Source organism: Mya arenaria, chromosome 13 (assembly GCF_026914265.1).
Source record: "Mya arenaria isolate MELC-2E11 chromosome 13, ASM2691426v1".
NCBI classification, from domain to species: domain Eukaryota; kingdom Metazoa; phylum Mollusca; class Bivalvia; order Myida; family Myidae; genus Mya; species Mya arenaria.
This window is the reverse complement of record NC_069134.1, coordinates 44,338,158-44,600,428: the sequence shown is the minus strand read 5'-3', so window position 1 is coordinate 44,600,428 and position 262,271 is coordinate 44,338,158. Positions and strand designations below refer to the sequence as shown.

The 262,271-nt window shown below is 36.5% G+C and overlaps 9 protein-coding genes and 1 pseudogene across 16 annotated transcripts; 5 read left to right on the top strand and 5 right to left on the bottom strand.

The window, feature by feature from the left end:
• Positions 1–857: 857 nt before the first annotated feature.
• On the bottom strand, positions 858–41,623 carry LOC128213326 (mediator of RNA polymerase II transcription subunit 23-like). 2 transcript variants are annotated; one of them, XM_052918931.1, is made up of 14 exons: positions 41,480–41,623; positions 31,549–31,668; positions 27,275–27,399; positions 26,565–26,676; positions 26,042–26,134; positions 25,625–25,729; positions 24,826–24,895; positions 24,426–24,538; positions 21,834–21,929; positions 12,589–12,789; positions 9,224–9,319; positions 7,368–7,600; positions 5,271–5,344; positions 858–5,035 (listed from the first exon to the last, which is right to left on the bottom strand). In XM_052918931.1, exons 1-14 carry the CDS (start codon positions 41,537–41,539, stop codon positions 2,415–2,417), a joined length of 4,119 nt encoding a protein of 1,372 aa, XP_052774891.1. In that variant the 5' UTR covers positions 41,540–41,623; the 3' UTR covers positions 858–2,414. The 2 variants fall into 2 exon arrangements, with proteins under 2 accessions (XP_052774891.1, XP_052774892.1); XM_052918932.1 differs by lacking the exon at positions 9,224–9,319.
• A 9,228-nt stretch (positions 41,624–50,851) lies between these two features.
• Positions 50,852–52,198, top strand: LOC128215294 (uncharacterized). Its single transcript, XM_052921997.1, has one exon. The coding sequence runs from the start codon at positions 50,852–50,854 to the stop codon at positions 52,196–52,198; it is 1,347 nt and encodes a 448-aa protein (XP_052777957.1).
• A 32,513-nt stretch (positions 52,199–84,711) lies between these two features.
• Positions 84,712–86,525, bottom strand: LOC128215293 (glucose dehydrogenase [FAD, quinone]-like; annotated as a pseudogene).
• Positions 86,526–101,908: 15,383 nt separating this feature from the next.
• On the top strand, positions 101,909–103,151 carry LOC128212850 (uncharacterized). Its single transcript, XM_052918194.1, has one exon. It carries the CDS (start codon positions 101,971–101,973, stop codon positions 102,934–102,936), a length of 966 nt encoding a protein of 321 aa, XP_052774154.1. The 5' UTR covers positions 101,909–101,970; the 3' UTR covers positions 102,937–103,151.
• Positions 103,152–117,617: 14,466 nt separating this feature from the next.
• On the bottom strand, positions 117,618–119,938 carry LOC128212964 (glucose dehydrogenase [FAD, quinone]-like). The gene has a single exon (XM_052918379.1). The coding sequence runs from the start codon at positions 119,859–119,861 to the stop codon at positions 118,068–118,070; it is 1,794 nt and encodes a 597-aa protein (XP_052774339.1). The 5' UTR covers positions 119,862–119,938; the 3' UTR covers positions 117,618–118,067.
• Positions 119,939–138,809: 18,871 nt separating this feature from the next.
• LOC128213924 (beta-1,3-galactosyltransferase 5-like) lies at positions 138,810–163,497 on the top strand. The gene is made up of 3 exons (XM_052920039.1): positions 138,810–138,885; positions 152,726–154,029; positions 158,160–163,497. The coding sequence occupies exon 2, from the start codon at positions 152,799–152,801 to the stop codon at positions 153,987–153,989; it is 1,191 nt and encodes a 396-aa protein (XP_052775999.1). The 5' UTR covers positions 138,810–138,885; positions 152,726–152,798; the 3' UTR covers positions 153,990–154,029; positions 158,160–163,497.
• A 4,010-nt stretch (positions 163,498–167,507) lies between these two features.
• Positions 167,508–208,492, bottom strand: LOC128214786 (dual specificity testis-specific protein kinase 2-like). 2 transcript variants are annotated; one of them, XM_052921428.1, is made up of 11 exons: positions 208,240–208,492; positions 207,829–208,031; positions 204,804–204,925; positions 202,351–202,399; positions 191,020–191,169; positions 182,068–182,150; positions 180,554–180,635; positions 176,459–176,542; positions 175,602–175,688; positions 173,610–173,727; positions 167,508–173,319 (listed from the first exon to the last, which is right to left on the bottom strand). In XM_052921428.1, the coding sequence occupies exons 2-11, from the start codon at positions 207,946–207,948 to the stop codon at positions 172,271–172,273; spliced, it is 1,944 nt and encodes a 647-aa protein (XP_052777388.1). In that variant the 5' UTR covers positions 207,949–208,031; positions 208,240–208,492; the 3' UTR covers positions 167,508–172,270. The 2 variants fall into 2 exon arrangements, with proteins under 2 accessions (XP_052777388.1, XP_052777387.1); XM_052921427.1 differs by having other exon boundaries at positions 207,829–208,492.
• Positions 208,493–208,532: 40 nt separating this feature from the next.
• LOC128214787 (FGGY carbohydrate kinase domain-containing protein-like) lies at positions 208,533–229,119 on the top strand. 6 transcript variants are annotated; one of them, XM_052921430.1, is made up of 16 exons: positions 208,533–208,581; positions 209,224–209,416; positions 209,705–209,822; positions 210,242–210,393; positions 214,094–214,182; positions 215,524–215,639; positions 216,782–216,910; positions 217,267–217,358; positions 217,695–217,802; positions 219,409–219,470; positions 220,210–220,366; positions 220,535–220,609; positions 222,375–222,495; positions 223,096–223,190; positions 225,099–225,160; positions 226,463–229,119. In XM_052921430.1, the coding sequence occupies exons 2-16, from the start codon at positions 209,234–209,236 to the stop codon at positions 226,551–226,553; spliced, it is 1,650 nt and encodes a 549-aa protein (XP_052777390.1). In that variant the 5' UTR covers positions 208,533–208,581; positions 209,224–209,233; the 3' UTR covers positions 226,554–229,119. The 6 variants fall into 6 exon arrangements, 5 of the variants coding, with proteins under 5 accessions (XP_052777390.1, XP_052777389.1, XP_052777391.1 ...); XM_052921429.1 differs by having other exon boundaries at positions 208,538–208,799; XR_008257973.1 differs by lacking the exon at positions 226,463–229,119 and having other exon boundaries at positions 208,538–208,799; positions 222,375–222,525; positions 225,099–225,140.
• A 497-nt stretch (positions 229,120–229,616) lies between these two features.
• On the top strand, positions 229,617–240,190 carry LOC128215292 (uncharacterized). Its single transcript, XM_052921996.1, has 3 exons — positions 229,617–229,639; positions 230,458–230,749; positions 239,444–240,190. The coding sequence occupies exons 1-3, from the start codon at positions 229,617–229,619 to the stop codon at positions 240,188–240,190; spliced, it is 1,062 nt and encodes a 353-aa protein (XP_052777956.1).
• Positions 240,191–240,504: 314 nt separating this feature from the next.
• On the bottom strand, positions 240,505–252,168 carry LOC128215291 (sushi, von Willebrand factor type A, EGF and pentraxin domain-containing protein 1-like). Its single transcript, XM_052921995.1, has 18 exons — positions 252,155–252,168; positions 251,513–251,538; positions 250,975–251,178; positions 250,476–250,670; positions 249,704–250,234; positions 249,242–249,403; positions 249,007–249,111; positions 248,634–248,765; positions 248,163–248,336; positions 247,564–247,645; positions 247,069–247,220; positions 246,742–246,912; positions 246,010–246,090; positions 242,591–242,707; positions 241,939–242,229; positions 241,566–241,756; positions 240,731–240,886; positions 240,505–240,516 (listed from the first exon to the last, which is right to left on the bottom strand). The coding sequence occupies exons 1-18, from the start codon at positions 252,166–252,168 to the stop codon at positions 240,505–240,507; spliced, it is 2,796 nt and encodes a 931-aa protein (XP_052777955.1).
• Positions 252,169–262,271: the final 10,103 nt, after the last annotated feature.

The window sequence follows — 262,271 nt, the reverse complement described above, 5'->3', positions numbered from 1 at the left end:
TAGTATGAAATATACTCAGAGGGAGAAGGCTCTCTAGAAATGTAGACCTATATGCTTGCATTACATCTTAGTATGAAATATACTCAGAGGGAGAAGGCTCTCTAGAAATGTAGACCTATATGATGCTTGCATTACGTCATAGTATGAAATATGCACAGAGGGAGTAGGCTCTCTAGAAATGTAGACCTATATGATGCTTGCATTACGTCATAGTATGAAATATACACACAGGGAGAAGGCTCTATAGAAGTGTAGACCTATATGCTTGCATTACGTCATAGTATGAAATATACACAGAGGGAGAAGGCTCTCTAGAAGTGTAGACCTATATGATGCTTGCATTATGTCATAGTATGAAATATACACAGAGGGAGAAGGCTCTCTAGAAGTGTAGACCTATATGATGCTTGCATTATGTCATAGTATGATGCAATACGGGGTCTACCGTCTGTGCCGTGTAGGTTCTTTGTTCATATTTTGGTATCAATTCCATTGGTGAAATATACTTACAATGGCATTTGTTTGAAAAAGGTTTTATGACATTTTGATTTATATTTCCAAATTAGGTCTGACGCTAAAGCTAGAATGAATAGTGAGAAAGCATTAACTCAAATTATCTTGGCAATTATATTTCCTGTTCATCATTTCTGTCCAGATATGTCCCTTATTGCCCGAAACGGACGAGTGTTGTCATCAAGGTTAGGCAGATATTGTGATTTTCTACAACTTTAACAAGTCGTGTTATCAAGGTTTATTGTTGATCATGTGACCCATAGACTAAACTTAAACTTTAAAGTATTTGGCGTAAGTCATAAATAAATCACTTTCATCAAGTTAAACAGAACATGACTTTAATCTTCATTGAAAATTGGATTTATTTTTGTCAATTCTCAAGACAGACTTGATTTACTTTATACACTTTTAAACATAAATGTTGAACACAATATTATAAGATTGCTGTATCAATGCGAACAAAAATGAACTTATAAATGAAAAATTCCAAATTCCATCCATGATAAATGACACTGAATGAATGAAAATGCTGATTCCAAATGGCATTTAAATATAAGGACATGAATGGTAAACTTATTAATCTATTTACACGGATTCACAAATGAATAAAATCTGAGATGATCGATTTGAAAAACAACAGTTTGAAATGTGTGTGTTGCATTGATAATCTCGACTACCACAAAAACTACATACACAGAAGCTAGATGATTCAATAACGAGAGGCCCAAAAGGGCCTATGCTCTACTGCCTGGGTTTGTGTGGTCAACATCACTGTTTTCGAAAAGAACCAACCCCTTTTGGGTATCTGAATACTCAAAACTGAAGACTGTATCATGTTCGCAAGCATTTATTACACAATAGCATTTTTTTATACTATCAAGGCCCATAATCTAGGCATGCATGGGCAGATCTAGCTGGTTTTCGAAAGCTGAGCTCTAATACATAACCAAAGTTTCATCAAGATACAATCAAAACTGAAGACTGTAGCGTGTTAACGAGGAATTGTTTACTGACATACTGATTTTTTTTACTATCAAGGCCCATAATCTAGGCATGCATGGGCGGATCTGGCTGGTTTTCAAAAGGAACCGAGCTCTTATTATGGATATGTAAATACTATACAAGTTTCATCGAGATACAATCAAAACTGAAGGCTGTATCGTGTTAACGAGCAACTGTTTACAGGATTTTTATACTATCAAGGCCCATAATCTAGGCATGCATGGGCGGATCTGGTTTTCGAAAAGGAACCGAGCTCTAATGAATATGTAGATACTGTACAGGTTTCATCAAGATACAATCAAAACTGAAGGCTGTATCGTGTTAACATGAATTGTTTACAGACACATGGACGCAGATACTATGTACACATTACCATCGCATAAGCTCTTCTGGCTGTTGGCCAGTAGAGCTAAAAAATGCACCATCAATAAAGCATTATAAACAAAACTAGCCACAAACATGCCATTTTATATTTACAATTTGAACATGCCTTACATGCCCTTCTCTTAGTTTTATTTTTTAGATAAATATCCAGAAATATAAGCTATAATATAGTTGAGAGAAACTTATTTACATGCTTGAATTCTTTGTTTGATGAAACTGTAGGTCTTGCTTAGTATTTCTGCCTGTTATCCTTGCCTGAATTTGCCACTCTCTCCAAGCGTTAACAAAGGACATGCTAGATATATTTCTACATGTACCCCTTAGTAAACATATAAAATCAATCGACTCATGCCCCAGTGTCAAACAGCAAAGTAATTTTGTTTATTATCCCCGCTGGGATTGAACAGCTCTTCGTGTTTAATGTGTCTCATTAATGGTCGTGCAAGATTTAAGCCTAAATTTTAAAAAGCAACTTGGCACGTAAAGTCCATTTGTACATAGAGTACAATCCAGCTTCAATCTGCAAAGTACTTCTGCTTATTATCCCCTCCAGGATTTAAAGGCTCTCTTGGAGTGTTGACTGGTGTCTCATCAATTGCCGTATGAGATATAAACCTCAATCTCAGCTGCAGTGCAGGCCTCAGGGTTCGGATGACCTTATCTACATCATTCTTAACCCCATCTCCCACAAACATGTACTTGATGTGGTACAAAAAGTCTGTGATAATATCCATGTGGTGCAGGTGTTCACAGGACTTATCAATGCTGGCAAGAATCTCGTACATCTCTACAGTCAGATCCAACAAGCAGCGTGTCCTCTCGAAGTTGAACCTTGACAAGAAAGGTCCGATCAGGTAGAGCAAGAATAGGAACTGCTCCTCGGCTTGGACGCATGGTTTAACTTTCTCCTTGACAAATTGTGGAAGCACGCTGAGCTGCCCTATTCCAGCATGGTGCCATACGGAGTGAGCCACAGCTACAAGATAGCTACATGTGTTCTCCACAAACATGCTTTGACATGACATAAAGTCAAACATCTCAAAAAAGCTGCCTCCCATGTTCATTAACATGGGGCTCTTGATCATTTCTAAGATTTTCTCGTTGAGGACATTCCAGTATGTCTCTGGCAGGGCGGTCAAAACAAGCCCAACAGCATTGATCCAGCCAAGGAGTTTGTCCCTGGGAAGCTGAGTAGAGCTTTTTAAGACAACATCGAGAACTGCTGAGCCAACAGCTTGACTTGACACTGGGAGGGCCATAAGTTCCACGCAGGTAGCATGTAAAGCATGAGCGGCCGGGTTTGGAAATTCATTGAACCTCCAATCACAATTGGGGAATGGAGATTTCCCATCAATTGTCTCAACGAGTCGACCAATCAGGCGAATGTAGTAATCCTGTTCTGGAATCCAATTGGTTGAATCTGCTGACAGCTGGAGGTACTTCTGGTAATCCTCTGTAAGGAACCAATGGTCTGCATGGATGTCTCTGTGTGCAAGTACAATTGTGTTGACTAGTCTTCTCTTCAATGGTGCCCTACCAGCCAGCTTGGAGTCGTAGTAGTGTAGAGTATTGTACAGGTAGGTGATCGGACGGTCATGGAACTTGTACAGACCTCCAACATTATCCAGTATACTCTCCAGGAATTTCTGAACAGCTAGCATCTCGATGAGCCGGTGAATTAGGATATCCAACACAGGAATGAACCTCAGGCAGATGTTTCCGAAATACACTGGCAGGTACTGATGTTGAATTGGGCTGTTCAAGTCTTGGATTCCTTCATAAAAGAACTTCTCTGGGTACATCTTGTGGAAGTTCATGTGTTTCTCATGCCAGTTGCTCTGCAGCCAATGGTCCGGCGTGTTATTCTGCAGGAAGTCCGAAACACGGTTCTTGAAGTCGGTTGACCTGACAAGAATCTGATAGATGATGTAGAAAGCCAGTCTGGCCTCATTATTCTCCAGATTTCTTAAGGCAAGACACAAAACTAACCGATCAATTGTGAGAATATTGTTCTTCCAGATCATGTCGTTGATGGCCTCAATATAGCGCTGGAAGTAGTTCTGGTTTCCCGCAAGGCAGAACTCAAATACTATGAAGTCGCAGAATGTTCGCAAGTGGGCTGACAGAGCTCTGGGTCCAATCCTCTCAAGGACTCTGTAGGCAATTGGTTGAATCCTATTGTCCTCAATCAAGCTCTTCCAAATGATACAGAGGAACAATGGCGGTGTCCCCTGCATGCTGAAGTGTGCAATGATGTCATTTTCGTTTGCCATGGTGCGCCATTTCTTGTATTCTGTGTCTACATTTCGTTTCAGGCTGTTCTTGTCTTCCCTGGGAATAGCTGTAGTCTTGAAAAAGTCATTTAGGCAGGCAGGGAAACATGCTGTAGTGTGAGAGGGCCAAGAATGGGGCGTGCTCTGAATGATGGCTGAGAGAATGTCTTTACACCATGTGGAAGAAAAAGACTCTGACCCAGTAACATGCATGGCTCGAGCTAGGGTGAGCACCAATACTCTGTTAAGTTCTTCAGAATCCTGAGACAGGAAACCAGTCGCCTTAGGCTCGCTAAAGATTCTGGAAAGTTGTGGCTGCACCTCCGCGCTGCCAAGACCGGTAATGAGGCGGAGTGCAGTGCTCTCCACGCAGAGGTGGAGCTGATTCTGGTTGGTCATTGGCATACTGGAGAGAGTGTGAAGGTGGCCGAGTAGCTGCACCCGATAGTGTGGTTGAATGTGGTGAAGCCGATAACTAAACATCTCTAGCAGTGTGTGCAGGATGCCCCACGCTTGACTTGTAAACACAGTTGGTAGCAGCTGACTAATGAATCCTTTGATGCCCAGTGATTCTATCTCCATATACACCAACAGACGACTGTATGTCTCTACAAGAGCTGGAGCCAATGCTGTCGTGGACTTATTATTCTTTGCATGCCTGATGACCCGTGAGACAATGCTGTGAATGAGAGACATCTTAGCATGCACTGTGAGGGAGTCTAGCAGGTTCATAGAAAGGGGCTGGGTAGGGGCCGCTGCTACGAGATTGCCGGGCAGGAAACATGTGTTCTTGCTGTTGTTCCCACAGATACTCTCCACCAGAATGCTCATAGGAAGGTTGAACAGCTGTGGGTTGGTGCTGTCTGAAATCAGATTTTGGATGTTTCTTTAAATTTAATTTGCTTCCTGAGCTACAGTTTGATACCAGACAGACATTTCATAAACAAGGGGGGAGGATCTGTTTTGAATTAAGTACACACTAGCATGATTAAACTACTTGGCTCAAAATGTTATCTGTTCTGTTGGTTGTCTTGATTATTTTCTATGAATCTAGTCCAAGACCATTTTTCCTTATATTCTTACTTAATATCAACTTACATGCATTGCACAACAAGGGGATTCTGTAGTCATTATTGGGTAGACTTCTGTTGGCAAGATTCTGCTTCAGGTTTCTGCAATGTTGAAGTATAAAACATCACAAAATAGAAAACAAATTGTGTTCATAAAACTTGGTGTTATGAATAGTTAAAACTTTTAACATCGGTATTATAAATCCTACTTTGACTCGATATTTCATCAATGTCCCTTTAACCGTTGAACGTTCTATAAGTTAAATGCATTTGCAGTATCATATTTGTTGAAACAACAATTCACTGTCAAAAACACAAATGGAACACATCATGATTTTCCCCAGTCAATCATGGACTATAATTTGACATGTATTCGAGCTAGGGACTTGCTACACGTAATAATACATATCATCATTGGTAGCATATATTATACACGGTAAGACTCCTATCGCTCGAGGACTCCGGGGACCGAGCCAAAACCTCGAGGGAACCGATGTTTCGAACAACCCAAATTTCAATTTTCAAGTCTGTTATAAAATACTTATCTTTCAGTGTATTTTAAGTCAAACCCAGTTTACTAAGACACCGATTAAGTGTTGCGTTGTGGAAATCGCTCATATGTTCAAAGGCTGTCGTATACTAAATGTAAAACGGTAAAAGAAATATCAATAAATGGATAAATAGAAATGTTTATTTTTACAAAATTGCCATATTGCAAAGCAAAGTGACAAGAAGGAATTTTTTTCCAGAGATTCTGATGTTGGATCAATATGGTAGTGTTTATTCATATTTTTATTACTCATTTATATTTCTCACAATTAACTTCTCGTCATTAACTTCTCATAATTATCTTCTCAAATAATCTTAAAGCAACTACTATCGGTCATGCGTTAACAGTGATTAACTTTTTTTCACACTTTATCAAATTGCCTTTCAACTGTCATTGCAATTTTTACAACATGCAAATATTTTAACACCTAGCAATTAATTGTTTATTTTGGAACACACTTTCGGGAAAAAGTGTGAAATTATGACCTCAAGGGAGCCATAAGGTTTTGTGCATGATTTGTGTACTTGGGACCTACTATATTGCTTGACTGCTCGACATATTTACGTTTTGATGCAGCGTAGGTATATTTTATATGAAAATAGAAGGAAAAATGTTCGGGACCAAGCTTCGACCTCGAGGGACCACCGGTTCTCAAACGACCGCTTGTTCGACCGACCGCAGTTTTACTGTATGTGCTAAGATTAATATTATTATATCTGAGGTGTTTTTGAATAACAAACAAGTGCCCAGCGCAAAGACCAGCGTAATTCTATATAAAACGAGATGTTTGTCAAACATTGTGCTTCCTGAGCATGTTGTCAGGAATATTTGGACAATTAAATAAAATATGCATGGACTGAAATGGCAGCTGATTTGTACTTTCGCAGTGGTTGCCTAAGATGGTTGTCACCTCAGACAAGCTTTTTGAATTCAAGGTCACTGTGAATAAAAATGAATTGGTAACATCTACTGACCACATTCACAACCTTCGCGTTTGAGGGCCATGGGTGCAGGCAATGTTAAAGTTCTCACTTGGACAAGTTTTTTGCATTCACAGTCAGTGACCATGACCTTTGGATCCGAAAATCAAAATAGAGCATCTACTGCTCAGGCCCAGCATCCAAGTCAAGTATGAGGACCTAAGCTCCAGGCATTGTTAAGTTATCACTCAGACAAGCTTATTGTGTTCAATTTTGCTGAAACCTTGACCTTAAAATCTATAGGGTTAACCCACTGGTGACGCCCTACCTTCAACTCAGGTTTGAGGACCACTGGTCCAGGCATTCTTAAGTTATCAAACGGACAAGTTTTTATGTGTTCAAGGTCACTGTGACCTCTACTTTTGACCCGATGACGTCAAAATTAATAAGTGTTATCTTCTTTACGTGCCCAAACTCCAATCAAGTTTGAAGACCACAGATCAAGATATTATCGAGTTATCACTCCAACAAGCTTTTCTCATTCAAGGTAATTGTGACCTTGACCTTTAACCTGATGACCTCAAATTTAAAAGGGGTCATCTATTGGGAGTTACTTTTTTGGGGGGCTAAGTCATGCCAATGTAAATTGCCATACTCAAGATGTTGTCCAAGTTGTCCAAGGGCCTCCTGGTGTTCCCGGAGTGCATGTGGTATTGGCCGCTGCAGCTGCACATTGTCTGATGTTGCCTTCATATTCAGGTGGATCCAGATACATGTGGCTGCCACAGTGTGTGTGGAACTCGCTGTGGATATGTCAGGCACTGCGATTGAGCTGTTGTCTGGGTAGAGCAAGTCATACAGTTTAAGGACTGGCAGGAAGTCGCTCAGCTAGAAAATAATCAAAATTTGCAGGATTATAATTTTATTGAAGAAGATCATCAAATCTATAAAAAAGCTGTTTGGTGACTGAATGTGCACTGTAGATAAAAACAGAAATTTGTTATTTATGCTGGATATATCTATAAAGCCTTGCAGGTTTCTAACATTATAATGGAATGTGAATTAGATCTATACAACTTGGTATTGTTACGTATGTGATCAGCACAAAAGCTTCTCACTTTGAGGTTAAGGTCACATCTTCTAAGGGCACTGGACAGGGGCATCATTTTCATTAAAATACACCAGCATGTTTTAAATAAATACTCATTTATCAAAAACCTAATGTGGGTTAAACAATGTCACAATTTAGCAAAATAACATTCATCATCCTTGAAATAACATTCATAGTCCTTGAAATAACATTCATAGTCCTTGAAATGTCCTTGAAATAACATTCATAGTCCTTGAAATAACAAAGCCCTTGGAACATTCTGTTTTTAAATATATAATTTTTGGTTCAAAGGTGAATCAAACTCGCACCTTTAACTCTCTGTGTGACAAATATCTTATTGAGGCGTGCACTTAAGTCGGCAACCATCAATTTTGTCAGGCATCAGCTTGGGAAAGATGTTACATTAAGGACACATTAAAAATAGACCTCAAACTCCAATTCCAAAAAACAACATTTTTGTTAAAGGTATTTAAGTAAGGTTCTCTCTTTTTAACATCAATGTTTGAAGATGCAAAACACTTATTTTTTCACCAAGGGTATTCAATTGAAAAACAAGAGTTCAAACATCTGCAAGCACCAACAATCTAACATACTGTTACCCCTTTTATTCATGCACTAATCCCTTGCGATAGTATTTTAAATTTAAGACTAAAATAATGATTTTACAAACTTTATCCACACAAAGTAAACAGTTAATTCTATTTTCAGAATTAAAGACTTACCATAAAAGACGCCTTAAACTGGTTTGATTAAAAACTCTTGTCAATTTGTTTGATTATATTGCGATATCATAAGTTATTTTGTACCTTTTAATTTCTGTTTAAAATATTGCATGATCGCAACATAAAATATGAAAACCGGAACAAAATCCACATTTTAAACAGTGATTTTTTATTCAAAATAATACATTAGTCTAGCAAGCATGCGCTAATCTACTTCTGGAATAAAATGCTTTTGTGAAGAAAGTCATACATATATATATTTCTTAAAACAGCTTTAAAGGTATGCCATAAAAGAAATACTATGTTAATTGGTTGATCCGTGGGATTTTTCCCTTCATGTTGCTTGCGTAGAGATACATCACACTCGACCTTTGGTCTCATGCCATGTGATCTTTACATTAGCAACTCGATGTGATACAACATAAAACAATACTTGACTCACTTAGCATTCCATATGTAGGCACATATATATCTTATTGTAAGCTCTGCACAGATTAGTGTTGAGGTAACTTAAAACATCTTAGCAAATTAAAAAGAACAAAATCTGCACATATTAAATATAAGGGTCATACACAAGATCTAATCATTGCATGGATTAAGTTTTTTACAGCACAAATGCAATCCTGATAGATAAATTTGGTGGAATAAAACACCAGTTCAAAGGGACAATTTTTTTACCGGGTTTTTCTGTATGCTGCCTGAGATGAACTGAAGCAGCACCCACATCAAGTGATCTCTCGTCTCCCGAATCTTGGACAACTTCTTGTCCTTCAACTATTATAAAGAATTTGCATGTAAGGATGTTATATATTATCTGTAAACAAATTCCCAATATCCATCAATTGTGAGACTTCCATCATCACTTTACTGATAACTTAATCACAGAACTAAAAAAGAAAAGATTCCATTTTCTCCCACTTCAGATAAGTAGATCCAATAATTTAACCATGCTAGAAATTCTTATCTTGCCCACAGGCAAAGCTAAAACAAGTACCCATATTGAACTCCTTTTTAATGGTCATCACATTGTAATTACCTCCCTTGTTGAAGACTGTCGTCTGTATCATCATGGAAATCTTGTCTTGTGGCAATATTTAGAATGCTATTTAATTATTTCTTGCTTCAAATGTCACCATAAAACAGTTTTCACGCACCTTTCAAGAAATAATGCTTCACTCTCCTCAGAACTATTTGAAGACCGATTTGACTATTAACATAATCTGAATCACTGCGCGTATATCCATGACAACCATGAATTATCACATATCCATACGCATCTATTTTGACTACGCACAAAAGAGTTCCGGCAAAAAATACATTTTTACTTAATTTTGTTCAACTGAGGTGGGAGAAAAAGCATCTACCATAGCCACTCGTGTAAGATAGGTTCAATCCCAACCCTCGCGCAGTGCGTCTTGTGGAAACTGGGTAAACCTCGTTTCCGCAAAACACCCTCCGCTATCAATAAAAAATTAAGGTCCATTTTTCATAACTGAATTAAGTATGAGAGAAATATTTAACAGTTTAACCAAATAGATTGACCATAAAAGAACAAACTAGTTTGTACTTGGTAAATTGGTACTTGGCTACTTTTAGCAACTAAATATGTGCAATGAGGGTACTTTTGGTCACATGATTTCCCTTTAACCTATTTATAGAATAGGCCATTGTAAAATCTTGACCTATCACATTTGATTCGAGTACCCCTAGATGCTGCTTGGAAACAGAAATGGTTAGATGTCAAGTTGTGGAGTTAAGGAGAGAAATGTGAAAGAAAAAGCAGGTGCAAAACAGCCTTTACTGATCAAATGAGTGTAGGTGCAATTCTTTTGGCACTACATTCAACACAAGATTTATATTATGGCTGGTGCACATGCCATGATGACTAGTATTCCGATTCTGAATCTGGAATTCACACAAGTTTATTCAGACAATTTGAGTCTTTGTAATGGGAGATAACTCTTGTACAACAAAATTAAACATCAAAAATTGCAGGTGCACAATTTCTCATGATGACCAATATTCCAAGTTTCAAGTGTGAAGTTGCAATTTTTTTGGAAGGACATGCAACACAACATTTTTTAGACCATTTTTACTAAGCCATAGTTTGCCAGTGTGAAATTTGACAAAAATTTCAGGTGCTGTCCAACATACCTATAAAGCCTTATTAGTGAAGGAATTTGATAAAGGGTCACCAAAGAAACAATTCTTTGAAATTATTTTAAAATATGGTCAGTAAAACAGAAATACATTTGGTTTGGGTTACCTGACCCTACCTATAAAACAGGCGTGACCAAAGTTAGTTGTTACATTTGAGCGCCATGTTGTCAGGAATATTTGGACAATTGAATGAAATGTGCATGGACTGAAATGACAGCTGATTTGTCATTGACATTGGATGCCTTTGAGGCAGTGTTAAGATTCTGACCATTCAAAGCGTGAGGACAGTAGGTACAGTTTTTAATCTTGTTCAGATGATGACTGATATTTGCAGATAAACATGTATCCTCTAAGCAACAGGGAATAAGTAAATATGACGTAAACTTCATTACCTATATGAGTTGTGACCTTGACCTTTGACCCTATGAACTCAAAATCCATAGGCGTCATCAACTGGTCACCCCCAACCTAAATGTAAAGTATTATCCAGGAATTGTCGAGTTTGCATTCAAGGTCACTGTGACCTTGACGGTCAATTTTAAAGTACAGTAAAATCCCTTTATGCGACCGCTCTGTTTTTACGACCAACCTGCTAATAAGACCGATTTATTTCAGACCCGAATTTTTTCCTCTATTATTCAATGGTTGTAGACCCCTAAGAAACAGGCACCTCATTATTCAGTAATACATCCACTTAATCCAGTCCCTTTTAAATAATGACATGCTAAATTGATCCATTAATGCAACTGTAGGCAATTCTTTGACAGGTTTACATGTTCACACCTCGATTGACACGCAGTTTAGAAGTTTACAACACGTGTCCCAGGATAAATAACGACCACTTTACAACAACAAGCTGTTTATGATAGAGGTCAATGTTACAGTGAAAAACATGTAAATGTTTGATAATTGATGGGTTCTTGATTGATTTAATGCTTTTGATTGGATTTTCGGTGAGCCTTACTGTGAAAAGATGAAGTTGATAAACAGTCTGTGAAGGTTAAATCTACTAGAAAACCGACCATCCTGACTAGTTTTTTTTAAGTAAAAGTGGACAGACTATTCTGTATATGCAACTGATACAAACATAGACTGTACTTTTAAAGCTGCACTCTAGCAGATTGAATGTTTTGACAATTTTTTTTTTTTGTGTGTTGGAACGAACCAATTTTTGTGCAAATCCATGAGAACCAGTTATATAAAAGTGCTGACAAAAAAACGAGATCGCAGATTTTTATATTAAGATTCAAAAAATTATATTTTATGCATGTTTCTTAAACCGTTTAAGCCATAAAATATCAATTTTCGAACGGATATATGAAAATCTACGATCTGACTTTTAGTCAGCAATCTTATATCACTGGTTTGCAGATATTTACGCCAAAATTTGCTCTTTCCCAGACAAAAAATAAAAAAGTTGTAAAAATGGTATGTCTGTGAGAGTGCAGCTTTAAGAGCTTCATGTAAATTAAAACTGTGTTGTTTTAATACATGGGATTTTTAGAATTTTTTTTGATGTAATGAATAAATGACATAACTGTTCATTTATTTTCTCGGCTTGATTTGTATTTCCTATTACCCCATATTACCAATACCGAGTATTGCATGTACACGTACGTAGTATGAATACAAGGAATTCAACCACTTGACTGTTCACAAAACTAATCGGCACAAACTCAGTAATAAGACCACCCTGCTATTAAGACCATTTTCTCAAAGTCCCACAGGTGGTCTGAATAAAGGGGTTTTACTGTATGTGTGCAAACCTGACAACACCAAGGCTATCACAATACCTCACCTTTTTCTTTGAAAATCAGTTGAGCTAATAAAAAGAGAAACATATATCCTACATCTTTAAACCTACTTCCCTGGAAGAACCTTACCTTCTCATACAAGGAGACAACCATATGAGGGAAGGAAGCAAACTGGAAGAGTACGAAGTATATGAGCTGGCTGGAGAGGTGCTGCCATAGGAGGTGTGCAAGGGTGGGGTCCATACCCCCCTCTCCGGAGTCAGCATGCTCCATTGCCGACACAACCAGGTTCACCAGCTGTTCTTCCAGTACCTCACACCGCTGCTTTACCTGCAAATTGTGTTTATATGTGGATTTTTTCAGAACATAAATGAAAACATAGTCTTATACTTATTGTATATTCACCTAGTCCTTGGTATAGAAAAAACTTGACTTTCATACTGTATAACCCGCAAGGGATTATGACGTCATTCTTTTTTCAATATTGAGCTCGAATTGGATTAGTGTAATGTCATTTTACCAGTGAATGCGATATACAAATATCAGCATGATGTCGGTTTTATTTCTTAGAGAACAAATACTCGAATTGCAGAAGATACTGCTTAAATCTAATTGTAACAAGACCAGTCACAGACAGCTATATCCCCCGCCTCATGGGGCATTTTTTGTAACGAAAGCCAATCAATGGTAAGGGTAGTTTCTCAGGAACATAAGAAATGCGTAAAATTAAGAAAGGGCAATAACTCATTCAAATACGGTCAAATTGCCAAAGCCTGACAATATGCGCTGCATCACTTTATAGTCATCAACGTAAGTGGAGTTGCAAAGAAACCAAAAATGGTCAAATCAGGAAAGCCCCACAATATGCACTGCTTCACTTTATGATCATCAATCTGTGAAAGTTTGGTAGAAATCGCATGAAAAATGTAAGAGCAGTTGCGAAGAAACCAATTTTAAATGTAAAATAAGCAAAGGGCAATAACTCTTTCAAAAATAGTCAAATCAGGAAAGCCCGACAATATGCGCTGCTTCACTTTATGATCATCAATCTGTGAAAGTTTGGTAGAAATCGCATGAAAAACGTAAGAGCAGTTGCGAAGCAACCAATATTAAATGTAAAATAAGCAAAGGGCAATAACTCTTATAGAAATAGTCGAATCAGGAAAGCCCAACAATATGCGCTGCTTCACTTTTTGATAATCAATCTGTGAAAGTTTGGTAGAAATCGCATGAAAAACGTAAGAGGAGTTGTGAAGAAACCAATTTTAAATGCAAAATAAGCAAAGGGCAATAACTCTTTCAAAAATGGTCAAATCAGGAAAGCCCGACAATATGCGCTGCTTCACTTTAAGATCATCAATCTGTGAAAGTTTGGTAGAAATCACATGAAAAACGTAAAAGCAGTTACAAAGAAACCAATTTTAAAGGTAAAATAAGCAAAGGGCAATTACTCTTTCAAAAATAGTTGAATCGGAAGAGCTCTACAATATGCACTGCTTCACTTTATGATAATCAATCTGTGAAAGTTTGGTAGAAATCGCATGAAAAACGTAAGAGCAGTTGCGAAGAAACAAATTTTAAATGTAAAATAAGCAAAGGGCAATAACTCTTTTAAAAATGGTCAAATCAGGAAAGCCCAACAATATGCGCTGCTTCACTTTATGATCATCAATCTGTGAAAGTTTGGTAGACATCGCATGAAAAACATAAGAGCAGTTGCGAAGAAACCAATTTTAAATGTAAAATAAGCAAAGGGCAATAACTCTTTCAAAAATGGTCAAATCAGGAAAGCCCGACAATATGCGCTGCTTCACTTTATGATCATCAATCTGTGAAAGTTTGGTAGAAACCGCATGAAAAACGTAAGAGGAGTTGTGAAGAAACCAATTTTAAATGTAAAATAAGCAAAGGGCAATAACTCTTTCAAAAATAGTCGAATCAGGAAAGCCCGGCAATATGCTCTGCTTCACTTTATGATAATCAATCTGTGAAAGTTTGGTAGAAATCGCATGAAAAACGTAAGAGGAGTTGCGAAGAAACCAATTTTATATGTAAAATAAGCAAAGGGCAATAACTCTTTCAAAAATGGTCAAATCAGGAAAGCCTGACAATATGCGCTGCTTCACTTTATGATCATCAATCTGTGAAAGTTTGGTAGAAATCGCATGAAAAACATAAGAGGAGTTGTGAAGAAACCAATTTTAAATGCAAAATAAGCAAAGGGCAATAACTCTTTCAAAAATGGTCAAATCAGGAAAGCCCGACAATATGCGCTGCTTCACTTTAAGATCATCAATCTGTGAAAGTTTGGTAGAAATCACATGAAAAACGTAAAAGCAGTTACAAAGAAACCAATTTTAAAGGTAAAATAAGCAAAGGGCAATTACTCTTTCAAAAATAGTTGAATCGGAAGAGCTCTACAATATGCGCTGCTTCACTTTATGATAATCAATCTGTGAAAGTTTGGTAGAAATCGCATGAAAAACGTAAGAGCAGTTGCGAAGAAACAAATTTTAAATGTAAAATAAGCAAAGGGCAATAACTCTTTTAAAAATGGTCAAATCAGGAAAGCCCGACAATATGCGCTGCTTCACTTTAAGATCATCAATCTGTGAAAGTTTGATAGAAATCACATGAAAAACGTAAAAGCAGTTACAAAGAAACCAATTTTAAAGGTAAAATAAGCAAAGGGCAATTACTCTTTCAAAAATAGTCGAATCGGAAGAGCTCTACAATATGCGCTGCTTCACTTTATGATAATCAATCTGTGAAAGTTTGGTAGAAATCGCATGAAAAACGTAAGAGCAGTTGCGAAGAAACAAATTTTAAATGTAAAATAAGCAAAGGGCAATAACTCTTTTAAAAATGCTCAAAGCAGGAAAGCCCGACAATATGCGCTGCTTCACTTTATGATCATCAATCTGTGAAAGTTTGGTAGACATCGCATGAAAAACATAAGAGCAGTTGCGAAGAAACCAATTTTAAATGTAAAATAAGCAAAGGGCAATAACTCTTTCAAAAATGGTCAAATCAGGAAAGCCCGACAATATGCGCTGCTTCACTTTATGATCATCAATCTGTGAAAGTTTGGTAGAAACCGCATGAAAAACGTAAGAGGAGTTGTGAAGAAACCAATTTTAAATGTAAAATAAGCAAAGGGCAATAACTCTTTCAAAAATAGTCGAATCAGGAAAGCCCGGCAATATGCTCTGCTTCACTTTATGATAATCAATCTGTGAAAGTTTGGTAGAAATCGCATGAAAAACGTAAGAGGAGTTGCGAAGAAACCAATTTTATATGTAAAATAAGCAAAGGGCAATAACTCTTTCAAAAATGGTCAAATCAGGAAAGCCTGACAATATGCGCTGCTTCACTTTATGATCATCAATCTGTGAAAGTTTGGTAGAAATCGCATGAAAAACATAAGAGGAGTTGTGAAGAAACCAATTTTAAATGCAAAATAAGCAAAGGGCAATAACTCTTTCAAAAATGGTCAAATCAGGAAAGCCCGACAATATGCGCTGCTTCACTTTAAGATCATCAATCTGTGAAAGTTTGGTAGAAATCACATGAAAAACGTAAAAGCAGTTACAAAGAAACCAATTTTAAAGGTAAAATAAGCAAAGGGCAATTACTCTTTCAAAAATAGTTGAATCGGAAGAGCTCTACAATATGCGCTGCTTCACTTTATGATAATCAATCTGTGAAAGTTTGGTAGAAATCGCATGAAAAACGTAAGAGCAGTTGCGAAGAAACAAATTTTAAATGTAAAATAAGCAAAGGGCAATAACTCTTTTAAAAATGGTCAAATCAGGAAAGCCCGACAATATGCGCTGCTTCACTTTAAGATCATCAATCTGTGAAAGTTTGGTAGAAATCACATGAAAAACGTAAAAGCAGTTACAAAGAAACCAATTTTAAAGGTAAAATAAGCAAAGGGCAATTACTCTTTCAAAAATAGTCGAATCGAAAGCTCTACAATATGCGCTGCTTCACTTTATGATAATCAATCTGTGAAAGTTTGGTAGAAATCGCATGAAAAACGTAAGAGCAGTTGCGAAGAAACAAATTTTAAATGTAAAATAAGCAAAGGGCAATAACTCTTTTAAAAATGCTCAAAGCAGGAAAGCCCGACAATATGCGCTGCTTCACTTTATGATCATCAATCTGTGAAAGTTTGGTAGACATCGCATGAAAAACATAAGAGCAGTTGCGAAGAAACCAATTTTACATGTAAAATAAGCAAAGGGCAATAACTCTTTCAAAAATGGTCAAATCAGGAAAGCCCGACAATATGCGCTGCTTCACTTTATGATCATCAATCTGTGAAAGTTTGAGAGAAACCGCATGAAAAACGTAAGAGGAGTTGTGAAGAAACCAATTTTAAATGTAAAATAAGCAAAGGGCAATAACTCTTTCAAAAATGGTCAAATCAGGAAAGCCCGGCAATATGCTCTGCTTCACTTTATGATAATTAATCTGTGAAAGTTTGGTAGAAATCGCATGAAAAACGTAAGAGGAGTTGCGAAGAAACCAATTTTATATGTAAAATAAGCAAAGGGCAATAACTCTTTCAAAAATGGTCAAATCAGGAAAGCCTGACACTATGCGCTGCTTCACTTTATGATCATCAATCTGTGAAAGTTTGGTAGAAATCGCATGAAAAACATAAGAGGAGTTGTGAAGAAACCAATTTTAAATGCAAAATAAGCGAAGGGCAATAACTCTTTCAAAAATGGTTGAATCAGGAAAGCCCGACAATATGCGCTGCTTCACTTTATGATAATCAATCTGTGAAAGTTTGGTAGAAATCACATGAAAAACGTAAAAGCAGTTACAAAGAAACCAATTTTAAAGGTAAAATAAGCAAAGGGCAATTACTCTTTCAAAAATAGTTGAATCGGAAGAGCTCTACAATATGCGCTGCTTCACTTTATGATAATCAATCTGTGAAAGTTTGGTAGAAATCGCATGAAAAACGTAAGAGCAGTTGCGAAGAAACAAATTTTAAATGTAAAATAAGCAAAGGGCAATAACTCTTTTAAAAATGGTCAAATCAGGAAAGCCCGACAATATGCGCTGCTTCACTTTAAGATCATCAATCTGTGAAAGTTTGGTAGAAATCACATGAAAAACGTAAAAGCAGTTACAAAGAAACCAATTTTAAAGGTAAAATAAGCAAAGGGCAATTACTCTTTCAAAAATAGTCGAATCGGAAGAGCTCTACAATATGCGCTGCTTCACTTTATGATAATCAATCTGTGAAAGTTTGGTAGAAATCGCATGAAAAACGTAAGAGCAGTTGCGAAGAAACAAATTTTAAATGTAAAATAAGCAAAGGGCAATAACTCTTTTAAAAATGCTCAAAGCAGGAAAGCCCGACAATATGCGCTGCTTCACTTTATGATCATCAATCTGTGAAAGTTTGGTAGACATCGCATGAAAAACATAAGAGCAGTTGCGAAGAAACCAATTTTAAATGTAAAATAAGCAAAGGGCAATAACTCTTTCAAAAATGGTCAAATCAGGAAAGCCCGACAATATGCGCTGCTTCACTTTATGATCATCAATCTGTGAAAGTTTGGTAGAAACCGCATGAAAAACGTAAGAGGAGTTGTGAAGAAACCAATTTTAAATGTAAAATAAGCAAAGGGCAATAACTCTTTCAAAAATAGTCGAATCAGGAAAGCCCGGCAATATGCTCTGCTTCACTTTATGATAATCAATCTGTGAAAGTTTGGTAGAAATCGCATGAAAAATGTAAGAGCAGTTGCGAAGAAACCAATTTTATATGTAAAATAAGCAAAGGGCAATAACTCTTTCAAAAATGGTCAAATCAGGAAAGCCTGACAATATGCGCTGCTTCACTTTATGATCATCAATCTGTGAAAGTTTGGTAGAAATCGCATGAAAAACATAAGAGGAGTTGTGAAGAAACCAATTTTAAATGCAAAATAAGCAAAGGGCAATAACTCTTTCAAAAATGGTCAAATCAGAAAAGCCCGACAATATGCGCTGCTTCACTTTAAGATCATCAATCTGTGAAAGTTTGGTAGAAATCACATGAAAAACGTAAAAGCAGTTACAAAGAAACCAATTTAAAAGGTAAAATAAGCAAAGGGCAATTACTCTTTCAAAAACAGTTGAATCGGAAGAGCTCTACAATATGCGCTGCTTCACTTTATGATAATCAATCTGTGAAAGTTTGGTAGAAATCGCATTAAATACATAAGAGCAGTTGCGAAGAAACAAATTTTAAATGTAAAATAAGCAAAGGGCAATAACTCTTTTAAAAATGGTCAAATCAGGAAAGCCCGACAATATGCGCTGCTTCACTTTAAGATCATCAATCTGTGAAAGTTTGGTAGAAATCACATGAAAAACGTAAAAGCAGTTACAAAGAAACCAATTTTAAAGGTAAAATAAGCAAAGGGCAATTACTCTTTCAAAAATAGTCGAATCGGAAGAGCTCTACAATATGCGCTGCTTCACTTTATGATAATCAATCTGTGAAAGTTTGGTAGAAATCGCATGAAAAACGTAAGAGCAGTTGCGAAGAAACAAATTTTAACTGTAAAATAAGCAAAGGGCAATAACTCTTTTAAAAATGGTCAAAGCAGGAAAGCCCGACAATATGCCCTGCTTCACTTTATGATCATCAATCTGTGAAAGTTTGGTAGACATCGCATGAAAAACATAAGAGCAGTTGCGAAGAAACCAATTTTAAATGTAAAATAAGCAAAGGGCGATAACTCTTTCAAAAATGGTCAAATCAGGAAAGCCCGACAATATGCGCTGCTTCACTTTATGATCATCAATCTGTGAAAGTTTGGTAGAAACCGCATGAAAAACATAAGAGGAGTTGTGAAGAAACCAATTTTAAATGTAAAATAAGCAAAGGGCAATAACTCTTTCAAAAATAGTCGAATCTGGAAAGCCCGGCAATATGCTCTGCTTCACTTTATGATAATCAATCTGTGAAAGTTTGGTAGAAATCGCATGAAAAACGTAAGAGGAGTTGCGAAGAAACCAATTTTATATGTAAAATAAGCAAAGGGCAATAACTCTTTCAAAAATGGTCAAATCAGGAAAGCCTGACAATATGCGCTGCTTCACTTTATGATCATCAATCTGTGAAAGTTTGGTAGAAATCGCATGAAAAACGTAAGAGGAGTAAGTTGCGAAGAAACCAATTTTAAATGTAAAACAAGAGATGTTTGTCAAACATTATGCCCCCCCTGAGCGCCATGTTGTCAGGAGTAAATGGACAATTGAATGAAATATGCATGGACCGAAATGACAGCTGATTTGTTGCTGTTTTAAGATTATGACCATTAAAGTGTGAGGATAAAGTGTGTTATGACCGTCATGACCTTTGACTCTATGAACTCAAAATCCAGAGTCATCAGCTGGTCACCAGAAACCTAAATGTCAAGTTTGAGGGCCATGGGTGCAGGCATTGTCAAGTTATCACAAGACAAGTTTTTTTTCGTTCAAGGTCACTGTGACCTTGACCTTTGACCTGATGACCCCTTAAATCATAAGGGGTCACCTACAAGTCAGATGCAACTCCAAGTCAAGTTTGAAGGCCATGGGTTCAGGCATTGTTGAGTTATCACTCGGACAACCTTTTACCATTCCAGGTCACTGTGACCTTGACCTTTGGCCAGATGACCCCCAAAAACCATAGGGGTCATCTCCTGGTCAGGCCAATTCTCCAAGTCAAATTTGAGGGCCATGGGTGCAGGCATTGCTGAGTTATCAATCGGACAACCTTTTACCATTCAAGGTCACTGTGACCTTGACCTTTGGCCCAATGACCCCCAAAAACAATAGGGGTCATCTACTGGTCAGGCCCAACCTCCAAGTCAAGTTTGAGGGCCATGGGTGCAGGCATTGTTGAGTTATCACATGAACAACCTTTTACCATTAAAGGTCACTGTGACCTTGACCTTTGACCCATTGAGCCCAAAAAACAATAGGGGTCAGCTACTGGTCAGGCCCAACCTCCAAGTCAAGTTTGAGGGCCATGGGTGCAGGCATTGTCACGTTATTACTCGGACAACCTTTTACCATTCAAGGTCACTGTGACCTTTACCTTGGCCTGATGACCCCCAAAAACAATAGGGGTCAACTACTGGTCAGGCCCAACCTCCAAGTCAAGTTTGAGGGCCATGGGTGCAGGCATTGTCACGTTATCACTCGGACAACCTTTTACCATTCAAGGTCACTGTGACCTTGACCTTTGGCCTGATGACCTCTAAAAACAATAGGGGTCAACTACTTGTCAGGCCCAACCTCCATGTCAAGTTTGAGGGCCATGGGTGCAGGCATTGTCACGTTATCACTCGGACAACCTTTTACCATTCAAGGTCACTGTGACCGTGACCTTTGGCCTGATGACCCCCAAAAACAATAGGGGTCAGCTACTGGTCAGGCCCAACCTCCATGTCAAGTTTGAGGGCCATGGGTGCAGGCATTGTTGAGTTATCACTCGGACAAGCTTTAAAATTATTTTACCATTAAAGGTCACTGTGACCTTGACCTTTGACCCGATGACCCTCAAAATCAATAGGGGTCATCTACTGGTCAGCCCCAACCTTCATGTGAAGTTTGATGACCATACGTCCAGGGATTGTTGAGTTATCACTCGGACAAGCTTTGGTCTACCGACGGACGGACGGACGGACGGACCGACCGACCGACCGACCGACCGACTGACATATCGACATGCCTGTGCAAAGCAATATACCCCTCTTCTTCGAAGGGGGGCATAATAAGCACACACACACACACACACACACACACACACACACACGGAATCGCGCCTACCATTACTATATCCCCTCGCCTTTTCAAGTCGGGGGATAATTAACAATTATTAAACATGTAAATATAACTATTGATCACATTTCTTTCTGTTTATGCTGTATGAATACAGAAGGCCAAGCGTGCAAATAACAAAGATGCACTTGCTCCCTTCATGGAATTTGCCTTTGTGCCCTACTGTGTTCATACAGCATAAACATAAGAAAAAATATTTGACCAATCCTTAACCTAAATTCAAGATGTCGACTAAAAGAAGACAGAAGGATCAATTAAATTGCTACATAAGCTTAGAAGGCATCTATCTATAGTAATTCACATGCAAATGAGACTACTTCTCACTAGTTTATCAAACTCTCCATCCGGTTTGAAGATGTTCAACAAAACGAGCTGTAACATGATTTATCTCATTATCATTTTGTTTCACAGATCACTGATGGTAAATGCAATCTTGTTACATAACAGTGAGACTATTGCATGTTAAGTTGAGAAAGATAATGAATTGAGTGTAACTGCTATCCAGATAGACTTAACCTTGGCCCGCATACCTGTTTGTTGAGGCCAAGCATTGTCCCGACCATGTCCCGGGAGTATGGCTGCTCCAGCACGTAACGCAACAGACCACTTTGAGGCTCCTGTATCTCCTGCAAAGACACATTAATGGACATGAGTACATGTAATTGATATCATTCTGCTTCTTCGGGATTAGTTTTAGACAAAAGCTTTTTTTTTAAAAAGCTTCTTCAAATTCAGTCAACATTTGTCATATCATTTAAGACTCTCCTGAGTGCTGCAATACCAAATAGACATATCTACTTCCCTGAAATTGATGTCCTTGACCTTTTTACCACGCTGTAAGGCCTGAAATGACTGTCCTGGACCTGTTTACCTCACTTTAAGGCCTTAAATAACTGCCCTTGACCCATTTACCTTGCTGTAAGGCCTTAAATAACTGCCCTTGACCCATTTACCTTACAATAAGGCCTGAAATAACTGTCCTAGACCTGTTGACCTCACTTTAAAGCCTTAAATATAAGTCCTTAACCCGTTTACCTTGCTGTAAGGCCTTCAATAAAAGCCCTAGACCCGTTTACTTTGCTGTAAGGCCTTAAATGGATGTCCTAGATGCGTTTTACTCGCTGTAAGGCCTTAAATGGATGTCCAACATCTGTTTTACTCACTGTAAGGCCTTAAATGGATGTCCTAGACCCAATTTTACTGGCTGTAAGGCCTTAAATTGATGTCCTAGACCCGTTTAACTCACTTTCAGGCCTTAAATGGATGTCCTAGACCCGTTTCACCTCCCTGTAAGGCCTTAAATGGATGTCCTAGACCCGTTTTACTCACTGTAAGGCCTTAAATGGATGTCCTAAACTTGTTTACGTTGCTGTAAGGCCTTAAATATTTGTCTGCAGTAGACCTGTTTACCTTGCTCTAAGGCCTGAAATAACAGTCCTAGACCCGTTTACCTCACTTTAAAGCCTTCAATATAAGCCCTTGACCTGTTAACCCTGCTGTAAGGCCTCAAATATAAGCCCTAGACCCGTTTACCTTGCTGTTAGGCCTTAAATGGATGTCCTAGACCCAATTTTACTCACTGTAAGGCCTTAAATGGATGTCCTAGACCCGTTTTAGTCGCTGTAAGGCCTAAAATGGATGTCCTTGACCCGCTTTATTCGCTGTTAGGCCTTAAATGGATGTCCTAGACTGTTTTACTCGCTGTAAGGCTTTAAATGGATGTCCTAGACCCGTTTACCTTGCTGTAAGGCCTGAAATATAAGCCAGAGACCCGTTTACCTTGCTGTAAGGCCTTAAATGACTTCCCTAGTCCAGTTTACCTTGCTGTAAGGCCTTTTTAATGGATGTCCTAGACCTGTTTACCTTGCTGTAAGGCCTGAAATAACTGTCCTAAACCTGTTTACCTCACTTTAAATATAAGCCCTTGACCTGTTTACCTTACTGTAAGGCATCAAATATAAGCCCTGGACCCTGGCTCTAGTCCAGTTTACCTTGCTGTGAGGCATTTAATGGATGTCCTTGACCCGTTAACCTCGCTGTAAGGCCTTAAATGACTTCCCTAGTCCAGTTTACCTTGCTGTGAGGCATTTAATGGATGTCCTAGACCCGTTAACCTCGCTGTAAGGCCTTAAATGACTTTCCTATACTTGTTTACTACGCTGTAAGGCCTTAAATATTTGAATGCCCTAGACCCGTTTACCTTGCTGTAAGGCCTGAAATGACTTCCCTAGACCCGTTTTCCTTGCTGTAAGGGCTTAAATGACTGCCCTAGACTTGTTTACCTTGCTGTAAGGCGTTAAATGACTGCCCTAGTCTTGTTCACCTTGCTGTTAGGGCTTAAATGACTGTCCTATACTTGTTTACTACGGTGTAAGGCCTTAAATATTTGAATGCCCTAGACCCGTTTACCTTGCTGTAAGGCCTGAAATGACTTCCCTAGACCCGTTTTCCTTGCTGAAAGGGCTTAAATGGCTGCCCTAGACTTGTTTACCTTGCTGTTAGGGCTTAAATGTATGTTAGAACCGTTTGCTTTATTGTAAGGCTTTAAATGACTGCCCTAGACCCATTTGCCTTCTGTAAGGGCTTAAATGACTGTCCTAGACCTGTTTGCCTTCTGTAAGGGCTTAAATGACTGTCCTAGACCCATTTGCCTTCTGTAAGGGCTTAAATGACTGTCCTAGACCTGTTTGCCTTCTGTAAGGGCAACATGGCAACACAAGAACCAGTTTATTCTTTTCCTACTGTAACTTGTAATTTTATTTCATCATTTTCATATTTTCAAAAAATGTAGAATTCAGTTTGGCAATGGACGTATGACTTCACTTTTCCATTGTTCACTGCCATTGAATCTTGTTTTACTTCACTTCTTCATCAAGATGCCTTAATTAATTAAATACGCCCAAAGTGAATAATACAGAAAGAAACTTGCTACATAGTTTTAAAACTCTAAACAACATGTCCTTTCGTCAGTCTTAACACCATTTTAACCTCGAATTTTCAACTAAGAAATGAATCAAAACATGCGTACTGGAGAGTATAATATATGGCCGCGCGGTGCCATATCCTGATAATAAACCTGTTAGTAAATAATGTCACTTCGGTCATTATCTTGACCCGTTTACCTTGCTGTAAGGCAGTGGTCCACTGAGGGAGAAGCGAAGATCTTTGGAGTTGAGTCTCCATACATTGTTAGTGGCCACGGAGTGACCAACAACTGGTAGCAAGTGGGAGCGACCTACACACACAAAAAATTATCAAACAAAAAATCAATATGAGTTATTAATAAGCTTATGAGGTAATAAGACTTGTAATTAATTCCAAATTCCTTCAAATGTTTTAATTTCATTGTGAAAAGATCATGTTTCATGTAGATATAAAGGGTTTCTGGTTAATTCTTGGATCTATAGTTATGAACAGGTGCCAAGAATTTCAAAATATCTCTATCAATTGCTTCAAAACAAACCAGCTAATGACAGCAAACCAATGACAGAATCGATATACAAAACATCAAAAAATCCATACCTGATATGGTCACCATCTGAGCAACGGGTTTGAAACTGTGCACAAAGTCTGACAAAAGCTTTCCCATTTTCTGCAACACAAATCTTATCCAGTAACTTAGAATAATTGTAAAAAATGCAAACTGAATGTTTTTCTGGCAGCACCTTTTAATCACATTTTTTGTTTTACAAAATAAAGGACTCGCTTCAATGATACTAAAAATTCTAATGTTTTGAATGGCAAAATCAAATTTTCTATAATTATTATTTATGTCACATGCCAATGATTCAATGACTACCGTTAAGTAACGTTCAGCAAGACAACTTTTATGACAAACACAAATGTGCCAGTCATTGTGCCATTCTAGTCAAAGTGGGCGTTAACTCGTCACAGGGAAAAATTAATGCGGGCTAGAGGTACATATATATATGAAATACTGATGTATGCATCCTAATTTATACAAAAGCTTCATAAAAATAGCTAAAGCTAAAAAATCAGAACCAAGAATTCAAAACCAAGAATTCAGCGAATGATATAATAATCAAAGGGCAATAACTCGGTGTCAAAACTTAGAAGTAATTGCAACATGCAAACAGACATCTCATCAACATAAGTAACATAACTGATGGAAACTGTGTGAGTCAAATAGGACAAAAAAAGTGGTTGGACTAACAGTCCCTTACAACAATACATACCATCTCAAGATGGACAAATAAATTGGGCACATAAGATCATTTCAAAGTACAAATCGTTTCAACGTTCAAATAAACACATCATCACACTACAAATAATATCCAAACTCTATGAATGTAATTCTTACCCAATGAGGCCAGTTATTGACATCCACGCTAATTTTGGTGATTTCATTCACTGCCAGGTAGCTGGGCAACAGGCATGCATTACGGTCCAGGATGTAGGACACAACCTGCAGAGACATGTTATCATTTGATAAATGCGGATCTCCTGACCTGAATACTAGTGGAGCTACAAAGGGGTGTGTGTGTGGTTTAGTGTACATCAACCATAACCGCTTCACTTTCACAAACAGCTTGAACAGAGACAGAAGCGAGACATTGAATTTAGCAAGAAGTAATTGCTGTGTGCTCATTTAGTTTCATATGGCCTTCATTGTTTATACTATATATTTATTGTTTATACTTTTGAAGATAAACATAAGTGAAATTGCTTAATGTTGATATTTGTGATTCTGTTTCAATCGGAATAAAACAATACATACGGATGTGACGGCCTCTACTTGTGGCAAACTGCTGGCGTTGAGAGAGTCTATACTCTGCTTCTGCAGGATCATACGCAGCAGATCTCGACAACCCTAAAGCAAACGAAGATAGAGTTTGAGAATTAACTGTGAATTGTGCGCTGTTCAAGGTAATATATTGATAGATGACATGTATTCAATTGACATTACACTAAGAAAAGATGGTTAATATCTTAGGTTATTATAAAGTTTGTCTGTAAAACAAAATATTTTGTCATATTCCGAATTCAAAAACCTCAATTTCTTTCAAGATTCTTTATCCTTTCCTTTGTTTAACAGTGACTAATGTTCAAATAATGGTGCCCAACTGGTCAGCATCAAGTTTGTTGTCTAGTAGTTATGACATATTATCAGATTTTTAAAATCAACGATTATAAAATAAAATAAACCTTACCATTCATATTTAAGAAACACATTATAATCGTTTTTCATATTTCCTCCCAAACCTTTTAACTCAATGGTATATCATTCTAGAAAATGTCACCTTATAATCGACTCCTCCCACAATTTTCCTGATGAGTTTGAATGTGCGGATGAAGGATTTTCTGTTGTTGTGCGTCATCTTGTCATGGTCCAGCAGGGTCTCACAGATCAACCTTCAAGAGTAAAACATTTAACTATCATGGTATATTGTTTTAAGATAATTTATGAATGCATCATATTATTTGACATTTTGGTGTACCCATTTGGAAAGATATATCTGAACTTGTACATGTGGTCATGTCACTTTCTGTGACTTTTTTTATTAAAGGTATTGCAGGTAACAACCTGAAAAAATAAAACTTTATGACGAGGATTGTGACAATTTTCAGTGAATGAGAATAAAGTTTATTCCTATACAGGCGAATTATATACTAGATTGTTTATGACAATCATTGAAACTAGACTTTTTGTTCAACAAGCCTGAATTCATACATCTGACTTGGCTTGAAAATTTATAACCAGCCCTGCATTATAAATAATCAGATTCTGAGTAAGCCAAGCTATTACTTGACCAGTTTTTTGGCTAGTAATAATTTTGACAACTGTTATTATTCGAGGTACAAAGGGATCAAAAAGTTGTCATGAAGAACAAACAAAAAATGGCATGCAATTCTGCTGCATAGATTCATATGTTAAAGTCAGAAAAATTATCATAGCAAACATTTATAATATGCAGTAAATGACATTTGAGATATTGAACAGCATTTTTACTTTGGTTGGAGGACAGTTTTCTCAGCCATTGCTTCGAGAAGTCCCGCCAGCAAGTCCACCCTGTCCACATTACGGCTGTCAAAGTAACTGTTGGCGTACACCTTCAGGCCCGACACATGGTTTTCCTGTAGCGGGAAATAGTCTGGTTTAGTTCAGCCAGCCTTCTTGTTTAAGCAGAATATACCAATTAACAAATCAAACCAAGGAGGAATCTTATAAATATTACATGTACATGCAATAAATGCTTAAATGTATACAGTTTTCTGCAATGTCATAGACAGAGAAGCATAAATGTTCCTGTTTGATGCAAACACAAGCCTTTTCTTATTTTAATAATTAACAAACAATGGAGCTGCAACATATATTTTATCTAGCATTGATTTTGTTCAGTAACAATTTACACGAGAACCACTATTCTACAATGTGCAGACAAAGCACTTACAAGAATACACATTATTATAAACAACAGCTCATGCCATAAAATGTTTAAGGTTTTTTTATGGCTCTTGACAGCTTGCAATCATATGTATAAGACAAAAAAAGATTGTGGCATACATCACTCAACATGAGGGGATACAGTGAAACCATTGTTCAACAAACAAACTTGAATTATAAGGTTTACCATATATTTCCTCCATGTTTGACTCTGAGGCTTTATAACATGTCTTCAAGTAATTGTTTATACAAGCCATAAAAGACCTGTTAACTATCTATAAACTTACTATAGATGATGATTCTACCAAAAGGTTTCTGTAAGTCACATATAATAGTGCAAGGTTGCCATTCCTCATCCACTTTCCTCTGATAATCAAGATGCTACTCACCATTTATCACAGCCAGAGTTATTGGTCTTGCTACAAATTTTCACTAACAAATGTACTCACTACTGAGTTGGTTTAAAATAAATATAGTGAAAGGGTTTGAAGTTATGGGTTAGGTTGACCTCTGAGCCCAAAATCAAGATCATGACATTACTCATTACTGACAATACTATTGAATGTGACAAAACTACCTTAAAAATCAGTAGAATTAATGTATGACAATCCTTCCAAATACAGACAAGCTAAAACTATCATTAGACAAGGAAACAGTTGTCCAAGCTTTTGTGTCATCTTATCAACAGGCGTACAACAAAAGAATTTCAGTTTAATATTGAGTGAGAGTCACAATTTAAATTGAAGGTTTTACTTGCTAAAACATACACACTTTGTCTAAACTGTCCAATAAATCTTTAGCCACTCAGATGTATTAATTTGAAAAAGCGATCTACAATACGGGTAAGTGCGTTGGTAAGATGCCCCCTTTGATCTTAAGTCTACAGTTCAGTCCAAGGCTCTTTGAAAGACCAAATTTTGGTCACCCAGGTTATTTTTAGTTCTGTAGCATAATTATATCAAAAATACCTGGAAAGATAACAAGAGGCCCATGAGGGACTTTGCTCTGCTGACATGACTCAAAAGCATGTATGTATGGGTAATAGGCAACATACTTCATGATAGTTCACTTTGAACATTTTTGTGTTTGGGCTATCTGAAAATGTTGCATGTTCAATTTGTGAGGACAGAAAATGTAGGAAGCAGACTAGATGGGTGACCTTTTTTAATATGTGCCAGTGACAGTAGTTCATATCCAGGATATGAACATACTAGTAACAGCACACATTCAAAGTGAACCATGTTTTAAAGGGACTTGCTAATGTTTTTGGACCAAAAATTAGTTTTCCTGGTAATGCATCTGAAAACTCTTATTGTATCATTAGTTTTCCCGGTAATGCATCTGAAAACTCTTATTGTATCATTCTTTTACTTTTTGATACCAAAATTACTGGAAAAATACAAGTTTAGTATAAAATATATTTTGGTATGAGCGGTATATACTCATATATTTGGTATGAGCGAAACTGTAGTCAAGAATTTTTTTGAAAACCGATACCTTATCCAATAGGCCACAAGGACTTTTACAACAATCGATGGATATTTTTACTGTTCAAGAATACAATGATAACACCATGCAATAATGTCAATCAATCAATCACGCAACAACCAATCACTAAATCCCATTAGTAAAGGAATTCAAAACTGTGGACTTCAAAGATGATATTTGAGCAAATATCAATATTTGCTGAAGGGTTTCAGCTGTAAGTATCTGACTTTCATCACTCCTAATGAATTGCATCACTTTATTTTGTAACACAATTTTGGTTGTAAAAAATGCATTTTACAAACCATGAGCGAGTCCTTTTAAAGGGCAAAGGGAGACAAACACTACAATAATATATGTAACAATTAGTGTCTCCCTTACAGTTTACTTTGATAAGGCTACACAATTTCAAGGGTCAACATCCACTCACACATTAGCAGACATTGGAGACACTGAGGGTGGGGCCTATTTTGAACCCAAGGGCATAATTTGAACAATCTTGGTAGAGGACCATTAGACAATTCTACACACCAAATATCTAAGCCTGATATTTTTTCTCAAAACCGTACATATGGTCCAAATTTCATTGCTGTGGCTTCAAAAATAAGAAAGTAGGTAAACAGGTCACCTGTATATATGTCAGTATTAATATTTGTTAGCAAAACTGTACATAAGGTAAAAATTTCAAAGTCATGGCTTCGAAAAAGAAAAGTAGGTCAAAAGGTCACAATCAAGGTCATTCAAGCACAACATGATATTTGTTTTCAAAACTGTTCACATGGTCCAAATTATATTGCTGCAGCTTCAAAAATAATACTGTAGGTCAAAAGGTGACAGTCAAGGTCATCCAAGCACAACATTGACATTCTATTTTAAAACTATACACATGGTCAAAATTTGATTGCGTAGCTTCAAAAAAAGAAGAAAGTATGTCAAAAGGTAACCTGTCAATGTCAATATTGATATTTGTTTGCAAAACTGTACACATGGTCCAAATTTCAGTGCAGTAGCTTCGAAAATACAATAGAAGGTTAAAAGGTTGGGATCAAGGTCTATCAAGCACATTGATATTTGTTTTCAAAACTGTTATTTAATGCCAAAGTTAATTGCTGTAGCTTAAAAAAATAAGAAAGTAGGTCAAAAAGGTTACAACCATGGTCATCAAAGTAAAAACCATGATAAAAAAAAAATCAAAAACATACACATGATCCTAATTTCATTGCTGTGGCTTCAAAAAAAGGATGTCTTCAGTCAAAAGGTCACAGTCAAGGTCATACGATGACAATATTGATACTTGCTTGCAAATATGTACAGATGGTCTTAATGCTTTTGCTGTAGCTTAAAAAATCAGGAAGTTGGTCAGAAGGACACAGCCAATGTCATCAGCGAACAACATTGATATTTATTTTCAAAACTGTTATTAAGGGCCAACATTCATTGCTGTAGCTTTAAAAATAAAAAAGTATGGCAAAAGGTCACAACCAAGGTCATTAAAGCACAACATTGATGTTTGTTTTCAAAACTGTGCACATGATCCTTACTGCAGTGCTGTGGCTTCAAAATAAGAAAGTAGGTTAAAAGTCACACTCATGGTCATCCGATGACAACATTGATACAAATATGTATATGTAACAGACTGCACAAATTGCTATGTGCACCTGTCGGGGTTCGAACCCACGACCTCTCGCTCTGCAGGCGGACACTCTACCGCGTTGCTATCAAAGCTAGCTCTTTAGCAAGACAGTATAAGTGCCGCTATATACATCGTATACCCGGTTACACTTTCCCCCTCCATTGTGAAATTCTTTGACCCCAGGAGTATAATTTCGACAATCTTGGTAGAGGGATATCATATGATGCTAAATGTACATAGCAAATATCAAGGGTATAAGCTTTGCGGTTTGAAACAAGAAGATTTTCCTAAAACCAGTTTACTCTCTGTAATTCTAGCCTTGGCTTTGCTTGGTTTTAGGAAGGAACTGAGCTCCATGGATATATCTAACTTCTGAAAATTGTATTAAGATATAAACAAAACTGAAGACACAAGCAATTATTGTTTACAGACCCACAGACAAGGTACACCGTGACATTGCATAAGCTCTTCTGGCTTTATGTTCGAAAATAATAATCATAAAATGCAAAAACACCTGTTTTAACAAATAGTTTCAACACAATCCAACTAGCTCTTGCAGCCATATTTTTTCACAGTCGTGTGTGTTAATTTTTATGAGATATAACGTCATGACATTGACTATGAATGATGTCCAGCCAGTATATAAAAAGCCATTATACTTATCATAATGATGTCCTATCACAATCACGACTAAGTCATGGGTACCTTTCTATGACCGTACCTGTGGGATGTTGGCCCAGAGTTTGGTCATGATGTCAGCATTGTGGTCCTGTTTCCACTGCAGGGACTGTGGTGTGTGCATAATGTAGCCAGCAAATCCCTCCTCCACTGCCTCACCTTGCTTGGTAAATATGTCAGAAACTTTGTAGAATGTTATTTCTTTTTATGTCTTTTAAAATGAACAGAAGAAATTGTTGAAATTTAAAAAAAACACATTTATAACCGTAACTAGAGAACTACAGCTTACAATTGTATTGTTTCTTAATAGTTTACAGTTATTACCGGTATTTCGTACCTTATTAATTTCATACCGTCTTGATTTTGGTCATTTCAAACCCTTTCGATAGTCATTTTGAACCCAACCAAAAGACATTTCGGACCGACAGGTTTTCACGATGTCTGTACTGGTACACAAATTTAGTGAAAAAATATTGTACAAAGTTATAATTCCATAAAGCGTTGTTTTTTACAGTTTGCAATTAGTCGCAATTAAAGTATGGCTAATAAGTACATCAATCTGTTCATTATTTTGTTTTCAACTGTTGTGATATTTTATTGACTCTCCATTACTATATAATATGTGTCAATAATTCAACAAAATTTATTACAGTGGCAATTTAAATATATTGCCAAAAAATATAAAGAAAATCAAATCTACATAACTGTACATTACAGTGTACCAGTATACATTTCACTCATTTAACTCTGTGTGATATTATCATATGATATACCTTGTTTATCCATGTATTGGAATGAGTGAAATAAAAAGGATATAGAGTTAAAATAAAGAGTCCTAAAGGTATGGCACAGGCACCTTTAAGTGACGGTACTTGAGCAATAAACAATAGCAGCCTCTTGTAAAATCGTAACAGACACAACAGAAGTCAAGTGACAGCGTCGGCATAATTCAAAGTGTTAATTGTTTATTATAGTATAGTTATTAGTTTCTGATGATAGAATTCATTACTTACATTTTTTACTCTTAGATAAAAGGATTTCGCAATTTTTTTTATTTATTTACTAGTGATCAAATTATAGAATATTCATTGTCATTTCCTATTGATTGTAAATATATAAACATATATGATTGAATATATAAAATGAGAATAAGGTCACTTCTTGTATTTCTTGAATAAACTTGTACGGTACTTGACTTGAAGATTGTGGTTGATTTTAAGTTCACTTGAATTGAATTGTCATATTTTATCCATAAAAACTCCTTCATTTTGTGAATAATTTATATAGAAAGTAATGGGAAAAAATAACCTTATTTTTGTATTTTAACAAAAGAATTTATGTTTGCCAAAGTAACCTTATTTTAATATTAAGTCATTCTGGTTTTGTATATTTTCATTGTTTGATTAATATATATTGGTTCAGTTTGAAAATCCAAACAGTTTTGACAGTTTTTTAACAATATCGTTGAGAGTTTTGGTTGAAGTAACTTCTAACTTGGCATGAAATGTGTTTGGTTCAAACCTCAGCATTTGCCAAAGTACTCACAAAGTAATTTGACTTATGGTCGAAAACCCTTCATTTTATACACAATAAATCACTGTTCACCGGACGGCATTGGAGTATGTAAATCCTGATTGCCTTTAAAATCAATTTTTTAATCGAAAAATATTTTTCTTTTCCATAACTGTTGTGAAGTGAATCGGAATCGACTCAATCAAAATCAACTTAGAAACTGAGTTGCATCCTATGCTTCAAAATCTAATAATATTCCTTCCCAAGGCAATGCTAACTAATAGAAATATAATGAGCAACTAGAGATTGCTTTTTTGAAAAAGCGCATGTCTCCCCCATTGTGTGGTCGTAGGTAAGAAATAATCAATGATGGATCCCAAAATCAATAGGGGCCATCAACTAGTCATGACTAACTGGCATACCAAGTATGAAGTTCCTGGGTGTAAACGTTCTTGAGTTATTGAGCAGAAACCGGTTCTTCACCTCAAGGTCAGTGACCTTGACCTTTGACCAACTGATTGCAAAATCAACTAGACATCATGACCAACCTCACTTCAAAGTTTGGTGAACCTAGATCAAAGCATTCTCCTGATATTGCACGGAAATATTTTTTTACATTAGAGGTCACAGCGACGTTGACCTTTGACCTTGTGACCCCCCAAAATATAGGAGTTTTCTAAACCTCATGATCAACCTCCCTACCAAGTTTGGTGAACCTAGGTCAAACCATTCTCAAGATATTGAGCGGAAATGTTTTTTACATTGGGGGTCGCCGCGACCTTGACCTTTGACCTAGTGACCCCAAAAACAATAGGGATCTTCTACACCTCATGACCAACCTCCCTACCAAGTTTGGTGAACCTAGGTCAAACCGTTCTCAAGATTTTGAGCAGAAATGTTTTTTATATTGGGGGTCGCCGCGACCTTGACCTTTGACCTAGTGACCCCAAAAACAATAGGGATCCTCTACATCTCACGACCAACCTCCCTACCAAGTTTGGTGAACCTAGGTCAAACCATTCTCAAGATATTGAGCGGAAATGTTTTTTACATTGGGGGTCGCCGCGACCTTGACCTTTGACCTAGTGATCCCAAAAACAATAGGGATCCTCTACACCTCACGACCAACCTCCCTACCAAGTTTGGTGAACCTAGGTCAAACCATTCTCAAGATATTGAGCGGAAATGTTTTTTACATTGGGGGTCGCCGCGACCTTGACCTTTGACCTAGTGACCCCAAAAACAATAGGGATCTTCTACACCTCATGACCAACCTCCCTACCAAGTTTGGTGAACCTAGGTCAAACCATTGTCAAGATATTGAGCGGAAATGTTTTTTACATTGGGGGTCGCCGCGACCTTGACCTTTGACCTAGTGACCCCAAAAACAATAGGGATCTTCTACACCTCATGACCAACCTCCCTACCAAGTTTGGTGATCCTAGGTCATGCGGTTTTCCAGTTATCGATCGGAAACGAAGTGTGACGTACGGACGGACTGACGGACTACCGGACTACCGGACTGACGGACAGGGCAAAAACAATATGTCTCCCCCAGAGAGGGGGAGACATAATTACATGATAATTAACCAAAACACAATTTGAAACCAGATTTGTGTCAGATAACACAAATATATATATGAAGTTTGCATAAGAGGGGACAAAGATTACAATGTAATAGTTTTGTTAGTGGGTCTACATGTATAACAGTAACAGATATTATTTGTAACAAAAGACGGGTCTCAAAAATGTGCATGCGGTCTGTGACATCATTCCCCCGCGTGCTACATATTTTAATACATTTAAGCTGCTTGGGACTTTGACAGGGATTTTTAGGATGATACCATACATGCCATATTCCCCAGTGGGGGGAAAATCCCCCCGAATTTCCAATCATCTCCCTATGCACAGAAGGGGACAAATATCCCCGGAAATTAAAAAAAATATATGTTTTTTTTCATTTACGCAGATTTTACCTAAGGGCTAAATTTAACCAGAATGTTTACAGTAATAATGCCCTTGACCTGCCCTGTAGTTTAATTGGATTATCGAGTGATGGTGTGTATAAACAACAATCAGCAAGACACATGTGTTGCATTGTTTTGATTGGTACAAACAGAAATTGCATTACAAGTGTCAAGTTGACTGGTCAGATGAAAGGTGGATTTTCATTGGTTAAACTATATTTTTGTTCCAATCAGAGAGCATGTAACATAATTAAGATTTCTTCACATTGTGTTAAAAATATATGTAAAAAAAAAGGATTAAAAATTTAATGGTGACAGTAAATCATTATTCGATACAGAATGATATTAATATAATAGACAATGCTGTTCATTGTGTTTCAATGCTTCACCTATACATGTATGTTTACATACATGACATTGACCTTCATCGCCAATATCGGAAAATGACACAAGTGAGACTGAAAGTAAACAACTCAGAGAAAATGACTCGTATATGTATAATAATGTATTTTATGTTTTGATCAGAAATCAGAAGTTACAAAGTGACTAGGGTACAAAATGACTACATGTAGATACTACATGTAGATCCTGTTCTGACAAACTGTATTACAGTGTTGAAGTCATTTGTAAAATAAAATAAATTATTAAATTCAACTACTATAACATTGACTTCAAATATGATCATCTTCGCTTGCTATTTGCTAAATAAACCCCTAATTAATCATGTTTATTAATATTAGCTTGTTGTCCTTTGTTTCCGCTGTTGTACTGAGACTGACGGGTCCGACTATTCCTAAAGCAAAGTATATGATATTTTCCCCAATTTTCAGAAAAAATACCCAAGGTAAAAAATGTATTTTTTATGAAAGTCTTTTTACCTGTACTGGTTCATTCAACATCCTTATAAATACATGATTTAAGTTTTGGGTGATAATTGAATTCAGTAACTGTAAAATTTCCCAAATTGAGCATTTTTCGCAACAAAATTTTTTCCCAGAAGGGTCTTTTTTCCAAAATGGGCAGAAAAAGGGATGTCTTCAATATCGTACCATTCTTGGAGACAACGTACCACATATGCACTTGTGGAGTTGGCTTGCACATTTATATTAGTCACACGACCATAAGAGCTGTTCTAGGCCTTTTGTCACCCTCCTGTACGTGTCTTGGCTAATGCCAGTTCCACATACTCATGCTGCCAACCCAAGCAAGACTCGCATTCAAGAGCATGCTGACGTTGACACACTTCTTTATTACACTTAATACATTTATTGTTGTCCATGTTTGACTGAATGATCAAGTCAAGTCAGTGAGAATATATACGCAGCACGGCTTGTGTTTACTACATTCCACGAACCAGTGTGAGCAGCTCATGCCACATTCCAAATAATTAATCACAGTAATTACATCCCTTAATTGTACAATTAAAATTGATTAACAGATATGTGAATAACAGTCGGCAATTATTTTATTTGCTAATAGTGTGAAGATAATATGTTTTCTTTAAATTTATATCAAACAAGAAATTTACATTATAATGTTTATTTTGTTTCAATAAATGAACCATTAAAACAATTACCAACTTACAAAAATTGTTCAGAACTTGAATCAGCATCCTATATTTTGTATTTATATCTACTGTTGTATGGTTTAATACATTTCCAGATACACATTCCAGGGTTCGAATTTAGACTCGCATACTCGCAAAATGCGAGCGACATTTGCAAATTGCGAGTGACTTTTATTCAAGCTCGCAAAATTCTGCGAGTGGCTTTTTCTAGACCACAAAATGTTACACTGAAAGTAGAATAAACATGAACTTAACTCCGCAACGTAGTCGAATGTAAACAGCCTTTAAGTGGCACGTTTACACTACCAGTATAAGTAGAAGAAGTACGGAGTCACGCTCTAGTAAGTTTTCAAAAATAAAACAAATACGGAAAAGGCCGAGTTTTATCTCGAATCTTTCCGGGATGCTCCGAGGCATGCATATTTCAAAGCGAATACAAATGACGTAATCACCTAGCTCAACCATTGGCTGAATTTGGCGCTTTCGTGCACTATATGTAAACCCCATCAACCTTTGAATATGTTTCCGCCCAACTGTCAAAGCGAATAGACTTCATCGATCGATATATTTCATGGTCTAAAGCATCCTTGCTACATTTACTGTTGCTTTTATTTATTTTGAATTTATAATGTTATTGTTTTTAATACTTAAATACGACTTAATGAAATCTGTAGCTTGCTTGCCGAATGGGTATTAACCCCATGGGGAAGGTGAATATACAATTTTAGTGAACAATGTCAAATTATTAGACAGCTTTGTTATCAAAAAGCGGCCAGCATCTGATGAGTCTTTCCGAAACCCCCAAAATGAATAAGCCATCAACAAGTTCCAGCAGTCAAGTGACTCGAGATTTATACGTTTTAATATTCATTATATGTCTAAGGTGTAAATTTCTAATTAAATTAGGCAATATCATAAGGGAATAAAGCAAATAATAAAATTGCAAGTTGATTTTTCATTTTGCGAGTTGCCTCAAAAAGCACTCGCAAAATTATGCGAGTGCTCCTCAAAGTTAAATTCAAACCCTGCATTCACCATATATTTCATGTTCTCTTAATTGTCTATACATTTCTTAACACAACAATTATTAAAAACTTATATAACTAAACAATATATATATATCCGGTACGATCTCTCCAGCTGAATGGTACGAAGTCTCCTGGTACGATATTTGTCTCCGTAATTCCAGAAAAAGCCTCGGAGTTATAAGGAACCAACAAAATACAACACACATATCAGGGTATGACTAAAATACGAAAATAAGGTTATTTTTTATGAAAAAGTAAGATTTTGATAAAAATCTGGTAAATTTTGGTGAAAATAACATTTTTGACAAAAATATAGTTTTTTGATAAAATATAGATATACTGGGCAGTTGCCTAATTCCGGATCAATTTTGAAGTTTTCTTAAAATATTGTCATAATTACTGAACATAAGTGCATGAAATATTAATAGAGAAATGTTGGATACTATATCAACCAAAATGGAAAAAGAATAAAAGAAAAAAACAATTAATTATAATATAATATTCAGTACGAAATAAGGGCATAAACGACGTCCAAAAAACCTGCATTCAGTGCCTAAATATTCGGATTTTTTTCAAAGAACAAAGTAAACATTATTAAGTCAATACAAAATATTTAAATGCTACTTAAATGAACATCAAGTATTAAATGTTTAACCTGTATATAAATTTTATACTTCTCTAAAGTATTTGTATGTGTATTTTCCGCGTATCCGAACTACTTATTTGTCCAAATTTGCATAATTTTGAAAGTACGAATCTGCTTCATTTTTGCTTCATTTTCATATCAAATGCTGCACAACACAAAACAATGACATCGTCAATTTATTTACTTTTCATGTAATTGGCATTGTATTTCGTGATTGACGATAAGTCATAAACATCGTATAGTAAGTCTAGTGTTTAAAGATAACCCTGTCGAACCTCAATATAAAAGCTCGCGCTGTGTGACGTCATCCCCCACGTGACTTAATATTGACATTTAGGAAAGCAAAAGTTTAGAGGTATTTATTTTGGGGTTATACTCGAATAGCTGCACTTTTGTGTTGTTTCTGTTGCTATGGAGGTCAGTTGCGTAGACTGTGATCATTCTATTTTGATCACGGTCGCCGAAACGCGTTTTAAACGATTTCTGAATATTTAGGCAAATCCGGAATTAGGCAACTGCCCAGTATATTTATTTTTTTTTTGGGGGGGGGGGGGGATAGGTTTTGGTAAAACTCTGAAAATAGGGTATGTTTTGGTGAAAATAATATTTTGGAAAAAAATGTAGTTAGTTTTTGGATAAAATAAAGTTATTTTCGCGGAAATAAGTTTTGGTAAAAATCTGAAAATAGGGTTAGTTTTGGCGAAAATAACTTTTTTGACAAATATGTATTTAGTTTATGGGGGAAAATAAGGTATTTTCGCGAAAATTAGAATTTGGTAAAAATCTGGAAAGTTTTGGCGAAAATATCATTTTTTTGGAAAATTATGTACACAGTTTGGGCTAAAATAATGTTATTTTCGCGAAAATAAGATTTTGATAAAAATCTGGTAAGTTTTGGCGAAAATCCCATTTTTGACAAAAATGTAGTTAGTTTTGGGATAAAATAAAATTGTTTTCGTGATTTGGTTAAGATCTGGTAAGTTTTGGCCAAAATTACATTTTAGGCTCAGCCTGTCATATGCACAATGTCGGCATCCCCTTTAATATTTATGCAAAAAGCTACAGAAACAAGCTCAGTAGCAAAAAGTTTAAACATAAACCCGGTTTAGTGGAACGCCAAAGACATAGAACACAAAATCACAAACAAGAAACACAGAACAGCACAAAACTCTACAAACAGCACAGTAAATACTTACTATATATATATATATATATATATATATATATATAATATGGTTTTAAAGATAACATGAATTAGCAAAATCGATGACAAACAAGTGTGTGTAACCGCTTTGATGTTGCACATTTCGGAAGGAGGTGTGATCAACATTTCAGAAACATGTCAAAATACTATCTAATAATCATTGTTCAATTTTCTTAAAAACACAATTGTTTCGAAACCCTAATGCACCAGTCATATGTGTTATGTATGACCAAATAAAAGTTTTTTTTAATATTTTGGAATAAAAATTGTCATTTACGGCAACAGAAGAAGGTATTTTTCCCATTTTTTAAAAATCTTATTTTCGTGAAAAGAACTTTATATTATTCAAAAACTAACCACCTAATTGTCAAAAATGTTATTTTCACCAAAACTAACCTTACTTTCAGATTTTTATCAAAATCTGATTTTCGCAAAAATAACTTTATTTTAGTTAAAACCACAGGGGCAGGTTGCATTGTTTTGACACACCACGCCCCCGTCCGTTTTTTTCTGTTAAATTTCGGTGAAATTTGCGGGTAGTTGGTTCGTGGAGTAACATGTTTTAGGAAATTCGGGTTTGAAATTGCATTTGTTTTCGTTAAAACTGTATATTTTCTTAAAGATTGACACTAACTCTACAAGGAAAGTCCAAAAATGTTGAGTTTGGTTAAGATTTGATAAAGTTATGGCCTCTTAAACAGGGTCATGTCGGCAAATACATGGAAATTCAGGGTCAAGTCATCACCCTTTACAAAGATAATAAAATAAAAAAATTAAAAAAATATTTTTTTTGCCAATTTTCACAAGTTAGTTACCACCACATCATATTCTTACTAAAATTTGATAAAAAATATTGATAAAAAAAAACGGACGGGGGCGTGGTGTGTCAAAACAACGCAACCTGCCCCTGTGGTTAAAACTAAGGCCAAAAAAAATAATAGATGTGTTTCTGGTGGCATGGTAAAAAAAAAAGAGGGTCGGTAGGTAGGGATTTTTTTTTTTTTTTTTTTTTTAATCTTTTATCGGATCATAACTATCAGCGAGTAGTATCTTTTCAACTGCTATATAGGGTTAATGTTTGAATTATCAATTTTGTCATGTTTTGCCATATTGAAGCACAGATTTTATTTTGTTTGCAGTTCATGTATTTGTTGTATGTTGTGTTTATGTACTATTTTGATATTGAATAATCATCAAAGACTCGAGACACTTTTAGTTTTTTTTCTTACCGAAACTTGTGCGTCGATTTTCCCTTTTTCTTGACCATGGATTTCTTCAAAAATATTTCGGATAGTAGCATTTGTTGGGACTTTTTTGATTTGTTTTGATCCCGGCTTGTGTTCGCAAGCCGCAAGCTCTATAGCGATCAAAAAAGATGAGATATTATTGTTATCATCCGTTAACGCCGCCATTTTGACGCTAAGCTAAAGTATCGGCGAATAGTTTGTGTCGTCGCCGTCTAACATTTACGAATTTTAATATCGTTGTCGTCTTAATTATCATTTGAACCCGAGAACATCGTCGGCGTGGGTCGAAGGGTCATAAAAAAATTACGGTCGGCGGTAAAAAAATACGGTCGGTCGGGCCACCAGAAACACATCTATTTTTTTTTTTTTTGGCCTAAATACATTATTGTCAAAAAGAGTTATTTTCGCCAAAACTAACCCTATTTTCATATTTATATCAGAATCTTATTTTCGCGAAAATAACTTTATTTTTGCCCAAAACTTACTATATTTTTGTCAAAAATGTTATTTTCGCCAAAACTAACCCTATTTTCATATTTCTTTCAAAATCTTATTTTCACGAAAATAACTTTTTTTTGCCCCAAACTTACTGTATTTGGGTAAAAAAATGTTATTTTCGCCTAAACTAACTCTAATTTCATATTTCTTTCAAAATCTTATTTTCGCGAAAATAACTTTATTTTCATCAAAAATAACCCTATTTTCGTATTTTAGTCAAAAAAGCTACTTAGGTTACTTTCGTATTTTAGTCATACCGCACATATCACACGTTTTTTCCAACATCTTAAATACAAAAGTTTTACCAAGACATCTGACAGAGAGTTTGATACTTGGGCGGCAACTTTCTCATCGATTTCTGCCATATCTTTTCATATGTGGGTTTAAAACACATACAGAAACTATTTGGGACAGTTTAATTCATAGACGCTGCCATTTTCTATTTTACAGAAGACTGTACCGAATAGTGCTCAGTTTGAGCAAAACGGCCTTGTTAAAAGGTCACAAGAGCACCGCTTTCACGGTTGTTTGCGCTACTGACGTATAAACCTTAACTGACTTTTTAATTTATAGATCTTTACTGGAAAGAACTTTGTTTGAGATGATTATTGTAAAACACGTCGTATAGGTTCGTTTCCTGTATTGAAGTAATACAGTATAATGTAGAGCCTATATGACGTCACTTAACGGAGAGTTGTTTAATTACTTTTTGAAAATAATACAAAAATCAAGATATAAACATATTCTGTGACCGGTAAACAAAAAAGTTGAATTAGAAAACATCTAATGAAGAAAACGAGTATTTTGGTGAAATTTGTGTGAAAATCAACGGATTAAAAGTGAAATAAACCGTTTCCGTGTGGACTGAATCAGCTGATTTGAACATCCGGCGATATGTCAAAAAAGTTATGTCGACACATAGGTTTGAAACAAGGTGGATACTGATCTGAAGTTTCTTTTTGAAGACTTTGAAAGGTAAAAAACTTTATTTTATCCAATTTAAAGCATTTTAAACCCATATAATAGATATGGAAAATGGCTGGAAAAGAAAGACATATAAGAAGATAAACAATACTTATAATATCTGTCATGTGTTTTCGTTCCGGATCGAAAAATCCGACCCGAGGGCACCTGCGTTGCCAGGTAACGAGGCTTGCCGAGTTACCGGCTACGCAGCGTGCCCGAGGGTCGGATTTTTCGATCCAGCACGGACACACATGATGGATATTTTTTCTAGCATACCTTGAATAACACTTTTTTTGTGAAAAATGCATAGAAAAGCGCAGTTTTGTAAATTTCACCAAAAAGCACGTGCGATGATGTTAGCTGACGTCATGACGCGCATTAATATTTATTCACTGCATACGTCAAGAAGTTCCTTTAGTATCACGTCTTTTAAGGGTTATTTTGTTTTGTTTTGAAGGTGTGTTTTTGTAAAGTTAATAGTTATGGAACTCATCTATTAATATCTCATAATTATGGTTACATTAAATGTAAAATAAAAGAAATGAAAAGTATTACGTCACAGCGCGTGACTCATCTGGCATGGGGGGATGCCAGATGGAGTTTTACAGCACGGCTGAATTCACCGGAAATGCCTATCCGGTGTGCTAGAAACAAGAATCAACGTCGCCTCCTTAATAACCTATTTCTGTGAATAGTGAAACGTTCCAAAAAACAACTTGCTGCGCTTGTAGAAGCCAAGAGCCTCCTGACCAGATCAAAAGATATCCTGCAAAACCTTGGATCCAGTGTGATCTGTCAACTATCCGGAATAAAGATGTCAGTGGTCCTTTGGACAATTTTAACACTACTAGTAGTGATTCAATTTAGAAATATAAAATTGAATGAGATCCATTTTAACCACATCTTTGATGCTAGAATATTTTCCAGCGTCTCTAATGAATACAGAGAAAGCCCATCAAACTCCTACAACGTCGAGATATCCTCGGACAGTTTCACTGAACTTACTGTATCAAGTGCAGTATCACCTGCAATATACTACCCGTAAAAAGGTTCTCAAACCCCGGATCATTCTCCGTTTGCTACTACTATTATCAGGAGATATACATGCCAACCCAGGTCCGGTCCGTAACCCCTGCACAGAATGTTATCGTCCAATTGCCTGCAACCATCGTGCTGTAAAATGTGTTGCTTGCTATCAGCGGTGGCACATACAGTGTCACAGAATCTCACCTTCCGAGTTTGTTGAACTATCCACCAGTGGAGATCCTTGAATATGCCACGAGTGTTCTAATCCATATAAATTTAATGATTCATTCTTTGATGATATTACCTCCAGTGACCTTGATAGTTTTACTTCTAATCAACCAGACTACAATAATACTGAACAACATGATTCTAGTCATACTTCATCTGAAGATTTTATTGATTATTCCAAATTTGATGCTTTTAAACAGAAAGGTCTACATTTTGTACATTTTAATACAAGGTCTTTACTACCAAAATTATCAGAACTGAGACATTTCGCCACTACATGCAGAGTAGGTGTTATTGCAATCACAGAAACATGGCTTGATGAATCCGTTACAGACAACGAGGTAGCCATTCAGGGATACAACATTTCACGCAGGGACCGTAACAGGAATGGAGGAGGAGTGTGTTTATATATTAGGGAAGATGTTGCTTTCACATTGAGAACTGACTTACAAGTTGATAATGTAGAAGCTGTATGGGCTGAACTGTTTTTATATAAAACTAAACCTATTTTAGTATCATCTTGTTATAAACCTCCAAACCAGTTAGATTTTACTGAACATTTTGAAAATATTTTATCATGTATACGTGCTGATAGCGAATGGTATATTTTAAGTGATTTTAATATATGTATGAAAGATAAAAAATCTGCTCTCTACAAGAAATATGAACAATTATTAAATATTTTTGATTTCAAACAGTTAATAACAGTTCCTACTAGAGTCACAGATTTATCCTCAACTTTGATTGATCATATTTTATGTAGTCACAGTGACAAGATCTCTCAGTCTGGTACATTACCACTAAACTTAAGTGATCATTTACCAATTTTTTGCACAAGAAAAACTACCATGGTTAAGCCTAACAAACACAATACTATTAATGTAAGGTGTACCAAAAACTACAATGTTGATGATAACATCGGTAAATTGAAACTTTGTGATTGGTCTGAAATGTTTAAGATGGAATCTGTACAATCGTCTTGGATTTTTTTTAAAGATACATTTTTATCAGTTTTCAATAACATTGCTCCTATTAAAGAAGTACGTTTAAAACAAAGAAGTGAGCCTTGGATTGATTCTGATATATTGGACCTTATAAAGAAAAGGGATTTTTATAAGCATAAGTTTAGGAAAACAGGCAATACAGAATTTTACAAGCTCTTTTGCTCATTTAGAAATAAAGTTCAAAAGGCTGTTAAGAAAGCCAAATCTGAGTATATATGCAACAAACTAAAGAGGAAAATAAACACAATCCAAAAAGTCTGTGGTCTCAATTAAAGGATCTAGGATACAGTTATAGTAGTAAATCGTCACCTAATGTAGTTCTTAACATAGGTGACAAACTGTGTTTTGACGCTAAAACAATAGCAACTCATTTTAATCATTTTTTTTTCTAAGGTCGCATCAGTTCTAGTGGAGAAACTGCCTGTTGCATCAAATTTGTTCAGTGTTTAACTAGTGTTTTTCAAAACTTCTACAAGCAGGGAAACCCTGAGTCAAAATCCTTTAAACTACATACTGTTTCAGAGCAATTTGTCCTGAATGAATTATCTAAACTAAATTGTTCAAAAAGCACTGGGCTTGATGATATTTCTGCTAGATTTCTAAAGGATACAGCTCCTTTTATTAAGATACATATCACATTTTTAATAAATAGTTTTATTGTTAATGAAAGCGTGCCAAATGACTTAAAGAGTGCCAAGGTCAAACCGCTTTTTAAGAAAAATAGTAGGCAGAAGTTTCAAATTATAGACCTGTTAGCATTTTATCAATTGTGTCCAAAATTCTTGAGCGAGCTACACTCAGCTGGAATCCTTCTTAGTGAAAATGGTTTGTTGTATGAATATGAAAGCGGGTTCCGTGGTAACTACTCTACCGACTCCTGCCTAATACACCTTACAGATTATATACGTAGACAATCTTCCAAAGATTTATTTACTGGCATGATCATGTTGGATCTGCAAAAAAGCTTTCGACACAGTAGAACATGATATTTTATGCCGAAAGCTACAGGTCTTGGGTGTGGAGTCGGTGGAGTGGTTTCGCTCATACCTAACCGACAGAAAACAGTCTGTTCATGTTAACAATACCAGATCAGATTTTGATCAAGTTGTTTGTTGTGTACCTCAAGGAAGTATATTAGGTCCTCTGCTGTTTTTAAGCTACATTAATGATATGAATACTAGCATCAGTTCTAAATGCAAACTTATACTTTATGCTGATGACAGCGCTATCTTAGTTTCTCATAAAGACCCTGATATTATTAGACAAGTTCTTGGTTAAGAATTGCAAAACTGCAGCATGTGGTTATAACTGATAACAAATTATCCCTTCATCTAGGAAAGACCGAATGCATTCTTTTTGGCTCCAAACGTAAACTTGGCAAAATAGGGGATCCATTTTTTATATAGACAACGTGAATTTTTAAACAAATCTCTTAGGAAAACTCTTTGCAATGCATTAGTTCAATGTCATCTTGACTATGTTTCATCACTTTGGTACTGTGGCCTTACCAGGAAGTCTAAAAATAGACTCCAGGTGGCACAAAATAAAATTGTTCGTTTTATTAATAATTTTCATTGTAGAACCACGCTTTCAATGGCAAGTTTTGCTGATCTTGGTTTTTTAAATGTCGAACAAAGATGTAGACAACTTAGGCTAAATCATGTACACAAACTATTTTATGACAAATGTCCAAGTTATATGAAGGATAATTTTGCCAAATGTAACGAAGGTCACTCATATGGCAGTAGATCCAACTTAAAATGTTATGTCCCACATAGAGGTGGTTTTACAGCAGCTTCCTTTTATTATAATGGTATACGGGATTTGAACATGATTCCAAATAACATCAAAGACACAGAATCAAAGTATGTTTTTAAGAAATTAGTCAAAACTCACCTCTTAAAGGAGATGGAGAAGTCTGAAAAGTCTGTCTTTTTGTATTCATAATTTTTATGTATTAGATAAATATAAGTGCGCTTTTTAAGAATACGCACAATATTTACATAGTTGCTTTGGTAATTTTTCAATATTCCTATAAACTATTTGTAGAATTGTGTGGTATATTATACAATTATGTGATACTAATAGTAGTTTATTTGTGATGAATGTCATATATTAATTTAATTCATCTGAGTATATGATATAATATTATATAATACTGTTCACTAAATCATTTAATGCCAACTTTAATACATTAGACATGAACCCCGTAGGAAATAAGCTTTTGTACTTGTGCAAATCTTTACGGGTTATCCTGTGCAATGTCATTTATTATGTTAAACTTTATTTGGTAAAACTTTATTTGGTAATAAATTAGATAGCTTTATCATTAACACCAGAAGTAATTCTTGTTTTAGTAGATCTAGTATTATGTATTTCATGTTAAACTTTCTGTGATATAACTTATTAGAACTCTAAATATCATGCAAATACAATATGCGATATATCTTATATTGGTGTAAAATGTACTGTTATTGACATAATGAACGAATAAAACTTCTACTACTACTACATACAATAAATGCATCGCGTTACGTTATATCGCGCCAAAAATTCCCAACATTCTCCCGGCCACAAATGGTTTTAAGGTATATTCCCATAAAGTCTATTTAACGTCCACTACTTCCAGCGGGTATATTTTCACTATAGGCCGAGTGGTTGCCCCCTTCGATGTGCGTATTTGTGCGGGCCTCGTCAATCCGTCAATACCAAGTTCGTCTACAACTGCAAGGTCACACTGCAACCTCGGTTTGAAATCGTCTTGGACAATCACAATGTCCCTTCTGCGGATCGTCTGGTGGTGGGTACCACTCTTCGTCTGGTATTCCCTTAACGATGTTAAGTATTCGATCGTGTTTCCATCGGCATCAGTAGTGGTCAAGTAGATGAGCGTGTCGTTTCGATCGACTTGTGACGTCATCCCGGTCACAATTAACCACTGTGTTGTTAACCTCTGTGTTGGCAAACGGTAAACTGGTCAATCTTCGTCCGTGCAATAAATTGAAAGGAGTGAGCGGTTCCGGGTCATCTCTAAATTAAGACACGTACGTAAGCGGCCGGTCGTTCATAATTGCCTCCACTTCTGTTACGACAGTCTGAAGCATTTGAAGATCAATAGATGCTCTGCCAAGGATTGTTCTTATCGATGTCTTGCCAACACCAATGCGTCTCCCCCACCATTCTCCATACCAATGTGCTCGTTTTGGAATGAACTGCCACTGTGTCCCATGCTGTGCAATTGCTGTTTGTAGACACTGAGATGAGCAAAGTCGCCGTATCTGATTGGCGGCAGTTTGATAGGTTGTGGCATTGTCTGATATCATCATTCTTGGCAAGGATCTTCCGCTCACGAATCGTCTAAATGCCAGAAGAAAATAAGTATATATCATGTGTTTCCGGTACGGATAGAATAATCCGACCCGAGGGCACGCGCGTAAGCCGGTAACGAGGACCAAAAAGTCGCCTTCCGACGTAGCATATATGACCTAATTTATCACGAGGTATACACACACTACCTGTACAAAATTACCCTTAGACGTGCTTTAGAACATATATACATGAATTTTAAAAAAATCGCCTTTTATTCGTTATTCTAATGTGCCATAGATCTTCAAGTTTTGGGATGAACCTAGGTTCTAAAAATGTAGAGAATGAACCAGCAAGCATTTTCGTAAATGAGCCAATTTAACTCCAAAATTGGCTGTCTGCATTCGGAAAACAATAGCAATACTGTTATTGACCAAAAAAAAGCATCGGGTGGGGTTTGTACGCAAGAGAACGGTATTATATAGTTGTTTTGAAGCAACAAAATGCATTGAGTGAGTCGGGAAGCCTAGTAAGAACGTGCATTGTTTTCACGAGATATTTTAATACAGACATTATTTTGATCTAAAACAAGCGTCTTCGTAAACGAGCAATTGCTCTTCATTCGATGCACAAGGTCGTTTCTAAAAATTATCGTTGAAACATATAGAGAACAGTGGTAATACTCACCGAATCAAGGACGTTTTCCACTCAAAACAATGAACCGGGAAGCATGGACGCACCTGACATTACTGCCCTTGTAACAGATATGCGAAACACGGATGCGAAAAGCGTGTTCATGGAATACCGGCCTTACAACACCGTTTATTCCCGAGTGATTTCAGGGCTTTGATATAATAAATTGCTTTGCAAACCCCGTTTTGCTTTGTGCCAATTTCCTACGCAACGATGATGGAAGTGAAGTTACGGGATAAAATGTGATATGCTGATATGAAATTGCGAACTCAATTTCAGATTAAGAAATGTCTGACGTACATTCCTGTTATTATTTTCCGTTGACAATTATATTTTAAGCATTTGAAGGGTTGCATTCAGCTGCATGAGTACTTTTAAATTTAATAGGCAGCCATTTGTTTTGTTTTTCTTAAAATCAAATCAATCTTCATGTTCTGATTTTTTTCTCTAAATGATTCTCCTATGCAATATTTTCTGTTTAATCCGGGACCAATAATCCTACTCCAAGGTTTACTTAAAAGCATTAACATACCTTCTTTATAACTTTTTTCTAGCAGTTTCACGGAGTAGATGACGTCTGTGAACTCGACAATATGCCAAAAAGATCGAGCCCTCTCCATCCTTGCCATGTGGAAGCCGAAAAATAGTAGATTCTGGACAGTACTGTTGTTTTGTCTATTAATGGCATACACACGACACACATATTCGACCCTGTATCGTCTACGGGAACTCTGTCCCGGACTCTTGGGTATTTTCGGATACCGGTTGCAGCCCTACAATACAGTACATTGTTTAACAACAAACAATCACAGAAGTGTACATACACACAAAAACAAACACATACACATACAAATAATACATTCAAAAAATAAAACAAAACATATAATAATACAAAGAAGACAATGTAGAGGGCAGTAATAAAACGTTCAGAAAACCTTTTATTATTATGTTACTATATTTTTTATAGCATATGTATAAATAAACATAAACAGAAACCGTATTTAACTTTAGTATTGTTTAAATTATTTCTAATTTTAATCGCACAATTTATATAACAAGAAAGGTTGTTTAATACATTCCTATTTTTACTTTGTAACAGCTCTATAAGCTTAAACATACTTGGATTCTGCCAGTATTAACGACTAATGTGTCTTTTTCTTATGTTTTTATATATATCATACTTGAACATGAAGTGAAACTCATCTTCAATGCCTTGCTATCACAAATTACACATATTCAATCATGTCTCTCTTCTCGGTTTCTCCCGCTGCTTAAGCAATTGAGCAAAACAGTCAGGATTTAAAGTGGATGGATTTTCCCATACATTCCCGAAACCGTGTCTGTAGAGTAGGTCTTTGGCGACCAGTTATCTAAATGTCTAATATTGTTGTCAGCAACTAATTCGTCATAAAGTTCCTTAATTATACAGCTGTTAGTATTGACTTTAAACCAATATTTCACCATTCGAGTCTGTCTTATAATATGTAATGGACAGTTCGAGGGACACCTCAAACAATAACACAAGGGGCCTTCACACATCTTTCTCTCATTCACTCCAACTCTCTTCTTCCTCTTCCAATCTCTAACTCATTTTTTGCCTAATATCGATTGTCTGTCTGATCGTGCAATTCACTTTGGAGTTATGGCCCTTGATGTTTAAGAAATTACAATATCTTTGTGGGAAATTTTATGTTGAATGGAGAAAGTTTATATTGAAGTTCATAAAATAAAATGATGAAGCATATTACCCAATACGTAATAAATCACACTAGTCACACACGTAATTGATAACGTTTTTAACATATTTCATTTAAATTGGTTCAATCAAATCGCGATTTTAAAAAATAAAATTAAAAAAAAATACTCCTGTTTTAATATAAATAAAAAAAATGCTAATGTTGAAATACTTTTTGTTCATACATATACGTTAAGATGACTTTTCATGTCAACAAAATGAACAAACAATCGAATCCTATAAGCTTTCACTAGAACTCGGCTTGAACATATGTTTGTTCAAGGAATAATTCAGTTATTGTGAAGCAGCTGTCTGGATGTTTATTGCTCTATTGATATTTCGTTCCGGAAGATAAGCCTAAGATCCGCATACCGGTTCATGCCAGATATGATATGTTTTGCTGACTGAGATAAAAATAATATACGCATATATATAATAGTATCATACTTTTAGTTAGCGTTCTTCACTTACCTGTGTTGTTAGGACGATAAGCCACTGTGGTGTTAAACATTCTTTTAATTCATTATACTGTGTCAAATGCATGGCGTTTAAGTTTAATTGGATACTGACAGTTAAACTCCGTTTACAATCATATTAAAATGGCAATCGAAGTGTTTGGTTTTCGACTGAATAAAACAATTGTGACATGTATTGCCTGCCTGATCATTTTTATGATACTTATGATCTCGAATCTTTCAAATGACGAGCTAAATGTCGACATGAATGAAAGTGAAACGAACCATTTACAGATCCAAGATGGCCTAAGGAGATCCAGCAAACTCAATGCCGAGAACAAAACCGTTTTGGATGCTCCAATGAATACTAAGGTTTCTTTCCTGGACAAAGCTATACGAGGTAACAAACTTACTCAGGCGTACAATAAACTAATTATTCACAGGGCATCTCTAACAACAAGTGATAAATCATCGACACGACCGCCATCTACCTCCAGTTGGCCGCCTTCTCACTCCTCGTTGACATATTCATCTGACCCTGGTATAGAAATTGCTGTTCCAAAAAGAATATTCAGTAAACTCATTTTGCAGAGTATCGATGACAAGTTGAGTGATCGTGTTGAGTCACACATGGAAAAGCGAAATGACTTTACTGACCTAAGTGGTGAAGAAGATGAAAGCAGACATTCGGCCAACTCATTTAGTAGTTCAAGTCCAGAGAGAGTCACTTTGACCTCCAGAGTTGCTGATTTAAAGAATATACATATCGGGAAAGAAATCGAAACAAATGTAAATCTAAATCCAGATACAATCTCTTTATATAACTGGCAAAGAGAGCCATTACCACAGAGGATTTTTGAATGTGTTCGGATGCAAACAATATCATCGTCTATCCGCATTTGCATCCATCCTATTTCCAAAGACCCAGAAGTTTCGAGTTATCTGAAATTTCGTGGAACCTGGGAGTTTGAGGCAGTAAGAGACATGCAGCTTGCACTCGTTGATGTGCCTGGAAGTGGGCTTATTGACGTTGGTGCGGGGATAGGAACATTCAGCCTCACAGCTGCCAGTTTAAACCGTTCCGTTTTAGCCGTGGAACCCTTTTTGTCACACATACAAGTGTTCCATAGATCAGTTATTCTGAACCACTTTGAGAACAATATACAACTCATCAAGAATGTAGTTTCTGACAACCAGGAAGAGGTTATTGTTCAACCAAAGGAAAGCAATATCAACACACTCAATATAACTCAACGCAGCCAACACACCTTTGAAACAACGGAATCAAAACTTTTTACAAAATCTATCACTCTTGATGACTTGGCAGATATTTGTCCATTTAAAACTGCGGTGTTGAAATTAGATATTCCAGGATTCAACAAAAGAGCTCTCGAACATTCTGACAAACTGTTCAACAACATTCATATAACGCATGTCTTATTGCACTGGAACACGTCAGACTATAGTCTATGTCATTTCTACTTAGACTTTTTCAAAAACAAAGGTTTCGAGCCCTACAGAGAGTTGGTTGGTAGTCAGAAGCTGGATACAAACTGGCCAGATGGTGTCATCATTTGGAAAAAAATGTTTTCTGAGCAAAAGATAGGATGAGATCATTGTGGAGTTGCAAATTGCCATATGCTGTCAATTTGAAAAAGAATGTTTCATGAGTAAAGTATGCAATAATATTGTGTTATAGATTATCATTTGAAGATACAGTAAAGGTCAGAAACTTGACGTATGTTCAAGTAACACAATGCCATCATTAAGAAACATGTCAACATATACATGCACATAAGATATGAGAAGCCACATGCTAATATAATATGGACGATAAGTTAGTTCCTTATTCCTTATTCCTTTTTCAAATAAGGAATAGGGAACTGGTTCCTTATTCCTTATTCAAAATAAATAATTGTAGATATGCATAAAATCACTTCTTTGTAATATTTTCATCGCAATTAAACAACTTTGTGAATAAAATAATGCACGATAATAGAAAAAATCGAATAAGGAATAAGGAACTAGTTCCCTATTCCTTATTCAAACTCGAATAAGGAATAAAAACTTTTTAAGTAATACATTTTTTACACTATGCAGAAGTGGTCTACATAAAAAGTTTACAGAAATGCATTGTCTATTCATGAAGGTTTCAGTGCTTCAAGTGCTTTAAAAACGTTCCAAAAACCGAGTAAGTAACAGAATTGACGAAAAAACCTCAATTTCAAAGTGCTTAATTTGCTATTTTTGTTGAAGAAATATCAAAAATTAATCTTTTTAAACAACTTGAATAAATGCATTTACTTATTTAAAGGGATGGAGAGTTTCAATTTCTTTATAACGCACACTAAGTCGAATAAGGAATAAGGAACTGGTTCCCTATTCCTTATTCAAACTCGAATAAGGAACAGAAACGGTGAATTTTCAACTTTTTAATTAAGACATATTTTGATCAAATAACTATGCAGAAGTGGACTACATTAAAAGTTTACAGAAATGCATTGTCTATTCAAGAGAGTTTTAGTACTTAAAGTGCTTTAAAAACGTACCAAACTCCGAATAAGGAACAGAAATCTGGAAAACTTAAAAAAAATTAACTTACTCGTTTTATCACTTTTCGACAAAATAACTATGCAAAAGTTGTCTATATAAAAAGTTTAAAGAAATACATTGTCTATTCAAGAGAGTTTTAGTGCTTAAAGGGCTTTAAAAACGCTCCAAAATCCGAATAAGGAACAAAATTTACGAAAAATACTGAATTTCAAAGTGCTTCATATATGCTATTTTTTCACGAAATATCAATTGCACATTGATCTTATCAAATAGTTTGAATAAATACGTTGTCTTATTGAGCAGGATGGAGTGTTCCAAGTACTTTATAACGCACACTAAGTCGAATAAGGAATAAGGAACTAGTTCCCTATTCCTTATTCAAACTCGAATAAGGAACAGAAACGGTGAATTTTCAACTTTTTAATAAAGACATATTTTGATCAGATAACTATGCAGAAGTGGACTACATAAAAAGTTTACAGAAATGCATTGTCTATTCAAGAGAGTTTTAGTACTTAAAGTGCTTTAAAAACGTACCAAACTCCGAATAAGGAACAGAAATCTGGAAATCTTCAAAATGTTAACTTACTCGTTTTATCATTTTTCGACAATATAACTGTACAGAAGTGGTCTATATAAAAAGATTACAGAAATGCATTGTCTATTCAAGAGAGTTTTAGTGCTTAAAGTGCTTTAAAAAACGTACCAAACTCCGAATAAGGAACAGAAATCTGGAAAACTTCAAAAAATTAACTTACTCGTTTAACACTTTTCGACAAAATAACTATGCAAAAGTTGTCTATATAAAAAGTTTAAAGAAATGCATTGTCTATTCAAGAGAGTTTTTGTGCTTAAAGTGCTTTAAAAACGCTCCAAAATCCGAATAAGGAACAACATTTTCGAAAAAATACTGAATTTCAAAGTGCTTCATATATGCTTTTTTTTCACGAAATATCAATTGCACATTGATCTTATCAAATAGTTTGAATAAATGCGTTGTCTTATTGAGCAGGATGGAGTGTTCCAAGTACTTTATAACGCACACTAAGTCGAATAAGAAATAAGGAACTAGTTCCCTATTCCTTATTCAAACTCGAATAAGGAACAGAAATGGTGAATTTTGAAGTAAGACATATTTTGATCAGATAACTATGCAGAAGTGGTCTGCATAAAAAGTTTACAGAAATACATTGTCTATTCAAGAGAGTTTTAGTACTTATAGTGCTTTAAAAACGTACTAAACTCCGAATAAGGAACAGAAATCTGGAAAACTTCAAAATGTTAACTTACTCGTTTTATCATTTTTCGACAATATAACTGTACAGAAGTGGTCTATATAAAAAGATTACAGAAATGCATTGTCTATTCAAGAGAGTTTTAGTGCTTAAAGTGCTTTAAAAACGTACCAAACTCCGAATAAGGAACAGAAATCTTGAAAACGTCAAAAAATTAACTTACTCGTTTTATCACTTTCCGACAAAATAACTATGCAGAAGTTGTTTATATAAAAAGTTTAAAGAAATGCATTGTCTATTCAAGAGAGTTTTAGTGCTTAAAGTGCTTTAAAAACGTACCAAACTCCGAATAAGGAACAGAAATCTGGAAATCTTCAAAATGTTAACTTACTCGTTTTATCATTTTTCGACAATATAACTGTACAGAAGTGGTCTATATAAAAAGTTTAAAGAAATGCATTGTCTATTCAAGAGAGTTTTAGTGCTTAAAGCGCTTTAAAAACGCTCCAAAATCCGAATAAGGAACAAAATTTACGAAAAAATACTGAATTTCAAAGTGCTTCATATATGCTATTTTTTCACGAAATATCAATTGCACATTGATCTTATCAAATAGTTTGAATAAATGCGTTGTCTTATTGAGCAGGATGGAGTGTTCCAAGTACTTTATAACGCACACTAAGTCGAATAAGGAATAAGGAACTAGTTCCCTATTCCTTATTCAAACTCGAATAAGGAACAGAAACGGTGAATTTTCAACTTTTGAAGTAAGACATATTTTGATCAAATAACTATGCAGAAGTGGTCTACATAAAAAGTTTACAGAAATGCATTGTCTCTTTAAGATAGTTTTAGTACTTAAAGTGCTTTAAAAACGTACCAAACTCCGAATAAGGAACAGAAATCTGGAAATCTTCAAAATGTTAACTTACTCGTTTTATCATTTTTCGACAATATAACTGTACAGAAGTGGTCTATATAAAAAGATTACAGAAATGCATTGTCTCTTTAAGATAGTTTTAGTACTTAAAGTGCTTTAAAAACGTACCAAACTCCGAATAAGGAACAGAAATCTGGAAAACTTCAAAATGTTAACTTACTCGTTTTATCACTTTTCGACAAAATAACTGTGCAGAAATGGTCTATATAAAAAGTTTACAGAAATGCATTGTCTATTCAAGAGAGTTTTAGTGCTTAAAGTGCTTTAAAAACGCTCCAAACTCCGAATAAGGAACAGAATTTACGAAAAAATACTGAATTTCAAAGTGCTTCATATGCTATTTCTTTGACGAAATATCAATTGCACATTGATCTTATCAAATAGTTTGAATAAATGCGTTGTCTTATTGAGCAGGATGGAGTGTTCCAAGTACTTTATAACGCACACTAAGTCGAATAAGGAATAAGGAACTAGTTCCCTATTCCTTATTCAAACTCGAATAAGAAACAGAAACGGTAACTTTTCAACTTTTTAATTAAGACATATTTTGATCAAATAACTATGCAGAAGTGGTCTACATAAAAAGTTTACAGAAATGCATTGTCTCTTTAAGAAAGTTTCAGTACTTTAAGTGCTTTAAAAACGTACCAAACAACGAATAAGGAACAGAAATCTGGAAAACTTCAAAATGTTAACTTACTCGTTTTATCACTTTTCGACAAAATAACTGTGCAGAAGTGGTCTATATAAAAAGTTTAATGGAATGTATTGTCAATTTTAGAGAGTTTTAGTGCTTAAAGTGCTTTAAAAACGCTCCAAATTCCGAATAAGGAACATTTATCGATTAACCGATCAATATCTTTGTAAGCCTTTGGGAAATCATCACGAAATTAGGTCAGAATTGTGACATCATCCGATTCTGGAACCTAGTTAGTAGATAATTTCAATAGATATAACCAGGAACAGGGATCATTGGTTTGCAGATACCTACCCAAAAATTTGCTCTTTCCAAGACAAAAAATAAAAAGTTGTAAAAACGGTAAGTCTGTGAGAGTGCAGCTTTAATATACCAAATTACAAAGGTTATTTGGGACAATAACCTTCCATTAAATTATCTTCATAACCCGTATATTCCTTTAGGAAAGTGGCGTTTTACCTTAAACTATAGAAAGCTTGCTTCTGGCCTGAAGCCTCGGTTTCGTCTCAGCTCTCCAGACGTCCCTGTTCCTGGTTATCTCTGTTGAAATTCTCTACTAACTAGGTACCAGAATCGGATGATGTCACAATTCTGACCTTAATTCGTGATGATTTCCCAAAAGCTTACAAAGATATTGATCGGTTAATCGATAAATGTTTCTTATTCGGAATTTGGAGCGTTTTTAAAGCACTTTAAGCATTAAATTTCTCTAAAATATACAATACATTCCATTAAACTTTTTATATAGACCACCTCTGCACAGTTATTCTGTCGAAAAGTGATGAAACGAGTAAGTTAACATTTTGAAGTTTTCCAGATTTCTGTTCCTTATTCGGAGTTTGGTACGTTTTTAAAGCACTTTAAGTACTAAAACTCTCTTGAATACACAATGCATTTCTGTAAACTTTTTATGTAGACAACTTCTGCATAGTTATTTGATCAAAATATATCTTAATTAAAAAGTTGAAAATTCACCGTTTCTGTTCCTTATTCGAGTTTGAATAAGGAATAGGGAACTAGTTTCTTATTCCTTATTCGACTTAGTGTGCGTTATAAAGTACTTGGAACACTCCATCCTGCTCAATAAGACAACGCATTTATTCAAACTATTTGAGAAGATCAATGTGCAATTGATATTTCGTGAAAAAATAGCATATATGAAGCACTTTGAAATTCAGTATATTTTCGTAAATTTTGTTCCTTATTCGGATTTTGGAGCGTTTTTAAAGCACCTTAAGCACTAAAACTCTCTTGAATAGACAATGTATTTCTTTAAACTTTTTAGATAGACAACTTCTGCATAGTTATTTTGTCAAAAAGTGATAAAACGAGTAAGTTAATTTTTTGAAGTTTTCCAGATTTCTGTTCCTTATTCGGAGTTTGGTACGTTTTTAAAGCACTTTAAGTACTAAAACTGTCTTGAATAGACAATGCATTTCTTTAAACTTTTTATATAGACAATGATAAAACGAGTAAGTTAACATTTTGAAGTTTTCCAGATTTCTGTTCCTTATTCGGAGTTTGGTACGTTTTTAAAGCACTTTAAGTACTAAAACTCTCTTGAATAGACAATGCATTTCTGTAAACCTTTTATGTAGTCCACTTCTGCATAGTTATTTGATCAAAATATGTCTTTATTAAAATGTTGAAAATTCACCGTTTCTGTTCCTTATACCAGTTTGAATAAGGAATAGGGAACTAGTTCCTTATTCCTTATTCGACTTAGTGTGCGTTATAAAGTACTTGGAACACTCCATCCTACTCAATAAGACAACACATTTATTCAAACTATTTGAGAAGATCAATGTGCAATTGATATTTCGTGAAAAAATAGCATATATGAAGCACTTTGAAATTCAGTATTTTTTCGTAAATGTTGTTCCTTATTCGGATTTTGGAGCGTTTTTAAAGCACTTTAAGCACTAAAACTCTCTTGAATAGACAATGCATTTCTTTTAACTTTTTATATAGCAACTTTTGCATAGTTATTTTGTCGAAAAGTGATAAAACGAGTAAGTTAATTTTTTGAAGTTTTCCAGATTTCTGTTCCTTATTCGGAGTTTGGTACGTTTTTTTAAAGCACTTTAAGTACTAAAACTCTCTTGAATAGACAATGCATTTCTGTAAACTTTTTATGTAGTCCACTTCTGCATAGTTATTTGATCAAAATATGTCTTTATTAAAAAGTTCCTTATTCCTTATTCGACTTAGTGTGCGTTATAAAGAAATTGAAACTCTCCATCCCTTTAAATAAGTAAATGCATTTATTCAAGTTGTTTAAAAAGATTAATTTTTGATATTTCTTCAAAAAATTAGCAAATTAAGCACTTTGAAATTGAGTTTTTTTCGTAAATTATGTTACTTATTCGGTTTTTGGAACGTTTTTAAAGCATTTGAAGCACTGAAACCTTCTTGAATAGACATTGCATTTCTGCAAACTTTTTATGTAGACCACTTCTGCATAGTTATTGGAAAAAAATGTATTACTTAAAAAGTTTGTATTCCTTATTCGAGTTTGAATAAGGAATAGGGAACTAGTTCCTTATTCCTTATTCGATTTTTTTCTATTATCGTGTATTATTTTATTCACAAAGTTGTTTAATTGTGATGAAAATATCACAAAGAAGTGATTTTATGCATATCTACAATTATTTATTTTGAAGAAGGAATAAGGAACCAGTTCCCTATTCCTTATTCGAAAAAGGAATAAGGAATAAGGAACTAACTTATCGTCCATTTATATAATGTATAATGCCACGAATTGCAAATGCACCATTGATGTTATACTACAACTTTTGTAGCGCAAGAGGTCATGTTGGCCCTAAATAGTTTTAAAACTGTTTTAATATTTTCAATTTTTCAAAAATCAGTTTTCTATATATTCGAATAGGGATTACAGGCCAGCCAACTCTTTGTGCCTGAAAACTGTTCGTTCGTTTCAGCAATTTTGATAACAGATCAACTAATGAGTAGTGTATTATTATTTTCAATTGGCTATTGGTTTTGGATTTTGAGATCCCTTTATTTTTACTGAAGTGAATCAATTGTTAAGGTTTTTTGAATTCTTAAACACAGTTGAGGAGGAAATTATGTTCCGTTACTGTTTACATTTCCATTGTCATAGCAACCAGAGTCCAGCATGGACTAACATTGTTTTAGAAATTTGGTACAGGTACACGTTAGGAGTATCTTTAATTTAGTTTTCGTTTCTCAGAACTCATTGACCAAAATCCTTAATCTCAAGGTCACGGCTTTCACGATAATCCGTGCAAGTGGAAATCTGTATACAATCATAGTATGTCAGAAAAAAACAACGACTGCAAATCAGATTCATTACTGATATATATATATATATATATATATATATATATATATATATATATATATATATATATATATATATATATATATATATATATATATATATATATATATTTATATATATCGTTCGATTACGCTCTAGTATGGTTAAGAATTTTCTACGATGATAGAGCATTCAATGCGAATAAAGCCATTACAGAACTGTTACGATTACAACGCCGATTTCACACCGTGCCCACTTATCATACAGGCGCTAATCGTGACGAACAGTACATGGCCCAAATCTTGTTTTGTGCGAATGCTGACCATTGCACTGCGGTAGCAAATAATCATCAATCGTATTATCGTGCTGTTCATTCATACCGAACAGTCACAATCGACCACGAATGTGACTTGTCCAAGATTACACAAGGAATTCCTAGAATGCATATGCAAAGCCCACCAAATATCCAGCCCAAGTTACGACTAAACTAAACGTTCAAACACTCGAAGCACATCACGACAGTTCTGAACAGTTCATAAGTACCCTATATACTATAATATGAAACATTATTTCATACAACAGTATAGGGTACTTTTGAATATTGTCAAATCTCATTTTATGTTTAAGGCAATGTATGATATTGATGATATACATGTTTAAGTATGTGTAAAATATAAGTTTGGCTAGTTGAACTGATTTATTATGATTTTAATGATCCTTTGTCATCAAGCCACTGTGGGTAAACCTGCTTAAAACAAATTGATTAGTATTCCATTATGTTGATGCAACATTCATTAAACAAAATGTTCAAATATGAATTAATTTATAATCATTAATGTCAAGTGCTGTTTTTTCTGATTTTACCTGTTTCTTTTAAAATATTCTAACATAATCGCTGCAATACCACAGCAAACGTTAAGTGCAATGTAAAGGCTATGCCTGCTCCGACGAAAAAATAAAAGGTTGTTTTTAAATTTTAAATTTATTATTTTCCCTCTTCCTACGACAGTTGTGGATACTGGTGGTTCGTAAAACATAGAATAAAAAATAAAGGCCTCATTGGATCGTAAACAATCGTCTTCGATCGTCGTGCATTACCATGAACAGTACCGCACTTTTTACTGACTTGCGTAATGGCTCGTAAGGCATATCTTTGTGCATCCGTGAAGACCAATTTGCAGTATTTATTCGTTGATGTTCGAATTGTCGTAGTAGAATAATCGTAAATAATTATGTGAAATCAGGTTCATAAACAACTTCTAAGTACTCCAATAAGATAAAAATGCCACTGTGTTTCCAGATGTATTGGGGCCATTGCCATCACAGTGGGATATAGCTTAAGAAATTTCCTAGTAGTTAGAAGTACTTAGTTCGTACGTCTAACACGACTCTACGACAGCATTAGGAATTTTTTTCACGGATAGAAGATTCAGTGCGTCGAAGCGAAATGTTCCCGATTTATTAAATGTTGTTGCGATGCCGTGCTAGTAACCAGGACCTTTTTGGCGTCTGAGTTCGCCTCTAAGCTCTCGTAGCATCGATGGATGCATGGCCCTACTCCGATCTATAAGTCCTACGCAAGACTTATTAAGATGCTTGCATCGTCACGTACGTACCAACGATTTGCCACGTTTAACTAGTAATGTTACTACGAGACACAGCGCTATAATGGTCCAAAACGTGAGCATTGTACAAAATCGTGGCAATGACGGCAATCCAATGTCACGACTTTTGTCACGATATTGTCGCCAAATCATACAAACACAGCTCGCCTAAATAAGGATCGAAAACTATGCTTGCGATATCAGAATCGAAGCTAATTGGATCAATACACAAACCAGTAGGGCAAAACAAATCATAAGGGCCAACTTTAAAACAAACAAGTCTGAGATATAATTCTTAAATGATGTTGCATATTTCTTGAACTCCAAAAACATGATAATTTTGTTTTATATATTTAATGCACCTAAATTGATTGTTTTTGTTTCAAGACGCTTACCCTATATTATAATGGTACTGCTACGGGTCGCCATGTGTTAAATGTATTGACACTGACTACCCTGTTCTACGCACATCACGAAGCGTGGTTGTTGGCAATGAAACGGGCCACCCTTTTCTACTCATTCCACACAGCATGGATGGTGTTAGTGACGCGGAGCACCCTTTCCTAGCCCAATTATTATAGAGTGATTGAGGGTTTTGACATGGGTCACCTCTTTTTTGACACTTGCCATCCAATGTTGATGATTTTGAGTGTGAGGATATTGACATTGGCCACCCAGTGTTGAGGGTATTGACACGGGTCATCCTATGCTTCTAGGGTATTGACACGGATCACCCAGTGTTGAGGGTATTGACACGGGTCATCCTATGCTTCTAGGGTATTGACACGGGTCACCCAGTGTTGAGGGTATTGACACGGGTCACCCAGTGTTGAGGGTATTGACACGGGTCACCAAGTGTTGAGGGTATTGACACGGGCCATCCGATGCTTAGGGTATTGACACGGATCACCCAGTGTTGAGGGTATTGACACGGATCACCCAGTGTTGAGGGTATTGACACGGGACATCCAGTGTTGAGGGTATTGACACGGGTCACCCAGTGTTGAGGGTATTGACACGGATCACCCAGTGTTGAGGGTATTGACACGGGTCACCCAGTGTTGAGGGTATTGACACGGGACACCCAGTGTTGAGGGAATTGACACGGGACACCCAGTGTTGAGGGTATTGACACGGGACACCCAGTGTTGAGGGTATTGACACGGGTCACCCAGTGTTGAGGGTATTGACACGGGTCACCCAGTGTTGAGGGTATTGACACGGGACACCTATTGTTGAGGGTATTGACACGGGACATCCAGTGTTGAGGGTATTGACACGGGACACCCAGTGTTGAGGGTATTGACACGGGTCACCCAGTGTTGAGGGTATTGACACGGGTCATCCTATGCTTAGAGTATTGACACGGATCACCCAGTGTTGAGGGTATTGACACGGGACATCCAGTGTTGAGGGTATTGACACGGGTCACCCAGTGTTGAGGGTATTGACACGGGTCACCCAGTGTTGAGGGTATTGACACGGATCACCCAGTGTTGAGGGTATTGACACGGATCACCCAGTGTTGAGGGTATTGACACGGATCACCCAGTGTTGAGGGTATTGACACGGGACATCCAGTGTTGAGGGTATTGACACGGGACACCCAGTGTTGAGGGTATTGACACGGGTCACCCAGTGTTGAGGGTATTGACACGGGACATCCAGTGTTGAGGGTATTGACACGGGTCACCCAGTGTTGAGGGTATTGACACGGGCCATCCTATAATTACGGTATTGACACGGATCACCCAGTGTTGAGGGTATTGACACGGGTCACCCAGTGTTGAGGGTATTGACACGGGACACCCAGTGTTGAGGGTATTGACACGGGTCACCCAGTGTTGAGGGTATTGACACGGGACATCCAGTGTTGAGGGTATTGACACGGGTCACCCAGTGTTGAGGGTTTTGACACGGGCCATCCTATAATTACGGTATTGACACGGATCACCCAGTGTTAAGGGTATTGACAAGGGTCATCCTATGCTTCTAGGGTATTGACACGGATCACCCAGTGTTGAGGATATTGACACGGGTCACCCAGTGTTGAGGGTATTGACACGGGACACCCAGTGTTGAGGATATTGACACGGATCACCCAGTGTTGAGGGTATTGACAAGGGACACCCAGTGTTGAGGGTATTGACACGGGACACCCAGTGTTGAGGATATTGACAAGGGACACCCAGTGTTGAGGGTATTGACACGGATCACCAAGTGTTGAGGGTATTGGCACGGATCACCCAGTGTTGAGGGTATTGACACGGGACACCCAGTGTTGAGGATATTGACACGGATCACCAAGTGTTGAGGGTATTGGCACGGATCACCCAGTGTTGAGGATATTGACAAGGGACACCCAGTGTTGAGGATATTGACACGGATCACCCAGTGTTGAGGGTATTGGCACGGATCACCCAGTGTTGAGGGTATTGACACGGGTCACCCAGTGTTGAGGGTATTGACACGGGACACCCAGTGTTGAGGATATTGACACGGATCACCCAGTGTTGAGGATATTGACAAGGGACACCCAGTGTTGAGGGTATTGACACGGGACACCCAGTGTTGAGGATATTGACAAGGGACACCCAGTGTTGAGGATATTGACACGGGACACCCAGTGTTGAGGATATTGACAAGGGACACCCAGTGTTGAGGATATTGACACGGATCACCCAGTGTTGAGGATATTGACAAGGGACACCCAGTGTTGAGGATATTGACACGGATCACCCAGTGTTGAGGGTATTGGCAATGATCACCCAGTGTTGAGGGTTTTGACACGGATCACCCAGTGTTGAGGGTATTGGCACGGATCACCAAGTGTTGAGGATATTGACACGGGACACCCAGTGTTGAGGATATTGACACGGGACACCCAGTGTTGAGGGTATTGGCACGGATCACCCAGTGTTGAGGGTATTGACACGGGACACCCAGTGTTGAGGGTATTGACACGGGACACCCAGTGTTGAGGGTATTGACACGGGACATCCAGTGTTGAGGGTATTGACACGGGTCACCCAGTGTTGAGGGTATTGACACGGGACACCCAGTGTTGAGGATATTGACAAGGATCACCCAGTGTTGAGGGTATTGACACGGATCACCAAGTGTTGAGGATATTGACACGGATCACCCAGTGTTGAGGGTATTGACACGGATCACCAAGTGTTGAGGGTATTGACACGGATCACCAAGTGTTGAGGATATTGACACGGATCACCCAGTGTTGAGGGTATTGACACGGATCACCCAGTACTGAGGGTATTGACACGGATCACCAAGTGTTGAGGATATTGACACGGATCACCAAGTGTTGAGGGTATTGACACGGATCACCCAGTACTGAGGGTATTGACACGGATCACCAAGTGTTGAGGGTATTGACACGGATCACCAAGTGTTGAGGATATTGACACGGATCACCCAGTGTTGAGGGTATTGACACGGGACACCCAGTGTTGAGGATATTGACACGGGACACCCAGTGTTGAGGGTATTGACACGGATCACCCAGTGTTGAGGGTTTTGACACGGGCCATCCAGTGTTGAGGATATTGACACGGATCACCCAGTGTTGAGGATATTGACACGGATCACCCAGTGTTGAGGATATTGACACGGATCACCCAGTGTTGAGGGTATTGGCACGGATCACCCAGTGTTGAGGGTTTTGACACGGGCCACCCAGTGTTGAGGGTATTGACACGGATCACCCAGTGTTGAGGATATTGACACGGGACACCCAGTGTTGAGGATATTGACACGGAACACCCAGTGTTGAGGGTATTGACACGGATCACCAAGTGTTGAGGGTATTGACACGGATCACCCAGTGTTGAGGGTATTGACACGGACCACCCAGTGTTGAGGGTATTGACACTGGACACCCAGTGTTGAGGATATTGACACGGATCACCCAGTGTTGAGGATATTGACACGGATCACCCAGTGTTGAGGATATTGACACGGATCACCCAGTGTTGAGGATATTGACACGGATCACCCAGGTTGAGGGTATTGACACGGGACACCCAGTGTTGAGGATATTGACACGGACCACCCAGTGTTGAGGGTATTGACACGGATCACCCAGTGTTGAGGGTATTGACACGGATCACCCAGTGTTGAGGGTATTGACACGGATCACCCAGTGTTGAGGATATTGACACGCATCACCCAGTGTTGAGGGTATTGACACGGATCACCCAGTGTTGAGGGTATTGACACGGATCACCCAGTGTTGAGGGTATTGACACTGGACACCCAGTGTTGAGGATATTGACACGGATCACCCAGTGTTGAGGATATTGACACGGATCACCCAGTGTTGAGGATATTGACACGGATCACCCAGTGTTGAGGATATTGACACGGATCACCCAGGTTGAGGGTATTGACACGGGACACCCAGTGTTGAGGATATTGACACTGATCACCCAGTGTTAAGGATATTGACACGGATCACCCAGTGTTGAGGGTATTGACACGGGACACCCAGTGTTGATGATATTGACACGGGACACCCAGTGTTGAGGATATTGACACGGATCACCCAGTGTTGAGGGTATTGACACGGATCACCCAGTGTTGAGGATATTGACACGGATCACCCAGTGTTGAGGATATTGACACTGATCACCCAGTGTTGAGGATATTGACACGGATCACCCAGTGTTGAGGATATTGAAACGGATCACCAAGTGTTGAGGATATTGACACGGACCACCCAGTGTTGAGGATATTGACACTGATCACCCAGTGTTGAGGGTATTGACACGGACCACCCAGTGTTGAGGATATTGACACGGATCACCCAGTGTTGAGGATATTGACACGGATCACCCAGTGTTGAGGATATTGACACGGGTCACCCAGTGTTGAGGGTATTGACACGGATCACCCAGTGTTGAGGATATTGACACGGATCACCCAGTGTTGAGGATATTGACACGGACCACCCAGTGTTGAGGGTATTGACACTGATCACCCAGTGTTGAGGATATTGACACGGGTCACCCAGTGTTGAGGATATTGACACGGATCACCCAGTGTTGAGGATATTGACACGGATCACCCAGTGTTGAGGATATTGACACGGATCACCCAGTGTTGAGGGTATTGACACGGGACACCCAGTGTTGAGGGTATTGACACGGATCACCCAGTGTTGAGGATATTGACACGGATCACCCAGTGTTGAGGGTATTGACACGGATCACCCAGTGTTGAGGATATTGACACGGATCACCCAGTGTTGAGGATATTGACACGGATCACCCAGTGTTGAGGATATTGACACGGATCACCCAGTGTTGAGGGTATTGACACGGATCACCCAGTGTTGAGGGTATTGACACGGATCACCCAGTGTTGAGGGTATTGACACGGATCACCTAGTGTTGAGGGTATTGACACGGATCACCCAGTGTTGAGGATATTGACACGGATCACCCAGTGTTGAGGGTATTGACACGGATCACCCAGTGTTGAGGGTATTGACACGGATCACCCAGTGTTGAGGGTATTGACACGGATCACCCAGTGTTGAGGATATTGACACGGATCACCCAGTGTTGAGGGTATTGACACGGATCACCCAGTGTTGAGGGTATTGACACGGGTCACCCAGTGTTGAGGGTATTGACACGGATCACCCAGTGTTGAGGGTATTGACACGGGTCATCCAGTGTTGAGGGTATTGACACGGATCACCCAGTGTTGAGGGTATTGACACGGATCACCCAGTGTTGAGGGTATTGACACGGATCACCCAGTGTTGAGGGTATTGACACGGGACACCCAGTGTTGAGGGTATTGACACGGACGGGCCATCCGATGCTTAGGATATTGACACAGCCCACTGTGTGTTGAGGGTGTTGATGCGGGCCAATCTTTTCTACGCAAAGATCGCAGTCCTGGTCAGGAATGGAATTGTTTATATACATATATGAATATAAATATACATGTTTATACTTTTAAACGGAATATGAAGGTATCCAAGACGTTTTTCCAAGGCGTATCGCAATATTTCGTTTAAAAATAAATACTAAGGACTTGTGAATAATTTATTCAATATTTCTTTTTATCAGTATTTCTCTTCACCATTCTTTTCATAATTGTCAAATGGATTTTAAAGGTAATAATGATAATAACTTGTCTTTGACTAACTTGGACTGTGTATGCCTTTGCAAAAGACCAAACAATATAATTATCAAGTGGTACATCGTTTGACTGTCAGCAGGAGAAATAAATATATGTGTAACTTTCATTTTTCTCAGACAAGGAAACTGTTTTTGATATATTTTCACTATGAAACACTCTTTTAACTCAACTTGTCAGACATAATTTTATTCAAAACCTTGAAAGTTGGATTAATGACTTTTCAATTTTACAAACTTCTGTTAATTTTAATATCTAACCTTATTTGAATTGCGTTAATATTCCAAAATATAAAACTGCACTTAGTAAAGTAAGTATGTACACACATAAATTGAACATAGTAGCAGTGGGCACATGGAATAGAGCTCATTTGAATGAAAGACTGTGTCCTATCTGTAATGTACTTGAAGACGAGTTCCATTTTGTTTTTCAATGGCAGATGTATGTTAAGATAAGAAATAGTTATAAACCAAGGTATTATCTTCAATGGCCTTCTATGGTAAACACGTTAGAACCTTTATAGTCAGAACATAAACGCATACTACATTACGATTTATCTTTGTGTATAAAGTTTTTGAATTAAGAAAAATAAATGGTCATCTGTAAATTATTGTGTGTTTTTTTAACCTGTCATACTTACAAAATTTACATTTTTCATAGCTATTGTATGAGATACAATTAGTTTCATTTGAATATTTATATTTGCATAAATTAACTTAATCAGATTGTAATTTGATATTGTAAATGAATGAACAATCCAATAGTATATTGATTCACACATGTGTATTAACACCATTATATACGTTTACATGCTTAAGACATTTTATAAGAAATGCAGTTCTTATACCTTGAAATACGAACTCTTGAAGAGACACAGTGAACTACAAATTGTAAAATTGCAAAGTTAATTTATTGTTCATAGCTATATTTTGTTTTAGTAAAACTAGTCTTTTTTATGGCATACAAAGGTGTAAAGACAGTACTTTGTTGTAATAATAAGTGATGCTATCTAACTATTCAATACGGATTGAAAATCCATAAGTATTTTTTTACATACGCTCATGAAACTGCACAGTGACAGGCATATTGGTCAGAATGGGATGTTGTGCACCAGAGATTTTTTTATTAATTCTTAGTCCTAAATAGTTATGGCCTTTGAACTAATGAAATATTTACTGAAAAATAGTGTTGTTTTGCCAAAGCAGTGCGTCTACACTTATAAAACTTTTGTCAGCACGGGGAATTGGGCATCTGCAATTTTAAGATTTACACATGTTTAAACACACTTCTACAACCTTAATACTGCTGAAACGCTTGTTACTGTATGTTAACTGTAAAATATATATATTAATGTTAAAAAAGTAATGTTTTATATCTACAGTGACCCAAAACAGGCACAAGAAGTCAAAGTTTAGCGTAATTACACATTTTCTACGGTTTAGAGTATTTGTATCGACAAAGTTCTTCTAAAACATCAGAAAAGATCATGTAACGTTTCAACTGACAGGCTTTGTGCTATTTTGGAATGAAACGGATAGAACGTATCCTATGGGTGTTCTTCAATTGTTTGCACACATTGGATCGAAATTATCATTGTAACACCCTACTACGCAACAAATTAAACGTTTGAATGACAGTATAATCATTATCTAAGTGTTCACCAAAAGGACATGTGTAAAATTTGTAAATTTTATAATTTTCTACAAAGTCAAGGGACATAACTCTTGTTCGTCTGAATGAAATGGCAAACAAATTGAAAGTTTAACGCAACCCATGCTAACCAACATTTTTTTATTTCATTTTTTATTTTTTTATTTTTGAGGTCTCGAGGACCCCTTTTATTTGCCCCGGGCCATCCCCATGGGCCCTTACAACATTCAAAAACAGTAATATTCAAAGTGCATGCAATTATCAAGTTATAGTTTTGACAAAAATGTTTAGATATATAGAATAGCAGTACTATATATTGCATATGTTTAATAAATCTGAGTTTGAAATGTTTTTACCTTCGAAAGCAAAAGTGGTAAAAGCATAGTATAGCAGGTACAATGCACTTCAAAAGTGCCCTTTTAATGATTGAGATCAATATAAAAAATTACATTGTACTCGTATGATTTTGTTTTTCTTATAACAAATAAGGTACTATTTTACTCTCGAAAGCAAAATGAGTAAAATAAGGCAACGGATGTTTATCAACAAATTATAAATAAATAACAGCTAAAGCTTAATAGTAAAGCTGGTAAACACTTATACAAGTTTACACATGACAACAGTCCTTAAGGTGTCTGACTAAGTGTCATACATTCTGGAAAAAAAGAGCCAAAAGGAGACATCAAATAATAAAGTACTCTTTAACTAGTTCTACTGACCGGTTATTGTCAGACCATTTTAATTGGTCTATAGTAGATATTTTAATGTCCAGTAACATCAGCTTAATATCTGTGTATTTCTGTTCATAGTTTATGCAGTTTCTACTTTTCCACAAACGCCACTTTGTTTCTAACAGTATAATGTTTATTATTTTGCATTTTGTTGGAAAAATAAAGAGTCCAAGCAAGGCTGTTGATAGTTGTTATTTCTATTTGTAATGTGTTTAAGGCTATATTTTTGACAATCGGAATTATTTCCTGCCAAAAGTTTTGCGCGTGTTTACATTTCCAGAATAGATGAGTTAAATTTTTCTTGTTCACTGTTGCAGATTTTACATAGTCCGTCTGAATAATTCATTTTGCTAAGTTTTTGCTGCGTGAAAATCGTTTGGGGTAATATTTTGAATTGCAACTGTTTTGCTTTTAATGACGCTTTTGATTTGTATAGACAACTCCAAATTTTGGTCCACGGGAGGGACATATTTAAGATATTATCCCATTTTCGTTCACTTCCTAACTTTGAAGTTTTACTATTAAACAGTTGGTGGATGTCCTTTGATTTTAAATCGTAGTAGTCTATAGCTTTGCCTGTTTTTCGGCGTAGTTGGATGTTGTCAGATATTTTTATTTGTATGTTTGTAGTATGTTTAGCTTTATCGGCCTGTAAACATTTTGTAACTGCCGTTTTAATTGCGGTCCATTCTGATATCCAGTTTCGTTTGTATTTTAATTGCGTGTATAAATCTTTATCATCTAGAAAAAATTCCTGTTCAGTACTCCAGATATGTTCGAGATTTATTAATTTACTCTTTGTGAAGGATGAGAAAAATAACAGATTATTGCAAAAGGTTATTTAATGATTTCCGAACATCCGTGTATTCATGTTTGAGTCATTATTTGTCAATAAGTGGATAAAATCACACCAGTCAGTAATAGCCTTTATATAGAAGGGATTATTTCCGAGTGACAATCTCATGTTTTTTAATGACGAGCATTTACATAAAAAATAGTTTTCTTCGTATCTGTCATCTTCTGATTGCAGATAAAATTTGCGTATTGTGTTCCAGTTTTGTGGTTCAGATTAAATTAATCTGTAAATAGATTTAACATTTAATGCCTTGCAAATTACGGTTATACTTGGCATGTTCAAGCCGCCTTGATCGCGTTGTAATTGACAAGTAGTTTTGTTTATTAACGGTTGTTTATTTTCCCCTATAAAATCCGAAATAATTTTATCGATCATTTGCGAATACTTGTCCGATATACCGTTTATTTCGATTTCATAAAGAAGCTGAGATATAACAAACGTTTTTACTATCAATACTTTCCCTTGCAGCGTTAAGTTGCGTGATTTCCAAATGTTATTACAATATTTTATTTTAGCGATGAAAGAATCATAAATAAGATCGTGGTTAATGTAATATCCATGGTGAATTCCAAGGGTTTTAACGTTGTTTTTTGTCCACGATATGTCCTTAAACTTCGGTGATTTTTTTTAATCTACCTATAAGCAGACCGGTTGTTTTCGATTTATTTAGTTTAGATCCGGATGCCTTTTCATAGTCCGACGAAATTTTGAAATATATGCGGAAGAGATTTTTCATTTCTGCAAAAAAGTTGAGTATCATCTACAAATTGGCTGATTCGCGCTTCTCTGTTATCCGTATTGCGGGAGGGAAGTTTTATACCCTCAATATTGTTATCCTGGCGGATTGCAGTTGCCATGGCTTCCGCTTGGAGGATATAGATCAGGGGGGCGATCGGGCACCCCTGCTTAATAGAACGAGACAGACTGAAAAACTCAGAAATGAAACCGTTGGTTTTTATTGCAGCTTTGGAGCCGTATAGCATCATTTTGATGTATGACCTAAAATTTTCGCCCAAATTGATTTTTTCCAGGCATTTTTCCACCCATAACCACACAACCCGGTCGAAGGCTTTGGTTTTATCGAGAAAGATTATAATGCCTTCTTCATTAGATTCTTCGACGTATTTTATTACATCTTGTATAAATCTGTTCGCCTCACTAATATACCTGCCTTTTACATAACTTTTCTGATCGGTGTGAATAAGTTTTGGAAGCATCGTTAATTCGAAGTTCCATGAATATACATGTAGATGCGATAGATTTTGGATCGACATGCGACACGGAATAGTTTTGTAGCGTAACCCCCTGACCACAAATCGTATATATACTCTAGTTATATCTTTCTTGGTGTAGTATGACACTTTAACACATCTTTTATCCTTAAATAAGGTTATGATAAGAATCCGACATTGCTTAATTTGACCAAACACGAAAGCAGAATCCATAAAACTAATGTTTATTAATTAGCAAGCGTCAATCAGGTTTACAAAGTATAACTGTTTCAATCGTGTTGTATGCCATGAGAACCGTTTTCTCCCACCTCAGATAAGTAGATCCAATAATTTAACCATGCTAGATATTCTTATCTTGCCCACGGGCGAAGATAAAATGCCCGTATGGAACTCCTTTTACCACATTGTAATTACCTCCCTTGTTGAAGACTGTCGTCAGTAGCATCAAGGAAATCTTGTCTTATGGTAATATTTAGAACGCTAATTAATTATTTCTCGCTTTAAATGTCACCATAAAACAGTTTTCAGGCACCATTCAAGAAATAATGCTTCATTCTCCTTAGAACTATTTAAAAAGACCGACTTGACTATTAACATTAACTGGATCACTGCGCGTATATCCATGACAACCACGTGCTATCGCATATCCATACGCAATTATTTTCACTAAGCAAAAGAGTTCCAGCAAAAAATACATTTTTACTTAATTTTGTTTAACTGAGGTGGGAGAAAAAAGCATCTACCATATCCGCTCGTATAAAATAGGTTCATCCCGACCCTCGCGCAGGGTGTTTTGCGGAAACTTGGTAAACCTCGTTTCCGCATAACACCCTACGCTCGGGTCGGAATGAACCTATCTTACTTGCTCGGCCATGGAAGATACTTATAATCTTTTATATCAAAATTAACATTCAGCTTTGACATGTAAGTGTACTGGGTGATTTTAGAGTTTTGGGTGCACTGTTTTTTGCGTTTCGAGACGAACGTCTGACATCATAAATACTTCTACTAAACTAGCAAAGTGTTCAGACAGCTTATATCTATATGAAAACATACCCGTATACTGATTATAGGGCCCCAAAATACACAAAATAAACATTAAAAGTTAACCAAATGTGCGTGTATCGTGGCCATTTGTCAGTGTGGTCTTATGGTGTGGGGGAAAAACAGAGAACCTGTAGAAAGCCCACTTGTTGGCCGACCATCAACCAAACTCATATGCGCACAGGCCGGGAATCGAACCCGGGTCGCCTTGGTGAGAAGCCAATTCGCTTACTGGCCACTGCGCTAACCGGACAACCTAATGTATTATGCTGCATTTAATTTGCATTAAACACATTTGCATATTTGGTCCACGTCTGTAAAATATGGTATGTATTTTCATCGTATAGTGTATAAGCTTCTTTATAGAAACCAAGTGATTCTCCTGAAAGCCTTGACACATGCTATATTTCCTTGTTCAATAGGTATAGGATTGGACATTGCCCATTTGTCAATAAGTCCATGTTCCGAAAAGGTTAAAGTCATGCTATAGCAGTAGCAGTAGCAGTAGCAGTAGCAGTAGTAAACAATTTTCTACAAGAAATATCTAATATTCCTTGTCTGTTATGGATCCAAGTGCCATTTAGTATTTGTTTAACAAAGGGAATAAATGATGTTTACACTTCCTACAACTTGAAAAATCCAAACTTTTCTCGTTTGTGTACTTTTGAGGATCATTCAATCTCATAAATTTTATACAAATACTTTTTCATCGTAAATATTGTCTTTAAGACTTGTCATGCAATTGGAGTTTGGGCTTCTTAAACATAAATAAAAAATATGTACGTAAGGCTATTGGCAGTGCTATGTGTCCATCTCCGTTTCACATGGAAAAGTACACATTGCGCGGACTTAATGCGGTGTTTAATCTTGTGGTAAATGAATCACTTATTAGTGCCTTTAAAGGGACTAGACACCAGATGATACCATTGCAAGAAAAAAAGAAAATTGTTAAAAACTTACATAAAATTGATATCGTTATGTAAGCATTGAACCTTACTTTCTGATGCATCACATCGCTTACGACACATGCATCTTTCGCAGTTTTTGTGCAATTTTTCAATTCGAAATATACTACGGTTGTTTACCACGTTAATCCGAGAAAGTTTGACCTTTTCCATAACTCGGTTACTTCCCCTGATTTCTAAGGGAGGCTACTCCATTTGCTTGAAAGTTTGAAAGTTTTATTAGACAAGGCTCATTTCGAGCATCTGACAAAACAATGCAATACAATAAACAATATAATATGCTACTTTTGGGGAATACATTATTGCAAGATGACCGACGGAGACAATGATAGCACTGGGGTGTGTATGAATAACAATGATTTGACACCGTTTAAGTTCGTTGAGTTGAAAAGATACCTTGCGAACAAGAATGAATTTATCCGGTCTTAAATGAGATTTGATTCAGAGAATAAAAGGGACATACAGACTTTCTATCACCGACAAACGCGTGCTGGAGGAGAGAGATTGGGAAGAAAGAGAGAGAGAGGAGCGACCGAACTTTTTATTCTCCCATGTGGCAAGGATATTCCACCGCCATATCAGAAATAGTGAAAGTATTTCATTTGATATTTTCCTATTATCTTAATTTAAGATCTCGCGTCCTTATCAAACGTCAGGGAGAAACATACGCACCAAATTCATCGACGGCATTTTTGAAATGATGTAAAGTTGTGTTTACACACTTTGCCGTGATTTCTGGAAAAAAACTACAATAAACTGTCATATTACATTCTTTTAAGGCATAATTTTATATCAAAAGTAAAAATTGTTTGTAAGGCGTCAAATGATTTCACCTTGTGAACACTTGAAGTATATATTTTGCTTGATATAAAGAATTCGATGGGGGTTTTTTTGCACGCAATTATAATGAAAAAAGAAAGAAAATAGATTTACGCTTTTTTACAGGGGATGGGGGTATGTTCTCATAATTGCGTATTGAAAATTTGCATAAACATTTCATACATTCATACAACACTGGTTCCCATTTATGACATAATATGACTTTAAAAATAACCGTTGACGACAAAACTACTAAAAGAACAAAAACTATGTTCAACATTGCAGTTCGTCAAGCATTAAGTTAATATTAATTAAATAATTGTTTTGATCCAGATTGTCCTTATTTTGACGAGGTTGTTGGTGGTGTTGTTAAAGGAAATATGAACCGTGATAAACACAAGAAACGCATCGGGTGCAATAGCGGATGAATGTTTGTTGATGGAGCTTCTGAAAGTATTTGCTGGAATGTACACTGGTCAAGCAAACCTTCTTGTATAAGTATGAGGACTTTTCATCGGTTAAACTGCTTAAACATGTGCTAAAAGCAAAATATTCTTCTAAATGGTAATATAATTTCAAGTCTACTACTGAACAAACACAGACCAAAACTACTCATCTTCAGTCTAGTTTAAACGTCAATCGGGCTCAGTAGTTAAATTTTGCATTGATTTCTATATTTTGGATAAGTGTGAAGCTGAACGGCGGAAAACATATTTTCATACTGTTGTGGTCTGTGTCTGATTTGTTGCTAAACAAGAATGATGAAATGCAGCTCAACGTTCAGCATGCATCCGTAGCTGTATATCAATGAATTAGTAATGTAATATTGTCGTGATGAACCTTTATGATTTTAGTTTCTACCAATTTATGTAAGCTCGCTCGTAAAGGCAGCTTTTCGCTGAAACGGACGGAACATGCCAAAATTAGGTTCCTGAGGAGGAATCGGTTCTTCTATATTGTATATACTAGGTGGGGTAAAATTTTGACTGAAATGCGGATTCCTATACTCCTACGCTGAACTCACCCTTATTTCTCCAGGTAACCATGGATACTTTGTAGACTTGGAAAGAGATCGTCTCCTACAAAACATGGTCACCTTTTCTGACACTTCCATGCCATTGATATTCGTTATACTTTGTACAGACAATTAGTTTGCATATGCAGGTGTTCAGATAATAAAATATTTAATATTGTGCATGTGTTTAAATAGTAAGCAACTTATGATAATCAAACCTGTTCGCTAGAAATAAATTATTATAGTTGTGAAATGTTAGGAATTACATAATAGAATAATATGACAACAATGACATTATTAAACGGTTTTATATTTTAAAGAAGCTGTTGCATTTAGAAATACACTGTTACAAATATCAGTTGAAAGATAAAAGTTTAATTCGACATCCACTCGTATATGTTTAACCATTTACATGTACATCTTGTATATTCACATTGACATGACGTAGGGAACAAAAAAGCTTGGACAAATGTTTTATTTATTTAATGTCTACGTCGCCACACATTCCAAAGTAAAAAAAAAACAACGCCAAATAATCTTATTATATTTATTTATCTGTGTACACACAAATGATACGTTTTTTCGTTTTTTGTTTTGATTTTTAAATCAAATGAGATAAACGTGATAATTCATTGAATTTGTTTGTTTGTTTTGCATCAACCTACATTGTGCGCCTTGAAACGAAACATTATTTCGACATTAATTTGTTATGTGTGAATTATACAGACAATCCAATCAACAATATTGTGTGACTTCTTGATAATATATCAATGTATCAGTAAACAAGTCACTTAGCAGTGGATGGAGTTTTTGCATACAAACAGGGTCATTGTATTGTAGGTACCATGAGCTAAACTTTCAAACGGGTCAAATAACTTTTTTTCCAATTATGAATAACTTATTTCCATATCAACGCGGGTGCCTGCAACGGTTTAAGTGAGGACTTTGGATCTGAGCTAAAAGATGGCGACTAAACGTTAAAAAAACAGGATTTTTGGAACCTGTGTTCGCCTAGTAAGTATTAACAAGAAGCCCAAAAGGGCCTATGCTCTGCTGGCATGGCTCTTGTGGTCATTTTCAATCCAGAGCATGTACGTTTGAGTAATAGGCAACAAATGTATAGTTCACTTTTAGTGTTTGGGTTGGCTGAAAACACTGCACGTTCAACATCTGAGGAGACAGGAAGTGTTGTAAGCAGATTAGTTGCATGAACTATTTTGATATGTGCCAAGTAAAGGTAATCTGAGGGTAAAAAATATCTGCTTTCAAAACTGTACTCATCGTCAAAATTTCATTTCTGTAGCTTTAAAAATAAAAAGTCGGTCAAAGTCAAGGACATACGAGGACAACATTAATGCAAAACTGTTCACATGGTCAAAATCTCATTACTGTAGCTTTAAAAATTAATAAGTAAGTCAAAAGGGGTGGGGCCAGCTTTTGCCCAAGGGACATTATTTCAAATGTTTTCAATTGCATCATATGATGCACCACAACAAATATCAAAGGTATGGGCCTTGTGGTTTGAAACAAGAAGATTTTAAAAATATTTCTTAAATAAGTCTCTAGAAAAATTGTGACACCCAGGGCAGTGCCAGTTTTGACCCAAGGGGCATAATTTGAACAACCATGGCAGTGGACCACTAAATAAAGCCTTGTTCAAAATAGCAAGGATTTGCATAGTGGTTTCAGACAAAAAGGTTTTTAACATTTCCCAATTAATTTCAGTAATGACCCCAGGGGCATAATTTGAACAAGCAATTGTGACTTTACATGTAAATTTGGCTAAAAATAGACTTCGCTCATGTAGACTTGGCTAAAAATAGACTTAGCTTAAAATAGCATTTTTATACTTTCAAGACCCATAGTCCAGGCATGCATGGGCAGATCCGGCTGGTTTTCAAAAGGAACCGAGTTCTAATGGATATCTAAATACTGTACAAGTTTCATCAAGATACAATCAAAACTGAAGACTGTATCATGTTCACAAGCAATTGTTTACAGACGAACTGATTTTTGAATACTTTAAAGGCCCATAATCTAGGCATGCATGGTCGGATCTGGCTGGTTTTCGATGGATATCTAAATACTGTACTAGTTTTATCGAGATACAATCAAAACTGAAGACTGTATCGTGTTCACAAGCTGGTGTTTACACAATAGCATTTTTTTTATACTATCAAGGGCCATACTCTAGGCATGCATGGGCGGATCTGGCTGGTTTTCGATGGATATCTAAATACTGTACTAGTTTTATCGAGATACAATCAAAACTGAAGACTGTATCCTGTTCACAAGCTGGTGTTTACACAATAGCATTTTTTTATACTATCAAGGGCCATACTCTAGGCATGCATGGGCGGATCTGGCTGGTTTTCGAAAGGAACCGAGCTCTAATGGATATCTAGATATTGTACAAGTTTCATCGAGATACAATCAAAAGGGAGGCTGTAGCGTGTTCGCAATCAATTGTTGACACAATAACATTTTTTTATACTATCAAGGGCCATACTCTAGGCATGCATGGGCGGATCTGGCTGGTTTTCGAAAGAAGCCGAGCTCTAATGGATATCTAGATATTGTACAAGTTTCATCGAGATACAATCAAAAGGGAGGCTGTAGCGTGTTCGCAATCAATTGTTGACACAATAACATTTTTTTTATACTATCAAGGGCCATAATCTAGGCATACATGGGCGGATCTGGCTGGTTTTCGAAAGGAACCGAGCTCTAATGGATATCTAGATACTGTACAAGTTTCATCGAGATACAATAAAAACTGAAGACTGTATCGTGTTCACAAGCAATTGTTTACAGACGCACGGACGCACGGATGCACATACTACGTACACATTACCATCGCATAAGCTCTTCTGGCCAGTAGAGCTAAAAATTATACATATCTAAAACATCATGACGCGCATTCGGCTCTTCAATCTCAATATTTCTCTCTGGTTTTCATTCGTGTTTGTTTTATTGCTTATCCGTGAATATAAGTGAATCTGCGTGACTTGTTTGTTTATATGTTATAACGAAGATGTCTGGGTTGAACAACCGCGGATGGCCTCTGTACTATCGCAACCTCAATTTATGATAACTACTAATATGTCTATAAAGTCAGTCGTTTAAATGATGTTGCAAAACCATGTTACGGTTATTAGCGGCAAGATATGATATATACATCTAGAATGTATCGTATTATAAATCACACAAACTTTGAGTTTTTATGTTATAAACAACGACCTAAAACATGAACCTTAACGTAATATGTGTGTTATCCTGTATTGAAGTTGTTCACCTGGGATGAACTTCGAGTTATCTAGATCATTGGGATGTGAACCGTAACCTGAAGTCTGGTTCTTACCATTGTGTAAGTGCATTAAGTGTTCAAAAAAATTAAACGGTTTTATCCTTTAATTGCTTATCCATCAATATTGCTGAATCTGCTCTATTGTTTGTGTGTATGTTATCACGAAGATGTCCGGGATGAACAATGTCACTGCATGGCCCTCCGGGTTATTATCTGACTTCAGGAACGGACTAAACTAACGAACACTAAAATTATATCACTATGTGTCATGTTCCAACATACTCGGCACGAACCGAACGTTTCATGGACACCATTCAATAAATAATTTATCAAAATTCAGATTAAAAACAATTTAAACGTTTACATACAAATATTCAATCGGATTGAAACGAAAGCATAGTCAAAATACATTTTGTACACGTTTTGCAGAAGAATGCATGAGAAGGTTTGACAATTTTAATAACATGTATATAAAAATATATTGTTTATGAAAACTTGTTTAAAAATGCAGAATAATATCTTAACATTTATGCATAAACACGATGATTTTTGCAAAAAAAAGAAATGAGAAAGAATGGACGAAGGAGTATGGATGAAAACGGAGATAGAGAGAGTGAGAATACATGTACGATTAATGATAGTTGGGAACATATACCATTTGGTGGTCAGGCCAAGGAATATAGCATGAACAAAAGCGCTTCGAGTCTTGTTCACAGTTTTGAAGATTTTGGAGTTGCTCTCGTTGTTTACGGTGGGATCACCATTGGGAATGAAATCAATGTTAATTTCTGTGATTCCAGACATATCACAAATAATTGTTTGTTGAATATCCGTGTACAAGGGACAATGCAGGAAGAAGTGAGAGCTGCTACAAACTTTATCACATTCACAAAGAGCAGAATTTATCATGTTTTTTTTTGCAAAACAGGTGATAGTTTGGGGACTACAACTCGTACGCAATCGAATGTGAAATATCTGCAAACGACAGCTACCGTCGTAATAGTTTGAAGGGCATGCTGAAGATTGACTAGAAAGAGATCGCTTGGAAGAAGCAATAGAAGGGATATCCCGCACATTCTGAGAAAGTTCATTTCATGTACGTAGGGCAGCGTGTTAGCTGGACGACTGTCAGAGGACAAGTAAAACAGGGTGCTGCTGCTGGAAGCAGGAGGCTTTTACGATGAAAATCCTGTTTCCACGTTCCATTACGCTGGCTAGATATCGAACAAACGGAACATGACTGGACATATTACACACCGCCACAGAAAAACTCATGTCTCGGCATGATAGAGAACAGGGCGTTTTGGTCCATGGTCGTGTACTAGGAAGTTCGACTGTGTTCAACGCCATGCAATATACAAGAGGAAGCCGTTACGAGTATGAACAGGAGGCAGCGAATGGAACTGGAGGCTGGAACTTCAATGGTGTATGAGCTTCTAACGTCACTATACCGTCACAGCCGCGGGCCATTGACTGTTTACTCAGACCGTTTTACAGAATTGACCGATTTGTACATGAAGGCTGGTCAAAAACTAGGCTATGCCATTACCGATTACAACGGGGCTAGCCAAAGGGGGCTTTCATAGAATACATTTTACAGGTAATAATAGTAATAATAATAATAACAACTTTATTTAACGAAGGTTACATACTAAGTGTACAATCATTACAGACATACTACTTATTTCCAGCATGGCATTCACACAAAAAGTATTACAAAAACACATATACTAACTTACATATTAAGCAACATACAAAACATACAATCACACTAACACTATCATACATTTCTCATGTAATTCAACATAATTATACATGTATTCAACATTTCTTCAACAAACACAACTCAGTTTAATATGATGATCATAAATTACAATAATTTCATCCTGTAAATAATGTAGATATATTCAGTAATACTACATTCAATCAATATATTTTCAACATTTACACATTTGGTAGTATCCTTTACAAGTTGTTGCAAGAATGTCATATACGTACATTAACACAATTCATGTAAACAATGAACTATTTATTATAATGTGAATTAATTAAAGTGTCAAGATTTATTTTTCATAAGTGATAATATTATTCTGCCAATAGAAAGGGTGTTCGGGACAGTACTGGGTTAACTGTCCTTGGACGATCAGGCAAAAGATTAAATCTCGATATTTCATTACATTCGTTTGTAACGAAGATCGACATTCAAAATAAAAAAGGAGGTGGTGTTTATTTCATTCATAATGGCCGAAAGCAATATGATCGAGCGAGAAAAGAAATTATTTTATCAGGCGGTGCAATCAAATCACCGCATATTTTAATGCTGACGGGGGTTGGTCCAAAGGAGCAACTAAGCAAACATTTTATGTCGGCCCGATATGGAAACAATACTTATGTGAAAATCTACAGAAACACTTCATCGGCCCGACATCGGCATTTACATCGGGCCGATGCCGGATGTGCAACACGGCTCAACATCGGGCCGATGTCGGCATATTGGCGACGTTTAGCCAGCATAATGCCGAGACTTGTCAGCTGACTTGTCATGCTCAATGACATCAGAACATGAAAACAAGGTTTTACATCGGTTGGTCTTCGGAGAGAAAAATAATAATGTAAAGAAAACCTAACCCAACAGGCATATTATATACTCACAAAGTCCTGCATAAGAAAAGAAGCTATTTGATCTCACAAATTTTTTATTATCATTGCTTTAAATATTCAAACAATAGGGCTATCACAGAATGTGGATACTACCCCTGAACAGTATGTATTATCAAAATGTACAAGTTATAATACACATACATGCCATAATATATACACATTGTCACTGCATAAACAAACAAACAAAATAAGAAATAAGAATTATTTCATTGAACAATACTTATCTTAAGCTCCTGCATTAAACATTAAGGGTTCAACATAAGATTGTTTATTATTAAAATTATTATTATTTCATCCCGGTGTTCCAGGGATGCACTCAGCCACCTGAGCCTGTCATTTCCCTCCTTATTTCACTTCCACCATCTCTGTATGATGCTGTCCTCATCCAGTCCGCACATTTCTCTCGTACCTCTCGAACGAAAAACGACGGAATTTCACGACAGCCTCTGGAATAAGTGCATACATGTGCTATTAACACAGAGGTAGAGATAAGGTTTTTTTCAGGATATGAGTATGTACAAAAATGCCTTTACAAGGAATTGGCTATTTTAAATTCTAAATTGTTTTTTTTTTTTGGCGCCGCACTGAAGTCCGCGCCTATTATGGAATGGGAATTTATTTTAGTTAGTGGTGGGAGCGTTTTTTAATTTGATTGACAGTTGGGTTTTATTGTTATTTTATTAGGTTAAAAATGCAAATAGATGGCGATTGCATGGGTGTTGAAAATGCTATTTATGGTTGAATAGATTGTCTTTAATTTATCTTCAAAACATTATTTAGGAAGAAAGACAAATAAGTTTAATTACTGTTCCCGATTCGTTTACGTTTTCCGATTGGTTACCTGTAATCATGTGCCGGAAATGTAAAATGTGTGGACCGGTAATTATGGGAATGTGAATAATTATGTTTTATTTTGTTTTGTTATATGTTTACTGCATTGATAAACCATAAGGTAAGCTGTTTTCTTTAGTTTAATCGATATCGGAAAAAATGTTCACCTAACTTTATTTGTTAATGTGTTGAAAGTGACATTAGTAAAATTTCATTACGATTGCCCCCGAGCTGTTTTATTTTTAGAACACTACACAGTGCGCACAATATAGATTTCCTGTTATATATATTGTTACTATTTATGTTTGCAACTTTCAGACGAAATGATAATGTTTATTAAAGTACTTTAATTGTTATTAATTGTTAAATTGTTATTTCATATGACCCCTTCATGATGAATCCCCAATATAGAGAGGAAACTTATTCCTCCCCCCCCCCCCTGTCCGGGGCAATGATGGTAAAGCACAACGTGAGGAAGTGCAGTGCACGATAACTATAGCTGTATTTCAACTAATTACAAATTTTTGCCCTTTGCCGCTTTTTTTACCAGGGCGTTTCTTTAAAACTACTTACGTTATTGCAATAAAACTTGTATATGGATAGGTGGCAATGACAAAAAGTACAGTGCACAAGCACCCTAATTCTGGCATGTTCATTAATGTACCACCCCAATGAAATCATAAAGAGCCTTAATACCTTTCCCTGCGTGTCATGCAAAAAAACAAAACAGTTTGAAATTAAAAATCGAAGGGGTATAGCGGCTGAAAGGGGTTAATATGCTGTCCGTTATCCATCGACCTGACCGAAAAGACTCGAATACATCCAGGTAACTTTTCTAATCATGTTTTTAAAACATACCAAACAGTATATCAACATGTTCTTTTGCACAAAGTCTATATCAGGATTTGATATGTGTGAAATGTGGTCGAAATAAGCATAGGACTTAGACGTAAAACATTATGTTGCATGACCAGTCAGGCTACTTAAATGTGCTATGGCTAAAACTAAAAAAAATCATTGCATGCTGTTGATTACGCAAATATTGATTATTTTCAAAATAAATTTCCATCTACATGTATATCTAATCCTTTGTACAATATTAAAGCTGACGAGTCAACAACAAGAACCGCAATACATAGTACCACACACTAGCAATACATAGTACCACACACTAGCAATACATAGTACCACACACTAGCAATACATAGTACCACACACTAGCAATACATAGTACCACACACTAGCAATACATAGTACCGCACACTAGCAATACATAGTACCACACACTAGCAATACATAGTACCACACACTAGCAATACATAGTACCACACACTAGCAATACATAGTACCACACACTAGCAATACATAGTACCACACACTAGCAATACATAGTACCACACACTAGCAATACATAGTACCACACACTAGCAATACATAGTACCACACACTAGCAATACATAGTACCACACACTAGCAATACATAGTACAACACACTAGCAATACATAGTACCACACACTAGCAATACATAGTACCACACACTAGCAATACATAGTACCACACACTAGCAATACATAGTACCACACACTAGCAATACATAGTACCACACACTACCACACACTATTCGATACATAGTACCACACACTATTCGATACATAGTACCACACACTACCACACACTATTCGATACATAGTACCACACACTATTCGATACATAGTACCACACACTATTCGATACATAGTACCACACACTATTCGATAATTGTATTCGTGTTTAAAATTATATTTTATTGGATGGCAGTATTTGCCGTACATATGATTCCGTAAATCAATAGTCAGCTTCATTGATATCAATCAGAGGAGGCTTGGCCAGTACACAAAATCAGATATTAGCGAGGAACGAGAAAGGATTAGTAGTATGCATTTCCAAAATAAACTGATAAAACCATTGAATTTGGTAATTTCATCCTACTAGCCTTAAGTCATCACTAAATGTTAATTGTACAGGCGTGGACCCAAAATGCAACGTTTTAACACGAAACTGAAACAAATTCACATAGTTATAATCAATTATTTATTTGCAAAAAGACATGTCGTAAAAGTTTCACTAATATTTGAATGTAAGTTATTACTTATTCGCCCTCGTCTTTTTTCTCAATAACCTACGTAACTATTGTTACGTAGGTTATTGAGAAAAAAGACGAGGGCGAATCGCTATAGTTGTATAGATTCAAATATGAGTTTTATTACACTTATGTTAGACGTACTGTTAAACTGTACTTTTGAGTGTCAGTCATGAATCAAGCAAAACGGATAATTGTATTATTGATCACAAAAAAGGCGACACTTTACTGACATTCATTCTAAATAAAAGTAAAATACTGTTGCACAAATGATTAAATGGAGAATGTCATATTATAGGTATATATGGAAACTCGAATTCAACTAATGGCCGAAAGATTTTCATACAAAAACATACATGCAATCGATACTTTGACAAAAAACAACAACATTAGTTTACTGTCCTTCCTTTTAGTCTTTTTTCAAACTGCTTCACTGTGTTTCTTCCCCGAATCATATCCGCAGCCCTTTCTGCAACCATGATCGTAGGAGCATTGAGATTTCCGGACATCACATTGGGGAAAATCGAGGCATCGACGACTCGAAGGTTTCGTATCCCGATAACTTTCAGTGTAGGATCAACTACAGAGTGGGGCTGGTTTGCAGAGCCCATTCTGCACGTCCTGCAGTGATGGTACTCAGTAAGCGCCAAGTGTCGGACTACGCATTCCCAGTAAGCATCCGTCCTAAACTCATACTTGGAGCAAATGGAGAGTTTCATACGATTAACGTCTGCGCCCAAGCGCTTCATTGCTGGTGTTTCTAACATTTTCTCCCATATACGGATACCTCCTATGACTGTAGCCATATCACGATCGTCGGTGAAGTATTTTGGGTCAATGACCGGATAGTCAAAAGGGTCAGCGCTTTTAAGTGTTATCTGACCTCTACTGTAAGGTCTTGCAGTACAAATGTCCGTAGTAAATCCATGTTGCTCTGAATCTTGGGATAAGTACTCTTTGGCTATCTCTTCTTTTATATTGAACACATTGTCTCGAAAAAGGAGTGAGAAGAAAATGATTTGAATATCTGGGTAAGTGTACCCGTGTTTCTTTTTGTCGAGATGTAAAAAATGCTGAAGTTTCTAAACCAGCAGTTGCTAGAAGTCCTTGTCCGAATAGCGCATGTTTAAGTTTAGTCCAAGTGCTTTCAACAAGTGGTGGTGTTATGGACATTGGTTAATTGATGTTGGAAAAGAGAAAGATCATTTGATGATCTTGAAGATTTTGTCCAACAGGTAAGTCTGCAATTGCAGGTATTTTTAAACTTCGAAGATGGTCTTTCGGCCCAATGCCTGAAAGCATTAAAATCTTTGGAGAGTTCACAGCCCCTGCTGAGAGAATGATTTCCTTTCTGGCTTTCACAGACCTTTTCCGGTTATCACTGATAAAGAATACACCCTCTGCTCGTTTATTTTGGATGTATATCTTTGTTACAAAACTATGTAAAGATACATCAAGTTACTTAAGTGTTTCTTCCCGATGTATTCTAATCCTGTACTACTTCTAACACCATTTCTTATGAATTTTTGAACGGTACTGAAGCCATACTGGTTACGCCCATTGTAGTCAGTTATTTCGTATCCCATTGTTCGCCAACTTTTAAAATCAACTTGTTAAGGTCGGTTACGTGACCATATGAAACACCAATGGGTCCACCAGTGCTATGATACTTCGAGGTCTTCAATTCTTCAATCAATATATCCTCTGATTTAAGAAAGTACGGAAGCACATCATTATAGCTCCATCCGGTACACCCTGCTGCCGCCCATTCGTCGTAATCAAACGGGTTTCCGCGAGTTTATTGCATACCGTTTAGCACGCTTGTTCCACCCAGCACTTTTCCTCTAGGCCAATAGCTCCGCTCCTCTTTCAATCCAAGACTAGATGACGTCTGTGGCTCCATATAAAACTCCCAGTCGTAGGTTGTGTTTAATACGGTAGGCCATAACAAGGGTATGTGAAAACGATCACTTTCATCGTAATGGCCACCTGCCTCTAGGAGAAGGACAGTCTTCTCAGAATCTTCGGCAAGTCTCGTGGCCACCACAGAGCCGGCTGACCCAGCACCGATAACGACGTAGTCATATTCAGCATCAGGATGTCCACTGATCACATTTCTTCTACTGCCATTATTCCTTTTATAAAATGCATAATAAATGGTTACAGACACAACTGCTAATATAAAGCTTTGTACTAACATCATATTTTCAATATCAATATGCCAAATATGAAACCGTGTTTTTATAGCCTTATATGATTTAATGTTCTGCACCATTTATCTTCGCCGGAGTGTGGGTATTCGTTTAACTTCAGCGATAGCGATTAACAACTGAGGTAAATCCTTAGACCTAGATGAAGTTATTGGCGCCGCACTGAAGTGCGCGCCTATTATGGAATGGAAATTTATTTTAGTTGGTGGTAGGAGCGGTTTTTAAGTTGATTGACAGTTGGGTTTTACTGTTATGTTATTATGATTAAAAAATGCAAATGGGTGGTGATTGCATGGGTGTTAAAAATGCTATTTATGTTTGAATAGATTGTCTTCAATTTATCTTCAAAACATTATATCAGAAGAACGACAAATAAGTTTAATAACTGTTCCCGATTCCAGGGATGATAACAGAGCCAAGTTGCCAATCCTGAAAATGTCTGCGTGGGGTTCAGGGGGCCGCTCAAGGCCACCGATGGGTCCAGGGCAAAGCCCTGGTGGGGGGACAAGGGGGGGCGAAGCCCCCCGAAGCTTTCCGTATTTCAGGGATTCTAATACCCTTTTTTGCCTTAGAATAGTGTTCAAGGAGTACATCTTTCGGTTTGGTAGATAAAATTATGTTCAACACGAGACATCCACAATCAGAACAATTATCAGGAATCTTAGCAGTGAAGTTTAACACAGTTGTCTTTAAACAAAGTTAAATTTACTCTTTTTTTACCTGAAGTCACAGGCATTAGACATGTACCTGACATTTTGGTTCAGTTGTTCACTTCCCATAAAACTCAACTGGCTATTATCAAATGCCTGTGTATGAACAGTCTACACTGTGGGATGTTTGATTTATAATAATGAACAACATATCAATTATCATGCTTGCAAATGTTTATTGTAAAAGTGTTATTTATTCAATTTTTATGTATCATAAGAGTATTTATTCCATTTTCTGCACATTTGATGAGAATTTAATGTTATTAATTATGATATATATTATTACAAGTAATATCCAAACGGGACTTAAATGCTTTGGCAGCGTAGCCGCTGTGGACATGGTGGACTTTGACGTATTCTGGTCCCCAAGCCAGATTTTTTCCCCTCATGGTGTTACATGAGTCCAGTAGCACACAAACTAGATTGTCCCACAGCAGTTCAAGTCTCTCAAACAGCCTTTCAAATTCTATGAAAATTGATTCAGAATCAGCCCTTATGATTTTTAAGGAGGCCAAATGTCTCAACACTATTTCTTTCCATATGCCAGAAAAATAGCTGCAACAGTTTTCTCATTGTTTGTGTTTGTTGACTTGTCTTAGTTGAAACAAAACCGAGATCCATTAACTCCTCCACATGTTCATCATTGAAATGGCTAGCCACTCCGTAAGTCATCTTGTATGATGCTGTACACCTTTGAATTTTAATTCGCTGAGAGCTTTTGTATCTTTGGCAAGTGTCTTAAATAAGACACACTACTGTGGTGCCAGGGAGCATGTTCAGCCATAAATCCAAGTATCATGACCTCTCGATTGAATTGTCAGTCATTGACAGGAACAACTGGATGCACTGGCTGAGGTGTCTATTCATCCCTGACTTTTGTAACCATACAGGTAAACATACCTGGAAATACAAATTACAACAATAGAATTTAAATCTCACTCAAACTGGGTCCTCAAGAAGTTTTGTTGAACTGTCTCAAATAGAAAATAAAATGACTGCCTCTGCGTAATATATATTACTACTACAAAATATTTATTCATTTTTTTTAAATTTGAACCAAACCAATTTTCATTTGAACCTCCCATTACGGTCAACAATGCTTCAAACATTATGAGAATAATAAAGAAACGGTTTACAGCGTAAACTTCAATCGGCCAAATAAAATTTGTAAAATAAAAACCGATTATTATGACACAATCCGAATCAGGATGTCCGAAATAATGCTACATGCGCAAAATTCATTCTCAGTTTGATCAATTTCTATTAAATTAAAAAGAAACGTTTCGGGAATTTCTCTTAAAAATAAATAGCAAATATACCCTTAAAATCGACGAATCGATGTTTTTAGAAGTTGGTGGTGGTCGTTTTTTTTTCCAATTTTCCAATACCCGTTTATTCGTCTTCGTCGTCTGTCATATCCGGATACGACCATCCGGATACTGTCTTCTAGTCCCATCGGTAATTTCCGTAATCACCGGATGCTATCTTAACCAATCATATAGCTCGATTGCCAAGGCGTAATTAGGTTCGTTAATTTCCGGCTTTACACTTCCGGAAAACTTACCTTTCGTACCCATATTGTTCGAACTGAGCATTAATCGCTCCCTGTAGCCCTCCCCCCTATAAAAAAACTCAACAGATTTACATTAATCTCAAAATCGATCCGTGAGGCCTTAAATCCGGAATTCCGGATTAATCCGGAATTTTATCATCCCTGCGATTCGTTTACGTTTTCTGGTTGGTTACATGTAATATCATGTGCCGGAAATGTAAACATTCGGAGGAGTTCCGAATGAAATGTAAAATGTGTTGACCGGTAATTATGTGAATGGAAAGAATTATATTTTATGTTGTTTTGTTATGTTTACTGCATTGATAAACCATGAGGTAAGCTGTTTTCTTTAATATAATCGTTATTGGAATTAAATGTTCACCTAACTTTATTTGTTAATGTGTTGAAGGTGACATTAGTAAAATTTTACTACGATTGCCCCCGAGTTGTTTTATTTTTATAACACTACAAATATCCGGATGTTGCTATTTTAAGAACCAGAAGGTATTTCCTCGCTATTCATAGGTTGGAATTTCGGTTGCAGGTCAAAACGGCCCCATGTTAAAACGTCCCACGGTCAAAACGTCCCCATTTTGGTCAAAACGTCCCCACCAAAAGTCAAAACGTCCCCATTAGCTGGTCAAAACGTCCCCACCAGAATTATTGTTTTATATATATATATGTTAAAATAAAACTAATAAATGAATTATGTTTTATATTTCAGCAAAACATGTGATCGGGATATAGTAGTCGATTTTCAAGGGCGACACAACAGGCCATTATCATGGGCGACACACCAGGCTCTGTTCTTTTTTTGTATTATATATGAAATAAACGATTTATTTACTTTGTTTGTTTTTTCTTTTAATTTCTTTGATGTACCTTAATAAAATAAGTAATAAATAATATGTACCTGATTGATAATTATGTATCATTCAATGAAAGTAGCCGATCTGTTTGATGTACGTAATTGGATTAAATTAAAGAAGTGTGAATTATCACGTGATTTATCATTGAAATTATAAAGGATAAAATATGAATTGTATCTTGTAAATGTGTTGTATATCTGGACATTATATAGTTATTTGTGTTTGACAATGTCTCATTTCCCGTGCATCGCATGTGGGAACAACGTGCGACGTAATCAGGATTTTTCATATGCACGTTTAAAGGCGCTTTACAACCGATAATCTGATAGCTAACTACAAGCAATATGTTTGGTTAATACCAAATTATATTAAACGTTAAACAGATTCTCTATGAACACGGGCTTGGCTATTTCTGGGAGAACCAGATTGAACGTGGTAGATACGTTAATACACCTAGATCTCAAAGATTATGCATCTACTGCAACCAAAGAATGATTGAAAATGAATATCACTTTTTACTAATATGTCCGAAATACGCAGACTTAAGAGCCAACTATATTAAAAGATATTACTACACGTGGCCAACAAAGCAAAAGTTTATTAATTTGTTATCTAACAATACAAATAAATCTCTAATTAATCTATCAAAATGTATATACTATGCAAACATCTTAAGAAACTAATAAGTATGTTGTTGTTTGTATCCATAAACAAATGTTTTGCTCTTCTGTTAAAACAATTTGTGTCTAAATCCATGCCTTGCACATGTATGTATTTTGTATTTGCTATAAACATGTCTGATATGTTTAATGCAATAAAAGTTGATTTGAATATTTAGAAGTTACATCTGCTACAGACACACAAAAACTAGACACATTTGATACTTATTATATGAATGATTATTGTTTAGGTGACCTCTGATTTGTTTTGGAGATATTCATAAATGGGTGTTATTCTTTATTGTCTTCAGTTTCTTATACATTTAAGGATTTTTATAATTGTTTTTCTGGTATATATTACAATGTAATTTAATGCAAATGAAAACACACTTTAAACTAGACACATTTGATACTAATGATATAAATGATTATTGTTATGCCCCCCTTCGAAGAAGAGGGGTATATTGCTTTGCACAGGCATGTCAGTATGTCGGTCGGTTGGTCTGTCGGTAGACCAAAGCCTGTCCGAGTGATAACTCAACAATTCCTGGACATATGGTCATCAAACTTTACATGAAGGTTGGGTCTGACCAGTAGATGACCCCTATTGTTTTAAGGGCTCATCGGGTCAAAGGTCAAGGTCACAGTGACCTTTAATGGTAAAATAATTTTAAAGTTTGTCAGAGTGATAACTCAACAATGCCTAGACCTATGGTCATCAAACTTGATATGGAAGTCGGGCCTGACCAGTAGATGACCCCTATTGTTTTTTGGGGTCATGGGGCCGAAGGTCAAGGTCACAGTGACCTTGAATGGTAAAAGGTTGTTCGAGTGATAACTCGACAATGCCTGCACCCATGGCCCTCAAACTTCACTTGGAGGTTGGGCCTGACCAGTAGCTGACCCCTATTGTTTTTGGGGCTCATCGGGTCAAAAGTCAAGGTCACAGTGACCTTGAATGGTAAAAGGTTGTCCGAGTGATAACTCAACAATGCCTGCACCCATGGCCCTCAAACAAGACTTGGAGGTTTGGCCTGACCAGTAGCTGACCCCTATTTTTGGGGGGCTCATTGGGTCAAAGGTCAAGGTCACAGTGACCTTGAATGGTATAAGGTTGTCCGAGTGATAACCCAACAATGCCCGCACCCATGGCCCTCATAATTGAATTGGAGGTTGGGCCTGACCAGTAGCTGACCCCTATTGTATTTGGGGGTCATTGGGCCAAAGGTCAAGGTCACAGTGACCTTGAATGGTAAAAGGTTGTCCATGTGATAACTCGACAATGCCTGCACCCATGGCCCTCACACTTGACTTGGAGGTTGGGATTGACCAGTAGCTGACCCCTTTTGTTTTGGGGCACATCGGATCAAAGATCAAGGTCACAGTGACCTTGAATGGTAAAAGGTTGTCCTGAGTGATAACTCGCCAATGCCTGCACCCATGGCCCTCATAATTGAATTGGAGGTTGGACTTGACCAGAAGATGACTTCTATTGTAGTTGGGGGTCATCACGCCAAAGGTCAAGGTCACAGTGACCTTGGATGGTAGAAAAGTTGTCCATGTGATAACTCGACAATGCCTGCACCCATGGCCCTCAAACAAGACTTGGAGGTTTGGCCTGACCAGTAGCTGACCCCTATTTTTGGGGGGCTCATTGGGTCAAAGGTCAAGGTCACAGTGACCTTGAATGGTATAAGGTTGTCCGAGTGATAACCCAACAATGCCTGCACCCATGGCCCTCATAATTGAATTGGAGGTTGGGCCTGACCAGTAGATGACCCCTATTGTATTTGGGGGTCATTGGGCCAAAGGTCAAGGTCACAGTGACCTTGAATGGTAAAAGGATGTTCATGTGATAACTCGACAATGCCTGCACCCATGGCCCTCAAACTTGACTTGGAGGTTGGGATTGACCAGGAGCTGACCCCTATTTTTTGGGGGGCACATCGGATCAAAGGTCAAGGTCACAATGACCTTGAATGGTAAAAAGTTGTCCCAAGTGATAACTCAACAATGCCTGCACCCATGGCCCCCATAATTGAATTGAAGGTTGGACCTGAGCAGAAGATGACTTCTATTGTATTTGGGGGTCATCACGCCAAAGGTCAAGGTCACAGTGACCTTAATGGCAAAAACGTTGTCCATGTGATAACTCAACAATGCCTGCACCCATGGCCCTCAAACTAGACTTGGAGGTTTGGCCTGACCAGTAGCTGACCCCTATTGTTTTTGGGGCTCATCGAGTCAAAGGTCAAGGTCACAGTGACCTTAAATGGTATAAGGTTGTCCGAGTGATAACTCAACAATGCCTCCACCCATGGCCCTCATAATTGAATTGGAGGTTGGGCCTGACCAGTAGATGACCCCTATTGTATTTGGGGGTCATTGGGCCAAAGTTCAAGGTCACAGTGACCTTGAATGGTAAAAGGATGTTCATGTGATAACTCGACAATGCCTGCACCCATGGCCCTCAAACTTGACTTGGAGGTTGGGATTGACCAGTAGCTGACCCCTATTGTTTTTGGGGCACATCGGATCAAAGGTCAAGGTCACAGTGACCTTGAATGGTAAAAGGTTGTCCCGAGTGATAACTCTCCAATGCCTGCACCCATGGCACTCATTATTGAATTGAAGGTTGGACCTGAGCAGAAGATGACTTCTATTGTATTTTGGGGTCATCACGCCAAAGGTCAAGGTCACAGTGACCTTGAATGGGAAAAAAGTTGTCCATGGGATAACTCAACAATGCCTGCTCCCATGGCCCTCAAACTAGACTTGGAGGTTTGGCCTGACCAGTAGATGACCCCTATTGATTTAAGGGGTCAAGGTCACAGTGACCTTGAAAGCAAACTTGACAATTCCTGGACCTATTGTCATCAAACTTGACATGAAGGTTGGGCCTGACCAGTAGATGACCTCTCTTGACTTGTGGGGTCATCGGGCCAAGGTCAAGGTCACAGTAACCGTTAACACAAAAAAGTTAACAAATCTTCTCCCAGTGCTATCTCAACAATGCCTGAACCTATGATCATCAAACTTGACATGGAAGTTGGGCCTGACAAGGAGATGACACTTATTGATTTTATGAGTCATTGGGTCAAAGGTCAAATTCACAGTGACCTTGAATGCGAAAATGTTTCAAGTGATAATTCAACAATGCCTGCACCCATGGCCCTCAAACTTGACTTGGTGTTGTGTCTGACCTGTAGATGACCCCTTACGATTTTAGGGGTCAAAGATTACAGTGACCTTGAACGAAAAAAGCTTGTCTGTGTGATAACTTGTCAATGCCTGTACCCATGGCCCTCAAACTTGACATTTAGATTTTTGGTGACCAGCTGATGACTCCTGATTTTGAGGTCAGAGAGTCAAAGTTCATGGTTATAACACACTCTATCCTCAAATTTTGAATGGTCATAATCTTAAAACTGCTTCATCGGCATCCAATGTCAGTGACAAATCAGCTGTCATTTCGGTCCATGCATATTTCATTCAATTGTCCATATAATCCTGACAACATGGCGTTCAGGGGGGGGGGGGGGGGGGGCATAATGTTTGACAAACATCTCTCTGATTTGTTATGAATATCTTCATAAAGGGGTGTTATTCATGTTATTATACATTTTGGACTTGATTTAGTATTGTTTTTTCTGGTATATATTCATTTAATGCACAAAGAAATTATTTTAAGTGTTCAGTATCACTTTCACACATTGTTTACTATTATGTTTTTGCATTTTTGGCCTATTTATGCTTATATGTGCATTGTTGTATTTCAAAACCTTTGTGAAAAATAGAATCAGTATTATTTCTTTCATACGTAGTCTGAAACATATTCAGTTTGAATGCGTTTTTTTATCATATTTGAAAAATTTGCCATTGTCCAATAAGACACATGCTGTTTTTGTGTTAATATCATTATCAACTAAAACATCCATTTTCAACTCTTTTTTACCATGTAAATGAAGAAGTTAACATTATAACTCCATTGACCAGATTTTTATGCAATTTTACATTAAATTTTAGTATTATTTAACAGCTTAAAACAAGGCATGTTATGTTATAAATGCATTTCATCTAGTAAACAATGTTCACTTTTTATATAACAGTTCAATAATTATGTTCCATTTATGTTTGCAACTTTCAGACGAAATGATAATGTTTAATAAAGTACTACAAAAATTGTTAAATTGTTTTTTTTATATCACTTCTGTATGATGAATGAGGAAACTTATTCTTTCTTACAAGTTGTCATTCCAGCATGGTGACGTTGCCCCCTCCCCCTATATGATTAAAACTGCAGTGTACATGAACAATAACTCTATTTCAGTGTATTGCAAGAGTTATTCCCTTTGTACCTTTTCCTGTCCGGAGCATAACTAGAAAACTTTTTTGGAATTTCATTAAACATCATTCAATGGTATATAGCACAACGAGAGGAAGTGCAGTGCACAATGACTATAGCTGTATTTCAGCTAATTACATAATTATTGCCCTTTGCCGCTTTTTCTTGAGCATTACTTTAAAACTACTTATGGTATTGAAATAAAACTTGGTATATGAATGATAGGTGGCAATGACAAAAAGTACTCTGCACAAGTACCCTAATTCTGTCGTGTTCATTAATGTACCACACCCCTAATAAAATGTTCAACTTGAAACTCTTCAATTTCAATGCTTTTGCCTATGTTGTCAAGCAGAATACTACAAATATTTTGAATTTCATGGATGCTGTTCGTTGCACCATAATATGCTTGTTGGCCTTGACATTCCTTGCTTTTCAACATATAACAAATGCATAAACTATGAAACGGCGCCCTTTGATGCTTTGCATCAATGGTCTTTCTTGTTTAACTACTGTATCCACTATTCTATTTTAGATGATCTACACTGCTGATGCGTATGACATTACGAATATTATGCCTGTAAAATAAGTACGGATCAAGGTAGTCCGGAGTTCGTTCCCCTTATACTATAGTTATTGAATCAAGCAAATGTCAACAATCGCGGCTGTAAACACATATGTAGTAGCAACAGTTAAAGTACAAAGAGAAGTAGTACTATGAGATGATAACGGCGTATCAATTCGTCAAAGTACAATGAGAACATCGGCGACAACAAGCCAAAAATTCGATAAAACAACAACAACAACCTATTATAATTCGCCCAATGTCAACTAAAGGAGCCTTTTCACTTTTAAAACTGAGCTGAATCCAACTTTAGTTTTTTCAAATGTTATTGCAATAAAACAAAACATGAATATTTGAGAGTCAAGAAAACCAACATTGGGGCACTTTCTGTGCAATCAATATTTCATGACTGATTCGAACAAAAGCATATAATTCTCCTTGTAAGGTACGTTAACTATTTTACACAGGATATAAATTGTACAAGGAAGATGCCCATGTTAGAACACATCATTCATATCAGGTTATAGTTGATATAGTATCATTTAAATGGGTGGCAGTTTCCTATAAATTCGGCTGTAAGAATTTTTAAACACATAAATTGAGAAAACAGAAAGTTATTTTTCAAACAAACCTTTTTCCGTTTTTGTCATTTGTGATGTTTTTGTAAGCAGAACAGAACAGAACAGAATATTTATTAGACTTAAGCATAACAAGCTTATTGTCATAATAACACATATATATATACATACAAAAAACATATACATATGGCATGCAACAATTTTAACACATAGCATATTATACGATAAATTTATTTGATTTTAATGTTTCTTGGATATAAATCATGAGAATGAATTAATATTATATCATATATTTTTAATTGAATATTACATACAATCGGTCATTATTTAAGATTGATCAAACAGTAGTCATGTATTGGTTATGTATATAACCACATACGGCTGCGTATAATGGGTAATATAAGTGCATTAGATTACATCGTAAGGACAAGGAAAAATGATGTAAACATGTACAACAATAACAAAACATAGGGAAAATACAACCAACACAATATGAGTTTCTACCCTATCAAAATAAGATAGAAAAACATCCATGACACATAAATTATATCAACGAATCACGAAGTCTGAACGCCTTATCACAATACATTGCTAATTTTCTAATGAGTATTTTATTACTACTTTGCATCAATAAAATATATTTCATCAAACAAATGTGAGTATAAAAGTACTTAGGAATATACTGGCGTCTAAAGTCTGCATACACAGGGCATTTAAGAACAAAATGGAATTCGTCCTCAATATCATTTAAAATACACAATGTACATTTTCTTTCATGTTTAGGAATTTTATTATGTCGACCTATCTCTATATTTAATTTATGCGAAGACAAACGTAATTTAGCCAGATCATTTCTATATTTTGTATTTTCTACCAGACTGAGATACGCTGATTGTTCACAACTAGTTTTAATTTCACGGAATACATCTAGAGCAGAGGATAAATCTGACCCAGATCTCCAATTACTGATATAAATATCTCGAAGTCTACGTCGAAGAACAGGCACAAAACATTCATTTTTACAGAACCAGGATAAAGCCATACTTCATTGAGACCAGATGATTGAAGGATCTCACGAACTCTTGACACCCAGTTTTTGGTGGACAGGTTGTTATCTACATTATAAATTTGATCAAGTAATATAGCATATTAAATACAGTTTTCTTGCTTTACTGAGTGGAGCTTTAAAAAGTATTTCACCATTCTAATATGGCGTTCAATGTACAATGGGAATCTACCCAACGCTCCATACAAGGCCAAAGTGTTAGTGGATTGTTTAACATTTAAAACCCATTTACAAAATTTCTTATGCACTCTCTCTGAGACTTCCGCATTCATAAAACCCCACACTTCAGAACCGTAGTTTAAAACAGATAACACATAGGATTCGAAGAGATTAAACATGATATTAATTGGAACTTTAATATAACGAACCAGCCCCATAAGTGAGTGCAGTGATCTCAAACCCTTTCCTGCAAGGGTTTTTGCAGCTTGAATAAATGAACCGCCACTGGTAAATACAACACCTAGATAATTAAAAGAACCAACAATTTCTACTTCCTGATTATTATAAAACCAATTATCATTATTACCCAACCTACCACCTTTCTTAAACACCACGACCTTAGTTTTATCAATGTTTACCGTGAGGTTCCATTTACGACAATATGAATATAAACGGCTATATCCGCACATATTGCCCGGCCTCAGTTATATCCGCACAAAATGCCCAGGTACGGCTATATCCACACATATTGGCTGGGTACGGCTATATCCGCACGTATTGCCCGGCCTCAGTTTTATCCGCACAAAATGCCCAGGTACGGCTATATCCGCACATATTGTCCGGCCACGATTATATCCGCACATACTACCAGGGCACGGCTATATCCGCACATATTGCCCGGCCACGGCTATATCCGCACGAATTGCCCCGCCACAGCTATACCCGCACATACTGCCCGGGCACAGCTATATCCGCACGTATTGCCCGGCCACGGCTATTTCCGCACATATTGCCCGGCCACGGCTCTATCCGCTTGTGTTGCCCTGCCACAGCTATACCCGCACATACTGCCCGAGCACGGCTGTATCCGCAAATATTGCCCGGCCATGGCTATATCCGCACATATTGCCCAGGTACGGCTATATCCGCACATATTGTCCGGCCATGGTTATATCCGAACATACTGCCAGGGCACGGCTATATCCGCACATATTGCCCGGCCACGGCTATATCCGCACGTATTGCCCGGCCACGGCTATTTCCGCACATATTGCCCGGCCACGGTTATATCCACATATATTGCCCCGCCACGGCTATATCCGCAATTATTGCCTGGCCTAGACAATATGCGCTTGTATTGCCCGGCCACGGCTATTATCCGCACGTATTACCCGGCCACGGCTATTTCTGCACATTTTGCCCGGCCACGGTTATATCCGCACATATTGCCCCGCCACGGCTATATCCGCACATATTGCCCGGCCACGGCTATATCCGCTTGAATTGCCCCGCCACAGCTATACCTGCACATACTGCCCGGCAACGGTTATATCCGCACATATTGCCCCGCCACGGCTATATCCGCACATATTGCCCGGCCTAGGCAATATCCGCTTGTATTGCCCGGCCACGGCTATATCCGCACGTATTACCTTGCCACGGCTATTTCCGCACATATTGCCCAGCCACGGTTATATCCGCACATATTGCCCAGCCACGGCTATATCCGCACATATTGCCCGGCATAGGCAATATCCGCTTGTATTGCCCCTTCACAGCTATACCCGCACATACTGCCTGAACACAGCTATATCCGCACATATTGCCCGGTCACGGCTATATCCGCACATATTGTCCAGGTACAGCTATATCCGCACATATTGTCCGAACACGGTTATATCCACACATACTGCCCGGGCACGGCTATATCCGCACATATTGCCCGGCCACGGCTATATCCGCTTGTATTGCCCCGCCACAGCTATACCCGCACATACTGCCCGGGCACGGCAATATCCGCACATATTGCCCGGCCACGGCTATTTCCGCACATATTGCCCGGCCACGGTTATATCCGCACATATTGCCTCGCCACGGCTATATCCGCACATATTGCGCGGCCTAGGCAATATCCGCTTGTATTGCTGGCCACGGCTATATCCGCACGTATTACCCGGGCATGGCTATATTCGCACATTTTGCCCGGGCACGGCTATACCCGCACATACTGCCCGGCCTCGGTTATATCCGCACAAAATGCCCAGGAACGGCTTTATCCGCACATATTGCCCAACCGAGATTATAACTGCTCATATTGCTCTGCCACGGCTATATCCGAACATACTGCCCGGCCATACTCGCACATATTGCCCAGGTACGGCTATATCCGCACGTATTGCCCGGCCACGGTTTTACCCGCACATACTGCCCGGGCACGGCTTTATCCGCACGTATTGCCCGGTCACGGCTATATCCACACATATTGTCCGGCCACGGTTATATTCGCACATACTGCCCGGGCAGGCTATATCCGCATGTATTGGCCAGGTACGGCTATATCCGCACGTATTGCCCGGCCTCAGTTATATCCGCACAAAATGCCCAGGTACGGCTATATCCGCACATATCGCCCGGCCACGGCTATTTCCGCACATATTGCCCGGCCTAGGCTCTATCCGCTTGTATTGCCCCGCCACGGCTAAACCAGCACATACTGCCCGGGCACGGCTATATCCGCACGTATTGCACGGCCACGGCTATTTCTGCACATATTGCCCGGCCAAGGCTCTATCCGCTTGTATTGCCCCGCCACAGCTATACCCGCACATACTGCCCGGCCACGGCTATATCCGCTTGTATTGCCCGGCCACGGCTATATCCGCACGTATTGCCTGGCCACGGTTATACCCGCACATACTGCCCGGCCACGGCTATATCCGCTTGAATTGCCCGGCCACGGCTAAATCCGCTTGTATTGCCCGGCCACGGCTATATCCGCGTGTATTGCCCGGCCACGGCTATATCCGCACGTATTGCCCGGCCACGGCTATACCCGCACATACTGCCCGGGTACGGCTATATCCGCACGTATTGCCCGGCCACGGCTTTATCCGCACATATTGCCCCGCCACGGCTACATCCGCACATATTGATCCGCCACGGCTATATCCGCACATATTGCCCGGCCACGGCTATATCCGCATGTATTGCCCGGCCTAGGCTCCATCCGTTTGTATTGCCCGGCCACGGCTATATCCGCTTGTATTGCCCTGCCACGGCTATATCCGCACATAATTATTTCCCCGTACGTCTATATCCGCACGTATTGCCCGGTCACGGCTATAACTGAACGTATTGCCCGGCCACGGCTATATTTGCACATATTGCCCCGCCACGGCTTTATTCGCACGTACGTATTGCCCGGCCACGGCTATATCCGTTTGTATTGCCCGGCCACGGCTCTATCCGCTTGTATTGCCCGGCCACGGCTTTATCCACACGTATTGCCCGGCCACAGCCATATCCGCACGTATTGTCCGGCCACAGCTATACCCGCACATACTGCCCGGCCACGGCTATATCGCACTTATTGCCCCGCCACGGCTATACCGTATTGTCGTATTAATCATCGTCACAGGTATTTTCCATATGATGTATGTTACCATTTGATTGTCTTAGTTGCATTGTTTTAGAATATGTATATGTTTTATATCTTCAGGGGTCAGCCCATTTATTAAATCGCTCCTAAATTCGAGGCCTAGCCTACCGACTGCACCAATTCATATAAAGCTTTCCGAAAATGTACGTATTGCCATTTCAGAACGTTTGACTTTTTGAGAACATGCAAACATTTTTTTCCAAACAAAATAAAACGTCCCAAAATACCGTAAATATTCGTCGCAAGTGGTTTGTAGTGGCCTTCTCGATATAAAAGAAGATTCTACTATTTTTTATGCTTTTAATTGCAGGATTTTAAAAGAAAACGTCAAAACAAGTGGTTTTGTAGAAATGTCAACGTGCACACTTGTGAAATGTTTTTTATGTATGTCAACGTACACACTTCGTTTTATGGTGCAATTCTTAACTTGACACAATGGTATTTACATTAAAACGTATTTGTATCGACTGAAATATAATTATCAAAACATTGTTTTGATTTTGTAACAGGCGCGTAGACTTGACCGTATTATGCATAACCATGTGTTGCCTTTCGTCGGGAGCGACAATATGTGTTTTAATACCAATCGCTAATTCTGCATGCGTTAGTAACAGCCACGAGCGACCTATGTGGTTGCTTTCCCTGTCATAAACTTGACCTACAAGGAGCAGTTTGGTTTCTTCCTGCTTCAGATGTAGGGCGCTGACTTTCACAGGCACTGAGCCAGACGCATCAGCGCAAACACTGTTGGCCTCGTCATGAACTGCTCTAACTCAGGGTATCTCTCATGTTAAGGTTTTATGTTTTTAAAGACAGAAAAACAAAACTAAAGTTATGGCCGTGGTTGCATAGTTTAACTTGTATGGACTATAACGTACATTTTAGATACATTTTAAATCAATAAGTTTTAGTGATATTTCTTTACTTTAGAGACTTTTTACATAAATTATTTAGTTATTGATTGTTTGTGTTTTATTCAATAAGCAAATGTATATTCATGTTGCTGTTGGTGTTTTTTTAATTTTGAGCTTATTTCTTTTAACCATGTCATTTTGGTGATGTTGATATTTATCTATCTCTGGAGATTTACAAAAGGCACACTATGGTAGGAAATATATCAGTAATATAACTGATAGTAGATGTATGTTAAAATGACGTGTACAAAATAAATACTCATAGTTCTGACTGATCATAATGTAAATGCATCGCTTCAAGTTCATTGCTATTACAACACAAGCACACACAAACATTGACATGAGCATTCTTTCTGCTATTTGAGCATCTATTGACTTCAATAATTTCAAGTATCATGTGTGAACAACCTAAGAAATGTCATTTGGGTGTTTACATTTATGTTTTTGCAGGGCTGTATAATATATAATATAATTTTTTTGGTTATAATTCAACAATTGAGCTTGGATTTACTTTAAAACAAGTGAACTTAATTACATTTTATCATACGCATTAATACGGATTAAATATGTGTTTAATAAATAATGACTAAAAAGAGAAAAGATCGAAACAGCAGTGGGAATAATTCGGACAATAGGAACAAGTGTAAACAAACGAAACAGAGAGGCCCGTCTGATGACTCTGACGATTGTTTTTCCATCAGCGAAATCTTGGGTAAGGCTTCGGCTGTTTTATTCCCGGATGTAAACAACTCAGAGCACAAGGACACTGTTGGTGAAGTATTCTGTGGGGCGGAAAACAGTAACAGCATGGCGGAAAGCAGCCGCGAACCCACCAACAAGGATCTGCTGGATTGTATGAAGGCCATGGGGGATAAGCTTTCTACTATGGAGAAAAAGCTGAACTCCTTAGACATTCTTGAAAAGAAGGTTACTAGTTTTGAGAAGGAACTCAACAAGATGTGGGTAGCTATTGAGGATCGTATAAAATGTACAGACGCGAAGTTGGACGGCCTTGTAGACCGGATCGAGACGCACGACGTGGAGGCGGCGCTGATGACTGAGAGGGTCAGCAGGTTGGAAAAGCAGCGTGATGATCTACGGGATGACGTGGCATACTTAAAGTCTCAATCTATGAGAAACAATTTAGTTTTTACTAACATCCCAGAGGATAATACTTCCGGGAACGAACCAGCCGATGTTACGGAATCTAAACTACGACAGCACCTAAAAGAGAAGCTCAAGCTGGCGAAGGAGACGGCTGAGTCCATTCGCTTCGAGCGCATCCACCGTTCTCCAGGACATCCGGTACAAGGGCGAATTCGCAACGTCATAGCTAAATTCACGTTTTTTAAGGACAGGGAACTTGTACGTCGCGAGTGGAAGCAGTTGGCTGGCTCCGGTTGCCAAATGTATGAACAGTTTCCGCCGGAAGTGATGGACAAACGACGACGTTTAGTGCCCAAGATGAAGGACGCCAGGAAGGAGGGTAAGCGTGCGTGGATCATCTTTGACACCCTGTACGTGGACGGCAAACCGGTGCGGACGTAGGGACACGACGGGGGTGAACTGTCAGTTCTCTCGTGGAACGTCCACGGTCTCACTAGGGACAAAAAGGAGAGCAGCGACTTTGTAAATATCTTAGATAAATATGACATTTGTTTTTTGTATGAATCATGGTGTGATTCTTCTAGCAATATTGAATTAAAGGGGTATAAATCGCATAATTTTTATCGTAAATTTCAGCATAGGAACGCTAAAAGAAATAGTGGGGGAATTGTTTTGTATTATAAAGATTGTTTAAGCCAGGGAATTGAAATTATTAGAAACCACTTTGACACAATTATATGGCTTAAGTTTGACCACAATTTTTTTTAACACAGTTGAGGATATATATTTATGTGGTGCATATATTTGGGGCGAAGATTCACCTATATATAACACTGTTAATGTTGATTTGTTTGATATTTTAGAACATGATTTGTCTTTATATGACAGTCTTGGTAGTGTATATGTATGTGGTGATTTTAATAGTAGAACGAATAATAAAAAGGACTATGTAATACATGATAAATATAATTGTAATATTGACAGCCCTGATTATGACTTGGACTGTATCCCCGATAGGGCCTCTATCGACAAATCAAGTAATAGCCATGGGATAAAATTATTAGATATATGTAAAGGGTCAAGTATTCGTATTGTTAATGGTCGTATTGGTAACACTGATCAGTATACATTTTTGTCACATAACGGTTGTTCTATGATTGATTATTTATTGTCAAGCGAGCGTAATTTTTCACAGATTAAAGAATTTACTATTAAATCTTTCAATGAATGGAGTGACCACGCTCCGTTACATATTTCATTGCTATGCAATACTATTGAACCTAATACTACAAAGTACTCGGAGCTTAAATTTAAATGGGATGTCTCTTTTCGGGAGCAATTTCGCTCCAGGATTATTTCTAATTTACCTGTTTTCAATAATATTTTTCATAATGTTGATTGCTCAAACAGAGACGCAGTTAACAATATGCTACATTCCTTCACAAACACTATTCAGAGTGTAGCTGAACCATTGTTTTCAAAAGAATGTTTTTATTCAGATCATGTATATTTTGAGAATTATACCCATAACAATAAGAATTGGTTCGATCATGATTGTACTGTAGCACGTGATTTGTATTTAGATGCTCTTAGAATTTTTAATACTGATAGGTCAGATGCAAATAGATTGTTATTATGTAATGCGAAAAAACAGTACAAGAATATAGTTCGTAAGAGAAAGAATATTGATTATAGAAAGAGAATGGAAGATATTGAAAATTTGAGAAAGAGTAAGCCTAGAGAATTCTGGAAATATTTTAAGTCTAAAACTACAAACAATTCAAATAAAATTCCACTCGATAATTTTCGAGAATATTTCGCAAATCTCAGTACCTCTGTCTTTGGCAGCCTTAATCATGACGCAGAGGATTTTAATATTAATTATGATTTTAATGCACCAAATAATAGTTTTCCAGAACTTGACGAGGCAATATCTGTACAAGAAATAATAAATGCTACTAAGGCATTAAAACGTTGTAAAGCCTATGGTACTGATAATATGTTGAATGAATATTTTATTGAAACTATAGACATTTTAGCATCACATCTATGTGATTTGTTTAACAATATATTAAATTCGGGTTATTTTCCCGAACAATGGACTGAAGGGATTATAATCCCCTTACATAAAAAAGGATCATATTCTGATGTAAATAATTATAGGGGAATTACTTTAGTTAGTTGTTTATCGAAATTATTTACCACTGTTATAAATAAGCGTGTTGAAAAGTTTTGTGAACAACATGATATTATTTCGGATGCCCAATTCGGATTCAGAAAAGGGCGCTTTACCACTGATGCTATATTTATATTGTTATCTCTTATTCAAAATTATTTGTTTGAAAACAAAAGGCTTTATGTTATATATGTTGATATGATGAAATGTTTTGATACTATTTATAGAAATGCCCTATGGCTGAAAATGTATAAATGTGGAATACAGGGAAAAATACTTAGAATAGTGCGTGATATGTATATGAAGGTTAAATCTTGTGTAAAATCGTTGTCATCATATTCTGAATACTTTAGCTATGCTGTCGGGTTGCGTCAGGGTGAAGTTATGTCCCCTTTGTTATTTTCTTTATTTGTGGAAGATATTGAATTGTATTTACAAAATGATATTAATTCAGGATTACAAATAGATGATATTGTCATAACTATGCTATTATTTGCTGATGATATGGCCATTGTAGGAAAATCTCCTGAAGAAATTCAAACCCATTTGGACAATTTGTCAAATTACTGTAATACCTGGGGATTAAAGGTGAATATTGATAAGACGAAAATCATGGTGTTTCGTAAAAGAGGCGGATTATTTCCCAATGAAAGATGGACTTACAATGGCCATGATATACAAGTTGTTGATGATATTAATTATTTGGGTGTTGTTTTTAATTATACTGGAAATTTTAACCTGAACCAAGAACATTTGAATGGCAAAGCACTTAAGGCAATGAACGTATTATTTTGTAAATGTCAAGATTATGACTTAAAACCCAAAATTATGTGTCAGTTATTTGACGCATTTGTTGGTTCTATTTTAAATTATTCAGCAGAGGTTTGGGGGTATACTAAATCAAAGGAATTAGAAAGAATTCATTTGAAATTTTGTAAAAGATTATTGAACGTTAAAACAAACACTTGCAATGCCACTGTTTACGGAGAGTTGGGTAGATATCCATTATATATTCATAGATATGTGCGTATATTGTCTTATTGGTTTAAGGTTGCTAACAGTGATAATATTATCATAAAATCTGTATACAAACAGGCTAAGAGTGATAGTAATAAAGGTTGCCGTAATTGGGTTTATAATGTTAAAAAGATATTAAATGATTTTGGTTTTAGTTATGTGTTTGGTGATAATTACAATATTGATGTTAAATCATTCATAAAAAAATTCAAATGTAGAATTATCGATACTTTTAAACAAGATTGGTATAGTACTATAGAAAATAGCACGGTGTTAGATGTGTATAGACATTTTAAAACCTGTCTGGAATATGAACCTTATTTAGATATTTTACCAAAGAGCTTACGTTTTTTCTTTTGTAGACTACGGCTGTCCGTGCACCCACTCCATATTCAAACTGGTAGATACAATAGAAATAACGTTGTACGCAACCAAAGATATTGTTTGTGTTGTAACTCTAATGACATCGAAGATGAATATCATTTTATTTGTGTTTGTAAATCCTTTAGCAATTTAAGAAAGAAATATATCAACAATTGTTACTTTATAAGACCTTCTGTATTTAAATATATGCAGCTGTTGAAATCTAACAATAGAGCTGAACTGATTAACTTATGTCTGTTTGTTAAAAATGCTCTCAAAGAAAGATCCGCTTTGATTAATGTTAGAACATAATTCTATTTAATGTTCATCCTCTGATATATATATATTAGTTTATTTAATTTAATTACTTAGAAGTATTGAATACTTTTGTACATATATATTTGTATATATATACTCATTTGTTTGCATTATCTGTTACTTTACATACACGTTGACATTATATGTTATATCATTATGTGTTGTTGACGATGTACATTGTACAAGTCAAAATAAATTGTCTGTCTGTCTGTCTGTCTATAATACAAATTCAGATTCAAATGTATTTTCATTCTTCACATAGTCGAAGGTGCAGTCTGTCGCAGAGCGGCTGTGAAAATATTGCAATGATATAATATACCATGACCAAAGATAATGTCTTATATGTCGTAATTATGGATCTGGTGGTTAAGAGGATGTGTACCATTGCGTAAGTATTTTTGAAAGTTACGAAACTTTCCGAAAAAATCACTTTATAAGAAAACTTTTTTTTCAATTAAGACCATTTTCCCCCCAAAACTATTGAGCCGTTACAAACAATGAACAGAAGTGTTCTTGTACTGTTCTGTAAACATATTCGAGAAACTTCTGTTATGCGTTCGAATGTCTATAACAATAGATTTGTAATAATCACTTTTATTATCAATAAATATATAAGTTATTCTTGTTGGATGTACTACATGTCAGTCCAATCTCGGCTTGTGTTTGTTACAGTTATTGTTATTTAATTGGTGCGCATTAAATGCAAACGTTGATCGTTATTATGTACCATACCCTCCTTCATGCTGGTGTTTTTGAATAGCAATCAAATTACTTAGCTCAAGACTAAAATAATGATTTCCGTCTATTTCTTATCAAGTAGTTACCACCAGCATGACTACCATGACATTATCTACTTAGCATGATTAACAACTATCTATACTGCGTTTAGCCAGTCCTAAGCATCAGCATGGCTTACATCGACTAAGCTAAGCCGTTTGAATGAGCTACGTAAGTCGTTTAAACGAGATAACAAACACGTGTGTCACCTCTATGCCACCTTTAAATGTTACAACTGTTTTGTGCAAGAACGAATGTATAAAAGTCTTCCTTTTTGCGTGTGCAAAACGGTTGTACTTGGTAGTTTTACTAAAATCATTTTTTTTTTAAACGAAGGCAATGTATAAATGTGAATTATTTATGAAAAGTACACAAAATTAAAACTATATTAAGAAATTGTAAATGATAATAACGGACAAATTAAATAAGTGTTTACGCTCTCCTGAATAATTTTAAGTCAGATACAACCGCTTCGCCCGCGAGCTGTATTAGTAAGGACGAGCAAAGCAATGATATGTACTGATCAATGTGTGTATTTATTTTCACTTAGTACCGATATTTATGATGAAAGCTTTGTCAACTATCCTGTCACAGTTTCAATAGTCAGACTCTTGCGGAGGGTGTAAATTTAGATTACTAAATAGCTTCAAAAACGGTTTTCACTATTAACTGTCTTAATTTTCGTTTTGTTTAAGGCAACCTTAGTGTTTACTTTGCTAGGCTATTACTAATCTGGTAAAATGTGCTTCACTTGTATTTTACACAGAAAGCGCCATGTAGAGATTGTCTTTAATAGATCTTGAGTAGATAACTCTGAATAATTATCGTTCATATATTTTGCCAATTTAGACTACATCTGACTATCTATATATAATTATATGTGCATGGAAGATGTATAGGTTTTGTAAATGATTACTCGAAATGTTTAATGTTCGTAATGTCCATCTATATTATAGCATAATGTTCTTTTGATGTTCGTGTATATCATATCATCGATGTGTGTATATATTGTTTGTAACATCTGCATATATGTTAATCTCTTCACTTATGGAGGAATAAAAAGTATCTATCTATCTATCTAATACCATTTATCTGCATAATTAGTTCGTACAATGATAATCATCAAATAAAGATCGAGAAAATTTAATGGCGAATTAAAAGTGAATCATTAGTCATTATAACTGATGAGCTGTTTTTTCACAGACATGTACTACCTAGAGTAAGAATATATGGAGCATGGAACAGTGTTCAAGTACAAGTTAATATATCGAATCAAAGCACTGAGAGTGCTGAATGCGGCAATACATTGATTTTAATTGATGGTAGATAAAAAATATTATTGCCTTGAAACTAAAATCCGCGAAACTCTGTTCATATGTCAACACCAGAACTTCAAATTTGCGATAATATGTAAATATTGAATGAGTAAGACCCTGAGACGAGAAATCTTGCCAACTAGGTCGCTATTCATACTTTAATATATAATCAGGCAAGTTCAACAACGTTGAAATGCCATTCTTTAACGTTGAAACGTTTGTGAATAATGGTTAGTCTCGAAAATGTTGTAGACGTTGTGATTTCAACGTTAAAGAACTGTGAAGTGTGTGAATAAAAGTTACTAAAGGCTTAAATAAGCGGATAAGTATAAGTATCTTATTCTTTCTGGACATGTAGAAAATCATGCAAATAAGACTTATAATCTCACACGAATATAGTAAAGCTCAAGAATATGAAAATATCAAACTAAACAAATTTCCAATCGAAAAGTCACCATTATGTACAGTGTTATGTATAGATTGTTGTTTTATGTAATATAATGTTATTTACTTATTTTAAATGAAAATGTCAAAAATAAAACATTTTGTTCGGGAAATTTTGTCATAAAATGTAATCATATTTAAAAGGAAAAAATACACAACGTCGCGGTGACAGCAACACATTTATATTGACCGTATTGAAACATTGTATTGTTGACGTTGTTTTAACGTTCTATGACGCGACAACGTTCAATTTGATTGTGAAATGATGTTTGTCGTGCCAGTTAAACTTTTATATTACAAAGAAGCAAGAGGGACAAAATGGCCCTATATCGCTCACTTGGTTAAAATGACCAACAAGTCATGTCACTGCTTGATTAGAAAGATATTGGATACTAGGGAAGTAAATGGAAGCTCGGGAATTCTCTGGTTGCTAAGGTAGTCACTACTCGCCGAGGAAATATTTGGTTGCAAAGGAAATCTTTGGTGGATAAGGTAATACGTGGTTGCTAAGGAAGTTATTGAATGCTTGATAGTCAATGTTTGCCAAGGAAGTCATTGATTGGTATGGGTGAAGGTAGTTGCTTAAGTTATCATTGCCTGTTAAGGAAGTCATTAGCTCCTTAGGCAGTCACTGCTATGGACGATGGTAGCTGGTTCGGAAGTCATTTGTTTAAAAACAAGTCACCGATTGATCAGGAAGTAACTGGTAGCTAATGAAATCATTGATTGTTTAGGAAGTTTTAGGTTGCTAAGGAAGTCATTGGTTCATATCGATGTATGTATTTTCCCAGAAGGTCATTGGATGGAAAACAAGAGGTGTCGTCGGACAGCACGCTCGACTACTATTCCAGTCATATTGTGAGAAAATTGTGCACATTGGGTTAAAATCTTGAAACTTGGTATACATGCAGAAAATGTGAATATGATTTAAAAAAAGCTCAGGACCCACTTTGGATTCATCCAATATGGCCGCCAAAATCCAAGATGGCCGCCATTACCCTAATTGTGTTAATATATTGTTGCGGTACTGTGGTACTATGTACTGCGACCGCAATTAAGCCATTATTTAGTGATTTTTAATGACTTTTAAGATGTCGAAAGTGAATCTTTTAAAATTCATACAAATATTCCTCGATAAAAGGTTTTTTGTTGCCATGGCAACCATGATTTCCTTCAAAATGATTAATTTATCGATTTAAAGAGAAAAGAAAACTTTTTTGATGCTTCTTATAAATTCATGTTTGAAAATTAACATTAATTGAATATGTTGCAGTAGTGCTGCTTTTTTAAACTTAATTTCGTGTAAAGAAGACCAAGACATCCAAGATGGCATTCAAGATGGCCGCCATAAATATCTAATTGAGCTTTGTTTTATCAGCGTGTATGTTAATAGAAAAGGGTATAATGTTTCAATGTTTGGTAATGTACATTATGTTTCCTAAATTATCATTCCGAACTGACTACCTCAAAGTCAAGGTCAAGGCCATATCAAGGTCAAAGTACAAAAAATCTAAAGGCTTTATTATAGCGCTTGGTTTGGTCGGCCCTGCATTGGGTTTACGGTTGCCAAAATGTGTAGCACACAGGTTTATTTGCCTCTGATTGAGCAAAATGGTCGTCAAAATGTGGTTTGTCCAACGCTAAAAAGATTTATTAAGAGCAGCACAAGGGTTTCTGGCTCTAAACGGGCTAAATAATTGCCAATATGTGGAACTACGTACTAAGAATGCTTATATACATCTTCACATAAGCTTGTTTTAAGATTTAAATTGGCTTTACTGTTGCCAAAATGTGGACAATAAAGCACTGGACATGCTTAAATAGAGCTACCTTTGTTTGGCACTAAATTGGGTTCATGTTTCCATATATGATGTTCTTAACCTTAATAAGAGCTCCACGAAAGTATTTAGAGCTCTGATAAAGTTTTATGGTTGCCAAAATTGTTGTATTTGAAACTGGATATACATATTGAGAGCTGCACATATGTTTGTTTGGCTCTGAACTGGGTTTATGGTTGTCAAGATGTCGTCTATTTGAAAATTGGAAGGCTTAATAAGAGATGCCAATCGTTGTCAAAATGTGGTTAAGCTGGCGCTGATAAGGCTGAAGTCGAGCTGCATGTGCTTTTGTTTAGCTCTAAATGGGATTCATGGATGCCAAAGTGTGGCCTGTTTGGCGCTGAGTTGGCTTTGTTAGAATTGCACATGGGTTTGTTTCACTCTGAATGTGCTGTATGGTGGCTTATATATAGTTTATTTGCGGCACTAAGTACAATTTATTATAGCTGAATAGTTGTTTGTTGGACTCTAAATTTGCTGTATGGTTACCAAACTGTGTTATTTGACACTGATTAGGTTTATTAAGAGCTGTGCACAAGTGTGTTTGTTTGGATTTAAATGAAGTTTATGGTTAACTCATCATGGGTTTTGGGGTACTGATTAGTCTTATTTAAAAATGCACATGTGCACTGGGTTAGTTGGCACATATTAAGCTTCATTAGAGCTACACATCAAATAGTTTGGCTCTAAATTGGCTCCATGGCTCCCAAAAGTGGTCTTGTTGGCACTAAGTAGCTTTATTAGAAGTCTGCACATGGGTTTGGCTCTAGATGGGCTTCATAGCTACCATATGTAATATGATTGCTACTGATCAGGCTTTAATAGAGCTGTTTGTTTTGGTTTTAATTGGCTTTATGGTAATAAAGTGGTCTATCTGGCATTGAGTAAACTTGATTAGAGCTGCTTATGTGTGGATTTTATCTCTGTTTGGGCTGTAACACGGAATATCATGATACCAAGTAGGCTATATCAGAAAAGCACATGTGTTTGCTGGTTCTGAAATGGGATTATGGTTGACAAAAAGAAGTTATTTGGCACTGATTACGCTTCATTAGAGTTGCCCATGGGTTTGATTCGCTCCGAATGGTTGTCAAAATGTGGTCAAAAAGTTTTGCTCTGAATGGGCTTCATTGTTGCCTAAATGTGGTACATTTGTTACCAAGGCGGCTGAATATACGATTTCTTTACACTAAAATGATCTAAAATGTAAAAAAAATGATCTAAAATGTATCAAAACAATTATGTATTGTAAAATCGATAGAGCGCCATAGAGCCATCTTATTATATTAGTTGCAATATGGACTTTCAAAAGGTTCTTTGGACACACAGTGTACGTAAAGGAGGAAATCTTGAGCTCTTATATGGTTTGAGGTACTCAGTGGACTAATAGAAACACATTTTGCTTTCTAAATACTGATTAGACCTGGGCATAAATAGTCTTGTTGTTTTTTGTACTACAGTATTAACACATTATGGTGAAAAAGCACTGGATAGACTTGAAAAGTGATATTCTCTGCTGGTGGATTAGCTTATTTGAAACGCAAATAAATATTTGTTTATGCAGCTTGTTAAGCAGTGTATGGGCTAATTTAGGGACACATTATGGCTAACGTGACTTGTGTGTTGGAAAGAGGTAAACACAATTCATTTTGTTATTTTGTGTGTGTTTTTATAAAGTTTGACATTCAAAAGATTTTGACCTTAAAGTTTTGAAATGCTTATTTTTGCATGTCAAAGCAAAGTACATTATAAAACATCTACCATCTGTTCATATATATATATATATATATATTGCATCCAAACAGTGTTACATGATAACCTCGGAAAGAGCACTTTTATGGAGATTGCCTTCGATAGTATTTATTTGGAGAAGATCTAGTTGCTTGGAGCTTGCGTACTATATAAAAAAACGTTCATTGATTGGGTAAATTGAGGTAAATTGTGATAGACAAAAATAGATAATTGTATACAATTGCTTGTCTCATGCACTTTAAATAATAAATTATTGACCCGACTGTCACTCTACTATCATTTCTAGTCATTTTAAATGATTATTATAAGCATGAGATTAATAAGCTTTTCGTTTCTATGGATTTTTTTTAGGATTCTTTTCAACAAAACACACTTAAAAGAATGTTGAAAACATTTACATTTAACTTGTACATATGTACAAACTGTTTTCACAGAAAAATTAAAGAACATCAAGAAGTTTACAGGTTTGGGTAGATTAACTGGCGGACAAATTTGACTTTTAGGGGAAAATGGTTGCCATGGCAACTAAAAGCTAATTCTGTATGAAAAAAATGTTTTTGTTTTATAAAGTTCTTTCGTAAGATTTAATGAAAAAGTAAATACTATGTAAATTATGTATTTACTGAGGTCATGTCACAATTTATTTACTAATAAAATTCCTCTTTACAATATTAAAGGTCATGGCGGCCATTTTGGATTTTGGCAGCCATCTTGAACGAAATTGAGATGGGTCCTGAGCTTTTATTAACCTGAACATTCATATGTATCATTTGGCAAAGTTTCATAACTTTAACCCAAAGTGCACAATTTGGTGTAATTTTGTCACGATATGACTGGACTATACGCCGCTTTTCGTAGAAAGGAATACAATTTTGATATATTGATGTAGTATATGCCTGTCAAAAGCAATAATAAAAATTCAATTAAAAAGTAAACAAGAAGCGCCGCGATGTGATAAAACTAGGTTTTCGATTCTTGACATAACTCCGGGCTTTGTTGTGAGATTGAATTTCAACTGATTTTTTCTAGGGGCCTCAAACGCAATCACATGGAAGTCCTCCATAAACTCTTCCTACATATCAAATTTGGTCACAACACGACAACCCTAACTAAAGTTATTTAGGTACCGAACGGTTATTTATTTTTAGTAACAGTGACCTTGACCCTAGGGGCCCCAAATGAAATCCCATGAAAGGTCTCCACAAACTCTTCCTAATTACCAAGTAAGGTCATAATATGTCAACCGTTACTTAAGTTATTCAGTACTGGCCATTTTTCTATTTCTAGCAACAGTGACCTTGACCTTGACCATGACTCTCGGTGCCCCAAACACAATCCCATGAAAGGTCTGTATTAACCCTTCATATATACCGAGCCTGCGCAATATGTCGACCCTTACCTAAGTTATTCGATTCCAGCCATTTTTCTATTTATAGTAACAGTGATCTTGACTATGATCCTAGGGGCCCCAAACGCAATTCCATGAAAGTTATTCATAAACTCTTCCCATAAACCAAGTGTGGTCACTATATGTTAAACATAACTAAAATTATTCGATACCATAGAATTTGATGATGATCTATCACCGGCCCGCTCGAACAACGATGCAAGTCATTCTAATAAATAGTTTTACCTTCGTGAAAACATTGTTAAAAAATAAAAAGATGTGCCATTCAAAAGAAAAAAAAGTAGAATAAAGTCAATCAAGGGCCATAATTTTTATTCTGGGTTAAAATGGAGTTATGTAACCTAAGTGTAAGATGGTCATCAATAATTGTGCGAAGTATTAAGTCAAATGATTGAAGGGTATATAAGTTATTAATAAAAACCCCAACTTGCCCTAAAACTTTAACCTGCCCTAAAACTGTAACCTATGTTCCTAATTCAATTAAGAACCATAATTTGTATTGATGGTTCAAATGGTGTTATATTACCTTATTGTCAGATGGTCGTCAATAATTGTGGGAAGTTTTAATTCAATTGAATAAAGGGTATAAAAGTAAATAAATAAAAGTCACAACTAACTCTAAAACTTTAACCTGCCCTAAAACTTTTACCATGGAAAATAATAAATCTAAGTTATTTAACTTGTTTTCCAATCCATTAATCATCATATTTATGTTTTGTACATATTGTCTGTAAAATTGTGTAATAAAATATTGTTTAAAATAAAACTTAAACCTAAGTTCCTTAAAGTGAACTTTCAGCTACCAGTTCTCCGCAATCAATTTATTGTTATTAATAATAAAACATAAAACCAGATCAATATTTTTAAAAGGTTTATTGTTTAGTTGTTGCTTTATTTTAACCCCAACTATTTTTTTGAATGTCAATACACATTTTAAATGCGCTAACTAATGTAAACAACTTCCTACTATGTCGCGACGTCATAGGTTGTAAAGAAAATAGTCCGGTTATGATTATTAATAAGCTGATTTGCATACACGTATGCTTCATGGAGAAATGAATGAATGTCACATGGGTTGTTTTATCCAATAGGAGTTAAGCATTTACTCGGACCTGCTCAAAGTTGTAATTGCGTTACGCAACCTCATTGCAGTGATATATCCGTCGCATACCGTATGCGGCGGCGTGGTGCCTCCAAGTCGCACTGTTTACGGCACTTTTTCAGAACTCTTCATATTTCAAAAGTTAATCTATCAATTTCTACCGGTAAACAACTTACAGTCATATTTTTATTCATGGATATATTTTCGCATCTTTTATTGTGATGGCCAAAGGCGTCACTGTTTATCATTGTTATTATAATAATACACTTATTTATAGAATACTTAATAATAATATAAATAGACTGAATAAGCAATAAAATGGAAGTCATAGAAATAATACTAGATCGCTAAAATAAGGCAATTAACTAAGAATTGTCATTCCAGAATAGAGCTCTTAAAATATAATATTATAACATGTGGTTTTTTTTTTCGTACCACTGTATGAATTTAAACAAATAACATTTCCACGGAAATATAATATAAATCTGCCATTTAAACCTTCAAGTTTTGTTTTATGACAAAATTCCAGGGTTTCAAATCCTGGATGAATTTTTACGGGAACTAGCGGTGCTGGTCAGAATCTATCAAATCTTGATTTCTTCCTTATCTTTGCCTCTTTTCCCCACACTTTCTCATCCCTTGACACATCCTCCCCTCTTTTCCTCTTAAATCTCAAAAAATTTCTTATGTGCTATCAACCTCTCAACTTCCACATTTTATCTCCTTCTTCGCTCTCCTTTCCCTGTCACTTCACACTTTCGCCTGTTTCTCGCCCATACCTCGAACTATTTCTTTTCCACATTATCTCCCCCTTCTCGTTATCCTCTCTCTCTCAATTCCCTCCCAACTCAAATCTCCCTCCCCTATCTTTCTCCCCTCCCCTTTCTCTTCCTTCCCCTCTTTAACCTATCTTACACGAGCAGCTATGGTAGATGCTTTTTCTCCCATCTCAGTTAAACAAAATTAAGTAAACTGCAAGGCTTAGACCCAAGAGCAGTAATGCCTGATGCATCAAGGTTCCCTGGTTCATTACGGTAAACCTCGTTTCTGCAAAACACCCTACGCTCGGGTCGGAATGAACCTATCTTACACTCTCGGCCATGGAAGATACTTATATTCTAGCATGGTTAAATTTTTGGATCTACTTCTCTGAGGTGGGAGAAAGCTATATTATCTTTTAAGTTAATATTACTGCCTTCACAATCGTTGGATAGTGAATAAAAAATAGCCAATTAGTGAACGCGTGTCAACGTTTGTACTAAATATAGTAAGATTCCCGATCTTTTTTTTTGAGAAGCATCAATATTTTTGTCGTTTTTTTTGTGCTATTCATTCCGTTGAACATATTTTTTGGCAAACTTTGACAAACCGATTCAGAACACTACCGAACGACATTCAATAGTCGATCGAACGTCCGGTCTAGCTAATTCAGAGGCTTGCTAGACTAGACTATCCATCAACTAGTGAATGGCCTTCCGTAGGGTGTTAATGTCAATGACTGCTACTGAAATGAAAGTCATAAAGATTTCTTGGTCCCAGTGCTGACAACACATACTTTAATTTTAAGTTAATAAAGAAACAAAGTATGTATGTCTTATATAATCCATAGCATGGTAACTACACGCAAAATATTCTGTTTTAATCATTATTTCTATTGATGCGGCGCGCACCTGAGCACCAAAGTATGAAACAATATACTGTCTGCAGTGAATATGTAGTTACCTTGTAATGATACTAAATCATATTGTTATGAATGATTAAACACCGGCATCCTTTCGATGTGCTTATCTTTTATGTGCGTTTGTACTTCCTTATTCCTTTCCGTTTCATTGAGTAAGAAACCTTATGTATTAATAAGAATGTGCATATTTTAAATACATTTCTTAACAGGGATGCCACGAATTTGTATCTCGTCTGATAGTTCGTGTAATTCATTCCATGTTAATCACTTATCCAGTTAGTAATAAATTAATACATATGATGATGGAAATCATTCCATCATGAACGGTCTAACTCAGGAACTGTTATTGCTAAGTAACTTCACTTGATTCTTGAGATTGTCCTGTATAAGATTCCTGTTTTGCCTTTCTTGCTTTCGGCGTTGAACATCTCGATTTGGCAAACTTGATTGACCGTTGTTATATTGCATCATTAAATCGATTACTTTTATTTTATAAAAGTTTTTATTCTGCTTGTTGTTTATTAGACTTGTTGTACGTAATGCCATTTTATGTCAAATGCTTGTTTAGTTTTGGTAAAGGCTGCTGTCTAATTTTGACCGGTGATAGTATATACATATAGTACATGACTTAACCGCCAATTGTAAACAAATAGTTCGGACGTCACTGGTAAATACAGTAGACTGGTACCCCTGTCTCTTCATACGAACGGTTTCGAAAAAGTACGTCCGCAGTAAGATAACGGGCATGTACATGTCATCTTAGCAACAAAAGGTGTTCAATTAATCGAATTGTTTAAAATTCGAACATTAATACACCAATTACGTTAAAACAATGCAGATTTCGACAATGTATAATTTGGAAACTTCTTTTTGGGTGGATACACAATTCTCTTTTCTTAGGGATGATTTGGCATTTGGTAAAGACGTAAATGATATCTTCATTTTAATTTGTGCATAGCTAGAACATTGAAGTTAAAAAAGAATGGAGAACATTTAGCATTTATTCAGCAAGGACTGGCGTTGAAGATTTAATCAATCATAATTTATGAACACAACCTTCGTCGGCCTTGAGAACTACTTGGCCTCGAGCCGAGATGAGTAATGCGGCATTTTCAGCCAGCTCAACATTCTATGCAGACACAACAAAAGCGTCATAGCCGCAAGTACTTTGCAAAACATATTTTACAGCAAGAACTAGTACACATGCACACACTTTTTCTTTGTGTGTGAACCAAACGCATACATTGGCAATCGTTTGCATCAGTAGAACACTCGCGTTTATTTTTAAGCCATAACTTTCATGTAATAACAAATATTAAAGTTAAAAAACATTGTATGATTCATACATACTAAAAGTCCAAGCATTGACCAACATGATCATTATTTTCTTCTTAAATGTGAAACAGTGTCCTTTCCTCTAATTAAATCAGCAGCCTTCTCTCCTATCATAATTGTTGGTGCATTTATATTTCCAGATGTGACATTTGGAAATATTGAAGCATCGGCAACGCGAAGATTCCTAATTCCGATAACCCTTAACTGTGGATCAACGACTGAACGTGGATCATCAGCTGGCCCCATCTTGCACGTTCCGCTGTGGTGATATTCCGTGACCGACAAATGGCGAATAATGCATTCCCAGTAAGCATCAGATCGAAACTCTAAATGTGAGCACATGGACAATTTCATCCGATTTACACTCGCCCCTAATTGCGCCATCACCGGCGTTTCCATGAGCTTTTCCCAAACCCTTATTCCTCCTATCATCACGTCTATATCCCGTTTATCGGTGTAGTACTGTGAATCTATGACGGGGTCGTCAAATGGATCGGAGCTTTTGAGTTTAATTTGTCCTTTGCTGAATGGTCGGGTCGTGCAAATATCCGTGGTGAACCCATGCTGATTAGGATCATGTTCCAAAAATTCTTTGGCAACTTTATCATTGTAATTGAAAATATTATCGCGAAAGAGATATGCCCAGAATATTACTTGTATATCCGGGTATGTACGACCTTCCATTGATCTGTCGACGTGTAAGAATGCTGACGTGTCTAATCCAGCCATGGCCAAGGGTCCTTGTCCCCGAATCGCATAGTTGATTTTGTTCCATGTACTGTCTTCAACAGATTGAGTTATAGATAGCGGTTTGTTTATGTTCGTGAAAAGGAAAAGCATTTGGTGGTCTTGTAAATTTTGGCCAACAGGTAAATCAGCTTGAACGGGAATATTAAAGCTCTTCAATTGTTCCTTTGGTCCAACACCAGACAACATCAACATTTTTGGGGAGCTCACTGCTCCGGCTGATAAAACGATCTCTTTTCGGGCTTTTGCATACAGTTTACGACCATTTTTAATAAAACAGACACCCTTTGCAGCTTTACCTTGAATATCAATCTTCGTGACGAAACTGTGCAGAGAAACGTGGAGATTCTTCTTCTTTTCTTTTCCGATGTATTCTAATCCGGTGCTACTGCGGACACCATTTCTTATGAACTTCTGAATGATACTAAATCCGCGTTGATCTTCGCCGTTGTAGTCTGTTATTTCGTATCCAAGACTTTTCCCGGCCTCCAAGACCTTCTCATTGAGGTCTGTAACATAGCTGTGCGAAATACCAATGGGACCGCCGGTACTATGATATGGTGATTTTTTCAAACTGTCAATTTGCAAATCCTCTGATTTCATAAAGTATGGAAGTACGTCTTTGTAGCCCCATCCCGTGCAACCGGCCGCTGCCCACTCGTCATAATCAAATGGACTACCACGGGTATACTGCATGCAATTCATGATGCTTGAACCACCTAACACCTTGCCTCTTGGCCAATAGCCTCTTGTTCCATTTAATCCCAGACTTGACGATTTTTGCGGCTCGGTGAAGTATGCCCAATCGTGCTTCGTTCGCATCGCTTTTGGCCATTTCAGAGGTATTTGAAACTCCTCACTTTCGTCGAAATGCCCACCGGCTTCCAAGAGTAGAACTTTATTTCCTGAATCTTCTGCAAGCCTGGAAGAAACAACCGACCCCGCTGATCCAGCGCCAATCACGATATAGTCATATTCACTATCCGGATTTCCGTCAATCACATTTTTCCGTTCCTTTACTTGTGATGAAGTCATAAACATGTATGCAATTACTGCAACAACAGCAACCGCAACTACTTGCAAATACGCCATATGTTCCCTATGAGACCCGCACTGCGAATACACGAATTACAAAGTAAAGCTACCAGCGAAAATCTAGTGCAATGTTGATACAATGCCCTTGAGCCTAATGTGTGCCAGGTAAAGGGGCGGCTCACTGAATTATGTTGGCGCGGGCGTTACTTAGTATTTTTTCATGTTCTACACAAGAAAAAAAACCCAACTATTTTGCAAGTCTGAGTACCGAATAATGATATTTTTGGTGGCCGCGTACCATCCTCTTGAGTCCAGAGTATTTATTAAACTGATGTGTTTTTTTATAGACAACTTTACAACTCATGCTCTGAAATATTAAAAGGGGTGCGCGCGGACACAGATACTTTAAAGTATGATACAGATCCCAAGAGCTGCCCCTGCATTGGCTTACTCTTAATACAAGTATCTGTGAGTGGAGTTTGCTTGAGGACTTTCTCGCTGATCATGCCGAACTTGCATGTTTTACATGTTCCGCATGAAGTAATTATTGTGTAACTGGTAAGAGATAACTAATTTTAATGTATACTTCTTGTCGATAGCTGTTTACCTTAGTTTTGACCTAGATGTTAAGTCAAATGGCATAGATTGTAGAACAATCAAATATTGAGTATGATGAATAATGTAGGAGAAATAAAGGAAATGAACCGTTTTGATTCGTTTTTAGTTAAGTCGGTGAGCTTACGAGAGGCAGTAATAAGATGAAGTTTTGAAATGAAATTTTCTGGATACTGATATCTAATTGCTTTCCTTAAGCAATCACTTTTCTGTGAAATTGGCATGAAATATTATATTAAAACACAACCTAAATTAAATCATTTTAAAACCATGATATGTTTTCATTAATGTATCGGCAATAGAGACTTAAGTATAATTACTCCCTTTGCGAACCTCTCGTATTCTTAAAGGCCTAGTTTAATCCTTCTATAAGTGACCCCCCCCCACCAAAAAAAAAAAACAACAACAAAAATCTATGTATTGGTCTTAATCTAATTGTCTAATTGTCTTATCCGATCTTCAATCTGAGTATCCTGCTGTGCAATTTTGGAGGGTTCATTATAGAAATGATGGACCCTAAATGGCCCTTAGCCAATAAATGAATACACAGGAAATTTCCCCCTACTGTGACACCAGTGCAATTAGCAGGAGATGCACAGCAGGGAATTATCATGCCAAACATTCCTTAAACTAGGCCTTTAACAAGAAATACCTAAGCTTTAGGCATTACGGTTTTGTCAAGAAGATTTGAGCATGCATTTCGTTGATGTTTTAACGGACACTTCCCAAGGAACATTCTTGTGAAGTTTGATCAAAATTATCCGAACGGTTTAGGAGGAGATGCTGTTTAAAGCGATTGCTGATGAAAGACGATGGACGACTAGACCGATCGTAATAACAAACACATGATACAACGAAAACTTTTGTCACATGTATATGTATACCCAAATCGTTTGCTTGAATGATCTAAGATATGGAAAGGTCTGAGAAACCATGAATGTCGCTAGGATAAATAGGGTAATAAAATAGAGATATAATAATAATAATAATAATAATAATAATAATAATAATAATAATAATAAATTTAGATCCAAAAAGACAAAGCGTGATTAATATTTTGAGTTCTTTATTTTCAGTTGTCTCCAATATGTTTACTATGTAATACGTTTCTAATTAATGAACTGAGCTATTTTTAATAAGCCCAGAAACAAACATAGGACATAACTATAATTAAATTGTAAATAAAACAATGTACACAAATACAAGCAATAGAACATAAGACAAAATACACAAATACAGCGAGTTCCATTAATTCATGTAGGTTATTAAAACCGTTAATATAATTAAAATTATATTGAAAACAATACAAAGAAATTTACAATTCTTGATATACATAAAACACACACACCTAGAGTATAATCTCTAGTAGACTATAATCATATATACTTCAGTTACTGATATGGAAGTAGACAGAAGTCACGCTCATCCTCTTACATGTTTTATGGTAAAGCTGAAACATGCATGTTAAAAAATATTAAGTTATTTTTTAAAACACCATGTTAAATCCCATCAATAATAAATCTCAATTAACATCTATTTGAATCTCAATTGCAATACAAGTAGAATAAAAACATAAAAGAAGCAAATACCTTTACTTTGATGTTTTCCATTCCAATGAAATTTTATTAAATTAATTAGAACTATCACGCCAGAAACCAAAATCAGAAATGTTCCTGAGAAATATTATTTAACCGAGGCTCACCAAAAGCTTGAAACAAGACATTCATTTGTTAAAAACTCAGGAAAACATATAATCATTGGTTGCTAAATATGGAATGAATATTAATGAGAAAAACATGAAAAACAGTTTGGGAACCAACAATTCTATCTCAATCACATGACTGGTCAGGTGAACGACATCATGAAATAACAGTTAACAGTAAACAATTATCAATGACCACATAAATACCGTAAATTCCTAGCTAATGATAACACATGAAGGTTAATAAAAAAACACATCACATAGTATACTATATTACATACTTCACCCTTATCCTTTAAGACGTCTTCGTCTAAAAATCATTTAATAAAAAATTAAGTAAATAAACCCCAAATTATCAGGATACATACTTCATAAGAAACACGACTCTATTCAAGACTTTTCATCTTGAAATTAAAGTTATTCCACTATCTAACAACAAATTTGTTTGTTGCTAACATTTGAATATAACATTTTTTTAAAGAGATTAGCTTATGACAAATTATTCCAAAGCTAAATAACACTTTATGAAAACATGATTACAAATTATTGTACTAAAACTTTTTACACCCTAATAATGATAACTCAAATCAAATGATATTAAAATGCTCAATCAGGAAGCTATTTTTTTACCTGAACCCTCTTCATTACAAATTGACCAAATTCTATCCATTTTGGAGGTTTTCGTGTTCGTTTGGACCTCCTTAATTCAGTTTAATCATGTATTACTATTATCAGACGGGCTGGCCAGTTCCTGCTGATCACAAGCAATTTTCTCTGGAGGCACTTTATCACAAGTAACCTTAATATCAGTGGTACATTGTATACCCTCTGCATCTGTACAATTCTGTGTCTCAGAGGATTTTGTTGTAGCATCCTTAACATCATCTTGTTCTATACAACTCTCTACTCCTACTCTATCTACATCTACTCTACTCTGCACAACAAGGTCGTCACCCTGCGTGGGATCTACCATTGAATAAAAATATTCAGTAGCATGTGAACTACCTGTATCGCTAAGTCTAGCTACATCAAAGTGTTCAATTTTCTCATCATGAGAAAAAACGTTAAGAAGTGGTCTATGACTCTCTGGGTCAAAATACTTCATTTTTCGTTTCTGCATGAAGAGTTTCGTCTAATTATATTCTTTTCTACTGTTAATTTGCTTCCTATTGGCAATAACAAATTTTCGGGCAATTTCCTAATTTTCCCACTTCCATCTTCCCTTATTATTTCATAACATGGAGTGTTTAAATAAGGTTTTTGGACTAGGGCACTTGTGGCCTAGTTCATAGCCATAACCGCGATGTCTGCATTTTCAAGCCGCATCTAAGGGTTCACTGACGTAATGTATTCATACGCTGTATTTTGATTGGATTGCCGTTAGCGAATTTGAATAATCAAAGTAGTACCAGAACTGATTACAATCACAACATCCAATTAAAATAGTTCTCCTAACAATTCAAGCTAACTGTATGTTCTTTTAATGGAGCACAATAAATGCATACGTAGCGAGTGAGTTAATCGGGCTAACCACATAAATGTTCTTGCATACGGTCAGATTATATGCAATAAGAATATGAACATATTGGAAAAGTACGCATCGAAGTTTTTTCCGTTCAATGCTCTGTACTGATATACTGGTACCCTCTTTCTCTTTTATCCGAAAAGAAATAAGTATCAGCTAACCGTGGTGCCCGTCGCGCATTCGAAATGTCTTGTGAATTCATACGTATTAAAAGCGAATAAAGCGTGCGGTCTAAGTAGAAAACAACCAGGAAAGTTGGTTTAAAAAAAGTAGTGTTATCTTTTGTATACAATGTTGGTATTCCGAAGTCGGTCCCTGATCTTTTTTTCGATACAAAGTTTTTTTTAACTAATCATCGCATGGCACTTTTTTAAATACAACATGATTTTTGGTATTTATTGTTCAACTACTATTAATGTTAACTAAAAACCATATGCTGCGTACCTGTATAACTTTATATTTTTGAGGAAAAGTAAATCAGGGTACCAGTCTACTTATTGACCTCAAAATTTACTCTGATCAGAGCGGCCGAATGATTCAGACATCTATGTTATCACTACTTCCGGATGCTGATGATGTGAATTTCATAGTGTTTTATTGAGGAAATTTATCAATAAAGCCACCATTGAATGATTACCACCATCAACCTTATTTTCATCTTACCGTGGGTAGCATTTTTAATTTGACATGTTAATTTTCAAGCAATACAAGTTCGTTTGAAAAAATCATGTTATTACAATTTTGCAAAATGAACATAAAACATATCAAATATGCGCATACTTATTTATGAAGTTTCATTCTGAATGAAGCCAAATGTATGGATATGTGCACAGCATCTGTGAATAAGATTATTGTTTACCTATGTGCATAGAAAAATCTTGGAGCCACTCTCAGTGTAAGTACATGACATTGTGATAAACCATCGCCATTGATAAAACAATCTTGCATGCTCAATTTTGATTTCCTCTCTTATATAATGCACCAGAGTCAATTATACCAGGGAAAAGGGCTGTGTTTTTACCTTTCAGGTGCCCTCGTAGCTAAAGAACTTCAGCGAACACATTATATATTACCTCTTTGGACGTGTTGTTAACATCAAAAAAAATAAATATCAACATTACAGTTATGGAAGCCAGAACTAGTGTCCTCGCAATGCTGGGTGATTGCGGTGGTTTTGTCTTCCCTCAAAATTTATCAGGAAATTGCTCTTACCTTAGATCCCCGGGGTGTAGTCCATATAAACAGCCGCTTCAGAGTCTTTGATAATTTTGTGTTGGCGACTCTTCGCGTCCATAACCCACTTGTTGTTTTCCTAGCCAAGATCCCAGCGCTAAGTATATTTAGTGCAAAGATTACGCGCACCTGTTCCGGTTAAACTCCACTAATAAAATGCGCATTTGAAATCAGGTAGTCATCTTCAGATAAGGGCATCAATATTTGATAAAAAATGTGAACACATATAAATAAGGTTTTTTAAAAGCTTTAATAAAACAAATACATGTATTTATATATACTAATCAGGAAAACAGTCGAAAAAAAATCAACCTTATGAATAATGTATCAAGAATATTGATGTCCCAACAGGGGAGGTCACTGCGTAGGATAAATATACTAATAGTGGCTAACCCAATATGGCAGTGAAAAGTGGACAGAAGCCGATCAGCGTCAGTTTATCATGGAAAACTTAAGTTATAAATAAAAGGTATTAACCAGTATATCATTTATGTGTCCCTTTTATGTTTTCTTTTAACAATTCAGTGTTGTTGTAATATAATAGTCTTATATTTTATTTTACACTGGTATAAATAAATCGACTTGTGGCGTTATAGGGAACACAATAAATTTCCAAATGTTAAAAAACGTTCCTTTAACGCGCATTATTGTGGCTACCTGGGGTGTGGGGTTATTCACGGGATTTTACCACCAGTTCGTTCTCGCAGGGCAGGGATTTTACCGGGGATTGGGTGAAATCGGGGGGGGGGGCGTGGTTACAATTGTCTGGTGCATACTTTACAAGTTCTTTTTCTGAAGACGCTTTGTGCTCACTTTTTGTTTTCTAGCCAAGAACGAAAATCAAAAATTAGTCAGAGATACAGTATGGTGATGCATTGTTGTAGATCAATATAAATTTGTGAAATATTTGAGGGAAAGGTATTTGGTTAAATAATTTACAAGTGTAACTTTTGAGTTTTATTTAACAATGCAGTGCCGAAAATTGTGGAGATATAATTGAATTTGTATTAATTAATTAGTTGACTTGTGGCGTTTGGGGAACAAAATCAAAATATTAAATAAAGATCCCTTATGTTGTGGAATAGTAAAGTAATGAAGATTTAATCTCACAACAGTCTTTCTCAAATGCTGTCCAGGCCTTTTTATGCTTAAGAATAACTAACCTCGCGATGTCAGACCAGAAATCATCTTGGCATGAGCTTGGATCACTATGTATCATTATCCACCAGTCAATTGTAACCACGGCTCTTACATCCGGGGGTATACCGGGGATAGCCGGCGAAATGGGCCATGTTTTTACCTTTCAGGTGGCCCCGCAGTGCTAGGTCTTCCCGGAAAATACAGTGTGGATGGGGCTTAACCTAATGTCCCTTGGGTGCGGGGCATTTGGTGGGGACTTTACCATCAGATTATCTCCGGGGTCGGGGATTTTAGCTGGGTTTGGCTGGACCGAAAGTAAAAGTCCCCGCTATACCGGGACCGGGGGATGGGGGCATGGTTTCAATTGACTGATGCATTAGCTTGTGTATTCAGATAAAGTTAAGAATAATATTTATTTATATAACTTATACTTTGTAATCTAATTCAAAGATTTGAAAAGGGTATCCTTTATCAATAAATGCAAATATACATAAATGACTGTGCAAATCTTTTTGCATCATCCAAATATGAGTACCTTGCAGGGTGAATGTTATTTGTAAAAGTTTTACTAAGTGAGCTTTCAAGATTACCTTTCCAATCGCATACACAATGCAGTTTGAAACCTGAATAATTAAAACAAATCTTGGTTGTAGACCATTACTATTAAATATTTGATATTGTCACAGACATTATAAGGTACAGTTTAAAGGGGCTGTACTAAGTTAATGATGAAAAAGCAAAAATTTAAAGAAAATTGTAGAAAATTAATATAAACTTGGTATCGATGTGTACAATTAATGCATTGAAACTTACTACTGATACTCCCCATAGTTTACAAATGATTTATTAATAGCAGTTATTTCGTGTTTTTCCATTAAAAAAGATTACTAGGTATTGTCGTTCCAAGACAAAAATTAAAGAAGTTGTCAAAATGAGAGTGCAGGTTTAAACTCATAATAAAATGTCAATGCACTTCATTTTACATAATTTTAAACAGATGAAAAAATGTTATTTTTAAAAAGCACAATATATCTTTTATGTGACCTTACATTATAATGAATTTATTCAGATCAGTGACTTTTCTTGCACTTAAATGTGAACAAGAAAGCTTGGGATTGAACACTAAATGAAACAGGAATGAAATTAAATGAATCACAAAATATCATCAAATTTATACACACAAATGTTCTTTGATATACCAAAATATTAAACTTTTTAGACATACAAAAATTTAACATTTACTAAATACGGTTTTAAAAAATGATGAATACATTTGTAGGATTTGATATCCTACTAGATGTAACTCGGCTTCGTTCATTTTTCTAAACTTTCTCTCAGTGATGAGGAATACATTTTATTCACTGCAGTTGTGTTTTCTAAGTTTATGAAAATAAGAACAATTGAAACAATTCATTAACTACTGTTGATCAGTGCAGATTGTGGGAGGTCATGGTTGATTTCAATGAACCACCAATAAGCCCTGCCAAAATTGGATACTGATTGGTCAGTCAGGTTCTTTTGGTAGGCATGATTAGCATGAATGTTAATTTTAACCATCATTTATGAATGTTTACACAATCATTGAATATTGAAATAAAAAGCGAAATGTTAGTTTGAATGCTGAAAGCCATGAAATATGTGAAGTATTCAAAAAGATACCATTTTTTTCAGCTTGTGTAAAAAATGAGAAAATTGTTAAGTAAAATTATTTTTGTTTATCAGGAAAATGTTGAAATTTCATGTTTAGACCTATAGTGATCATACTTGATTGCTATGTTATTGGCACTTATTGCAATATGTTTTATTCATTGCAATATTTATGTAAAACATCAATTATTATGTTGACTTAAGTTTGTAGACAAGAACTAATGGTATAGTTCATGTGAGAGAGATCTCATAAGTCTTTAAAACCCCTTTTGGTATTGTGAGTTTTTTGCTCAAGTCTTGTTCAGTTTAGCTTTTGAAGATTTTCAAAGTCCAGCTGTCTAGAAAGACTATGTCAAACCCTGACAAGATATAAATTCTTGTCTTTTCAAATTACCAACTTGGCAATGGTTTTATCATAACATAGGATATTGGTTTGAACATGTTAGTGTTTTTGTATGTGGAATGAAATATCATAAGTGGCACTAAATTGAACATAATTTATAGTTCTCATTGATATAACACATAGCCCCAAGTACATGTTGATCTAAGATTTAAGGCTTGGATGGAGTCAGGGCAAGAAAAAATGCATGTTAATACATTGTACTTTCCAACACAAGAAATGTTTGTTTATTCAAGTAAATAAAGCAATCCCAACACCAAGGAACTGCAGTATTGCATAACCAGCTTAATTGACATTATGAGTTGGAGTTCAAATTGCTGCAATTAAAGGCACATCTAGTTTTCAGAATTATTCAAACTCTGATTTAGCAACCTTAATTTAGTTATATGAACTTCTTTTGCGAAATGAAAGCTTTTTTAGATTTACAAGGACGGGTGAAAAGTATTTGCCAAATGTACTGGAACACCTGATACCTGTTGCCTAGGAATCCAACAAATTCTTGGCACTCCAAATGTTACAGTACTATTCAATTTGGAGTGCCTGAAAAGAAAGCTTCTTGATTCTACATTCAACATCTTCTTTCTGTATGACATATTGGACCAGGTAATCATGAACCTACAACCTTTTGCATCTATTGAGATAGGGAGCTATCAGGACAATGACAGAGGACAAAATAAGAACTGGCCAACTGCTGCATTTATTATCTAATGCATACAAATTAAGACGGAGAAAATAATTCTTAATTTTTCCAAACTACTTCCTTAAGCATCTTGTACATGTATGTAGTTGTCTTGTTCAAAGTTACAATGGCCCTGTGGGTTAAAGATGCTCTGTTCACGGGGAAACAGGTTTTGTACATAATAGGGTTATAAGTACTGCGTTTTGATCCAGGAGGTTGTATTCGACTCAAGTAGATTTTTACAGATTTGGACACCACAAGGCACAAGCCGAGTAAAATCAAAATCTACAAAAAAACTACCAGAATCAAATATGACATTCTGCCATATCCGGATCAAAACGCAGTTACCACATTTTAGCCTAAAATGTTATAATTATGGGAACTATTTTTATGCGCAGTCACCCATAGTCGCTAAGGTGTTAATCCGATCTGGTCATTGTTCAGTTTTATTTCGTCCCGCCCAGAGGTCCAGTATTTGACTTAAAAAATGGCGGCATCAGAAAATGGCGCTCGACCGAAGACAAAGGCTTCGCGAAAAGTTCAAGAGGCCATTGAGTCTCTAGTGGAGGAGAACAAGGAAATACAAGAGGAGCTTGTGAATTTGACTCCGAAGAAGGAGACCTCTTACGACTCTCTGGATGCTTTCGTCGTGAACGCTCGGTTCTACAACAGCAGATAGAAGAGCAGTGTGCCGACGTCACAAGAGTGGTATATGGCCGTATTGCACTGGAGCGGAATATGGGTTAAAGTATTTTGTGATATGTATTGCATGTGGATTGATGATGGGTATAAAATAAAGAATAAAATTATGTTTGGTATTCCATTCTCACTAGCAGTGTGATGAACTGCTGATACCTTGTTATGAAATTTGATGGTCAAAGTATTTAAAAGACATTTTAATATTTCATATTTAAAACCGATATTCATCTCATCTTAGTCTACTCAATTTGCTTTGCTATGTACAAAAGTCTGCAGCAGTTATATGGATAGCATTAGACAGAAGGCAGTGCCTAATATTTATCAACAGCACTAAGTTATCATGGTAACATGTTATATGAATTGTATACCAAGCACAAATTAAGAGGGAGAAAATAATTCTTTTTAAATAAAAACTACTTCCTAATAGCATTGTGTATGCAGTATGACATAGGTGTACAATGTAGATGTATTTTACAAAGATTGTTTAAAGTATGGCCCTGTGGTTTAAAGTTCCCCCGAAAAAGAGGCGACAGGTTTTCAATATAGTATATAATTACATCATTGAAAATCTTCTCTGAAACTGCAAATAACAATCCTTTGATATAAAAGGAATTGATCAAATTAAAGAAGTATGTGTGCCAACCACGTAAATTAATTTGTACAAGTCTGATTTAACGACTTTGAGAAATTCAAAAGAACTATGACTTTATCTGATTTAACGCTTAAGCCCCCCCCCCCCCCCCACCCCCCTCACTCTACACACACTTAACTAGATTTTTCAAATTTCCTTTGCAGCTTGCAAGCAGTTTTAGTCTAAAGTTTAAGCTAGCCCATTAAACAGTGACCCCTTGTGATGTGAGCCGATTTTTGCAATGCTTAGAGCATGGTTGTCAACATTCCCCTGAATGTAGCTCTAGTCCATCAGTGCTTTCAGCACTTTGATTATAATACGATTTACACCTCACTTTCCCATTTGTCAGCAATTTTGTGTCTCCCATCAAAGGCTAAAACACGAACAAGAACTCTATCCCCTTCTTCCACCCCTCACTTTAAAATCATAATTCAACTTTTGTTTATCTTGAGCAATAGATACTATTTTCTGGGCAGTCTCATTTGCAAATTTCATTCTGTCTTGTAATGTTCCAATGAATTTCCTTTCTTGCTTTGACTTTGCAATCCCAAATTTTAAATCTCCAGGCAGTACACCTATTCTACCACCAAACATAATATTTAGTTGACTTATGTTTTGTGCAATTGTATGAATAGACAAGATGACCTATGAGCTTCTTCCAATCCTGTTTTGCATCAGGTTGAAGAGTACCTATCATATTGATCAAAGTCCTATTGAACCTCTCACATTGACCATTTCCGGCAGGATGATATGGACTGGTTCTAGATTTAGAAATGCCACTGATCTTACAAATCTCTTTGATCAACTTAGTATCAAAATTTGCACCTTGGTTAGAATGTAACCGCTTTGGATATCCAAAATCATTGAAAAATGCAATTAAAACTTCAGCTGTGGTGTGAGCTGTCTGATTTTTCGTCGGCACGGCATGAGCAAATCTTGTGAAGTGGTCAGTCATCACTAAAACATTTTCAAAACCTCCTTTAGATTTATCCAAAGTCAACAAATCTATACAATACAGTTCACAAGGTTCACTACTTGTAATATTTTCAAGAGGTGCTTTATCAAATCTATTGTTTTTGAAAGGAATACACCTTTGACAATTTTTGATATGATTCTCTAAATCCTTTCTCATACCAGGCCAAAAAAATCTTTCTTGCAATAATGACAAAGTTCTTTCTATTCCTTGATGGCTAATATCATCATGAAAAGACTTTAAAATAGACTTTACCAAAGATTGTGGTACAACTATCTGGTCAATATTCTCTCCCTTGATGATCACAGATCTGTGCAATACTCCCCTAATCATTTTCATATGATCATGCACTTTAAGCAAAGCAAGGTTTTGTTTGTTCTGACAAATATTTTTATGAGTTAGAGTGTCTTTCCTTAATCTAGCTTGTATCCAAGGTAACAATATTTCATCTTCTCTCTGAGACTTTCTCCATTCTGTAAATGACATCTCAGAAAGGTCAATATCTTCAAAAGTACTAAATTTCTCACAAACTTCTGGATCAAAAGACACTGTCTCTACTGGGGCGACTTGAATGGGATTACAAAAAGACTGTATTTCTTCTGAATGTAACCTAGACAAACCATCTGCATCAGCATTACTAGTTCCTGGCCTATATATCAAGTCAAAATCAAAGGCAGAAAGTGCAGCTAGCCATCTGTCCCCAGTGGCATCCAACTTGGCAGTGGTCATAACATATGTTAAAGGAATATTGTCTGTGAAAACAGTAAAATGTTGACCATATAAATAACATAAAATTTCACAGTGACACTCCATTTTAAAGCCAAAAATTCTAGACGGTGTGCAGAATAATTCCTTTCAGACTTACTTAATCCCCTACTAGCATAACTTATCACCCTTTTTACTCCATTTTGGGTTTGATATAAAACAGCACCCAATGCTATAGAAGAAGCATCAATATGCAACTCAAATGGAAGTTCAAAGTCGGCATAACCTAGTATGGGTGGTTTTGATAATAAATCTTTAATTTTTAGAAAAGCAGTTTCTTCTTCAGTACCCCAGTGAAAAGGTTTTATTGGAGAAATTGATTTCTTTTTTCTGGATTTCTTGGAATTGGCACAATATGGCAACAATTTGTTCAATGGCTCTACTATTTTGGCATAGTTTTGTATGTATTTCCTGTAGTAACCGGCAAATCCTAAAAAAGATCTAACTTGTTCGGGCGTTGTTGGTGTTGGCCATAAATTGATTTTTTCAATTTGAAGTTTTGATGGGTCGGTTTCAATATATGTACCCTCAGAAGAGACTACATGACCTACATAGGTTACCTTGCCTTTGAAGAATTTACATTTTTTCGGAGCCAATTTTAAATTGCAGTCACGAAAACGTTGCAAAACAAGTTTGAGGCGCTCTAAGTGCTCTTCATAGGTTTTGGCAAAAACTATGACATCATCTAAGTAAATGACACATATTTTTAGATGCAAATCGCCAAGAATTTCTTGCATAAGCCTTTGATACGTACATGGGGCCGCCGAAAGCCCAAACGGAAGACGTTCATATTGAAATAACCTAAGAGGCCCCATCGTAAAAGCAGTACGCTCTTTATGACTTTCTTCCAAACCCACTTGGTGATACCCACTACGCATATCCAAAACACTAAAGTAATAACTCCCAGCAAGTGTATGCAATACATCTTCAATCCTAGGCAAAGCATAACTATCTTGTTTCGTTACTTTATTTAACTGCCTAAAATCCACACAAAGGCGAAGCTCCCCTGTACGTTTTCGTACCAGGACTACATTTGAGGCCCAGGGACTATAAGATTTCTTGATAATACCACAAGCTAACAGTTTTTGTAAATGGGCCCTGACCTCGTCAAACATGGAAGGTGTAATAGATCTATACCTTTGTTTAAATGGAGTTGGGTTTAAAAGCTCAATTCTGTGCTTTACCAAATTTGTAAACCCAATATCAGTATCATCTTTAGACATGATGTCTTCAAAAGAGGAAATCATTTCAACAGCATTTTGAAATTGCTCAGGTGTCAAATTTCCCTTGTCAATATCAATTTCATCAAGAAAATATCCAGATTTTTCAGACTTAACCTGATTCCCTCCCATTTGAGAATTTTCAATTGTCACAGGACTTAACTGTGCAACAATACACCTTGCAGGTAACAACACTGTATTTTGGGACAAATTTGTAACTGGCAATGACATTGGCATATGTCTCTGACCATAGGCCACAGCTAATGGACAAACTTTCAAGTTTTCAAATTTATTCAGAGTGTAAGGTTGGACTATCGCACAGGTATCCCTTTCAGCTAAGGAATTCTCACACACACAAGGAACATCAACTGTTTGGTTTGGAGGAATAACCACATTACATGTACTTCGTAAACTACCAAGTTTGTTTTTATTCCTTTTTAATAACCTTTCTTGAACACACAAACACCTAAATGAAAAGAACCATGGAGTATGGAGAGGAGCTTTCTGCAAATATTTTTCTCCAAAATTTTTCTTCGCACAATTTCATAAAATGGTCAAGCAAATTTTTACCAAGTGAAACAGGTGTATTTTCACTAAAATCACTGTCGGGCACAATTAAAAACAAACCATCCACAGAATTATCAATTGGCACCCCTAGAATGGAAATATCAACTTGAATGAAACCTGAATAAGGTAATGACTGACCATTAGCACACTCAATATTTAAAATATCTGAGAGGGGCTGTAATGGAAATGACGCCAAGTGTTTATTGTAAAAGTATTCTGTGATTGTAGAGACAGTACTAACAGTATCCAACATTGCCCTTGTAAAAGCCCCATGTATCACAATATCAACTATGTTTGAACTTGCAACCAGGTTAGGGTCAACTTTTGAATTAATCTCTCTAGCACCTATGGTCGACCCCTCCCCATAGGTGGTTGCCCGTTTAAATGACCCGCAGCACGCCCTCTTCCCCGGTAAAAACCCCTGGAATGATCGAGCCTAACCCTACAACCAAACTGAACATGACCTTCCTGGCCCCAACGCCAACATGTAGGCTCCTCAACAAAACCTTCCCCAAAATCACTTTGACTAAAACCACCATTTCCTTGTCCCCTAGCACCAATATTTTCATAATTTTGATTTGGCCTTTGACCCTGACCTTGATAACCCTGACTAAAATTATCAAAATTCTGATTTGATTTAGGCCTTGGATTGGCATACCCTTGCCCATAGCTCTTCGAGTTAAAAAAGGATCTTTGACTTCCAAAATTCCTATCATCAACATTTTGACCCGAACCTAACTGTTGCTTATAAGAATGAGCCTCACATTGTTCTGTTTTTAAAGAATTAACATCAGTTTGAAGTCTTGTCAACATTTCTTCAATTTTTGAAAGTTTAACAGCCTCTGAAGCTACTTTTACACCCTTGCTTGTAGCAGGAACAGAATTCTTTTTCTGATGTTTTTTTCTATTTTTCATATCTCAACCCTAAGTACATCAAAGTCCTCAATGGCATCAAATTTATAACCACTCACATCTCTCAGTTTCTGTTTTAGACCGGTGTAAAAACGATTCCGGAGCATTTCATTAACATCTGAGTGATCTACTAACTACATTTCAACTGCTTCTGCTATTATTCCTTCTAGATTTAGGGACCAAGCTGAAACATCTTCATGCTCTTCCTGCTGAGCTGAGTAAAATTTTGACAAAATTGTATTTTGACCATCAACCGAGCCATAGACAGATTCAATTTTACAAAGAACTTCAGCTTGATGTATGTGAATCATAAATTTGAAACCAGACAAATAAATGATGCTCGACATTCATACATTGTGAGCCGACACTTTGCAAACAAGCACAGGTTTCCAGAGTTAACCGTTTCTGCTTTTGCCTGGCCGGTCGGTAGAGCAGCTCAGGACTTTTGCAGCCAGTGTTTGCTTCAGTGCTATAGTTTACAAAATATGTCTACAACTTTCTAATTTCTGGATCAATTTGAATACAATTTGAAATATAAACCTATTATGAAGCCTTTTTAATTATTTGTTCAACAAAAAGAAATATTTATTAAAAATAAATGAGTAATGAGTGGATTTCACGTCTCAAAAAGTGGGTTTCACTTCTCGAAAATTGGATTTCACTTCGATTTCCGATCTTTTTACGAAATATGTCTACAACTTTCTTGTTTCTGGATCAATTTGAATAAAATTTGAAATATAAACCTATTATGAAGCCTTTTCAATAATTTGTTCAACAAAAAGAAATATTTGTTAAAAATAAATGAGTTCTGAGTGGATTTCACGTTTTGAGTGAAATCCTCTGGATTCCTGTATCACCCTGCACCGGTTTATTTCGGAGGTGAGGTCAAAACGTCCCAAAATTATAAGTGTTGTTTTTGTGGATTATATAGTTATTTGTGTTTGATAATGTCTCATGTCCCATGCATCGCATTTGGGAACAACGTGCGACGTAATCAGCATGAATGTTTTGTATTGTAAATAAAATGTTTTAATGTCGGACTATTTTCTTTCCTGCGGATGAGACATCCGTATAACACTCAATGTAAATTCTTCGCTCTAGGACACGGGCATGTGTATTGAAGAAACTTTGACCTCGATTTCGACCGTAATTGAGTTATGTTATAAATAGAATCTCAAATGAGTTATTTTTTTGTAATCAAAGCCTCGTTTTTATCGTTTTAAGAAAAACTAGTTTAATAAATTTGATACAAAATAAACACTCATTTGAGATCCTCTATATAGTTGGTAACAAATGTGCTTAAGTATTGTCTACTATACTTATTATTTTCTTTTCCATATTGTTAAAATGAATAAATAAACTTTGAAACTTTACACTACTAGAATGCCGCTGTCATCTTACTTACGTTAAGGCACGTGCCTGTCATTGTGTTTACAAGGCCACTTCTGTTTAGTGTCACTAAAGTGGACACCCGTGACCCGTGTCACACCCTTTTTTTCATTGTTTAGGGAAGCCGTTTTTTTTTATTTCATCATCAATATCTGACTTAGAAAAAAATATTTTTTGATTTAAAGCACATATGTTTGTTCAAAGAATATTTAATGAGTTGTTCATTTCATGCTGTTAATATTTCAATTAATTATTATGATATCCGATCATATCCAGGGCCTTATCATAATCATTATTGTCTTCAACATTATTATTATTATAGTATTATTATAATTTGTTTTATTAGTATTTGTATTATTATTATTATATGTCAAAACATGTGTTCTGTAAGCCTATTAGAATGCCATCGCATGAATTGTTTAATTTTTTTAGAATGGCTTCAATTTGAATACCGTTGCAAATATAAAACGGATGGTATGGTATATAAATCTATTAACAATCTTACACCGAGTAATATAAGAGACATTATAAGATATTTAACAATACAAGATATGGATTACGATCTTCTACGCGACAAGACATCGCTCATATTCGACATAAAACACAATACAAGAAACACTCGTTTGTATGCTACAGTGTGAAAGTTTGGAACTTTTACCAAGTCAAAGTCAAAGTCAAACACCGTTTATTTGCTCATACCATACACATGGCAAATGAGGTCATATACAAAACATATATACATACATGGCGGCAGATACATTGTAATTTTTTAACCACAATTCATATGATACCCAATACGAGTATCGGAGAGTCATTCACATGAGGTCAGAAAACATTTTAGACAATTCTCAATGAATAAGGTTTTATCAATAGTAGAAATATTACCTTTGAACCACTTGTAAATAAGAAAAAGATTATCTTACAAGTGTGTGCCTAATTGAAAATTGATATATTTAATCGAATTTGGCGAACGAAATACTGTAAAAGAAGAGAAAGTCATACGAAAACCCCTTAATATATGAGAAAACCTATCCGGAACAAAATGATAGGAAGTCAAAGGGGTTTTTAATTCAATATTTTGTTTTTCTGACATGAGACATGTTAATAATACATCACAGCTTGTTTCTAAAGTTCTAACATCGTAGTACGCCAATATGACAATATTAATGTTTTACATAATTATAGTAATTTAAACTACAGCATGTCATACATATATATTTGTGAAAAATCTGCAAATCGACAATGATTAACATATAACTACAGTACATATATTCACATATGTAATACATACATTCAAAAAACTCAAAATTATGAATGGAATTTTTCAAGCAAATCACTATATATAACTATCAATTCACTATATTGCATATAGTTACTTATTTTTTGAAAGAATAATATTAACAAATCTATATAGATTTATCTGTGTTTGTTTACTGCCTGTATTCATTAGTTTTTTCTAATTTAAATGTATTGGGATGTCTATAAAAGTAAGGTTTTAGAAACTGTTTTCTTTCATCGTTTAAGAATTGACATTCAAACAAATAATGAAATTCGTCTCCTAGTTTGTTATTGCAGTGAGTACATAGTCGTTCGTTGAGTGGTATTCTACGCCAATTGCCTATTTCAATAGGCATTCTATGATTTCTTGTTCTAAATTTGATGAATGAAAATAACTGTCTATTTGGAAATCTGGTGAGATACTTTTCAAAACCAAAGTCCTTTTTAAAAATTCTATAAAATATACTTTTGCTTGCATTTTCCATATTCGACAACCAATCATTTAAAAATAAATCGATTAGCTTTTGCTTTACATTGTTTTTTTAACCACTTGTGATTTATTACTTCTTGATTAAGCCATAGATTATTCAGGCCACATTTGATGAAAATCGTTTTAATAAAATATATCCAGGGATATTTTTTCTTTGTTACTCTGTCATCTAATGGAAGTGCTAAGTTATATATAACTTTATATATCAGTGATGAGAGTTTTTCTTGTGTATTGTTGAATGGTGTTTGTAATCTTCCCCAAAAAACTATATTTCTTTCTTCTATATCGATTGATAAAGGTTTCATGCCTGTTTCGCCATAGACCATGTAGTTTGGTGTTGATCGTTTTAATTTGAGAACATATTTCAAGTATTTAAGTTGGACCCTTTCCAGTTCCAGTATGCTATTGTTACCAAATCCCCAAATTTCTGCACCATATAACAAAATACCAGAAGGAATACGTAAATCTAACACGGAAAATACATTTAAAGCCTGCTTCAAGAAGTTTTTTTGACAGCATCAATTGCAAAAAGCGTTGTAAGAATTGTATGCATAATTACATGCATATAGTTTATACATTATGTAAGGAGTTAAATAAATGTGTAAAGTTCTGTCCTACTTACTCAGTTAAACAATTTTAATGAGATTTATTGTTAACATTTAGGTACAAATTGATGTATTGCTAAGCATTGATGTGTTAAATTAAAATATCATATTCATGTTTCTTTATGTTTTCGTATAACATTTTAATACGTACCATATTGAAATGACATAATTTTATGCTTACTTTTCCATTCTAAGCATGTTTACATGTCAAATCGATCATTTATTCCAGTTATAGAAAAAAAAAAATATGCTTTTTAACAATATGTATTTTTTGCGGTACTGAAATGTGTTTTCTCATATGTGTTTTGATTATTATTTGCATCACATCTTGTTAGTGTGTGTGTATGTTCTTTCACAATACCACATTGTAAATAAGACGTGTGTTATGTTTGTTTATAATATGATCCCTATGTTTTAATGTGTTACCTTCTTTAAATGAATTTTGGGGACGTTTTGACTTGCCACTGGGGACGTTTTGACCAAAAGGGGGACGTTTTACCATAGGACGTTTTAACCTGGGGACGTTTTGCCTGTAAATCTTTCGGAAAACTCGAATAATTTCGCTGTTGTCGGTTAAGTAACTCTCGTGTCAAAATGTCGTCGTAAAACAAGTTGGTATTTCTAGTTATTTTATGTTTTGTGATGATATTTAAAAACAGTTGTTTTGAAAAAAAAATTTGACTAAATATTGCAATGTATTATTTGAATATAACCGGTACTTCAGCCAGATTTACATACATTCTATTCAAAAGTTAAACCGCAGAAATAAAAATGGCGGATTGATTTGTCGCTTCGTGTCAAGTTTGTAAATGTTGTTTTGACCTCAATTGTTAACGATATCCTCAGTTGTATCCGCTTTTGGTTAAAGTATATTTTTTTAAAGGAATTAATTGTCTTTATCAATTACAGGAATTAGTACTCGAAAGGATGTTACTAATCTAGGGTTAGAATTTGTCATTAATTAATACCAAAACCTACCACTTCGTTTAAATGCATGCATCAGTCTGCCCATAACAAAATGAAGGTCCTAAAGTTGGCTTTCATCCCCAGATTACATTTGTACATGTAAGTGTAACTACAGTGCCGTCAAATTTTGGTAATGAAATGCTATTATTCAATATTGACATAAATGTGCCTAGTCAAAGTCATTGTTCATCATTCCATCTCCAGGTTAAAAATAAAATATATATATATGCAATTTTAAAAATGTGTACCTGATACTAGTAGCTTTACATGACAGAAGTGTGGAAACATCAGCGGTGATAATGAGGCTCTGAATCAGACTTAAATGGTCATGGGTACAGTTCCCACTAAAACTTTGTCAATGATAACCCAGGAATGGTAAATGGTTCCTAATCACATGAACCAGTGATTTTTTTTAACAATTTTTACCGCCTGTGCCTTTCAAATTGGAAAAAAAGTTGACATTGGGAAAAATACAAAATCAGGCCCAAATAGCAAATTTAATGGAAAATATACATGTTTTAATTATTTTATGCATACATTTTGCTGTGAAAGAGTAAGTCTTGTCTATATTTTGTTTATATTTCAAGAAATTCATTGCTTTATTATTCATTAACGTAATCTGCAATTATCAATTTGGGAAAAAATTATAACAATTTGGGAAAAATGGACAATTTTTGGCAAGGGGAAACCGCCTTTAGAAGGCAGTAAATTGCACCAAAAATAATCACTGTGAACATAATGCACCAGTCAATTGTAATGCACCAGTCAATTGTAACCCCCCCCCCCCCCCCCGGTCTGGGGAATAGCGGAGACTTTGACTTCCGGTTCAGCCAACCCCGGCGAAAATAACTGCCCTGCAGGGATGAACTAATGGTAAAATCCCCGCCAAATGCTCCCGCACCCAAGGGACCTTAGTATGCACAATCCCCGCTATATTTTGCGCGAAGACCACCGCATTCAACCGGCACTGCGGGGCCACCTGAAAGGAAAAAAAACAGCCCATTTCCCCTGCTATCCCCGGTATACCCCCGGAACCTGGGGGCCGTGGTTACAATTGACTGGTGCATAAACTATTTTTACAGTACATACCTTCATTGCTAAAAAGCTCTACAGAGCTTATGTTACATATTTTTGGTCGTCAAAAATCATTGTGAAGTAAAAACCTTGACCAGCTTTTCCAAGACCTGTAGAGAGCCTTTATTGTTTGAACACTGAATTCTGGACAAATAAACTCATATGCAAACAACATACTGGTAGCTACTTATCCATGTATGATTTATCTTCATGAGAATTACTATTAACTTCCATTCATCACAGCCGTCAATATGCAAATAAATGTTTTCACTATACTCGAAAATTAACAAGGAAATGACCACCACTACTCTTGAAGACTGTTAATACATGTGTCACGCAATGGACTCGTGCATTCGCCATATATTCAGCATACGCCAAGTACAATCGAAAGGTTTTACTTTGTAAATGCTGAATACTATAGAGAAACACCTTAGTAAACCTGTAAATGTCTTGTTACTCATGCCTGCCATAATAGCAAGGCTGACTGTCTTATTTTATAATACTGTGACATAGACAAGGCTGACCTAAACTTTAAAAAAATGCAATTTGTTCCCAAGATGGGCATCCCATTGGAGCCATTATAGAGCATAGACTACTGAGGCCAGCATTTTTTTTATTATGATGTGGTTTTAGGTAAATTTTCAAAAAAATTGAGTCGTGGGAGAAATAAAATCAAAAATAAAAGTCCAAATTTTTCCCAGTCATTTTTTTTTTTTTTTAGAGTTGTATATTGTCTTTTTTCCACCTTCATAATACCTTCAAACTGAAATTACACTATTCTGAACTGGAAATAAAGTGATTATAAGCTATTTTATGCCTTTTTTAATACTTAAATATGCAAAAAAAAATGTGTTGACATTTTTAGTTTTTCATTATTGAAAAATATTTGTTGGACAAGTCTATTGTTTTCATATGATATGTTCTGTTTTACATGTGTTATTGTAATACACAATAATGATAATGAATGTCATAGTTCGCGCGTGAAATATATAATTTAAATGTTTACTAGTAAACATATCTATTATTTTTGTTTCCAACTATAAATATCTAGTTCAAACTCACCAAACAAAAATAATTGCTGTATTTCTTTTCACTTGTGCTTGTGTCACATGTTAAAATACTTGAAATATTACTGATTGTTCTCTGCTGTCAGATGGATGCATAGATGTTTAACTCATCAACTTGTAAAACAACATTTAGAACTGGTCAATGACTACATATTTTCTATTCTCAAACATGAATTGGTTGAAACCGTTGATGGTCATACTCTTAAAGAGATTGCTCATGTTTTTGATCCTAAAATTAGTTTTACCAGTAATGGGTCTGAAAACACTTCTTTTTCATTATTTTACTCAAGATATCAAAATTGCAGAAAAAACGCAATTAAAGTGTAAAAAAGTATTTTGGTTTTAGTTGGGTGTGATCCCATTTCGGTCAAGTCAAAAAAGAAAAGAAAACTGACTCCTTAACCAGGGCCAGCAGCACTTTACAAAAGTGATTTTTTAACCTTTTAACAATGTTATCAATGTATTGTTTCAAAGTCAAAATATCACTTTTGTCACTTGATAACGTCAATCAACCAATAATCACACAACACGAATCGCTCAAACCTGTTATTAAACACTGTTGAAAATTGTGGTTAATCAAGCATTGGAGTAGCACTATCATACAGTATGTATAACAGACCAGAGTTTCCTAGCCAGTAGTCTGGTTGGTTCTTGTCTCAGTGCTTCTTTTTGATATTTGTGTGTCATGGAGTTGTGTATAAGGCTACCACATTTACTTGTGTTAACGGTGTCGTTTTTTTATGCCCCCGAAGGTGGGCATATTAAAATCGCACCGTCCGTCTGTGTGTCCGGCTCAATAACTGGTGTCCGGGCTGTAAATTTCCCTTGTATGGACAGATTTTAAAATAACTTGCCACATGTGTTCCACATACCAAGACGACGTGTCGCGTTCAAGACCCGTGTCCCTACATCTAAGGTCAAGGTCACACTTAGTGTTTATTCATAATGGAGTGCTGCATATAAGGACAAAGAGCATATGCTGTCGTGTCCGGGCTGTAACTTTCCCTTGTATGGACAGATTTTTAAATAACTTGCCACATGTGTTCAACATACCAAGACGACGTGTCTGGTGCAATACCCGTGTCCTTACCTCTAAGGTCAAGGTCAAACTTACTGTTTATTCACAATGGAGTGCTGCATATATGTACATAAGTGTTTCACATACCAAGTTGACATGTTGCGTGCAAGACCCGTGTCCCTACCTCTAAGGTCAAGGTCACACTTAGTGTTTATTCACAATGAAATGCTGGGTATATGGACATAGAGTATAGGTTGTCGTGTCTGGGCTGTAACTTTCCCTTGTATGGACATATTTTAAAATGACTTGCAACGTGTTTGACATACCAAGACGACGTGTCGGGTGCAAGACCCGTGTCCCTACTTCTAAGGTCAAGGTCACACTTAGGTGTTTATTCACAATGAAATGCTGGGTATATGGACATAGAGTATAGGTTGTGCACCAGGCTGTAACTTTCCCTTGTATGGACATATTTTAAAATAACTTGCCACATGTGTTCGACATATCAAGAGGACATGTAGCGTGCAAGACCCGTGTCCCTACCTCTAAGGTCACACTTTGTATTATTCACAATGGAATGCTGCATATATAAGGACATAGAGTATAGGTTGTCGTGTCCGGGTTGTAACTTTTTAGCTCACCTGAGCACGAAGTGCTCAAGGTGAGCTATTGTGATCGCCCTGTGTCCGTCGTCCGTCGTCAACAATTTGACTCAGTGTTCGAAATTCGATTTTCCACAGAAACTAGCCCGACCGGGCTGCCGTTTTTTCCTAATGTGATTTAAAAAAAAAACACATACCAATTAAACGCGTAACACATCATATTTTTTATACGCAAAACCTTATTATTCAAGAATGCATCCTTCATGGCGACTGGAGCGACTAAGTCGCCTTGACAACGGTGAAGTCGGACCCGCCGAAATTTACAATGATCAAAAAGCTAATTGCTCTGCGATTCAGGGCTAAAGCCATGTGCTGAATGTTTGTTTATTTAATCAATGAATATAAATGGAATCAAATCCGAATTTTGTACACTGTTGGCTGTTAACACTCTAGAGGTCAGAATTTGGGCACTATCTTAATGAAACTTGGTCAGAATGTTAAACAAAATCTTGGATGAGTTCGATATTGGGTCATCTGGGGTTAAAAACTAGGTCACCAGGTCAAATTAAAGGAAAAAACTTGTTAACACTAAAGAGGTCACATATGACTGTATCTTCAGGAAATTTGGTCAGAATGTTAATATTAATACTCTCTAGGTCAAGTTCGATTCTGGGTCATGTGCGGTCAAAAACTAGGTCATCAGGTCAAATTGAAGGAAAATCTTGTTAACACTCTAGAGGTCTCATTTATGACTGTATCTTCATGAAAGTTGTTCAGAATGTTTATATTTATAATCTTTAGGTCAAGTTTAAATCTGGCTCATGTACAGTCAAAAACTAGGTCACCAGGTCAAATCATAGGAAAAGCTTATTAGCACTCTAGAGGTCACATTTATGACTGTATGTTCATGAAACTTAGTCAGAATGTTCATATTAATTAGCTCTAGGCCAAGTTTGAATCTGGGTCATGTGCGGTCAAAAACTAGGTCACCAGGTCAAATTAAAGAAAAAGCTTGTTAACACCCTAAAGGTCACATTTATAAAGGTTTCTTCATGAAAGTTGGTCAGGATGTTTACATTAATTATCTCTAAGTCAAGTTTAAAACTATGTCATGTGCGGTCAAAAACTAGGTCATACGGTTAAATCATAGGAAAAGCTTGTTAGCACTCGAGAGGTCACATTTATGACTGTATCATCGGGAATCTTTGTCAGAATGTTTATATTGATTACCTTTAGGCCAAGTTTGAATCTGGTTCATGTGCAGTCAAAGACTAGGTCACCAGGTCAAATTTAAGAAAAAGCTTGTTAACACTCTAGAGGTCACATTTATAACTGTATCTGTATGACAGTTAGTCAGAATGTTTATGTAAGTAATCTCTAAGTCAAGTTTAAATCTAGGTTAATAGTGGTCAAAAACTAGGTCATAAGGTCAAATCATAGGAAAAGCTTGTTAGCACTCTAGAGGTGACATTTATGACTGTTTGTTCATGAAACTTAGTCAGAATGTTTATATTGATTAGCTCTAGGCCAAGTTCGAATCTGGATCATATGCGGTCAAAAACTAGGTCACCAGGTCAAATTTAAGGAAAAGCTTGTTAACACTCTAGAGGTCACATTTATAAATGTTTCTTTATGAAAATTGGTCAGAATGTTTATATTAATAATCTCTAAATCAAGTTTAAATCTGGGTCATGTGCGGTCAAAATCTAGGTCATTAGGTCAAATCATAGGAAAAGCTTGTTAGCACTCTAGAGGTCACATTTATGGCTGTATGTCCATGAAACTTAGTCAGAATGTTTAAATTGATTAGCTCTAGGCCAAGTTGTAATCTGGGTCATGTGCGGTCAAAAACTAGGTCACCAGGTCAAATAATGGGAAAAGTATTTTAACACTCTAGAGGCCACATTTATGTCCATATGTTCATGGAACTTGATCAGAATGTTATTGTTGATGATCTTTATTGGATCAGGTGAGCAATGAATGTTGTTTTTTTAAGATTTTTTTTTATTAATTTGCACAAAGATTTATGATATACAAGTTAACAAATAAGTATTGTGCATCTTTCACCTTAGTGCAAGAACTCAGTATTCATTTACTACCTTTCATAAACAGCATTATTTCATTTTTCATGTCCATCCTTACTGTGTTCATTCTTAAGTGAATACAAAATACCGTTAATGTCCTATTGAAAGCTCATGCCCTAATGGACGCTTTGCGGGAGGTCTTTTCGTGGGGCCATTATCTGATTCTGGGACATAAACAATGATTACCTTCACTTTTAACTAAAACAAAGTGATAAAAGTAATTTCTCCTTTAAGCTGAAAGTTGCATATTGATATCTTGAAGCCATGTGTTCAGTGAACAGTTTTATTGACTTATGAGGGTATTTCTGGATATATAATGAGGTGTTCCATATTTTTTACTTGAGTTTATTGGATTTTATTCAAAATCTATAAAAATATTTGGACTTCCAAATTTTTATTCAAACTACTGAAATTTACATATTAAGGAGTCCTTATGACATCTGAATTTAGAAGATATTTTGCAGACTGATATATCATTACATCAGACATCGCGAAAACTGTCGGTCCGATGGTCCTACCAGTACAATTTGACAGTTTTCAAGGCCAGATGTAAAAAAAATGATGATAATTTAATCTTTATCAATTATCAAACACCGCTTAAAAGTGAGAGTTATTTATTTTGTTTAACAAAAAATAGTGTTTTTATCAATGATATTGTCAAATAACCATTTGTTTACGAATCCTATGTTGTTTTCCAGTAGTGTAGAATTCGGAATGCGTACTACACTATGTCGCATTTGGCTCCCGTTGCAATACATTACCAAATAATGTTTACTACTGTGTATATATCGCGCGTTCAAAACGTTAAAAAAACAATGTCATGAACATTGGAATGTTTTAAATGATAGTTCCAAATGTTCAAGACGATAATCTTATCCTTTGGAACATGTTATTTGATTACAAAACGGGGTACCGGTACGGTTAGAAAAATACAAATTGCCAACGAATCGACCAATCAGAATTTTCTTTACAATAAAGTGCAAGTGTAAAAAAATGGCTTCATTAAAATTTTATTCCGGGGCAAAACCTTGCAAAAAATAAATTGAATTTCGGACCAACGGTTTTCGCGATGTCTGTTTTGCCCAATAAAGCTCTGTTAACTGTTATTTGTGTTCAAGTTTAACTGGTTAATATCTTGACTTAATACGCTTTCATTTCTTGTACATGTAAAATTAGCAACAAAGGCTTTGAAAAAGCAAGTTTTCAAACAAAAATTGTCGGACCTGCAAATTTTCTTTTGGACCGACAAAATATCAGAGTCTGTAGGTCTGAATGACCGAGACTTTTTCTGAACTTTCACGATGTCAGTTACATTCCAAATCTTAGAGTAGGACCATGAATGGGTAGAAATGTATTACCTATCTGAGGTACCAGTCTGAGTGTAATAATAAGGATAATTGTGAAAGTAGTTTGTGAAATGGTAAATCCCTTTTTTTCCAACATGATTTGTAGGAGAAATGGAGAATTGTTGTAAAAACAATAGTTTAAATGCCATAATTATTGACCTCAGATTTTTGTCATACTGAAGTGCTTTAAAGTATGTTCTTGATTCTGTTCCAACTTTAAGTAACCCTATTCTTGTAAGTTATTCTAGCTATTGGAAGTTGTGACGTAGACAAATAATGGCTTAGTAGAGTAATCATATATTTTAAACTGTACACAGTACTTAATATATAAAAATTATTCACACCACTATTGATTATAGAAAGATTATCAGTGTTCTTTATGTTCAGGTCAAGATTTCGTCATCATTCACCCTGAAATCATTAAAGTGAATAATTGGGTAAATGGTAGGCAGGCAAATCGTTTGAAAGTTTTGGATTTTGTGCAAGATAGGGGAATATAACATAGAAGTTAGTATGTCTTTCATGAATATCTTTAATGAGTTTATGTATATTTACCAGAAGGCTATTTTAAATTAAATTGTAGTTAACCTTATACTTGTAGAAATCAAATTTGTGAAAAAGCTGTTCTTTTTTCAATTGTTGAAACCCTGGTTTCGTCTCATTGCGGTGTTTCTTGTTTACTTTTTATGCCCCAAAGGTGGGCATATTAAAATCGTACCGTCAGTCCGTGTGTTCGGCTCAATGACCTGTGTCCGGGCTGTAACTTTTCCTTGCATGAACAGATTTTAAAGTAACTTGCCACATGTGTTCCACATACCAAGACGACGTGTCGCATGCAAGACCCGTGTCCCTACCTCTAAGATCAAGCACACACTTAGGTGTTTATTCACAATGGAGTGCTGCATATCGTGTCCGGGCTGTAACTTTCCCTCGTATGGTCAGATTTTAAAATAACTTGCCACATGTGTTCCATATACGAAGACGACGTGTCGCATTCAAGACCCGTGTCCATACCTCTAAGGTCAAGGTCACACTTAGGAGTTTATTCACAATGGAATGCTGCATATAAAGACATAGAGTATAGGTTGTCGTGTCCGGGCTGTAACTTTTCCTTGTATGGACAGATTTTAAAATAACTTGCCACATGTGTTCGAAATACCAAGACGATGTGTCGCGTGCAAGAACCGTGCCCCTACCTCTAAGGTCAAGGTCACACTTAGTGTTTATTCACAATGGAGTGCTGCATATAAAGACGTAGAGTATAGGTTGTCGTGTCCGGGCTGTAACTTTCCCTTGTAAGGACAGATTTTAAAATCACTTGCTACATGTGTTCCACAAACCAAGACGACGTGTCGGGTGCGAGGCCCGTGTCCCTACCTCTAAGGTCAGGGTCAAACTTAAATGTTTATTCACAATGGAGTGCTGCATATAAAGACATAGATTATAGGTTGTCGTGTCCAGGCTGTCACTTTACCTTGTATGGACAGATTTTAAAATAACTTGCCACATGTGTTTGACATACGAAGACGACGTGTCGCGTGCAAGAACTGTGTCCCTACCTCTAAGTTCAAGGTCACACTTAGTGTTTATTCACAATGGAATGCTGTATATCAGGACACAGTGTATAGTTTGTCGTGTCCGGGCTGTAACTTTCTCTTGTATGGACAGATTTTAAAATAATTTGCCACATGTGTTTGACACACCTAGGCAACATGTCGCGTACAAGACCCATGTCCCTACCTCTAAGGTGAAAGATACACTTAGTGTTTATTCACAATGGAATGCTGAATATAAGGACATAACAGTGTAGATTGTCAAGTATGAGTGGTATTTTTTTATGTTCAGAGGCAATTTAAAATAACTTGCCGTATGTATTTGACATGTAAAGGCAAGATCAACTTTTCATGTACTGACATTGTCATAGGTCAATGTCATTTTCGGGGGCATTCGTTACAAGGGCTGTGTATCGCCGGACAAATGGCGTTCCGATTCGAATCGCGATCTTTGACCTGCGATCCACGAATCGATTCACGATTCACTTGGTTATAAAGCAATACATAATTTGAAAGTAAATGAATAATGAAAGTATAACAAAATCTTCATTTTTGTTCAGATTTCACTTTTTTGTCAGCCTTTACATCAAACCCGAAATGTTTCCAGATTTTAGAAGAAAAGGAAGCTGGGTCATTTCTATATAGCGCTGGATTTGATGTTTTTGTTGACGGGGATTCCATGTTGAATTTGAATTGCAGACGAAAATAAATGATAGCTGAACATTAGTTTCACATTTTATTTTATTATTGTTGATCTTCTCTTTATAATTTCTTTTATGCCCTTTGACTTTTAATATCTTATTTCTATATTTGTATTCTTTTTAAAACATTATATTCCCTTAACACCTTGACAAGAAGCATTCTTCATTCGAACATCGCACACTGAATTGAATGCTAGCGCTGTATGAATTAACTTCCGGTTGCGTCAGTGTAACATATTTCAGACACTGCGGATAAACATTGCATTACAAGTATATATTTTTTAAAACAGCCAAATCATTTTGTCATATTCTTTTATTAAATTTTGCACTTGAATCGCGATCCAGCGATCTCAGCACTGGCGAGTATTTGTGTCGAATGTTTTGCTTTGACTCGCGATTACTCGGGTACTCGTTACAGACCTATTCGTCACATACTGTGACAGCTCTTGTTTTATGTGACTTTTTTATTGCTTTTGACAATCACATATGATATCATAATTGTATTAATTTCTTATACAAAGCACCATATAGTCGAGCGTTCTTGTTAAACTTGAACTTTCTGGAACCACCTTTTTAAACTTTCTCCATCTAGAGTATCCAGTTCTTTTATTATTCACACTGTTCAACCACCTTTGAAGTTTTATATGTCCCCTTTTGAGTGCATATAGGTTTGGCTTATGTCCGTCTGCAGGGTTCGACGTTTTGGTTACTAGACCAGTGGATCATTAAGTCTAAGATCTTACTTGGCCTGACCAAATATCAACTAAACCATACTTTTTGAAGACCAAATATGCCATAAAATATGACTATTTTGTTAGCCTTATGATTAATTATGCATTAAAAAGTTGAAACACAAACCATATGATATACAATAATTGAATAAACTATGTGAAGGAATTATTATTATACCCCCGACAAATAAAGTTTGAAGGGGGTATATTGGAGTCACCTTGTGGTCGGTCGGTTTGTCGGTTTGTCGGTCGGTCCGTTGCAATTTACCCTGTCCAGAGCATAACTTAAAAATTACTGGATGGAATTGGATTAAACTTCATACAATGGTAGAGCATAATGAGAGGAAGTGCAGTGTACAATAACCATAACTCCATTCTTGCTTATTACTGAGTTATTGCCCTTTGTTACTGTTTTTGTCCGAGTATAACTTGAAAAGTACTGGATGGAATTCATTGGAACTTCATACAATGGTAAAGCATAATGAGAGGAAGTGCAGTGTTCAAGAACCATAACTCTACTTTAGCTAATTACTGAGTTATTGCGTTTTATTTGGGGGGGTTTGCTGTCAATTTTTTTTCCAGACATTAACTTGCAAACTACTAGATGGAATTTATTGAAACTTCATACAATGGTACGGCACAATGAGAGGAAGTGCAGTGCACAAGAACCATAACTCTATTTTAGCTAATTACAGGGTAATGGCCTTTAATACTTTTTTCTTGTCCCAAGCATAACTTGAAAACTATTGGATGGAATTTAATAAAGCTTCATACAGTGATAGATCATAATGAGAGAAAATGCAATGTACAGGAACCGCAATTCTATTTCAGCTAATTACAGAGTTACTGCCCTTTGTTACTTTTTCTTGTCAGGAGCATAACTTGAAAACTCTTGGATGGAATTTAATAAAACTTTATACAGTGATAGATCTTAATGAGAGGAAGTGCAATGTACAGGAACTGCAATTCTATTTCAGCCAATTACAGAGTTATTGCCCTTTGTTACTTTTTTCTTGTCCGGAGCATGACTTGAAAAAAAGTAACTTAACTCATTTATAGATGGTCATAGGCAATCGTATATTCTGTGCTTTAGAACATCACATATATCAGTATTAACATCTCAGTATTAGCATCACTGATATTGTTTAAAGCCTTTTTTTCTAACTTTTAAAAACATAATCAAAAAATGAATAACTGACGATAGTCCATATAGTTGACTACAATTTCATATCAGGGCGGCGTTTGGGGTATTAATCACCTTCAGTGATAGCTCTAGTTTTTATCTTCTCTAGATGTTAGGTATGTAATATGGCATTTATGCTTTACAGAATGCATATGCCATTACTATAATTAAGTCACTAAATCTCACTGTTTTACCTGAGGTATTGCTTTTAGACTTTATACAATGGTACTCAACCATCCAACCTACTTAATTAACCAAGTTAGATAACTCTAAGTTGTATTTAATGCATATAATAGGCCTTTACTACTCGACTTAGAAATTCTGGTTAAGGTTTTCATGCAAGCACACAGGATAATATCTCAGCAACAACTTGAGGTATTGCATTGAGACTTTATACAATGGTACTCAACCATCCAACCTACTTATTTAACCAAGTTAGATAACTCTAAGTTGTATTTAATGCAAAAAATAGGCCTTGATTATTCGACTTAGAAGTTCTGGTTAAGGTTTTGCGTGCAAGCACACATAGGTTGATATCTCAGCAACTACTTGAGGTATTGCATTGAGACTTTATACAGTGGCACTCAACCATCCAACCTACTTATTTAACCAAGTTAGATAACTCTAAGTTGTATTTAATGCAAATAATAGGCCTTTACTACTCGACTTAGTAATTCTGGTTAAGGTTTTGCGTGTAAGGACACATAGTTTAATATCTCAGCAACTACTTGAGGTATTGCATTGAGACTTAATACAATGGTACTCAACCATCTCACCTACTTAATTAACCAAGTTAGATAACTCTAGTTTGCATTAAATTTAAATAATGGCCCCTTTTTTATTCGACATAGAAATTCTGGTTAAGGTTTTGCATGTAACCACTCAGCGAATACATCATGTATGGCATTGAAACTTTACACACAGGCTCCCAACCATTTAACCTTCTTCTTTAATCAAGTAAGATAACTTTATCTTTCATATTACATAATTTTGCCCCTTTATTATTCGACTTAGAAATTATGGATAAGGTCTTGAATGTTAGCACACATAGGATAATATCTCAGAAACTACTTGACGTATTGCATTGAGACTTTATACAATGGTATTCAACCACCCAACGTAATTGAATAACCAAGTTAGATAACTGTATTTTCCAAATAATGGCTCTTTATAATTAGACTTAAAAACGCTGGTTAAAATCTTCCATGTAACCACATTTATGTTAATATCTCAGCACATCATGTATTGCATTAAAATCTAATCTAACAGTGATCCATGAATGTTTCGCCAAAACTTTTCTATCCTTACACCAAAAAGCGGAGGAATAGCCAAGCGCGCTGTCTCTGTGACAGCTCTTGTTTTTAACGGGGTGTAGAACATCATCATTATCAAGCCATTGGAAATCGTCTCCCCATTTCTTACAAAACTGCCTTTTACACTTTTGCTTTTTTGTACTATTTGTCAAACAGTTTTTTGGTCCTTTTTTTTTCTTTAAATTTCTCTTGGTGGTTCTTTGTGGGAAAACACCCATATTTATGCAGGTCCATTTTAGTTTCGTCTGCTTGAAAGTAACATGTAAACACTTTAAAAATTAGCAATTAGTGCATTCAATTTTGTAACAGTTACTTATCACTTATATATATATATATTTATAAAACATATGTTTATTCACTAAATCTAACATGTTTACTGTGAAGTGCAAACCAGCACATAAGAAGGGCTGATTGATCAATGACGTGTTGTCTTATAATTGACCTGAGATTTCCGTCATATTCTTACATAAATGAAAAAATAAAATAAATTCATACATTCTGTCTTACGGAATTATCTGTTCATTAAATGTATCATCGTTTACATGCTACAAGTGAAAAAGCTGTAAAAAATTATAAACATGACAAGTTGGGCTAGCGAGACATGGATTTCACTAGACCGGACGAGCTATTTGATAGACTATGTTGTTCAGACATGGGTTAGTGTGGAACCCTGGTCTGTAGGTTGGTCAGTAGACCAAGTCTTGTCCTCACAATAACTTCAATGAATAATCTTCGAAAGTCTCTGAAAAAGAACTCAGGTGCCATAATATTTGATAAACATCTTGTATAACTTTTCTTATTTACTATTTACAGGTTTTTACACAAGAGAGTGACCAATGATTGCGGCATCTCATGTTGCTCTCCTAGAGACAAATGAACAGCAACAATGTCGAAATCAGCATCACGGCCAAGTTTCCTTCAGTCCATTTCAAGAACTCTTGTATCCGTAGAGTTGATAACGGATATGAGACCATCACGGTCCCAACGACAAGCATCTCGAAGGGTTATACTCAAAGCGAGTATAACGTCAGTGATTCTGTTGTCAATTGCTTTCATAATCACATACAGTGTGATATTGACGTATGTTAGCAATAAAGTTCCATTGATGAGGCACCAAGATTCATCATCCTCAGAAAAGTCCAAGTCCGGAAAGAGAACTAAGCTTGTTGCCCGCCCATTGGGAGTGTTGAATAAAGAAGATGTGCTCAAATTTGTAAAAAGTAATGTTGTGAAATGGAATGTTAAAGATTACAATGATGTAACTAGTAAAAAGCCTGTTTGTGAGAAAGATAGTAAAGTTGTTATACTCATTACCTCAGCACCAGATAATTTAAGCCGAAGACAATCGATACGTAATACATGGTGCAGTCCCCAGCAGTTCAACTTCACCCGGACTCCTTGGCTGTGTGTATTTCTCTTGGGAAATGTTGTGAATAGATCTGAATCGCTTGCTTCAGAATCTCTTTTATATCATGATATTCTTTTAGGCAGCTATGTTGATTCTTACCGGAATCTTACAATAAAGATTATGCATGGTTTGGACTGGGTCCGACAGTCGTGTCCGACAGATTTTGTTTTGAAAACAGATGATGATGTGTATGTGAATACTTTACTGCTACATACTCTGGTGACGAATTATACTCAACCAAAAAACATGTACATAGGGCTAGTTATGCAGACTGAAAGTCGCCTTACTGTGATACGTAATCCAGATAACCGGTGGCATGTATCAATGGATGAATATCCACACGACCATTACCCACCGTATGCAAGTGGGATGGGCTACGTTCTCTCATTAGATGTTGTAAACAAAATTGTGGATGCCAGTCAATATATATCCCCGTTTGCCAACGAGGACGCATATGTTGGTGTTCTAATCAACCAAGTGGGTGTGTCTCCATTGAGAAGTGGTAGATTTACTCTAACTGGCTCAGGCTTACGGAAGTGTAATTTGTTGTACCTCGTGGTTATACATCACGTATCGGCTGAAGAACAGTATGATTTCCTACAAACACACAATGAAGCTTTACAAACGTGCCATCACACAATGGAAGTGACAGAAAACATGTGGTCCTAGCAGTATTCTGGAGGTTATAGGAAGATTTGTTTTATATGTGGTGAGTGTTCATAGTTTGCAAATATGGCTGGATACATCAGCCCAGACCGGTGAAATTAAGTGCCAATTTTAGAATTCTTATAAACAGTATTTATACAGACAAAAGTTACGGAAAATAAGTTTTTGGTCTTTTGGAACTGAAAGCTGGCAGTCACTTGCTCACTTGAGTGTCTGTATTAATGTAATCTGTATTTATGTAATCTCTTCCGCCAATAGCATTGATGAAATTCATAAATTTATATAACAGTCATTAATATTGGACTTGGATGGGCAACCTGGAACTCTTACATTCTTAGTTCTGTTAATTGGTATCATGTTTCTTGAAGCATTGTTAGATGGAAGTTTGGCACAACAATTGGACTTCAGGCCCCAATTTCTCATAAATACTTATGCGTAACTCACTGAAACACATTACATGTATTTGCGCAGTTGAGCATAAATCGTCAGTTAAATATGATTTTTGAAACAAAAGTACTTATCTTAGTTATCTCCAATTATATTTCCTTTAAAGTCCTAAAACTCTTTGCAAGATAATATTACACAGTTGTTCCACTAAATAAAAAAGCTTGATTCTGTTATAAGGGACTGAAGATGTTTTGAAAAATTGGGGCCAGTATTACTAGTCAGGGCTTTTTCTGCCCAATTTGGGAAAAAGACCCTAGACATTTTGGGAAATTTTGCGTCTTGAAAATGCCGAAATTGGGAAATTTTACCGTTTAAGGAAAAAGCTATCTAGTCTCCTTCAAATTAGGAAATGATTTTATATTAGTTTATTTCCCTTTGAAAGACCCAAAATGGCTGAAATATCAATCCTTGGGTGTAAATATCTATTGCAATAAATCAATCATGACAGATAGTTTTTCATACAGATATCTGAATGGGATGAAAATCAGATTTCCGAGTTCAATTATTAAAAAAAAAATACATCACATAATTTATTAGGATGTTGAAAATGAACCAGTACATGTAAAAAGATTTTCTAAAAAAACAAAACAAAAAAAAAACATTCTGTTGTTCATTTTTTTTCTTTTTTTTTTAGCTGTGTGATCGCCCTATGTCCGTCGTTGTCGTCGTCTGTCGTCAACAATTTGACTGTTAACACTCTAAATAAAATCTTGGACGAGTTCAATATTGGGACATCTGGGGTTAAAAACTAGGTCACCAGGTCAAATTAAAGGAAAAGCTCGTTAACACTATAGAGGTCACATTTATGACTGTATCTTCAGAAAACTTGGTGAATGGTCAGAATGTTAATATTAATACTCTCTAGGTCAAGTTTAAATCTGGGTCATGTGCGGTCAAAAACTAGGTCACCAGGTCAAATCATAGGAAAAGCTTGTTAGCACTCGAGAGGTCACACTTATGTTTGTATATTGATGGAACTTAGTCAGAATGTTTATATTGATTAGCTTTAGGCCAAGTCCGAATCTGGGTCATGTGTGGTCAAAAACTAGGTCACCAGGTCAAATAATAGGAAAAGCATGTTAACACCCTAGAGGCCACATTTATGACCATATGTTCATGGAACTTGATCAGAATGTTATTCTTGATGATCTTTAGGTAGTCCTAAATTTGTTTTAATTAAGTCCCCTCTCGTTGCACTTTCCATCGCCCTGAAAAACCCTTAATCCCTCCCCCTGTCACGATTGCCCTCGCCCTGAAGACACTTATTTCAAACTTTTATTGGATCAGGTGAGCGATACAGGGCCTTCAGGACCCTCTTGCCGTAGGCTGAGGGTGAGCTTTTAGGATCGATGATTGTCCGTCGTCTGTCGTCCGTCCACACTTAGTTTGTTAATAACTCTAGGGATCAAATTTTTGCCTCAATTGTCACGAAACTTGGTCAGGATGTTTGTCCCAGTAATTACTCGCACAAGTTCGAATATGGGTCATCTAGGGTCAAAAACTAGGTCACAGAGCCCAAATATGGAAAAACCTTGTTAACACTCTAGAGGTAACATTTTCAGCCCAAATATCCTGGAAATTTGTCAGAAAGGTTGTTTTAATGATTTCTAGCTCAAGTTCGAATATGGGTCATCTGGGGTCAAAAACTAGGTCACAGAGCCCAAATATGGAAATATCCTCGAAATTTGTCAGAAAGGTTGTTTCGATGATATCTAGCTCAAGTTCAAATATGGGTCATCTGGGGTCAAAAACTAGGTCACAGAGCCCAAATATGGAAATACCTTGTTAACACTCTCGAGGTTACATTTTCAAACCAAATATCCTGGAAATATGTCTGAATGGTTGTTTCGATGATTTCTAGCTCAAGTTTGAATATTGGTCATCTGGGGTTAAAAACTAGGTCACAGAGCCCAGATATGGAAATACCTTGTTAACACTCTTGAGGTAACATTTTCAGCCCAAATATCCTGGAAATTTGTCAGAAAGGTTGTTTTGATGATTTCTAGCTCAAGTTCGAAAATGGGTCATCTAGGGTTAAAAACTAGGTCATTGAGCCCAAAAATGGAAATACCTTGTTAACACTCCCAAGATAACATTTTCAGCCCAAATATCCTGGAAATTTGTCAGAAAGGTTGTTTTGATGATTTCTAGGTCAAGTTCGAATATGGGTCATCTGGGGTCAAAAACTAGGTCACAGAGCCCAAATATGGAAATACCTTGCTAACACTCTAGAGGTAACATTTTCAGCCCAAATATCCTGGAAATTTGTCAGAAAGGTTTTTTCGATGATTTCTATCTCAAGTTCGAATATGGGTCATCTGGGGTCAAAAACTAGGTCACAGAGTCCAAATATGGAAAAACCTTGTTAACACTCTAGAGGTAACATTTTCAGCCCAAATATCCTGGAAATTTGTCAGAAAGGTTGTTTTGATGACTTTAGAGACAACATTTTCAGCCCAAATATCCTGGAAATTTGTCAGAAAGGTTGTTTCGATGATTTCTAGCTCAAGTTCGAATATGTGTAATCTGGGGTCAAAAACTAGGTCACAGAGCCCAGATATGGAAATACCATGTTAACACTCTTGAGGTAACAATTTTATACATCAGAGAAGCCAAATCCCTGTTATTGCCATTTAATTATCAACAAGTCTATAGCACCAAGTTTTACTGAGGTGAGCGATATACGGCCATCTTGGCCCTTTTGTATTTATTTTTGATTGGAATTTTTTTCTGAAGATTGGGAAAAATATATATATATATATATATTGGGATAAGTTTCTCTTCAATCTTATAATCATTAAACTACTAAAGCTTTTTCCTTTAACGGTAAAATTTCCCAATTTCAGCATTTTCACGACGCAAAATTTCCCAAAATGTCTTGGGTCTTTTTCCCAAATTGGGCAGAAAAAGCCCTGGGATAGTGGTTTTTGATATGCCTGTTGGTAAAATGGGACATATTACAATATGTGACGTTACATCTGCTGCGTATGGTGGTTGAGCGGTCCATGCTCCATTTTCAATGTTGTTTGATCAAAATGAATTAAATGCCTTTGTACAGTCAACCAAATTCGATCAGTATGTGTATGGGAATAAAATTTGTCCGAATAATATTTTGGACAAATTTTATAAACAGCTATATCCCTAGAGTCACTCGACCCTTTAATTATAGAAAATACCTAAAATTGGTCTTGTCTGATCAACAACTTAAGATGCCTGTCCAATCATCACCAAATTTGCTCTGAAAGCAGAATTACAAAGTACACATATTGCTCAGAAATTGTATGGACCCTAAAATGGGTTTTGTCCTATCAATACTTAATTTGCTCATAATGTGTATAGGCACAATATTTTGAACTAGTTCAATACTCAGCCATATTGCTTTTAATAATCACTCAAATGTTACCGCCCTTTAATAATAGAAATTACTTAGATTGGCCTAGTCCATTCAATAACTTGAGAAGCTTTCACCTACTCATCACCAAATTTAGAGAATATATTTATGGGCAGAATAACCAGACATGTCCTCTTTGTTACTCAATAGTTGTTACCCTCGAATGGAGAAAAATGTATTTACAGTGTCGGCTTACTAATAATCGCCTTGGTGTCCTAAAAAGAGGACAGGAGTATTCTGGGACAGTTGGTACAACAGTTAATAAATAAAATGTAATAAAATATTACTAGTATTTATCAATTCAAGAACATATTTAAATCTTTTTTTAATTTCAGGAGTCTTGTATACCAAGCTTTAATGCTGAAGCTGGATTGTCAAAGGAACTCACCTTCCATGTCAAGCTATCAGTTTACAAGAAATGTCCTGCTTCTAGAACCTGGGAGATAGGCTGCTAGAGGCTGCTTTTCCTTCAACTGCAGTGAGGATTTCAAACATTCCAGTGACTCAGACTTCAACTGTCAAGCTTTTAACTAACAAGACTAGCCAATGCTGTGGTATGAAATTTAAGCCAAAGAGGGTTTATACTGTAGGGAAAATCTTTTGCAGGAATAGTCATTATTGTGAGCATGATTTGTATGCTTCATACTGCAAATTTATGAAATATGTATCTGTTAAAAAAGTGCATTATTATTAGGCAGAGTTAGACTTAAAGCAATGGCTCGCATAATGATATTGTTTAAATTTAAAATTTAAAATATAACATGTCATGTACTAGCCAAGTGTCATGATGTATGGCATTTCTGGGAATGCTGTAGAATGTATATATATATTGAAGCCAGAGTTCATAAAAGTAAAGTAATTTTGTCATCTCATTAAAAAACAAACAAGGGCTTCCCTAAAGAAAGTTAAAAAGCATGGTACTTTCTAAAAATATTTTTAGGCACTAGTTTTAATTTTACATTTAATGCTGTGCTTTCAGTTATTCTTAAATAAAATGCCTCATTCAAATCCACTTGTGGAACTGTCTTGATTGAGTTGCAAATATTTTCAAAAGATATGTCTCATTTTCAAGAGACTTGAGTTTCCATGCTTGGTATAAAAACTATACACTGAGTCACAAAATTGAAGGTTAGGTAGTCAATACCACCATTTTCAAATTTTATTGGAAGTCCCTGACAAACGCAGCATTTATGAAAAAATATTTTGTCAATATTTGCCAACCAAACTGGAATTACCAAGATTATTTGTTTCATTGTTTTTTAGTCTTGAAGGTTTTTTTGAACTGTAAGTCAGCAGCTAATTGTATTGAAATATATTTTGTTATAAATTATTTTCAGTTTTAAAGAACAAACTGACAAAGTTGTTATTACATTTTCGTTCATTACATTACAATTAACATGCTTCTTGAAGTTCATCCATTTTGTGTTCATTTCGTTTTTTTAAAAATCGTTATATTTCTCTTTGATTTGTTTACTTACTTTGGTTTTAGTCTTGGGACCTTTTTCTAGTTACCGTAGGTCAACTAGTTAGGTCAACTGTAAGATTCACAGCTATTTTGTTCATAACTTTTGCAGGCTTAGCAATAAGCATGAAATAATAATTGCAGAATAGCATGCTACATATAATGTACAAGTTTCATAAATAAATCATAAACAAATAGTTTAAGACATCCTTTGAGATGTTTGGAACAACCTGATCCTGTTTCAAGTACCATAGATTTTAAAATGTTCATAATTAAAGCTTATTGTAATATTCAGTGGGGTCATTTCCATTCATAGCAAACAGAGCAGAACAATCTTAACTACTGGAAGGTTAAAGAATTAGAACAAACTGTCTTCTGAAATTTGCTATTGGTATTGAAGTAATAGAATGAATATTCTTCTGAGGGTTTAACATATGAAGATATTTTTTCTGTTTGAATGGATAAGATAACATGAATGAAAAACAAACGATCTGTATTAAAAGAACTATTTGCTGTCATCAAACTTGAGATTTCTTTGAAATGAATGAGCCGAAATAGAAATTATTCATTCTGATAAAGATTCTAACCCAGAAACCTGCATGATAAATCCCTGAATTTATACAACCATGGGCTTGATTGGGGCTTGCTGTCTTGCTGAATTCAATCACTCAAGAACAGGCGGAGGATGTACGATATGCAGTTGAGCTACACACTCAATATCACCTTCACTTATTATGCAAAATGTATCCTTCCATGCTTTCTTATTAATCAAGAGTCATAGGGCAACCATGGGTGCAAAGTACATATACTAGAAGAAAAAGTAACATTGTATGTCTTAAAGTAACCTAAAGAATTTGGCTGACAATTTGTTGTTCACCTCAATATCTACCATAACCAGGGCTTTTTCTATAGTACCCACGGGTCTGACTATTGGACCCATTCCCAAAGCAAAATATAAGATATTTTTCCCAATCTTCTGAACCCCCCCCCCCCCAAAAAAAAAAATAAAAAAAAAATATATATATATATATATATTTTTTTTTTTTTTGTTATTTTTTTTTTGTTAGGGAGTCTTTTTACCAGTACTGGTTCATTTTCAACATCCTAATAAATTATGTGATGTAAAGTTTGTTTGGTAATTGAACTTGATTTATTGCAATAGATATTACACCCCAAGGATTGATATTTTTTGGGTCTTTTAAAGGGAAAATAAACTAATATTAAATCATTACCTAATCGCAGGAGACTAGACGATGTTGTTTTTTTTAACTGTAAAATTTACAAATTTTGGCATTTTCACAATGCAAAATTTCCCAAAATGTCTAGGGTCCTGATAACAATGCAACTTTGATATAGAGGCATACTTCATCTTGACATGTAACCATTCAAGATTATAAGTATCTATCATGTGTTTCTGGTACGGATAGAAAAATCCGACGCGAGGGCACGTGCGTAAGCCGGTAACGAGGCTTGCCGAGTTACCGGCCACGCAGCGTGCCTGAGGGTCGGATTTTTCGATCTGGACCGGAAATACATGATTGATATTTTTTCTTGCATATCTAAATTTATCAATTTGTGGAAAAAATTACGTTGAAAACGAACTTTTGTACAATTACACCAAAAAGCGTGTGCGACGTTGTTTACTGACGTCATAGAGCGGAGTAATTTTAAGTAACTAAAAATAGCGTATTATACGATTATTTATTTTCAATTTTAATTAAAAGTCTTGCAAACAAATATATTTCATTGCGCTTTATTGAAATGGCATAATATATTTTTTATAAACCATACAATGATATGAAATAAGAAGTGGCGCGCTGTTGCGCGTGACTCATCTTACATGGGGCATGTAAGATGTTTTTTTCCAGCACTGGTCACATGACCGGAAACACACGTCCGGTATGCAAGAAATTTAATGGAACTTGATACATTATGCCCCTTTCTTAACTGAAAAACAAAAACATACGAACTGCTCTCTTGTTCAGAATTACATCTTTTTTTAATGCTGTATCATGAGTTATTAAAGACCTGGTCAGTTTTACATAAAGTTATTCTATTCCGCTGATATATGTTTGTCTGTATATTATAGTGTTGTGTTCATTGTATTTTTATTGTTGTTACTATATGTTTTAAATTTCCTGATAGTGCTAAAGTAAGTGTCCTATTTGTAAGAAAGTTCTATGTACTAAATCCGTTTTGTATACATGTAATAAATGTTGATAGTAATTTTCTTGCGCTTAAATGTGCTAGAATTCAACTGCCTTCATTTTGCTTATAACTCAAATATTGGGTATGGACCTTGTTCGGCGAAGAATTTATAATCCATTGAATATTCATTTGTTTGCCGATTACAAGTTGCATGTACTTACAATTTCTATTTTTATGCCCTCGAAGGTGGGCATATTAAAATCGCACCGTCCGTCCGTCCGTCTGGCTCTGTAACTTGCCCTTGTATGGACAGATTTTATAATAACTTGCCACATGTGTTCCACATACCAAGACGATGTGTGGCGTGCAAGACTCGTGTCCCTACCTCAAAGGTCAAGGTCACACTTAGTGTTTATTCACAATGGAGTGCTGCATATAAGGACATAGAGTATAGGTTGTCGTGTCCGGGCTGTAACTTTCTCTTGTATGGACAGATTTTAAAATAACTTGCCGAATGTGTACCACATACCAAGACGACGTGTCTGGTGCAAGACCTGTGTCCCTACCTCAAAGGTCAAGGTCACACATAGTGTTTATTCACAATGGAGTGCTGCATATAAGGACATAGAGTATAGGTTGTCGTGTCCGGGCTGTAACTTTCCCTTGTATGGACAGATTTTAAAATAACTTGCCACATGTGTTCCACATACCAAGACGACGTGTCGGGTGCAAGACCCGTGTCCCTCCTTCAAAGGTCAAGGTCACACTTAGTGTTTATTCACAATGGAGTGCTGCATATAAGGACATAGAGTATAGGTTGTCGTGTCAGGGCTGTTACTTTCCCTTGTATGGACAGATTTTAAAATCACTTGCTACATGTGTTCCACATACGAAGACGATGTGTCGTGTGCAAGACCCATGTCCCTACCTCTAAGGTGAAAGATACACTAAGTGTTTATTCACAAGGGAATTCTGAATATAAGGACATAACAGTGTAGGTTGTCAAGTATGGGTGGTATTTTTTTATGTTCAGAAGCAATTTAAAATAACTTGCCATATGTATTTGACACGTAAAGGCAAGATCAACTTTTCATGTACTGACCTTGTTCGTAGGTCAATGTCACATTCGGGGGCATTCGTCACATACTGTGACAGCTCTTGTTTTAATATGATATTTCATAGTTACATTATTGTTTTTGTTTAATAGTAAAATAGTTAAATGGCAGCGACTAATAATACCTGGAATAAGGTTTTGTTAATATAAATCAATTCATTAAAGTTAGCACTTGAAATTTCATGATGCTTTAAATTTTGTAATAATTTTAAAACAAGCAAATAATCATGGGAAAATGTTGAGAAATGTTCATGTTATATCCATATTTAGCAATGTGGACTATACATGTATTCACTACTCTGATTTGAGCAATAGACATGTAGTAGAAAATGTTATAGTTAGGCTTGCATATACCAAGGTCAACTGACATGGCAAAGACTCAACTGATAAATGCCATGCTCTCACATGTGTAGTCATTTTGTAGACTCCATAAACTGTTTTTGCTACGGTCTGATATCTTTGTTTTGCAATAATGAAGCTTTTAAGTGCTCACATTTATATCATATGATTTCAACTTTAGTTTTTGTTTTACTTTGTTCATATTGTTTGTATGATGTTATATGATAGTCTTAGCATTCAATATTTTGTTTGATTGCATTTTTGTGTGAAATATTGTGCATTAGCTGTCCTTTTAATTAAACCAGTAAAGAACTAAGCAAAAATAAGAAAGAAAATATTAATAGTATGTAATGATAACTTAACGTTCCCTTGAATGTGTAGTCATTAAAAAGTTTCTCTTTATTTATTTTTACAATTCATTTACCAGTAGTAAAATTCTAATTTTAGAAATAAAGGATCATTTGTTCTGGTAGAGTTTGTTATGTGACATTTAATACTGAATACTGACATATTTTTGCATCAGAAATACAATTTCCCAAATGATCAAAGAAGATATTTTAGATTACCAATTATATTTTTACTGGTTACATTTAACACTTATGAAATTAAAAACTTGAATAAATGCAGATCTTCTAAACTTGGAAACTATTGATTTCTCCGTAGGGTTCAATTAGTTTTCCTGGTAATTGATGAAATCCCCTACCACAGGTTTTTAGTGATATATTGATATAAACAATGCACATGAATGTTGAAGCTAGCCACATAACTTCTTTGCTATGTGTCCTTTAATATCTGATATAATCTTTACATTGATACTTGTCCTAAGTTTGAGACAGATATTGTCAATTTCTTCATCGTAATTATATTATTATTGTCCAATGCATATATGTGCTGTTCGCTAACACTCCATTGGTGTATTTTATACTTACTTGATTGGCTAATTTTATGTTGGAAGTCCTTAAACCCTCCCTTTCAGCTACTGTGACAGCTATTGGTTGTGTAAAATGGTGCAAAAATCAAAGTGCTTAGACAGATAAGATATGTACCAGTATATTTTTAATATATTATGGTATAATCTGGAAGCATTGACATTATCTGTAAAATTACCTTTTTCCTCTGTTTGTTAGTGGACACATTTAAGCAAAAAGGCGACTTTACAAAGTTGCTGTTCTACTTTCATTTATAACGCAATGTGCTCAAAACTTGATAAAGTGATTATCTCTTCACTCATTTATGACAATGTTACTTTCAATTGTTTCTGAAATGAATTGTTGAAAATGTACAGATGCATTTCCAGTTATTGTAGTTGAAAAGAACCATGTCGGCACCTTCGTGCAATAACTGAATAACTGCATATAGAAATAGAAGCAGATATTGAGTTCTTGCACTGTGGTAACGATGTGTTCTAGTTACCGTCCTCCCATCAAGTTTGTGACAGTATAAGACTATAATGCTAGTACCACTAAATCTAATACCAGCTTAGCTTATACATGTACAGTACATGTATGTGTAGAAATTGAAAATATTGCCTTTGGCCTTTAACAATAAAAGTAATGTTTATTCAACTTTCAATCGGTTTTACGGTAATTTTTTGATAATTGATCTCTTATAGGAAATGGAATCTCTATTTATGCTACTCTGCTCTGTACAGCATAGTGATATTTGTAAAAATACATGTAGTTAGTTAATAATTAGCATTCTTTATTGAGCTTTCCTTGATTGAAGAAAATATTTAAACAGTTTGTAGTGATTGAAAATAACTTTTAATTGATAAAACCTACCAGTTATCATATGTAAATGATTTTGATTATGAGTAACATATCTAAGCCTAATAAAATAATATTTATTAGGTTGTATACATACTACTGTACATGAATTATAGTGTATGGTTAAATGGTTTGTTTCGATTTGGATGTTTTTGTCTTTGTTGGATTTACATTATTGTTTAATAAAACACAAAGTTATTATGTTATGGAATGAAAAATCATTTTATACCAACATTATAAGAAAATAAATAAATATAATTTTCAAGAAAAGCTTTATTTTCTATTATGCTATGGTAACTGATGTGAGCTGATCTGCAGCTATGTGCAATCACTCTTAGATGAAATACCTTTGTGTAATTAAACCCAGCTTCACCCAATTCCCTAGCTTCAACATCATGGCCACTACGCGACTCTAAACATTTTAAGTGTTGAAATATAAGCTTTACTGATGATAGTGGTACATGTTCGATCCATAATAGCCATAAATGGTTGAATTCTGAAAAGAACTTGGAATTATGTGACCTCCATACGAAGACAATACCTGGGAGCTTTAGTTTAAAGGTCGATTATATGCCATTAAACACCAGAATAACACTTTGACTGTTTTGAAGATTTTAGATTGATCTTGTTGCAAATAAGAACAATTTTCCTTCATAAAATCATTTATTGTATAATAATCTTAACTTCAGTATTTTAGTCAAGGTGTACATTATCTGTGTAACCGGAACTGATGCCCATTAGGATTCCCATGAAAGATAACTAGAGCTGGTTCCCATGAAGGTTAAACAATTGAAAAGACCCTGGCACCACAGTTCGCACAATATTGAAACGAAATCGTAGCCAACATGCGATAGAGGTGTTCTTACACAGTTCTAAATTCTCAGATTTTTCAAAACCTGTCATAATTTTATCAAATAAAATATATATCACACTCGTGTGTAGAAATAAGACAAAGCATAGCAGCTCCACGGAAGTGTGGACAGCTCATTTTCTTTGCACAACCAATAAGTGTGGGAGCTTGCGTTTAGTAGCTGTGCATTATGGTTTCCATTAAGTTTACAGTATCTGGGTAACCAGAGCCAGTGCCCATCATGGAGCACATGGAGGTCACATTTTCTTGGTAACTTATAGGGCTGGTACCTACTATGGTTTGTGTGAAGGAGAAATCATGGGGGAAACAAGGGCTGGTTTCTGTTACATGATTTGCAACCAGGGCTAGTTCAAATTATGAATCTGGGTAACACAGTCCATGGTCATTGTCATGAAGTTTACATTATCTGGGCATTCAGGACTAGTTCCCATTTTGGGTCACATGGAGGTTTCTTCTTGTTGACCAGGGCTGTTGATTATTAAATTATAGTTCCCATATGGGAACCAGCCCTTATAATTACCCTGTATACAGGTTACAAGGGCTGGTTCTAAAGATGGTTACATGTATCTAAGTAAACCAGGGCTGTTTCCAAATATGGGTCACATAAAGATTGCAGTATCTTGGTAATACAAGGATTTAGGGGTAGCAACCCATATAGGTCACATAGAGGTAACATTTCCTAAGAGCTTTTGCCTTCGATGGTTCACATGAAATTTACAATATCTGGATTACCACAGCTGTTTTTTCATTATTGTTCATGTGAATGTTGCATTATCTGGTGAACCAGGGTAAGTGTCCGTTATGGTCACATTGAGGACATAATCTGGTTTAACAGCGCCGGTTCCCATAAGGTTACATTTATCTTTGTCACCAAGGCTGGTTCCAATTATTGGTCATATGAAGGGTAATCAGGGTTAGTGCCCATCATGGCTGACATAGAGGTAACATTTTCTTTGTAGCTAGGGCTTTGGCCCATTTTGGTCTGCATGATGTTAACATTATCTGTGTAAGCTGGATTGGATCCCTTTATGGTTGGCATGGACATTAATATATCTATTAAAGTAACAACGTCTGGTTTCCATTATGTTTAACATGAAGGTTACATTGCCTTGGTAACAAGGGCTGTTCCGATTATGGTTTTCATGAATGTGCCATTATCTGGGTTAACTCGGGTTAGAGACTTTGTTCACATGAATATTAAATTATGTTGGTAACCAGGGCTAGTGCCCATTATGATTTACATGACAGTTACATTGTGTTGGTAACCAGGGCTACTGCCCATTATGATTTACATGACTGTTACATTGTGTTGGTAACCAGGGCTAGTGCCCGTGTGTTGGTAACCAGGGCTACTGCCCATTATGATTTACATGACAGTTACATTGTGTTGGTAACCAGGGCTAGTGCCCATTATGATTTACATGACAGTTACATTGTGTTGGTAACCAGGGCTAGTGCCCATTATGATTTACATGACAGTTACATTGTGTTGGTAACCAGGGCTAGTGCCCATTATGATTTACATGACAGTTACATTGTGTTGGTAACCAAGGCTAGTGCACATTATTGATAGCATGTAGGTAATTTTTTCTTGGCAGGGTTCACAAAAAGAATATATTTTCGATAGAAAAACAGACCTGGTTCAAAATAGTGTCCAACAGAAGGCTCATTTTCTTGAAGAAAAACCTGCTGGCGCCCATTAAGGTAAACTTGAAGGCATGTTTAAATGGAAGGAATAAGTATGCTCAGTGTTTCTAAGGTGTTCATTGGATGCAAATTGAGCCTAAATTAATATTTCTTTTCATGATAATAACTGATTACTGAAAAGGTTTTGCTGACAGTATTATTTTTTTCCAAAAGAAACCTTAGAAAATAACTCTGAACATTATAATTTTAATAATATATAAGTTAACAAACGGTGCATACTATTGCCAGTTATGTTTCAAGAAATGCAGTCCAGGGACAAATAAACAAACACCAACATGGAGTAACTAGTAACTTTATTGCAGAACAGTTTGCCTGTATCTACATAATTATAACGAGATCACATACAAATGAACAAACAGTGACTATAGTTGTATAGTTGTTTATGCAATATGTACAAAACTTCAACAATACCTGATTATTAACAAGCTTCATCTTTAAATAGTATACATGTTAACTTCTACTCTTCTACTGGATAAATGAATATCAGCTATAACATTTCTCATCTTCAGGGGTTATAAAACTTGATTTTTATAATACTTTCCATGTAGTTGATTAGGGCTATTCCATTTAAACATATAACCCCCCGGGGGGAAGGCACTTTTTAATTATACCGACCCCCTACAGAAGCAATTTAACTCTTTGGGTCAAAATCAGCGAAAAAAGACACCCACCCATATACTATTGAAATAATTGCCTTCCCCCTGGGGGCTTTATGTTTTACTGGAATAGCCCTTATGCAATGTTCAATGTTTTGTCCCTCAGACATGGCAGTGGACACATGGGGGAACTTAAGACAGCAAATGATCAGGATAGCTGAGACAGACCCCAAACTAAAAATAAGACTGGAGTAAGGTTTAACATCACATAATGTTGTATACCTAAAGCATCAGGCATCCAAAGCAATTTAAGGGATCAGTGCAGGAGAGAAACAAGAACATTTACTGATGGTGTGAATGTCCAAGGAGAACTTTGCCCTGGGAAAACATTAGTAGGTGCATAACAGTTACATCCCATCTAACAAGAATAATAAATCGACGGGGTTTCATACAGCAACATCAGTTACTTATTATTCAATATTATTTATTCAGTGCAATTTTGAAACTTGAAACTTTTGATTGCAATATTTAAAGAATAAATAAATAAAATAATAAAATGAAGAAAAGTGAAAATGTATGTGAACTGTAAATGATGCTGATTGAAGTAACAATTTTAAGGACAATCTTCATTTATAAATAGTTATGTTCTTTATTCTGATCTAAAAGAAAGCAAAAATAACAAGAACAAACTTAATTTCCAAAATAGAATATAAAAATATGAACTTTCTAGTGAAATAATATATTTATTTTCCACATGTTCCTGTTTTGGCAAATTAATTAGGCTTCAACTTCCATCCTACATGGACTTGCAAAAATCATACTTTGCTATTTCTTATTTTCTTATTACTATAATATCAAAATGTATATGGAAAATCTGCAAACATGTTAATATCATGATATTGCACATATCCTGGCAATATCACTTTTCCTATAAACAAGTATGGCCAGATTGAATATTTAAAAACAAAATCCAAACGTAGCATTTCAGACCATGTTTTAAGCTATACTGAATCTACGTCCGATTACAGTGATATGCCAAAAACAATTTCCTAATGAAAAAAATGACAAGTTAAAAGTATCTTTACAATAAAGCAACATTATTGTCTTAAGAATGTCTTATAAATGAGGACCCAAGTTGCTTGCTGAAGACAGCTGTGACTGACATGATACGAGTGGAAGCCTCGCTCTGTCTGGACACTTGTCAGCTATTGTTTGTCAGATGGCCAAAGCAATCCACTGGATTATTCAACCATGTGCTATTATTTATAGACAAAATGTAATCCCTTTATTGATCAATTAACTGGTTAAATGACATTCAGCATCATGTTAAATGATATGATGCCAAGCTGCCCTAATTTGAATACGATGAAAAGAAATGTGATGTTATTGCAAGGTGCTAGTCCAAATTGCCAGTTGACGGCAGTACAAAGAACATTGGTTCCCTGATTATGAGGTGAACTTGCTTTGTAAAGCTTAACTACTCATATCTTTTCATTGTTTCACAAAAATATACTATAAAGATGTATATACTAAGATGTTTGAGACCTCAAATGAGCTATTTTAATTTTACTAATATCTTCCAATAAGGCACTATTAAAGAAATTTGTGATATTTCCTATAATTTTATTACATAAACCATGCTGTGCAACCATTTTAGAAATCTACTTCATTTACTTTGTGTAAAAAAAATAATTTTAAAACATTATAAAGGTTTTTCATTAGTAAAAAAGCATCAGGTGTACACAATGAAAAAGTGTGAGTGAGGAAGAGTAACAGGGAATAGAAACAGTGATAAGGCAAGACAATGAGGTAGACAATGTTTATACACTTCCAACTTCTAGCAATAGATTTATAACAGGAGATACCAGAATTCAACACAAAGTCATGTTGTCTGTGTTGATTATTGTCATAGAGGTTCAGATGCAAATGGTACCGAGTAACAATCAAATATATATAGAAGTTGGAACCGTCTGGCATTAGGTTTTGATTTCTTTGAAAAATAGACTTTATATATACAAAAAGTAAACCAACCGCTTTCGTAATAGATGTGTACATATTACATTCAATAGACTTTTGGTTTTCTGTCAAAATTAGACTTTATATACACACATTTATGCTAACTGATGTCATAATACAAACAAACATGTATGTTTACAAAACATTTGAACGAGACATTAATCAATTTATGGCATTTTCTTTGCATCAAAATGTAACAAAAACAGCAAACAAGCAAATGTAATTAAACAAATATACAAATAATTATGTTCTCAAATTGTATTAAAAATACTCGTAGATATAAGTCAATAAACATGTAAAATGTAACCCGGTGGAAAATGAGTCGTTCGTGTGAATGAGAGAGGTGTAATTGACCACCAAATTCATTCTAAGGTAATGTTCATTATCATCTTTGGTAATTGCAACTAATGACTTGCTGTTGCTTACCCTTTTAATGAGACAATATAATAGTTTTGGAAGAACAAGAGCACAACATGTCAACACTTGTCTAATCTTTTTAGTCAACAAGGGAAGAAACTAAACGTTCAGAGTTATGGGTCTTGCTACATATATGTACATTGTAACACATGTACAAAGTTACCTCCATATGGTAAATTTCCGCAAATCAACGATGTTGACGCTGATGCCAAGGCTATGAGAATATCACAATTTTGTTTCTTAAAAAAACACTCCGAGACAAGCTATCTGGTAAGACAAGCTATCTGGTAATGACAGTTTTCTTTACAATGTTGACAACTATACAACAATCATCAGATCTGGTATAAAGTCAGATCTGCAGTAAATATAGGTTGAAAAAATATGATCAATGTTTTGTTTTACAATTTTTAATAAAAAATGAATATGAATACAGTGGGACTTTTATACTTAGCCATAATACAATTTTCATTAAATACAGAATATATATCACACACAAAGAAAACACTTTATGACATAGAATAAGAAACTTCTTTAAGGAAAGTTTGCAAGTAAACTAACTCTTCCAACTACATCAAAGCCTTAACTAAATATACTGAATTGATTTGAGCAATGTTTTGTACTGCGAATCATTTAATAAATTAATTCAAAGAAATAATTATGGAATAATAGATATAATCAATAATGCAATTTATACAAGACTTTAGTATAGAACTAAGAATATGTACACAGATTTTCTAAATCTTTCTTATAATATAAAAATAAAAGGTCATCTCATTTCTGAATAGTAATTTATACAAATATCATAGGTTACATATTTTACTTACAATTCAACTAATGTACATGTCACATGATGATTTCCTGATAATCAATACATTTCAGAAAATTTAACAAAATATTATTTTAAAGCTTGGTTTAACGTTTGTATAATCTAAAACTTGCTATTGCAAATTTTTAATGAATCAGGATGCCAATTTAATACCTAGCAACCTATCGCTTAAGTGTTCTTGTCAGATGATTTATTAACAGCATTATGAATTTTAAACATTGTGAAATGGGCCAAATCCCCCACCCCCACCCCCCAAAAAAAGTCACAAAATGAAAGCAATCTACAGTATATGAAAGTAAATATTACATATACCGGTGCATGGAGTATCAAAGACAAATATTATATGAGCCCCACAGAGCAAATGCCACCACTCATCTGTGGGCTGAAATGGGCATAACTAGATAAGCCAGAATTACAGGCCTGCTATTCATGTGTGTATTGTCTACAGCAACATGTGTTCCAAGTTTCATTTACATAATTATATATATGTACTGTTTTTCAGTTATGATCATGGTTTTAGTTTTGCACCACGACTACGACAACAATACCAATGCTATAAGAAATATCTCCACTTTTTTAATTAAAACAATACAAGCTTAAAAGGAGCTTTAATAATAACAATTTTTAAGATTATGTTTTATAGAAAAATAGTAGAATAGAATGTTATTAGTGTAAAAAGAGTTACTAAATCAAGACTTTCATTAAATTGCACCATTATTTGACCAGTATAACCACTTGAACAATAAAATTATATTTAAATAAAAATGACAGACCAGCTTACTAGAGCATAAAAACATAGTTCAGTCCATTCAATGTAATATGATTATACAAAAATATAAAAATATGTTTTAATAATTAAGTTTTACATATTTCTTCACTATTCAACAATCACTCAGAAAGACAACAAACTATATATATACATGCGTACATCTAAATTAGTATCAGGAAGAGAACCATTTTGTGAAAGTGAAACTTAAAACATCCTAATTTCCATCCATCAGGAAATGCAATTTTAGATTAAAGTGAAATCAATTTTTTAATGATATTCAAATTTTAGTCAGACACTTTTAAATATCAGTAAACATTGACAGAAAGCCCCCTTTTGTTTGATAATCCTTGGTTCCTGATACTATCATACTGAATACACATATTATCTATGCCATCAAAACATCACACAGCATTTCTTAGACAGATGTCTCCATTACACCATGCGGACAAGAGGTCTCCTCAATGATAGCGGTATTTGTTAACGTTTCCCTCTTCATATTCCAGGGATCATAATAATCACTGTCAGAGACACTGGAAACTGAGCTTCTAGTTTCATCAAATGACACTTTTGATCCTGAAGGACTTGGTAACTCATAGTCATTGTTATTATTATTGCTGTTAGAAATCAGCATCTTTTGATCACATTTGGCACTGTCTGAGGCGTAAGTCAACGATGGATATACCGAATAATTTGTATCTACAAAACTATTATCACCCGACTCATCTACTGACTCTTGTCGCGAGTTCGCAAAGCTGTTACACAATGACACACTCTCAACTCTTTTATTTGATCGCGATTCAAAATTTGAAAAACGTCTCGGGCGATTTGTGCAACAAATTTTTGAATTGTTACTATTTGCATCATTCTCCACTGAGCCCTCTCTGGATCGGCCGTTATAAGGACTTCCTGTGTCAAACATCTCATATTGCAACCTCTGAGCGACAGCCTCCGGGAAGAAAACACTTTTTGAACGTGTGCTGTAAGCGGAAAAAGAGTACCTATTGGGATTTAGAGATGACTTTTTACTATTTGAGCCATGAATCGATTCCTGATGCATTCTCTCTGCTGCTTTGCGTAACAAGACAGGAGAAGATGGCAGAGACTGGCTTTTCTGTCGTACAGACAGTCGTTTAGTTGATAGAGCTGTCCCCCCCTGATTGGGTGTACACGGAGGGGTCGTGGGTGAGGATGGAGACGGAAGATCAAAAATCACAGAGTCTACATCTCCGAACGACTTCCCTAGCATCTTGCATCCTTTGTGAAATCCTGCCATGTCGGCAAAAGGGTTAGATATCGAAGGCTGGTAAAACGGGTCGTCCCTGCTCATAGCTTCTCCAATTAATACTGGCGTACATGTGACAATATCTTCAGTCCCGTTTTCAAAGGCTTCGTCATCATATTCATCCTCGTTTACCTGAAGAATGTTGTCTTCAGATCGTGAACGCTTATGGTAGGTTGAACCATCTGAAATATAGTTGATTCATTTCAATGCATTGAACTGATCTAGTAAAAAAATCCTCTATTTCATATCTATAACAATTGAAGGTATTATATAACTAAACATTAAAACAAGACAGAAACAGGCCATTCATGTAAGTGCTGTCTAAGTGTAACTGCATAGAGTATATGTCAAATTTCAATAATTTCTAATGTCACAATTATCCTCTATGTTAAGAACTGTACAATATAAAACTTGAACTGTAATTGTCAAATATTTCATTGATAATATATGTAGTAATGTTTTCATTGCCCACCTATGGAGTTTCTTCGCTCATGGCTGTTGGTTGAGCAGTTGTCATTCTTCAAGTTCTCATAGATCTGCTGTGTGTATATCTCTGTCTCGGTAAATGGTGGTCGCTTCTTTGGTTCAATCTGAACATTCAAAAGTCATTATTTTATAACAATATGTTAAAACGATAAAATACAGATAAATGGCTATGTAGAGTACAGTCCTTACCCAGATCTACCATCTTGGGTATCAATTTGCTTTATTATAATGAACTGAACACTGTTTTTGATAATCAAGTTTGTGAAGGTGTGGACAAGAAATGGTTTACAAAAGCAATAGGTAACATATATGCCCTGTCTTCTTAGAAGGAGGCATGTAAAGTAAAATTTAACAAGAGATGTTTGTCAAACATTATGCCCCCCTGAGCGCCATGTTGTCAGGATTATATGGACAATTGAATGAAATATGCTTGGACCGAAATGACAGCTGATTTTGTCACTGACATTGGATGCAGTTGCGGCAGTTTTAAGATTACGACCAATCAAAGTGTGAGGATAGAGTGTGTTATTACTATGACCTTTGACTCTATGACCTCAAAACCCATAGGAGTCATCAGCTGGTCACCAAAAACCTAAATGTCAAGTTTGAGGGCCATGAGTGCAGGCATTGTCAAGTTATCACACAGACAAGGTTTTTGGTTCAAGGTCAATGAGGGTCATCTACTGGTAAGGCCCAACCTTCATGTCAAGTTCGAGGGTCATAGGTGCAGGCATTGTCCAATTATCACTCGGACAACCTTTTAGCATTCAAGGTCACTGTGACCTTGACCTTTGTCCCGCTGACCCATAAAATCATAAGGGGTCATCTACAGGTTGGACGCAACCCCAAGTCAAGTTTGAGGGCCATGGTAGCAGGCATTGTCGAGTTATCACTCGAACAATATTTTCGCATTTAGATCACTATGACCTTGACCTTTGACCCGATGACTCCTAAAATCAATAAGGGTCATCTACTGGTCAGGCCAAACTTCCATGTCAAGTTTGATGATCACAAATTCAGGCATTGTTCAGATATCACTGGGAGAAGATTTGTTAACTTTTTTGACCTTTGGCCCGATGACCCCCAAAGTCATTAAGGGGCATCTACTGATCTGGCTCAACCTTCATATCAAGTTTGAGGACCATAGGTCCAGGAATTGCCGAGTTTGCTCTCAAGGTCACTGTGACCTTGACATTTGACCCCTAAAATCAATAGGGGTCATCTACTGGTCAGACCCAACCTCCAAGTCAAGTTTGAGGGCCATGGGTGCAGGGATTGTTGAGTTATCACTCGGACAACCTTTTACCATTAAAGGTCACTGTGACCGTGACCTTGGCCCAATGACCTCTTAAATCAATAGGTGTCATCTACTGGTCAGGCCCGACCTCCAAGTTAAGTTTGAGGGCCATGGGTGTAGGCATTGTCGCATTATCACCCTGACAACCTTTTACCATTCAAGGTCACTGTGACCTTGACCTTTAGCCTGATGACCCCCAAAAACAATAGGGGTCATCTACTGGTCAGGCCCAACTTCCATATCAAGTTTGATGACCATAGGTCTAGGCATTGTTGAGTTATCACTCGGACAAGCTTTAAAAAAAAATTACCATTTAAGGTCACTGTGACCTTGACCTTTGACCCGATGAGCCCTAAAACCAAAAAGGGTCATCTACTGGTCAGGCTCAACCTTCATGTCAAGGTTGATGACCATACGTCCAGGAATTGCTGAGTTATCACTCGGGCAAGCTTTGGTCTACCGACGGACCGACAGACATGTGCAAAGCAATATATCCCTCTTCTTCGAAGGGGGGCATAAAAATGGTCAAATACTAAGGATAATTAATGAAAAATTGATCAAGTCCAATGCAATGATAGTTGTGTGAATATTTAAGAACATTTTTCCACTACATGGTGACTAAATATCAGTGTAAAGGAGTGAAGTAACCAAGACTAAAGGCTACAACGCCTGGCTCCCTACCTGACAGCATCGGAATGCCATACGGAGAAAGTCCAAGGGACAGTAATCCACCAACTCACTGAAGGCCTTGTAGTCAATACCAAAGTTCTGAAAGGGGATTTGTATAGTCAAGATTAACATGGTTGAATACCAACTGTTAACCAAATATTATTATTTAATACCTTTTTACAACTTTTTGTAAAGCTATGATCATGAATCAATTCAACAAATATGCTCCCACGTTTAAAAGCAGTGCTTTCCCTTTGAATACAGAACACAAACACATTCCTCTATTGGGTATCAACTTTTATTTTAACGTGATATGAGTAGATCTAGTTTAGTTTTGTTTATACTTATTTATTTTACCTCAATGGTGACAATAGCTTGTACAATCAAGTTTGTTCCATTGGTAGAAACCAGTACTGATGTCCATTTGAAGTGGCCATGAGAAAGTTCCCTTGGTGGGAATCAAACCCACATGCTTACGTCTAATGGCCAATATAACAATACTTGATTTCAACTATATCAAAGCATTTGAGGAACTTGGAACATGTGGACTATGTGTGAGATTCAAATATGTATGCCCTTATGGATCAAAATGTAGATGCACACTGAATTCCATCCAGCTAGACAGTAGATTAACACTGATGTCAGAGACATGCACCGTGATCGGTAATATAATACATGTACAATGTTCTTTACAACAGATTGTAGAGTTTATGCCATAAAGTACCAAGTGGCATTAATACAAGGACAGATATGGTACCTGTCATTGACCCTGCAGCATGTTTTTATGAGGACACCACTTAAGTCACCAATTAGCTAAAATGCTACGATATACTTTTCTATTAGTGTGATAATATTCCCTGCCAACTCACGTTAGATCTAGGTAGGATATCTGGATCAGATGAGACCCTGGCTGTGATCTCACAACATATCACACCATAGGAAAACACATCAGCCTGAAAATACAGTGGAAAATTATTTATGTGATACTTGAAAGTGGTTATAGATAATAAGAGTTTATTAGCTTACTGTTGTTGCCACTTTATTATTATACAGGAGCAATGCAAGCCCGTGCCAATGCTTATCTGTTCAAAGTGTTTCTCAGTTGATCAGGGATAATAATTCTACACTTATTTAAGTCAAAGTATTGGGCTTTATGTTGGCTCCATGTCAATGTTGGACTAGTGACGAGTTATCCCCAATGTTTAAGTAATGGAAGGACAATTCCCTTACCAACACCCAGGGTTATTTCCCCTTAAATTTCTTAAGGAAACAGAATGATGAGGTAAAACAATATTACCAAGAATATTGGTAAGCAGCATTTACCATTGTAAAGTTTGATTTCATATTCACAGCTGAACTGTTTGAATATGTGACAACATTTTCTGATATGACAAGTCCTCATGATGCACAATATCAGACAGTGGAATGATTTGACTGCAGAGCATATAAACTGGCAGAAATCTTGTTTATTTCGTTTTGCTGGCACATTGCTAAGAAATAAACCAGCAGACCCAAAATCTAAGGCATGATAAATATAATTGTTTACATGGATGTGAATTTTATAATAAATCCACAAACAGTTATATCTGATTCTGCTAGAACACAAACAGTACCAAGTTCAAACAAATTTACACCAACAAACTTATCCAATGAGCTGAACAGTAAACAATAGAGCATTGGTGGAGGAGGCCCAAGTATTAGTATTACAAGGGTTATACAGATTAGCAGATGAAAATAAACAAACAAACTAATCTACCTGGCACCCTTTCAAGCCAGTATAATATACCTGCACTTCTCAACAAGTGGCTAGAGAACAAGTTTACCAGAATAGCTTACTGCCATGAAGCAGCAAGGAAGCAACCATTACTCTGAGCTTTTGTAACTGTTCATCAATAACAAAAACAGAGCCTGCTAAAGCTAATTATGGAAAGTGCAGATAAAGTTTGTCTTTTCATTTCGGTATATCTTTTGCTGTAAGTTTTATTTGTTAACTTTGCTGTGTTATTTTCAAAGGTTGTTGGCATACCCCATTCATGGTATTAAAGTGTGGAAACTGATCAGTAACAAACAGAGATATTCACAAAGTAATTAAGACCAGATAAACCATTAGGGTAGACCAAAAAACCTAAGATAAAAAAAAACTATCAGGTGTATATCAATGCTCTTCTGTTTCTTTCTGCATTGTGTGGTTTGACATTCAATATGTGTGTCAAGTTTGATGGAAATATTCCTTGAAGATTTAGCTAGCAGATATGATTGCTTAAGCACAATGATGCCGACCTTGATGCCCAAGTTAACAAACCATGGCTATCTACTGAGACTAACAAGATAACATCATAGCTAGTGATCCCAATGTTGCTTTCTGTTCAAGAGGTATAACTCCACAAATATTTAAGCTGAAGTCATGGTACTTTTTAAAAGTAATGCTAGGCTAGTCATAGTAAAAAGGCAACAACTGTAATTTAACTATGGCTAACAGCAACAGCACAAAGACTGACAATACATCGTCTTTTTCATCATTAACCCCCCAAATCAACTAGTGATTTATCCATAAATATGTCCTATAGCTAATAAATTTAAACAAGAGGCCCAAAAGGGCCTATGCTCTACTAGCTTGGCTTTTGTGGTCATCTCAATCCAGAGCATGTATGTATGGGTAAAAGGCAACAGACATATAGTTTATGTTTTGTGTTTGGGTTACCTGAAAACGTAGCACGTTCAACATCTGAGCCCAGAAAGTATTGTAAGCAGATTAGTTGCATGAACTATTTTAATATGTGCCAAGTAAAAGTCATCTGACAAAAAAAAAAAATGCTTTCAAAACTGTACTCATAGTAAAAATTTCTGTAGTTTTAAAAGTTAAAAAAAGTTGGTCAAAAGGTCAAAGTCAAGGGCATCCTAGGACAACATTGATCAATTTGAACAAACATTCACAATCAATTGTGCTGAGATGGATGCACAAACACAAAAAGATTTTCAAACCTTTTCAGATTTATGTATACCAAACCTGTGAACCCTGGGTGTAGCCAGTAATGACACCAGGTGCATAACTTAAACATTCACAACCAATTTTGTTAAGATGAATGCGCAAACTGTAACAGAACTTAAAGCTAAAAAATGGCCTTTGGGCTTTCAATAAGAACAAGGCAGAGTAATTCACAAAATCAGCTGCAGAAGCAAAAAGCAAATTGTCTCTCAAAATCCTAGACTTGCAAATTGTCTCCCTTAACTCTAGACTTGAATTTACATGTGCATGTAAACTTGGCTAAAAATAGAATTTGCTCATGCAGACCTGGCTGAAAATAGAAAGCATTTCTCTAAAACTTTCATGGCCCATAATCTAGGCATTCATGGGCGGATCTGGCTGGTTTTCGAAAGGAACCGAGCTCTAATGGATATCTAGATACTGTACAAGTTTCATCGAGATACAATCAAAACTGAAGACTGTTTCGTGTTCACAACCAATTGTTTACACAATAGCATTTTTTTATATTATCAAGGGCCATAATCTAGGCATGCATGGGCAGATCTGGCTGGTTTTCGAAAGGAACCCAGCTCTAATGGATATCTAGATACTGTACAAGTTTCATCGAGATACAATCAAAACTGAAGACTGTTTCGTGTTCACAACCAATTGTTTACACAATAGCATTTTTTTATATTATCAAGGGCCATAATCTAGGCATGCATGGGCAGATCTGGCTGGTTTTCGAAAGGAACCCAGCTCTAATGGATATCTAGATACTGTACAAGTTTCATCATGATACAATCAAAACTGAAGACTGTATCGTGTTCACAAGCAATTGTTTACAGACGCACTATCGCACGGATGCACATACTACGTACACATTACCATCACATAAGCTCTTCTGGCCAAAGGCCAGTAGAGCTAACAATGAGTATTTAACAAAGCAGAGTGTTTTGTGTATTCTGTATTTCGTAGTTTTGCCTACACACCTGACTTGCTGCATTGGGCCATATAAACTACTGTGAAATCATTTATATTCGTTGGCATGAAATTTCGTGGTTTGCCGAAAAATTACAATTTCGTGGGTACTTGAATTCGTGGTTTTTCATTTTTGAAATAAATAATAATCGAAACTGCGATCGTTCATTGAACGATCGTCTGCATTATCTCCACGCGCTGGCCCGTGATTTCCGTCTTCTACCTAACTCGGTTTATGACACTCGCTAAAGTGGTACGACATGCCAATTAGTGCATATCAATTATTGATTTAATTGAAAAATAAGGTCATAAAAGATGTACCCTGATCATAACTACAAGATAGGCGAAGCCATTGAATGCCAATTAAAAATTTTGCAAACTGTGGAAACACCGAGAAGGTCCGTATATTTGAGTAAACAATCCCTATAAATTGCTGATGTCTACAAATTCAATCACTTTTGAATATCATCTCATTTCAATATTTATTCACACGTTTTTGTTTAATAAGAATATTGAACGCGTTGTTTTGTACATTGTCACGTTGGATGCTCAGTAACCTCCAATGTAATCGATTAATTATTTCATTAAATGAAAAAAATCGAGAACAAACACTCATCAATCACATCTTGTAAACTTGGAGATTTTCATGAACAGCACATGTTTAGGCACGTGCATCAGATTTATAGTGAGACGGATATTTACGCTGTATACTGCGGCCTCTGTAACGAATAAACTAGACTATGTACATAACATGGCAATTGAAAAAGTGAATGAAGGGTTTATATTTCGTGGAATCTTGAATTCGTGGATCACCCAATCCACGAAAACCACGAACATTAATGCCCCACGAACATTAATGATTTCACAGTAAACTAATCTGTTCATGTATCACATGTTTATCAAACTTATTCCTGCCGTGTCTGTCACTTCCTTGGAATAATTCTGTTTAATCAGTATTACATGAACTATAACTGATGCATATTAGTTACAAAGTATGCAGCTGGATGTAATACTATACCAGTTCGTTGTATGACTGGCCCAGAATGACCTCTGGCGCCATCCAGAATGGTGAGCCCACAGTGGATAGCTGCTTCTTCTGCCTGAAATGACACATCAACTCTCTGGATCCATTGTAGCATTAGAATTAGTCGACAAAATTTTTAAATAAGGTAGAGCTGTATGTTTCTACTGCAGGGTGGGTCCAACTGCAGAAAATGGATTCCATTAAAAAGAATTCAAAGTTAAAATGTTGAATCATGTGACACCAAAAAGTAGAATTAACTTAACTTTCCAGCTCAAGAATCAGTGGAATATAGTACTGATGGACAATGCATTATAGTAATATTTCTGACAGAAGAGTTCACATTTATTTTGGTGGATATTGAAATAAACTTTGAAAACTAGTAAATATCATAAGAGACTAAGAATAGGCTTTCCATTTTATAAATGTGAAAATAAGACCATACTGGAGATTAACGATCATAAAGATTAAATATGTAAGTGTAATTATAATTAAATCTTATTAAAACAAAGCAAAAACAATCCAAAATCAGAACATATTTTATTAACTCACCCCCACACCCAATTAAAGTAGCAATAACAGGTGTATATCCAGATGAACCCTGTAATTTTCTAGGCCATATATCATGTGAGACAACAATGGACACACCAAACATGGGGGGGAATAATCACCTGTTACAACTCTGAGAATTGGTGGACTCACTTACTCTCAAATCAATTCTATTGTTACTATCAAAGTTTTTAGAATTCTCCTTAACAGCAAAAATTTGCTTTGCATTATTTTATACAGTTTTAAATACAAGTATGTTAATTTCTGTAACAAACAATATCTATTATATGTAAATGAGCAGGAAATTAACATCCGGCAATAAACCCCGACATCTGGATATACTAGTACTTAAGATGTTTATAAATAGTTTCCTATAAGAATCAGAGTGCACATCTCAAAATTCATTATAATGCAATTGAGTTTCTTATCTAAAATGTGATTGTTGGAGAGATAGGCAGACAATATGCCTCTTAATAAATTAACTCATTTCCAAGTCTATCATAATGGTTAATTTCTTGAAAAATGTTATGCCATTATTTCTAAGCATGAGTTAAAATATAACATAAAATTTTATTTGAGCTGATGCCATTTTATTGATCATTGTAAAAGTGGTTGAAATTACCATAAGCCAGCAAGCCCTGCACTGGTAAAATGTCTTATGGGCTTGCTCAAATTTTTGATTTTATATAGAAGGACATGTTAAAAAATTTGATGCCAAACAATAGTATAAGAATTCGGGCTTGTACATCCGAAAGTCTAATTTCCATGACTGTTGTAACAAGCCGATATTGCATGGAATCAGGATTGAGTTTGCTCCCTGATCACCTTTGTGACAGACCAACAGAAAGCCCACTATGTTTTACAAGTATACAAACCTGGTGACTTGAACACCCATTATACTAACAATTACCCTTATATTCTGTTATCTTATTATACTTCCAAAACAGACCCAGCATACTTACAATGGGTCTGGGATTTTTGCGGACAACCCGAAGTCCCCAACTACAGCAGTATAGGTCTCCTGTTCTTTGCGAATCAACACATTCTGAAACATACAAAAGCAAATTGAAATGTAACTTTATGCAAAAACAACCTTTTTCTCTCCAGCGACTGAATTAAGACAACACCATGGATTTGTTTGTCCCCCTGAAATGTTCCCTACATGTCCTGTATGGCCCCTTCTCCCAATCTTCACTCAATCATTGGACTCTAAACAATTGAGACAGCCAGAGAAAGATACTAAAAAAGAATCAGGATTGCATAACATGTGTTTTTCAAAGACACCATGCAATAAACACATCTGAAGTTAACGATCAGGCTAATTTTAGCAAGGTTACAGAGACTGTTGAACTTACTAAACTCTGGTAATTATTATTACAGAACTTTTATGTAACATTTTCCATCAATCATATTCTGATAATAAATCATATTTCTTACACAAAAACCCTGATTTTTGACAACACCGAGAAGACTGACACTAGCTGGTAGGTACAGTTGGAATACCGTCGTTGGGAGATATACAGTACTTCCAACAACCAAACATGACAAAGCCTGTAACACAAGTATGATACAATTCTTCAAGATTTGAAGCGCAGACACATATAGCAAACTTACCTAAATAATAATTACACCACATTCTATTACTAACTTACGTTTTTATTTTCTTCTGAACAAAATCCCAGAAGAAGAAAAACTAGAATTCATCTAAATACACCAGAACAGCTGACTGATCCCATTTTGAAATGCACTTACCAATGTTTTGCACATGAGGTTTTTTAACAGCAGCTTACTTCAGACAGGAAGTATTTTAACTAACAGTCCTGGGGCAAGAAGCCCTGAGGCAGTGCATTATTAGTATGACTACAGAAGAACTCGACTTACCTTAGAAGCGGCCTGCTTTTCAAAAGTGCTTTTAAATTTATACAAAAATTATATGATAATTAAGCCAATTGGACAAGAGCTCAGAAAATTAATGCCATGCCTCCACATGAGTTTAAATTTTCTTTTCAGATGGGAAATGTTTTAAAAAAGTGTCTTCAGAGTGAGGTTAACAAAGATCTTTCCACAGGGAACTAGAAAGTGCTTTCTGGTAACAATCTGTTGCATAGGAGTTGGCCACAGAGAAATGCTGAGTTTACCAATACAGCAACTCAACCCTCCTGAGACAGTGGAAAGATACCAGAGTACATGGCATAGAATCAAGGCCAATCACGTTAGCTGAGATTTTTCATGTCTTATGCCTCACATGCTGCTACCCTAACATTTGTGACCATGGGCATCCTGCAGCAGCCCTATAATTGCCATTGGCATTAGGAACACCCTTCATTTCAACAACCTCCTTTAACTGTTGACAATGACAAGCAAAAAAGTTGGAGAAGAATTACTTTTTAAAAACAATCAACGACATGTGTCTTCTCACGGTGAAACTGAACAATACATTAACAGCAATCATTGTTCTAAATGTCCTCATGATTAAATTGAACAACACATTAACAGCCATCATTGTTCTTGTCATCATGATTAAATTGAACAACACATTAACAGCCATCATTGTTCTTGTCCTCATGATTAAATTGAACAACACATTAACAGCCATCATTGTTCTTGTCATCATGATTAAATTGAACAACACATTAACAGCAATCATTGTTCTTGTCCTCATGATTAAATTGAACAACACATTAACAGCCATCATTGTTCTTGTCATCATGATTAAATTGAACAACACATTAACAACAATCATTGTTCTTGTCCTCATGATTAAATTGAACAACACATTTACAGCCATCATTGTTCTTGTCCTCATGATTAAATTGAACAACACATTAACAGCAATCATTGTTCTTGTCCTCATGATTAAATTGAACAACACATTAACAGCAATCATTGTTCTTGTCCTCATGATTAAATTGAACAACACATTAACAACAATCATTGTTCTTGTCCTCATGAATAAACTGAACATCACATTACCAGCAATCACTGTCCTTGTTCTGGACAGCCAATGACATGTGTCCTCTGATGATGAACAGCAATCATGGTTTTTCTCCCAATTGTTTGCCAGTGAAAATCTGGTACAGTCCCAGTATGGAATCTCAGTATTAATATTTTTCAGCTATAAAGAAAAACTAGCAAAAAAATATCACTTATCCTGGGATTTTAGTTGGAGACATGTGGTAAATTGCATTGCTAAAGGTTGAGTTATAACTTAGCTGTACAAACAGAGTAAGTTTGGCATTATGAAAAATAAAGCAATACCTAAAAGTTTCTGTAAAAGTACACAAAAAAGTAATAACCATTACATCATTTTAAAAAAAAAGAATAAAAAAGATGCAAATCTGCCTCGTCGAATAGGACCAAATGGACAAGTTCAGGCTACTGAAAGCACAAATAACAGGTTTTATAGGCAACACTTTTTTTCCATGCATTTACACACAGAGAACATTAATAACGCCTACACATGTATGCAGGTGACCACAACATACAGAGAACCTTAATAACGCCTACACATGTATGCATGTGACCACAAAGCACAGAGAACCTGAATAACGCCTACACATGTATGCATGTGACCACAAAGCACAGAGAACCTGAATAACGCCTACACATGAATGCATGTGACCACAAAGCACAGAGAACCTTAATAACGCCTACACATGTATGCATGTGACCACAAAGCACAGAGAACCTGAATAACGCCTACACATGAATGCATGTGACTACAAAGCACAGAGAACCTGAATAACGCCTACACATGTATGCATGTGACCACAAAGCACAGAGAACCTGAATAACGCCTACACATGTATGCATGTGACCACAACGCACAAACAACCTGAATAACGCCTACACATGTATGCAGGTGACTACAATGCACAGACAACCTGAATAACGCCTACACATGTATGCATGTGACCACAATGCACAGACAACCTGAATAACGCCTACACATGTATGCATGTGACCACAACGCACAAACAACCTGAATAACACCTCGCCCATACATGTATGCATGTGACCACAACGTACAGACAACCTGAATAAAGCCAAACATGTATGCATGTGACTATTACAGGAAGCTGATTTTTTATAGACCTCCCAGGGCAACAGGCCATTATGGCTCCCAAAATGGTAGGTTGCCTCTGTCAGCTTAATGTAGGACTCACAGCAAGAGTTATAACAATTCCACAGTAAAATCAATTTCCCTACTTACAGTATCAGTATATTAAGATAACTGATTTCAAAAAGTTGTTGTTTCAGCATGAAGCTTCAGACCTGCAATGGTATTATGGTACCAACTATCACCCGTTTACTTTAAGTATGAACACCTGGAACACTCAGAAAACTGCTGATCATGAAAAGTAAACGAAAATTTACATATTTAAAGAAACCTTTCCCATTTTGAAGACAAACTTGAAAACAAAAGCACTAAAGGGGAAAGCTAAGAAAACTTCCAGAAAAACAACAACTACATGCAAATTCGTTGAATTGATATCTGTGCCTGATTAGGCAAAGTTCATGGATTGGAAATGAAAAGTAGGTGAAATATTCGTATATTAACATGTAATATGGCTGCAGGGAAATGGACCGTTATGAACATTGGATATAAGTTTGAGTTTGTTTAGAATCATTATCATGTGTTCAGTCATACATGTATGAACATAATCCGACCAATCACTACCATAAAATGGTTTCGGACAAGATTTTTGTAAGATTAGACCTAGAGATCTAATTTTTTATCACATGTGACCCAGTTTTCTATTTTTTATCACATGTGACCCAGTTTTAAACATGTCAAAGAGTTCATCAAGGAAAACATTCAGATCACATTTCATGAATATTAGTCCATACATAATGCCTCTAATGTGTTCCAAAGATTTTTCTAAGATTTGAGCTAGTGACCTAGTTTTTGACCCCATGTGACCCACTTTTACAAGCAGTTCATATTTCATCAAGGGGTATATCCTGACCAAGTTTAAACATAATCTGACCAATCATTACCATGATATGGTTCCTAAACAGATTTGACCTAGTGACCTTATTTTTGATCATATGAGACCCAGTTTTATATACATCCAAGAGTTCATCAAGGAAAACATTTTGATAAAGTTTCATGAATATTTGACCATGTATAATGCCTCTAGTTTGTTCCAAAGATTTGACCTAGTTTTTGACCCCATGTGACCCACTTTTACAAGTGGTCGAGATTTCATCAAGGGGAACATTCTGATCAAGTTTGAACATTTTCTGATCAATGCCTTCCAAGATATGGGACGGATGAACGGAATGACGGACAACGCCAAAACAATATCCCCCTCCCGAAACCTACGATTCGGCAGGGGATAACAAGCAAAAGAAATGCTTATAGGATGGTTAACCATTTTTTTGAAAGATTATTTAGTAGGCCTTCTCTGAAAGTCTGAACTTGTACATAAGCAAATAAATCTATTGAAATCAATTGAAATAGGATCACTTTACAGCCTTGGCAAGTTGGCACACAGTCATAATTGATATATCACCAATTTGTTTTGACATATGAGTAAAACAATGCCATTAACTTATCATTAATTTCTAAATGATAGCAAAACTATGGTTTACTAGGATTAGCTCAGGTTAACTTAGTAAATATTATTTATTTTAGACAGACAGATTATTGTCAAGTTTGTTCTGAAGACAGGGCCACTGTGCATCTAGTAATATTTAAGTAAATCTTTGAGACATATACCACTGAGGTATAGAATAAGGATTTCGATCAGTGGGTTTTCTTTAATTAATTGCAATCATAGACAATAAGTGGACAAAATGTGGAACAAAGTCATGAAACCCTCTTTTATTGTTTCACCTCAAAGCTGGTGGTATTAGTTTAAGAACAGCACATGATGGACCTTGGGCGATATGAATCTGATTTTTCATTCCACAATATTCCAATTGTTAAGCTAAAATATGTTATCCATGTGCCAGCTTTACATAAGTGCATTTTAAGTACAAATTCATACACTACAGTGAAGCATGGATTTAAGATAAATTTACAGAAAAGTTATTTCATTTTTATTTATTTTTTAAGAATTTTAAGTTAAAATCTTTTTTTGTGAAGAATACTTGGTTTGGTTTATTTGAACGTAAGTGATTGAAGAATATAATAGTGAAAATTCATTTCCATAAATTATGATACGCAAATTCATATAGAGAGACTGAGGTCCTTTTCACATTCCTGCTTAATTGTACAGAAATCATAGAAATTGGTATTGCTACATAGAAACTGTGTCAATGTGATCAATAAAAAAGTGCTTTAAAAATTAGAAGAGCACTATACATAAATGCTGAAGCCTGAATCTACACTTTCTTTAAAGATGCATTCTTACTCCCAAATAAGATTTACCACAATTAATACTATTGTTTTAATATTCCAAAAAGGAGTAATAAATGTCGAAAACAATAGTTCTTATGAAGGATACCAAGTTCAATTTGAAAGAAATGAGCATTATAAAAACATGCTAATTCTACCTTATGAGACTATAGTAGACCACAGTAAATCTTTTAGCATTCACCAATCATTTAATATTTTTGCGCTTTCTGCTATTAAATACACAGTTAAAATTTGTTATTAGTAATTAATATTTTCCATTTATAAATGCATAATTTATTGATTAGTTAAAGGTTTATAAGTCAAAAATTATGTTTGTTATACATGTGTATGTATTGATTTTGATTAAGAGTGTCACTTTAAACATGGCCGGTGCTCAGAGCACCTGTTTAATTAACTCAGTGTACGAAATTCGGATTTGAATCTACTAGCCCATTCGGGCTACCAGATAGGAATTTTTACTAGCCCGAAACCAATTTCACTAGCCCAATCTTAAACAATATAAAGTATCACTCGATCGGAATAATTTTTGGAAGTTTGAATAATGATTCCACAACGATTCTGATCATCTAATCAAGCACGCTCATACAGTTTCAATAAATGTTCCCCAATCTGAACAATGCGTCAATAATAAATTATAGTCATACATATAATATTGTAGTCATCAAAAGTTCAGTAATGCTACGTTTACACTATGTTCCCGGTTGCCACGGCAGCCCCGTTTCAGACAACCGTGGAGAAAACAGGATAAACGTGAGACAGCGCGGGGGAACGGGATATGCAAACGTGACAGACCGTTATTGCCGTGCATGCCGGGCCAGAATTTTAAACTGTCAAAAAAATTGCCACGGCAGCCATGGTGTGGATGAGAAACGTAGTAGGTCGTAGTAAAACGGGGTAAACGCAATGACACGTGACAGTACGTAATAGGCCGTTACACTACTTATAAAGTAGGGGGGCGGGAATCATATGTAATCCCCGGCATCTGAAGTTCCTTTCTAGTTTTGTTACGTCGTGCTTCGTTTTGTCACGGTTTTCACGGCAAGCTAAGGTGGATGATAGCCGTTTCGTTACGTTTCATTTGCGGTGAAAACACAAAATCGTCTTCATCTTGGGAATTCATGTACTTGTCAAAGTATTCTGATACAGTAATTGCTGTTGCCTGGGGGATTTTCTTTATACCGTGGACACAAACGTAATCCAAAGCTCTGCGGTGTTCGCGTTCGATGCATAGGAGGCCTTGACAAAACGTGGAAAACGCAAGACGTGAACAACGTGAGGGATCCTATCAGAACGTATCAGACCGGGACGCAACGTACATGCATCCCTGGTAGACCGCGCCCGGACCTAAGTGCGCCTTGGACGAACCACTTTTTCGCCCCTACGGCTTGTCACGGTTACCACGATAAAACGTGAGGAAACTTAGCACAACCTAACAAAACTTGTTTATGGAGACAAAATGGCCAAAATCCCACGGCGCAATACGTTTCGGGCAAACGGGGCTGCTGTGGCCATTGGGAACATAGTGTAAACGTAGCATAACTAATGCACCAGTCAATTGTAACCACGGCCCCCCAAGGTCCGGGGTTATACCGGGGATAGCCGGGGAAATGGGCCGTGTTTTTAACTTCCCGGTGGCCCCGCAGTGCCGGGTGAATGCGGTGGTTTTGTATTCGCGCCAAATATAGCGGGGAATGTGCCTTACTTAGGGTCTCTGGGGTGCGGGGGCATTTGGCAGGGATTTTACTTATCAGTTCGGGGGGTTTACCTGGGCTTGGCCGTAGTTACAATTGACTGATGCATAATAAAGTTTTCAAAAAGGTAATAAAAAGAGAAACATGTTTTCTGGACATATCATTTATTTAATGAAAAGAATTATGCATGTACTTTAAGTTCTGTTATCCAATGCATCCTTGTCAAATCCGATATGCCCCAGCGATTGTGCAATGACATTTTTCTCTTTTCAACTTTCAGTTTCACTTTCAAGTTTCGGAAGAAACAACAAAAATACTAGTATATCGATGTTTATATTGCCAATATTACTATCATTGTTCTTTAAAATAAATGGCAAAGCAATTCAAAGGTATAAAATAGAACCTTACTGTACTGTACACTGACAACGATTTAACTATATCCGACAGTTCTCCTTTCAGTTTGATTAAATTTGTCAGGAAGTAAACGGGCACCTGTTTCCTGCGCATTTAAGACGATCCTTGTAGAATGATTATTTTCTGTTCGCATTACAAACTTAAATATCTTTCTTTTTATTTTAACTAATAAATAAAATATATTTAAACGAAATAAATAAAATATCAATGTTGATATTTCTATTTTGACATTGTTGATTTTCATAGCCATCGTAGTTGTCGAAAACTGACGATGTCATCCGTTAATTTACATAATGGGCGGAGTTATTGACGTCATAGAGTTTGACTGCTGCTAACAGACACAGTTACTGGTTAAAAACTGATCGATAATTACTTGTCACTTCGGGCATTATTAAATTTTACATGTGTTTATATTCATTGATTAAATAAACAAACATTCAGCACATGGCTTGAGCCCTGAATCGCAGAGCATTTAGCTTTTTGATCATCATAAATTCCGGCGAATCCGACTTCGCCGTTGTCAAGGCGACTTAGTCGCTCCAGTCGCCTTAAAGGACGCATTCTTAAATAATAAGGCATGGCGAAAAATAAAAATAAAAACGATGTGTTACGCATTTAATTGGCATGGTCTTTTTTAACTCACATAAGGAAAAAACGTTAGCCCGGTCGGGCTAGTTTCTGTGGATAATCGGTAGCCCCAGCTGAAATTTGGTAGCCTCGGACTATCGGGCTACCGCGAATTTCGAACACTGTTAACTGCTTGTTGAGTTTTTAAACTGTTAAATAGTCTTATTTCAGCAATAAAAAAAACAATTTTCAAGTCATACTGAGACAATAATTAAGCCAGACATATAAATATTAATATGTAAGCTGAGCTAACAATGTCAGGCCGAGTTTGAAAATAATAAACACTGCTTGACAGACCATGTCTTTAAATGAACAAGTTTCATATAATAATAATAATAATATCTAGAAAGAAAAAGCACACACAAATAAAAAAAATCAAAGTTAGCCTACTTAATATAAGTTACAAAGCAGTCAGCCAGTAAGTTATTGAAATATCAGTTTTCATTTCAATCTTACTAATTTGTTTGTTTGACAAAAACAAACTCTTGGAAAAAAGTCTAAAGTACTTATAATTTTGTTTGATCACTATTTGGCTACGCGTCGTTTTACAAATTAATTGGAAGAAAAAATCTCATGTTTTTGTAGAGTTTTTTTGCACACTTAGTGAGTTCTGAGGGGCTAAAAAAAAAATCATCTTGAAATATAAAAAACAACAATCCTGTAGTGCCTTGGTCAAATCTTGTGAAATCCATTCTTGACTTTATGATTTTCTCAACTAAAGTCGCATAACTTTCCTTATGCATGCCTAAGTTTGGGCTAGAAAGAGGATAACAGTACATCCTAAAAAACAGTACCTTACAAGTGACAAACATTACCTTAGAAGTAAGGTCCCTGTGCATGATTCCACGAGAGTGCAGGTAGGCTATGCCGGAGGCGATGTTGTGGGCGATGCTAACCCTCACTGTCCAAGGCAGCTCAACCTCCTTCCTAGCAAGTAGCTGTTCCAAATCTCCACCATTGATGAACTGAAACAAGGGATTATTTCATGTAAAACTTGAAAGGGAGAAGCTATGTTTGAGGGCATTTCTCACCATCATCCCAGTCCAATTTAAGGTAGCTCTACCTCATCCCAATCCAAGGTAGCTCTACTGCATCCAAGTCCAAGGTAGTTCTACCTCAACCCAGTCCAAGGTAGCTTTACTGCAACCCAGTCCAAGGAAGCTCTACCTCATCCCAGTCAAATGTAGCTCTACCTCATCCCTGTCCAAGGTAGCTCTACCTCATCCCAGTCCAAGGTAGCTCACCTCATCCCAGTCAAAGGTAGCTCTACCTCATCCCAACCCTAGGTAGCTCTACCTCATCCTAGTCCAAGGTAGCTCTACCTCATCCTAGTCCAAGGTAGCTCTACTGCATCCAAGTCCAATGTAATTCTACCTCATTCCAATTCATGGTAGCTCTACCTCATCCCAGTACAAGGTAGCTTAACCTCATCCCAGTCCAAGATAGCTCTACCTCATCCCAGTCCAAGGTAGCTCTACCTCATCCCAGTCCAAGATATCTTTACCTCATTACAGTCCAAGGTATCTCTACCACATCCCAGTCCAAGGTAGCTCTTCTGCATCCTGCTCAAAGGTAGCTCTACCTCATCCCAGTCCAAGGTAGCTCTACCTGATCCCAATCCAAGGTAGCTCTACCTGATCCCTGTCCAAGGTAGCTCTACCTCATCCCAGTCCAAGGTAATTCTACCTCATCCCCGTCAAAGATATCTCTACCGCATCCCAGTCTAAGGTAGCTCTATCTCATCCCAGTCCATGGTAGCTCTTCTGCATCCTGCTCGAAGGTAGCTCTACCTCATCCCAGTCTAAGATAGCTCTACCTCATCCCAGTCCAAGGTAGCTCTACCTGATCACGGGATGAGGTAGTTCTACCTGATCCAAGTCAAAGATACCTCTACCTCATCCCAGTCAAGGTAGCTTTACCTCACCACAACCCAAGGTAGCCTTACCTCACCCCAGTCCAAGGTAGCTCTACCTCATCCCAGTCCAAGGTACCTCTACCTCACCGCAGTCCAAGGTAGCTTTACCTCATCCCAGTCTAAGGTCGCTCTACCTCACAGCAGTCCAAGGTACCTCTACTGCATGTCCACTCCTCACAACATGAAGAAATATAACCCATGTCCACTCCTCACAACACAAAGAAATATAACCAATGTCCACTCCTCACAACACGAAGAAATATAACCCATGTCCACTCCTCACAACACAAAGAAACATACGAAGAAATATAACCAATGTCCACTCCTCACAACATCAAGAAATATAACCCATGTCCACTCCTCACAACACAAAGAAACATAACCCATGTCCACTCCTCACAACATGAAGAAATATAACCCATGGCCTCTCCTTACAACATGAAGAAATATAACCCATGTCCACTCCTCACAACACGAAGAAATATAACCCATGGCCACTCCTCACAACATGAAGCAATATAACCCATGTCCACTCCTCACAACATGAAGCAATATAACCCATGTCCACTCCTCACAACATCAAGAAATATAACCCATGTCCACTCCTCACAACATGAAGAAATATAACCCATAGCCACTCCTCACAACATCAAGAAATATAACCCATGGCCACTCCTCACAACATCAAGAAATATAACTCATGGCTACTCCTCACAACATCAAGAAATATAACCCATGGCTACTCCTCACAACATCAAGAAATATAACCCATGTCCACTCCTCACAACATCAAGAAATATAACCCATGTCCACTCCTCACAACACGAAGAAATATAACCCATGGCCACTCCTCACAACACGAAGAAATATAACCCATGTCCACTCCTCACAACATGAAGAAATATAACCCATGGCCTCTCCTCACAACACGAAGAAATATAACCCATGGCCACTCCTCACAAAATGAAGAAATATAACCCATGGCCAGTAATCCTCACAACATCAAGAAATATAACCCATGTCCACTCCTCACAACATCAAGAAATATAACCCATGTCCACTCCTCACAACATCAAGAAATATAACCCATGTCCACTCCTCACAACATCAAGAAATATAACCCATGTCCACTCCTCACAACATCAAGAAATATAACCCATGTCCACTCCTCACAACACGAAGAAATATAACCCATGTCCACTCCTCACAACATCAAGAAATATAACCCATGTCCACTCCTCACAACATCAGGAAATATAACCCATGTCCACTCCTCACAACATCAAGAAATATAACCCATGTCCACTCCTCACAACATCAAGAAATATAACCCATGTCCACTCCTCACAACATCAAGAAATATAACCCATGTCCACTCCTCACAACATCAAGAAATATAACCCATGTCCACTCCTCACAACATCAAGAAATATAACCCATGTCCACTCCTCACAACATCAAGAAATATAACCCATGTCCACTCCTCACAACATCAAGAAATATAACCCATGTCCACTCCTCACAACATCAAGAAATATAACCCATGTCCACTCCTCACAACATCAAGAAATATAACCCATGTCCACTCCTCACAACATAAGGAAATATAACCCATGTCCACTCCTCACAACATAAGGAAATGGACAGCGAGCCATCAACTATAAATGCAGGTACAGTATCTTAGGACAAGAGAAGAAAAGTTAGTTACAATAATTTTACTAAACGCGCAGCTCTCTAAATTCAGCCATCATATAACTTTGTATACTTAGCTATCATGATTTCTTGTTCTCCCAGACAGGAATAACATTGGATATAATATTTACCCCAAAAAGGAGAAAACAATTCAGTCAGAACTCTTAGAAAACATATATTAAACGGTAACATGTACATGCAGCACATAAATCAAAGTAAGATCTTGATTCAACTTCTGATTGTAAAACTTAACCAGTAAAACAGGGTCATAACTGCATTTTTTTCACATTTCATTTAAATATGTATCATTTTATTTGAAGTTAGATAAATGGAAAATGATAAACACATAACTTTAAGGAAATACACCCTCACATCCAAACAATAAAGTTGACAATCCCAGCCCTTGAAAGAAGAGTGCAAACTTCCTTTTTAATCTTTGAAATAGCAAAGTTATGTTAAAGTGGTTATTTTCCATGGCACATAATTCGGAGATGTAAATTGGAAATTTTAAGGACACCCCCTGATATTTTTTCATTATAAATAAACCGTTTTTAAAATTCCAATTACATGCCTTTTTTGTACAATATAGCCAAAGTTATTTGCATTCTATTTTATTTTTATTAAAAGAAGACTTCAGAGTACCCAGGCAATAAAACAAGTACAATTAAGAAACATGTTCCCTGGACAAAAACTAATTTAAGGCAAAGTCTTATGAATACATTTAAATATATTATTTATATATGGCCTTTTAAGGTTCACAGGAGCGTAAGCTTGCTCTCAATAATAAAAGACTTATATCTAGTAGCTGTGTTTTATATAATGATATCATGAGAAGTAATGTAAACATGACTCAAACATTATGTTAGTATTTTGTAGTATTTTCTTATTTCATCACCTTTTTTAACCATAAACAACCAAAAATGTCGTATCTTACAAACCATCAATTACTTATTTCTGTCAAAGGTAATGTATTTCACTATAAAAATATCACATAAACAAGCACAAAACCTTGTGAATAATAATTACAGTAACCAATATATTGACAGTCAGCACGCGTCTTGCAATCCAGCAGCATGTGAAAACATTTTATGTCATTTTTAATGCTCCCTGACCTTACATTGACTTATATTATGTATCATTACAGTAGATGAGAAACACTTCTTAGTAACCTTTATTGTAGTTTTGCCTCACTGAACCATTCAGTATCATTTAGCCAATTCATGACTAAACAGAACTTTGGCAGTTGTTTATGTCAATTACATTTTAAATTTATACAATAAGTATCCATTTATTGATCTCAAGCAACACCAAATCAATATATACAATTAAGCAATACTATATGTTTTTTGTCCAAGAAATCTTTACAAATTACCAAAGTCACCCATGTATTGTAACAGGAATAGCCAAAAATAGCCTGCTAAAAACAACAGCAGCAGCTAAAGGAATGGTCAAGTTACTGTCATGGCATATTATTTATACTTTCAGACTAAGGAATGGTCAAGTTACTGCCATGGCATATTATTTATACTTTCAGACTAAGGAATGGTCAAGTTACTGCCATGGCATATTATTTATACTTTCAGACTAAGGAATGGTCAAGTTACTGTCATGGCATATTATTTATAATTTCAGACTAAGGAATGGTCAAGTTACTGCCATGGCATATTATTTATACTTTCAGACTAAGGAATGGTCAAGTTACTGTCATGGCATATTATTTATACTTTCAGACTAAGGAATGGTCAAGTTACTGCCATGGCATATTATTTATACTTTCAGACTAAGGAATGGTCAAGTTACTGTCATGGCATATTATTTATACTTTCAGACTAAGGAATGGTCAAGTTACTGCCATGGCATATTATTTATAATTCCAGACTAATAATGGTCAAGTTACTGCCATGGCATATTATTTATAATTCCAGACTAATAATGGTCAAGTTACTGCCATGGCATATTATTTATAATTTCAGACTAATAATGGTCAAGTTACTGCCATGGCATATTATTTATAATTCCAGACTAATAATGGTCAAGTTACTGTCATGGCATATTATTTATAATTCCAGACTAATAATGGTCAAGTTACTGCCATGGCATATTATTTATAATTCCAGACTAAGGAATGGTCAAGTTACTGTCATGGCATATTATTTATAATTCCAGACTAATAATGGTCAAGTTACTGCCATGGCATATTATTTATAATTCCAGACTAATAATGGTCAAGTTACTGCCATGGCATATTATTTATAATTTCAGACTAAGGAATGGTCAAGTTACTGTCATGGCATATTATTTATAATTCCAGACTAATAATGGTCAAGTTACTGTCATGGCATATTATTTATAATTTCCTATGAAGGAATGGTCAAGTTACTGTCATGGCATATTATTTATAATTCCAGACTAATAATGGTCAAGTTACTATCATGGCATATTATTTATAATTTCCTATGAAGGAATGGTCAAGTTACTGCCATGGCATTTTATTTATAATTCCAGACTAAGGAATGGTCAAGTTACTGTCATGGCATATTATTTATAATTCCAGACTAATAATGGTCAAGTTACTGCCATGGCATATTATTATTAATTCCAGACTAATAATGGTCAAGTTACTGTCATGGCATATTATTTATAATTCCAGACTAATAATGGTCAAGTTACTGCCATGGCATATTATTTATAATTCCAGACTAATAATGGTCAAGTTACTGCCATGGCATATTATTTATAATTTCCTATGAAGGAATGGTCAAGTTACTGTCATGGCATATTATTTATAATTCCAGACTAATAATGGTCAAGTTACTGCCATGGCATATTATTTATAATTTCAGACTAAGGAATGGTCAAGTTACTGTCATGGCATATTATTTATAATTCCAGACTAAGGAATGGTCAAGTTACTGTCATGGCATATTATTTATAATTCCAGACTAATAATGGTCAAGTTACTGTCATGGCATATTATTTATAATTTCCTATGAAGGAATGGTCAAGTTACTGCCATGGCATATTATTTATAATTCCAGACTAATAATGGTCAAGTTACTGTCATGGCATATTATTTATAATTTCCTATGAAGGAATGGTCAAGTTACTGCCATGACATATTATTTATAATTCCAGACTAATAATGGTCAAGTTACTGTCATGGCATATTATTTATAATTTCCTATGAAGGAATGGTCAAGTTACTGCCATGGCATATTATTTATAATTCCAGACTAATAATGGTCAAGTTACTGTCATGGCATATTATTTATAATTTCCTATGAAGGAATGGTCAAGTTACTGTCATGGCATATTATTTATAATTCCAGACTAATAATGGTCAAGTTACTATCATGGCATATTATTTATAATTTCCTATGAAGGAATGGTCAAGTTACTGCCAAGGCATATTATTTATAATTCCAGACTAATAATGGTCAAGTTACTGTCATGGCATATTATTTATAATTTCCTATGAAGGAATGGTCAAGTTACTGCCATGGCATATTATTTATAATTCCAGACTAATAATGGTCAAGTTACTGCCATGGCATATTATTTATAATTTCAGACTAAGGAATGGTCAAGTTACTGTCATGGCATATTATTTATAATTCCAGACTAATAATGGTCAAGTTACTGCCATGGCATATTATTTATACTTTCAGACTAAGGAATGGTCAAGTTACTGTCATGGCATATTATTTATAATTTCAGACTAAGGAATGGTCAAGTTACTGCTATGGCATATTATTTATAATTCCAGACTAATAATGGTCAAGTTACTGCCATGGCATATTATTTATAATTTCAGACTAAGGAATGGTCAAGTTACTGTCATGGCATATTATTTATAATTCCAGACTAAGGAATGGTCAAGTTACTGTCATGGCATATTATTTATAATTCCAGACTAATAATGGTCAAGTTACTATCATGGCATATTATTTATAATTTCCTATGAAGGAATGGTCAAGTTACTGCCATGGCATATTATTTATAATTCCAGACTAATAATGGTCAAGTTACTGTCATGGCATATTATTTATAATTTCCTATGAAGGAATGGTCAAGTTACTGCCATGGCATATTATTTATAATTCCAGACTAATAATGGTCAAGTTACTGTCATGGCATATTATTTATAATTTCCTATGAAGGAATGGTCAAGTTACTGCCATGGCATATTATTTATAATTCCAGACTAATAATGGTCAAGTTACTGTCATGGCATATTATTTATAATTTCCTATGAAGGAATGGTCAAGTTACTGTCATGGCATATTATTTATAATTCCAGACTAATAATGGTCAAGTTACTATCATGGCATATTATTTATAATTTCCTATGAAGGAATGGTCAAGTTACTGCCAAGGCATATTATTTATAATTCCAGACTAATAATGGTCAAGTTACTGTCATGGCATATTATTTATAATTTCCTATGAAGGAATGGTCAAGTTACTGCCATGGCATATTATTTATAATTCCAGACTAATAATGGTCAAGTTACTGCCATGGCATATTATTTATAATTTCAGACTAAGGAATGGTCAAGTTACTGTCATGGCATATTATTTATAATTCCAGACTAATAATGGTCAAGTTACTGCCATGGCATATTATTTATACTTTCAGACTAAGGAATGGTCAAGTTACTGTCATGGCATATTATTTATAATTTCAGACTAAGGAATGGTCAAGTTACTGCCATGGCATATTATTTATAATTTCAGACGAAGGAATGGGTCAAGTTACTATCATGGCATATTATTTATAATTTCCTATGAAGGAATGGTCAAGTTACTGCCATGGCATATTATTTATAATTTCAGACAAAGGAATGGTCAAGTTACTGTTATGGCCTATAACTTATAATCTCAGACAATCTAGGAACTCTTATGGCAATACTTAAAATTGCATGATCAAGTTAATATTGTTATGTTTGGATTATAAACTTACAATAGCATATTAATTACCATTGGTACATATAAAGGCATTATAAAGTGAGGGTTTATTGGGCATAATTCAAGCTCACAAACTCTGCATGTAACGTTAAGCTATATGCAATATAAGCTTATTGTTATTATCACTCGTTTATACTTGGAAAGCAGACATTTATACTCTCATAGACTTTACTTTCCACATTTATTCATTTTAATGCACCAGTGTGTTCCGTAACAATGAAAGCATCTAGCTGTTGGTTACATAATTATTGCAGTACTTATAGACTATAATACATATATACACTGCGATATCAATACACTGCGATATCAATACACTGCGATATCATTGTCATATTGCAGACAGTGACTGTGTGGCAAAAACATTTCTCAGTCCTAATCTGAAATTTATTGACAAGAGACAAAATGTTGAAAGATCTCTTTTACAGAAATTCAAGATCAATATACTGTAGTCAATTGATATATGCCTGTCAACTGATCGAAGGACATATTTGAAAAAAATACCATACATTATATTATCAAGTAAGATTTCATAACAATAGGCTTAAAAATTAAGGTTATGTTACCTTAAATCCTTTAATACAATAAATAATGCCCAGGTTCTTCAACTTTGGATCAGTATGAAAAAAGAGGTCATCAAAGTCAATAAAAAATAAAGCTAAAGAACATTAACTTTATGCTTTTAAACTACTTAAATAATGTAAACCACAACTTAAAATGCTTTTTAGTAAAAAAAATGGAGGAATTGAAAAAATTCCCACTCAATGAAAAAACAAAACCTTGAAAGTTAGTTACTGAAGTCCAAATAAGGATAGAAATAATACCAATTTATGAGAATTAAGACCAATATATATGTATATGCTGTTGTTTATTTCGTGGTCTTTTTGGATGAGAGCTAGGTCAACGTTTAACTTTCTAAAAGACCTCCAATTAAATTATAACGTATATAATAGTTGAAATAAATTTTGTTTACAAACAAGGCTAAATCCTTTTCAATTAAGCTTATTTTTGCCCCTACCCGTGAAATATGTACGTGCAGCAATATGAACTCCTACATGCATGTACATGTTCTATGTTTTGACATTTCAACATGTCTAATTATTGACAGATATATATATTTCTTCTTCTTTGTTTTTTAATCAAGCTGAAATAAGTTTTCATTGAAATAAGTTCAAAGATTAAAGATTGTGATGTTGTTTGTTTTTTATTCAAGAAAACGTTCCGATGGGCTTGTTTTCAATGCATGACAGCCAGGGTAGAGTCACAAAAGATGTTGATGTTGCCCAGCATAAAATGTTGTCTACATGCAAAGCTCTTGTTCTTTGGAGATTAATTCATAGTATTGAAAATCAGTTTCAAACAAGAAAACAAGAAAATTTAAGATAAGATATATTGTGTAGAAGCCCAATATTCTAAATACCTGCATAATTCTTACATCACTGTTATAGAAGTTAGGTACTAACGTTATATAATTATCAGACACGATGTTTCGTTATATAATATTAGCAATTCAACCAGTTGTAAGCTGCATTAATCAATATGGAAAATACTGCTGGCCCCATTGTTTCAAAAATGATATAAACCCTTATTTTGTATAGTAGTTCCTATCTAGGTTCAAATAATTATATATTATGCCAAAGAATTCAAAATTCTTTTAAGTCAAAACTTAATTTTTCTCCTTATAATTTGTTGCACTTTGAATAGCCCAACCTTGAAACCCACTGACTTCTAACTAAACCATAATTTAATAGTAATAATAACAGACTTATTCCATAGCCATCAATTTTATTCTGCAGCAAGTGTTGTGTTCACTCTCCCTGGTTTTTTTGCCAGCATCACTATACATCCCTGTTTCCTGGTTTCCAAGAGAAGACTGTGTGGGAGGACATTTTATTCTAACTGATTTCTGCAAAGTTGGGAACTGCTGAATCTCAGAAATAAAAGTAAATCCTATTATAAATTGAGTTGTATTCTTGATAAATTTAAAGGATTTTGTCACCGTGTCAAAATCTAAGGCATTAAAAAACTTCAAACCCAAATTGCCTCAAATGGTTCCTGAAAGTCTGGATATTGTCTTAAAGTCCCCATATGTCCATCCTATACAACAGTTCTATATTGGGACCAGACATTATGATTGCCTCCGCATTAAAACAGCCAGATCTTAATAATCACATAAAATATAAACAACATTTCTGCTAATACAATGTATAATATATAGCACCAGCTCTATTCTAGATTTAAACAAAAATATTCTTGGTCTAGGTTATTTTTAATCTATATCAAATTATAATAAACAAAAGATGGGGTTAATTAAAACTGTTTCTCAAGCTTTTTTATGAATTAACTTTGGGGAAAGAATGTAACCATTCATAATATGATGGATGCGCGCTTCTATCTATCAGCAAAAAAACTTGAATGTAAAGCTTGTCTTTAAACAATAAAACTCACATATTTTTTTATAAATCACCAGTGCAAACTTGTATGAGCACTTGTACATACATAGGTCAAATGTTAACTAATGTTAGCTAGACATCAATGTCAAACATAATTGTTATATACAATAACAAGTGAACACTTGTTCAACAAATTCCCTCATCCAGATAAAGTAAGTATACACAACATGATATGTGGGTCAATGTAAGGACATGGCCAGTTCTGGCAAGAGAGTATTTTGAGAAAATTTACATGAAAACAAGGAATAGCTTGTCATTGTAACAGCATACTTTCTTGTCTAGAATGTTACAATTTACAGAAACAAAACTAAAAAAAAGTAGAAATACAGGTCTAAGAAATTGGTTAAGTACAAAATGATATGGCCCTGAAATTGTATAAGAATGGACTCAAGATAATATCCAACTTCCATTGCAGGGGCGGGTCCAGGATTTGACGTTAAACCTTTTGACTTACACCCATACCTCATAACCAAAATTTATTTGGTTTAAAATGTAGGCAGGCAGTTTGTGGGTACTCCCCCAGTCTTTTTTAACAATTTCAAATATGAAACAGTGCATTTTGGGCCACATGCCTCCCCCCACCCCCCTGGATCTGCTAGTGCATTTAACAAAACTGATTCAATTCATTTCTTGGTCTACGGTTGTCATGTGAATTTGTTGAACTGTTCAAAGTGTTTCAGCTCCATGTCAATTTAGCAGCAATAGGAAAGATAATAATAGAGAGTCACATGTGGATGCCAACGCTTGCATAGTTTGCTATTTAATCAAGGGGTATTCCTCCAGGAGCATTGAAGCCAGTACAATTAGACTTATTGCTACACTTGCTGTAATTGTATACCTAATATCAATGTGAACATGTTTAATGTGAACAGCTTGAAGTTTATAAAAATGTCTATGATCAAGACACCACAGCTACCACAACAACACTTGTCTTTGAAACACAGAGGAAGTAAAAATAATATGCATGCAATCATCAACATTATGTGTATCTTAGTATGACTTTATAGGATCTTGTAGATACATTGTGATGCCATAAAATGAACATCCCATGATAACCCTACAGATATCAATGGAGGACATAACTAAGTTTAGGATTCATTTCGCAAAAAACTACACCTCACCTCTGTCAAAGCATGGAGCTGGCCCTCGTGAACACATACCCCCAGAAACCTGAAAATATAACAAAGTCAATATTACTTCTGTTTAGGTGTTTTGAAAACATTAACAATTGGTTGAACACAGCATGATTGCATCACATTGTAGCAAGAAATTTTGCTTCATGCAGTCAGTTTCACCTTTTCAAGGAGTCTTGTTTGAAAGCACACAGTTCTCACGAGTGTAATTTAAAGCTTCTATTTAATTGGCCGCTGTTGAGTGAAACCAATGCAAACAATACTTGTATGAAAACTTTTTGCGGGGAAAATGAGCTAGTCAGCCTCATCAGTAGTAAGTTCATGTTATATATATATCAGAATAAGCCAATACACCAAATCACTTGAACTGTTGAAGTTGGTTTTTGTTTGATGACTGAATTATTGTTGTCTTATTGACACAGGCCATAGATACTGTACTTGATTTGAAATTCTTCTGGTGGTCTTGGGCTGGGCAAAAATACTATCATCAATGCTTCAAAACCTTGAAATGCTAAGTTCACTTGCAAACAGTATTAACCATCATAGTACGCAAAACATGTAGCAGACCATGTACAATATGACATAAATTTGGTGGCTGAATTAATGAAGAAGATAAAAGTTACAAAAAAAGCTGGCAAGATTTGACAAAAATAAGGCTCTTTACAAAAATATCATGATACAAAGTTATTAAATCATAAATTTGATGTTCAATCAATTTACATCACAAAAAGCTTTCCCGATTTTATCTAGGTTATACACTCACAAACAGAACACTTCAAAAACTAATGTATTATTGACTTCATTAAAATTCAGGCAATGTTTTCACTAACAATGATGGGGACACTCTGAATCTCGTTCTGGTGATAACATTCTAGTGTTGCTAGGAGTACTACGCAGATACAAGAAAAAAGACTACTTGACTTGATGCAAAATAATTAGTCATACATTTTCCCATTATTTCAAAAACACCACACTAAGAATGCAACTTGTAGAGAAGGAATTTTCGCAGCTTGAAGTGCGGTCAATTGTATCAATTGTACCATAATCAACCACAGTCATTCTTTACATAGTATTACATCCAAATAAAGAGTGCAAAATGATGACAGAGTGTGAAAATATCCTAAATATTAACCTTAAAGATCTAAAAATAAAAACACAAAATGATGTACATTGTATTTGAACAATGTTGCACTAAGCTGAGCCTACACTCATTTTCTGAATGACCCAAAATACTCATATAAGACATGTTCTGATTAACATTGAGAAAATGAATGAAAAATGGATGTTCATAAGCATAAAGGTCATCCACAAAATTAAAAGTTTAAAACAAATTTGATAAAGCAATAGTTACTTTTAGTTTTGCTTTACTAATTAAAACCATTATATGTTTCGTCATGTATTGACATTAGCTCAAAGTGTATCATCATTAGCTCTGAGTGTATCATTTGCTCAGAGAGTATTGTCATTAGCTCAGGACAGAGTGTATCGTCATTAGAACAGAGTTTATTGTCATCAGCAAAATGACTTGTGTTGAAAGTCAAATGTCTCTATACAGGCCAGTGTGCATGTGTGGATTGAGGAACAACATGGTAACAACTGAATTTTAATAAAACAAACTTTGGCAACCTTTTCTTGAGTTCTGAAGTTTTTGAAATGAGTAAATCAGAGTCTGGCTGAGTGTTCTTTTTGGCAGTATGTGGGCATAACACTAAATTAAGTTAGGTTTCTTGAGTTTATGAATGCTACCCAAATTTTTTATGCAAATAATTTTAAAGTGACACTCTTATTCAAAATCAATACATACACTTATATAACATACAGAAATATTGAGTGATACACCCTCGACTACTTACGAAATTATGCCTTTATGGAAACTATTAATTACTGATAACAAGATTGTAACCTTGTATTTAATAGCAGAAAGTGCAAAAATATTAAATGATTGGTGAATGCTAAAAGATTTACTGTGGTCTACTATAGTCTCATAAGGTAGTAATACCGTGTTTTATGCACATTTCATTCAAGTAAACTCTCTATCCTTCATAAGAACCATTGTTTTCGACATTTATTTATCCTTTTAGGAATTTTAAAACAATATTATTGTGGTAAATCTTATCTGGGAGTAAGAGTGCATCTTTAAAATTAAGGATTGCCATATGAAACCCCCAAATAGATAGATAATAGCTAAAACTACAAGACTATGCATCGTTGAAAGTACTTACACAGAACCAAGTTTAAAAAGGTCCAATGGGATCGCTGTCTGCCTACCACCCAAGGGGTAACCTCACCAGAGACACACCATTTTGGTCTCTCATTAAGGACAATAGTACTGGTTTCTACACAGGGTGTTTCATATCTGCGTATACACAGTAGCTGCCCATAAGATTCAGCTAAAACCAAACGGAATAAAATCAGAAAAAAGGAGTATTTTAATTCCCCACCTGAGGATGTTCTTGTGTGAAAGTCTGTTCATGAGCTGCACTTCGCGGAGAACGTTGGGGCGGTTGTCTTGTACCTTGTTCATTTTGAGCACCTGAACCTTGCCTGTCGTCCTGTGGGTTACCTGGAGGAAATCGATATAACTTTGAGTAAAACATTGACCAGTCATCAAATTAAAAATTTCTTAAGCAAGTAACTATACATATTTAACATTCAATGATTCATGTTATCATAATAAGATTGAAACCAGTAAGCATAACAATATTATATATATAAAAAATATACAACAAAACCACAATTTGATTTGGGCTTATGTTGACTTTGATTACTCAGATCTATAGACCCTATTTCGCTGGAGGTGGGCGAGATGGTCTAGATTATAGTACCCATCTCACATCTAAACAGTTTTGGACTCGAGCCCCACAAAGGAGCAATTCCGCTTGGCCTCTCTTAAAAGGACATCAATTCTACACTTAACCAAGGAAGTGGATTTAAACATTTTTCATATCAGATTATAGCAATCATTTTAATCAAGATGATTTTTAAAAAAAAGAGAGCCTTCATTCAACAATTCAAAACTTAATACTAAATAGATAAAAGAAAAAAACAAACTCACAGTCACTTTTTGAATTACTTGAATTTTGTTTAAACATGTATATCAGATAAAAAACCAAATATCAAACACCTTGTGGGGCTATATGTGAAGTACTTTAACTGTAAAAACAAACAGTGGCGAGAATGTTCAAATATATCAAGCCTATTGAAAACAGCCATATTTATATATACCAGTGCTTCATTATCTTATCAATCATACATTGACAAACTGCACTGCTCTTTAATCAAGTAAACATGAGGTCAATTTTGACCCCCTTTAGTGGGTCACCTAATTCTATGGTCAAATAGAAATTACCTAGGTTTAGAAAATAAGCAAGAGAACAATTGATTAGTCAGACTCATTGAATACTTCCACCTAATAAATGTCAATGATCAATATATTTTTTTAGAAAAGTTGATGACCTAATAAACATAAAAGTTCAAACATAGTCAAACTCTTTTTCTACATATCTCAGGGGTCAGTTTTTTTCCATTACTTTTCTATAATGAATGGCAACTGGTGCAAAACAGATTTTTAACCGTACATGTACATTTTTTTTATTTAACTGTAAACCTTTTTCGCATGCGACTCCGGGGTAATTGTATCAAATTTATTATTTAACATAAATATGAAAAAGAAAGTTCTTTTGACAAATATTAAGTTAACCTTTTAAATTATATCATTTTTAAACATATAACTAAATTGGTATATCCTAATTGCAGCCAAAGGCACTGTAAGGTTTGTATCTTTACCATTTGATTTGTATACAGTTTACTGACCTTATTCTCTTAATTTAGGTAATTAATGTTGATTAGTTTACAAATATGCGTCAGTACATAGGAAACATATGATGTGTATGTATCTGTGGCACAAATTATTATTTTTAACCCTTTACATCTTTTATTATTAAATACGAAATCTTAAGTTTGACTGTATTTAATGAGCAGGATTGAGCTTGAGTATTCGGACAGCATTGCACAGCATTGCTACATGATATAAGTAAACAAAAAGAGGTCAAAAATTACTTAAGAACTTAAAATATACATGTATGTGTAATTGTGTAAATAATATAATGCATGAATGATTATGGAGAAAAACACATCATTTTGAACTTTTGCCAATCAAAATCCATTGAATTTACTTAAAAGGTTCTTAATTCTCACATTAAAGGTTCTTCTCACTAATTGGCATGCTATATTATAAGGAGTAACTACAGTAAAGGTATAAGAGAGTAAGACTGTGTAAGAGGATGTGTTGTTGTTTTTAGCAATTTGTTTAGCACCTACCTTAGGAATTATATATAAACACAACTTTCATTTGATATTAAAAACTGTTGAAATGATTATTTTATCGGTAAAAACTCTTTGCATTTGAATTTATCCTTTCTGAAAAAATAGGGCATTACATACATTTTTGGTAAAATATGGTTACATCAGTTGTTAAAAAATCTCATCTGGAGACACAGACACTAAAAATGTAAATTGGGTGTCTCAATAACTAATTCATTATTATATGTTTTTGATTCTTATAAAAAAGAAATGTTGTAAAATGATGTGCCTAAACTGAATATGTTTGATACATATATATATATATACGTATATACTCAATTATGTAAAGACACAGTTTTAGTTACTATTACTTTGGAATTTGTAGATACTTAAATACCACACATACTGCATACATATACATTTAGCTTCTGTGATAAAAACATTACTTTCATTGAACATTTCACAATATATATAAAAACATTCTGACATGTTCCACATTGTTTGCTAGAACTGTTGTAATTGTGCTAAAGATTTACATGTTACAATACATTATTACCCTTATGTGTTCATATTAAGCATAAGCTTTATTGACACTGCAAATCATGAAGATTAAGAGTTTTTAAGGGCTTATTTTTTGGTTAAGTATACAAAACATGTCACTTGTGAAAACTTTATTATGTAATACTTTTTGTCACAACAAAGCCTAATTTAACGTAACCATATATATATCCAGCCAATATGTTTAATAAGCTTGGTAAAAAATGTATCAAAAGTTGAGTTTAAATTAAAAAAAAAACAGTGACATTTATAGTGTACTTCCAGCTTATGCCTAAAACAACAAACAGCACAAAATAATGTACATGTACAATCTTTATCCTTATAAAAGGGCAAATAAAGTTTTAATAACAGTTAAGTATTCCTTTAATGAGAATGTTTTGAGCTATTTATTATTTAAAGGACTTTTTGTTTAGAAAGCCGGGCACAGTACTATGTAACCACTGCCTGAAACATATATAACTATAGAACATAGTTCATTTTCAAACCTGGTTCAATGCGCCCCTTTGACAGAGAAAATGATAAGAACAATCATATAGTTTATATTTAACGAACTGAGCAAACTGACAAGAAAAATGTTTGATACAAATAGCTAAAAAATCAAAGCACCTTAAAGACTTCTGCAAAGAAACCCTCTCCGAGTTTTTCAGAGATGAAGTCATCTAAACGACTCAGAGCTGAGACAGCATGTTTCAGTGCTTTACATGAGGGTCCTGGCACTCTTTGCATCGTCAAATTTTCATCCCCAACTCCACACGGTAAATGGTCATATCCCAGCTGCTTCTGTATTCCTAGCGGCGTCGGTGGACTTTCTGGAAACCATTCTGGATTTAGTGTTCTTGACCGCCTTAGTTTCACTTGTTTGGAATTTAACATCATTTCTCCATGTACTTTCATTTTATTACACTACAGTTCTTAAGAAAAAAGAAAGAAAAATGTTGTAAGTTTGAAAAATATTTTTAAAATCCACTCGTCATCATTATTTGTTTTTATAAACTACCAAACTTAAATATCACTTACAGTATTATAAATTCTAACTACTAAGATAATCTACATTCACTCAAAATGCAATTCCAATTTCCAAAATAAAATATTTGAACAGCTGAACTCCAGCTGCATTGCTGAATGCTAACGGATGTCAATTTGAAATACGTTTTTGAAATCAATTATCTTCGTATTAAGCTATGTTATCCATGGAAAACGACCACTTGTGAACACGAAACTTTCACTTTCTGCATTTTGTACTTGACATTTCTTGTACTTCCTGATTATCCTCGCGCTTGGTGTAAACTTCCGGTTAAGATTTGTGGGTAATTTTCCTTAGAGGCCCCTTCTCTTGCTTGATAGTTTCACCAAACTGAAGTACCTATTTTGATACTTCAATATTGCTTAAGTAGTCATTTTAAAATATGTAAAGAAATTGAACAAAGAATTATTTGCAGTTTAGTTAATTTGTATACTTATTAGGTACCAGCCATTCACTAGTTTCAGTTACCTACCCTGTTTGACCTACTTTCGGTTTGATGAAAAATACCTGTTGAGAGGTGGCAATTTTATAACCAACTTTTGGTTAAACTCAGGTATTGTCATGCACCAAACTTGCTGTATCATTAAGAAATAAAATTTGATTTCCTCATATAAAGCGTTACCTTTAACATTTTCATAGTTTATCTCTTTTTTTCTTGAAGTTGAAATACATGTTTACAAGTAAATCATTTGAGAAGTAAATAATGGAAAGGCAAGGGAACCTTATTTCAAAGGACATATTGAATGTTTCGTTGTAGCACCACAACGTTGAACAGTAAATGTATCAGTTTTGAGTATACTGAGGTTGCCAATACTAAAAATTTCTGGCGTCCATTTATATGGAATAAGCGATAAACATTTATTACATTCTGGCAACAGTTGCTGAATAACTCTGGAAAATGACTTGTAAAAAATGAGTAACTAAAAAATACATCAGATGTACTTTGCATATTTCACTTGATGTGTTTATGTATACAGTATAAGAGTAATGGCTACCCAGTATTTCATTGGAGTGGACGTGGGCACAGCATCAGTGCGAGCAGCTCTTGTAGATATTACTGGTAAGGTTCTGACCACAGCCACGAAAGAGATCAAGATATGGAATCCACAACCAAATTTCTATCAGCAGTCATCTACCAACATATGGGAGGCTGTCGTTTATACCGTTAAGGTGAGAAGCATTTTAACATTACAGATTATTGATAGATGTATTAATTGCTTTGGCAGTGTTTGCAGTATGCGGGTAGCAATATTGCTTTGGCTTTAAAAGTAATTTTGCACAAATTATTTGCTGTCATAAGTTTGACAACATTTATGTTAAATATGAAGTATGTATACATATATATATACCTTTTGTAAAGGCTTTGATTGAAGCTTCTTCAGTGATCTAAAATATACAATGTACTTTTGCAATTTCCCAGAAATACAGCAAATTGACAGATCAATTTTGTCAATGCAGATGGTGTGTGGCACACAAAAAGTGGATGCAGGAAGTGTAAAAGGCATCGGTTTTGACGCCACTTGCTCACTGGTTGTAGCAGACCAAGATGGCAGACCACTTTCTGTATGTCCCAAAGGTAATTACAGGATATGGAGTAGTACAATTATTTTTCATTCATAACAAAAACCTTACAAGGTTCAAGGTCATATGGCCAATTTCCATGTCTGCTTTTACAGGTACATAATTTACTGTAGTCTTGCATAGTCAATTTCCAAGTCTGCTTTTACAGGTATATGTTTTGCTCTAGTGTGGTATAGCTAATTTCCAATTCCTGCTTTTACAGGTATATTTTTTAATGTAGTTTAGCCAGGTCCTTTTTAGTAATTTCCTAGTTTGGGCAATTTTGGCGAGGTATTAAATTCACAACTTGTATTTGTATTATTTAATCACCAGAAAAGACTTTGCAAGGCTTAAAATTCATGACCTGAAGGATTCATAATAAAACTGAAAACTTAAACCCTCTCAGTAGTATAAAAAACTCAATATTTCTCTTAGGGGAGCAGGAATGTGATATCATCATGTGGATGGACCATCGGGCTGGAGAAGAGGCAGACTTCATCAATGCCACCAAGCATGACATCCTCAAGTATTACGGTGGTGGCATCTCGCTTGAAATGGAGCCACCTAAACTGTTATGGCTAAAGAAGGTTTTGTGCTTTAGTTTTGATGAGAATTGCATTACCAGGACACAGCTATTTCAGTTTTATGGAGAACTTGTACATGAACCTGTTTTTAGCTTCAAAGAATAAGTGGGCTATACCACTTGTCTTTGCGTCTGCTTCGGCATCTGGTTTAATTTTTAGGGCAAGTTGGCATTTTCACTTATAACTCCAATACCCATTTTTCAGTTCAATTAATTATACTTCACATAGTTGTTCAGGACCATCACACAATGAGGTTACATATCGCCAAATCGTCCAAAAAACAAATTATGATCCTTGATTGACTTGGGAACTTAGGTTAAAGTTTTAGGGCACATTGTGTTAGATTAGATTTAGGACAAGACAGTCAAATTAGGATTTTCACTAATTACTTCTATACCTTTCATTCGATTCACTTGATAATAACTTCACACTGTTGTTTACAGCCATCACAAAATTAGGTTACATTGTACATAACTTCATATTATCCTAAATACAAATTATGGCCCTTGGTTGACCTAAAAAGTTAAAACTTGGTTTGCAGGAAGAGTTAATGGAGGACTTCCATGGTATTGCATTTGGGGCCCTTAGGGTCAATGCCACTGTTCCTAGAAAATTAAAATACAAGCAGTTGAAACTGAATCTAACAACGAAAGCTGAAGTTCTTCTGTCAATCTTTGAAAATCTGGTTTCATAACATTGTGGCACTTTTTGTTTATTTTTTAATTTGACTTTTGGTTTGCTTGCTTCTGATAGGCACTTCTTATTATAATTAAAACAAATTTTGCAATCTGTAATTTTCTTTTTGCATTTAGCTGCGTGAGCACTTCTAATTAACTTACAATCTGATAGCAAAAATGATACAATTGTCACTGTGTGACACTCTTTCACAAATTTTGGTAGAAAATTTGTTTCTTCTTTTTTTTTCTATAATATATACTTCCATATTTGATTTCCTGCATTTACTTTTGTAAGTCGTTCTAATTGCACATTAGTGTTGTGACATTTCTGATAAGACTTCTTTTTTTAACTATTATCATAATTATCACCTAAATTATCTCAGATCTTAATCTTATAATTTCTTTAACTTGACTCTTTGACACTTCTCAATCTAATTGCTTTAATTTTACCTTTTGACAATTTCTATTTTCGATTGACACTCTCTTAAAAGCTTCATTATCTGTTTATCACTTGATTTTCATTGGTAAGTTTTACTCTTTAAGTTTGTTTAAATAGTCTTCACATTTTCATTTATTATTCATGGACAAACTTTGAAAAATACCTTTGTACTTTTTTCTTTTACTAAGAGAATATCATTAAACTGCTTTTATTGCAATAGTTTAAATAATTCACTTACGTTCATAACTTGATCATCACATGGACTATTGATTGTTTCTTGTTAAATAAGTTTTTGAATTTATTTTTTAACTATTAACTTAAAACTTAAATGTGACAGTAACCAAGAACCATTTTGAACATCTTAATTGGATTTGAGTTGTTAATCAAATCTGAACTACCACAATGACTTGCAGTTGTGCCAGCTATTTCCCCAAACTAATGGCAATCTGTATAAACTGGCCTTTCCCTGAAACAACACAACAGGGGCGTGCGGTTGCATATGGTGGAGAACAGTGGGTAATCAATTTCTACAGTGATTTTGATCACCGGATCAAACTCAACAAAAACACCAACAGCTGAGATACCAACAGCTGAGACACCAACAGCTGAGATACCAACAGCTGAGATACCAACAGCTGAGATACCAACAGCTGAGATACCAACAGCTGAGATACCAACAGCTGAGATACCAACAGCTGAGACACCAACAGCTGAGATACCAACAGCTGAGATACCAACAGCTGAGACACCAACAGCTGAGATACCAACAGCTGAGACACCAACAGCTGAGATACCAACAGCTGAGATACCAACAGCTGAGATACCAACAGCTGAGACACCAACAGCTGAGATACCAACAGCTGAGATACCAACAGCTGAGATACCAACAGCTGAGACACCAACAGCTGAGATACCAACAGCTGAGATACCAACAGCTAAGATACCAACAGCTAAGATACCAACAGCTGAGCCACCAACAGCTGAGATACCAACAGCTAAGATAACAACAGCTAAGATACCAACAGCTGAGATACCAACAGCTGAGACACCAACAGCTGAAACACCAACAGCTGAGACACCAACAGCTGAAACAACTTCACATTGACCACTTCTTTAGCCAGGAAGTCTTTGTCGTCTGAAGAATCCTGCTCATAGTGAAATCAGTGTTCAATATGAATAGGATTAATTCGATTTGCAAAATAAACAGTAATGTTCTCAAGATTCAACATTCCTGGTAGGAAGACCTGGCTGATCCTACAGTAGCTATATGCTGTCGCCATAACTGGACACTGACTTTGTTTGTTTTTATATTGTATAAGCATCATTGTGAATGTGTGCCAGCTTTTATCACATTGCCATCCTGTTTTATGTTTTCTGGAATTAAAGTACAAGCTCCAAGTAACCTCCATCAAGCCACATCTATCATCTTATTCTGTGAAGTTAGCCCTATCACAAGAATCAGGCAAGACTCAACAACTCTTTGCAACGAATAGTCAAAGGATATGGCAGACAAGCTTAATACTGCAGTCTTGTATTTCTGACTACATTTGACAGATAAACAAGAAAAGCAGCTATAAAAACATTTAGGGAATGTGCAAAAGTACAAACTCTATCAGGAACAGAAGTTGAATAACTCAGAAAAGACTTTCATGAAAACTCTCTCCGCATAATTACCATTTAAATGTAATGTAAGCAATTTTCCTTGACACAAGATGGCTGATTTACAGTGGCTTGCTAGTTTTACATGACTATGTGCTATTTATTTAACCATTTTTTGCCAAATTTGAAACTTTAGAGGGTTATTCAAGTATGAATACCTACAGATAAATCTAATGCGCAATATCTTGCCAGTCTACATGTATGCTGCGCACAATAAATTATGTTATAAGTTAATAGAATATTTATGCTGCACCAATTTACTATAAAATAAATACTACTCACCTTAAATCTAAGGAAAATCTAAAAAAAATTGTATTCCTATGCATATTCACAACATATATTTTATATTTTTTTGTGTTGTCATATCTATAACGAGTGCACTATAAATTTCAAATATTATATTAATACTAATGCACATTTTTCGCTTATATTTGTTTTATGTGGTACATGTTCAACATTTCAACAAGATTGCTTTGCCATTTAAAGAACTGTCATTCCCCAAGTTAATGGCAAACTGCAAGTGCCCTTTAGACATTTTGACATGGGCTCGGTGACCCCCTATTATCCGGGAGTCCGTTCCCAACACAGCTTGACTTGACCAGGGTGCGGCACATGGTCACATGATCTTGAATTGTGTTTATAACACCTATATTATATAGTTGCAACAAAGGTCTAGTTGCAACAAAGCTCTAGTTGCAACAAAGCTCTAGTTGCAACAAAGCTCTAGTTGTCCTTTTGCCTTACTCTGTTTGTTACACTTATGAAATACAACTTTTGGTTCTCACTTGGTGAAATGCATGTCTATATTTTAATTAAAATGATTCATACATATCATCTCTCGCTACAAGTTGAAATATACAGAGAAAAATTATCAAATTAAAATGTAATTATCCTTGAGTAGTTAACACTGTAATGTTATATATTCCAGCACCTTAGGTCCCAGTGCTGGGAGAAGTTGGGCCACGCCTTTGACCTGTGTGACTTTGTGACATGGAGGGCAACTGGCAGTCTTACCAGGTCGGTCAATTGACATGACGCCAAAATCTGATTAGACTGCCTTAATAATTACCTACCTTTTCGTACTAAATAGTAGAATATATTAAAGGCCACAATCATAATTATTTATGTTATTCCATGCAAAAAAGTTTTGAAGGAGGAATATGGATTTGGTGTTCTTCCTCAATCTTTCCATACTGTGCAGACAGAAATAAATATTATATCAAGTGTGTATAACCACAGTGCGCTTGTGCACACGCAGAATTCATCTGGATCAGATCAGTAGCGAGACAGTTTTTGCCACTTAATAAATGAATACAGCTAGAATTTGTCTGTCCGGAGATTTGTCTAAATGGGTCAGATACACTCACTTAACAATTGCCTTTAATGAAATGAATGCAGCTTGGGGCAGTTACACACACTTGCCTTTTAATAAATGAATGCAGCTTGGGGCAGTTACACACACTTGCCTTTTAATAAATGAATGCAGCTTGGGGCAGTTACACACACTTGCCTTTTGCTTAACTTGGCTTAAGTATTTGACACGTCAAGGCAATGTCACATTTGCAAGATCCACTACTGATTATGTACTAACATTGTACAAAGGTCAAGGCCACATTCGGAGTAATTCGTCACATACTGTGACAGCTCTTGTTTTATATACTTTTTTGGCAAAATTAATCATGTACTTTAAGACATTCCAAACAGCACCATCCATAAAAAAACATTATGATAAGCAAAGTTACTAGTTTGGGTTCATGTTAAACAAATGTTGGTATCATCAGAGGCTCAAAGCATTTCTGACAAGGCATCATTGATCCTAGGCGTCTTTCAAAAACTTTCATGCTTGCCATGACATGGAAACCATTAAAGGTAATCACATAAAACTTGGTACACATTTTAACAAAATAGCAGTGACAATGTCTTTTTGTGTAACAAGTCCCATTACAGTGACTATGTACCAAGTCCCTTAATTCTGGTAATGAATATTAATGTTGTATTGATCCGCTTGATTGATTCAGAAAAACAATTGTTAGCATTCTTACAGGTTCAATAATTAGGAAGAAGATTTGATATCCTCAGCATTTAGACTAGAGTTGAATGGGTAAAAGGTTAAAATGACTGTACAGAGTAAAATACAGTTTGTCTATCAAATAGTTCAGGTATCAGATATACTATTAGGCTTTGCAAAGTTTTCCTAAGTAGAGGTATCTTGGCATTTACTGTAAACCAGTAATTCTGGTTTCTGTTAATGTATCATTTATATTTCAATATATATGATGCCCAAACAACAATAATTATTTTTATCTCACATACAAATGAAAACAACAACACATTAAATAATTCACTTTAATGTTTCAGATCTGTGTGTTCTACAGTTGCAAAATGGACTTACACCAAGGACACTGGCTTTGACACAGATTTCTTCAAGATGATTGGTCTAGGGGAACTCAGTGAAAACAAGTTCTGCAAAATTGGTAAGCTATCATGAACAAATATCCAAAATGATAACTTTCTAAATCATTTAAAGATGACAAGAAATGGATATAATGATGTGCAATGTAAGTTAAAATATCCGTGTATGGTGTCTGCCTATTACCTTAGATGTCTAGGGCTGGATTCCCAGAGCACTTAATACTGGACACCAATTAACCCCTCAACTGTCTGTCTATCACCTTAGATGTCTAGGGCTGGATTCCCAGAGCACTTAATACTGGACACAGATTAACCCCTGAACTGTCTGTCTATCACCTTAGATGTCTAGGGCTGGATTCCCAGAGCACTTAATACTGGACACCGATTAACCCCTCAAATGTCTGCCTATCACCTTAGATGTCTATGGCTGGATTCCCAGAGCACTTAATACTGGACACCGATTAACCCCTCAACTGTCTGTCTATCACCTTAGATGTCTAGGGCAGGATTCCCAGAGCACTTAATACTGGACACCGATTAACCCCTCAACTGTCTGTCTATCACCTTAGATGTCTAGGGCTGGATTCCCAGAGCACTTAATACTGGACACCAATTAATCCCTCAACTGTCTGTCTATCACCTTAGATGTCAAGGGCTGGATTCCCAGAGCACTTAATACTGGACACCAATTAATCCCTCAACTGTCTGTCTATCACCTTAGATGTCTAGGGCTGGATTCCCAGAGCACTTAATACTGGACACCAATTAATCCCTCAACTGTCTGTCTATCACCTTAGATGTCTAGGGCTGGATTCCCAGAGCACTTAATACTGGACACCGATTAACCCCTCAACTGTCTGTCTATCACCTTAGATGTCTAGGGCTGGATTCCCAGAGCACTTAATACTGGACACCAATTAACCCCTCAACTGTCTGTCTTTTACCTTAGATGTCTAGGGCTGGATTCCCAGAGCACTTAATACTGGACACCGATTAACCCCTCAACTGTCTGTCTATCACCTTAGATGTCTAGGGCTGGATTCCCAGAGCACTTAATACTGGACACCAATTAACCCCTCAACTGTCTGTCTTTTACCTTAGATGTCTAGGGCTGGATTCCCAGAGCATTAAATATTGGACACCTCTTAACCCCTCAAGGTAGGTTATAGAGATTAACTTAATATCTATCTTGTCTAACAAACAGGTGAAAATGTCAAGCCCCAAGGCAGGCCATGCTTGGACGGGCTATGTGGTCAAGCAGCAAGAGAACTGGGCTTGAAGCCGGGCACTGTAGTCTCTGTTGGCATCTTAGATGCCCATAGTGCTACAATAGGTAGGCTTGGTGTTTTTGTAAAATTTAGCTGTCAAAATTATATATTGTATTTGACAATTGCTTAAATAAGAGTGAAAGGGAAAAACTCCTGCTTTTACTTTTAATATCACATACAACAGTTAACCTTTCATTCTTTGACTTGTGACCCTTTTTGTGTTATAATTTGAATAGTGCATGCATGTAGATTGGTAGAAAATTAATGATACTAGAAACTTTTCCCTATTACTGTAGTAGGCAGGCTTTAGTGATTTCATTCAGCATATTGAACATTTTATACTCAGATTTTGCTCCTTAGATAAATATATCTATTTGATAAGGCTGCTTGATTGAAAAATTACCTTTTCTCTTACTTGTAGGTTGTTTGGGTTGTAAGCCAAAGGGCAAGGATGTACCACAGCTGACCCATCGCCTGGCAATGATATCCGGAACTTCTACCTGTCACATGCTGGTGAACCGTTTTCTAATTTTCAGTTTTAAATTTGTAAACCAGGTTGGTATGACTGTGTGGACAAGGGGAACTTTACTGATAGAAAGTTATTAGATAGTTGGCAAACTATAAACTTACCTGGTGAGTCGGCCATCTAGGAAATTTACTCTTTTACATACTGAAAATATTTTATATGAAGAGTAATTAGGAAGTTATTGCCAATACAATTGTAATACGTGAATGTGTTTGTGTGAATAAGAGATATATATGTCTCCACTGCTCATTGATAATCAGTTTCTATTAATGAGTTGAAAGGGATGTTATTATTGATTTGTGTAACCTTAAGTTATATTTTAGCTGAGTGAGGAGGCTATATTTGTGCCAGGAGTCTGGGGTCCCAACTGGTCCACTATTATTCCAGGGATGTGGTCTGCTGAGGGCGGCCAAAGTGCTGCAGGAAAACTGGTAGCATCTCATGTTAATTACCCTCTAAATGTTAAATTCAAAATGAGTGAGTTTAGCAAGATGTAGTCTGCTGAGGGTTGGCAGAGTGCTTGAGGATAGCTGTAGCAGTTTTATGTCTGTTCTTTAAAATGTATACATTATTATGTCTCCCCCATAAATGGAGAGACATTTTGTTTTTGCTTGAGTTGTCTATTCTTACATTTGTCTGTCCGCCATAAACTGTGTCTCTTGAAAAGCTGCAATAACTAACCACAACTGTTAGCCATACTGAGACCATTTAGAGAGCACATGTAACAACTAGCTCTGTTCAAGGTCATGGTCACACTTAGAGGTCAAAGGTCAAATGCTATTATATGACTATATTTCGTGTCCACTCCATATCTCTTGAACCGCTTGAATTATATTGAAGTAACTCACCACAAATGTTCACCATAGTGTGACTATGTGGAAAGAGCATGTTACAACCAGCTTGATATAAGGTCAAGGTCACATTAAGAGGTCAAAGGTCATATGACTTTATTTTATGTTGGCTTCATATTTCTTGAACCACTTAAAGGATTTTAAATTAACTTGCCACAAATGTTCACTAAATTGAGACAATGAGCAGAGTGCATGTAACAACCAGCTTGGTGTAAGTTCAAGGTCACTCTTGGAGGTCGAAGGTCATATGACATCACCATATTTCGTATCCGATGTTCACCATATTGAGATGATGTGCAGAGCGCATGTTACAACCAACTCAGTTCAAGGTCAATTTTGGAGGTCAAAGGTCATATGACTTCATTTTGTGTCGCTCCATATTTCTTGAACCCCTTGAAGGGTTTTGAAATAACTTGTCACAAATGTTCACCATATTGTGACGATGTGGAAAGAGCATGTTAGAACCAGCATGGTGTAAGGTCAAGGTCACATTAAGAGGTCAAAAGTCATAAACTTCATTTTGTGTTGGCTCCATATTTCTTGAACCACTTAAAGGATGTTAAAATAAGTTGTCCCCAAATGTTCACTTTATTGAGAGCATGTGCAGAGCGCATGTTACATCCAACTCAGTTCAAGCTTAAGGTCACACTTAGGGGATAAAAATCATATGACTTCATTGTGTGTCCACTTCATATCTCTTGAACTGCTTGATGGGTTTTGAAATAACTTGTAATAAATGTTCACCATATTGAGACAATGTGCAGAGCACATGTAACAACCAGCTTTGTTCAAGGTCACACTAAGAGGTCAAAGGTCATATGACTACATTTCATATCCACTCTATATCTCTTGAACCTCTTGAAGGTTTTTAAAGAACAAATGTTCACCATATTGAGACAATGTTTATAGGGTGAGACATCAGTTTTTGATTATAAAAACAACTATCTAGTTATATATTTGATTCTATGTTTGTTTATTAGGCCAATAATGGTTTACTTATTACCGAGGTTGACACTTGCAGATTTTGTGACCATTTAGAGGAATAGATTTTGTGAGCAAATAATAGCATCATCCTTGCATGGAATTTATTAATTTCTTCATAATGATCATTGATTAAAAATTAACATTCTTTGGTCTAATATATCAATATGAAAAATACTGGTAATATTTCATCTTCTTTTACCAGATTGACTATGTGATAGAGACCCATGCTGCCTACCAGGAGGCCCTGGCAGAGGCTGAAAAAAAGTAAGGTACTACAGTTAATTGTGAACAATTGTGAGGTCCCTATTTCAGTAATAAATTGTTTTAGTTTTTTTTTCAAGACTTAATATATTTTTATGCCATGATTAAAACATTGACAAATATTGGTTCATTATAGTTTTTAACTATATGCCACCTATTAAAAAACTGTTTTTGAACTGTTTTTTTATAGTAAACTTTCACGAAATATAACCATTCTACAATGTCGTATAGCATTTATTGAAATGTTTTCATTTTATGGTTATCTTAAAATGTAATATTAAAAGATGATACACTTATTTCAAACATATTCTTTTATTTAATGCAGGCCATGTGAGCCAAAATGCTTGGTGGAAAAATGTCTACTTGTCACTCAAGCAGATCAGAGCCCTAAATGATTAGGTTTCTTATGGCACAGATGCACTGATTTCAATGGCAGCTGTTCACTTTTCTTTACTTCAGGAAAATGCACATCAGTGTGAGGTATTGAAGGTAGAGGCAGGGAGATGGGGCCAGTCCAGTGACTCACTCTCTACCCTTACAGAACACCTCTATGTGTCAACCGATTTTCATGGCACATGTCCACCTTTCTTTACTCCAGTCACATTGCAAATCAGTGACTAACTGTGCAAAATGTTGAAGATAGAGGCAGGGAGGTTGGGCTTGCTCAGCGTTTCCACCCTCAAAGAATATCTCTTTGCTTTGACTGATTTTCCTGGCAACCATTTTCTACTCTTTACTTCAGAAACATGCACATCAGTGACTACCTGTATGAAGTATTGAAGGCAGAGGCAGGGAGGCTGAGCCAGTCCAAGGTCTCCACTCTCACAGAACATCTTCATGTGTGGCCTGATTTCCATGGCAACCGTTCACCTCTTGCAGACCACACCCTCACAGGCATGGTCAGACAATCTTTATACATCAAATATCAGACTTGATTATTTTCACATTTGATAATAAAATAAAGCACTTAAGGCCTTGGTTGCCCTCTTGTTTCATTAATTAAGTCAATATGTAGTATTTGTGTTAGTAAGATCTGCATTAAACATCACATTCAAATCTGTTCATAGTTGTGTGGGCTAACCCTGCAGTCAGATGTGGTCAGTCTGGCCCTACTGTACCTAGCCACAGTCCAGTCACTGGCTGTAAGTACATGTATGTTTGAGATGGAAGTTGAGACAGCATGGGCTCTAGCTGAATTACCAATGAAAACCTGATTTGATTAGAGCGTGTATTGTTGAAATGTGGTCAGTACGGGTTGACATATTCTTTTGGATTGCATTTGGTGTTTATAGGGTCAAGGTCACTGCTATAGCAAAAAAAAAATGGTTTCTGTTCAACAAGTAAATAAGAAATAGGAGCTACAGTAAAACTGCGATCGCTTGAGGTCGCCAGGGACCGAGCCAAAACCTCGAGGGAACCAATGTTTCGAACGACCCGATTTTCATTTTTCCAGTTTAATATGAAATATCTTTCAGTGTATTTTAAGTTTGAAGTCGTCAAACAGCCTGTTTACTAAGACACCGATTATGTGTTGCGTTGTGGAAATCGCTAATATGTTCAAAAGTTGACGTAAACTTAATGTAAAATGCAAAAGAAAAAACAATAAATGAATAAATAGAAATGTTTATTTTAACAAAAAAGCACATTTTCGTAACAAGCAACATTTGAATGACAGTACATATTGTAGCATTAGTCAGATTTAAGTTTCGCAAAATCAAGGATTGTTGATTGGTGCATCTTGTCGGTTTCGTGAAACTGTTCAATCGTAATGTGACGTGACAGCGTACAGAGCGTCTGAAGATCATGGTCAGCATCGGCAGTGAATTCAAAGAACCTTCTGACCACATCTAAAGCGTTAACTTCTCGTCGTAAACTTCTCATAATTATCATCTCAAATGCCCATATCAACTAATATCGGTCATGCGTTAACAGTGAAAAACGGTTTTTCACACCTTATCAAATTGCCTTTCAACTGTCATTGCAATTTTTACAACTTGCAAACATTTTAACACCTAGCAATTGTTTGTTTATTTTGGAACACTTTGTTCGGGAAAAAGTGTGAAATTATGTCCTCGAGTGAGCCATAAGGTTTTGTGCACGATATTGCTCGACTGCTCGACATTATTAGGTTTTGATGCAGCGTGGGTATATTTAATATGAAAATAGAAGGAAAAAAGTTCGGGACCAAGCTCTGACCTCGAGGGAACGCCGGTTCTCGAACGACCGCTTGTTTGAGGGAACGCAGTTTCACTGTATTTATGATACTTTGTGTGTAACAAGTTCATGTAAGGACATACGCTGGAATTGCATTTGGGGTTGATTTGATCAAAGTCAAGGTCACTGTTACTCAAAATAGAAAAACGTTTTCCATTATGTTCCTTTGGATTGCATTTTTGTTGGTGAGGTCATTGCGAAGGTCAGTGTTACTAAAAAATGAAAGTCCTTTTTGCGCAGGTGTTGTAGTTAGGAATATTTTAAAGTAATCAAACTTACCTGAGATGTTTCTTTGGATTTCATATAAATATGCTGAATCCATGGCCACGGGTGCTGTAACTTCAAATACAAAAATGATGTATAGTTATTCAACTTGGAAATCTCATGTGATATGTTGCGATTAACAAGGTATTTGTCAAGGCTAATGCTCATATTAAGAGACCAATGCCTCAAGTATCTGAATGCCAAAATTGATTTAGTCACTGCCAGGTTTGTACATTGAGTTTTCACTCCAGTTACACTGTCAGTGGTCTCACACCTATTTTATTAATGTTTGTTAATTTTTTTATTCCATATGATTACAAAATGCATGTGGGAGTATCACAAGTTTGAAGTTCTCTCAAAAAATGCTTTGTATTTCCAAATTTATGCTTGATTAACTTGAGTAAAGTAAACTGAAGTAATGTATTTCAGTGTGGGACTCGTCACATTCTTAGTGAAATGCAAGCATCTGGTCATACACCTGACATCATCTATGTCTGTGGAGGCTTGCGGAAAAATATGCTGTATATACAGACACATGCAGATGTTACTGGTTTGTATTCTAAATTGTAAATGATTTCTGGTAAATCCTATTTTCCTTTCGAATATGTGTACTTTAGTTTGTTAAATTTCTGTTGAAGATAGAGTTGTTCCCTTAGCTTTTGCGTCAGTTAATATCCTGGGACATCACATGGTCATTGATTGACCTGGTTTTCACAAAATAACATATAGATTTGTTTGTGAAAATGTTGTGAGCAGCTCACCTTGCAAGGTAAAGAAAACAATCCCTATACAATATGCACATGTGAGGCTGAAGAATTGGCATAAAACAGCACCCGTCCATAATGGTACCATGGACATTTAATATCTTCAATTTGATCACACACTTTTTGTCTTGCCTGAGTCATGGCAATTACACTTAGGGATTACTTTGTCTCTCATCGTCCACATCACACTTGTGTTTCTGAATGACTTGTTGTAGAGTCTTCAAACTTGGTATACACACTGGTCATGGTCAGTATATCACTGCTATTGATTTTAACATCAAATGTCAAGGTCTTTATTAGAAAATTAAGCGTACTGCCAACTGATGACACATTCATTTGCAGAAGTCAAGTGTTAGTGTACAATATTCTAATAACTGCCTCCCTAGGGTTGCCAGTGGTAGTACCGGATGAAAAGGAATCTGTGCTGCTGGGGTCTGCCATACTTGCTGCATCTGCTGCAGGACTACACTCCTCCATACAGGTAGCTGGGAGTACTGACAAATTTAATGCAACAATAAAGTGACATGAGTTTTTATTGTTAGAAAAATGGCTAAATAAGTCTAGTATTGCTCCATTTCTATTTGAGGTCATTGAACATTGTAAAAAGTTAAAACTGAAAATGTGATTAATTTTCAATCCAAATAGAAGCTACTAGTATATTAAAACTTTCTGCATAAACATGCAGCAAATGAGCAGGTGACTGTCATTCAACAAAAGAAAAATGGGGGAAAATATCAGTTTCAATATACAGTAAAAACCCTATATGCGACCACCCCGTTTTCATGACCATCCTGCTAATAAGACAGATTTTTTTCAGACCCAATCTTTTTTCCTCTATAATTCAGGTCGTTACCCCAAAAAAACGGGCACCCCATTATTCAGTAATACGACCACTTAATTCAGTTCACATGTTAAATTGATCCGTTAATGAGTCGCAGGCAATTTGTTGATAGGTACAATACATGTTTGTGTTCACACCTCATTGACATGCAATACAAAGAAGTTTAGAACAGGTTCAGGGATAATCACCATCCACAACAAGTAGGCGCTTAACGATAGAGGTCAAGATTAGAGTGAAAAACACAGAAGGGTTTGATAATTGATGGGTTTTTGATTGACTTAATGCTTTTGATCGGATTTTCCGGGAGAGTTAATGTAAAAATATAATTACAGGACACTGAAACATGTTGTTTTAATACATGTTATTCTTTGAAAAATATGATGTAAATTAATGAATGACATAACTTTTTATTTATTTTCTCTTTCTTTTTCTTTTCACTATAGCCCCATATTACTATATCCAGTATTACATGTACATGTACATGTAGAAATCTTATGAATTCCATCACTTGACAATTCACTAACCTAATCAGCACAAACTCAGTAATGAGACCACCCCGCTATAAAGACTATTTTCTCAAAGTCCCATAGGTGGTCTGAATAGAGGGGTTTTACTGTACTCTGTCATTTAACCAAAAGTCATGATTCTTTTCCCTTAACATTATATTATAATAATGGATAATTTTTAGCCTGGCTATTCGAAGAATGAGGAGAGCTATACTACTCACCCTAGTGTCGGCGTTTGTGTCACACCTTGGTTAAAGTAAATGCATGTAAGCACCTTTATTAAGTCATTATCTCAGCCAAAACATAGAGTATTGAATTTAAAGTTTAGAAATGTGTTTCCAGCTATTCAACCTATTTAGTTTATTAAGTTATTGCAATTCTTAGGAGTTCTGGTAAAGGTTTTGCATGTATTCTAATTTTACCGTGATCCATACATGTTTCACTAAATTTGCAATCGTTAAACTTAAAAGCGGCATTCATGTAATGGTCTCTGTGGCAGCTCTTGTTTCGTTGATGGTGTGAAAGGGGCCTGCATTAGTCTGAACAGTGTTTTAAAAACATTTACAAATTGTGTAAGATTAGGGTATATATGTATCGACCAGATTTCACATTAGTTATGTCTTGCATACATGCATTTAATTCTTGGCATACATTTTGTACTTGGAAATTCCAGACATCTATTCTGCCCATACTCCATAGCAAAGTTACTCAAAACACCCTGAGCTGATGCATCTGTAGTTTGAGCTAGAAATAAATTCATGTTACAGGGCTGTCCCAGTTTTGTGTAAACACTCCATGGATTTAAATTTGCTACAAAAATTTCCTACTTGATTAGGAAACCCTGACAACTTCTTAACCATTTTATAACATGTGGGTGCTATTTATGAATGTTAAAATTTAAACACTGATCCGTCTAATGCGAACCCCTTCAGATTTTGCTTTTATTTCATGGGTTTTTGACTTTACCTATCTTTAAAATCTAGCAAAATTGCCACTCACTAAGTGTTGGCATATATATTTCTGTGAATTTGAATGATTTCAGGAGTGTATGGAACACATGAGTGGTCCTGCTGAAATAACACAGCCAGATCTCACAGTTAAAGAGTATGTACTTGTAATGTATTACCGTAAACTTTGTTGAAATGATCCTAAAGTATTGCATACCTACATGTACATGTATTTACATGTGTAAACAATATAAGCATGTACTCAGTTAAAACATATGAAAGGATCTTCTTAGAATTTGTTCAATTGAGTGTTTGGGTTTTGCTTGCAAAAACTTTAACCTTGACCTTAACTCAAAAATGTTTGAAATGATCACATGGTAATGTGTCTACATGCTACGAATAACAAAATGGTCACATGGTAATGTGTCTACATGCTACGAATAACAAAATGGTCACATGGTAATGTGTCAACATGCTACGAATAACAAAATGATCACATGGTAATGTGTCTACATGCTACGAATAACAAAATGATCACATGGTAATGTGTCTACATGCTACAAATAACAAAATGATCACATGGTAATGTGTCTACATGCTACAAATAACAAAATGATCACATGGTAATGTGTCTACATGCTACGAAGAACAAAATGATCAAATGGTAATGTGTCTACATGCTACGAATAACAAAATGATCACATGGTAATGTGTCTACATGCTACGAATAACAAAATGATCACATGGTAATGTGTCTACATGCTACGAATAACAAAATGGTCACATGGTAATGTGTCTACATGCTACAAATAACAAAATGATCACATGGTAATGTGTCTACATGCTACGAAGAACAAAATGATCAAATGGTAATGTGTCTACATGCTACGAATAACAAAATGATCACATGGTAATGTGTCTACATGCTACGAATAACAAAATGATCAAATGGTTATGTGTCTACATGCTACGAATAACAAAATGATCACATGGTAATGTGTCAACATGCTACGAATAACAAAATGATCACATGGTAATGTGTCTACATGCTACAAATAACAAAATGATCATTTATAGCCAGGCTTAATCATTTGGCTATAATTATTGTTGATTTTTTTCTCGTTGCTGGTCTGAAAAGTCTTGATATTTTCTTACCTTGGCCTTAAATCAATAAAAGTCCATACAGCATTGCACATGACTTTGTTTAGGAAAACCCATTACTCAGGATTTAATAATTGTGGGGTAGATCTATACCCCTAATTCAACTGAGATAAAACACTGGATGAGTTTTGGAGCTTGTTCCTTGGTGTTCTTGTCTTGGATCTATTGCTCATATTTACCACTTTACAAAATAAATATGTCTCAACAGAACTAGTTTTAGAGTGATAACCTGTGTTTGCCTAAGTGAGTGAATTAACAGACTTCCCAGCTACAGCAATTATCATTGTTTTTGTTTTAGATTCTACGACCGTAAATTTACGGTATTTCTACAGATGTATCAGGACCAGAGAAAATACAAGAGTATTATGGCTGGCGGAAAGGTGCAATAACTGTATATCAAAGCTGCTTTTATCTTTAGTGTGCTATATATATATGTCATTTATATTGATGTAGCATACTAGCTGAAAATGTTACTTTGTATGAAAAGACATTTTTAGAACCAATATGTTTATCTATGTACACTATTCAGTATTCTGCTATCAATAAATTAATACCGATTCTACCACAGATTTAATTTCATTTGAATTCTCTTTTTAATGAAATTTAAGCATTGTTTTTTTTGTACTGGAGGAATTAAACATTTTTACTGTTGCACATTTTAACACAATAATGCATCTTCTTGACATATCAAATTAAATTTGTTTTGTTTAAAAAAATAGATAAATGAATACATGTTTGATTTAGATATTTTTGCTACCAGCAAATGGTATGTTATTGGCATTATTGTTACATATTTTTTTATCAACATTTTTAAAGAAAAGTGGGTTATTGGCATTAGGAAGTAATTGGGCAGGCATGCATCTGGGTGGGGTCATAATGGTGTTATCTGACGATTAGGACTAAAATATAGTGATGAATCTTGGTATGAAGTAGGCTTATGTGGAGACATACCTTGGGATTGCATTTAGGGTTCACCTTTTCTAAAAATATATAAAAAAACGGTTTCAGCTCAATAACTTTAGTTAGGAGTGATGTGTTGACTTGGTATTGATGTGAAGTGATGAAACTTGGCATGTATCAAGCTCACATGGGAGCATTCCTTGGGATTGCATTAAGGCTATGTGGGGTCAAGGCGGCTGTATCTAAAAAAAGAAAACAAAAACAGTTTCCACTCAATAACTACAGTCAGGAGTGATTAATTGTGATAAAACGTGACATGAAGCAAGTTGATGTGGAAACGAACCTCAGGATTGCATGTGGGGTCAAGGTTACTACATGTATAACTAAATATAGAAAAGCGTTTTTCACTCAAAAACTATCATTATGAGTGACAAATCGTGATGAACCATAGTATGTAACAAGTTCAGGGGGAGATGTACTTTGGAATGAAGGTCAAGGTCACTGTTACTTTTGAAATAAAATAAAGGCTTTCACTTAATAACTTTAGTTAGGAGTGACATAGTGATGAAACTGGACATGTAAATAAATTAATATGGAGACTTACCTTGGGATTGCATTTTGGGTATGTTGGGTCAAGGTCACTGTTATGCTCAATAATTCTTGTTATGCATAGTGATAAAACTTGGCATGCAGTTATATGCTTATATACCATGGGATCGCATTTTTAATTCGTGGGGTCATGGTCAAAAACTGGTTTCTGCTCAATGACTTAAGTTCGGAATAACATACATGTATGGTGAAGAAATTTGCTGTGAAGTAAGCTGATGTAGAGATGTACTATTGGTTATTGAGGTAAAGATTGCTTATGCTGAAAATAGAAAACTGGTTATATGAAGGTTATAGGAACTGATGCCTTTAATACTCTGACAAAATTGGTTTTGATAGAACTCTTTTGTGGTTGCCGAATTTAGTTATTTTTAACCTTGACAACTTCTACTTTTGATTGCAATTTTGAAAAAGATATTATTTAAGAATGGGTGTGTTTAAGACGATAACTTTTATTTAATGAGTAGCATGATGTCATACAAAGAACTGACTTTCGGACATTATGCAAGTTTTATAATGGATCTCCCTTTGCGTCATTCATTTAAATGGGAAAAAAATGTGTTTTTCTCAATGTAGTTGATCCCATTTCTGGTGTACGCCGAGATTAAAAGATGCGTACATGAAGCAAATTCTCACTCCTGACTCTGATTTCAACAGCTGAACGTCGAAAACAAAGTAATCACTGTAGTTGCACTTATATTGTACTAGCTTGCAGACCTGGTACATGCACCTGAGTAGACTTGGTTAAAAGTGCCTTGTATAAAACTTGTACGATATTGTAAAAACCTAGCATTAGCAGAAGAGGGTACATGTAGTTGACACCATCATCAACTCCAGATCATTGACATGCATATTAAACTATCTAGCAGACCTAGTACAAGAGTAGCCACGGTGAAAACTCTGGTTCCCGAGTCAAAAAAGTATACCAGAACCATTTTCAAGACCAGCTATTGAAATAGCCAGAAAGCTGAGAACAAGACCAGCTACTAAAATAGTCAGAAAGCTGAGAACTAGGAAAGCTGTCCACCCAATAAATCTCATTCAATTTTATTCCTTTTGTGATAACATGTACATGCAGCTTTTCATTCTTTATTTATCATTAGAATCAATCATTGGGCAATTACCAGTCTCCAGGCAAATTATTTATAAAGCTTAATGCATTAAAAGACTGAGCTAGCTGCTGCACGTAACAATACAATAGTCATGTTATACTGGGACACAAAACTTCTGTTTGGGAACAATTCTCAAAACTTATTATTTCAACCAGGTTTCGTGGCATTGCAACAATTCTAGTCATTAAACTGTTTTATCTCAGCTTTGTCTTGTTGTCGATGTATAATGTAATGGAAAAAACCCTAGTACTGTATAGAACCTTTTTGTTACTAATTGTTGTTATATAATATAATATATACACGTACATTTCAGTCAATAAACAGTATAAAAACGAGAGTTACATGATTATCTGATAAATTGGTAATGTATTACCATTAGTTTATTGACGAAGCCATATTTCTATATTGGTGAGACAACGTCGCCAGCGTAAGATGACATATTATAATGTTTAAGGACATAGTCAATCGAACAAGTTTTATCACCAGCCAGATTATATTAATAGTATTACTATTCACTCTGGAGAAAAGGCCTTTGAATTGTCAACATTTGACCAAATTCACTTAGTCTCTCGCTTACTATCACATTTTAATCCAATCGTTACCAAACTTGGTTACAATACACATTGAACCACATTACTTCAGTTACTGCTACTCCGCACACTGAATAATAATTGGGTTATTATTCTCCATTGAAAAGGAAGGGTGTTCAAAGCAGGCGACACATATTTAATTTGTGGCCTAAAAATAGTTATTACTTTGTCCCTCGTTGTGGTTGTTGGCCTTATTCCCAATGTATTAGAAATTCAATAGACACTAAGACGTGACACATGCAACATGGTTGCCACCAACCTTAAAGTGTTTGTAAACATTCACATTTTTTTCTAAGAATTGTTAGGGGAATTCAAAAACGGCCAGCTGGAAAAATTCAATGGCTGTATAATTAGGCAAAAGTATGTCTGGTTTTGGATGTCCTTAGCTTCACATATTAGGCCTTTAATTTCCATTAATGTTGTTCAAACATTTGCATTCAAAATATAGATAAAACTTTTTAAGCAGTTTTTTTTACGACTGAGTAAAAGTTGCGCTTTTGCTGAGTGAAAATCATATTTTGGTAAATTACGCGAAAAATCCCCGGATTTGCTGTTGGTGCTGGCAACTCTGTTTAACATGTATAGCTATACTTCAAAACAAAACTATGCAATAATTGCTTTGACTTCTACTGAACCTTAAAGAACTTTGTAGGCGCGATCGTTTGGTTGTCTTCTCTTAAAATTGTTCAAATAATAAGTCTATGCAAAATTCTGATTCCCACCAGTCCTAAAGTACCTGGGGACATATTTTTTTGGAAGGAGAATCTTTGAATTCATTAAAATGTCATCGACATAAAGTGTACTTTTGGTGGAATTCTGGTATTTTTTTATACTTCAACATTTCTTTATGCATACACACATACTCTTAGGCTGTTACGAAGTAGAAGTTAATTCCGTTGAGGGAACCAGGGTTCCTGTTGTGAGACCAGAAGCTCCTGTTAGGAAACCAATTCTCACAACTGGAACAATGGTTTCCTAACACGAGCCACTGGTCTGTCGGCAGGAGCATCTTGTATTCTAACAGGAGTTGCTGGTCTCCCAGCTGCAGTTACTGGTTCCCAAACATGAGCCTCTGGTTTTCCAAGAGGAAGAACCTTTTTCCAAAGGGAGCAACTGGTCTCCAAGCAGCAGCAACAACTGATTTCCCACAAGGAGCAACTGGCCTCCAAGCAGCAGCAACAACTGATTCCCCAAAAGGAGCAACTGGCCACCAAGAAGCAGCAAAAACTGATTTCCCAAACTGCTTCCCCAAAAGGAGCAACTGGCCTCCAAGCAGTAGCAACAACTGATTTCCCACAAGGAGCAACTGGTCTCCAAGCAGAAGCAACTGGTTTCGCACGAGGAGCAACTGCAGCAACAACTAAAACTGCTTTCCAAGTAGGAGCCAATGGATTTTCGCAATAGACCTGTTTCTCACAGGTCTCACAGCAGCTAGTTCCCCAAGAGGAATAGTTTTTTTCCCAACAATAGCAACTTGTTTCCCAAGTGGATTAAATATATCACCTCATTAATGACGCACAGAAATCGCTAATTACATCACAAAATAGTGATAATGAGCAGGGGACCAACGGCGTTGTTGTAAGTGTTGATGAAGGATACGTGTATGGGTTTGTCACCGGACAGCAACAGCCAGTATGAAACAGCTGGTGCTCTGTTAGGGCTTTCAAAGCGTGTAAACTGGCAATTTCAGTGTCGGTTATCATAAAATTAACTGTCGTATCACAACTTCAAACCACATGGGTATATACAAATATGTTGCTGCCATTTTAGCAGTCGTTCGTAGACCATTTTAATGAAATATGGCGATAACGGATTTTTTCTGTGAAGACATTCTGTAATATAGAGATCCTTCAAAAGCACAAACACACACAATGTATGAAAACTGTGAGAAAGAAACCCTCTTATCCACCAGAACAGTTAACCACTTTAGCAGGCAAAGTCATACTAAATGCTTGTTGTTATGCATGTTGCTCTGTTTGGGCACCACAATGCTATTTTATGAGTACTTGTGTGCAATTTGTGATTGGCAATTTACATTTTTTTTTAATTTTCTAAAATGAAAACGAAAACAATAGACCATAGTTAATGATAGTCTCCATAGTCTAGTGCATGGCACCACAACGTTGAAGCATTTTCAACGTGCATGACAAAATGTTGTTTATTCAATGTTCACCGGGCATGTTAAAGGAGACAGAAATGATACGTACATACGCAAAAAGTGAGACTGTGTACATCGCAACCATGCAAGATACCGGAAATGTTTGGAATCGTGAAGATGATTGGAAAAACTATGAATATTCTATACTTTGCATATTAGTCAAAATGAGGGTCAACACGGAGAATAAATTCAATGTTAACTTCAGTTATTGCAGACAAGCACGTTCAAAGGCTGTCCGAATGTCGCAGATTAAAAGGCTGCCCAATGTCACAGTATCCTCCGGTTTATCTAACGGCACAAGACCACGCTCTCGCTTAATATCAAGCGAACGAGAGTAACATTTATATCGATGCTACAACTTGTTTCCCAATCGTTGTAAAACATGAATTGATATTTTGATTATAAGAATATCAACAACAACAAAAAACAACAAGAGCATGTTAACTTAACATGGTGCTTAATATTTGTACTCTCTTTATGAAGCCCTCCTTCGAAGAAGTGGGGTATAATGCTTTCCGTCGGTCGATCGGTAGAACAAACCTTGTCCGATTGATAACCAGAGAAAATGTGAGCCTAAGGTCCTTAAACTTTGTAAGGGGTTGGTCATGACCAGAATATGACCCCTATTGGTTTTTATGTCAGTAGGTCAACGGTAACAGTCGTGATGGCATAAACACCTTGTTTGATTGAAAATAAGAAAATGTTTGGGTGTTAGGTCCTGAAACTTGGTAGGGTGGTTGGCCATAACCAGCAGATGATCTCTGTTGGTTTTAAGGTAAATATGTAAAATGTTACGTCTACCTTGAACACAAAATTTTGTCCCTTTGATAATCAATGCTTGCTTGACCTAAGGTCCTCAAACCAGGTAAGAAGATTGATCATGTCCAGTAGATGACCTATTTTTCGAGGTCAGTAGTTTAATGGTCACGGCCGCTTGAACACAAAAGCCTTTTTCAATTCAAACCTAGAGTATACTACGGGGTAAGGTCCTAAAACTTGGTAAGGAGACCTTGTTGGTATAAAGTTTTTTGGTTACCATTTCAATTAACGATTTAAGCAGTGATCTGTATGTGTATACAACTTGCATTGCCCACATTCCAAACTTAATATCATCCATTTAAATGTTTTACTGGAAACCATTTAGAACTTGTTAAAACCTATAACAACATTTAAAACTGGTCAATAATTATACCTACTATCGTCAGACGTGGAAGGGATATTGGTCACGGGCAGTAATGTCAGGTGCGTCCATGCATCCCGGTTCATTGTTTTGAGTGGAAAACGTCCTCGATTCTGTGATTATTACCACTGTTTTCTATATGTTTCAACGATAATTTTTAGAAACGACCTTGTGTATCGAATGAAGAGTAATTGCTCGTTTACGAAGACGCTTGTTTTAGATCAAAATAATGTCTGTATTAGAATATCTCGTGAAAACAATGCACGTTCTTACTAGGCTTCCCGACACACTCAATGCATTTTTTGCTTCAAAACAACTATTTAATACCGTTCTCTTGCGTACAAACCCCACCAGATGCTTTGTTTTGGACAATAACAGTATTGCTATTGTTTTCCGAATGCAGACAGCCAATTTTGGAGTTAAATCGGCTCATTTACGAAATGCTTGCTGGTTCATTCTGTACATTTTTAGAACCTAGGTTCTTCCAAATCTGGAAGATCTATGGCACACTGTATTTACCCGAATTACCATTCGTTTTGTTTTAGTTTTTCAAAAATACTAATTTGGTTAATTATTCGATTAAATAAGAGGGTGTACAGATATATAATTTATATTTTCAGGATAAAAGATGAAACGAAAGAAGAGATCAAACCTGAATCTAAATAGACAAAAAAACAAGACGCTTTAAGGTAGTCCATATAAACGACATAATAAATGAACTCTGCATACTTGATGATAAAAAATGAATAGAGGTTCTTTATATATTAAAGACACTATACACCAGATTGGCACCAAAAAAGTGTTTTTTTCTGTAAAGAAATTCAGGACAAGTATTTAAAGAAATGTTTTACTCTTTCATATCATTAATGTAGAAAAATAATCGAGTCGGAGACCGGGTTGGAACCGGTGTCGCCAAAATTGCCGGTATCAACTGTGCTACAAAGGCTTACCCTAAACGGTTGGAATATTTAATATACCTTACTTGGTTATATCACGTGATGACATCGACTAGCGAATCACGCATTACGGGAATGAATTCCACTAGGAAGACATAACTAGTAATCTTTTTAATTGAAAAAAATACGAAAAAACTGCCTGAAATAAATAAACTATATAAATGAACTATATGGTACTTCGGTTGGTAAGTTTCAATGCATTGTACAAATCGATACGAAGTTTATGTCAGGTTTCGACAATTTTCTCTCTTTTTCGCTATTTCATCATACGGAGTACAACCCCTTTAAAAAATTGTTAATGTAATGATGTAAGGTAAAATTGTGGATTATTTAACGGAGCCCCGCTTTCGGTCGTTTACAAGTGTTTGAGTGTGATTGAGAGTTAAGTTTCTTAAAACACTTCGACAAAACTTTTTGGCCGTCTGACGGAGCACTGTCAAAACATTATTTTGGAAACAGGTTTGTCGAAGTGTTTGTTGAAACTAATCACCTTATCAAACTCCGGTAAAACAACGAAGGCGGGACTCCTTAGGTGGCATAGACTGCCCTTTGTTTCATTTAAAATGGTGTAGTGATTGAAAAGTTATCTTCGATTTAAGTCTCCATTTTAAGCAAAAAGTTGCCTTCCGACGTAGCGTATATGACGTAATTTATCACGAGGTATACACACACTGCCTGTACAAAATTATCCTTCTTAGACGTGCTTTAGAACATATACATATAGAACACAGTGGTAATACTCACCGAATCGAGGACGTTTAGCACTCAAAACAATGAACCAGGAAGCATGGACGCACCTGACATTACTGCCCTTGTTGGTTATAACCTCAATTTACCCCACATACATTTACTGCAATCGAACACCGCCTATTCTGTTTTTGTTCTATAGGAGGTGTAAAGGCGCACACGTCGGAATGAGAAGAGTAAGCAAACACAATGATACGCATAACACAAGAACAGTTTACAGAACAAATATCATTTATTAAAACAAACAAACCGCAAACAAATAGGGTAAGAGTAGCCTAGTGCTGTATGTGTTCGGGTAAGAGAAGTCTAGTGCTGTATGTGTTCGGGTAAGAGTAGTCTAGTGCTGTATGTGTTCGGGTAAGAGTAGTCTAGTGCTGTATGTGCTCGGGTAAGAGTAGTCTAGTGCTGTATGTGTTCGGGTAAGAGTAGTCTAGTGCTGTATGTGCTCGGGTAAGAGTAGTCTAGTGCTGTATGTGTTCGGGTAAGAGAAGTCTAGTGCTGTATGTGTTCGGGTAAGAGTAGTTTAATGCTGTATGAGCTCGGGTAAGAGTAGTCTAGTGCTGTATGTTGTAGGGTAAGAGTAGTCTAGTGCTGTATGTGTTCGGGTAAGAGTAGTCTAGTGCTGTATGTGTTCGGGTAAGAGTAGTCTAGTGCTGTATGTTGTAGGGTAAGAGTAGTCTAGTGCTGTATGTGTTCGGGTAAGAGTAGTTTAATGATGTATGTGTTCGGGTAAGAGTAGTCTAGTGCTGTATGTTGTAGGGTAAGAGTAGTCTAGTGCTGTATGTGTTCGGGTAAGAGTAGTCTAGTGCTGTATGTGTTCGGGTAAGAGTAGTCTAGTGCTGTATGTGCTCGGGTAAGAGTAGTCTAGTGCTGTATGTGTTCGGGTAAGAGTAGTCTAGTGCTGTATGTGTTCGGGTAAGAGTAGTCTAGTGTTGTATGTTACAGGGTAAGAGTAGTCTAGTGCTGTATGTGTTCGGGTAAGAGTAGTCTAGTGCTGTATGTGTTCGGGTAAGAGTAGTCTAGTGCTGTATGTGCTCGGGTAAGAGTAGTCTAGTGCTGTATGTTGTAGGGTAAGAGTAGTCTAGTGCTGTATGTTGTAGGGTAAGAGTAGTCTAGTGCTGTATGTTGTAGGGTAAGAGTAGTCTAGTGCTGTATGTGTTCGGGTAAGAGTAGTCTAGTGTTGTATGTGTTCGGGTAAGAGTAGTCTAGTGCTGTATGTGTTCGGGTAAGAGTAGTCTAGTGCTGTATGTGTTCGGGTAAGAGTAGTCTAGTGTTGTATGTGTTCGGGTAAGAGTCGTCTAGTGTTGTATGTTACAGGGTAAGAGTAGTCTAGTGCTGTATGTTGTAGGGTAAGAGTAGTCTAGTGCTGTATGTTGTAGGGTAAGAGTAGTCTAGTGCTGTATGTGCTCGGGTAAGAGTAGTCTAGTGCTGTATGTGTTCGGGTAAGAGTAGTCTAGTGCTGTATGTGTTCGGGTAAGAGTAGTCTAGTGCTGTATGTGCTCGGGTAAGAGTAGTCTAGTGCTGTATGTGTTCGGGTAAGAGTAGTCTAGTGCTGTATGTGTTCGGGTAAGAGTAGTCTAGTGCTGTATGTGTTCGGGTAAGAGTAGTCTAGTGCTGTATGTGCTCGGGTAAGAGTAGTCTAGTGTTGTATGTGCTCGGGTAAGAGTAGTCTAGTGCTGTATGTGTTCGGGTAAGAGTAGTCTAGTGCTGTATGTGCTCGGGTAAGAGTAGTCTAGTGCTGTATGTGCTCGGGTAAGAGTAGTCTAGTGCTGTATGTGCTCGGGTAAGAGTAGTCTAGTGCTGTATGTGTTCGGGTAAGAGTAGTCTAGTGCTGTATGTTGTAGGGTAAGAGTAGTCTAGTGCTGTATGTTGTAGGGTAAGACTAGTCTAGTGCTGTATGTGTTCGGGTAAGAGTAGTCTAGTGCTGTATGTGTTCGGGTAAGAGTAGTCTAGTGCTGTATGTGCTCGGGTAAGAGTAGTCTAGTGCTGTATGTGTTCGGGTAAGAGTAGTCTAGTGCTGTATGTTGTAGGGTAAGAGTAGTCTAGTGCTGTATGTTGTAGGGTAAGAGTAGTCTAGTGTTGTATGTTACAGGGTAAGAGTAGTCTAGTGCTGTATGTGTTCGGGTAAGAGTAGTCTAGTGCTGTATGTGTTCGGGTAAGAGTAGTCTAGTGTTGTATGTTACAGGGTAAGAGTAGTCTAGTGCTGTATGTTGTAGGGTAAGAGTAGTCTAGTGCTGTATGTGTTCGGGTAAGAGTAGTCTAGTGCTGTATGTGTTCGGGTAAGAGTAGTCTAGTGCTGTATGTGTTCGGGTAAGAGTAGTCTAGTGTTGTATGTTACAGGGTAAGAGTAGTCTAGTGCTGTATGTTGTAGGGTAAGAGTAGTCTAGTGCTGTATGTGTTCGGGTAAGAGTAGTCTAGTGCTGTATGTGTTCGGGTAAGAGTAGTCTAGTGCTGTATGTGCTCGGGTAAGAGTAGTCTAGTGCTGTATGTGTTCGGGTAAGAGTAGTCTAGTGCTGTATGTGTTCGGGTAAGAGTAGACTTGTGCTGTATGTGTTCGGGTAAGAGTAGTCTAGTGCTGTATGTGTTCGGGTAAGAGTAGTCTAGTGCTGTATGTGTTCGGGTAAGAGTAGTCTAGTGCTGTATGTGTTCGGGTAAGAGTAGTCTAGTGCTGTATGTGTTCGGGTAAGAGTAGTCTAGTGCTGTATGTGTTCGGGTAAGAGTAGACTTGTGCTGTATGTGTTCGGGTAAGAGTAGTCTAGTGCTGTATGTGTTCGGGTAAGAGTAGTCTAGTGCTGTATGTGTTCGGGTAAGAGTAGTCTAGTGCTGTATGTGTTCGGGTAAGAGTAGTCTAGTGCTGTATGTGTTCGGGTAAGAGTAGACTTGTGCTGTATGTGTTCGGGTAAGAGTAGTCTAGTGCTGTATGTGTTCGGGTAAGAGTAGTCTAGTGCTGTATGTGTTCGGGTAAGAGTAGTCTAGTGCTGTATGTGTTCGGGTAAGAGTAGTCTAGTGCTGTATGTGTTCGGGTAAGAGTAGTCTAGTGCTGTATGTGTTCGGGTAAGAGTAGTCTAGTGCTGTATGTGTTCGGGTAAGAGTAGTCTAGTGTTGTATGTTACAGGGTAAGAGTAGTCTAGTGCTGTATGTTGTAGGGTAAGAGTAGTCTAGTGCTGTATGTGTTCGGGTAAGAGTAGTCTAGTGCTGTATGTGTTCGGGTAAGAGTAGTCTAGTGTTGTATGTGCTCGGGTAAGAGTAGTCTAGTGCTGTATGTGTTCGGGTAAGAGTAGTCTAGTGCTGTATGTGCTCGGGTAAGAGTAGTCTAGTGTTGTATGTTGCAGGGTAAGAGTAGTCTAGTGCTGTATGTGCTCGGGTAAGAGTAGTCTAGTGCTGTATGTGTTCGGGTAAGAGTAGTCTAGTGCTGTATGTGTTCGGGTAAAAGTTGTTTAATGATGTATGTGCTCGGGTAAGAGTAGTCAAGTGCTGTATGTGTTCGGGTAAGAGTAGACTTGTGCTGTATGTGTTCGGGTAAGAGTAGTCTAGTGCTGTATGTGTTCGGGTAAAAGTTGTTTAATGATGTATGTGCTCGGGTAAGAGTAGTCTAGTGCTGTATGTTGTAGGGTAAGAGTAGTCTAGTGTTGTATGTTGCAGGGTAAGAGTAGTCTAGTGCTGTATGTGCTCTGGTAAGAGTAGTCTAATGCTGTATGTGCTCGGGTAAGAGTAGTTTAGTGCTGTATTTGTTCGGGTAAGAGTAGTTTAATGATGTATGTGCTCGGGTAAGAGTAGTCTAGTGCTGTATGTGCTCGGGTAAGAGTAGTCTAGTGCTGTATGTGCTCGGGTAAGAGTAGTCTAGTGCTGTATGTGCTCGGGTAAGAGTAGTTTAATGATGTATGTGCTCGGGTAAGAGTAGTCTAGTGCTGTATGTGCTCGGGTAAGAGTAGTCTAGTGCTGTATGTGTTCGGGTAAGAGTAGTCTAGTGCTGTATGTGTCCGGGTAAGAGTAGACTTGTGTTGTATGTGTCCCTCTCTCGCTTAAAGGGTTAAGGGCTCGATACCCAAAAGAAAGAAGAAAAAAAAACATTATCAAGTCCTCTCAAAATGAATAATGATGGTTTCAATGGACACGACTGTGATACTATCTACACCATGTAATGTTCAACTAAAACTCGTAACTGTTCAGAAATATGGTATTAGATGGTGTAGAATCGTGTATGGCTGGAATTTCATACAAGATGTTTGATTGTAAGTTTTCAATGCTGTGCTCAACGCGTCGCTTTCTGTAATAAAGGAAAATCATATTTGATAAAAATTGATGTATATGTTACTCTCAAAAATAATATATAATATTTGCAAAACATGATAACTCTGTACCTCTCTAAAATGAGAATGAAATTCAATAATTGATTCGCGTGCGGATTTCAAGCAAGGTACATTCATTTATTCTGAAACACCTATGTATGTTTTTAGTTTTGCTTCAACACTTAACAACTTCTTTTGTTTAAAAAGACATGTACTGGCTAAATTAATAACTTTATACTTATTATGTTTATATAAATAATTCAAATTTACAGAAAGCCAAACATGAAACATAATTTTAATGGCGCACAATAAATGTTGATGCCCCAAAATGTTGTTTTTCATTATCGTGTTTAACTCATTTGACTTTTATGATAAAAAATAGAGAAAGCATGTGATATAGGTAGAGATGAAAACATGTCAGCGATTTAACTAGGTAAGGTATGGCCACGAATCTATTAATTAAATAAAACTCATTTATAAGGGCAAATATTTTTATTCTTACTTTTATCATATGCTTTTAATTGTTTTGTTTTTTATAATTAAAGTCAAATAAGTTAAACACGATTTTTTTGCATCATCCTTTATCGTGCGTCTTTAACAAATAATTCAATGAGTTAAATTTGATAGTACCTCGTAAATTTTCTAGTACCAAAATTCGCATATTCAGTTTTAAGGAAAATATTACTAACCTCTGCAAACTTGAATTGACTTTGCAAAAGATAATGACTGCTGCAACAACAGCCCCCACAACCGTCACAGCCAACACAGCCCCCACAACCGTCACAGCCAACAACAGCCCCCACAACCGTCACAGCCAACACAGGCCCCACAACCGTCACAGCCCCCACAACCGTCACAGCCAACAACAGCCCCCACAACCGTCACAGCCAGCAACAGCCCCCACAACCGTCACAGCCAACACAGGCCCCACAACCGTCACAGCCAACACAGGCCCCACAACCGTCACAGCCAACACAGGCCCCACAACCGTCACAGCCAACACAGGCCCCACAACCGTCACAGCCAACACAGGCCCCACAACCGTCACAGCCAACACAGCCCCCACAACCGTCACAGCCAACACAGCCCCCACAACTGTCACAGCCAACACAGGCCCCAAACCGTCACAGCCAACAAAGGCCCCACAACCGTCACAGCCAACACAGGCCCCACAACCGTCACAGCCAACACAGCCCCACAACCGTCACAGCCAACACAGGCCCCACAACCGTCACAGCCAACACAGGCCCCACAACCGTCACAGCCAACACAGCCCCCACAACCGTCACAGCCAACACAGGCCCCACAACCGTCACAGCCAACACAGGCCCCACAACCGTCACAGCCAACACAGGCCCCACAACCGTCACAGCCAACACAGCCCCCACAACCGTCATAGCCAACACAGGCCCCACAACCGTCACAGCCAACACAGGCCCAATAATGAGCCATTTAACAAATAAGGCAAACGCTGAGAGCTCAAGTTAACAGTGATGTTCATTTTATAACTTCAAACATACGGAAAGTGCTGTTTTGCTTTGATATTTTAGATAAATAGTATAAACTGTGCTTGCAAGGGGCCGCTCTTCCTGAATCTATTTTCACCAGTGTTTTCAAAACTCGCCCGACCTACCAGCAAAGTCTTATACAATTTGAGTGGGTCTAGTAAAAAGAACGTTACGAGTTTTTTTTAATGCAAACAGAAATAGTTAAATGTCTTGGAACATTCTCATGTTTCGGTATTATATATTTATATGTACCTGGTTCTGTGGTCGGACTGGCCGTGTTCTGTGACGGCGGTTTCATAGCAGGAACTGTGATAATTAATAAAGGGTCTATTATATGAAGTCAAGGGTGACATGTTTAAGGTCCGCCATACAAGACTTTAAGCCAAAACCAAAGATTCGGCACAACTATATGGTAATAGTATAATCACCTCAATGGTCAGTTATTGGAACGTATATAAACAAAGTTAAAACACTAAACATTTATCGCAATTAAGTTGAGAACTTAAGTTAAAAACTTTACCTGAGCAATCTGCGAGTTCTGTAGATCCGAGTTCCAAGGTAAATGTTCCATCAGGACACGGTTTACAGGCGGTCTGGCCTGTCTGGTCCTGGTACTCGCCCACTGGACACGGAATGATCGTGAGTCCGTCCGTATATGTTCCTTCTGGGGCCTCAACTAAATACACAAATAGAATCAGCAGTAGAAATAAAGATCAAATTTAATGCACTAGTCAATTGTAACCACGCCCCCCAGGTCCGGATGTATACCGGGGATAGCCGGGGAAATGGGCCGTGTTTTAACCTTCCAGGTGGCCCCGCAGTGCCGGGTGAATGCAGTGGTTTTGTCTTCGCGCAAAATATAGCTGGGAATGGGCCTTACATAGGGTCCCTGGGGTGCGGGGGCATTTGGCAGGGATTTTACAATCAGTTCGTCTCCGCAGGGCGAGAATTTTACGCGGGGATGGCTGGACCGAAAATCAAAGTCCCCGGACCTGGGGGGGGCGTGGTTACAATTGACTGGTGCATAAATGTTTTAACACTTTGGGTACGGTTTACAGGCAGGCTGACCTACTCGCCAATCACCTGCGAAACGATCTCCCGTCCTTTAAGAGGGTTCATTAAAAGTAATTTCAATTTAATATGCCATTCAAAAAGAGACTAAGATGTTTGTTTTCGTTTCCTTTTAAAGCCTCAAAACTCAACAATGTTAAATGACGTATTAGAGCCTTGTTTATAACAAATGCCCACATAATACAATAATGCTTTAACAACTGTTTTAATATTTTAAATATTTATTTTCAATTAACTTCAGCTGTTTGATGATTGCTGGAGTATGCAACTATACAATTAACTACCGCAGACAAAGTCGTATCTAACGGCGCCGCTCGGACGGAAGAGTCTGCGGAAACTGAGCTGACGTCTGGAACGTAAGAAACTCCGTCCAACGTCACTGAGAACAACGTCTCCGTTTCGTTGTAAAGAAATTGCGTTGTGTTCTCTAGCAGCGCGACGGTCCTAAGGAACAGTACGAGATCGCTTGATGGTGCTATAAAACAGTAACACAGAAGACATTAGGTTTGTCGTCACATTTTACGTTGAATATTTTAATCTGACGTATATTCGATAAACTATTGTAATGATAATACAGCACCGTTCAATCACATGACTGTGAGAGAATGAATGGTCTTGAAGGTGAATTTAACTTAATCATTTCATTGAAAAACTCACCCGTTCCATTTATATCGACCATTTCGTCCACATTGAAGCCTGATCCATCGTACTGCAACAATGATGTCAACACGATCACTATTGTCATAGAGTCTGTAGAACGTTTCTTTCTGTTCGCCCCGGTACATCCGTGCTGTACATGAGCCGTGCATGTACTCTCCAGCAAACACTGCAAGCTTGAAACCACACTTGTCACCTGACTTGTCACTTCCATGCCAGTGGCGTCGTTACACGGAATGCCCGTGTAACCATACTGCAACGTGGTTTCTACTGTAGACGGCGGATCTCCCTCTGAATTATGAAGGAATAATCATCAGAATCTTTTGAAACCCTAACGTTTTCTTTCTTATTTAAAGTTTATATTAAAAGATGTGCAATGCATATCTACTTCGCTGAATTCACGAATAGCTATAGTCACCAGTCACAATCCGTTATACATGTATTTTAACGAGTTTGTAAGTAAATGTTTAATGGGTTCTGATTTGAATAATTTTCTAGTACGAAGGACATAAAGCAAAATTAGACCAATGATGTTGCTCAAACAAAACCGCTTGTACGTATTGATGACAACGAACACATACTGGGTCATTACAAAACCAAAACGCGTAGTCATACTCGTGACTATACAAATCAAAACATGCTGGATACATACTGATGCAGCTCGGCAGGCGAGCCCTCGTGTTAGTTTCCGATATCTGGTGGCTCCAGGTATAGTTAGAGCCTCGCCCACACTCATAGTAAGGCGGTATCTCTGTCATGCTGTGAAAGCCTGTGATTGTAAAAACAAATCGACATGAAACACTACACTTCTGTATGTAAACAGAAAGCGTTAAGTACTACTACATTTCTGTGTTGAAACGGAAAGAGCACCAATCGATGAATAGTACTACACAAACGTTGGCAACTAAACCTGGTCTATATGTGACCACACATATATCGTGTGTCTCACATGATCTATATGGGCAACATATATCTCGTGTGTCTCACCTGGTCTTTAATATTTATGTGACCACACATATTTCGTGTGTCTCACCTGGTATGTGACCACACAAATATCGTGTGGCTCACCTGGTATGTGACCACACATAATATCGTGTGTCTCACCTGGTATGTGACCACACATAATATCGTGTGTCTCACCTGGTATGTGACCACACATATTTCGTGTGTCTCACCTGGTATGTGACCACACAAATATCGTGTGGCTCACCTGGTATGTGACCAAACATAATATCGTGTGTCTCACCTGATCTATTTGTGACAACACAAAGCTCGTGTGTCTCACCTGATCTATATGAAATCACATATAGCTCGTGTGTCTCACCTGGTCTGGTATGTGACCACACATATATCGTGTGGCTCACCTGGTATGTGACCACACATATATCGTGTGTCACACTTGGTATGTGACCACACAAATATTGTGTGTCTCACCTGATCTATATGTGACTATATCTCGAGTGTCTTACCTGGTGTATATGTGACTACAAATACACCGTGTGTCTCACCAGGTAAATATATCACCATATATATATTGTGTGTCTTACTGGTCAATGTGTGACCACACTTATCTCGTGTGTCTCACCTGGTCTGCATGTGACCACACATATCTTGTGCGTCAACATGTCAATACAAATAGCTCCTGAACTAACCAGGTCTACATGTGCAAACATAGCTCCTGGACTAACCTGGTCTACATGTGACAACACATATGTTGTGCGTCTACATGTCAATACACATAGCTCCTGAACTAACCTAACCTACATGTCACCATACATAGCTCCTGAAGTAGCCTAGCCTACACTTCACCACACATAGCTCGTAAACTAACCTGGTCTACATGTGGCCACACATATGTTGTGCGTCTACATGTCAATACACAGAGCTCCTGAACTAACCTAACCTACATGTCACCACACATAGCTCCTGAACTAGCCTAGCCTACACTTCACCACACATAGCTCCTGAACTAGCCTAGCCTACTCTTCACCACACATAGCTCCTGAACATACCTGGTCTTCAAGTGACCACACATAGCTCCTGAACAAGCCTGTCTAAATGTGCACACATAGCTCGTGAACTTGCCTGGTCTTCATATGACCACATATAGCTCTTGAACTAGTCTGTCTACATGTGCACACATAGCTCGTGAACTAGCCTGGTCTACATGTGACCACATAGCTCGTGAACTAACCTGGTCTACATGTGACCACACATAGCTCGTGAACTAACCTGGTCTACGTGTGAACAAACATAGCTCGTGAACTAGCCTGGTCTACATGTGCACACATAGCTCGTGAACTAACCTGGTCTACATGTGACAACACATAGCTCCTGAAATAACTAGGTCTACATTTGACCACACATAGCTCCTGAACACACATGGTCTTCATGTGACCACACATAGCTCCTGAACTAACCTGGTCTACATGTGCACACATAGCTCGTGAACTAACCTGTCTACATGTGACCACACATATCTCCTGAACTAACCTGGTCTGCATGTCACCACATATATCTCCTGGAAAACTAACCTGGTCTACATGTGCACACATAGCTCGTGAACTAACCTGGTCTGCATGTTACCACACATAGCTCGTGAACTAACCTGGTCTACATGTCACCACACATAGCTCGTGAACTAACCTGGTCTACATGTGACCACACATAGCTCGTGAACTAACCTGGTCTACATGTGACCACACATATCTCGTGAACTAACCTGGTCTACATGTGACCACACATAGCTCCTGAAATAACTTGGTCTACATGTGACCACACATATCTCCTGAAATATCTTGGTCTACATGTGACCACACATAGCTCCTGAACAAACCTGGTCTACATGTGACCACACATAGCTCGTGAACTAACCTGGTCTACATGTGACCACACATAGCTCCTGAAATAACTTGGTCTACATGTGACTACACATATCTCCTGAAATAACCTGGTCTTCATGTGACCACACATAGATCTTGAACTAACCTGGTATATATATTACTACACATATCGCCTGAACTAACCTGGTCTTCATGTGACCACACATATCTCCTGAACTAACCTGGTCTACATGTGACCACACATATCTCGTGAACTTACCTGGTCTTCATGTGACCACACATATCTCGTGAACTAACCTGGTCTTCATGTGACCACACATATCTCCTGAACTAACCTGGTCTACATGTGACCACACATATCTCGTGAACTTACCTGGTCTTCATGTGACCACACATATCTCGTGAACTAAGCTGGTCTACATGTGACCACACATATTTCCTGAACTAACCTAGTCTGCTTGTGACCACACATAGCTCTTGAACGAACCTGGTCTACATGTGACCACACATATTTCCTGAACTAACCTGGTCTGCTTGTGACCACACATATCGGGTGAACTAACCTGGTCTACATGTGACCACACATATCTCCTGAACTAACCTGGTCTACATATGACCACACATAGCTCCTGAACTAACCTGGTCTACACGTCACCACACATATGTCGTGAACTAAGCTGGTCTTCCTGTCACCACACATATTTCCTGAACTAACCTGTTCTTCATGTGACCACACATAGCTCGTGAACTAACCTGGTCTACATATGACCACATATAGCTCGTAAACTAACCTGGTCTACATATGACCACATATAGCTCCTGAACTAACCTGGTCTACATGTAACCACACATAGCTCGTGAACTAACCTGGTCTACATATGACCACATATAGCTCCTGGACTAACATAGTCTTCATGATACCAAACATGTCTCCTGAACACACATATTTCCTGAACTAACCTGGTCTACATGTGACCACACATAGCTCGTGAACGAACCTGATCTACATATGACAACATATAGCTCCTGAACTAACCTGGTCTACATGTGACCACACATAGCTCTTGAACTACCCTGGTCTACCTGTGACCACACATAGCTCTTGAACGAACCTGGTCTCCATGTGACCACACATAGCTCTCGAACTAACCTGGTCTGCATGTTACCACACATATAGCTCGTGAACTAGCCTGGTCTACATGTGACCACACATATCTGCTGAACTAACCTGGTCTAGAAGTGACCACACATATCGCCTGAACCAACCGGGTCTTCATGTGACCATACATTTCTCCTGAACTAGCCTGGTCTACATATGACCACACATATCTTGTGAACTAGCCTGGTCTACATATGACCACACATATCTTGTGAACTAGCCTGGTCTACATGTGACCACACATATCTTGTGAACTGACCTGGTCTACATGTGACCACACATATCTCGTGTGTCTCTGTCGCATTACATGTCAATAGCGTTCCGCTGCGCCTTATGAGTGTGGGACAAGCTGCAATTATAAAACAGATAAAACGTTGTTATGACGTGTAACGGAACTTGGATGTGGCATAGGTTATTATAATGTGGCAATATGGCATTTCGAGAGGTTTAGCATAATTAATTTCAAAGAGTTTATATAATGTATCAGAAAGAAACTAATATCTTAATTTTCACTAGAATTGATAATACGACCGTATACTACAAACTATAAATCTGTTGGGTTTTTTTGTTATTGCGACTTCATCCGATGGACCAACGATTACGAATAAGTTAACATTTGTATAGCTAATACTCTTCATGTCATTATTCTTCCGATAAAGAATGCCAAAAGCGTATATGAAATAGGGGTAACGATAATCGCATTGACAAGTGACGCAACCAATTAAGGTTTAAGTAATACTCTTCTTTACAATATTCTGTAAATAAAATAAGAAACACCAAGGGTTAAATAATAAAACTTACACGGACACTTCTCCTCAGCGCAGGGCTGTGTCTCGCTGACCGCACCCGTGCACGGTTGGCCTGTAGGATCGGGAGGAGGGCTTGAACAGGCTCGAGTCCGTGATTTGGTTCCACCATCACAGGACTTCGTGCAGGAATTCCATGGCGTCCACAATGACCAAGCCCCATTAACTAAAATTAATTACTTACATGAAGTGGCCAAAGCAACCGGATAAGTGTGATATGAGACAGGTTTCACCGTTAACAAAAGAGAACATTCATCTTTATAAATGTCGTTGTGGAAATAAGAAATACAATGTACGTTGATTCATAGTATTATATACTCACCGGCCACAACATCACACAGAATTCCGGTCATACCAAGTTGACAAACGCACGTGTAGTTTCTCTGACCATTGACACACGTAGCACCATTCTGACACTGATGACTCGAACAGAAATCAGGAACAACTTTGCATTGAGGACCCATGTAGCCGTATCTGTAACCGGAAAAAAATGATAACGTAGACTGTTCTAAAACTGTAACAAAAACGAAATACATGTACATATAATGCAAAATATTACATATATTTCGTATTCTATTGAAAATGAGGTTAACAAACATTAGAGGGTGCACGTGCACTCCCTTACCACAAAGGCCGAATATATGGGCTCTAAACGCAGTATGTGGTGACTGAGAAGCTTCCGCAAGATATTTTGGCTAGTATTAGTCTAAATATGTGCATTCTGGTATAATGTATGCATATTTCTTCTACCATATTGACATGATATTTTCACTTGAACAATTTAAGAGTGTCCCTGATTCCGCTAATGGTAACATACATGCGCACACACTCGAATCCACTGGTCCTATCAACACACGTGTGGTCAGACCCGCAGGATGAATTACCACAGCCGTCCACCACTATAAATACAGAAAGAAAAAAAAAGAATAGGTCATAACGATACATACTTTTGTTTAAGCATGAGCATACACTTGTCCTTAAACTATTGGCTGTAATCAGGACATATCAAGAATATCAAAATAAAACACGTTTTAATGTCTAACAGTTATTTTTCTATGCGTACCGTCACATTTCGTCCTTAGAAAAGTCGTGTGATCCAAGGAAGCCAGTAGATCTATGGGACTGACGACGACGTCTGCTATCTCAGGATGACATGTTGACCTCCAGCTGGACAGTTCATAAGCGCTTGCCTTTCGTTGTAATACGTTTACCCCGGAAACAAGGCCGACTACAAACTGTAAATTACGGTAAAGGTACTTTCGGAAATCTGAGGGCACTGAGATATACCCTGTTTGTAATAAGAGACATTTTACACTCGGATAGACACAAAGATAACTATTTGTTTCCATATCCTTTTGTTAAATAAATGTTTCGTCGAACGATTCGTGTGTGAGCGAGTGACAAGCGGATATGTACCTCCATGAAACGCAATCACGTCCCCGACCTCGAACATACTGGTCCTGCTGGTTCCCATGTCAGTGGCGGGTACCACTGCTTCTCCGTTCACAAACACTTCCACGGCACCGCCGCTAAACGTCACGGCAACTTGATGCCATCGTCCATCAGAGTGGTCAGTCGTAGCACTGGCAACTTCAGTTCCAAGATAATAATGTTTCATAAAGTGTTAGTAATAATACGTATGGTGAAATAAATATTTACCTATGTTTCAGAAGCAAGGATCACCAATAGCCTCCATGAAATAGATACAGTATGAACGTGCCAAATATCACTACCTTAAGATTACTTCTACTGAAACCAGCGAAATAAAGTTTTAACATATTTTTGTTTTCTTTTATTTCATTTATCAACCTCTAACCATTACAAGGGCTTAATCTATATAGTTTTACCCAGTAACGTTGACAACAATTCCACTGAAAAGACCTATACTGATATTCCAATCGCCATTGTTGCCGGTGAAGTCAATGTCTAGGCGACCCCTGCTCAGAGTTGTAAACATAAGCGTGGACTCGGCAAACGTGGCTGCGAATGGTTTGTCGTTCGAGACCTTTACATCATAGTCTGTAATGACATTTGCAATGTAAGCACATGTTATATAATCATGAACATAAGGGCAACGGTGCAAGGATACAGGGTCCTTTAGATATACTTGCTTACTTTTATCCATGACGAAAACTATGAAACTATACAAGATATTTCTCGAAATAATTGTTAAAAGTAATTGAGGCTAAAATGATGCACATTCCTTGGCAAGCTGTTTCCGAAGTTTCGCCTTCAACAAACGTCGTTTGACGGTCCGGACATGCGATGCACGAAGTTGTATACTCCGCTGCCTGGTAAAACCCTAACGGACACGGCGCACATGGGGTTAAACCCGTAGACGAAAAATGCCCAGGTGGACACTTGTCTGAAACCACCAGACAAATAAACATCGTTGTTGAAATTTAATTGAGATTAACATTATTAGAGATTATGTTTAAAAGACAAAGTGGGAAACATTTTCCAACCAAATAGTGTTACTTTTGCAGTGCACATACCTAAACAATCTTCGACAAGTCTTGTGCCTGTTTCCGTTGTGTTTGTGTTCGCTGGACAAGCGATACAGTCAACGCGTCCGGACTCATTTTGATACGTTCCGTAGGGACAGTTCTGACATATTCTGGTTTCAAGCATCATGTAATGGCCCGCGGCACAACCGGCTGAATAGAACAGTTAAACATATGAAGCTAGTTCGAGAGATTAGTTAATGCAAAATGCTACCTAGTTCGACTATTATCTTATTGTCAACTATAGCCCGACGACCAAATTGGCTAGTTAAACCAAAACGGATATTGGTCGTATGTCGAAACATACCAGAGAGTATACTGTAGTAATGGTTGAACTCGCTCATGGTAAAATTGTTTATCGACACTGATGGGAGAAATATTCACACCAAAATACGGAAACATATCGCAGGTGTGAAAAGAATCGAGTCTGCTTCAAATAACAAATAAACATACAACAACTAGCCGCCATTGCTGTTGATCGCATTCCGGTCGGACACTCGTATTCACCTATGCCAACTCCTAAAGAAAACTCGTCTGTCGTCAAACCTTCGATGTCAAAGTGACCAGAATCGCTTTCGCCTTCAAACACGCCGTGTATTTTATACATAACGTCTTCTATCTCGACAAACCTTTCTTCGTCCGACTGTCCGGATGCCTTATCAAAGGGAATACTGATTTCAAATCCCACGACATACGCGTCTTCATTGGTTTGTCTCTTTGCAATGTCATAGGCGTGTTTGACATTTTTCTTTACAATGGCATGGTCGTTTCGCTTACGTCGTGTTGAAGTAGGTCCACAGGTGACATTCACGTATTTGGCATCGCATTCAGGCACGTTCACACATACCGCCCTATATAGAGACGTGTTCAACGCGGCTGTGAAGTTTTCTTTTATTTCTTGGCGAGCCTCTTCCGAATCGATGCAGTTATTTGAGTAGTAGAAGTACTCATTTGGCAACCTCATTCGATTAGGCTGAAAACTCCCTGTATAAGAAAAGTGAAAAAACTACACATTTCAAGTTATGATACAAACATTTGTATGGTAAATGCAAATCTTCCAAAGCAGAAAAATAATCAAATATTATACAGTACATACAAACTGCAAAAAGTGTGCATAGAAAATCATAAACGGTCACTTTTTCATTAGTAAACGGAATGTAAAACACAATACTTTTCATATGTGTTAAACATAAGGAATATATAAAAAGGAACAGCGATATTGTACTTGAACAGTCGGGCACAGGCAAACTGCTGAGCGGCGTCCAAAGACCGTCATTCAGGGAACACACAAAGAATCCGGCATGCGAATAAGGGACGTCCCACGCTTCATTACACTGCATTTGGCAGGTCTGGCCATGGGACCAGGGGGAGCAAGCCATCGCGCCGTTTAAAGGAGGATCAAGGTCGGTACAGTTTGTCTCTTTAGAAATTCATTAAAAACGTTGCAGTTATGCTAAATATTCAAATTTAAAAAAAATAATCTCGAGTGCAAATTTAGATTAGTGCGGTACTTTGTGTTGGCCTATTCCACTACTGGTTGTGACAATCCTTATATTGATTATTTTGCATATTATTACAAATAAATGTTCTCTAAAAATAAAATATGTTAAAACCAATTGGTAATAAAAAAATATCTATACCCAAATATTATTTTCATTTCGATTATAGTGCTTGTTTTTACTGTGTATCTTCATTGTGTTGCCGTTTATGAAACAAAGACATACCTTGACAGAATGGTTTAAACCCGTCCCATTCCCAATTTGCATCGCCATTCAAGTCAAAGTCGCAGATGAGTGTGTCCGTTCCGGCTCGTGGGTATCCGCTTTTGCACCAAATGTTGCAAGTGGAACCCACGGTGTACAGTGTCGGGCAGTTGTACACCATGGGCTTTTCGCCGACATTCAGCAAAGGCGGGTCACAACTCACAGCTGGAGTAAAATTATACACGTTTATTCACAGCACAATCTCCATGTAAATCAAGTTCCGTAAAAGCGCTGTAACAATTATGATATAACAGTTTTACATATTGATGTTTGGTTATATTAAACAAGTAAACAAACTCAACCGTAGTAATGTAACTAGTATATGATTTTGTACAAACAGGTTATGCAGTTGCTGTATAAAATGGACTTCTATGGACTACTATGTATACACTTGATGCCTCTGCAGCCAAACAGTCATGAACATGTGCACGCAAATGCATTTTTAAGTTGTTTACAGATTTAGAAGTTTGGTGCGTTTGGTATTAACTATCTCTCTTACATTCAACAGTGATGGTAAACTCGCAGCTAGTTCATGGACGATAAGTTAGTTCCTTATTCCTTATTCCTTTTTCGAATAAGGAATAGTGAACTGGTTCCTTATTCCTTATTCAAAACAAATAATTGTAGATATGCATAAAATCACTTCTTTGTGATATTTTCATCACAATTAAACAACTTTGTGAATAAAATAATACACGATAATAGAAAAAAATCGAATAAGGAACTAGTTCCCTATTTCTTATTCAAACTCGAATAAGGAATAAAAACTTTTTAAGTAATACATTTCTTCTTAAATAGACAATACATTCCATTAAACCTTTTATATAGACCACTTTTGCACAGTTATTTTGTCGAAAAGTGATAAAACGAGTAAGTTAACATTTTGAAGTTTTCCAGATTTCTGTTCCTTATTCGGAGTTTGGTACGTTTTTAAAGCACTTTAAGTACTAAAACTATCTTAAAGAGACAATGCATTTCTGTAAACTTTTTATGTAGACCACTTCTGCATAGTTATTTGATCAAAATATGTCTTAATTAAAAAGTTGAAAATTCACCGTTTCTGTTCCTTATTCGAGTTTGAATAAGGAATACGGAACTAGTTCCTTATTCCTTATTCGACTTAGTGTGCGTTATAAAGTACTTGGAACACTCCATCCTGCTCAATAAGACAACGCATGTATTCAAACTATTTGATAAGATCAATGTGCAATTGATATTTCGTCAAAAACATAGCATATGAAGCACTTTGAAATTCAGTATTTTTTCGTAAATTCAGCTCCTTATTCGGATTTGGAGCGTTTTAAAAGCGCTTTAAGCACTAAAACTCTCTTGATTAGACAATGCATTTCTTGAAACTTTTTATATAGACAACTTCTGCATAGTTATTTTGTCGAAAAGTGATAAAACGAGTAAGTTAATTTTTTGACGTTTTCAAGATTTCTGTTCTTTATTCGGAGTTTGGTACGTTTTTAAAGCACTTTAAGCACTAAAACTCTCTTGAATAGACAATGCATTTCTTTAAACTTTTTACATAGACCACCTCTGCACAGTTATTTTGTCGAAAAGTGATAAGACGAGTAAGTTAACATTTTGAAGTTTTCCAGATTTCTGTTCCTTATTCGGAGTTGGGTACGTTTTTAAAGCACTTTAAGTACTAAAACTCTATTGATTGGACGATGCATTTATGTAAACTTTTTATGTAGACCTCTTCTGCATAGTTATCTGATCAAAATATGTCTTACTTCAAAAGTTGAAAATTCACCGTTTCTGTTCCTTATTCGAGTTCGAATAAGGAATAGGGAACTAGTTCCTTATTCCTTATTCGACTTAGTGTGCGTTATACAGTACTAAGAACACTCCATCCTGCTCAATAAGACAACGCATTTATTCAAACTATTTCATAAGATCAATGTGCAATTGATATTTCGTCAAAAAATAGCATATGAAGCACTTTGAAATTCAGTATTTTTTCGTAAATTCTGTTCCTTATTCGGATTTGGAGCGTTTTAAAAGCGCTTTAAGCACTAAAACTCTCTTGATTAGACAATGCGTTTCTTTAAACTTTTTATATAGACCACCTCTGCACAGTTATTTTGTCGAAAAGTGATAAAACGAGTAAGTTAATTTTTTGAAGTTTTCCAAATTTCTGTTCCTTATTCGGAGTTTGGTACGTTTTTAAAGCACTTTAAGTGATAAAACTCTATTGATTGGACGATGTATTTCTGTAAACTTTTTATGTAGTCCACTTCTGCATAGTTATTTGATCAAAATATGTCTTAATTAAAAAGTTGAAAATTCACCGTTTCTGTTCCTTATTCGAGTTTGAATAAGGAATAGGGAACTAGTTCCTTATTCCTTATTCGACTTAGTGTGCGTTATAAAGTACTTGGAACACTCCATCCTGCTCAATAAGACAACGCATTTATTCAAACTATTTGATAAGATCAATGTGCAATTGATATTTCGTCAAAAATATAGCATATGAAGCACTTTGAAATTCAGTATTTTTTCGTAAATTCTGTTCTTATTCGGATTTTGGAGCGTTTTTAAAGCACTTAAAGCACTAAAACTCTCTTGAATAGACAATGCATTTCTTTTAACTTTTTATTTAGACAAATTTTGCATATTTATTTTGTCGAAAAGTGATAAAACGAGTAAGTAAAATTTTTGAAGTTTTCCAGATTTCTGTTCCTTATTCGGAGTTTGGTACGTTTTTAAAGCACTTTAAGTACTAAAACTCTCTTGAATAGACAATGCATTTCTGTAAACTTTTTATGTAGTCCACTTCTGCATAGTTATTTGATCAAAATATGTCTAAATTAAAAAGTTGAAAATTCACCGTTTCTGTTCCTTATTCGAGTTCGAATAAGGAATAGGGAACTAGTTCCTTATTCCTTATTCGACTTAGTGTGCGTTATAAAGTTCTTGGAACCCTCCATCCTGCTCAATAAGACAACGCATTTATTCAAACTATTTGAGAAGATCAAAAGTGATAAAACGAGTAAGTTAATTTTTTGACGTTTTCAAGATTTCTGTTCCTTATTCGGAGTTTGGTACGTTTTTAAAGATCTTTAAGCACTAAAACTCTCTTGAATAGACAATGAGTTTGGTACGTTTTTAAAGCACTTTAAGCACTAAAACTCTCTTGAATAGACAATGCATTTCTTTAAACTTTTTATATAGACCACTTCTGCACAGTTATTTTGTCGAAAAGTGATGAAACGAGTAAGTTAACATTTTGAAGTTTTCCAGATTTCTGTTCCTTATTCGGAGTTTGGTACGTTTTTAAAGCACTTTAAGAACCTAAACTTTCTTAAAGAGACAAAGCATTTCTGTAAACTTTTTATGTAGACCACTTCTGCATAGTTATTTGATCAAAATATGTCTTAATTAAAAAGTTGAAAATTCACCGTTTCTGTTCCTTATTCGAGTTCGAATAAGGAATAGGGAACTAGTTCCTTATTCCTTATTCGACTTAGTGTGCGTTATAAAGTACTTGGAACACTCCATCCTGCTCAATAAGACAACGCATTTATTCAAACTATTTGAGAAGATCAATGTGCAATTGATATTTCGTGAATAAATAGCATATATGAAGCACTTTGAAATTCAGTATTTTTTCGTTAATTTTGTTCCTTATTCGGATTTTGGAGCGTTTTTAAAGCACTTTAAGCACTAAAACTCTCTTGAATAGACAATGCATTTCTTTAAACTTTTTATATAGACAACTTTTGCATAGTTATTTTGTCGAAAAGTGATAAAACGAGTAAGTTAATTTTTTGAAGTTTTCCAGATTTCTGTTCCTTATTCGGAGTTTGGTAAGTTTTTAAAGCATTTTAAGTACTAAAACTCTCTTGAATAGACAATGCATTTCTGTAAACTTTTTATGTAGTCCACTTCTGCATAGTTATTTGATCAAAATATGTCTTAATTAAAAAGTTGAAAATTCACCGTTTCTGTTTCTTATTCGAGTTTGAATAAGGAATACGGAACTAGTTCCTTATTTCTTATTCGACTTAGTGTGCGTTATAAAGAAATTGAAACTCTCCATCCCTTTAAATAAGTAAATGCATTTATTCAAGTTGTTTAAAAAGATTAATTTTTGATATTTCTTCAAAAAATTAGCAAATTAAGCACTTTGAAATTGAGGTTTTTTCGTAAATTCTGTTACTTATTCGGTTTTTGGAACGTTTTTAAAGCATTTGAAGCACTGAAACCTTCTTGAATAGACAATGCATTTCTGCAAACTTTTTATGTAGACCACTTCTGCATAGTTATTGGAAAAAAATGTATTACTTAAAAAGTTTTTATTCCTTATTCGAGACTGAATAAGGAATAGGGAACTAGTTCCTTATTCCTTATTCGATTTTTTTCTATTATCGTGTATTATTTTATTCACAAAGTTGTTTAATTGTGATGAAAATATCACAAAGAAGTGATTTTATGCATATCTACAATTATTTATTTTGAATAAGGAATAAGGAACCAGTTCACTATTCCTTATTCGAAAAAGGAATAAGGAATAAGGAATAAGGAACTAACTTATCGTCCATTAGACATGAACACTTTATTTCATTTCTTTGTAACGGCTTTCATGGAATAGTATTTTTAGAAAATGCGGTTACTGCTAAGTCATTATGTGAGTACCTCTGGAATTAAAGAAAAATGAAATGAACCAAACAAACCGCGACCTAGAATGTTTGTCGTTGGGTGATTAAGGTTGGGCTCAATATGTTTAAGCTCACTTTACAAAACTTGATATCTGTGATTTATTGTAAACACTCAATTTCAATTCTTTTTAACAGTTTTCATAGAATGTTATTTTTAGAAAATGCGGTTTCTGCTAAATCATGACAAGTTTATGACATAATGGAATGTTATTCTGCAATACGATATATAAAAGTCTGAAGATCATTCAAAAAAGAAATCCGGTTAATAGGACGTGTATATCCAATGTGTCTCGTGGTACTTGTGCAATACGATATCTAATATGTACGGGCATGTCATGGTTTTAGGCAGCATATATATATTTATATATATTTTTGATTATATAATGCACCAGTCGATTGTAACCACGCCCCCCCACTCCAAAGAATCTGGAGTATACCGGGGAAATGGGCCATATTTTGACCTTCCAGGTGGCCCCGCAGTGCCGGGTGAATGTGATGGTTTTGTCCTCGCGCCAAAAATATCGGGCAACGCCTTACCTAGGGTCCCTGGGGTGCGGGGGCATTTGGCGGGGATTTTACCAGCAGTTTGTCCCCGCAGGACAGAGATTTTACCCGGGGTTGGCTAAACCGTAAGTCAAAGTCTCCGCTATTCCCCGGACCTGGGGGGGGGGGGGGCGTGGTTACAACTGACTGGTGCATAACGACCTTAAGTTATATAAATCACGTAATTATGTGATTTTGTAGTTGAAAACAAGCCTGAAAATGACTGAAGAATGCCTGCTCGTTGAGCTTGTAAACGACTGGAGAAGCTTGATCGTTTTCATATACGAAAGCATAAACCAAACTGGTCTGCCTTTTTATGTAAATGCACACCACAGCTGCGTTCGCCGATTCTTGGCGTGTTGTAATTCGCAACAAGAGACGACAACGGATTTCGATGATTTTACGCAAACTGCATTGAGAGATGAAGGAAAATTTTAGGTACGTTTATTTTGTAGAGTGTATGCACCGATTCTTCGTAAATAGCATTAAGATATAAACATGTTTGCCAAGTACAAATATATTAAAATATGATAATTTTATCTAAATCATCTTATAATATGTCAATTGCTATCGCTTTTTATTGTGTTTTTACACGTTTTCTGATAAAAAATGATCATGTACAAATAGGCACTCCATTGGACTCAAACCTGATTTTAAAGCACGTTCTGTTTAAATAAACATAAAAATAATAAACATAGATTTATCACTTTTTGACTCATCATAATGAATGTTTCGTCCTGCTTTAAAATATACGTGTAAACGCATTGTTTATTGAATCAATTAAACTGACAAGCAATTGAGCCGGAAATGTTACATTTTGTAAACACGAATGGTCCATTATAAACTGTACTGCAGGGTTTGAAGAAAGTAAGTTGACCAGCAGGCAGACAATGGCAAGATATGCAAGGCAGGCAGGCAAGTGTAAGGCGGCAAGACAGTTAACGCGGGCAAGGCAGGCAACACAGGCAGGCAACACTGTCCTCATAACAGGCAGGCAACGCAGGCAGGTAACACTGTCCTCATAACAGGCAGGCAACACAGCCAGGTAACACTGTCCTCATAACAGGCAGGCCACACAGGCAGGTAACACTGTCCTCAAAACAGGCAGGCAACGCAGGCGGGCAACGCAGGCAGGCAACACTGTCCTCATAACAGGCAGGCAACGCAGGCAGGCAACACTGTCCTCATAACAGGCAGGCAACGCAGGCAGGCAACACTGTCCCCATAACAGACAGGCAACGCAGGCAGGCAACACTGTCCCCATAACAGGAAGGTAACACTGTCCTCAAAACAGGCAGGCAACGCAGGCAGGCAACACTGTCCCCATAACAGCCAGGCAACACTGTCCTCATTACAGGCAGGCAACGCAGACAGGCAACACCGTCCTCATAACAGACAGGCAACGCAGGCAGGTAACACTGTCCTTATTACAGGAAGGCAACGCAGGCAGGCAAAACTGTACTCATAAAAGGCAGACAACGCAGGCAGGCAAAACTGTACTCATAAAAGGCAGACAACGCAGGCAGGCACCACTGTCCTCATAACAGGCAGGCAACGCAGGCAGACAACACTGTCCATATTACAGGCAGGCAACATAGGCAGGCAACACTGTCCTCATTACAGGCAGGCAACTCAGGCAGGCAACACTGACTTCATTACAGGCAGGCAATACTGTCCTCATAACAGGCAGGCAGCACTGACCTAATATCAGGCAGGCAACACTGTCCTCATAACAGGCAGGCAACGCAGGCAGGCAACACTGTTCTCATAACTGGCAGGCAACTCAGGCAGGGAACACTGACTTCAGTACAGGCAGGCAACTCAGGCAGGCAACACTGTCTTCATAACAGGCAGGCAACACTGGCCAAATAACAGGCAGGCAACACTGTCCTCATAACAGGCAGGCAACACTGTCCTCACAACAGGCAGGCAACGCATTCAGGCAACACTGTCCTCATAACAGGCAGGCAACGCAGGCAGGCACCACTGTCCTCATAACAGGCAGGCAACACTGGCATGCAACACTGTCATCATAACAGGCAGGTAACGCAGGCAGGCAACACTGTCCTCATAACAGGCAGGCAACGCAGACAGGCAACGCAGGCAGGCAACACTGTCCTCATAACAGGCAGGCAACGCAGACAGGCAACGCAGGCAGGCAACACTGTCCTCATAACAGGCAGGCAACGCAGGCAAGCAACACTGTCCTCATAACAGGCAGGCAACGAAGACAGGCAACGCATGCAGGCAACACTGTCCTCATAACAGACAGGCAACGCAGGCAGGCAACACTGTCCTCATAACAGGCAGGCAGCGCAGACAAGCAACGCAGGCAAGCAACACTGTCCTCATAACAGGCAGGCAACGCAGGCAGGCACCGCTGTCCTCATCACAGGCAGGCAACACAGCCAGGTAACACTGTCCTCATTACAGGCAGGCAACACAGGCAGGCAACACTGTCCTCATTACAGGCAGGCAACGCAGGCAGACAACACTGTCCTTATAACAGGCAGGCAACGCAGGCAGGCAACACTGTCCTCATAACAGGCAGGCAACGCAGACAGGCAACGCAGGCAAACAACACTGTCCTCATAACAGGCAGGCAACGCAGACAGGCAACGCAGGCAGGCAACACTGTCCTCATAACAGGCAGGCAACGCAGACAGGCAACGCAGGAAGGCAACACTGTCCTCATAACAGGCAGGCAAAGCAGGCAGGCAACGCAGGCAGGCAACACTCTCCTCATAACAGGCAGGCAATGCAGGCAGGCAACACTGTCCTCATAACAGGCAGGCAACGCAGACAGGCAACGCTGTCCTCATTACAGGCTGGCAACGCTGACAGGTAACGTTGTCCTCATTACAGGCAGGCAACGCAGGCAGGCAACTCCGTCCTCATTACAGGCAGGCAACGGAGGCAGACAACACTGTCCTCATAACAGGCAGGCAACACTGTCCTCATAACAGACAGGCAACGCAGACAGGCAGCGCTGTCCTCATTACAGGCAGGCAACGCAGGCAGGCAACACTGTCCTCATAACAGGCAGGCAACTCCGGCAGGCAACACTGACTTCAGTACAGGCAGGCACCTCAGGCAGGCAACACTGTCCTCATAACAGGCAGGCAACACTGGCCAAATAACAGGCAGGCAACACTGTCCTCATAACAGGCAGGCAACGCAGGCAGGCAACACTGTCCTCACAACAGGCAGGCAACGCATTCAGGCAACACTGTCCTCATAACAGGCAGGCAACGCAGGCAGGCACCACTGTCCTCATAACAGGCAGGCAACACTGGCATGCAACATTGTCATCATAACAGGCAGGTAACGCAGACAGGCAACACTGTCCTCATAACAGGCAGGCAACGCAGACAGGCAACGCAGGCAGGCAACACTGTCCTCATAACAGGCAGGCAACGCAGACAGGCAACGCAGACAGGCAACGCAGGGAGGCAACACTGTCCTCATAACAGGCAGGCAACGCAGGCAAGCAACACTGTCCTCATAACAGGCAGGAAACGAAGACAGGCAACGCATGCAGGCAACACTGTCCTCATAACAGGCAGGCAACGCAGTCAGGCAACACTGTCCTCATAACTGGCAGGCAACGCAGACAGGCAACGCTGTCCTCATTACAGACAGGCAACGGAGGCAGGCAACACTGTCCTCATTACAGGCAGGCAATACAGGCAGGCAACACTGTCCTCATTACAGGCAGGCAACGCAGGCAGGCAACACTGTCCTCATAACAGACAGGCAACGCAGGCAGGCAACACTGTCCCCATAACAGGAAGGCAGCGCAGACAAGCAACGCAGGCAAGCAACACTGTCCTCATAACAGAGAGGCAACGCAGGCAGGCACCGCTGTCCTCATCACAGGCAGGCAACGCAGGCAGACAACACTGTCCATATTACAGGCAGGCAACATAGGCAGGCAACACTGTCCTCATTACAGGCAGGCAACTCAGGCAGGCAACACTGACTTCATTACAGGCAGGCAATACTGTCCTCATAACAGGCAGGCAGCACTGACCTAATATCAGGCAGGCAACACTGTCCTCATTACAGGCAGGCAACGCAGGCAGGCAACACTGTCCTCATAACAGACAGGCAACGCAGGCAGGCAACACTGTCCCCATAACAGGAAGGCAGCGCAGACAAGCAACGCAGGCAAGCAACACTGTCCTCATAACAGAGAGGCAACGCAGGCAGGCACCGCTGTCCTCATCACAGGCAGGCAACGCAGGCAGGCAACACTGTCCTCATTACAGGCAGGCAACACAGGCAGGCAACACTGTCCTCATTACAGGCAGGCAACGCAGGCAGACAACACTGTCCTCATAACAGGCAGGCAACGCAGGCAGGCAACACTGTCCTCATAACAGGCAGGCAACGCAGACAGGCAACGCAGGCAAACAACACTGTCCTCATAATAGGCAGGCAACGCAGACAGGCAACGCAGGCAGGCAACACTGTCCTCATAACGGGCAGGCAACGCAGACAGGCAACGCAGGAAGGCAACACTGTCCTCATAACAGGCAGGCAAAGCAGGCAGGCAACGCAGGCAGGCAACACTCTCCTCATAACAGGCAGGCAATGCAGGCAGGCAACACTGTCCTCATAACAGGCAAGCAACGCAGATAGGCAACGCTGTCCTCATTACAGGCAGGCAACGCTGACAGGTAACGTTGTCCTCATTACAGGCAGGCAACGCAGGCAGGTAACACTGTCCTCATAACAGGCAGGCAACGCAGGCAGGCAACTCTGTCCTCATTACAGGCAGGCAACGCAAGCAGACAACACTGTCCTCATAACAGGCAGGCAGCGCTGTCCTCATTACAGGCAGGCAACGCAGGCAGGCAACACTGTTCTCATTACAGGCAGGCAACGCAGACAGGCAACGCAGGCAGGTAACGCTGTCCTCATAACAGGCAGGCAGGCAACACAGGCAGGCAACACTGTCCTCATTACAGGCAGGCAACGCAGGCAAGACAGGTGATGAAGACAACGAAGCTTGGCAGGGAGGCAGGCAAGAAAATCAATATGTAAAGACTTTTTTTACGACTTTATTAACAATGGTTAACGCAGTTTTTGACATGGTCTACAATTAATAGTCAATGTCAATATATCAAATTTAAAAATACGTTTACTAGGATTTAAACCTTTCTACAAGTCACTTGGTCATTTCAGTACTTTTTGGTTTGTAAGGGCAAGTTACTTGGTTATTTCAAATCCCTCTTATTTGTATAAGAATACACGTTAAGCAGGGTAAATATGGGTGCATGCTGTGTGTAAAACCCTCGTTGGTTCGGTCGTCGCCGTAAAACGCGGTTCTCTCAACACAAACGCGTGCAAACTGTTCATGGTGACGCTGTAATAGTTCAAACTCTAGTTGAAACAAGTAAATGTTTTCGTTTTTTAATAACAAAACTTCTCCATTTCCGAGCATTTCAAACTCAGAACTGTTGTACTCAATTTGTTTACAAAAGAACAATTCGGTGACATAGAGAACACGGTAGTTGGTTCACATATTTATTTCGTGTTGAACACAATGTGGGCATTCGTGGGTCTCAAAATTAATAGTAAATGGATCTTGCAGGGCCCATCCTGTTACTGACCTTGCCTGAAGATCGCTCAATGAATTAAGACATGCTTGGTACGTCTGATAGTCGGTCGTCAACGTATATACATGTTTGTGAAGACGCTGGTCAAATTTCAATTCGGTACCGTTTAAATTCAGCGACCATGGTTGTTTTAGATTATCTTTGATGCTGGTTAAAAACTCGTCAAGGAAGAAGGAGTCAACAAATTTGCATAATTCTGCAACACAATAAGGAACTGCGTCACTACTATTCTTAAAGCAGATATTGATGACAACTATATCCCAGTTCTGCCATGGCATGAGAAATCTCTGTTCATTTTTAAGAATAACTGATAGATGAATCGTTAAGGCAGACAACTCCTCCAGCGTCAAGTGCGCTTGTGGAATGAGCTCTACCATAATTGAAGGACGAAAATGCTTCCACTGCTGAATTAATGGGCGAC

Excerpts from the sequence above, each read along its gene's own strand:
- LOC128213326 (XM_052918931.1), bottom strand. The coding sequence starts at position 41,539 with ATGGCAGAAATCGATGAGAAAGTTGCCGCCCAAGTATCAAACTCTCTG. Across the intron at positions 31,669-41,479 it reads ACTCTCTGTCAGATGTCTTG|CAAGGTGAGGCAGTGGAGGA; the intron begins GTAAAACTTTTG and ends ATATTTACCAAG. Across the intron at positions 24,539-24,825 it reads TCAGATGGTGACCATATCAG|GTCGCTCCCACTTGCTACCA; the intron begins GTATGGATTTTT and ends TTGTGTGTGTAG.
- LOC128215294 (XM_052921997.1), top strand. The coding sequence starts at position 50,852 with ATGAATGAAAGTGAAACGAACCATTTACAGATCCAAGATGGCCTAAGG.
- LOC128212850 (XM_052918194.1), top strand. The coding sequence starts at position 101,971 with ATGACTAAAAAGAGAAAAGATCGAAACAGCAGTGGGAATAATTCGGAC.
- LOC128212964 (XM_052918379.1), bottom strand. The coding sequence starts at position 119,861 with ATGGCGTATTTGCAAGTAGTTGCGGTTGCTGTTGTTGCAGTAATTGCA.
- LOC128213924 (XM_052920039.1), top strand. The coding sequence starts at position 152,799 with ATGTCGAAATCAGCATCACGGCCAAGTTTCCTTCAGTCCATTTCAAGA.
- LOC128214786 (XM_052921427.1), bottom strand. The coding sequence starts at position 208,116 with ATGAAAGTACATGGAGAAATGATGTTAAATTCCAAACAAGTGAAACTA. Across the intron at positions 204,926-207,828 it reads TCTTTGCAGAAGTCTTTAAG|GTAACCCACAGGACGACAGG; the intron begins GTGCTTTGATTT and ends GATTTCCTCCAG. Across the intron at positions 202,400-204,803 it reads TCACACAAGAACATCCTCAG|GTTTCTGGGGGTATGTGTTC; the intron begins GTGGGGAATTAA and ends TTATATTTTCAG.
- LOC128214787 (XM_052921430.1), top strand. The coding sequence starts at position 209,234 with ATGGCTACCCAGTATTTCATTGGAGTGGACGTGGGCACAGCATCAGTG. Across the intron at positions 220,610-222,374 it reads CCACAGTCCAGTCACTGGCT|TGTGGGACTCGTCACATTCT; the intron begins GTAAGTACATGT and ends AATGTATTTCAG. Across the intron at positions 223,191-225,098 it reads GACTACACTCCTCCATACAG|GAGTGTATGGAACACATGAG; the intron begins GTAGCTGGGAGT and ends GAATGATTTCAG.
- LOC128215292 (XM_052921996.1), top strand. The coding sequence starts at position 229,617 with ATGGTTGCCACCAACCTTAAAGT. Across the intron at positions 229,640-230,457 it reads GTTGCCACCAACCTTAAAGT|AGGAAGAACCTTTTTCCAAA; the intron begins GTTTGTAAACAT and ends TGGTTTTCCAAG. Across the intron at positions 230,750-239,443 it reads CAACTAAAACTGCTTTCCAA|CCCCCACAACCGTCACAGCC; the intron begins GTAGGAGCCAAT and ends CTGCAACAACAG.
- LOC128215291 (XM_052921995.1), bottom strand. Across the intron at positions 247,646-248,162 it reads CGTGATTGCGTTTCATGGAG|TGGTGGACGGCTGTGGTAAT; the intron begins GTACATATCCGC and ends CTGTATTTATAG. Across the intron at positions 246,913-247,068 it reads TCTGTGTGATGTTGTGGCCG|TTAATGGGGCTTGGTCATTG; the intron begins GTGAGTATATAA and ends AATTAATTTTAG.